At 40.7% G+C, this 288358-nt stretch overlaps 6 protein-coding genes and 2 long non-coding RNA genes across 18 annotated transcripts; 4 read left to right on the top strand and 4 right to left on the bottom strand.

Moving 5' to 3' along the window:
- The first annotated feature begins 2631 nt into the window (after positions 1 to 2631).
- Positions 2632 to 50814, top strand: acox3 (acyl-CoA oxidase 3, pristanoyl). Of its 2 annotated transcripts, none has more exons than XM_034569265.1 (19): positions 2632 to 2764; positions 4044 to 4177; positions 11681 to 11778; positions 11949 to 12084; positions 20315 to 20389; positions 28643 to 28732; positions 30030 to 30173; positions 31722 to 31810; positions 32113 to 32209; positions 34354 to 34536; positions 35944 to 36066; positions 36296 to 36416; positions 36614 to 36736; positions 37054 to 37167; positions 37601 to 37716; positions 41068 to 41242; positions 41346 to 41413; positions 44136 to 44222; positions 49609 to 50814. In XM_034569265.1, exons 2-19 carry the CDS (start codon positions 4055 to 4057, stop codon positions 49726 to 49728), a joined length of 2082 nt encoding a protein of 693 aa, XP_034425156.1. In that variant the 5' UTR covers positions 2632 to 2764; positions 4044 to 4054; the 3' UTR covers positions 49729 to 50814. The 2 variants fall into 2 exon arrangements, with proteins under 2 accessions (XP_034425156.1, XP_034425155.1); XM_034569264.1 differs by having other exon boundaries at positions 2640 to 2764; positions 4055 to 4177.
- LOC117752107 lies at positions 46776 to 66300 on the bottom strand. The gene is made up of 4 exons (XR_004611992.1): positions 66289 to 66300; positions 60174 to 60182; positions 53523 to 53528; positions 46776 to 46898 (listed from the first exon to the last, which is right to left on the bottom strand). It is a non-coding gene; the product is annotated as an uncharacterized LOC117752107 (long non-coding RNA).
- Positions 66301 to 70878: 4578 nt separating this feature from the next.
- LOC117752152 (basement membrane-specific heparan sulfate proteoglycan core protein-like) lies at positions 70879 to 80192 on the bottom strand. The gene is made up of 7 exons (XM_034569343.1): positions 80174 to 80192; positions 79707 to 79973; positions 78587 to 78856; positions 78191 to 78481; positions 71486 to 71501; positions 71302 to 71393; positions 70879 to 71072 (listed from the first exon to the last, which is right to left on the bottom strand). Exons 2-7 carry the CDS (start codon positions 79900 to 79902, stop codon positions 70879 to 70881), a joined length of 1059 nt encoding a protein of 352 aa, XP_034425234.1. The 5' UTR covers positions 79903 to 79973; positions 80174 to 80192.
- A 39845-nt stretch (positions 80193 to 120037) lies between these two features.
- Positions 120038 to 138471, bottom strand: LOC117752105. Of its 2 annotated transcripts, XR_004611990.1 has the most exons (3): positions 138461 to 138471; positions 122965 to 123529; positions 120038 to 122931 (listed from the first exon to the last, which is right to left on the bottom strand). It is a non-coding gene; the product is annotated as an uncharacterized LOC117752105 (long non-coding RNA). The 2 variants fall into 2 exon arrangements; XR_004611989.1 differs by lacking the exon at positions 138461 to 138471 and having other exon boundaries at positions 122965 to 123779.
- Positions 125089 to 146519, bottom strand: nat16 (N-acetyltransferase 16). Of its 3 annotated transcripts, none has more exons than XM_034569268.1 (5): positions 146351 to 146519; positions 128075 to 128300; positions 126087 to 126311; positions 125651 to 125976; positions 125089 to 125348 (listed from the first exon to the last, which is right to left on the bottom strand). In XM_034569268.1, the coding sequence occupies exons 2-5, from the start codon at positions 128288 to 128290 to the stop codon at positions 125120 to 125122; spliced, it is 996 nt and encodes a 331-aa protein (XP_034425159.1). In that variant the 5' UTR covers positions 128291 to 128300; positions 146351 to 146519; the 3' UTR covers positions 125089 to 125119. The 3 variants fall into 3 exon arrangements, with proteins under 3 accessions (XP_034425159.1, XP_034425158.1, XP_034425157.1); XM_034569267.1 differs by having other exon boundaries at positions 128075 to 128303; positions 146351 to 146518; XM_034569266.1 differs by lacking the exon at positions 146351 to 146519 and adding an exon at positions 132780 to 132853.
- Positions 146520 to 160431: 13912 nt separating this feature from the next.
- mtm1 (myotubularin 1) lies at positions 160432 to 211296 on the top strand. Of its 2 annotated transcripts, XM_034615353.1 has the most exons (16): positions 160432 to 160519; positions 174251 to 174332; positions 176084 to 176156; positions 176377 to 176471; positions 176757 to 176867; positions 185377 to 185478; positions 195615 to 195698; positions 195829 to 195978; positions 197605 to 197790; positions 199820 to 200002; positions 200110 to 200265; positions 200460 to 200507; positions 200801 to 200893; positions 202264 to 202377; positions 202484 to 202660; positions 208578 to 211296. In XM_034615353.1, the coding sequence occupies exons 2-16, from the start codon at positions 174276 to 174278 to the stop codon at positions 208767 to 208769; spliced, it is 1821 nt and encodes a 606-aa protein (XP_034471244.1). In that variant the 5' UTR covers positions 160432 to 160519; positions 174251 to 174275; the 3' UTR covers positions 208770 to 211296. The 2 variants fall into 2 exon arrangements, with proteins under 2 accessions (XP_034471244.1, XP_034471245.1); XM_034615354.1 differs by lacking the exon at positions 174251 to 174332 and having other exon boundaries at positions 160443 to 160519.
- Positions 211297 to 216698: 5402 nt separating this feature from the next.
- On the top strand, positions 216699 to 232530 carry mtmr1a (myotubularin related protein 1a). Of its 6 annotated transcripts, none has more exons than XM_034615346.1 (19): positions 216699 to 217025; positions 218121 to 218226; positions 219346 to 219411; positions 222820 to 222822; positions 225525 to 225612; positions 225738 to 225832; positions 226010 to 226117; positions 226273 to 226371; positions 227948 to 228031; positions 228779 to 228928; positions 229020 to 229208; positions 229349 to 229534; positions 229714 to 229872; positions 229960 to 230007; positions 230792 to 230884; positions 231006 to 231119; positions 231196 to 231239; positions 231328 to 231460; positions 231835 to 232530. In XM_034615346.1, the coding sequence occupies exons 1-19, from the start codon at positions 216919 to 216921 to the stop codon at positions 231985 to 231987; spliced, it is 2025 nt and encodes a 674-aa protein (XP_034471237.1). In that variant the 5' UTR covers positions 216699 to 216918; the 3' UTR covers positions 231988 to 232530. The 6 variants fall into 6 exon arrangements, with proteins under 6 accessions (XP_034471237.1, XP_034471236.1, XP_034471240.1 ...); XM_034615345.1 differs by having other exon boundaries at positions 219343 to 219411; XM_034615349.1 differs by lacking the exon at positions 219346 to 219411.
- Positions 232531 to 278157: 45627 nt separating this feature from the next.
- On the top strand, positions 278158 to 288072 carry LOC117752150 (the record flags this gene model as incomplete). Its single annotated transcript, XM_034569341.1, has 13 exons — positions 278158 to 278344; positions 278965 to 279237; positions 279872 to 280147; positions 281142 to 281414; positions 281523 to 281789; positions 282306 to 282668; positions 283184 to 283441; positions 284103 to 284348; positions 284627 to 284815; positions 284939 to 284954; positions 285047 to 285138; positions 287049 to 287520; positions 287718 to 288072. Coding segments are annotated over 12 exons (2634 nt in total), but the record flags the coding sequence as incomplete, so codon positions are not given.
- Between the last annotated feature and the right edge of the window lie 286 nt (positions 288073 to 288358).

Here is a 288358-nt window from a genome sequence, read left to right as displayed (position 1 = left end):
GTGTTAAAGAGAAACTCACCATCTTGACCAAAGTTGTTTTTGCCTTTATTCACTGCTTTAAGATACTTACCATATAAAACCAATTGACATTGTAATCTTAATTCACAGTTTTTTGTGTCTTTATGTAGTTTGTGTAAATGAGTAAGAAATTCACACACTAAAGCTGTGGTTTCTAGCCTTATTGTATTGTTTTGAGAGTTTTACTGCAGTTTGTGTAAATGAATGATTTACATACTAACCACCTTAACCAAAACCAAAGTCTTACCATTGTAACCAAAAGTGCAATTTCAGACAATTCATCGTTTTTTTAGACTTGTATCACTTGCTAATGACTTCCTAATGTAAAAGCCGTAGAAAATACATTTTCAGTGTTTTTCCCTCCAAATTCAGATTGATACAGATACAGCCGGGCAGCCATAGATCTCTTCATTTTTCTCACTGTCGGACATGAAGGCACCCCAGGGGGGGATGCTCTGGGGCAACCTAGGCCAAACGTGCTGCTCTATGCATTCCCCCCTCTCGGCCTAATCTCCCCCACACTAGCCAGGGGGAGGGAGCAGAGTTTGACGCTAATCCTGATGGTGCCGCGTTGGCCGTCCAAACATTGGGTGGCGGAAATAATACAGATGCTGGCAGGCGAGCTGTGGCCCATCCCCATACGCAGAGATCTTCTGTCCCAGGCACCAGGAGAGATTTACCACCCTCAGCCAGACAGAGTAATGCTCTGGGTTTGGCCCATGAGTGGTGGAACCTGAATTCTGCAGGACTGGCAGTGCAGGTCATCGACACCATCCAGAGTGCAAAAGCCTCTTCCACCCATGCTCTATACATTTCAGGAGTGGTGGGACGCAAGACACACAATTCCTTATCAGTGTTTGGTGGGGGATCTGCACTGTTTCCTGCAGGAACTGATGGAGAAATGGAAAGCCTTTTCTACAGTCAAAGTGTACCTTGCTGCCATCTCAGCTTTTCATGTGGGTTTTGCAGATAAGCCTGTGGGGCAACATCCTTTTGGTTGGCAGATTCATGAAGGGGGAACACCTCAAGCTCCCACTTTCCATGCCCCTGGTTGAGCCTATTGAGGCGGTGGAAATTAAGTTTATGTCACTGAAGACGATGTTGCTCTTGACTACTACAAAGTGGGTGAGTGACGTCCAGGCTTTGTCCATACGCCCCTCCTGCTTGCAGTTCGGCCCGGGACTTTAAAAGTTCTGCTTACGGCCCAACCCAGCTTTTGTGCCTAAAGTGGTGAAGTCAGCCGACAGATGTCCCATAGTAGAGCTGTTGGCGTTTCACTCACCTCCATTATCCTCAGGGGAGAAGAAGGAGCTTAATACACTGTGCCGTGTGCGGGCTCTGCATGTATACATGAGTACACAGCTGTTTGAGTCCTGTGATACTCCCTGAAAGCTGTGTGAGTCTACCACTGCACTTCTTCCAATACTGCTTAAAAATGGTTTACATATTCACAGGCAGTACAAAGATGATGTTACAGTGTTCGACCATATTAGAGAGCCTAGGGATTAGAACACTGTTAACCGCATCATATCATCTTATTTATTGGCAACATGGCTCTTAAGGCCAGGGAAACTGTCTTGTCATCCCCGCCTGCTGTACTTGTCCCTCTGGAAGCTTCATACAGTACCAAAGGTATACACACCTGTATATAGGTGTATAAGGACATAATTAGGGTTATTATTATTATTACTTCTGTTGAATCTTTTTATTGTCATTGTTTTTCTATTACTATTTTCACACATTTGCTTTGCATTATTTATTTGTTAATGAATATATTCATATTTCCCCACCATAAATGTTTGTTCAATTGAGTTTACACTGAAATGGAAAGTGCAATAATAAAAGGGAAATTAGACAGATTTGCTGTATTTATTTTGTATATATTGTGATGTCTTGAGAGGTTTGTGATCGGCTTGTGAGGCGTGGGTGCACAAAGGAAGACGACAAGCGGTGGTTTCTAACTCAAAATTATGTATTGAGGTTTTTTCAGTAAAAGGTTAACTTAAATTCAGCAGACAGTCGCCAAACACAATCAACACCGGTCTTCTTCAGTTGAACTCCTCTCTCTGTCTGTCTCTGTCCTCCTCCCCCTCTGGGGCAATCAGAGCGATCTCGTTCAGCTCGGCAGCACCCTTGGCCCTGGCTGCCCTGCTGACTCTGGGAAATGCAGTCACTTAACCAGATGCCATGATGGGTTGTAGTCCCTGCTGCAGCCACTGTGGCCAAGACTTATCTTATTCCCATGCGTTATTATTCCATGGTTACATAATTTTGTTCCCCCAAATGTCACCAAGCGACTCCGCACCATGTATCTCTTAAAAAATGCATAATATGCAAACCTACATATATGCAAACACAACTTCTTCTTTATTTACCGAAAGGATTCCCGTATTCATTTTGTGCTTTCAGAATAAAAGCACTCTATAGCAATTTATAGTCTTAACTCCATAGCTGCTATACAGATTCATTAATTAGTCGTGTTCTGAAAATATATATCACTTACATAATTTGTCACTGTAGGAGCTAATCAGGGAGGCAGGTTTTAATTCATTTGACGTGTTAAGACCACAGGCTGTGGCGAAGACGTGACTCTTGTCATGAAGGACGTGAACCGGAAGTAATATCGTTGACATCAGAACAGAGGCGTGTCTCTGCTTTAAAGTTGTAAACAGAGCGGTACGCTGGTCAACTTGACAGCTGGAGAAGAAGAAACAAGCACTTTAACAGAACAAGGTTGACGTATAAGGTAAGACCTAACGGCCCATGTCAGCTGTTAATGAAGTTATTAGCTTTTTCCTGACAAGTGAAAGGAGAACAAGCTTGTAAGCGCACTTTAGTAACGCCTCTTTTCTCACCGCACTGGACAGCAGCGTGGGTCAGGGTCAGGGTTATAGTGGGGATAGTGGGACAAGCTATAATGTAATAGTTCAATATGAATCGCCACCAGTGGATCAGAAACAGCTGTGTGGGTTGTAACTGACAGTGAGCCGATCGAAGCAGGAGGCGTCACACTGCAAGCCACGACCTTTGCTCTGTTATCGAGAGCAGTTGAAGCACAGAGGTTACGCAAATAGTATGTCTACCTGTTCAGTTTTGATAGATAAGGTCTTACAGCGTTTCATTTACTGTGCTGTAGAGTTTAATTATTTACGGCAAAGGGGCCCTAGTATTCCAGGGGCCAGAATATGAGCTACATTTAATTCCTGTAGTATCGAATTAAGGTCACTAATATTTTATGCTTGTAGTTCACCTATTGTGTGCATGCAAAACTACTTGTCAACAGAGAGTGTGTAGAGTTTTTTTGTTTCAGTCGAAGTATTGTGTAATTCAAATTTATGCAGGATTATTTTCAACAGAGTGAGAGACAGATAAACAAATTTCCTACCTTTGCATATGACACTGACGCTGATTGGCTCTGTAGTGTACAAAACCTTTTTTAAATGCATTTAGATATTAAATGTGTTTACACAAAACCTTTTCAGTAATGCAAAAACATATTTCCACAACTACGCTTACCCAGAGATGTACAACATTATTTCACAATTTCAAAATATTGATGACCAATTTGATCCCATATTTAACCAGCTTTGATGCTATTATACAGTGTTCTGATTGCCTAATGCCTATTCTTGCAAGAAGATGCAACACAAGCTGCATTACGTTCAGAAAAGATGGGAATCTGGGAAGGGGGGTTGTGACACCTTGAACGAGTCCGGTTGCTATAACAAATCATGATACGTTGAGTGTAGATGATTTAAAAGGTACACAGACAGTCACCTAAATGCAAATATGTGTGCAGGCTAACCTCGCTTATGTCCTTGGCATCAACAAATTATATAAATATATATAGTGTAAATAAAAAAAGAAATAAGGCCAGTAGTAGTGGTAGTAGTGTGGGTAAAACATTCTTTGGAGCCACAGGCAAAAGTCTGAACCAACTCTGGTTCAACTGCTGTTACAGTGAAATTAGATGTTCAAACAATTCATGATTTGTCATTTATATATCTGTATGCCCAACCCTTCAGTCTCAACGTAGATGATGGAGCATGAAGTAGCTGACCTCCCTTGTGGCCCCCTGGACATCTACAGGAAAAAAGCCTCTTTCAATTGGAAGGACATGGTCCGTTTCATAGATGGAGAGGATATAATGACATTCAAGGTAACATCATTTCAAAGACTGTAATTATAGGTCATTGTAGTTTGTTGTGACTGTTATTCAATCAGGAGAAAATATTGAATTTGCATTTTCAAGTTGGATTAATAAAACTGTCTCACCATTGCTTTTAAGAAAATAGTCTCACCTCAAGATCAATTTAGTAGCTGTTAATAATAACCATTGGTGATAATGGTTGAAGGTGATAATTGTGAGCGCACTTTCTTGTCCAAGGTGGGGCTTAGAGTTCATTCTTGAACTAGGATTAAAGGGATAGTTCATCCAAAAATGAAATTCACTAATTATCTACTCAACCCTATGCCGATGGAGGGATGGGTGAAATGTTTGAGTCCACAAAACACTTCTGGGGTCTCAGGGGTAAACTTTGTTAGAGCAGTATCCAATACAATTGAAGTCAATGGTGAGTCCTTCTTCAGATGTAATAAAACAACAGAAAAAACATAACATGCCTCCATACTGCTACTGTGGTGTCACTTAAGTGTCCGCAAGCCCCGACATTAATATTCAACTCGAAACGACTTCATTTACATCTTGTTTGACTTCTTCTTCTTCTCCTTCTTTGTTGTTTTACGGCAGTTGGCATCCAGAATGTTGCATTACTGCCACCTTCAGGTTCCATTCTCTCATTATGCTGTTATCTTATATCCGTTTGTCCAGTCCAGTCATAATAAAAAAATGTAAAATGCCTTTCCTCCCTTGTGCACAATCTGTACATTCTAAAATGCTCCTTACACTGCCCTCAGCCCGTCCTATTCCGTTTAAATAATCCATCATTATTTGTCTCTCCTGTACGAATTTCCCACATGACATGAGTATGTGTTTTACTGCCACACAATCCAGTTGGGTGTTTCCCCATAATGTGTAGTGTGCCGTTCAAATTACTGTGCCCGATCCTTAGTCTGCTTATTGTTACTTGCTCCTTCCTTTTATTTCCCCTGCTTCTTAACCGATTTACTCTGCTCTGTACTGACTGTGGATGCCTTCCTTTTGTCTCCGTATCCCAGTTCTGCTGCCACTGTTGAATTACTTTTTCCACACTATGCCTCTGCCCTCTGACTTTGACAACTTAATGTTAACCTCAACAGCTTCTCTCTTAACTGCCTCCTTTGCTAATTTATCCGCTCTCTCATTCCCTAAAATGCCTAAATGAGCTGGCACCCTCATGAACATTATATCCCTTCCCTGTTTCCCCATTCTTGTAACTGTAAATAATATTTCACAATAAATCTTGATGTTCTTTTGCTTCTCCTGTTTTGATACTTGTGATGGCTGATGCAGAGTCCCTGCATATAACTATTATATTGCAGCTACTATGCTCAACCCACTCAACAGCAAAAACATTCAGATGATCTGATGTTCGCTTACTGCGTCCAAATCGAACACTTGGTACTGGAATTGCAGCTCCGGTTGCATCTGTGTGTGGGTCCTTTGATCTATCTGTAAATATCTGCATCCATTCCTTATTTCTACTCTCCATATGGCAATATAATTCACTTATTAGATCTGCATTCTTATTACTGCGCTTAATATGTAATACCTCAAAATCTACGCCTCGCTTCTCACACAGCCAGACAGGTCTAACAGGCCACAGCACAGTCTCCCCAAACTCTTTATCAGACACCCCCCTACTTTTAGCTATTTCATTTCCTTTCCACCCAAAACTCTCTTTTTGCACTCTCTCCTTCTCCCAACACGTCAGCAGCACTGCTTTAGTAGGGTGAGCATCTCCATGTCCACTTAGGTTGATCCAGTAATGGGCAACCAGCTGTTCCCTCCTCAAGCACAACGGCATTTCTCCTGCCTCTACTTGAAGAGCACACACAGGTGAGGTTCTGACTGCTCCTAAACACAATCTAAGAGCCTGAGCTTGAGTATCTAGGCTTGCTAGCACTAATTTAGCTGCTGACCCGTACACTATACTCCCATAGTCCAATCGGGATCTTATTAGAGCTACGTAAATATATCTCAGCGACACAAAGTCAGCCCCCCACTTCAGCCCAGCAAGGCATCTCATTATGTTTATTACTTTTTTACACTTATTGACCACCTGACTGATGTGTTCTCTCCAAGTTAGCCTCTGATCAAAATGTACACCCAAGAAACAAAATCTCTCAAACCTTTCTAATACACTTCCGTACAGTTTCAAGTTACATTCTTTCAGTTTTTTCCTTGTAAAGAACATAACTTTAGTTTTTTCCTTGTAAAGAACATAACTTTAGTTTTTTCCACTGAGAATCTAAACCCCCAATTTTCAACTTGATTGATTCCCTCCTGCATTTTCTTAGCTATATATTCAACATTTCTTCCCCTTTTTCACAGAGCTCCATCATCAGCAAACAATGACCTCCCCATACCAGCTGGGATATTCTCAAATATATCATTAATTATTAATGACAATATGGTTGGACTTACTACACTCCCCTGAGGTGTCACATTTTCTACCCTGTGCTGGTTTGATAACTCTGCTCCAACCATCACCTGAATAGTTCATCCATTTAAGAAGTGCATAATCCAGTTAAACACTTTATTTTACAGTAGCAGCAATTTCCCAAGACTCCTTTCACTTAAATGTTTTAACATACAGTAACAGATTTTTCCAGGTGCAATCTATCCTGTCTTATCAAGTGCACTCTTCAGCTCATCCATAGTGAAATGGACATTTTCCAGCCCATCAAAATGAGTTTTTCTGCACAATGCTTCTCTATTTTCAGACTTTGTTCTCTCTCTGCCTCTTTTCCCTTCTTATGATAACTATGTACCTTAACAAAGATGTTTACCATCACTTCTGCCTTTTCTTTATTTGTAACTGCTATGATACTTCCATCTGTCAGAACAGGGTAACTCCACACCCTCCTGCCCCCTCCCATCTTCTTAATCATCCCCCACACTTCTCCTACCTTTGTTTTGCCTCCTATTGAGTCACAGTAATTCCTCCAATGTGTTCTTTTAGCCTGTTTTATTGTCCTTCTCAACTGCCTGAGCTTGCTTATACTGAATCAGGTGCTGAAAGTTGTGGGTTCTTATGACTAGTTTAAATGCTTTGTTCCTATTTTTCACTGCTTCTTTACAGTTATTATCCCACCACGTTACTATTTTCTTCTTTACCTTTCCTTTCCTTTTTGGAATAGCCCCTAAGGCCGCTGCTATAATGCCTTGCTTTATTTTGCTGTCAAGCGCTTCTATACTCATTTCCTCATTAAGCTGGCTTAGACGTCTCTCACTTTCTTTCAAAAAATGTTCCCAGTTTGCTTTTGCCAATATCCACTTTCCACCAGTACTCTCTATGATCTGTGAAGAAGCAATATTTATCGTGCATCAGACTGGATAATGATCATTCCCTATAGTTCCTTCTTGATACACTGTCCAATCACATCTTGCTGCAATGTTACTTGATATACCAGTGTGAGGTCCAGTACAGACTCTTGTATAGCTGCCATCATTTAAGCATACAAAATTTCTCTCATTTAGCAACTCTTCAATAACCTGACCATTAGCGTCTGTTCGATCACTCCCCAATGTTGCACTGTGCCCATTAAAATCACCACACCAAACAACTGTACTATTACTCTGCCTCTCTATCTCTTCCACTTTTCTCAACTCTAATTTTTATCAAGGATTATAATAATTTACAATTACCAGCTTTTTCTTTTCCACCCAAACTTTCAACTACATATTCTTCCTCATTTCCCATACCTAGTACTCTGTAGGGAATACCTTGTTTCAAAAAGTGGCACATCCCCCTCTTGCCCCCTTTGTTCTATCTATCCTCACTGCCACATATCCATATATTACAAAATCAAGGTTTTAACCAGGACTCTTGGACACACACTCTTGGACACACCACCAATAAATTGCTTGAACTCCTGCCCATTTGCAATCAAACTCCTTGCATTCCACTGAAGGATTAACTAAATTTATATTATCAGCCCACACATACTGTTTCTTGACTTGCCCGTATCCTGAGTTCATCTATCCCTTCTTCCCATTTTAGACCTATCATACCTAGATGGTGTTCTGCAGCTTTCACAATAACCTGGATCCTTTCAGTTTTAGACTTGATCTAATATGTTGCATTTATTACTATAAAAGTCACCAAATTCTTTTTCTCAATCCATGCATTCTTTTTCCCTTGCTGTTCTTTTTCTGCACTCCCCCTCCATTTTCAGTGCTTCACATCCCCAATAAGCTACACTGTGATTTCCTCCACAATTACAGCACTTAAGTTTCACCACCTCCCCACATTTCCCGTATTCATGTTCCCCGCCACATCTCGCACATCTCCTCTTTCCTTTAAACATCTTAGCTATATGCCCAAACTCTTTACAGTTGAAGCATCTCCTTGGCTCTGGTACGAACGCCCTAATTTTATACTTCATTAATCCAAAGTATAACTCCTTTTGTAGCACCTTTGTTTCATAATCAATCATTATAGTCTCCGTCTCTTTTTTCTCAGCTCCCCTTGTCATTCGCTTAGCATTTTTCACTGCCCTATTCCGCACCCTCAAGTTCTTCCATGCTTACTGTGAGAGGTAGTCCACTGATTACTCCCTTGCAGCCACTAGGCTTAAAACACGGTGTAAATGACATTGTTTCGAGTCGAACATGAATGTCTGGGCTTGGAGACACTTGGATGACACCACACGAGCAGTATGGAGGCATGTTGTGTTTTTTCTGTTGTTTTATTACGTCTGAAGATAGGTCACTAATCAGCTACATTGTTTACCCCTGAAACTCCAAAAGTGTTTTGTGGACTCAAACACTTCACCCACCCCCCGATCGGCATAGGGGTGAATAGATAATGAGTGAATTTTCATTTCTTGGTGAACTATCCCTTTAAGCAGCTGAAAACACAGTCTGACCACAGGCTGCTAGTAGCTGCTCTGCTGTTCCAGGTGCCTGTACAATGAAGTAAGTACAACATACCCAAGTTATCTTTTTGTTATCTGACTCCAATTAACCTTATATTAGAAGATGGTTTTCAAGGCGAAGGCTGAACCTCTCCTTAAGCCGTGCAGGATGAAGATCCATCCAGAAGCAGAACAGGAGGAGGTACAGGAAGCCCAGACAGTACAGGAATAGCTGTACTTTTCCCAAGATGTCGCCGCGGACAGCTGTCTCGGTGTGTTTGTGCGCACTTTTTCGTGTCGTTTTGTGTTTAAACTCAGTTTTCTGCTGTGATACCTGGAGCTCCTTCACCAGAACATCCGGAAAACATCAAGGCACATCTCCAGCAGATTTATTTCCATAATTTTTGTGTTCATCCGTAAATATTGGACATTCTGGTCAAAGGTGCACTCACCTTTGCCAACACAGTGAAATGCAGGAGGAGGGGGAGACCAGCTGGAGTGCTTGTTTGTCTCAGCAGACGCAGATATTGTTAACCTCTTCCAGGAATATATCTCTCCAACATACTTTCACTGAGCAACAAACTGGACGAACTTCAGCTCCTGGTGGCTAGAGACAGAGACTTTTGTTCATCTTCCGTCTTGTGTTTCACGGAGACGTGGCTGTGTGGATCAACACCGGACTCTGCAGCTGGAAGGCTGCTTAGGCCAACTGGATGAATATATAACAAGGTCATCGAGGCACACATTGCAATTAGGGACATCCCGCAGCAATGTGAACATAAGTCTTTGGAATGTGGCAGGAGCATTTTTCATTCCAAAGGCCATCACTGTATACTGTAGGAAGTGGTGAGGTGTAACAAAGGCTGAGATCTCTGATGCTCTCTGAGTTAGTGGAACCTGCCAGTATCCCTTCAGAAGATCTAGTTTACTCAAAAAAGCTGCAGATCCAATATTATCTATGCAGTCCTCAATGCATGGTACTGTGAAGGAATCTGATACTGTAACAGAATTGACCTTACGGAAATCTGTGCAGAAGCGAGGGCTTCCATCTGACTTGGGTGTTACTAGGCAGGGAGAGCTCCAGGAACTGCAACTAGGTTTAGCTAAACCATTATCCAGGAGATACTTTACTTCCTTTCTCATCACATTTCTCTTGGTCATATTGACACGGTAGGCATGTTGTTTGATTAGCTTTGCATTGTCAACATTAATGCCATGCTCCATTACTGTTGTGCGGGAAGGAACATCACCAAAGAGAGTTGGATGGGCCTGAGTCTCAATATCAGCCTTCTGTTCTTCAGAGAGGTGGGAAAGAAATGAAGACATGTCAGACAGTACCTTTGAGTTGAGCAGTCTGGCACTTTGTCGACTCGCATCATGTGGTTCAAGACCATCCTCATCCATACCATCCGGAGCTGGAGCGAAGGACAGTGATGTGGAGACGGGTACAGGACTTTCATGAGGGATCGTACAGGACTCGCAAGAGGGATCGTCTCTGGTATAATATGGTTTGAGCATATTAATGTGACACAGACGAGCTTTACGCTTCCTGTCAGAGGTTTTGATCACATAATCCAAATCATTTATCTTCCTTTCAATCAGATAAGGTCCAGAGAAACGAGCTGCAAGAGCCGAGCCAGGGGTTGGCAAGAGAACTAGGACCTGGTCACCTGGTTTGAAAGTTCGGGGAACAGCCTTCTGGTCAAAGTGACTTTTCATTTTACTCTGAGAGCGCGAAAGAGCTTCTTTTGCCATGGACCGGACCTGGTACATGCGCTCGCGAAACTTTGACACATAATCCAAGACACCAGATTTGACAGAACAATTGGACATGAACTGGTCCTTCAGCACTTCTAAAGTGCCCCAAACGGAATGTTTCCTGCCTTCCCTGTGTGTGGATATAAGTCTCTGTGCTCCCCTTTGTCCTTGTCGGATCGTCGTCGTTATGTCCTGTCCTGATCTCCTGTGTTTTTGTATCCCGTGTCTCCTGAGCTCCCGTCCTCTGCATCTCTTGTAAGGTTCCCCCGTGTGCTCTGTGTTTTTCAGTTTTTACCTTTTGAGATTCCTGCGTTTGTTATTTTTTCTGTTAAAGACTTTTCATTAAAAATACTCTTTTGTTAAACTCTGCTTCTGGGTCCAACTGCTTCACAAATCCTGACACAGATAACATTGTCAACCAAACCCAAGTGGAGGCTGTTCTCGAGTGCTAAAGGCACCGGTTATGTTTCCATAACACAAATCCAGAATGTTATCTTACCTTGTGGGACACTTCCTGTCGTGTGTGCACACCTCCTTGCTTCCCTCTCTTACATGGACGAATCAGCAATGTGGGAATAACTCACAAACTCACAATAGCCACACAAAACAGAACTTGACAGATGGGATGTCGACACGAACGCTAACAGCAAGACAAGAAAATTGTCTGACTGTGATATCGCAGCAGAGCATGAGTTGTAATCCAAAACCTCAGATTGCTTTCAGCTCTTGTGTGCAAGTTAACAATTTAACTTCCTACAGGGCCTCAAAGTTGAAACTGAAATTTTAAATTATTTCAGTGACCAATTTCGGCCTCAACATTTAACATGCAAATACTTTATATTTTATAACATTTTAACTTGTTTATACTCTTGTTTTTCTACAGCAACATGTATTCAAGACGCTGGAGAATGATCCTCTGTTTGCTCGTCAATCCGGTGAAGACATTGCTATGGAGAAAATGAGAGAGCTGACCTTTCTCAGGTATCAACATAAGATGCAGTTTCACTATTGTAGCTAGTGAATTTAGGGCATATTGTTTTTAATTTAATTACATGTGTTTTTACCACGAGAAACATAATCTGTTATATGCTGTGTTTGATGTTTATGTATTGTACATGTAGGAAAAAAATAAAGCTTGTGAAAATCTGCAGGGTGAAGCAGCTCTTCCGCTATGACTTCATAACAAAGGATGAGGCAATGGCCAATCCCTGGAAGACTGCTGTTCTCAGTGACTGTCTGGGCATGTATGACTGGTCCATGACCTCTAAGTACTCCCTCAACAAAGGGGTGAGTATGCATGGCTGTGGTGGGAGGCATGCAATATGTAACACTGGACATGATGAAAATATCACATTTTCAAAGGCCATGTTGTGTTCGCTGCTTAACTGTTAGGTTTGACAGAGACAATTTACATAACTTTTTTACTAAACTCCAGTTAAGCTTTCTCGAACAGTTAGTCTTGAGATTCAAAATGGAGTCTTTGCATGAGTCCATTTTAAACTACTAATATAATAATAATATTATAGCATAATCATGCAAGTTCACCTTTTCAAAGAGCAATAAACTTAATTGTAAAGAACGTTCAATCCGACATGTAGGCGCCGTAAAAAAGTTAAAGAAAGATATTATTATTTTGTTGGCTATGATATAAGATGTAATGGGTTTGTATTTTGGGTGTATTATTTGGTTAATTTGTTATTTATTATTTTCTTGTGATCCTATTAATTTGAAAGGAAATGGTTCATAAGGATAGGGGCGGGAGTCATAGTTGATTTAAGCACCTGTTCACCTGTGTAGGAAGGAAAAAGGCAGAGTGTGGACGGTGTATTTTTTGTTGACCGCTAAACTTCAGTACACAACCTGCTGTTTTCCGTTTGATCGATTTAATCAATGAGTTTGTGCATGGACAATCAAGTGGATCTTCTTTTTTCTTTAATAATAGTTTAAACGCATTTTTACAGATTACAGTGATTTTTGGATCAGTGCGTCATTCAATTTATTAGGCCCTACCTCAGCCTCTCAGCGACGTTTGTTTTCACGAAGTCGCTACAATTTGTCAACAAAAAACAGGCATCAAAGAAGCATCAGACAGCGCAACGGATAAATCGGATCAATTGAACGAAAAGAGGAAGAGGATCACAGTAAGCAAACATTGGAGATAAAGCACGGAGGTAAGCGCTGGCTTTCAAACAGCCTTCAGAGCCGGAGTTAAAGCAAACCACAGTAAGGTAAGCTTACGGATGGATGTGCACAAAAAAAGCCAAATATGGAAGGAATGCCGGCCGCATAGGACACTGAAAACTACAGTGACCGACTGTATTTTTTGCAGCAGTACACCAAGGGTCACCCCAAGGAAATTGTGAGAAGCTGCCAGCACTTAAATCCAGAGAGGGGATATGTTAAAGCTAAAGCTTTATGGTTGGAGCATTTTGGAACTGAGCAGAAAGTTCCATCAGCATATATGGACAAAGCTCTTTCATGGTATCCTATTAAAAGAGAAGATGTAAAAGCTCTTCAGGACTACAGCCTTTTCCTCAGAAGTTGCTGTAACGCAATAGAAGAAGTCGAATATTTGCATGAGCTAGATCTGCCTGCCAATATGTTGACAGTCATAAGGAAATTGCCTTATAAACTCAGGGACAAATGGAGAAGTGTAGCCTGTGAGCTGCAGGAGAGGCGGCGTCACATTCAGTGACATCACAAATTTTCTGGAACACAAGTGAAAATGAATGTGAAAGGAGGATGTGTATTTGTTGTGGAGGAGGACACATATTGGATGCATGTCCAGAGTTGGAGAAAAGACCTCACAATGAGAAAATAGGCTTCTTGAGGGAAAAGGGTGTTTGTTTTGGCTGTTTGTGTATTGGACACATCAGTAAAGAATACAGAAAACAGATTTCCTGTGCAAAATGTGGTCTCCAGCATCCCAAATATACTTCACATTCCTTCAAAAGAAAAGAGAAACAACTCTGACCAATCAGAAAGGAAATCAGAGTTAACAGTGGACAGCACCCTAGTCTTGAGTGGTCTTACTAGGGCTGGTGATCATAACTGTAAACTTCCTATTGTTCCTGTACAAGTTAAGTCAAAGAAGGGCAGCAAGATCCTTACCACCTATGCCTTCTTGGACCAAGGAAGCACAGCAGTATTTTGTACAGAAGCTTTGATTCACAAGCTTGGCCTCACTGGGAAAAAGGCCCTATGCAATCAGGACAATGCTGGGCTGGACTGGGAATGGACCACTGAAAGGAGAAAGTGGAAATGCAATGGATTGCGTGTTGCCAGAATTGTCAGTGAACAGAGTATCAGTTGTTGATTTGGATGAGCTTTGGCAGCAGCAGTTTAAGACAGATTTTCCTGAAAGCGTTATGGATGAGCAACCTGGAATGTCAAGAGAAGATAATAAGTTCATGGATCTGGTGACAAACTCAGCAAAGTTAATAAATGGGCATTATCAAATCCGACTGCTATTGAGAAACAAGGAACTCAATATACCAAATAACAGGACAGTTGTTGAGCAGCGTGCTTTGCACCTGAAGAGGAGGCGTTGGAAGGATCCATCATTGCATGCAGACTACAGTGCCTTCATGAATGACCTTTGTGTCAAAGGTTTTGCTGAAAGGGTGCCAGAGGAGGAATTGGAACGGACTGATGGCAAGGTCTGGTACATCCCGCACCACAGTGTTTACCATCCCATTAAAAGGAAGATCAGAGTTGTTTTTGACTGTGGGGCAAGCTTCCAAGGAACCTCTCTGAATGCTCAACTCTTACAGGGACCGGACCTGACCAGCTCATTGATTGAAGTGGTGACCAGATTCCGGAAAGAATCAGTGGTGCTCATGGCAGATGTTGACTCCATGATTCACCAGGTAAAAGTACCGGCTGAAAACACAGATTTGTTGAGATGTTTCTGATGGCCCGATGGGGATTTAAATCAAGAATTCACACACTTCAGGATGATGATGCATCTCTTTGGGGCAACTTCATCTCCCAGCTGTGCCAATTTTGCCCTGCGAAAATGTGCGGAAGACAATAAAGAACAGTTCAGCAAAAAGGCAGTGGATACAGTTTTACATTGCTTCTATGTGGATGATTGTCTTGTGTCAGTTGTGTCGGATGAGGAAGCTGTGTCCCTTTACTATGACCTTGGTTCCATCTGTGCTAAAGGTGGCTTCCAGCTTAGGAAGTGGATAAGCAACAGGCGTGATGTTCTGGCTGGAATACCTGAAAATCACAGAGCAAATGTACTGGAAATACTGGATCTGGAGCAGGATCTGCTACTTGTGGAGAGAGTGCTCGGTGTCGAATGGTGCATTCAGTCTGATACCTTTTTAAATTTAGAATGAAGATCAAGGACAGACCTTTGACCAGGAGAGGAATTCTCTCAACTGTCAGCTCCATTTTTGATCCCCTAGGAATCTTGAGTCCCATTGTATTGTCAGCTAAGAAAATCTTAAAGGATCTATGCAGGAGAACACTTGGTTGGGATGACATCATACCCGAATCCATTGCTAAGGAGTGGATAAGGTGTCTGCAGGAACTCAGCCATTTGGAGGACTTTAAGGTCATGAGATGTCTGAATCCACTGGACTTTGGAGAAACAAACACAGCACGGCTGCATCATTTCTGTGATGCAAGCAAGGATGGCTATGGAGTAGTGACTTAGCTGCTGTCATGTAATCCACACTCACAAGTACACAGTGCCTTTGTCATGGGAACTGAAAGTGAGTGGCCTGAGAATCCCGAGGATGTACCTCAACTTCTATCAGATGACCCTGAGGTCAAGATCGCTATTGTAGTGAATGCTGTACCGACTGAAGAAGTCGATGCTGTGACTCGCATGATCCTTCATTTTTCATCTTGGACCGGTCTGAAAAGATCAGTTGCATGGATCTTGAGGTTTAAGAGCTGGCTTTTGGCTCGCTGTCAGAAAAGGAGACAATTGAGCCCTTGCACAGTCCGACCTGGATGTGGAACAACAAAGATGGAGGACTGTTCCAAGTTTTCTGTCAGTGGAGGAGCTTGTAAAGCTGAACTGGAGATCAACGGTTTCTGCCAAAAGGAAGAGGTTTCCAGAGGAATTCTCCAGGCAGCGAGGTGGCAAAAGTGTGAAAGGCTGCAGCCACATTTATAGACTCTGTCCACTTTTGCAAGACAGCGTCCTAAGAGTTGGTGGTCCACTGAGCAGATCATCTATGCCTGCGGAGGCTAAACATCCTATAATACTGGCTAAGTATTTCCATATCTCCGACATACTTCTGAGGCATATCCATCAAGAAGTGGGACATGGTGGACGTAACCATGTGTTGTCAAAACTGCGTGAGAGATACTGATCACTGGTGCTAGTACAGCCATTAGGAGAGTTCTGTCTAAGTGCGTCATCTGTCGAAAGTTAAATGCTCAGCCATTGTCTCAACCTTTCGAAGTGAAGAGCAGAAGAAGTGTAGTGAAGAGGTACAGTGTCATTTTTACCTGCCTGGCCATAAGAGCAATCCATATTGAAGTGGCACCTTCACTAGAGACGGACTCGTTCATAAATGCACTCAGACGCTTTATTGCAAGACGTGGTCAAGTTCTGGAAATCATTGTAAAAATGGGACAAACTTCATAGGAGCGGAGCGTGAGTTAAGAACAGCCATTGAGTAGTGGAACCAGTCACAGATAAACAATGTGCTTATCCAGAGAGGAATTAAATGGACTTTTAACCCTCCAACAGGCTCACATCATGGAGGACCTTGGTTAATAAGATCGGTCAGAAAAGTCCTCAACTCCACCTTGAATGTGCAAAATCTGGATGAAGAGGGCCTACAGACAGTTCTTTGTGAAGTGGAATCCATCATCAACAGTCGGCCAATTACCAAAGCATCCACGGATCCTAACGACCTGGAAGCATTGACACCGAACCACCTGTTGCTGTTGAAAACTTTACCGTCTTTACCACCAGGAGACTTTCAAAAGGCAGACATGTATGCTCGCAGACGATGGAAACAGGTGCAATACATGTCAGACTTGTTTTGGAAAAGATGGGTTAAAGAATACTTACCTCAGCTGCAGGAACGACAGAGATGGTTGGGAGTGAGGCGCAACATCATCCCTGGAGATATTGTGCTTATCGTGGAGCACTCAGCACCTCGAAATTCCTGAGTTATGGGAAAAGTTCTACAAACCTTTCCAGAAAGAAGAGGATTTCTGCGTCAGCTGCGGATCAAAACAAAGAGCAGCTGCTTGGACCGGCCAATAACGAAGATCTGCTTGCTACAGGAGGCTGAAGCCAGATGAGGAAGTGCCAGCTGAACGTCATGACGCTTTGAGCTCAACTTTGACTCTGTTTTGACTGACAGACGTGACATAAAAGGATTCCTTGACATTTACTGACTTGTGACTCAAGAAGAAAGAAGACGATTGGAGGGGTGGACTTTGACTATTAAGCTTTAATTGTCTCATGTCTCCTATCACTATGAATGTGGGTAATTATTATGTGTGATAATCTAATAATTAGGAGCCGTAAATAAAGAAAGATGTTATTATTTTGTTGGTTATGATATAAGATGCAATGGGTCTGTATTTTGGGTGTATTATTCGGTTAATTTGTTATTTATTGTTTACTTGTGATCCTATTAATTTGACAGGAAGTAGGTCATAAGGATAGGGGATGGAATGTGTCCATTTTTGCCTTTAGCAGGAGGTAGCTAACTATTTCTCAGGCACACACCATTTAATTTAATAATTAATAATTTTATTTTTATTGTCACATTGTCCACCCTTTTCCCTTACAGTTTCCGCGACCCCCCTGGGGGTCGGGACCCCCACTTTGAAAAGCAATGGGGTCGGGTATCTTATCAGCCACACTTACATACTTGGAGGTCTGTAATCAGCCTTATTAAAATAATGGGATTAAACATCGGAGAATGCATCAAACTCAGCATATTTGAACAGATCCAGTCATTATCTGCATGTTTCTCTTTGCTCATAGGGAACTCAGAGGTGCATGGTTTTAGTCAAGTTGGCTTTGTTCGTCTCGCCCCCTCTAAACCACATCAGTGTGATTGTCATCAGTTATTCTCCTTAGCAGTTCATTTAGCTCTTTTTTATTCTATTTGTGTGCACTTTGAAGAGTGTTTCTTGTGTGTGGAACATTTAAGTAACCAGAACAAATTCCTCCTCTCGAGACCACTCATAAGGAGGAGGATGAAGAACCACTCTCGTTTCCCTCTACATCACCTCTTCACAGGCGTCTGGGGGGTAGGGCTTGCATGTATCTTTAAGCATGGATCCATTCTGCTTTACCCTAGACCTTCAGGGCTGTTCTGGTTGTTAATAGCACCTGGAACAGGCCTATTCACCTATATGAGATAGACACTTTTCCAGATTTGATTAGTACATAACCTCCTACATTAACGGATGAATGAGTTCATTTGAAGGTTTTGGCAGACTGCTTGATACCTGTAAATGAAACAAGGTGTTATGATCTGTTTTTAGCGGACCCAAAGTGCAGAACACGAACACAGCAGGAAGATGGTAGTAAAAAAGGTTTATTGTTCAAAGCTGGAGCTGGGGTGGTGGTGGCAGGCGGTGGGGATCCAAAGGTCCTGGCAGGGTAAGGCCGGAGCAGACTAAGTTGAACAAACGAAAGGGGCGCAGCTGGTTCTGTGGCAAAAGGGAGCATGGGCAAAATAAGTATCACAAAACAAGAGAGATGTAGTCACAAAAGCCGAGATAAGTTACCACACTGGTGAACGGACGATCTGGCGACCACAGGGGAGATGAGCTGAGGTCTTATAGAGTGAGAGGTGGAGTTGATGAGGAGATCAATGTCAGCAGCGCAGGTATTCCACAGGAGGCCCCTCCCAGCTCCAGGTAGAGCCACACAGGGAAGGAGAAACAGTGGGGGAAGGGAAAACACTGAGCACAAGAAGGAGGTGGAAAACCTGGTCCTAACACAAGGTCTGGTTTAGTTTAGTTTAGTTAGTTTTATTAACATACTCTGACATATACCCATCAGTCCAAAGCAGAGTAGTTTTTTTATGGGGTATCAAAGGTGGGCTTGCACTGTGTGTGCTTTGAATGGAATAAAGCACAATAGGCAATGTATCACATAAAACTAGTGATCATCATCGTTTTGGTCATTGTTTCTTTTATTGTGGATTTAATTCTCTCACCCTGATCTGTGCTTAAAGGCATTGCTATTCAGGGATGGGGGAATACTGGATTCAATGAAGCTGGGGGTTGTTTTTATTTTCTTATATGAATGTGGAGTAATAGGGGGCTTTCTTATACACCTTAAGACTATCTTTTCAGGCTAGGTGATTTTCAACAAGATTGTTGGAGCGCCACTTCCTTTCTAGTTTTCTTGAAGCTTGTTTTAATTCACATGTGTTGGAATTATACAAGGGAGCTAATTTACTATGTTTTACACGCATCTTTTTTAGAGGTGCTATGGAGTCTAATGTTAATCTGATCTGAATCCATCTGATTTGCATGAGGGGGACTCAAAGTTAGTGACATGTAGTAAAATAAATAAATGTGGGGGCAGAGACAGAAAGGACTCATCTGATCCAGCCCTAACTATAGGCTTTATCAAAAAGTAATGTTTCAAGTCTAACCTTAAATGTAGAGGTGGTGTCTGCATCCCGAACCCAGAGCTGGTTCCAGAGGAGAGGAGCCTGGTAGCTGAAGGTTCCACCTCCAATTCTAGTATTACAGACTCTAGGAACCACAAGAGAGCCTGTATTTTGGGAGCAAAGTGATCTATTTGGACAATGTTATGAGCTCTTTGATATATGAAGGGGCTTGATTTTTAAGAGCTTTGTATGTGAGAAGCAAGATCTTGAATTCTAAAGGAAAGTCTCTGTAACAGAATCTGTGATCTATGGTATCAAATGCGTCAGTAAAATCTAGCAGGATAAGTATAGAGACAAGTCCATTATCTGATACCATGAAAAGGTCATTAGTAACTTTTAACTGTGCTGTTTCTGTGCTGTGATGGATTCTAAATCCTGACTGAAAGTCTTCCAACAAACCATTACTATCTAAGTAATCACATAGGTTAGCAACAGCTTTTTCAAGGATTTTGGAAATTGAGGGCAGGTTTGATATGGGTCTATAATTAGCTAAGACCTCTAGATCAAGAGTGGGCTTTTTAAGCAGAGGTTTAATTACCGCTACCCTAAAAGCTTGTGGTATGTAGCCGGTTAACAAAAACATATTTATCTGATTTAATATGGAACTGTCAATTAGAGGAAGCTTTCAGCCATGATGGTAAAAGCCTGACTTAAAATGTATTCACTAATGCAAGTACTTCGAGAATTCATGATATTCCCATCAGCCTCCGCAATAATTTGTTGTTTTCCGCTAATTATTCAAAGGCACATGCTAAAGTAGGATGATGAACAATAAAATTGCCTGCTAAAATCAGCAGGTTAGCATCCTAACATTAATGTTTATTAATCCAACACTTCATGGCTGCTAGAACTTTTCTTATTGTTGAATTCTAATATAAGAACATCTTTTGTTTTAGATGTTTGGAGCAACTATTGCCAACTCTGGATCACGGAGACATCACAAATATGTTGAAAACACTGACAACATGACGGTAAGAGTAAGCAACACAGCTTCACACTGCAAGTAACACCACCTTATTGTTGTGTCAATGTTTTTATTCATGGCTAAATATGAAAAATCCAGTGTGGCAAGTTCAGAGGGATGCCACACATCTCTCCTCCTTAGCTCTCGCATAGATTTGTATAGGGCAAGTGTGGAATGATGTTAACAGTAAACTGTACAATGTTCTCATACAAATTAGTGATAGATTTCTTTCAAAATCTCCTAAGAATAAAAAAATAACTAACGAGAAAATGTATCTCAAAAGCAAAAGTTATAATGAAACCAGTAGGCAGTTTGAAGGAGAATGAGAGGGGATGCCATCTCCTTAAAACCAAACTGCCAACAGTTACATTTTCTGACAGCACTGCTGGCTACAATATATCATTCACAAACACTACAGCCCTCCTCCTTTCCTCCACTTCCCACAGTCCTGTCCAGCCATGTCAGTTGGAGTCTGTCCAGCTCGGTGACCGTGTCTGGGGTTAGGTTAGGTAAGCTTTATTGTCCCACAAGGGGAAATTTGGTGTGCATCAAGAGTTCGCAAGGAGACAAAAACACACAGACAACATCAACAACAGTGTGGAGGTGGCTCATCGGAGCACCTCCAGGTGAAGTTGATCGCCAGGTTAGTGGGCCAATTAGCTCTCCCTGGATTGAAAAAGGCAGCAGGAGAGCTGCCACAGGAAGAGATGCACATTAGAGAAACGTATGAAGGAGAAGAGAGACATACTGTATGAGAGGAAGAGACTGGACAGAGCTGAGCAGCGAATCAGAAAGTCCTGGCCAATTTATGTTGTTTAGTTATTTAAATTTGTGTTTACGGCCGTGTTCAACAAATAAAGATACTGAATAGCGAATGATTTGTGTATGACGGCTGTTGGGAGACCCCGGTGGCAACCTCCTTTTCCGAATAGGTGCCCTGTATCCCACGGCCTGAGGGCAAAAGTTCAAACTCTCTCTTGAGAGAATGATGAAAACAGTCCAATATAGCATTTGCCCTCCGAAGGACCTGTCTGTTATACATGACAGAGAGTGTGGCCTGACTCTGTGTGATCTTACTGGTGATGTTAACAAGGGCCACAAGTCTTGTTTTACTTGCCAGATTGAAGTTTCCACACCAAACAACTACAGTGCCTTGCATAAGTATTCACCCCCCTTGGACTTTTTCCCATTATGTACTGTTACTAACTGGAATTCAAATAGACTTAAATAAACTTTTTCCCGTTTGATCAACAAAACATGCATAGTACTTTGGAGGTGCAAAATACATTTTTTTGTGACACAAACAATAATGAGAACTAAAAAGTTGACATCTGTTGGGTGCATAAGTATTCACCCCCCTGTGTCAATACTTGGTAGAACCCCCTTTCGCTGCAATTACAGCTGCAAGTCTTTTGGGGTATGTCTCTACCAGCTTTGCACATCTAGAGATGGAAAGGTTAGTCCATTCTTCTTGGCAAAAAAGATGAAGCTCAGTCAGATTGGATGGAGACCGTCTGTGAACCGCAATCTTCAAGTCTTGCCATAGATTCTCTATTGGATTGAGGTCTGGGCTTTGACTGGGCCATTTTAAGACATTAACATTCTTTAATCCAAACCATTCCTTTGTAGCTCTGGCTGTATGTTTAGGGTCATTGTCCTGCTGGAAGATGAACCTCCGCCCCAGTCTCAAGTCTTTTGCAGACTGCATCAGATTTTCTTCAAGGATTTCCCTGTATTTGGCTCCATCCATCTTTCCCTCTATTCTGACCAGTTTCCCTGTACCTGCTGAAGAGAAGCATCCCCACAGCATGATGCTACCACCACCATATTTCACTGTTGGGATGGTGTGCTCAGGGTGATGGGCAGTGTTGGGTTTTCGCCACACATAGCGTTTTGCATTGAGGCCAAAAAGTTCAATTTTGGTCTCATCTGACCAGAGCACCTTCTTCCACATGTTTGCTGTGTCTCCCACATGGCTTCTGGCAAACTCCAAACGGGATTTTTTATGGATCCCTTTCAACAATGGCTTTCTTCTTGCCACTCTTCCATAAAGGCCAGATTTGTGGAGTAGACGACTAATAGTTGTCCTGTGGACAGATTCTCCCACCTCAGCTGTGGATCTCTGCAACTCCTCCAGAGTAACCATGGGCCTCCTGGTTGCTTCTCTGATTAATTTTCTCCTTGTCCGACTCTTCAGTTTGGGTGGACGGCCTCCTCTTGGTAGGTTTGCGGTTGTGCCATATTCTTTCCATTTTCTTATGATGGATTTTATGGTGCTCAGAGAGATGTTCAAAGCTCTGGATATTTTTTTATAACCTAACCCTGCTTCATATTTCTCCACAACTTTATCCCTGACCTGTTTGGTGAGCTCCTTGGTCTTCATGATGCTGTTTGTTCAGTAATGATCTCCAACAAACTCTGAGTCCGTCACAGAACAGGTGTATTTATACTGAGATTAAATTGCAGACAGGTGGACCCTATTTACTAATTATGTGACTTGCAAATGTGACTTGTGAATGCAATTGGTCGCACCAGATCTTTGTTAGGGGTTTCACAGTAAAGGGGGTGAATACATATGCACTCAACACTTTTCAGATTTTTATTTGTAAATAATTGTGAAATCCATGTAATATTTCCCCCCACTTCCAAATGATGCACTATTTTGTGTTGGTCCATTACATAAACTCACGATGAAATAAATTTTAATCTGTGGTTATACCATGACAAAATGTAGAAAAGTCCAAAGGGGGTGAATACTTATGCAAGGCACTGTATATAGAAGGTTAAAACAGATTCATTAAAACTTCTGTAGAAGAGAGTGATCATCTCAGGAGAGATATGAAAATAGTTAATAGGTTTGCCATTTCATGCATTGTTTCATGTTTCATTATTTCATGCATTCATGCACATGCAGATCTCACTCCAAAAAAAAACGACACTAAAGTCGGCAAACTAAAATGGATCCCGAATTGCAGATCAGCGTACCTTCATCAGAATACGACCTGTATGACTCCCTGTTCGAAGCCGACTATCCTCCAGCCATCACTCAGTCAGGCAAATTCCAAACGTCTCAGCTGAGCTGCCTGGCTCAGTGGTCCAAATACCACGGCATCGCTAGCGTTTACATTCAACAAGATCTCACCGACTCCCACCGGGTTTCATGCCTCTTCTCCTCTGTCTGCACGAGCCGGAAACAGCGGACACCAAAAGTCTCCTCATCACACACAGCCTCCTCCGTCACTAGCCCTTAGGGCTGCACAATATTACAAAAACATGCGATATGCAATAACCTTGTTGAATATCGCGATGACAATATGACTTGCCTTAAATAAACATAAACAGTCCCTGGCTATGGATGCAAGGACCAAGGACAGCTCCACAGACCGACGGAGAGCCATGCACACCTCCAATAAGTCCACTTACAGTGTTAAATTGGAGTCTTTTCATCATTGGCCCTGCGCACTGCGGCAACTGCGTCACACCTAACCGAACACGCCGCCATCTCCTCCAATTCTACATACATTGTCTAGGTTTGCAGTTTCTAGTGTGTGAGGGGGCATTTTGGGGAGCAGGGGCTCAAGTGAGAAAAAGGGCACTTCTAATTATTTATATAAAAAATGTTTTAAAACCAAAAGTTAAATATAGTATCACATCTCTGACCTACTTAAAAAAAGGTAATACCGTCACACTCACACAATTGTTAAATACCTAACAGTTCACAATTCAATGGTCTTCTTTAGTATTCACTAGGTTTATCACAAGAGCAGGCAACAGCAAAGGAAAATATGCCACAATGTGAATGTTTTCTATGCTAATAGTTTCTAGTATATATTTAAAATAACACACACAATAACTGACGGTGACAAGGACTTAGTTTCAGTGTACCTACAATTCCCTCTAACATTTGAGGGAGGGCTGTCTATCGTGTACATCATGCATCATTAATAAAGATCTATCAGCAAACAACAAACTAGTAGAATAAATAGTTATTAGATGAGGAGCCTACAATCAAAATTATGCAGTTTAAGGCAGGGCACTACAGGCAAAAACATAGTTTTTTCGTGTGCTGGTCAATTTTGAGATTTTGGTCTATTTTGCTCCCATGTCTTCTTTCTCCCTAATGGAAAGAACTTCCCAAAAACCACATTTAGATGTCTGTTTGCTAGCAAGAAACAAGTTAACTATATTTGTCTTTAGGCTAATTTGCTGTAAACTGGAGGCACTGGTAGCTTAGTCCTTTGTTCATCACCACTCCACACAAGCAAAAAAAACCCACAACAGCTGGAACAGGAGGAGGGAGGTGCTGCCTGCCTGTCTGACATGACTGCCGATGACTGTGTGCTCACTAGAGGTGTGCATCTTCACTAGCCTCACGATTCGATTACGATTCAGCAGTCAACGATTCGAATGCACAACGATGCATCTCGATGGATTTCAATGGATCACATCCACAAATTCTTACTGCACATGGCTGCTTTTGCATCAGTTAATATCACTTAATACAATCAGACAATTTGAACGCCCTTGTTTATATAGATAGGGCTTTAAAAAGTATTAGACTGTTACTGTTATTACAAGTGTGCTGTAATTAAAAAATTAAGGTTTTCAATTCAAAAATCTGACTAGTGAGTCTATGATAGTGGTCAGTGCTCTCCACACTGATTTGACATTCATTCAGTTTAGACTTTAGACTTAAGACAGTTTAGATTATAGCCTTTACTGCATCAAGATGGCCCCACCTGGCCCCCCCCCTTGGCAGCGCCACTGCACTGAGGTGCATTACTCCGTAGGTCAAGAAGTGACTCTGCTCCTCTGATGTTTTCTAATCACTCACACTTAGAACTGATCTTTATAAAAACTTGCTGAATTCATATTTATGTTCCTGGATAAATGCAACAAAGAAGTTAAAACACAGCGTTGCTTCTTAACCCTGATGTCCTGACTGTGCGCTTGATATTTTGATTGTTTATTCAATCAATATACACTGCTCAAAAAAATACACACACTTAACACTTAACACTTAAATCACACATCAGATATTGATGAACGAATTATTCAAGTTGAAAAACTTTACTGATGTACATTCTATAATTTGTTGTGAACAAAATTAAACAACAACAGTCAATGGAAACCAAAATCCTTAACCCACTGAGGGCTGGATTCAAAATCATACCGAAAATCGAAGAAAAAAACTAAAATCAAAGGGGGATCCAACTTGCGTGACTTTTATCATAGCAACTCATAATGTTACTCAGTACTGTGTAGGGCCCCCACGTGCCTGTATGCACACCCGACAATTTCTGGGCATGCTCCTGATGAGTTGGTGGATGGTGTCCTGGGGGATCTCCTTCCAGACCTGGATCAGGGCATCAGTGAGCTTCTGCACAGTCTGTGGCGGTACTTGGCAGCGTCGGATGCACTGATACATAATGTCCCATTGGTGCTCAATTGGATTTAGGTCAGAGGAACAAGAGGGCCAGTCAAAGGCATCAATGCCTTCGTCATAAAGGAACTGCCTACACACTCTGGCCACATGAGGCCGGGCATTGTCCTGCACCAGGAGGAAGCCTGGGCCAACTGCACCAGAGTAAGGTCTCTCTGAGGATTTCATCCTGGTACCTAACAGCAGTCAGGGTACTGTTGGCTATGACATGGAGGTCTGTGCGACCCTCCAAGGATATGCCTCCCAAGACCATCACTGGTCATGCTGGATGATGTTACAGGCAGCAGAACGTTCACCACAGCTTCTCCAGACTCTTTCATGCCTGTCACATGTGCTCTCTCAGTGAAGAGAACGGGGTGCCAATGGCAAACCTTCCAATTCTGGTGTTCTCTGGCAAATGCCAATCGAGCTGCACGGTGCTGGGCTGTGAGCACAGGTCCCACTAGAGGTCGTCGGGCCATCGTGCCACCCTCATGGAGTCTGTTTCTGACAGTTTGGTCAGAAATATGCACACTAGTAGTCATTTTATAGGTCTCTGGCAGTAGTCCTCCTGTTCCTCGTCGCACAAAGAACTAGATACTGGTCCTGCTGCTGGGTTAAAGACCTTCTACAGGACTGTCCAGCTCTCCTTGTGTAACTGCCGGTCTCCTGGTATCTCCTCCACGCTCTTGGTGGTGATGGCGCTGGGAGACACAGCAAACTTTCTTGCTACTGCACATATGGATGGGCCTTCCTGGTGGAGCTGGATTACCTGTGCAACCTGATCGGACTGCAGATACCGCTCACGCTACTAGTAGTGACAAAGACACTAGCTGCTGTCTGTGTCCAGGATGCGAAACCATTCCCTTTTAGGGGGTTATTTTTATTTTGCTTCTCCATTGCACCTGTTGTCACTTTTAATTTTGCACCAAAGAAGGTGAAACTGATTCATTATCACTTGTGCTTCCTAAATGGACAGATTGACAACCCTGGAATTCAACTGAATTGCTGTTATACTGTGATGATTAAGTGTTCCCTTAATTTGGAGCAGGGAAGCTGTGCACAAACATGAGTTTAATATTCATTTATAAAAATAAGCACCCCAGAAAAAGGGCAGGGGCTCAAGCCCCTTTGATGTCTCTCTCTCTCTGTGTGTGTGTGTGTGTGTGTGTGTGTGTGTGTGTGTGTGTGTGTGTGTGTGTGTGTGTGTGTGAGAGAGAGAGAAAACAACAACTTTATAAGGCACTATTTTTAACTGTATACATTGTACCAGTCAACACCTAATAAATTATTTAAATAAACACATTTCGGCAATAAATAAATAAATAAATAATTCAAACAAGTTAATCAGCATAAACATGTTCTCCAGCTGCCACAGCTGCTTTGTAAAAACTAAAATCAACCAATACTCTGGATTTAATCATGTTGACACAGACAGGGAGCAACTCAATGTGAAGGTTTTCCTCTACCTTCCTCTTCCTGGTAATATACACTGCCATCTTGGCCTGCCCTAAAACAAAGTTTAAAGGTGGCTTTTAAGTTAGTGCTGGCGAGTATATCTAAAACCATAAATAAAAAACAACTTGTAAAAACAGAAACAATTCTGACAGACGATGACACTCAAAAACAGTGAAAAGACAGTTTCTCTCCTGCCACAGAATGGGCATTTGTCCTCCACTGTTTGTTTAATTAAGGAGACAAAAGCGTTCAGTGCCGTGATGGCGTGGAGCACCCTCCACTGTGGAGGTTTGTACAACGACCTCCACTGAGGTCCGGATCCTTGGTCCAGACCCAGATAGCTCCTACAAGGAGTGTCAGTTCGTCCATTAAGTTTCTTTCTGTTTAGTGTTTTCACCATTAGTCTGTAAAAGGTTTTTCCGGAAGCTCCCTCCAGGGAGACAGGGTGAGCTGGCTGCAACAGAGGCCCAGAAGACTCTTTTGTATCCAATGCCAGGGAAGTGGCTGGAACATTTGGGGAAATAGTTTTACCCCAAGGATTGCCTTGCAGGCTTTGGCATCGCTATGCCATGACCCTGAGTTCTTTCTTTTTTGTGAAATTTTGAACAGTTCATCATCACTCATGTCTTCATCCAACTCCTCAAACACCATCATTTCAACGCTGGTTTTTCCTGAGTTGCGTTCATTTCCCTCCCTTCATTCACAGTTATTTCTCAAACACCATTTTAACCGTTGACACAATTTGTCCATAGCGGGAAAGTTTCTTCACCAGAATTTCATTCTTTATAAAGGAATGTGTGTTGGAGATTATCACCTTAGTGGCTCGGTTTACGAGTGGGAGAGCAGGATTAATAGAATCGTGGATCACCACTACTTTCTCCACCACCTCGCTCACCATCGCCGTATTCTCTAGGAACATTACAATAGCGCCGTTCATCCGAGAGGCCGACTTGACCGAGTCACACCCGACCACCTCCCACACAGCCAGCGCGGCCTCCGCCACGCTACATGCCACCGAGGGGCACCGGCATGGTGCCTGTTAGCACACACAAACACTCACTCACCCTGCACTGGTAACTAATGGGGTGGCGGTGATGGAGAGCAGTCACTCTTCCACCAGAAGTTCGGCGGTTCGATTCCCAGTCTTCCCCATCTGCATGCCGAAGCGTCATGCTGAACCCTGAAGGACCCCTCATAGATGTTGAATGCACAAATTGGAAGGTGCTTTGGATAAAAGCGTCAGCTAAATTACATGTCATGTAATGTAACATCATATTACTGTTTCACAGATTTTGCAGGGAGATGTCAGTGCAGGCTTCAGTTTACAGGTTTTACACAGTCGTTGCAACCTTACCTTTTACTGCATGTATCTGTTTATAGACATTTGGATGCTTTGCACTGACTGAACTGAGTCATGGCAGCAACACCAGAGCCATGAGGACCACAGCCACGTATGACCCGTCTACCCAGGTTTGCACATACACTATTTGAGGATTTAAACATTGTGTTTGTGTCTGTCCTTTAAATAGACAGATTCTGACATTTTTTGATTTTTAGATTTGGTATCCTTAAATATTACTTTTACGATTAAAATGAAAATTAGAATGGATTCACGATTTCTCCTCAAACAAGTTGATGTCAATGTGGAGAGGGCTATCAGTCTTTACACCAGTGGTTCCCAAACTTTACAAATACAGAAATGTTAAACTTAAGATTCTATAATTATACTATAACAGTGATGGTCTTACCGGACCACTGAGACTGAGATTAACTGAAAATTAATTTATTTAGCTGAATGTAATACTACATAGCAAAGATTCCCAAAATCAGTGCTAACTATTAATGACTTGTCCATGTTACTTACCATATTTTGGTCCTCAGACTAGGGCTGCATGATATTAGGTAAACATGCGATATGCGATAACGTTGTTTAATATTGCGATGACTATGTGACTTTAAATAAATAAACAAACAGTCCCTGGCTATTGACTCAGAGACCACGGAGAGCTCCAGTTGTTTTTACCCAGACTGGCGTGCGTGCGTGCGAGCAATGAGTGGTTCATGAATGCTCGGCTCTTAAGAAAGATTGAACTCATTTACAAAAGTATTGATCATTATGTGATGATCAGTGTTGATATTTTGGGGAAAGCAAATCAACTTTTAAACTGTAGCGTGTCAGAGACGTCAGCTGAGTGAGAGAGAGAGATACACACACACACAGAGCTTCAGAGTGTGTGTGTGTCTGTGCGCTGTTACTTGCCTCAGGTTCTGGGATCATAAATAAGCTTCACAATTAATTTATATAATCAACCAATCATAGTGCTGACCCTGGACAAACAGGATCAATAAAAGTTTCCAGAAATAGAGTTTAGTCAGAGGAGGCGGAGCAATCTCTTTTTTCAAATTCTCTATTTTCTCTCTATTCTCTTATTATTCTCTTCTCAATATTAATTGACAGAAAACCCCATCAATGATCTGAATGTCTTTAAATTATCATCTAGGGCAGCAGGGCTCCGTCTGATTGGCCAAATATATTGACATGGAGAGCGTGAATGCGTGGCGCATCGAACAAGATTTATCCCAATTTCTTATGTATTTTTTCGATATGTCTATCACATTAATATCGCGATGACGATAGATTTTCCATATATCGTGCAGCCCTTCCTGGTTTACTGGATACTTTGCCTCGTAAAAATTTAATTTGGAAGTTATTTGGGAAATCAGGATTCTACATCACTGTTGCAAACAGTAACCTTTCTGTCTGTAGGAATTTGTGATCAACTCTCCAGACGTTGAGGCTGCCAAGTTCTGGGTGGGGAACCTTGGTAAGACTGCCACCCATGCAGTGGTGTTTGCTCAGCTCTACACCCCTGACCAGGTTTGCCACGGCCTGCACTCCTTCATCGTCCCGGTAAGACCTTTGACCACTGACCGAGTAATAACTGATTGCCTTATTAGATGCTGTCATCTGATGTGATGTTTAGACCTTGTATTAACATCTGTCCTGAGAGATCCGATGACAAGTGTTTACTCAGTCTGTGTATGTATGTATCAGATGTTGTTGTAATTATGTGCGTCAGTGTTGTGTGTCTGTGCCGGTGCGAAGGAGAGAGTGGTAGAGTGAGAGAGGAGTCAAGAGGGGCTGAGTGAATCAATGCTATGAATACATATTTATTACAAGTTTAAGAAAAGTATCAATATTATGTGCTGGTCAGTGTTCATATTGTGGTATTGGTCGCGAACAAATACAAACTTTTGTGTGCCAGAGGATGTCAGTTGTGAAGGTGATCCTTCATATGTGGCCCTGGATGCAAATGACAGGGAAAAGAAAAAACGATCCTGTGACAAACAGGAAGCCAGTGTAGGAGGCACAAAATGGGTGTGATATGGTCTCTTTTTTTTCGTAGTCAGCAAGCGAGCAGCAGCATTTTGGACTAGCTGCAGGCGTTTAATGGAGGATTGGTCTAAGCTTACATACAGGGAATTGCAATAATCAAGACGGGAGGTTATGAACGCATGGATAACTCTCTCTAGGTCTTTTGTGGGAGGTAGGCCTTTACCTTGGCTATTTGTCTTAGTTGAAAAAAGCTACCTCTGACTACTGAGGAAATTTGCTTTTCAAAATTTAAAGCCCTGTCAAAAAGAACACCAAGACTCTTTACAGTGGAGTGAGTATTAGGAGCCAAAGGCCCAAGGTTGTCCACATCTTGCAGTTCTGATTGTCCAAATATGATAACCTCAGTCTTATTGTTGTTTAATTTGAGAATTTGGAAAATTTAAGAAAGGAATCGCAGAGGACAGGTGTAGGCAGAATAGGAGTAGGACTACCGGGGGTTTATGATATTATTAAAAATATTAAAAAGAACCTGAGGCCTGTGATAGTTATTGGAGACCAGGTTAGATATAAACGTAGTTTTTGCCGATTTTACCGCTTTCTGGTAGTCAGATAGACTGCTCTGTAAGATTTCATATGATACTCTGAGTTGGTCCTTTTTCCACCTTCTCTCTTCTTGCCGACATGCAGGAGTAAGGACTCTGACACGAAACAAACCAACTGCTTGTTCACGTTAACGAGTTTTCCTCCATCATCTCCGCTTCACTTTCTGTTTCTCCCTGTGTGTGTGAGTGTAAACTCTGCATCGCTCCCAGAGATGAGAGAGAGACCAGTTAAATGTTAGAGGCACAGTTGCAAACTGGTACGAGCAGGGACAATCTTATTTGTACTTCACAGATAATCGCACATGTGTATATGTTTTTTTTTGTATTCATGAATCACCTCGCGGGCCAGATCAAACAATACTCTAGATTTAATTGTTGTTACTATGTTTAATGATACACAAGATAAAGGTAAAAGTCAGAAAAGAGATTGGATAGTAATTATCCTAGAAATAGAAAGTACAGGTTAAATGACTGAGTACCCTGAGTGAAAACTATTAAGTCTATAACCATTGTGTTACAGGTGAGGGACACAAAGACCCTGCTGCCTCTGCCGGGTGTAATGGTTGGAGATATTGGCAAGAAGCTGGGCCAGAATGGACTGGATAATGGGTAGGTGACTGAGAGAGATTTTTTGCCCACTTTATCTTTCTTTAGTTACTGTTTACAGTTGCAGATATAGTCCAAGGCTTTGCAAGTTGATAAATAATTTCCATTAATTTTTAGAGAGAATTCTTTTAGTTCTTTTCCGTTGTGTGTTGGGACGTTATCAATACGCCCACTCGCTCATGTGTGTAATAGTGTGTGAGTATTATGTAAAACATTTGAGTGGTTGGGAATACTAGATCCGTGCAATATAAATACAGTCCATTTACTAAATGCACTTCATTTTTGTCAATGTCTTTCCCTATCAGGTTTGTTATGTTCCACAATGTGAGGATCCCACGGGAGAACCTACTGAATAAGACAGGAGATGTTACTTCTGATGGCCACTACATTACACCATTCAAGGTTAGTGAGGATTTTTCACTTAATACCATTCAGAGTCTCGTCTGACAAATATTAAATAAAACAAAAATACATTGAAAACAATAATATGAGTAATAATAGTCACTATGGCACTTGACGATGCCACAGGGGTCTCACCACAACAGCCAGAGACAAACCAGTTGCTTTCAGGTGAGCATTCTTCAATAAAAGAATGCTCACCTACATAAATTCAACAACTTCAACTCAAAGTGTCCAGCAATTTCTGCTGGCCTGGCAGCACAGCTCAGTCTTTTCCATGAGGCTCTTGTGCTTCTCTCCTTCCCATCTCTGTGTCTCCTTGTGTCTTTACCATGTGTCTCGCTCTGGCAGCTCAGCTGCTGCCTTTTGAAACCAGGGAGTGTTCACCTGTGGGTTCTCTCTGAGCCCCCTCCATGCCCACAATCACAAAAAATCAAGCACTACACAAAAAAAAGACTAGTTCAATTCACTATTACATATTTGTATTCAAAGCAAACAAGCATATATGCAAATTTGTGTGTCTGTTAGGAAAAAATCAATCGTCATTGCGATATCAATGTGCGTGATAGACACATTGCAAAAGACGGCGAAAACTGCGATAAATAGTGTTCTATGCGCCACGCTTCCACGCTCTGAGTACCAATATATTTGGCCAATCAGATGGAGCCATGCTGCCCTAGATGATAATTTAAAGACATTCCGATCATTGACAGGGTTTTCTGCCTGAGTCATTGTCGTAAGAAGAGAATAAGAAGAGGAAACAGAAAAAACAGAGATTTTTATAACATAGATTGCTCCGCCTCCTCTGACTAAAGTCTATTGTGGAAACTTCTATTGATCGCATTTTCCCCGAGTCAGGTTCACAGACGCCACTACTGTGTGTGTGTGTGTGTGTGTGTGTGTGTGTGTGTGTGTGTGTGTGTGTGTGTGTGTGTGTGTGTGTGTGTGTGTGCGTGCGTGCGTGCGTGCGTGCGTGTCTCACATTATGATCAATACTTTTATTAATGAGTTAAATCTTTCTTCAGAGCAGCGCATTCATCAGCCGTACCGTTCGCTCTTTTCCTCTCTCTCTCACACAGTCAGTGATCAGACACATGTATAAACTCAGTCTGGGTAAAAACAAAAGACCTTATAAAATTAGTAAATGTATGGAGCTGAAGGAGATGTGCTCTGTTTGGTTTGACACAGTTGATGCAGCGCACAATGCGAATGATAGACACAAAGAGGAACAGTTAATTACAAACAGAGATGCTGAAATGGGAAAAATATTTTTTTTTTTCACGGTCCAAACATGTATGAAAAGCCCCCAAATTAACATTGTGATTGGACTTAGTGGAGCTGTGCATGGCTCCCTGGTGTCTGCACCCAACTTGATGGAGCTGTGACCAGGCTGTGTGCCTTCTCCCAGCTGTGGAGCTGTCCGTGGTCTCTGGGTCCTTAGCAAGGGACTGTTTGTGTTTATTTATCGCAAGTTACATCGTCATCGCAATATTAAACAATGTAATCCCATAGTGACTGTTATGTCTGTTATGTGTTTATCTTAAAGGTTGGGCATATAAACTGTCTATATTTATTTAGCACTTTTCTAGTCCAGAGGACTACAGTACAGTTTTCTGTTCAAAGTGTGCAGGACTTTCTCTATAAGAAGGGGCCATTTGGGGAGACTCCAGCATGCGGACTGGAGGAGACTAAAATCGAACTGCCGACCAGGTTAGAGGATAACCGCTCTAACTCCTGAGCCACACATTTATAGATGGCTGTAGATGTAATGTTGGCAGACTGTTAGCAAATACCCAACAATTTGAGGCTTATTTTGTGGCTGCCGGCGGTAACAATCTACTGGACTGATTGCTCTGGTAGCCAATTGTAAATAGTGAGTACAGTCTTAATCTTGAAAAAAACAGAGTAAATAAAGACTACATCTGATGATTAACAGCTTGGCACATCTGGGTGTGAACGCTTGGTTGATTGAAAAGTGAAACGAAGAGTCGTTGTTGAAGTCCAGAATAATGCAGGTTCTCTGGTATGGATTCCTGCATGATGATGCATGTCACAGTTGTTTTTGTTTTGCAGAGTATATAAACTATTTTCTCTTTTTCATTTAATTGCTTCTTGTGTCTCTCATTTTTGTCTGTCATCTCCACCAGGACTCGAACAAGCGTTTCGGAGCATCTCTTGGTGCCCTGTCAGGGGGCAGGGTGTACATCACCAGGATGGCTCTGACCAACCTGAAGCTAGCTCTGGTTGTGGCCATCCGCTTTTCAGCAACCAGGAGACAGTTTGGACCAAAGGACACGGATGAGATTCCGGTTTTGGAGTACCAGTTGCAGGTCAGAATTGTATAGATGATGGACAAAGACGATAATATAGACATATTTTAGTGCCATTTAAGCTGCATATTTCTGTCTGAATCAAACCTGAGTCCTTACCTGTCAGGCGCTTTGTTTTTAATGTCCAAACTTGACCCGACCCTAACGCAGTTAAGGTAAACTGAAGCACTGAGTTTGTCATGTAGTTCTTACCATGGTCCCAACTAGACAACTAACACCTATTACAGGTACACCTTGTAATTGATGTCAAAAGATTTGTTATGCCTCCGCACCGTTGACAGTGGTCGCAGGCATTTCTGGTTGCCTGTTCGTCTCATTTTTTTTTTAACGCGATATCTCAAGAACACCATGAGGGAATTTCTTGAAATGTGGCACAAACATTCACTTGGACTGAAAAATGACCTGGATAGAATTTCTTCATCAAAGGTCAAGGTTGCTGTGACCTCACAAAGAAGATTAGTTTGCCTTGTTGATGCACTATCTCCTTAATGCCTTCAAGGAATCATTTCATCTTCCTGTAAATGTTATATATCATGACTGCCTGTAGGGAATTTCATTACATCTGGCACAATTCACTTTGACTCATGGAGGACCTGTTTAGAATTTGGTGGTCAAAGGTCACTGTGACCTCTCAAACACGTTTTACCTTGTGAATGTAATATCCCAGAAAAATCTCAACACTGCACTGATTAACTGATTCGATTTCAGTGGTCAAAGTTGGCCTCAAAAAACTTGTTTTTGGCCTTTGAATGCAATATCTCAAGAATGCTTAAGGGAATTTCTTCAACTTTTGATCAGTTGGCACTTGGATTTAAAGATGAAGTGATTGTATTTCAGTGGTCAAAGATCAAAGGTCACTGAATCCCGAAAAAAGAATTGTAGAAATATGTACACAGAAACTGTACTTGTTGAAGGAGGCATACAACCACAGTGCGCTAATTATAGTTTGTTCCAAACCAGAGTTTGACTGACAGCTTTTTCTGAATGGGTGTTAGGTCGGAAATCATGCACCCACAACCCTTAAAAACCTGAAGCAAAAAATACAAACCACCAGATGTAGACAGAAGAATGAAGGCCAGGGAGAGAGATAATCATCCCACCCTATCCACCAGTAACACCAGATTATCTTAGAATCCCAATTTTTTCAATAAACATTTGTATAGCTACCCATTGTAAAATGGCCACTGCATACGCAGATGTTTATTGTGATTTATTATTATTATTCAGTTGCGGATGGTTAAGTATACTTAGTATATCCAGGGGAAGGGTTGTGCTGATGGAATATCCAATGCCTCATTGAACAATGATTTCTGACCCATCCAAAAGATCCTGAACCATTAAATGGTCTAACACAGCCATGTGCCAGAGTGTTAAACCGCAATATATATGTGTTGTGTGTTTGTCTAGCAATGGCGTCTGATCCCGTATCTGGCAGCAGCGTATGCTCTTGAACACTTCACCAAATCTATCTTCATGAACTTTGTTGAGTTCCAGATTGGGCAGATGATGAATAACAAAGACGACATTCAAGTAAGTAAAATAATATATATTTCTATGGAGTATCCTACTCCATTTAATATAAGTTTAACAGTTGTGCATGCTAGTATTTCACATTCTGTATTGAAGTTGACCTTGACAAATTTATGCTACGACTTGGCACTTTTGTGTAGTAGCCACTATGTTCAAATTGACTGTGCTGAGCTCAGAGACTGAGGAGCAAAAATAATTATGGTCTGGCCTGGCTGTATGTGTTTGCTAGGCAGAGATGGGCAGGGAGATCCATGCCATAGGCTGCTCCAGTAAACCATTGGGTTCATGGACTGCTCAGAAGGGGATTCAAGAATGCAGGGAGGCCTGCGGTGGACATGGATACCTGGCCAGTCAGTCTCAATCATACACATATTCACATATAACAGTGCTTTCGTTCATTACCTAGACAGTGGAGGCCCCCTATAGTCTTATTTGTCCTGCCACAGTTTCATAATATTCTGAATTTTTTTAACCACACACACACACACACACACACACACACACACACACACACTCAAATGCCTAACTTGAGTTGTCTGTCTTTCAGTGAATCGGCTGGGTGATCTTCGGGATGACAATGACCCAAACTGCACATATGAAGGAGACAATAATCTGTTGCTGCAGCAGACCAGCAACTACTTGCTCAGCTGGCTCCATGCCAAGCATCATGGTCAGTGCTCAGTTCACTGAGAGACTCTAAATATAAAGTTACTGTGCCGATTGGTGATTATAATGCTTATTCATTGGCATGATGCTTTCCAGTTACTAGTGCTGCTGTGGTTTACAATGTCAAAGCAGTTTTTGGACTCTAAAACAACATTTGAGACCAGTGGCCTCATTTACAAATGTTATGTACACATTCATATTTTGTGTATGTCGTAAATCACACTCACGGTCGGATCTATAGAGTGCAATGAAGAAATGGATTTGTAAATGAAATCTTTGATTAGTTTGTACAGCATCAAATTCTGTATTGTCTGCTTACAGATGGTATGCGGGTTGAGTCTCCCTTTCATACTGTGGATTTCCTTGATGATTTCCAGAAGATTCTGGGAAGCAAATTCACACAAACAACAATGGAGGAGTGTATGGACTCTGCAGGTATTTTATTATTTCAGCTGGTGCAGATTGGTTTAACTTGAAATGTTGACTACAAACTTTTTTTGACAAAACTAGAATTCAGAAAACATTGTTCATTGTAAAAATCGAACTTGAGGCAACAAGGTATTGACAGAAACATCTGTTCATCTGCAGAGCAATCACAGGGTTAGCAATAACAATGTCGATGAGAAAATAAAGTGTCTAATATAAATGAAGAGGTGTATCAATATCTAAAGTATTTTTATACGAGAAAATGTTGAAATGTAAGAAATGGTGCGAAAGTCCAGTTACTAAATTTGGGAGGTTCTAATTATATCTAATGAAAAATTGATCTCTCCCAGTACAGAAGTATTGCTCATACAAAATTCAATTTAATTGTGTTTTCAAATTGCTTTCTCATTATACTGTGCTATCTTTTTGTGTTTCATATCAGTGCCACTGGCAGCATATAATTGGCTGGTGTGTTTCCTGTTGGAAGAGAGTCAGAAGAGGCTAGAACAGCAGAGGGCTTTAGGCAAGGATGAGTTTGAGGCCTGTAACAACAGCCAGGTAACACACACAAGTGCACACACTGTAGGTTGTAGGCTCAAAATGGTCCTCACAAAGATATCTGTACAAGTACACACACTGTTTTCAGGCATGAACTTTGGAATTCCGAAATACATTTGCATTCTCACAAACTCTTACTGAAAACTTCCCAAGTCTCTTGGGAAGTCTCTTGGGAAGTCTCTTGGGAAGTTTTCAGTAAATGTGTCTTTAGCGCATGTCTGAAAGCAGCTACACACAAGGTGATGCACAAGTTAAACAGGTTAAAAAACAAGACAAAATCAGAGTTGCCTTAAAACAAGAATTAAGGTGCAAAACAAACCAAACATCCTACACCATCGGTCAAAAACATCGACATCCCAGCTCTGCTATCATGTTCACGCTTGTTGCACAAATAAGAGCAGAGGAGAAATCTTATAGCAGACGTTTTCTCTCGCATACAGAGGCCGTTTGATCATGCAGTGAATGTTTCACAGCATTGTTGTTGAAAACTCAAGACTATTTCTTTCTTATTTATTAAAATTGAATATAACATTCAAGCAGTAAACCAGACATTATTTGTGAACAGGAAACATGGTTGAGACCTAATTTGGATTTCAGAATAATGGGATATACTACTAGATGTAATAGGAGGTGGATGTGCTACATTTATAAGGGAAGAAATCGAATTGGTAGAGATGATAGCGAAAGCACTTATTCAAATCCATAGTTCTAACAACTTGACTGAGGAGAGCAAGAGAGGACAAGATCAGCTGATCTCTGGGATTTCTTGAGAGAAGGGATAATACTAAGCCAGAGAAGGATCCATCAAATCCAATGAACTATAGGACAATAGCACTTGCATTACATATAGGAAAGGTAATGGGAAAGATAATTACAAAAAGATTAGCGTTATGCAAAAGGCATAGGATATGGTTTGTAGCGAGTAGGACATATAATTGGATCAGAGACTCTTTATTTGATAGATTTATTCAAGTAAGAATTGGGACAGCTTTATCAGGAATATATATCGTGGAAAATGGTACTCCTCAGGGCAGTATCATTTGTACAATATTGTCTTCCATTATGATTAATGATGTGTTCTCAAGCTCAGGGTGATATTGGGCGGTTGCTCTTTGCTGATGATGGAGCCTTGTGGAAAAGGGGAAGGAATATTATTATGGGAAAAATACAAGAGGCAATTGATGTGGTAGAAAAATTATCATATTCATGGGGGCATTAGTGTTCACTAGAAAGAGAGGTGTTGATACACAGTAAGTATGTATAAAGAATAGAGCAAGTGAAAGTCTTGAGGTGTTTAGGTATGTGGTTTGTTGCTCAGCTCACATGGAATGAACATATACACAAGGTACTCTCCAAATATAACAAGAATAATAAATGTGATGAGATGTTTAATCTCAGACACAGAGAAGAGAAGTTATTTAATTCCTCTGCCAGTGAGGCATCAGCTTTAACATTTGTGGTGTTGCTGCCCCTGTAATTTGTGAAGTTCTGGATTCCCTGACACAGCCGCCGTGAGTTACTGTCCTTAAAGAGGTCCTCTATTTCCCTCTTTGGCAGCTCTGATGTGAGCTCAGGTTCACTCTGGCTACATTGTACTGAGCTCTGTCACCAGACCTGAAAGCAATGTTGAGGTCTCTGATGAGTGACTGTATTTCAGTCATCAATCACGGTTTCTTGTTTTGAAAAACTTGGATAAGTTTGTTAACTTTGACATTATCAGCACAGCTTGTGATACAGAACATTACAGTGTATGCAGTGTGTGCTCCTCTTTGTCCTGAGGAGTGTTCAAAGCAGTCTTTTAGCTGAGACAGAGCTGTCTCCGGCCAAGTTTGATGATTTTTGTTATGGGCTTTGTTTTCCTCCTGATGGGGGTTTATGCTGGGACGAGGAGCAGTGAGAGGTGGTCCAACTGGCCAAGATGTGCAGGGAAACAAAGCACATTAATTAAAGGAATGTTAATATGTGTCTCTCCGTTTTGTTCTCTGAATGTGTGCGATGCATTTGAAGAGATCACTCCAGATAAAGGATATGTGGACCTATGCTTTAAGTATTCAACTAATTGTACTCTGAGATGAGATAAGAGCTAGCTGTAGCTAACATGGCTATTGTTATCCCAACTACTGTAGCTAGTCTGACTAATCGATAACCGTACTCGTGATGAATGAAAATCCTCATTGAATAGCTGTGTCCACATCATTCCTTGATAGGCCAGCCACACACAGAGCTCTTCCCCTACAGAGCCTATAAAAAGTTCAGTGCACCCAGCCCGGCTAGATGCACACGGAGCTAGCGCTCCTCTCCACAAGCCGAGTGAGTGAGTGAGTGAGAGCCAGGCGGCTTGCACAAGCTCCACTGGCTGAGTCAGAGTGGGCCATGCCAGGCTAGACGCACACGGAGTGAGCGCTCTCTCACTCACACACACAACCACACCACAGAGTTAACATTGTGTTTTACTTTGTATAGAAATACGAAATACAGCACCCCCCCAAAAATAAACTACAACAGGTAGTAAAAAAGCCCTGTGATCTTTAAATGTAATTAAAAATAATAATAGTAATTTAAATCATTAAAAGTATGAAAGTATGAGTATGAAAAAGTCGTTGAGTTTGTTGAGCATGAAAACCTGCATTTTACTTAATACTTCTTAATAATGCATGTGTTGTGTTCATTGATTAACTGAAGTTTATTCACTGAAATTTATAAAAAACTTGTTCTGAATATAGCAATTTCTGATCAACCCATATCCATGTCAGGCTTAAAATGCCAACCTTTAGTTAGGTCCCTCCCACTTCAAGTTTAAGCCCCTCCCAATAGCAGATACAGATAATTAAGTAAGTTGAACAGATACAGATACAGATAATGGCGTTACTCGCTCATCATTACTAGGCTGGATGCTCTAGTTTGAGACTGGATACTAATGAGAGTGACATCCATTAATCCATCCGTCCATTGGCTATGCCGCTTATCCTTTCATTGCAGCTGGAGCTAACCCCAATTGACTCTGGGTGAGAGGTGGGTTGACACCCTTAACAGGTCGCCAGTCTATCACAGGGAAGAATCTCAGTCAAAAAAACATTCACACCTACAGGCAAATTAGGGTCTCAAATGAGCCTGCGTGTGTTTGGACTGTGGGAGGAAACAAGGCGAGAGCATTTAAAATCCATACAGAATTGTTTCTGAGCTGGGTTTGAACTCAGACCCATGTTGCTGTGTAAACTGATTACCATAAAAGTACCACTTACCCATTAACTCTGTGGCATTAGAGTGGCTTTATTTTCTATTTCCTCACAAAGTGAGTGGAAATAAAAAATATTATTCTACAAATTCATCCCCTGTGTTTTTTGTGTTTAGGTATACTACTGTCGTTCCCTTGCCATTGCCTACATCGAACAAAACTGCCTCCGGAGGTTTCATGAACAGACAATGGATCCGACCACGCCAGCTTGTCTCAGACCAGTGCTAAGCAAACTGTGTGCCTTGTATGGCCTGTGGAGCCTCAGCAACCACATGGCCACCCTGTATCAGGGTATGTACTGTCCTCTTTATATTGCATTTATACACAGAAATGAAGATGATCCATTCGGTTGTGTTGACTCAGTATTTGTGACATGGCACTTGTTCTTTTCAAGGTAATTACATGGGTGGAAGGAAGCCAGCAGAGTTGGTTCAGATGGCCATTCTCACTCTCTGCTCCCAGGTACAGGAACATTGTTCTCTCTATCTTCCTGTCTGTCTCAGTCTTTCACCATATCCATGTACTTCTCATTTGCATAAGATACACTAACGCTAGGGACACACCGGAGGCGGAAGCTCTGCGAAGCGTCAATTATCGTGTAACCTGGCTGATCACACCGGAAGCGCATTTCTCTGCGCCGTCAGCCCGCGATTGTGCTTTCTCTGCTGGTTGTTGTATGCTCTGTTCAATGTAGGGGTTCGGGGGTAAATGATGATAGTCTTCACAAGTGACTGACCTACGCAAGCCTATAGCTTCAGCAAAATCTTAAATATTAAAAAGAAACATGCATGTGTATGTGAATACACTCAACAAACATATAAACCCAACAGTTTTGTTTTCACTACCTTATTTCATGAATTGAAATAAAAGATGTCGGGTTTTCTCTATGCAAACAAAAGGCTTATATCTCTCAAATCTTGTTCTCAAGTTTGCTAAAAATCCATTTGTTAAAAAAAATGTGTGACATATCAAAATATGCTAATTAATAAGTTATAAGGAGGGGACAGCCGAAAACCAGTCAGCATCTGGTATGACCACCATTTGCCTCACGCAGTGCGACACAAATTCTACCCATAGAGTTGATCAAGTTATTAATTGTGGTCTCTGGAATGTTGGTCCATTCCTATTTAATGGCTATGCGAAGTTGCTGGATATTGGCAGGAATAAGAACCCGCTGACGAACACGGCAATCCAAAGCATCCCAAACATGCTCAATAGGTGACATGTCTGGTTCGTAGGCAAGCCATGCAAGAACTGGGATGTTTTCAGCTTCGGGAATTGTGTACAGATTCTTGCAACATGAGACTGTGCATTATAATGCTGCAACAGGAGGCAGTGGCGACAGATGAGTGGCATGACATTAGGCCTGAGGACCTTATCATAGTTTTTCAAATTGCAATCAATAAAAAACACCTGTGTTCATTGTGCATAGGTTATGCCTGCCCATACCATAGCACTACTAACACCATTGGCCACTCTGTTGACAACATCAAAGTCAGGAAACCGCTTGCCCACCCGATGCCTTACCCGCTGTCTGGCATCTGCCTGATACAGTGTAAACCAGGAACTTTTATTATTATTATTATTATTATTATTTGCCCAATCAAGATTATGACGATGTACTATAGTCAGGTCAAGGCCCTGATGAGGCCGACGAGCACTTGGGTGATCTTCCCTGAGACATTTTTTGACCGTTTTTTAAATTAAAGAGAAATACGCCTTTTGTGTGCACAGAAGGAACTTTAGATCTTTGAAAATAAAAGTGTTGCATTTATATTTTTGTTGAGTGTATGTATATATGTGCTAAAAAAAATTAAGGGAACACTTTGATCACACATCAGTGATGAACGAATTATTCAAGTTGAACATTTTTACGGATGTTCATTTTATGAGAACAAAATGATGTAACAACGGTCAATGGAAACCAAAATCATCAACCCATTGAGGGCTGGATTCATACCAGGCCAAAAATCAAAGAATTTTTTTTAATCATAGGCTGATCTAACAGGCGTGAATTTCATCACGGCAACTGATAAAGTGACTCAGTAGTGTGTATGGCCCCCGTATGCACTCTCGACAACGTCTGGGCATGCTCCTGATGAGTCTGTGCATGGTTTCCTGGGGGATCTCCTCCCAGACCTGTATCAGGGCATCAGTGAGGTCCTGGACAGTCTGTGGCGGTACTTGGCGGCATCCGATGCACCTATCCATCACGTCCCACAGTTGCTCAGTTGGATTTAGGTCAGGGGAACATGAGGGCCAGTCAATGGCATAAATGCCTTCGTCACCCAAGAACTGCCTACACACTCTGGCCACATGAGGCCAGGCATTGTCCTGCACCAGGAAGAACCCAAGGCCCACTGCACCAGTGTAAGCTCTGACAATCGCTCTGAGGATTTAATCCCAGTACCAGCAGTCAGGGTACCTTTGGCTATGACATGGAGGTCTGTACAACCCTCCAAGAATATGCCTCCCCACACCATCACTGACCCATCTCCAAACTGGTCATGCTGGATGATGGTACAGGCAGCATAACATCCACCACAGCGTCTCCAGACTCTTTCACGCCTGTCACATGTGCTCAGTGTGAACCTGCTCTCATCTGTGAAGGCAATGGGGCGCCAGTGGCAGACCTGCCAATTCTAGTGTTCTCTGGCGATTGCCAATCAAGCTGCACAGTACTGGGCTGTGAGCACAGGTCCCACTAGAGGACGTCGGGCCCTCATGGAGTCTGACAGTTTGGTCAGAAACATGCACACCATTACCCTGCTGAATGTCATTTTGTAGGGCTCTGGCAATGCTCCTCCGGTTCCTCCTCGCACAGGAGCAGATACTGGTACTGCTGCTGATTGATGCCCTTCTACGGCCCTGTGTAGCTCTCCTCGTGTCACGGTCGCTCTCTGATTTGGCGCTATACAAATAAAATTGAATTGAATTGACATCCTGGAAGAGTTGGTGTGAATGATCGAACACAAAGTGCGCAAAAAGGGATATTTCTGAAGCTGCTGTAAATTGTTTAGTACTAGTTTAGTATAGTATTTTGTGATACGCTTCCGTAATCCTTGTGCTCTACCTAATTTCTACCTGTCTTCATAAAGCTAAATGAGGAAATTATGGCACTAGTAGATGTGGCTCGGCCACCTCACATAAACTTAACCTGATCTGCTCTCTGTTTCTTTTCCAGCTAAAAGACGATGCAGTAGCATTGGTGGACATATTTGCACCCACTGATTTCATCCTAAACTCACCCATTGGTAATGCTGATGGACAGGTAATGCACACAAACACAGAAACCAAAGAGCTGTCATGTCATACCATAGTGAGTGTTGTTGAAAGGTGGTCTTTTTCATTAGGTGTGGCATAGAAGCTGAATTTTTTTATCCTAAAGCTGACGTTAGTCTGAAGTTGTCAGCTGTAAATTATCTCTGGTTTATTGTAGTAAACCGTGAGCATCTGTGTTCAAACCTTTTACAGATCCTTACCAACCAACCAACATCCCACTAGTTCTCTATATCTAGACTTAGACTGCATGAGGCCAAAATCATATCAGCCATTTGGGGCACATATAGAAGATTATACCACAGAATGTAACGGAGGTAATAGCTTCCTTTGAAAAGTTTTATAAATAATGCAATACTAACACAAATCCTAAAGGTTTTTATGGAACACAACTGAGATGATTATCTTCAGCAAGAGGAAAAGTAACCCAGACCTCGTGTCCATTTGTTGTGACAAACCTAATGAGTGTATGCAGTATATCAATTAGGAAATCATAATTTATAATCTGCATTGGATCCTGTCTATACTATTCACTGTTCATTTAGGTTTTTGTTTATCTACAGTATGTGGTGTGTTTAAAATGACCTGGATATATACCATATTCACCTAACCTCCAAAAATGCAAAGGTTGACTTAAATTAATTAGTTTGTCAACAAATTCGATATTTTATACCTGCTAGTTTTACATAATTCTAGTCTGTCAACAGGTCCCACACAAATGAATTCTGTACATCCAACATATTTCTGTCAATTCCTTATTTCACCAACACAGCAGCAACAAACAGTGATTAGTTGCAGCCGTAAATATATATTTTACGTTATTTTAAGCAACATAATAGATCAGCATAGTCCAACACTAAGTTGTTAACCACTTGATTCACATATAAATCCAACACAACATTCCTTTTGTTAACATTGTGGTCTAACAAAACAAGTTTGCATTTTTACCTCCACCAAGGAGGTTATGTTTTTATCAGTGTTTGTTTGTTATTTAGTAGCATGATACAAAAACTACTGGATGGATTACTATGAAACTTTGTGGAAGGATGCAGTATGGGTCAAGAATCTATTAAATTTTGGTGTGGATCCAGGAATTAGTTTTTTCACCTTCTTTAAGATTGCAAGATTGGGAATTTTGGGATGTTTCCACCATTGTCCCAGGGAATAATGCATGGATAAGGTATTTAAGGTATGGAACTGATATCTATGAGTGTGTACAATTTAGTGCAGCTTGATTGAATTTCAGGGAATTGTTGGGCCTTGGCAGAGGTATGCGCTCTATTGTGTGTGAGTGCTTTTCTAGTTTTTAAAACATCAAACAACACACTTGCTACTGTCAACCTTTATGATAACATTGCAGTGGGAAACCTGCGGTGTAAACATTAAAACTAAATGCTGCAAAAAAATAAACATCTCTGTTATGGTAGTGTTTGTCTTTGTGTAGTATTTGTCAGTATTTTGTAGCCCACAGACTTCAGGATGATGCAGCTGTATGATGATGCAGTTTGAGTCAACTCACTTGTCTATGGGCCAGTAATTTTGCTCTCTCATATGCATCAGTTAATTTGCTAGAGACAGGGTAGGCAAGAGTGTGCCACCTTTATAAACTTCACATCATTTTTCATGGTAGCAGCACAGAGGTAGCAGAACAACATGAAACGTCTGCTGATATTTTTGTTTGGGTATTTCGCTTCATATTTGAATGTCCTCAGAGGCGGAATTTAGTTACGTTTTACAATGAGTTTGGTTAATCAGTAGTTCAGGTAAAGGGAAGGTGATATTTTTTTAACAGGAAGATAAACACAGATATGACCTGCCCTACTCTGCCTCTTTTTGGCTTACTCTGATATTCTTATTCTGTTTTAGGAGTGAAGTGATCTATTTGGGCTCTTTGATATATGAAGGAGCTTCATTGTTAAGGGCATTGTTTCTAAGGAGCAGAAACCTGAATTCTATTCTGAATTATACAGGGAGCCAAGGCAGAGAAGCTAAGACAGGAGTAATATGACCACTCCGTCTTGTTCCTGTTGGCACTTGTGCTGCAGCATTTTGGACCGACTGGAAGCTTTTTACAGACTTACTGGGACATCCTGATAATAAAGAATTTTAAGAATCAAGTCTACAGGTAACAAATGCATGGACTAGTTTCTCAGCATCCTTCTAATTTTCATAATATTGCGCAGGTGGAAGAAGGCTGTCCTACAGATCTGTTTTATGTGTGGGTCAAATGACATGTCCTTGTCAAACATATCTCCAAGGTTCCTCACAGTAGAGCTGGCAGCCAAGCTAATACCATACAAGGTGACATCTGGTCAGACATGTTTCTTTGAGGTGTTAAGGGCACTGATCAGATTTGTCTGTATTAGAAGTAAAAAGAAGTAAAAAAAAAGTTCTGGGTCATCCAGGCCTTGATGTTCTTGAGACATTCCTGAAGTTTAACAAAGTGATTAGATTAATCAGGCTTCATAGATAAGTACAGCCGGGTGTCATCTGCGTAAAAATGGAAGTGTATTTGGTGCTTTCGGATGATGTTGCCTAGAAGAAGCATATATAAAGTGAAAAGTATCGGTCCAAGGACAGAACCTTGTGGAACTCGATGACTAACTTTTGTTTGCATGGAGGAGTCATTGTTAACATTAACAAATTGGAATCTATCTGATAAGTATGACTTCCTAATCCGTACATGTTGTTCCAGTCTCTGTGGCCTTAGACGCTATAACCGCCTATTACGCTTCCCACTGTCGGATAATTGAACCACAGCAGGTACAATGTGTCTTTAGCAGAGTGTGTAATAAGAAATCTACAGGTCCTGATGGCATGCCTGCAATCCTCCTGAAGAGCTTTGCATTAGAACTAACTGCTGGTTGGGTTCCTATCTTCCAACAGTCCCTGAACAGCCACACTGTCCCTGAGCTCTGGAAGTAATCTATTATCACTCCAGTGCCAAAAACATCATGTCCGGCTACTAACAATGACTTTAGACTAGTAGCTCTTGCATCTGTGGTTATGAAGTGTTTTGAAAAGATCATTGTGAATATGCTCAAGGGGGATGTTGTTTCGAGTTTAGACCCCCTCCAATTTGCCTACAGGCAGGGACGGAGCACGGAGGATGCAGTCGCAAGTGTGACGCATCTAATCACTAAACATTTAGAGAACCCCAAGACGCTCGGGTCCTATTTGTAGACTTTTCTTCAGCTTTTAACACTATCCAACCTTACCTGCTGGTCCAGATGTTAAACAACATGCAACTTAATCATTTCATTTTTAAATGGTTTTATTCTTTTCTTAACCAACAGATCCCAGCAGGTGAAGGTAAATAGCTCACTTTCCAGCGTCAAATACTGTAGCACAGGTGTACCACAAGGCTGCGTGAGCTCTCCTTTCCCATACACACTGTATACTAACAAATGTAGGAGCAGCCGGCCAAATAATCACATTATCAAATTTTCTGATGATACAGTAATTTTCAGCTTGTTACACCGGTATGACTGCCCTGCCTGCAATATACATGGATGAGATTGACTCCTTTAGAGAAGAATTGGGGCAACTTAGCCTTTGCTCTTGGTTTTTTTAGCAAATATAGGATGGTTGAATAAAACTTTTTTCTTTTCTTTTTTAAATCAAACAAACAACCAAACCTTTACACAATTAAATGTGAATGTGAAATCTGAATCTGAGGCCATCTGTAGAAGCAGTGGTGAGCCAGTTCACACCTAAAAAGAACGATTTCCAAGTTCAGTTCATGCAGATGAAGATGAACTAGTTCACGTTCATAGTTCATTTTTTCTTGGGATGATTTAGGGGACAAACGTACGGTCATGTGTTTGGTTATGAATTGATGGAGTCGGATCATGTCTGCGTGTCGCTCCACTCACTTTAACACTGAGTCCTGACTGTGAGCGCCACGTCTCGTGTTGTACTGAGCACAAAATGTTGACGAGTCATTTTTCATGATGTTTATATTCAGTCTCATAAACTCTGGAGCGAATCAAACAAACACTAAGTTACTTCATGTGCTGATCAGGTCCTGATAACTAGTGATGAGTGTTTATTAGTTAAAGTGAGAGCAGAGTGGAGGAGGACACAGAAACTCCAGCTCGGTACAAACCAACTGCAGCTTCTGCTCTGATCATGACGCAGCTGATCACTGAGCAGCTGAGACCAGAGAAACTCTGTTTTTCACTGTTCTTCTACAAAGTCACTGACCGCCTGCTTAATGTGAACGAGCTATGATCTCACTGCGTGTGTCGCTCTGAGTGAATGAGTGGGGACGGGTATGGGTACATGGAGCGGGTCATTCTGCGCATGCGTTTATGCGTTAAAAAAATTAACTCAAGTTAATTTTGACAGCCCTACTTAGAACCCTTGCACTTGACTAGCACATTTAACACTTTCGTTTTTAAGTTTTAATCCCACTTTCTATTTCTCATTTGGCTATATCCTTTTAGTATTTTATCATTTTAAGTGTCTTAGGGCAAGTGCAATATTCAATTCACTTTTTTATTTTGGGTCTTGCCTGATATGTCTTTGTTTAATGTTTTTGTTGTTGTTTTTGTTTGTTGTAATATATACAACAGAAAGATAAGGGTATTTGCAGCATTGATTAGAATAAACACTTTGTAGCATAATGGAAGATAAGCAGAGGTTTAATTACAGCTGCCATAATAGCCTGCAGTACGTAGCCAGACACATGAGGGTGCAATTCACAGATCACTGATAATGGAAGATTTACCAGAGTGAAATGTGACAACTTCTGCCAAGGTGCTGCATTGGTAGCACACTAGCCGTCACTGCAACAACAAATATAACAGTGGCTTCCAGTTTATTAGTTTTTCAAAGTTGTAAGTCCTGTCTCATGGTAGTTTAAATCATTGTGCAGTGTTTGGGCATCAAACAGTCCTGCAAATTTACGGACCTCCTGAGTCTTTGTTTAGTTTCACTAATACCTGAAGCAGCAAGTCCCCACTAACCCATTTTTAAAGCAGGGGGTTGTTTCTCTTCATGCGCCCCTTGCGCACGTGCAGTTTTCTTCTTCTTTTGGGTTTTATGGCAGCTGGGGTTGCATCACTGCCACCTTCAGAATACCAGAAGTATCTCAAGCCTAACTGACAGAAAAAAAAAAATGTTAACCTCATAACTTTTATAATTTTAACTTTATGTTAACTTGATCTAAAAAATAATATAAAGTGGAAAAAAAAACCAATCATCACTTTTTTTGAGTGTAGAGTGTATCTATCTGCCAGAAGAAATGTAGACAGTTCAGCACTTTATTTCAGTGTCTGTGAAAGAAACAAGTTGGGTTGAGGCATTTAGACCTTTTTCAACAAAGAGAGCATAAAAACTACTCGGACTCATCTACTTCTTTCTCTTCCACACAGCTTTACAAAAACCTATGGTCAACAGTGTTGCAGGGCAGCCAGGTGCTGGACCGTCCTTCCTGGTGGAAAGAGTTCTGCTCAGACAAACCTGTGGTTGGATCTCTGCGTCCAAAACTCTAGAAGCCAAACATGCTGCAGGAGAAGTGTCTGTATGGTCTACGAGTGTAAAACTTTGCATTGTGACCACACACCTGTGATTGAAGTCACAAAATGATCATTATTGTAAGCGCTACAAATCTTACATGCCGAATACCCTACCTAGTGGTTAATATGTTGGTAAAGGAAATTTGTGATTTAATTGATCAAGCCTCTTAGCATGTTTATTTAATTAGCTAGTCCAAAAGTGCTAATGAGTTGCTAAGAAACTTTTTTGCAATTGTCAACATTGTTCATTATAGCTGAAACAAGTAGTCAATTCATTAACTACACAACTATTTGAAAATGTATCAGCAACTAAATTAATTGTCACAAAAATAATGAACCGATGTGATTGTACAATTCTGATAGTATTCACTGAACCTGAATTGTTCCTATTTGCTCATCAAACATGCACGGTGGAACACCCACTCAGATTTCTGGTATATCCTCAAATAACTTTTTTTCCTCTCATTGATAAACATACCATAACCCTTACAGTAAATATTGATGATTTTAGACTACAAAGGGGATGGACTGATTTAATGTTTTACTGCATTTATGTATAATAATTATTGGAATTAAATGAATTAAAAGTCATATATAAGAAAGAAACTTGTAGATTTAAACTCTATGTGTCACTGGAATTCAGTCTCTGATTATGTAGTCTTTGTGGCCTTTCCAAGTATCACTGCAAGTGCCCTTAAAGTTCCCAGTGTGTCCTGTGGAAATTACACATCCTCAAATATTAGTGGCTGTAAATACTGGTTTGTGTGACATTACTTCAGTGTTTTGGAACTTAATGTCTCATTAAATATGGACAAACATGTTTAAAGAAAATATTTTTATTATCTACAGTCGCTATGTTGTGTGTTAAATTTGTATTCAGACATTACACAAGTATACTATCAAACTTATATTCCAGAACATTATTTCTCAAGCTCAAATCTTATATCGCTTTTTGAACCATATAAATCTGAATGATGTCTGAATAGAAATGTAAGTGTCATGTATTTCATGTGATCTGAATCATGTGTGAAGTAATCTGTTATTAAAATTTTTATAAAATCCTTTAAGGCCCATAGATTATTGAATACATATCTCTAACCTCTCTAATGTGATGGCTCAAGCTGTTTCTCTTCTCAGATGGTTGTGATTTTGCTACTTATGGTTGGTTTTCCAGGTTTGAGCCAGAACAACTTGTTAAAATAATCCTCACCTTTTATCAGCTTGCAAATTCAGCAGTGATCCCACACAAAATAAATTATTAGGTGTTTTATTTGTTTCACCCATATACTGTATATTTAGATGTACAACTGGACGGCTCCCAAAAGTTCAGCCAAAGCGTCTCAATCACCCCCTGGTGGCTGGCTGCAGTACAGATCAGAAACTTTGCCCCATCCATGTTAGAAGATGGGATATGGAAGTCAAATAATAACTTATTTGATTATACAGTGGAAACCACTTAAAGTGACCATGTTTCTCCTGGGCCAAATTGTTCACTATAAGCGATCGATTACAATAACCGAATTGCGTGGCTTCTGTATGAAACTCTTGGAACTTAAAGGAAAGGTAACGGCACATGTGTACGCACACACACACACACACTGACTTCTGCTTCTCACCTCTCCCTCTGTCTCTCTCTCTCTGACACACACACAAATTCACACTGATCATCACATAATGATCGATACTTTTCTTAAACGAGTAAAATCTTTCTTCATAGCTGGGCATTCGTTGGTTTGGCTCAATTCCGTTGGCAGTGTGCAGCGCGAACGATAGAGACAGAGAGGAGCACTAAATTACTGACAGAACTGGTAAAAAATGTGGATGAAAAGACCCAACATGAACAGTGTAAGTGGAGTACTTGGTTACACATTTGTAGAAGAACGATTCTGTCCCAAGCTCTTTGGTCCATATAAACGGTTGATCACTATATCCGGTTTCCACTAACCAAAATTGAATGCCTGCCAATAGCAAAAACCAAGCAAATATTGTACACGACAATCAACATCACCAACTTCCTGTTCAATTTAGGGTACAGGTCCGAGAGGCTTTCTTGTAAGTCTAGACATGGTACATATACCTACCGATTTTCATACATGTTGGTAAAATGTGAAATGGATTTTGTTGGGGGTGCTATCGAGCCATTTTCCCACACTCATATACAAAACCCATATTGGAAGTAAATGTTTATCATTTCCAACGTGAGTTTCATTAGTATTCGAGCATGTTTAGCCGCCCGAAAATGTGATAAATTGTAAAAACTAAACATCTATCAGTGCATTGCCATGGCAACAGCCTTCAACAAAAACGCAAAACATTCATAACCTATCATCTACCATGTCTAAACAGTCTTCTGAACAAATTTCAATTGGATGTGGTCAACTTGTTAGGAGTACATCACAGTATAAAACATGTTATTTCTTGTTGCTAGTGGGGCCGCTATGAGTATGACTGAATATTGGCATGTAGATGTGTTCAAGCCGGGATTTTTATCAAACGTGAAGTTTGGTGCAGATTGGATAATGTTTCACAAGAAAATATAGAATTTTTGACAAAACACCACAGACACGCACTCATGATGTGTTGCCCTTAAGGCATTAATTTTTCTTTAAATTATTTGTTGGTGCCTATTTTTAGTTACAAATGAAAGATGAATAATAACTTTAAAAGTAATATAATTTGTCCATTTACGTCATGGTTTAAGCAACCCCCGTTTAACAACTTCCTGTTTAGGGCTTCCTGGTTGTGCATTAAAAACCAGACAGACATGTTGTGTATGTTCTGAGAAATAATCCACTTGTATCCAATCCGAAAGCATCATAGAGCCAATGCTGGAAGTATATTTATTTTTTGTTAGACATGTTAAAGATGATATATTAACCAATATTTAGTTAAAATGATTTTTGATAAGTTACTTAAAAACTGTTTATTTACCAATGTGTACCAGCTACCAGCCACGCTAGCAGCTATTGTAACTGCCACCTGCAGTGCAAAGCAGCAATGTATATTTACAACTATGTACAATGTAATATCTAACAGACGCTGAATATTTTGTATTGTTTATTTACAGTTTTCATCACAGCATGCTAATGAGGAAGTCTACAAGTAAATGGTCAACCTTACTACGAGTCTGTCTTCATTAGCTCTGGTTTACCTTGGTGTTTAGTCAGAGTTACGACACACTGCATGAGAACACTACAGTGAAAAACAGGCAGCAAGTCATCTACATCAAGTGCTAGGAGCAACAACACATCGGCATCATCTGCACTGTGCAATTATAGAGAACCCCAATAGTTTGCACAATGAGCAGCACTTCAACAGGAAGAAACCCCAACAGAACCAGACTCAATGTGGGTGGCCATCGCCTCGACCGGTTGGGGTGAGCAGAGGAAAATGGGGAGGAGAGGGGAGAGAAAAGAGAGAGATAGGGGGAGGGGGAGGAGAGGGGGAGAGAGGAGAGGGAGACCAGGAACAGTTGTGTACCGTCAGGTTTCAGCTCTGACTAGTTGTTATAATGAATACAATAATAGTGATAATTATGGATGTAAAGATGTTATTAACAATAGCAGCATCAATTCATATAATAATAATAATAATAGTTGGTGTCTGAATCCTGCAGCTCTGGAGTCAGAGATATCTGCAGAGAGAGAGAAAGAAAGGTTAATGGAACCAGGTGTGCGACAAGGGAAAAAGACGCCGCATAGCAACAGTCTTTCAACCGCATGCTCCTAAGTTTGTTGATTATCTTTAATTACCGTATATTACTTTGCTACTTTGAACTTTTACATAATTTACTGACTGTACATTAAGCTACATTTGATTGGAACTAAACGTAAGGCCACCTCATATACACACATTCAGACTATACGCAAACATTTATCCACCTCATCTGTGCAACGGGACCTGCATCAGTTCAACTCATGGTAAGAAAATGATAAATATGTGCCTGTTGGAAGTCTCATATGGTGTCTGACTGGCCTTAATATGCAAAGGAGGAACGATAGCCAGAACACATGTAGTAAAAAAAAATAAATGTGGGGGCAGAGAGAGACAGAAAGAAGGGGAGAATTGGTCAGAGCATGATGGGAGTTCCCCCAGCAGTCAGACCTATAGCAGCATAACTAAGGGATAGTTCAGGACTCACCTGATCCTGCCCTAACTATAGGCTTTATCAAAAAGGATCATTTTAGTTTAACCTTAAATGTATAGATGGTGTCTGCCTCCTAGACCCATAGTGGGGGGGTTAGGGTTATGGTTTGTTCCACAGGAGAGGAACCTGGTAGCTGAAACCTCCACCTCCCATTCTGGTCTTAACAGACTCTAGGAACCTCAAGAGAGCCTGTGTTTTGGGAGCAAAATGATCTATTTGAACAATATTTGTATAGCTCTTTGATATATGAAGGGGCTTCATTGTTAAGGGCTTTGTATGTGAGGAGCATGATCTCGAATTCTATTCTGAATTTTACAGGGAGCCAATGCAGAGAAGCTAAGACAGGAGTAATATGATCTCTCCTTCTATAGTTCCTGTCAGCACTCGTGCTGCAGCATTTTAGACCAACTGGAGGTGTATCAGAGACTTACTGGGACATCCTCAATATAGAGTTACAGTAATCCAGTCTAGAGGTAACAAATGCATGGACTAGTTTCTCAGCATCCTTCTGAGACAGGATGTTTCTAATTTTCATAATATTTCACAGGTGGAAGAAAGCTGTCCTAGAGACTTGTTTTGATGTGGGTCAAATGACATGTCCTGGTCAAACATGTCTCCAATTAATTATTAATGAAACCAATTAATGAGAGTGGCATGGGGGAAGCAAACAATACCCAAAGCTTGGCGCAGAGCTGGAGGAGTACTGATACCAAAAGAGGAGGAATCCTGAAACATTAGCCAATTTCTACCCATCAGTCTCCTCAATGTAGAAGGCAAGATCTTCTTTCGCGTCATAGCCCAAAAGCTGACAAGTTATCTGGTGAAAAACAAGCTGGTGGATACGGTCCAAAAAGCTGGAATTCCAGGTTTCTCTGGATGTTTAGAACACACTAGCATGATCTGGAACCAAATCCAATCAGCCAAGAGTAAGAAGAGAGATCTACATGTCATCTTCCTTGAACTCCCTAATGGATTTGGGTCAGTACCACATAGTGTCCCTTGGGCTGCATTCGACTTCTTCAAAGTACCAGAGCCCAAGATAAATTTGATTAAAGCCTACTTTGAAGATCGGCAATTCCGCTTCACAACACCAGATTTTACCACCATATGGCAGCATCTCGAAGTGGGCATCATGGCTGGCTGCACTATCTAGATAATAGCTTAGATAAGTGCGATGCAAATAAATCTGTGGCGATGCAAATAAATACAAAATATTTGTATTCTTATTCTTATTCTTATTCTTCTTATCATTATTATTATTATCTCCCCACTAGTGTTCACTATGGCGATGGAGATGATTATTAGAGCTTCAAAATGGGTTGTAGGTAGCGAGCAACAAAAGTTGGGGGGTCTTCTCAATAAGCAAAGGTAAGAGATCAGACCATAGGTTTTACATTAATGCCATTCCAACACTGTCTGAGAAACCAATAAAAAGCCTTGGACGAGGCTAAGATGCAAGCCTCAATGACTGCGAGCAGGTTCAGCAACTGAAGCAGGATGTCAACAGAGGTCTTAAGAACATTGACCAGTCCATGCTTCCTGGCAAGCTAAAGCTCTGGTGCTTACAATCTGGTCTTTTACCCTGACTGATTTGGCCACTTACAGTAGTTGACGTTCCTATCACAAAAGTTGAGAACATGGAGAGAACGATCAACTCCTATGTGAAAAAGTCGTTAGGAGTCACAAGATTTTTGAGCAAAATCGGCCTGTATGGACACGGCGTTCTCAAGCTGCCTATCTCAAATCTCGTAGAAGAGCTTAAATACACAAATACACCTCTCAGAGTCCCGAAACAAATCTATATGGGCATTTGGACCATCATTGACAACAGGACGGAAAGGGACACCAAAAGATGTAACTCAACAAGCAAAAGCAGCACTCCAGCACGCTGACATTGTGGGCCACATTCAACAGAGAAGAGGTTTGGGTCTAGGTCAGAGTAAACCCCTGTGGAACAAAGCAACTCCTTCAGAGTGCTGAAAATTGGTAGCCCTGAAATCCGGCGTCAGGAAGAGGCAGCAAGATGTGTGAAGGCTGTCACTCAAGCCAGACAGGGGCAGTGGAAGAAATGGGAAAGTATAGAGAAAAGAAAGATCAGCTGGAAGGACCTGTGGGGAATGGAAGCAAGCAGGATTAGCTTTCTGCTTAGAGCAACCTATAGCAGTGGCTGAACGAAGATCCATCCTGCCCACTATGCTCAACTCCAACTACCCTCAGGCACATCCTCACTGGTTGTAAAATACGTCTCTCCCAAGGTAGGTATACATGGAGACACAGGTATCAGAGACACAGACATCAGGTACTCAAATGCCTTGCATGGCATTTGAGGCAGAGCAATGAGGTTGGAAAGCAATAGCTTGCCCTGTGGAGGTTGGCTGCAGGGGTTTCTTTGCAACATCCACCATTAGGTTGCTAAAAGATCTGGGGATCCATGGACAAGTCCTGCGCCAGACCAATACAGCCGCAGCCACAGCCAATGGCTCTGGATCGAGAAGAAATATCTCAAATGGGCCCCAAAATGCTAGGGATATGCACCCAGGTCTGTTCAACCTGTGGTGGGCCTGCCTTAGAAGAGGGTGTTTTGAGATTAAAAGGCAGAAACACCTGATGACACTAAGGTAAACAACTGAAGATATGTCCCTAACATCCGCTGATGGTCACTAACATCCGATTACATAAACTGGCGGCAGGCATTAATTAGTGTGGCAGAATGACCATTACGTATTCTCCATCTTGTCCTGTCTTCAAAAAAGGGAAAGTGTTTAGTTTAAAAAGGCATAGAGGTAATGATGTCTGATATACTGAGACATGGCTTTCATAGTACTGCCATACAAACCAGTAGCCAGTCAGATTTACATTTAGACTCGTACCCTCAAGGTTGGCCTGTATCTTTGATTACAAGCCCAAAACACTTGATGGCGCTAAGGTGCACAATTGTGTCCCTAACATCATCTGGTGGCCACTAACATCTGCTAACATCTACCGGTAGTTGATGACCTAAATTGTGCAGAAGACCTAAAACGTACAAGGGATATTCAACATCTCGTCCTATATTCTCATAAACAAGGTCCCTCGAAGCTAGAGCTAGGGGCCAAGCTAATACCATCCAATATGACTATCTGGTCAGACAGTGTTTTTCTGAGAAGTTTGGGGCCAATTACAATGACCTCAGTTATGTCTGAATTTAGAAGTAAAAAGTTCTGGGCCATCCGCATTCCTGAAGTTGAACTAAGTGATTAGATTCATCAGGCTTCATAAATATGTACAGCTGGGTGTCATCTGCATAACAATGGAAGTGTACGTGGTGTTTTCTGATGATGTGGCATAAAGGGAGCATACAGGTGCATCTCAATAAATTAGAATATCATGGAAAAGTTCATTTATTTTGATAATTCAATTCAAAAAGTGAAATTCATATATTATATAGATTCATTACACACAGAGTGAAATATTTCAAGTATCTCAGAAAATTTGAATATTACATAAGACCAATAAAACAAAGGATTTTTAATACAGAAATGTCAGCCTACTGAAAAGTATGTTCATATATATATGCACTCAATACTTGGTCGGGGCTCCTTTTGCATGAATTACTGCATCAATGTGGCGTGGCATGGAGGCGATCAGCCTGTGGCACTGCTGAGGTGTTATGGAAGCCCAGGTTGCTTTGATAGCGGCCTTCAGCTCGTCTGCATTGTTGGGTCTGGTGTCTCTCATCTTCCTCTTGACAATACCCCAAAGATTCTCTATGGGGTTCAGGTCAGGCGAGTTTGCTGGCCAATCAAGCACAGTGATACCTGTGATGATTCTGTGTTTGGTTGTTTTTGGTGTTCTCTCTCTCCCCCTCCCCTTTCTGTTCTTCCCCTGCAGGTCATGTGTGTGGCAGGGGGTGTGGCTGGCTTCCCCGCTGCTGCTGACAAGGCACACCTGCTCTCATTCAGCTCATCACCTCTCAATAACAGCCTGGTCTTGACTCCACTACGCTGCCAGATAATTCCGTCTTGTTCGGTAGCGCATCTGCATGTTATTCCCTCAGTTTTCTAGTCCTTTTGTTTATAAGCTACTAATCCATGTTTTTTCCCTCTGTGTTCCCAGACCCCCGTGTGCCTTGCTGCTCGTCTGCGTTTTGTTTTCCCGTGCCATGTCCTTCCCGTTCCTGGTGTTCAGTGTCCGTGTCTTCTCGTGGATAATTCCAGCCAGCCAGCACCCTGCCTCCACAGCCTGCCTTTCTCTGCCTTCTTTGTTCAAATAAACTCTGCCTTAGTTCCGATCTGGTTTCCAGTCTCTGCTTTGGGGTCCAACTAAAAACAAACCATAACATACCATGGTCATTAAACCAGGTATTGGTACTTTTGGCAGTGTGGGCAGGTGCCAAGTCCTGCTGGAAAATGAAATCAGCATCTCCATAAACCTTGTCAACGGAAGGAAGCATGAAGTGCTCTAAAATGTCCTGGTAGACGGCTGCATTGACTTTGGACTTGATAAAACACAGTGGACCAACACCAGCAGATGACATGGCTCCCCAAATCATCACTGACTGTGGAAACTTCACACTGGACTTCAAGCAACTTGGATTCTGTGACTCTCCACTCTTCCTCCAGACTCTGGGACCTTGATTTCCAAATGAAATGCAAAATTTACTTTCATCTGAAAAGAGGACTTTGGACCACTGAGCAACAGTCCAGTCCTTTTTCTCCTTAGCCCAGGTAACACGCTTCTGACATTGTCTCTGGTTCAAGGAGTGGCTTGACACGATAAATGCGAAAGTTGTAGCCCATTTCCTGGATACGTCTGTGCGTGGTGGCTCTTGATGCACTGAATCCAGCCTCCGTCCACTCCTTGTGAATGGCCGTTGCTTCACAATCCTCTCAAGGCTGCGGTTATCCCTGTTGCTTGTGCACCTTTTTCTACCACACTTTTTCCTTCCACTCAACTTCCTATGAATATGCTTGGATACAGCACTCTGTGAACAGCTGGCGTCTTTAGCAATGACCTTTTGTGGCTTACCCTCCTTGTGGAGGGGGTCAGTGACTGTGTTCTGGATAACTGTCAAGTCAGCAGTCTTCCCCATGATTGTGTAGCCTACTGAACCAGCCTTAGAGACCATTTAAAGGCTCAGGAAACCTTTGCAGGTGTTTTGAGTTAATTAGCAGATTAGAGTGGGACATCGTGAGTCTACAATATTGAACTTTTTCACAATATTCAAATTTTCTGAGATACTGAATTTTGGGTTTTCATTAGCTGTAAGCCATAATCATCAAAATTAAAAGAAATAAACGCTTGCAATATTTCACACTGTGTGTAATGAATCTATATAATATATGAGTTTCACTTTTTGAATTTAATTATCGAAATAAACAAACTTTTCCATGATATTCTAATTTATTGAGATGCACCTGTATATAAGGTGAAGAGTATTGGTCCGAAGACAGAACCATTTGGAACTCCATGACTAACTTGTGTGTGCATGGAGGAGTCATTGTTAACATTGACAAATTGATAACTATCTGATAAATGTGATTTAAGCCAGCCTAATGCCGTTCTTTTAATCCCTACATGTTGTCCCAGTCTCTGTAACACAATCGTATGATCTATGGGATAAAATTCGGCACTAAGATCTAACGGCGGTTTCTCTTCCCAATGTTGCTTTTCATTTTCAACCACGGATGGCGTGACTACAGTTGCTGCCTTTTACCCGTTGTGGAAACGCCAGAGAAGCCAGTGCCAATGTGTGTGGGTTCACAAGACCATTCAGAGTTGCACACAGCTTGGTGAATTTCACCATCTTCTTCAGGAGCTGCATCTGAATGACTGCTATTTCCAGCACTCCCTGAGGCTGATCAATGGCCAGTTTGATGACCTGCTAGCTAGGGTCAGGGGCAGGATCTGTAGGACGGAAACTACAGCAATTTTTTCTCAGCTGCGAAGCGACTGTCCATCTGTCTCCGGTAGGACTAATTATTGGTGTGTCAAAATTATGCCGAAATCATTACTATGCCAATGTGTAAAAAGTCTTATTTCATATCTTTCATGTCTGTTCAAAACAAGAAAAGCAAATAACTTCTAAAATGCTTGTTTTCATCGACATGACTGCCCCCAAAAGTGAAGCCAAATTATAACAATCTCCCCCTGGTGGCTGCCTGCAGTTTATGTCAACCATGGTTTCTTTCATTTTAGTTTATACCATTACCAGTATTTATACCAGATACCAGTCCTCTCATCTTTTCATCAGAGAAAATAATAAAAAAAGCATCACACAATCTTAAAGCAAAACACTATGCAACTTTTTAACCTTAAAACAGCAGCTTCCAAATTAATTTAATGATTCTCTGGCTTAATATGGAGAAAGTTTCCTCCTTCACTCCCTGAACGTCTGTTCTCTGTAACTCTGGTGAGTGGGTTCCATCTCCTGTGAGAAGAACTGACTGAGAGTCACAGCTTCAACTGTCACAATCAGCTCCAGTTGAAGAGTGAAGCTGAACTGTAGATCAGTTAAAAACACTCAGAAGTTATTAAAAAATAGCACGTGTGGCTGCAGAGGGCGCTGTTGCTCAGTAAAAGTTACATCGTGTTAAAGAAAGTCTGGATGTTTGGATTCCATCTAAATTTCATTGGTTCTGTCCCAAGTTTCGTGGAAATCCATCCAGTAGTTTTTGCATAATTCTGCTGACAAACAAATAAAGAAAGAAACGTACAGGGACAAAATATAACCTCCACAGCGGAGGTAACTAGTCTTTGGATTTCTAAACTGACTCTTACCTCTGTTCTCTATTGTGACTCGGTCGCTGTCCTCTGTGAAGAAAGTTGTATCTCCTCTCCTTCCTCTGCAGTTGTAGATGGCTTCCTCTGAGATGCTGATTTCATCATCTGTTTCATTATATCTTATGATCTGAGTTGCAGAGGAGGTATTGAAAGATGATTGGACTTACGTGTTACTCTCAGCTGGAAGGCGTCACTCCACTGTTAAGGAATACAAGTCCGCTCTGGCCTTACACCAGTACTCTCCACTGTGGAAAACAGAGGCAGTGCCCAGCCTGTATTCACTGTGTGTGGGAGCTGTGTTTGTACCAGTGACTGGTTGGTGGGAGCTTGTTGTCCTCCATTCATATTCCCACTGGGTGTCTCCTCCTCCCTGGATCTCACACCTGACAGAGATCGTCTCACCGCTGAATATCTGAGTCCAGTTGTGCTGCAGCATGACAAAGCTTCTGTTGGACACTGAACATTCAAACACAAATATAAAACCAACAGAGAGAACTGGTTAATATTGCTGCTGATGCTGAACGACGCATATATTTAGAAGAAGAAAAGTGGATTTGTCCTGCTGTCGACACGATTTGGAAAATAAGTTTCATGTTTCTACTGTCCCATTTATTGTGAACTGCTTTACTTGTATACCAGCTTGGTATACAGCTTACTTGGTCAGCTCAGCATCTACCCCCCCCCCCCCGCACAAACAGAACATAGTTAGAGGAAATACCAACCAGAGTTTTGTTCTATAAGTTTGCAGTTTATTCATATACTCACAAATCTTAGTAACAACATACACGAAGAAAAATGGGATGAAATATACATATTAATGAAGATAGATAGCAATAAAGAAAAAAGTTGACTCACATTCAGTGTGTCCACAGGAAAGGAGTGTATTCAGCACTGAAAGAAACATTGGTATCTCATCAGACATTATTAAACCTGGTAAATAATCAAACACAGTACAGACTAGTAATAAGTCTATTAGTAAGTACTGTTATATTGTAAAAGTGAGTATGAGCAGTAGTATTAAAACTACCCATCAAAGAAATTGTTCAAAAGTATGAAATGGCTTGAGAATCAATAACTCAATGAATAAAAGAAGTTAAAAATATCAGTAATCTACTGTCTTTGATCCATTTATTTGAATTCATGCTGATTACATGATTGTTTCTCTGATAATCATCGGGACAATATTCACAGCCTGTAACTTTAAAGTCTATAATTCCCATTAGAACATCACAATGTTTGATTTGTTTCTAAATCAACTTTTCTTATATTAAATTATCTTTTGGCAAATAAATCAATGAATCAGGTATAAAATTGCTCTTTTTTCATGTGTCGGGCATCAAATAATAAATTTAACCCTCGTGTTGTTCCTGGGTCGGATTGACCCAGAGTGTGTGTGTCTGTGTGTGTGTGCGTGCGTGTGATCATCCGCAAGCCCTGGCCGGTCAGGGTTAGGGTTAGGGTGACCCAAGGATTGTCATTATCCAATTCTCCTGGGGGGTCATTTAGACCCCCAGAGAGGGCGCTGTTGTGCGTTGTGGGGTCATTTAGACCCACACCTGATTCCAATTGTAATCTAGGGGGGTACATTAGACTCACAAAGAAGCCGGCGCGCCATTTTCCGTGTGCCACCCTCCCGGACCATGGCACGATGTCACGTCAGGAGCGTTTCACCAGAGAACAGGTTCTCCAACAGCTATTCTCCCAGCAACCATCCTCTGAACCCGAAGACGACGCGAAAGAGCCAGACCGAGAAGCGGACGGACAAGGAGATGGAGAAGCAGACCGAGAAGCAGACAGAAAAGCAGACCGAGAAGCGGACGGACAAGGAGATGGAGAAGCAGACCGAGAAGCAGACAGAGAGGACGGTGACGACGGCGACGACGACGACGGCGACGAAGACGACGACGGTGACTACGAAGACGATGACGAAGACTACGACCCAGTGGGTGATGCTTCTGCAGATTCGTCATCCTTTGAAGAAGAAGAAGAAGGACAAGACCACGGCAACACCACCGGACTCGTGGAAAGAGAGACCTTCCCGTCAAGAAACGGGGAAATAACATGGTCCTCAAGGGCGTATGGCCGAGAGGAGGGCCGCGGTAGAGAACATCATCCTGGAGATGACGAATCGGGAGGGTCGTCGAAAATATGGCGACAAATGGAAAGGGATGGACGAGACCGACCTGTGCGCCTACGTAGGGCTTCTGATCTTAGCGGGCGTGTACAGGTCCCGGGGCGAGGCCGCCGCTAGCCTGTGGGACTCCGAGAGCAGCCGGGCGATATTTCGTGCCACGATGCCCCTAAAACTCTTCCACACGTACTCCAGACTGCTGCGCTTCAACGACCGCGAGACGAGATGCACGAGACGAGCCACGGACAAATTGGCGGCCTGCGAAAGGTGCCTCTACAACAAGCAACTGGTTCCGTTCAGAGGTTAGTCTTTTTTTTCGTTTTATATTATTATTATTATGTTATGTTTTGTTATGTTATGTTATGTTATGTTATGTTATGTTATGTTATGTAGATAGCGGCTGCTAGTCCTCGTCCTCATCTCATCTCCTCTCATCTCTTCTCCTCCTGTTTTTCTCCCTAGGCCGGTGTCCGTTCCGTCAGTACATGCCCAGCAAGCCGGTGAAATCAAGTCATGGGTGGCCTGCGATGCGAAATCCAGCTACGCTTGGAAGATGCAAGTGTACACCGGAAAGCCGAGCGGCGGACGCCCAGAACGGAACCAGGGGTTGCGGGTAGTGCTCGATGTAACGGAGGGACTGCACGGTCGTAACGTCACGTGCGACAATTACTTCACCTCGCGCGGAAGCTCCTGGAGAAGAAGCTCACCGTGGTCGGCACGATTCGGAAGAACAAGCCCGATCTCCCGACCGGGCTGCTCGCAGTCAAGGGAAGAGAGGTGTTCTCATCCAAGTTCGCATTCACGCCCACCGCCACTCTGGTGTCCTACATCCCAAAGAAAAACAGGAACGTGGTGCTCCTGAGCACACGGCACGCCGAGGCCAACGTCCGGGAAACTGGTCATCGTCCTGGACTACAACCGCAACAAAGGTGGCGTGGACAACCTAGACAAGGTGATCGGAACGTACAGCTGCGGGAGGATGACCGCGCGCTGGCCCCTGGTCGTCTTTCACAACATTCTCGACGTCTCTTCCTACAACGCCTTCGTGATATGGAGAGAGATCAACCCAGACTGGATGCCGGGCAAGTGGAACAAGCGGAGGGTGTAAAGAAAATATAATTTCCACTTTCTAACGGTTCTCCAACAATCACAATTTAGTCTCAAATAAAAGTTATTTAAGTGCATGTAACAGAATACATGCGGCTAGTTACCTCTGCACATAGATAAAGACATTTCAGTTTCAGCGGCTGTTGCTGTGGTTGGACAAACATCTAATAAACACTTTGCATTCACAGAATAAAAGTTACTAATGTACTCACAGAATAACGACAGCACACCGAGCAAAGAGTGCCCCATGGTCCCATCCAGCAGCGCCACTCAAACACACTTCAAGACAGGTAGAGAATCAGTGGAACACATCTCTTATCAATATGAGAGAGGAAGGTGTTTGTGCACTTCTGTTTTCTGAGTCAGTTTCCTTCTTCACAGGAACCTCACACCCCAACTCTGAGGTTGCTTGTACTTTAATACGTTTCTGTTGCTGTCGAGCCACCGTGATAGAAATCACCACACGTCCCTGCACGAGACAGAACTGTCGTCATTATAGTTACTGAACATTTTGAATTATATGATATCTGAAATAATGGGGATAGCAATGATGGAAATTTAATACAATAAAAAAGAAAATGTAGTATTCCCTCAAATATGTCTTCAGTGTAAAATATCTTTGTAGATTATGATCATTTCATGTTGTGGAAGATGTCTTTGACTTTTTGATGACAGGAAGCAATGTTGCCTCTTTATATACAGACACTGGTTGTCTATATATACAGACGTTGGTTGTCTATATATACAGTCACTGATGGTCTTTATATACAGTCACTGATCGTCTGTATATACAGTAACTGATGGTCTTTATATACAGTCACTGAAGGTCTTTATATCAATCAATCAATCAATCAAATTGTATTTGTATAGCCCATATTCACAAATCACAATTTGTCTCATAGGTCTTTAACAAGGTGTGACATCCTCTGCCCTTAACCCTCAACAAGAGTCAGGAAAAACTACTTTAAAACCCTTTTAACAGGGTAAAAAGAAGGTAGAAACCTCAGAGAGAGCCACATGTGAGGGATCCCTCTCCCAGGACGGACAGAAGTGCAATAGATGTCAAGTGTAAAGGAGAACATCAAGATAAAGGTTTTAGCAGCATTGATAAGGGTAAACATTTTGAAGTATAACTGAAGGTCAGTGAATTGGTGGATTAATGTCATTAATGGTCAAGTGTCTGAGGAGAAATACTATATATCGAGCAGTCCTGCTGCAATCATAGTCTATGGTCAGCTGCCACCACGATCATGATCCACCATCAAGATCGGATGCCAACACGATAAAGGATCCGCCATTATTATCACGATCAGCCAGCACGATACAGAATCCGCTATACTGGATCCACCATTACGATCTCTGATATGCGATCCACAGATCATAATCCACGATGTGGCCACAGCTGCGGCCCTGGATCTGTGGACGATAAGGCAAAGGGACTCCGGGGAAGAAGTCAAGTCAGTAACATGTATTGATGAGATATGAAATTATTTGATGTGATAAGGATTGAGAAGAGGAAGGAGAAGCTGGAAAGAGAAGCTCTGTGTGTCATGTGTCCCCCGACCTTCTAGACCTATAGCAGCATAACTAAGAGCAGGTCCAAGACAAGCCTGGACCGGCTCTAACTGTACGCTTTACCGTAAAGGAAGGTTTTAACTACTCTTAAACGTACAGATGGTGTCTGCCTCCCGAACTGAGAGTGGGAGATGATTCCATAGGAGAGGAGCTTGATAGCTGAAAGCTCTGGCTCCTACTCTACTTTTAGAGACTTTAGGGACGACAAGTAAGCCTGAATTCTGGGAGCGCAGTGCTCTAGTGGGTTGATAAGGTACTATCAGCTCTTTAAGGTATGATGGTGACATATTATTAAGGGCCTTGGAGGTGAGGAGGAGAGTTTTAAATTCTATTCTAGATTTAACCAGAAGCCAGTGTAGCGAAGCTAATACTGGAGAAATGTGGTCTCTTTTCTTTGTTCTTGTCAGGACACGTGCTGCAGCATTTTGGACAAGCTGCAGAGTCTTTAACGACTTACTGCTGGAGCCTGATAATAAGGAATTACAATAATCCAGTCTGGATGTAACAAAGGCGTGGACTAGTTTTTCTGCATCTTTTTGAGAAAGGACATGTCTGATTTTTGAGATATTACGCAAATGGAAAAAGGCTGTCCTAGAGATTTATTTTAAGTGTGAATTAAAGGACAAATCAGGATCGAAGATCACTCCCAAGTTCCTGACTGTTTCATTGGAAGCAAGGGCAATGTCGTCTAGCGCAGCTATATCATTAGATAATGTATCTCTAAGGTGTTTAGGGCCAAGTATTAGAACCTCTGTTTTATCTGAGTTTAACAAGAGAAAATTGCGGGTCATCCAGGTTTTTATGTCCTTGAGACATGCTTGGAGTTTAGTTAATTGATTACACTGTTCAGGTTTTATTGACCAGTATAACTGGGTGTCATCCGCATAGCAGTGGAAATTTACCGAGTGTGTCCTGATAATGTTTCCTAGTGGAAGCATATATAATGAGGATACAATTGGGCCAAGCACAGAGCCCTGTGGAACACCATGCTTAACTTTGGTGCGCACAGATGACTCATCATTAATTTGCACGAATTGGAATCGATCTGAAAAATATGATTTAAACCAGTTCAGGGCGGTTCCTTTAATGCTAATTAACTGTTCTAGTCTCTGTACTAAAATTTGATGGTCAATTGAGTTGAATGCTGCACTAAGATCTAACAGAACGAGGACAGACACAAATCCCTGATCTGAAGCTATTAGAAGGTCATTAGTGACTTTTGCCAAGGCTGTCTCCGTGCTGTGATTAGCTCTAAACCCAGACTGAAAGTCTTCATATACATTACTTTCCTGGAGAAACTCGCACAGCTGATTGGCTATAACTTTTTCTAGGACTGGAAGGGGAGGTTGGATATTAGTCTGTAATTGGCTAAAACCTCTGGGTCTAGGGTGGGTTTTTTGAGAAGGGGTTTGATTACATCTATTTTAAAGGACTGTGGTACATATCCTGATGATAATGACAGATTGATTGTGTTTAGTAACGTACTATTAATTAGGGGCAGAATTTCTTTAAGTAATTTTGTAGGAATGGGATCTAAGATACAAGTTGTTGGTTTACAACATGAGATTATTTTGGTCAGCTGATCGAGGGTGATCAGAGAGAAGCTGTCTAAATAATTGGTAAGATTCTCAGCTGTTTCTGAGATTTCTGTTCTTGATGGGGTATTAGTGCCAACTGAGGGCAGGAGATGGTTGATTTGATTTCTAATAGTTATCATTAAAGAAGGTCATAAAGATATTGCTATTTAGGGATTGAGGAATACTGGGTTCGGTGGAGGTGTGACTCTCTGTCAGCCTGGCTACAGTGCTGAAGAGAAACCTGGGGTTGTTTTTATTTTCTTCTATTAGTGTGGAGTAGTAGGCAGCTCTTGTTTTGTGGAGGGCCTTCTTATAAACTTTAACACTATTTTTCCAGTCTAGGAGATTTTCAACACGGTTGTTGGAGCACCACTTCCTTTCTAGCTTTCTTGATACTTGTTTTAACTCATGTGTCTTGGAATTATACCACGGAGCTAATTTACTATGTTTTACATGTTTCTTTTTTAGAGGCGCTATTGAGTCTAATGTTAATCGTAATGACTTTACAGAGCTATCGACAAGATAGTCAATCTCAGTGGAGCTAGGGTTTTTATAGAATTCGTTGGTTATATTGACGGATAATACGGGGTTAAATGTAATTGGAATTATTTCCTTAAATTTAGCTACAGCACTATCAGGTAGACATCTAGGGCCGGAGTCGAGCTGGATTGGATCGGGTCCTGAATCAACTGGAACTAGGAACAAAGTTCAGGCCGTTCTCTACAACATGTTAGCAACAGGGAGGTTTAAGGTTCTCTATAGAACCAGAGCAAAGCCTTTCTAACTGTAGAAACATTGGTTTGACTGGACATACACACAAACAGCTCCACTGTGGTGCTGTCTCGAGGGCCGTTCTTCCAAAGCCTCTTGCACTGGTATCGCTCAGCATCAGACAGCTTCAGGTTGGAGATCCTTAATGAGATGTTTCCATTTTTCAGTTCTTTCCAGATGAAGCTCGTCCTGTACTCAAAGTCCGATTTCTTCATCTCGTGAGTCAACAGAACCACGACAGAGACGACACGTTTAAGAGACGTGTGTGGAGCAATAACCAGAAGAGTTCAACACTGTAACTGTGTTTATTTCACCACAATATTTCTAACAATCAGGTTTCAAGTTTTCAATTTACATTTGTTTGTATTTAAAATACAATGAAACAAAAGACAACACACAGACGTTGCATGATCTAAGAACTGAGCAGGAAAAACAGAGCTTTCTTCCAAAAGGAAGGAAAAACCACTTCAACATCATCCAGTGATAATAAACATGCATCACATGCACTCACATGCAAACAGCCACTGAAGCACAGTGAGCTGCCTCACACATCAACAGAGAGGAACACAACAGAGCGCCGTCCAGTGGCTGAAAATACAAATGTGCAGGGAAGATAAAACCATCAGTGTGAAAACTAACAGCTGGATGCAAAAGGAACTTTCTCACTATATATATATATATATATATATATATATATATATATATATATATATATATATATATATATATATATATATATATATATATATATGAAAAGTCCTGGTTTGAACTCATTGCAACAGTCTACACAGTTCAGTAAAGATATCTTTAAAGCAACACTTTCTAACTGTTACTGAAGAACAGCGCCCCCTGCAGCCACATGTGTTGATTAACTCTTTTTGACACGTTCACACTCAAACATCAGACTCACTTTAATCAAGCTGCTGCTTTAAGGTTAAGAAAATTGCATAATGTTGCTTTAACAACAGATGAGAAACAACTATCCCTGGTCTCAAGCCCCTTCACCACTGGTTAGACTGGTTTTTAAAACCCACCAACATAACAGCAGCAAAACAATGTCCTCATGTCGGTAAAAGTTAATTTGCAGCAGACAATAAGTACTCAACTGATTTATTGGTTGGATAAGAATTGGCAGATATCAGAAGTTCAGTGACGTGTTGCATCAGTGTTTATTTGCTGATCCACACAGAAGAGAAACTATTATCTTAAAGAATAAGCAGAACATATTCATTCATGTTCTATATATTTGGCTGCATTTGTGTTTTTTCATTTATAGCTATTTAGGATAAAGTTTCTGGTTAAACGCCCCAATTACATTTCTTTTTCATCAGGGTTTGATGAGATTATTGCAAAAGATAATTCATAGATAAAATCAAAAGTTGCAGCGCCACCATGTGGCTGAAGATGTAGACTTGCAGGTGGGAGAACAGTATTCCCACTGAGACAAAGGTTTAAATTTACAACAGAAGGGTTTCCTGCCACAATAAAACACAAACCTTCTTGTCTTCACTTGAAAGCCGGAGTCATCGGTCAGAACAGAGACGTCATGTGGAGGAAAAATCCAGCAGCTGCAGAGCTTCACTGTGCAAAGACCAGCTGACAACTGCACACATGAGTAACTGGCTGATGAGACACTGGTGGGACCAAAAGAAAACAAGCTCCCACACAGACAGGAAGTCAAACTGAGGACACTTAAGGTGAGGGATTTCAAAATAAAACAGGACATATCTACAGAGTCCAGGTGGGATTTTACAGTTTAATAAAGATAAAAGAAAGAACACATTCAATTATCTATTTGAATTATAATCTGTTACAGTTCATCACATTTCAAAACAAAAAGCTAAACTGTCTGCAGACGAGTGTATTCATCAAACAGAGAATTACGAGCCATGGAAATAATCACACATAACCACAGACTGTATATGGAACATAACACACAGCCAGACGATGTCCTTTCTGACATCGTCCTCCATTGAGTCATTTGTGAATAATAACAAAGACATATATATACGTACGAATAGAAAACATCACAGGTTGCATTCAAACTTTTGTTGCATGACTGCGTCAAAAATATACAGAATAAGCTTTTTTTAGGGGCCAATGCCGATACCGATATCAAGGAGTAAAAAACTATCACTTATATATAAAATTGGCAATAAAGCTTAAGTATAACAATATTTTTTAAAGAAATAAAGATAAATTGAAAGAAAACACAAATACGACAGAATATGTAGAACTTGAATTTAGACAAAAAAATGTTCAATGTAAAATATAATCATAATGCATTGTTTATCCTGTAAAATAAACCTTTTCATATCGGCGCATATCTTAAAAGGCCCATATCAGCCAATTGAAATATTGAACACAAAAGCAAATATCACAGCATTTATTTTTTCATTGATACTGAAATTCAATCCAGATCATGTCGTTCTTTCCAATGAGCTGTTACAAAACTGGTGAGTCTAATATGTGAAGGTGTTTAAGGATGAATGTTGATTTTCATGTTCTTGTTTTCTGGAGGATGCACCATTCATAGTGGTCCTGAAACAAAGTGACAATAACTGCAAATTTCTAAAATACACACTGGATACTTCAACCCTACAACATGATCAAGGCTGTTCATAGTTTTACACAAAGGATTTGAAATTTGAGACACCAACTGAACTGCATACTTATCGTAAAAGAACTATTTAATAATGATATGATGGAGTTTCAGTTGAGGTTTATTTCAAATGCACATGAGCCAGTAGCTTAACAGCCAGTTGTTAATATTTGTACCTGAAGCTGAATGTGGATTTTCATTAACGTAGTCAGACCTCTCCTCTGGATCACCTCGGGTTCCTGTAAAGATCAGACAGAAAACGACTTGAGAAGGTTGAGAACCACTGTTTTATTCATTTAGTTGATTTCGTTGCCACTCTAATATCTCTATTACAACCAGCATCACCAGCTTCAGGTGCTCCACACGTGTTCCAATGCAAATGAAAGTCCTTGTTGTTCAAACATTATATGGGCGCAGCAAAACCGATCCCTGGTTCAGTTTGATCTGGGTCTGACTACATTCTGGTGCATTGGTCTGGAGCCTGGTCTGAGGCACCTTTCCACCTGTAACTCTGCTTCAGACTAAACTGAAAAGTCCAAATGTCTGTCTTTGGGACCATGTGAATAAAATGAGATGTTGGAAAACCACGCGCGTGTATTGATGTCAAGACATCGTGTTGGACATTTCTGTACTCATCTGCCCGTCCACCTGAAATCAGAAGGATTTTCATTTAGGACTTCTCTGCAGGAGGCACATTTTATACAGTACCTTCCTCCGTGTTTCCTCTGATTGATTCATAGATGCAGTTGTCACCTACGAGTCAATAAAAAATCAAATCAACATGAAATGTAATTGGAAACTTTGTGACTAGGTTCTTCTTAAAAGCAACAACTCAGAAATAGCTGTGAAGGCATTCAGTAGGAGAAGGAAGGCTGACCGTGGAGAAGAGACGAGTACACTTGCAGTTGGTTTTCATCGTGGTGGACAGTTGGGTCTGAGCTCTGATTGGTTCTCAGAGACTGGCTGAGCCTGAAACAGTCAAACAATGAGAAGTGAATGAAAAAGAAAAAGTAAAGTATTGCTGTTTTGTTGAAGATGAAACAAGAGAGAGTGGAACCAACCTGTCACAACACAGATCTGTGAAAAAGACAATAATGATTATGTTACATGATTTTATTTTTCAACCTCTGCTCCATGACTATCGTGACAATAGTTTGGAATAATTTTGATTTAAATGAAATGAACAAGAGCAGCTCTCACTCTTTGAATTCCTACACCAACACAACAGTAGCAGTGAGAGGAAGAGAATCAGTGTGATGCCACCAACCAGCCCAATGACCAGCGGCACAGGAGACGAGGGGGGAGGTGCTGCAGGATTAAATGGATCAGACGAGGAGCAGTGAGGAGCAAAGGCAGATCCATGACCTGGAAAAAAAATATAGAACCAAAACTTCAGCAGACATTTTGACGTGAAAAAAAATTACTTTGTGAATAAGTTTTGTACTTGAAGGAATATTTTAATATGTGCAAAAAAGGTTTGTAGTTGTAGAAATATGTGAAAAAGTTTTATAAGTGAATTGACCAAGTGGACCTGGTGTTTAGAAGCCGTCTCAGTGAAAATACTGCATGAGTAGAAAAGTTTTTAATCTACTTCTCAACCTGGAGACTCCTTTTCTACCTCATATTGATCACACTCACATTTTACTGACATCCAACTCTCCCGTGAGAAGTCTCCTGAATATTCACACTTGTAGAAACCTTCATCTGACTTTGACACAGCTGAGATTTCCAGTTTCTCTCTGACATCACTTTGGAGGAGTTCACCATTTTTGTAGAAAGAGAAGCTGGAATAGAGGATTCTTCTTCTGTACGGTGAGCAGCGGAGAGTAACGGACTGTCCCTCAGTCACAGGATGGACAGGGCTCTCCAGGATAACAGGACCTTGAACTGTAAACAGTTAAAAAACATCAATAATGTGAACAACCTGATAATTCAGCTCATATATAAACAGCATAAGTCTAAATATTAGATGTTAAAGGGGAGCCAAAGTCATTCAATGCACTTTTTGTCAAATTCTGCTCCTCACGTCCATGAGCTGTACGTTGTGTGTGCGCTGGAAAAACATCTGGTTTAAATACACAGCCCTGGCTTCAAGAGCAGGACATCTGAGCTCAAGCAGGGTAGAGTTGAGTGTGAGTGCAGGGTTTTGAGTGAGAGCATCACAAAATCTGAATGTGACATCAATAAGTCCTGCTCTCAAACCAAAAGACCACCCTCTTGAGTAAAGAGAGGGAAACAGCCTCCGGACGGCGCTGCAGGCTGTGGCGTCCACACAGTTACGTGATGTCTGCTTGTTTAACGGCAGACGGACACACTCTCGCAGCTGATTCTGGTCGTTGAACGTGTGGTTTGTGTAAATAAAGAGGGTGAATTTCATCCAGAGATCATGTTTGATGTGATGCACCTTGGTAAATGTGGGGGGTGCAGCTCCTGAAGGAGCAGTGAAGGGAGGCAGTGCTCCCCAATTTCAGTTACTCTACCTTTAAATCACATTATGGGATGTTGGAAACATGCACAGTGTGAATAGATTCAATGAAAAACTACAACCTGTAGTGATGTTGACTGCGTTGCTGAGCTCTGATCCAGATTCACACCAGACAACTCCAGGAGGAAGATTAAACAAGGGCCATGTGAACCTTGGGATTGTTTCCTGACGGCTGCACTCTGACAATCGTACTTCGTATTCAGAAAACATCCACAATCTCCACTTATCAGAGTTTCCCTCGCAGGTCAGATGGATCACGACATGTCTGAAGTGCTGCACTCTGTCCGGACTCACTGTGAGAGACACTGACGAATAGGAATCTGAAAAACGTGACATGAAGTGTGAAACAGCAACTAATGGTTTAAATTGGTCAAGCATTAAAAACGTGAAGCCATCAGCAGAGACTCCATCTCAGTCACAGTCTTGTTTTTGGGAATAAGGTCATAATATTACGAGAATACATTTGTAATGTTTCCAGATTAAAGGTGTCATTTTAGGCTTTGCGTCATTTAACAGGGGAAACGTCAGAAGGACGACATCGTTTGTTGACATCACACTGACATCATGATGATGTCAGTCCGAGTATATGATCATAAATAATAGCAACATCAGGTCAGTCCTATAGAATGCACACAAAAAATAATGTCATGTGACGTTAGATTTGTGGGAATGATTCTCTGATCAATATAAGTTTTAGATTGTCTCTCTAACCCTGTATTTGTCTTGACCTTTGACCTATCACCTCTAAAAGTTAATCACCTGGAGGAACCAGCCAAAGTAATGTTCCCGAAGTAACTGACCGACTGAAGCGATAACATCTGCTTCAAGAGAAAGAAACAAACTCACCAACAGACCAGACCCACTTTGTCTCACTGTACTCAGTGTAAAACACGGGGTCTCCTCTTCCAGCTCGACATGCATAACTTGCTGACTTCGTCTGGCCTTGGATGACGTAGGAGTTTTGTTCAGTCCCTCCGTTGCTTCCTGGGAGCAGCTCATAACTGTAGTCAGGAATGTCCATAGAACTCATCCGAGATTTAATTATCTCTTGACATCTGGGGACTGGATACAAACTAATCGGGTCAACTCTGTACCAGTAGAACCTCCATCCTGCAGTCGGATGTTGAACCCCACAGGTGAGAGTCACTGAGGCTCCAGGAGTCAGCCATGACGGAGACACAGTGAAGACAGGTCGTGGTGCAGCCGCTGAAACGGAACATCGTCAGAACAAAAACACGTCTTCATGTTTGTCTAGAGATGTTCATTTTGGAAGCAATGCAATTTCTGGATGCTACACATTCAGCCATCGACATGACTGCCCCCAAAAGTGAAGCCAAATTATAACAATCGCCCCCTGGTGGCTGCCTGCAGTATATGTCAACCATGGTTTCTTTCATTTTAGTTTGTTCACGTGTTCATGTTTCTGATCAGTTTGGTTTTAATTAGTTATTTGATGATATAAAAACAGTGAAACGTCATGATTGACAGCTGACTCTGACTCGCGATTGGTCAAGCACATGTATCGGCGGGACCTCGATGCCCCAGCTCCACGCCTCCATCATGATTTCACAGACTGGCTCGAAATGACGTGAAAAGTGCAAGATGGCTGGTATCCGGGATATTTTGGCTTCTCTTTTGTACATGGGCATTTAAAGGGGACATAGCATGCCCATTTTACCACAAGTTGATATGGGGTCTTAATGAAATGTCTGTAACATACTTTGGTCAAAATACCACAAGGATCATATAAAACAGCACCCTTTTTACCCTGTCTAAAACAGCCCTCCACAGAGTGACCTGTTTTGAGTGCCTGTTCCTTTAAATGCTAATGAGCCAGCTCCCCCCTCCCCCCTCTCCCCCCATGATTTTAAACGATATAAATTACATATTTTATATGATATAAATTATCAAATATGCATCCCATACTTTGTATTCCCCTTCTGTTGTCCTGGAGTTTTAATTTTCCCAATCACATAATTAAATGTCCCCCTCTGCCCCCCCACTACAAGCACACAAGCAGACAGACAGAGAGAGAAAGAGAGGGGTGGGGGGGGGGGCTATGAAGACCATCATTTACCCCCGAACCCCGACATTCAACGGGTACAACAACAAGCGGAGAAAGCAGAATCGCGGGCTGACCTTATATATACAGTCTATGGGGCTGACCAGCGCGGAGAGATGCACGTCCCGTGTGAACAGCCAGGCGGCTGCGTGCTGGAGAACGGCGCTGCGCTGCCTCGCTGCGGCGCTTCCGCGTCCGGTGTTAACCCGGCGTAACTACTGTAACCCGACGTACAGTAGTGCTGAACACTGCGGAAGTCTTCCACACTGCTGGCTGTGTGGCGCTGACACAAATTCCAGCTCACACATGGGAGAGCGAGCGATCGCGCCCGAGCAACTGCTGCAGCCTCCCAGTCCCAACGATCCAGACAAATGCCACATGTGAGTGAATCGCGGGCTGACCAGCGGAGAAATGCTCGTCCCGTGTGAACAGCCAGGCGGCTGCGCGCTTGGGAACAGCGCTGCGCTGCCTCGCAGCCTCCGGTGTTTTGGGTTGAATTTAATTAGTTATTTGATGTTATAAAAACAGGGTGAAACATCATGACTGACAGCTGAGGCTGACTCACGATTGGTCGTGTATCGGCAGGACCTTGGTCCCAGATTGTTTGTATACAGGATATTTTGGCTTGGATCTGAACAGCAATTGTTTCCTCCCAGATGAGAATAACATCTAAACATCGGTGAACATCATCTTACTCGCCAATAGGCTGATAGCAACAACAAGATAAATATCGGTAAGATGTTCAGCTTTTGAATCGGTGCATCCCTCGTTACTTTTTTGTTGTATTCTATTTTTTATCAGCGCATATGAACATAAATTGAAGGAGACATTTGCCAGTTTCTCAAAACTCAGTCTTTCTCACCAGAAACTGTTAATGTGACGACATTGCTCCACTCGGTTGTGGAATACAACTTCTTCTTGTCTTTAGCCAAACACCTGTAGTTTCCACTGTCGGACGAGGACGCATTGACAATCCTGTATTCATTGTGTGTTGGAACCGTATTTGAGTTGGGTTTGGTCCATTCATACTCCCACTCAGTCAGTACATCTGCAGGGACCTCACACCGGACAGTGATCATCTCACCGCTGAATATCAGAGACCAGTTAGGTTGCAGGGCCACAGACGCCTTGTGGGAAACTGATCACAAATAGAAACAGAGAACAGAAGAAAGTAGAATGGCACTCAGTACAGCTCATACCTCCACCAAACTTTACAGATACCAGTCCTCTCATCTTTTCATCAGGGAAAATAATAAAAAAAGAATCACACAATCTTAAAGCAAAACACTATGCAACTTTTTAACATCAAAACAGCAGCTTCCAAGTTAATGGAATGATTCTCTGCCTTAATATGGAGAAAGTTTCCTCCTTCACTCCCTGAACGTCTGTTCTCTGTAACTCTGGTGAGTGGGTTCCATCTCCTGTGAGAAGAACTGACTGAGAGTCACAGCTTCAACTGTCACAACCAGCTCCAGTTGAGGAGTGAAGCTGAACTGTAGATCAGTTAAAAACACTCTGAAGTTATTAAAAAATAGCACGTGTGGCTGCAGAGGGCGCTGTTGCTCAGTAAAAGTTACATCGTGTTAAAGAAAGTCTGGATGTTTGGATTCCATCTAAATTTCATTGGTTCTGTCCCAAGTTTCGTGGAAATCCATCCAGTAGTTTTTGCGTAATCCTGCTGACAAACAAATAAAGAAACATACAGGGACAAAATATAACCTCCATAGCGGAGGTAACTAGTCTTTGGATTTCTAAACTGACTCTTACCTCTGTTCTCTATTGTGACTCGGTCGCTGTCCTCTGTGAAGAAAGTTGTGTCTCCTCTCCTTCCTCTGCAGTTGTAGATGCCTTCCTCTGAGATGCTGATTTCATCATCTGTTTCATTATATCTTATGATCTGAGCTGCAGAGGAGGCTGAGGTTCTTCTGAACCAGTCGTATCTCCACTCAGCCGCGTTATCCACAGAGCAGATCAGTGCTACGCTTCCCTTTCCCGTTATGGTTGTGTTATTGGCAATCAGCCTGGGCCTGGGTTTATTGGCTTTCAAATTGTGAGAGAGAAAATGAAAGACAAATTAAATGGGGAAAAAATATTAAGTAGAGGGCAAAGTTCTGACAGTAAAATATATAAGACAAAAAAGGTCTAATGATGAATCTCAAAATGTAATAGGTTCATGCATTTAGCTATTGACATAGCTAAATGCTTTTGGCCCAGATGTGGCCCACACTGTCACACTGTCATCCAGCCCACACACCTCATGGAATGATGGCACTTGGGCAGTCCACTGTCAGGGTGCGGTGAAGCAGTAGGACCCAGACGCAGAGTATTAACAAAAAGTGTAATTTTAATGAAAGAAAGAGTCTTTAACAGACAAAACAACTATGGGCACAAAGGGGAAAACTCTGGAGGCTTACACAGGGGGTGCAGAGGTGCAGAGGCTCAGGATACGAAAAAACGCAGGAGATCCGGACAGGCATGACAGGACATAACGACGGTTTAGACAGGAGATCACAACTAACAGACGACAATGATCCGACAAGGACAAAGGGAAGCACAGAGGCTTAAATACACACACAGGGAAGGCAGGGGCAATTGGGCACAGGTGGAACACATGAGGACTGGTGCAGACAATCACAGACAGGAAGTGAAGAAAGAAAACACACGGAACAGAGACTACAAAATAAAACAGGAAACAGAACACAGAGTGTGAAAACACGAAACCCAGAAACAACTCAAACAGACAAAAACAGGGATAAACATGAGACAAGAGGCGGTAGTAATAATTAAACTGAAAACCCTTCTTCAAACAGGTGGAAACTAAACACTGACAAATACAAAATCATGACACCACTGCTGTTTGCCAGAACCGGGCCACAGATAAGCCATAGCAATACCGTTTGTCACCAAAAGGGCCAAAGGTGGCCCCGATTTGTTATGTGCTGTTTGAGCCATTCATGGACCACTTGAGGTCCACATCCAGATTACACTTTGCCTAGAGCACCTGATGTGTGCCAAAAAAGACCCAGGTTTGTTTTAAGGTAATTGGGCCACATTTGCTGTTTTACATGTGGACCAGTTTAGGTCCACACCCAGATGCTATCTGGGGATTGGGCGGAAATTGGTTTAGTAGTTTTTATGTAATCCTGCCAAGAAAAACAAATAGAAAGAGGTGAAGATGTAACGTCCTCGGTGGAGGTATTGAAAGATGATTGGACTTACGTGTTACTCTCAGCTGGAAGGCGTCACTCCACTCTGTTGAGGAATACAAGTCCGCTCTGGCCTTACACCAGTACTCTCCACTGTGGAAAACAGAGGCAGTGCCCAGCCTGTATTCACTGTGTGTGGGAGCTGTGTTTGTACCAGTGACTGGTTGGTGGGAGCTTGTTGTCCTCCATTCATAGTCCCACTGGGTGTCTCCTCCTCCCTGGATCTCACACCTGACAGAGATCGTCTCACCGCTGAATATCTGAGTCCAGTTGTGCTGCAGCATGACAAAGCTTCTGTTGGACACTGAACATTCAAACACAAATATAAAACCAACAGAGAGAACTGGTTAATATTGCTGCTGATTGGTTCTGTTTTCATCGTAGCCAGTCATGAAAGCATGCTACTCACAGGTTTTCTCGATGTGATGCACATGACTCTTCTCTGAGAAGAAATCTGAGTTAGTCCTTCTTCCCCTGCACCAGTAGATGCCTCCGTGTGAGATGCTGATAGAGTTTTGCACATGATTTGTTGCGATGGCAGTTTCATCATGGTCTGGGGAACGTGTGAACCAGTCGTAGCTCCAACCCGCAGACTCCTCAACAGAACAGGTCAGAGTCAGAGTGCCGGCCACTGGTATGGACGTCCTGGATGCTCTCACTGTGGCTCTGGGTTTGTGTGCTGCTTGGTAAAGAATATTTACATCATTAATTAGGAATCCTTCCTTAATACTTTATGAAACTCAGTTTATGTAGTGAACCATCTATTAAATTAGGCAAACATTATATCTTCATCATTAATTAGGACACAATTCATTATTAATCTTTAAATCTGTAGTAGTATACATTTATTAAAGATTTAAAATATATATATTTTCAATGTTGATTAGGACTCAATTCATCATTATTTTATAATTCTGTATATGTAGTCTAAATCATTAACATAGTAAATCACAATATCTTCATTAATAATTAGTAATCAATTCATGATCAAATTAAATAATTCAGTATATGTAGTATAAATCCAGTAAAATAGCAAACATCTATATTTTCAAAGTTAATTAGATATCAATTCATTATTTATTTTTTTATGTTCAGTATGTAGTATATATCCATTAAAATAACAACTAATAATATCTTTATAATTAATTAGAATTCAATCATGATTATTTTATAATTTAGTACATGTAGTATAAATTCATGGCAAAAAATGTATATTTTCATCATATATAATTGAGTATACACATTCTGCTTCAGTTGTTCTCTGCTCCTCCAATGTTTTTATAATGTCTATGTCAAACAAAAAGCTAAACTTAAGTGAGCGAATGATATGATTGAATTTCTGAACAACGCATTTATTTAGAAGAAGAAAAGTGGATTTGTCCGGCTGTCGCCACGATGTGGAAAATAAGCTTCATGTTTCTACTGTCCCATTTATTGTGAACTGCTTTACTTGTATTTCTCTTTATCCTGTATCTCAACATGTCTGTGGGTGAACCTCCCAGCGGTGGCAATGATTCTGGATATCTCACCTGATACAGAAAGAGTGGCCCTATTGCTCTGTTTGTTCTCTTCTGAGCTGTTATGGTGAGCAATGCACTGATAATCCCCGTTCCTGTCTGGGGTTAGCTCTGGAATCCTGAGGACGTTAGTGGAAGTGATGGGGACGAGTGGTTTGTCGTTCCACTTGAATTCATAATACCACTCACTGACATTTGCTTCTCTCATGTGACACGTGAAATTAACATGCTCCCCAGAATATAGAGTGGTTGAGTTGGGTTCAAAGGTCAGCTCAGCATCTACCCCCCCCCCCCCCCCCCCCCCCCCCCCCCGCACAAACAGAACATCGTTAGAGGAAATACCAACCAGAGTTTTGTTCTATAAGTTTGCAGTTCATTCATATACTCACAAATCTTAGTAACAACATACACAAAGAAAAATGGGATGAAATACACATATTAATAAAGATAGATAGCAATAAAGAAAAGAGTTGACTCACATTCAGTGTGTCCACAGGAGAGGAGTGTATTCAGCACTGAAAGAAACATTGGTATCTCATCAGACATTATTAAACCTGGTAAATAATCAAACACAGTACAGACTAGTAATAAGTCTATTAGTAAGTACTGTTATATTGTAAAAGAGAGTATGAGCAGTAGTATTAAAACTACCCATCAAAGAAATTGTACAAAAGTATGAAATGGCCTGAGAATCAATAACTCAATGAATAAAAGAAGTTAAAATATCAGTAATCTACTGTCTTTGATCCATTTATTTGAATTCATGTGGATCAGATGATTGTTTCTCTGATAATCATCGGGACAATATTCACAGCCTGTAACTTTAAAGTCTATAATTCCCATTAGAACATCACAATGTTTGATTTGTTTCTAAATCAACTTTTCTTATATTAAATTATCTTTTGGCAAATAAATCAATGAATCAGGTATAAAATTGGTCTTTTTTCATGTGTCGGGCATCAAATAATAAATTTAAAGAAAAAAAATGTCCACTTTCTAACGGTTCTCCAACAATCACAATTTAGTCTCAAATAAAAGTTATTTAAGTGCATGTAACAGAATACATGTGTGAAATAATGGTGATAGCAATGATGGGAATTTAATACAGTAAAAAAGAAAATGTAGTATTCCCTCAAATATGTCTTCAGTGTAAAATATCTTTGTAGATTATGATCATTTCATGTTGTGGAAGATGTCTTTGACTTTTTGATGACAGGAAACAATGTTGCCTAACAGGAAACATGCAATCAGTTGTTAAAACTACAGCACGCAACATGTTTCCTTTAATTCTAATTCTAATTCCAAAGACGTCTATATTATCACTGATTTACAGGCAAGCAAATAATCTGATATTTGTGTGTTGACTTAAGATGTGTCGGGCATCAAATAATACATTTAAAGAAAATATAATTTCCACTTTCTAACGGTTCTCCAACAATCACAATTTAGTCTCAAATAAAAGTTATTTAAGTGCATGTAACAGAATACATGCGGCTAGTTACCTCTGCACATAGATAATGACATTTCAGTTTCAGCCGCTGTTGCTGTGGTTGGACAAACATCTAATAAACACTTTGCATTCATAGAATAAGTAGCCTGGAAAAGTGACCGTATGATGAAATTCTGACTCCTGCTTAGTCACAGCAGAAACTGGTTTAAAGATGAAATTCAGCTCCACTTCCTCCTCAATGCACGTACACCTGATCTTATCTTTCTACAGCAACAAACTACTTCCAGGAGAGCTTTGTATAAGCCATTCAAACATGCAGTTATAAGTAAAAATTCACATCACTAGATAACATGGAAATAAAAACAGGATTTCTGGTGGTGTCTGTTTGGTAAAAAGTAAAAAGTCTGTAAGAAAACATATAAACACCATTTGAACAAGCTTCACACTGAAAGGCTTCAACATGTTTTATAGACAGATGGAAAAATATGTCAAAGTTAAACCTGTTTTTTGGATTTTATTATATTCAAGTAAATGTTTTTCAATGAAATACAATTTAATTTAGGAAGAACAAAATTGGCTTAATGAATGGCCTAAATGTTTATGGCTCCTGCCAAATTCCTCAGGGGGGGGGGGGGCAATTTTTGCGATGATGGCTAAGGTTCCATGTTTAATGGGTAAATAAACTAGAGTCAGCTGGACTTTGTCTCATTGCATTTTGTTCAGTTGTGTTTCAGTTCAGTGGGACGACACAGTCAGAGCTCCACTCTACACATTGAAATATAAATGAATCATAAAAATACAATAAAAAGGTAAAATCATAAACTGTACACAAACACTTTATCACCAGTACAAAGCATATTCAAGTAAATAAACCCCAGAAATCTCATTGTAACAAATCATGAATATGAAAAGTCGTGAAGAAATAAAGAAATGTGCTTCTATGGTAATGTGTAAAACGTGTTGCAGATGCCAGCTTCACATTTCATGTGAAATACTGTGCACATGAAAAATCCCTTCATGCAGCAGTGTGTTGGTGGTTCTGTGTGTGTTTATGGCATCAAATGTGAGTTTGTTGTCGATTGTTGTTCCCAGATATTTGATGGACAACTTCAACAGCTCGGTCATGAATAAAAACAGAGGGAATCGGTGGAGGCTACTTCCTGAAGTGGATTATCATGTCTTTAGTCTTGGACACATTACACCAGTCGTTAAAATCCTCCGTCACGACAGAAACTCGACCTCGAAGGTGAAACGATGATGATCTGTGTGTTTTCTCCATAATCCACATGGGAAATAGTCCCGCCCCCTAGTGTTTGACTGACAGAAGTGGTAAACTTAGCTTAGCTTAGCTTAGCTTAGCTTAGCTTAGTTTAGCAAAAGCTAGAAACAGGCAAACACCCAAACACCAGCACCTCTGAAGATTAGTGAGATTATAAATGATGAAATATCATGTTTGCTCAAAACAGCAAAACAATGTTCTTACCTAGTTTCAGAAGACTTTTAAAAACGGTTCACAAACCTTCACTTTACGTACAAAGATAAGTTTGGTTTAATAAACTCGGGACTGAATCTTTTACAGCTTCACGTAAGCTTCATGGTGATTAGACAGGGTCGATGGAGGCAACACTGCAGGACGTCTGCACTCGAGCCTGGAGAAGTCTACATGTGGATTTGTCTCTGAACGGGACAACAGACAGGAAAGTTCCGGGCTGCTGTTGTTACGACGAGGTCTATGGATCAAGCGGGCGGGGCCCGGATGGCGTTTTGCCTTTGGGCGCCAGGTTTGGAACACTTGCTCTGGGCTAAGTTGGCAGATGGACGGTGACTGCTGTTGGCTGCTGCTGTTGAATCGTGGCGACTGGCAGAGCAGCTGGGTTTTGGGTGGTTTTGTGAGGATCTGGATGGACTGCAGAAAGATGTCGGCTGGTCGGGTTGACAAATCACAGAACTGAGCTCATGTTGGAGGTTGGACCTGAGGTTGGCCCCTGGCTCACCTGATCAAATGTGCGGCTGGTGACTCGGTCTTTCTGACACATCAGAAACTGAAGCTCCGACGAATCATTGTCTGTAGTTTCCTCTGTCACCACACGGGGCACAGCCAGTGATGCTGCGGGAAAACAGAACCAGAGAAGCTGTTGGTGAAGAAAATGTTGGAGCAAGTCTTTACATACAGACGCTGATTGTCTTTATATACAGACGCTGGTTGTCTTTATATACAGACGCTGATTGTCTTTATATACATTCACTGATGGTCTTTATATACAGACCGTGATTGTCTTTATATACATTCACTGATGGTCTTTATATACAGTCACTGATGGTCTTTATATACAGACCGTGATTGTCTTTATATACAGTCACTGATGGTCTTTATATACAGTCTCTGATGGTCTTTATATACAGACACTGGTTGTCTTTATATACAGTCACTGATGGTCTGTATATACAGTCACTGATTGTCTTTATATACAGTCACTTATCGTCTATATATACAGTCACTGATGGTCTTTATATACAGTCACTGATTGTCTTTATATACAGTCACTTATCGTCTATATATACAGTCACTGATGGTCTTTATATACAGTCACTGATGGTTTTTACATACAGTCACTCATGGTCTGTATATACAGTCACTGATGGTTTTTATATACAGTCACTCATGGTCTATATATACAGTCACTGATGGTCTTTATATACAGTCACTGATGGTCTATATATACAGTCACTCATGGTCTGTATATACAGTCACTGATGGTTTTTATATACAGTAACTCATGGTCTATATATACAGTCACTGATGGTCTTTATATACAGTCACTCATGGTCTATATATACAGTCACTGATGGTCTTTATATATAGTCACTGATCGTCTGTATATACAGTCACTGATGGTCTTTATATACAGTCACTGATGGTCTTTATATACAGTCACTGATTGTCTTTATATACAGTCACTCATGGTCTTTGTATACAGTCACTGATTGTCTATATACAGTCACTGATGGTATATATACAATCGCTGATGGTCTTTATATACAGTAACTGATGGTCTGTATATACACTCACTGATGGTCTTTATATACAGGCGCTGGTTGTCTATATATACAGTTACTGATTGTTTTTATATACATTCACTGATGGTCTTTATATACAGTCACTGATGGTCTTTATATACAGACCGTGATTGTCTTTATATACATTCACTGATGGTCTTTATATACAGTCACTGATGGTCTTTATATACAGACCGTGATTGTCTTTATATACAGACACTGGTTGTCTTTATATACAGTCACTGATGGTCTTTATATACAGATGCTGGTTGTCTTTATATACAGTCAATGATGGTCTTTATATACAGTCGCTGGTTGTCTTTATATACAGTCAATGATGGTCTGTATATACAGTCACTGATTGTCTTTATATACAGTCACTTATCGTCTATATATACAGTCACTGATGGTCTTTATATACAGTCACTGATGGTTTTTACATACAGTCACTCATGGTCTGTATATACAGTCACTGATGGTTTTTATATACAGTCACTCATGGTCTATATATACAGTCACTGATGGTCTTTATATACAGTCACTGATGGTCTATATATACAGTCACTCATGGTCTATATATACAGTCACTGATGGTTTTTATATACAGTCACTCATGGTCTATATATACAGTCACTGATGGTCTTTATATACAGTCACTCATGGTCTATATATACAGTCACTGATGGTCTTTATATATAGTCACTGATCGTCTGTATATACAGTCACTGATGGTCTTTATATACAGTCACTGATGGTCTTTATATACAGTCACTGATTGTCTATATACAGTCACTGATGGTATATATACAATCACTGATGGTATTTATATACAGTAACTGATGGTCTGTATATACACTCACTGATGGTCTTTATATACAGTCACTAATGGTCTTTATATACAGACGCTGGTTGTCTTTATATACAGACGCTGATTGTCTTTATATACAGACGCTGGTTGTCTATATATACAGTTACTGTTTGTCTTTATATACATTCACTGATGGTCTTTATATACAGTCACTGATGGTCTTTATATACAGACCGTAATTGTCTTTATATACATTCACTGATGGTCTTCATATACAGTCACTGATGGTCTTTATATACAGACCGTGATTGTCTTTATATACAGTCACTGATGGTCTTTATATACAGTCTCTGATGGTCTTTATATACAGACACTGGTTGTCTTTATATACAGTCACTGATGGTCTTTATATACAGATGCTGGTTGTCTTTATATACAGACGCTGGTTGTCTTTATATACAGTCAATGATGGTCTTTATATACAGTCGCTGCTTGTCTTTATATACAGTCAATGATGGTCTGTATATACAGTCACTGATTGTCTTTATATACAGTCACTTATCGTCTATATATACAGTTACTGATGGTCTTTATATACAGTCACTGATGGTTTTTACATACAGTCACTCATGGTCTGTATATACAGTCACTGATGGTCTTTATATATAGTCACTGATCGTCTGTATATACAGTCACTGATGGTCTTTATATACAGTCACTGATTGTCTTTATATACAGTCACTTATCGTCTATATATACAGTTACTGATGGTCTTTATATACAGTCACTGATGGTTTTTACATACAGTCACTCATGGTCTGTATATACAGTCACTGATGGTCTTTATATATAGTCACTGATCGTCTGTATATACAGTCACTGATGGTCTTTATATACAGTCACTGATTGTCTTTATATACAGTCACTCATGGTCTTTGTATACAGTCACTGATTGTCTATATACAGTCACTGATGGTATATATACAATCACTGATGGTCTTTATATACAGTAACTGATGGTCTGTATATACAGTCACTGATGGTCTATATATACAGTCACTGATGGTCTTTATATATAGTCACTGATCGTCTGTATATACAGTCACTGATGGTCTTTATATACAGTCACTGATTGTCTTTATATACAGTCACTTATCGTCTATATATACAGTCACTGATGGTCTTTATATACAGTCACTCATGGTCTATATATACAGTCACTGATGGTCTTTATATATAGTCACTGATCGTCTGTATATACAGTCACTGATGGTCTTTATATACAGTCACTGATGGTCTTTATATACAGTCACTGATTGTCTTTATATACAGTCACTCATGGTCTTTGTATACAGTCACTGATTGTCTATATACAGTCACTGATGGTATATATACAATCACTGATGGTCTTTATATACAGTAACTGATGGTCTGTATATACACTCACTGATGGTCTTTATATACACTCACTGATGGTCTTTATATACAGACGCTGGTTGTCTTTATATACAGTCACTGATGGTCTATATATACAGTCACTGATGGTATTTATATACAGACGCTGGGTGTCTTTGTATACAGTCACTGATGGTCTATATATACAGTCACTGATGGTCTTCATATAGAGATGCTGATGGTCTTTGTATACAGTCACTGATTGTCTTTATATACAGTCACTGATGGTCTTTGTATACAGTCACTGATTGTCTATATACAGTCACTGATGGTATATATACAATCACTGATGGTCTTTATATACAGTAACTGATGGTCTGTATATACACTCACTGATGGTCTTTATATACAGATGCTGGTTGTCTTTATATACAGTCACTGATGGTCTTTATATACAGTCACTGATGGTCTTCATATAGAGATGCTGATTGTCTTTACATACAGTCACTGATGGTCTGTATATACAGTCACTGATCATCTGTATATACAGTCACTGATGGTCTATATATACACTCACTGATGGTCTTTATATACAGTCACTGATGGTCTTTATACACAGTCACTGATGGTCTTTATATACAGATGCTGGTTGTCTTTATATACAGATGCTGGTTGTCTTTATATACAGTCACTGATTGTCTTTATATACAGTCACTGATGGTATTTACATACAGACGCTGGTTGTCTTTATATACAGACGCTGGGTGTCTTTATATACAATCAATGATGGCCTTTATATACAGTCACTGATGGTCTTTATATACAGTCACTGATCATCTGTATATACAGTCTATATAATCAGTCGTAGCTCACCAGATTTATTCCATAAGACGACTCCAGTAACCAGCAGTATAAATAAAATGGCTCCTCCAGCAGCGAAGCAGGAAGTTAAACTGCAGGACGTCAAGCAGGCGACTGAAATCACAAGAAGAAGCAGAAATGAATTCCTTGACTCATTTCTTTATGAATATAGAAGCAGCTTTACCTGGTGTGAGGATGTTCTTGTCCTTGTACATGTGGAGCTGCAGCAGCTGAACTCTGCAGGTGACACTGAGGTGACAAAAAGAAACATCACAGCTCTGATCTTTGGAAATGTCCTTTTTCTAATGTTGTCATTGTTATTAAATGATTAACATGGTTTTCCTGTGAAAAGTAACAAAAAATAACCTGACTAGAATCATCACCCTGAAGTTTCAGTCTTCGTCCTTTTTACCAGACTTATTAAATATGCGGCTGTTTTATTCAAAGGAATTTAATAAAGAACCAATCAGGAAGAGAACGTGCAAGAACAAGGTGGAAATACTCGTCACGTCTTGTATTATAAAAATCACTGTGTGACACATATTTAAATCAATGTAAAAGCTCGGTTCTTGTTGCTCTTTAACTAAATGTGAACCTGCTGGTTGCAGTTTGGAGAGTCGCTCTTCGTCTCACGGTGAAAAATCCTCCGGCATTATCGTCTCTTCTTGGTTCTTCAGCGAGGATCTGGTTTCCCTGATGGTCCAGAAAGATGATTTCGGGCTCCAGCAGCCAGTAGCTCACCTCACACTGCAGAGTCGCTCCTCCAGCTCCATTCAAAACCTCCGAGTGTTTGGGCTCAGAGACTGAAAACAGGAATAAAACAGGACGTTACCACATCTGTGACCGGAAACTAGAGTCAGGAACTAACTGACCTCACCCAAAAACGACTGTATGAGCCAAACCTGTAACACACTCTACTGGTGACCTGGAGAGTGAAGCCCGACCAGGAGAAATCTGTCATAGATCCACACCCTCACATCATAAATCTACTTTACTCTATTGTTTACATTGGGAAAATTGACCGGAGCAGATGGTGACACCTTCAGATGTCGAACACCGTTTAGTTCAGACGCCACATGTCGTTATAAATCTGACAGAGGGACACGATTCAGAATCCGGACTGTTCAGGTCGGATCAGATCCGACTGTAGCCTGAAGGAATCCACAGGTTCTGAATCAGGCCTGAGAGGATCGGGAAGATTCAGACTTGCATTAATGTGGTCGGATCAGGGTCAAGTCTGAATGGACCAGGTTCTGGCTGAATCAAGTGGGTCGGGATCAAGCCCCATTAAATGTGACTGGGTGGAGCTTGTGTTAATGTGCTGGAATGGACTGGTCTGCATTGGACTCAGGCCTGAAGGTTCAGTCTTTGACTCGGGCCCAAACAGATCAGACTGAATTTCCCTCAGACCAGCATTAAAGTGGCCAGGGCCGGAGTCGAGCTGGATCGGATCGGGTCCTGAATCAACTGGAACTAGGAACAAAGTTCAGGCCGTTCTCTACAACATGTTAGCAACAGGGAGGTTTAAGGTTCTCTATAGCAGTGGTTCTCAAATGGGGGTACGCACCCCTGAGATTTTTTTTTAATATATTTAAAATTAGCATCCATTCAAAAATCCTTTAAAAATTGTTATTTAATAAATATTCAATAAAATATAAGTGTACGTTCATGAACTGAATTTTATATGACCGTGGCCTCCAGATGAAGTTTGCCACATCCACACTCACACAGTTTTGGGTGTTTGTGAAGCAGGAGCACCCTCACCTGGGACAGAAAGCTTTGGAGCAGCTACTACCCTTTGCCTCCACATATTTATGTGAGGCCTCCTTCTCTGCAATGACTGTGATTAAAACAAAGCAAAGAAACAGACTGTGCCTGGAGAAGAGCTTGATCACAGCAGTTGCTTCCCGGCCACCAAGACTGACAAAGATCCTCAGTGAAGCACAAGCACAAGTTTCTCACTAAAATGTAAATGCAAAAGCACTCACTCAGTTCAATGCAACAATGTAATCTTCAGTGTTGACAGTTTGTAAATTTAAGATCAGTATTCTTTTCGATCCTTAAAGAAGATATTTGAAGATGATAAATATTTAAATTTTTTATTTTGAGCTAATCTTTTATTTAAAATTAAGTTAATGATTTATTTTTTGTGAAGAAGTGTTTAATTTTTGGGAATTAAGTTCACGAATTCAGTTTGAGAACATATCTTTATTATGATCCCAAAAGAGGGCACTTTAAGTTGATAATTATTTTTATGTGCACAAATCTTTATTTATAATTGAGATAATTATTTCTTTTTTAATAAGTCTTTAAAAATCTTTTTATTTCCAAATAGTTCAAGAGAGACCACTACAAATGAGCAATGTTATGCACATTGATGGAGTTTTAAATTTGAAAGTGTCTAGTTACAAAGTTTAATAAATCAGACACTAATGGCACAGCACTGTGTATTACATCTTTCTTTCAACCAAAAATGCTTTGCGCTGGTTAGGGGGTACTCGGCTGAAAAAATATTTCAAAGGGGGTACATCACTGAAAAAAGGTTGAGAACCACTGCTCTATAGAACCAGAGCAAAGCCTTTCTAACTGTAGAAACATTGGTTTGACTGGACATACACACAAACAGCTCCACTGTGGTGCTGTCTCGAGGGCCGTTCTTCCAAAGCCTCTTGCACTGGTATCGCTCAGCATCAGACAGCTTCAGGTTGGAGATCCTTAATGAGATGTTTCCATTTTTCAGTTCTTTCCAGATGAAGCTCGTCCTGTACTCAAAGTCCGATTTCTTCATCTCGTGAGTCAACAGAACCACGACAGAGACGACACGTTTAAGAGACGTGTGTGGAGCAATAACCAGAAGAGTTCAACACTGTAACTGTGTTTATTTCACCACAATATTTCTAACAATCAGGTTTCAAGTTTTCAATTTACATTTGTCTGTAATTAAAATACAATGAAACAAAAGACAACACACAGACGTTGCATGATCTAAGAACTGAGCAGGAAAAACACGGAGCTTTCTTCCAAAAGGAAGGAAAAACCACTTCAACATCATCCAGTGATAATAAACATGCATCACATGCAAACAGCCACTGAAGCACAGTGAGCTGCCTCACACATCAACAGAGAGGAAAACAACAGAGCGCCATCCAGTGGCTGAAAATACAAATGTGCAGGGAAGATAAAACCATCAGTGTGAAAACTAACAGCTGGATGCAAAAGGAACTTTCTCACTAGATATATATATATATATATTTATATCTATATAGAGATATAGATATATATGAAAAGACCTGTTAGACTCATTACTCATTGTTAGACAATCTTTTATATTTTTTTAATTTCAAATTATTTTTTCCATCCAATTTTTTCCCCACTAATTTAAATGTCTTTAAATACACATTAACATGAATCCAACATATTCTAGCGAACAGATAAATGGAGGCAGAAGACGTTATCGTTCAGTCAGCAATGCACACATTCAGCGACACACAATAATAAAAACATGAAAATATGAACCTGTGTATTATTTGAATAGCTTAATATTGAATGCACAATAACAGGGTAGCTATGTTTATACATGGCAGTAGGCCCAGTTTAATATAAAACACAATTTTATACAATATATATAGTAGGGGGTCCCTGCTCCATCTCTCCATCAGTTTGGGGGTCCTTGGCCTGAAAAACGTTGAAGACCCCACTTTAGACAGAGCAATTGTGAGGCAGTTGTGAATGTCCCCCTGACCCAGTCCCCTCTACCTCTAAGCCTCTAGTGTTACATCTGCCCCTGGGACTTCTACCATGCCGTCTACCTCTAGTTCTGGGTGCCCCTAACCTGCTGCCACTCCCTGAATGGTTCTCTGTGTGTGTGTGTGTGTGTTTGCCTGTGTTTAACTGCAGGTGCACAGGAGTCAGAGCAGAGCCTCACCAGCTGCACCTCACCTGTCATCAAGCCTCTACATATACTCAGCTTGACCACTTCCAGGCTGCCAGATCGTAGTCACTGCTACCAGTTAGTGTTGCTACACTTGTTAAGACTGTAATCCGTGTCATACAATAACACTGTACTTAAACTTGTTCTCATACATAAACCTTTATATATATTACAGTATACCTTTAGCTTTATTCAACATCACACATACATGAATGCACTGTGCTCATTAAGACACTGTGACCTATGCCTTAGAAAGAAATCAGGCAGCTGCCCCAGCTTCTGAAGGCCAGATAGGAAAGGCGTTGTCTTGTCTGATAAATACGCATGCTTACACACGACAGTCGATAAAACAGAAACACAATGTTTCTCACTTCAATGAACAAACAACACTGTATCTGCAAAACTACTGAAGACTCACAAAGCTTCAGCCGGATAAAGGCTTGTTTTTAATACACAAAACCAAACACTGTCAGAATGTGAAGATTTGCCCAGCTACTATCAAAGGAGGGATGAACCTGGGAGCGGCTCCTCATCATTGGTGGATTCCAGTTCCAGGATGCTGGGACCACGCCTGTGCACCAGCAAGGGAGAGCCAAGGTCTGAACCATGGTGACTCCCCCTCGTTATTGACCAATGAAGTTATACCTACTATTATAAGTACTGTACCCGTCGTCCGTTCGGGGCGACTCTTGACTACCCCGTGCTACTAGAAAGCCGAGGCTGTGTATTGAGTGCCCATAGCTATGTGCACATAGCTATGCTGTACCTTTTCATTGCTTCTGAATAAATACTTGTTGACGGGCGCACAATCCCAAAATTACGGTAAGAGCTACAGAGAGAAGCCATTGCTAACGGATAAGCTAACGCTTAGATCTGAATAGCATGTTAACAACTGTGTGATTAGCGAGAAAGTTGCTAAAAGAAGAAGAGAGCGTCGAGTGCTTGAGCAGAACGAGTGCATGTTTAAATGTGTACGAACTGCTTCAACTCAAGAGTTTGTTCTCGTTAAGTTTTTTCATAAACGTGACTTTTTGTCCTGTTGTATTTTAAAGGAAACAGCCCGTCTCTTCACACCTGTGAGGCAAATGGCCGGCGCCACGAACCGGAGCGAGGGAAAGATGAAAGAAGAGACGCGCTGTGCTGTATAAAATACATTCTCCAGGTTTACTTTATCTGATCTATTTCATCATTGTGTTTTCACAGCCTGAGCCCCCCCCACCCCACACACACAACGAGGCAGTCACTGCACATTTGGCTGAGACTCTAGCTGCAAGTCCGGATTTGCAGTGTGGAAAATGACGCCATTGTATGTAAGTAATTGTGTTTGTTTACTGTGGATCTTCCAACGGTGATGTAGCGAGGCTATTTCTGTTCATTAATAATATACTCATGTTACTTTCCAGCTGCCTGTACTATGATGTACTAAGACGTACTATGAGCCAGGATGAAGGAACTTCCCGTACATCCAACCGGACCTTGCAGCTCTTGCAGCAGCATTGAGAAGTTCAGGAGTCGACAGAGAAGAAAGAGGGTAAGATTAGATTCATTAGATCATTTTTCGGTTACATGTATAGGTGTATGTCAGGGGTATTCAACTAAAATTTAAAGAGGTCCAGTTAGAGAAAATTTCTTGAAGCAAAGGTCCGGAAGATCATAATGTCTAACTATTTAGTGTGATATATATTTAAGTAGCCTAGTAGTTGTATCAACATCTGCATGTACTAAATACCTGACTGTCAAATCAAATGAATTCAGTACGATTCAAAAACGTGAAAATTGTGCATGTTCAAATAAAGGGCTTAACTTCAGAAAAATAAAATAAAGGGAGCAAAGGCTTGAATTTCCCTTTTTCTGTTTCACATCTTGACTCAAAAGTCTCAATTTTACAGATAATAAATCTCAACACATCTTAACAATTGAACAGTTTTAGAGTCACTTTCTTCCCCTCTTATATCCCACTCCCCCACTTTTTCTCTCCCTTTCTCCGTCTCACTCCTGTTTCTCTCCCTTTCTCCGTCTCACTCCTGTTTCTCAACTTTCTCCGCCTCACTCCTCTGTTTCTCTCCCTTTCTCCATCTCACTCCTCTGTTTCTCTCCCTTTCTCCGTCTCACTCCTGTTTCTCAACTTTCTCCGTCTCACTCCTGTTTCTCTCCCTTTCTCCGTCTCACTCCTGTTTCTCAACTTTCTCCGCCTCACTCCTCTGTTTCTCTCCCTTTCTCCATCTCACTCCTCTGTTTCTCTCCCTTTCTCCGTCTCACTCCTGTTTCTCAACTTTCTCCGTCTCACTCCTCTGTTTCTCTCCCTTTCTCCATCTCACTCCTCTGTTTCTCTCCCTTTCTCCGTCTCGCTCCTCTGTTTCTCAACTTTCTCCGTCTCACTCCTCTGTTTCTCAACTTTCTCCGTCTCACTCCTCCGTTTCTCTCCCTTTCTCCGTCTCACTCCTGTTTCTCTCCCTTTCTCCGTCTCACTCCTGTTTCTCAACTTTCTCCGTCTCGCTCCTCTGTTTCTCTCCCTTTCTCCATCTCACTCCTCTGTTTCTCTCCCTTTCTCCGTCTCGCTCCTCTGTTTCTCAACTTTCTCCGTCTCACTCCTCTGTTTCTCAACTTTCTCCGTCTCACTCCTCTGTTTCTCTCCCTTTCTCCGTCTCGCTCCTCTGTTTCTCAACTTTCTCCGTCTCACTCCTCTGTTTCTCAACTTTCTCCGTCTCACTCCTCCGTTTCTCTCCCTTTCTCCGTCTCACTCCTCTGTTTCTCAACTTTCTCCGTCTCGCTCCTCTGTTTCTCAACTTTCTCCGTCTCACTCCTCCGTTTCTCTCCCTTTCTCCGTCTCACTCCTCTGTTTCTCAACTTTGTCCGTCTCACCCCTCTGTATCTCAACTTTCTCCGGCTCAGTCGTCTGTATCTCTCCCTTTGTTTTCTCTACCTGTATCTCTATCTTTCTTTGTCTTTCTACCGTCTTTTCACGTGTAACTTGCCTCTAACTCTCTCATCTGTCTGCACTGTAGAGTCACAATGTTTACTGCCTGGAATGCACAGACTTGATTGGCTGAGTGGTATCACGTGGGATGGCTTAACTCGCATGCAATTGGTCTGTGCGTTCCCTCATCCGCTAAACCACTACTGTAAAGACTACAAAAGCTGCGCCGGTTACAAATAGAAGCGCCCCGTCAGGTTTTAAATCATAACCTTCTGTTTTGGCTGTAGGTCCGGGTCCGTACGGGACAGCTTCTGGGTCCGGACCCGGACCGCAGTCCGCCTGTTAGTGACCTCTGGTGTATGTTGTCATTGAACTGTGCTAATTGTACTGATTGTGTTTACAGCTGATTGAAGCGGGACAGATGACATGGATCCATCCTTCCACAGCCAGGAGCTCACCGACCTGTGTGCCACACTTCAAATAAGACTAGAAGCTACACTGAATCTCACAGCTACACACCACAGACGTCTACACACTGGAGCAGATTCGGACAGAGTCCCACAAAGAACTTATGACCCAGAGGCAGCAAAGAGACATGTCAAGCTTCACCTGATTAGTTTTTCACTGGCTAGGCCAGTTGTTTGTACAATATTTGTGCTGTATGTAAATAAAGCTTTGACTCAACATATATCTTGTTAATGTTTTTTTCCCTCTACAATATGTTCAACATATAACATCAAGCATCACATGAATGAATGTATAGTCTTCAGTAACTGCAGTGCTTTTGGTAAAGGCTTACTAATAATTAATAATATATATTAATGAATAATATATATATTTATATATAACTTATTAGTAATAATAACTATATATTAATTATTATTATTATTAATATTGTGTGGGAGGGGTTTACCCACGTGTGTATTATAATGACCCAGGGTGACCAATAGCAACAGATCTACCAGCCAATCACAAGTGACTTTTTGTTTCAAAGGTCTGTGGTTTCATCCAATGGTGAAGTGAGATAAGTTCTAACAAGTGATTTCGCTGCGATTCATATGCTAATTAGATAACACCTTCGCTCCGCGACTCCACGGCAGCATGCCCCCTTCTCCAGCCCCCACCACTGCGAAAGCGGGGGTATGTTCCTGCCTGTTCCTGCTCGTTTGTGTCACAGGCGAACACGGAACTCGCCTTCTGTAAACGGGCACTGACTGCCAGGAATTAGGCGAGTTTGCAGAGGTTTGCAGTGACGAAAATGTGTATTTTCGTTTAGTGTCACTTCTTGATTGTAAATCACTAATCTGGCTCGTGCAGCTCTAATATCCTTCTCTGCCTTCAGTCTTTCCAGCTCACGTTTCTGAGCTTCCAGATCTTTCCTCTGCTGTTCCTCTAGGAGCTGAATCCTTTCCTTTTGTCTTTCCTCTTCCAATAACATCTCATACTCTGCTTCCTTAGCTGCTAACTCTGCTGCAGCATCAGCTCTTTTAGCTGCTACGATGGAGCTCACAGAGTGGTGGCTGGATTTGCTACTAAAGTGTTGACTTGAAGGTGAGGCTGTGGATCCATAGATGGAGCGAGCATAGTCTCTGTTAAGGAGCTCACGGAGACTGTTTTACTGCATCACTGTCAAATTCTCCATCTATGCCTAATATCCGTTCATATGCAATTCTTACAATGTCCTTTGTGACTGCATCACAGGCATCGACACAACGCCTTGTCTCTCTGGATGGAGTGATGTGATCTCTAATTTCCACATATATGCTGGTAACATCATCCCTTCCTTTCTCCAGGGTGTCTATAAGAGTTGCGATTTGGCTCTCAGGAATGTCCAACTTTAGCTGTTCTCTTACTTCGCGTGCCTGAGTTTTCCATTGTTCGTAAAGGTGGACAAGCCTTTTCTCCTTTCTGTGAGCCTCCTCTCCCTGAAATGCAAGCATCTTTTCCGTGGGATTCCGTAATCGACCAGAGCGGCAGAGTTTCTCCTCTTCACTAGGCTGACAAACATCCGTTGTCTGGTCTGAGTCTATGTTGTCCAAAGGTGATTCCTCAGATGCTTCCATTTTGTGAGAGAGTGTCACAACCTTAGACCATCACATCAAGTCCCTCTGCAGTAATCACGGGTGTCGATCAGGAGCTTGGGGGACTGATGAGGTGAAGTTCTTACTGTAGCATCCCCGGCTGAATGATGGTCTGATTCTTTAACTGATGGTTCACAACCCTTTATTTCCATCTCCATACATGCTGTGATATATGAACACACCGTAAGAACTAGGAGGAAAACAAAACAAATATTACTTCCCTTATAAACTCCATATCATATTATCGTAAACATAACAACAAATTATTATTGTGAATAATCAGTTTCCGTATGAGCATACTTTGCCCCACATTGTAAATTTAACACACACATACACACGTGTCTTTACACTCAGCAAACTGCAAAAGTTTAGAATTAAGTCTATAATAATGTCAACAATAAACGAAATAACCACAAACCTTGTGCCTTTATCAGCCAGGTGCTAAACAACTAATGGTAATACTTTTTCAGGAACTACCTTTTCAAAATAAAAGTATAACATTTCTCATTCCGTTTACACCATTTCAAAATAAATGCATCAAAACCAACAGGGCATCTGTTTGCACAAAATTAATGGCTGCTCCCCCCACTACGGGCAGACGTAGGCCACACCTGGATCGGGCTTGAGGATGCTCGCTTGACAGAGGTCAGACGTCATGCTGAACATGCTGAACGTCAACACAAAGAAACCAAAGACAAAGCTCAGCAGAAAAAGGATCAACAACTCCAGAAAGCACAGCTAACCATGATGCAGGCTGTGTCCCACAGACAAGATAGCGCTGTTAGCAGAGCAAACTTCACTGTACCAGGAAGAGAGGGTCGCGGACGTGGCCGTGGGCGAGGCCGTGGGCGAGGCTTCTCTCGACGACCCAACTTGCCAGAGATGAGTGTTTCGTCTGCAGACAAAAGGGACACTGGGCAAGGGACTGCCCCCAGCAGCGAGAGGATGGGGAGACAAGAACTTTCACTGCCGACTGAACTACAGAAAGTGAGGAGGGGGCAGACGGGGGGGAGACGACCAACCTACCCGCCGAGGATCAGAGAAAGGGAAGTGAAACAGACACACACGCTTTTGCAATGAAGAACAGCTGGCTTTACTAACCGCACACACACACACACACACACACACACACACACACCAGAGCACACACAACTTTGTGGTTCTTATGTTAAGTACAATAGTGATGCTTTTAAGAAAATGCCTCAACTCGAACTGTGTGTTAACGGTCACAAACTTAATTTCATGGTCGACTCTGGTGCAGGTTATTCTGTGGTTAGGATGTCAGATTTGCTCACATCTCCTGAGATGAGTGGTCGCTTTATATTCTCTCAAGGTGCCAGCGGTGCCACTGTAAAAGAAAATTTCACAAAACCTCTCAAATACGCCGCTCAATTTGACAAACATCCCATAAGGTTTGAACATGATTTTCTGTTGTCTCCCTGTTGCCCAATTCATCTATTAGGAAGAGATTTGATGATTGTGTTAGGCTTCAATTTAGTATCCTCCCCTGATGGAGTGACGGTTACGCACAATTCTTCTTCACCCCCCTTCACAATGTCACAAACCACACATGAGCAGCTGTTTGTATATCAGTGGAAACTTCCTATAAATGCCACCACCGATCTGCTCTCCACGTCACACTCTCTTGTCACCCCTTTTTCTGATTTTATGCACATTGATTCATTGCACTGCACTTCAGATGTGTCTGAAAGTGTCCAATATTTTTTGGTCTGGTTCCAGAAGTGCAGCGGCCGTCTCACTCACCGACCAGCAGATGGCACTGTTTCGCGTCTCGAATTCCAACCCTCACATCTCGCTTTCCAAGTCCCATGATGACCAGTGGCAAGACTTAGGCCCATTTGTCAGATCATGCCAGGCTGCCGTTGATTGGCAACCCACAACGACGCCTGACGTAATGTATTCACCCAGTCTGAGTGCATTTGATCTAAAAATGTCTCCAACCTTCTGTTCTCCAGCCACATGCTCATTTGTTGTGACTGAAAATCACCTTCATTCTTATGCAATGTTGTCCAGCCCCTCTGATGTTTCTCCTTTACTTTCAAATCTGCCTGAAACACTGTGGGCATAGGACAAATATGATGTGGGCCTCATCAGAAACTGTGATCCAGTCAAAACCACTCCAAACAACAATATCCACTCAGACAGGAAGCAGTGGAGGGGATACTTCCTGTTTTTGAATCCTTTTTGCAGGCTGGTGTAATTGTCCCCTGCCCTGATTCACTCCACTGTTCCTAGTTAAGAAGATCAGAGACAAAGGTCAACCTACTGAGTGGCGGTTTGTGCAAGATCTAAAGGCTGTGAATGATGCTGTAATGGCTCGATCGCCTATTGTTCCCAACCCATACACGCTGCTTTCCCAAATTCCGCCTAATGCAGCATGGTTTTCGGTTGTAGACTTATCCAATGCTTTTTTTAGTGTTCTTGTCCACAAGGAAAGCCAGTACTGGTTTGCTTTTAATTTTGAAAACAAGGCCTATCACATGCCTATCTCAAGGCTACTGTGAGTCTCCATCATTATGCAATCAGGCTCTCAGGAACAGTCTTGAACCCCTCATCCTCACTCCGGGTTCAGCTCTCTTACAGTATGTTGATGATCTACTAGTTGCCAGTCCCACACAGGAGCAATGTGAAACAGATATGATCGCTTTGCTGAGACATCTGGCTCATGAGGGCCATAAAGTCAGCCTCAGCAAACTACAGTTTGTTCAACAAACATTTCTGGGTCATGTCGTCACCAAAGATGGCAAATCCTGTCTAAACCCTTGACGAAGAAACAACTCATGTCATTCATCGGCACATGCTCTTTCTGTAGAACGTTTATTCCTTACTTTGCTCTTCTTGAAGCCCCTTTAGGTGCTCTGTACCATGGCAAATCACTCACTCCTCACGAACGTGTTGTTTGGACTCCAGAGGCAGACGAGGCATTTGTCACACTGAAGAAGATGCTGCAGCAATCTCCCACTCTTGCTCTCCCTAACACTGACAAACCTTTTGTTCAGGCTGTGGATGAAAGAGACCGCTGCATGATTTCCGTCCTCCTTCAGTCTCATGGTGACAAATATCGCCCTGTCGCCTACTTCTCTGCCAAACTTGATCCGGTGGCAGCTGGCCTTCCACATTGTTTGCGTGCAGTGGCCGCCTGTGAAAAAGCTGTCCTTGCCTCACGAGACATAGTAGGCTACTCTGACTTGACACTCCTTGTTCCTCATGCTGTGTCTCTCATTCTTACAGAACAGAAGACCTCAAATCTCTCTGCTGCTCGCTGGTTGCGGTATCACACTGTTCTTCTTGACATGCCCAACATCACAGTGAAACGCTGTTCAACTTTGAACCCAGCCACACTTCTTCCGCTTCCGGATGACGGGGAAGAACACAACTGTGTGGCTGAACTTCAAGTCCAGTGTTCCCCACGACCTGACCTCTCTGACGAACCTCTTTCTAACTCTGACTTGATTCTGTATGTCGATGGGTCCGCCTCACGTGACCCTGTCTCTGGTACTAACTGTGTTGGTTTTTCTGTTTGTTCAGATAACAAAGTTCTCCTCCTTCTCATCACCTCTCAGCACAGGCAGCAGAGCTCATCGCACTCACGGAAGCATGCAAATTGGCTACTGGTATAACACTCACAGTCTACACTGACTCCAGATATGCGTTCGGTGTAACTCATGATTTTGGCGCCCTTTGGCAACACAGAAACTTCCTCACATCTTCTGGTAAAAAGATAGCACACCACGGTCTCATCACAGATCTTCTGTCAGCCATTTTGTTCCCAAAGACTGTTGCTGTATGTAAAATGGGGATGTTATCTATGATCGCAGAACATTGGTTTATGAAAGGTTTCTCCACTTATGCTCAAAAATACTGTCAGGCATGCATCTGATGATGGACTTCATAGAGCTATCACCATCATCAGGTAAATCTCACTGCTTAGTGATGGTCGACATGTGGTCAAAATGGGTTGAAGCCTTTCCTGCCTCAAAACAAACTGCAAGTGTGGTCACCAAAGCATTGTTAAGAGACATTATTCCACGATAGGGAATTCCTAGCAGAATTTCCAGTGACAACGGCAGACACTTCGTAAACGAAGCTGTCAAACAACTCGGTTCTCATCTAGGTAAGGATATGTGAACACATTGTGCATATCATCCAGCCAGTGGTGGAGCTGTGGAACAAGAGAACGGCACACTCAAAACTAAGCTTGCAAAGTGCTGTGAAGACACAGGTCTCGCATGGACAAAAGTCCTGCCTCTGGTGCTGATGTACATGAGGATGAGAAAATGAACCAGGTCTAATCTTTCACCTTATGAGATTCTTTTTGCAACTCCTCCCCACATTGGTGTGGATCCTTCCATCTCCGCTTCCATCCACAGACTTGTGTGATCGTGATTTGTTGTCCTATTGTGCTAACCTACTACTGCTCTTTCAGACATCAGGAAACAGGTGGCATCCTCCCTTCCTCATCCAGCTACTGAACCACTTCACAACCTCCAGCCAGGCGACTTCGTGGTGGTCAAAGACTTCCGGAGAAAGAACTGGCGCTCGCGCCGGTAGCAAGGGCCTTACCAGGTACTGCTCACAACCCACACAGCAGTGAAAGTTGCTGAAGGAGCCACCTGGATCCACGCCAGCCACTGCAAATGAGTACCGGCTCCATCTGACCAGCTGACGCCTTCAGCTGAAAGCACATACGCTGATACTTCCACAGGTTGAGAAGCACCGAGAGTGTTGTGTGATTAACCACACGAGCGTTCTGCCACAACACAGAAGAAATCTGCCTGACAACTGAGACCATGGACAGGCCACGGCCATGGCATCCATTTCGACATCCAGGGTTGTGTGGCCTCAGAGGCTCACTATGCGCGTTACTCATGATCTCCTTGATTATTGTTTTGCCCATTATTTTGTCTAGATGCACTCCTGTAAAAGTCTCTGATGATCTAACGAACTCCTCTTTTCCTACAGTATCCTCTCAGAACCATCCAGCACATGCAAATTTGACTAGACACAATAGAAGTGATTCAGGACCCCTTGATCCGTACAGTGCTACTTGGGCCCCGTTATGGCTAGAAAGGAACTTATGGTTTCAGCACTTAAATTACACTGTTCGTACGTCATTTGCCTCATCATGTTTGGTCTGTCAAGGTTATAGAACTACGTTAACTCTTGTTTCTTTCCCTGATAATGGCACATGTCAATCCGAGGGACAGAGGTAAACCAGTCTGCCCCCTAGACTGCATTATTGTGCGCGCCTCTAGACAAACACGTTGGCAGTATAATAGCACTCTCTTCCGTACCTGCCCTGACATAAAGCCCCAACACCGCCGCGGGCAGCCTCAGGTAAGATACTGATTGCACCTAATGCAACATTTACCTGCTTCAATCGGACCTACGGTAGCATGAGTGTCGGTGCCACTTCAGTACCCTGTCACAAAATTCACACCCTCTATCGACCCAAATCCACTAGTAATCCCCAGTCCTCCCAGGTTGGCCTGGAAATTGAAGAGGATGGCAGTTTTGGTAGAAGATGGAAATGTGATGCTTTTGATGCTGGTATTGAGCCGTATCCTGATCTGTATTGGATTTGTGATGATATTAGACGTTCCCTCCTTGGTAATTGGAATGGTTTGTGTGCTATAGCCCTGTTAGCTCAGGAAGTCCAGATTATACCGGTTTCAGACAATGTTGTTAGTGATCTGTCTGTCCTCCCTCCCCGGTCCCGCCACCATATCACCAAGCGTGCTGTGGTTCCCTTTGGCAGCTTTGATAACGCCATTACCTTAGATGCCATTGGCATGCCCAGAGGCGTTCCTGATGAATATAAGGCTTGTAATGAAATTGCTAGTGGGTTTGTTCACCTGGTTCCGTGGATTGGCGCTTCTATTGAAACTCAGAAGAACACAGAATGGATTACTTTGGGGCAGTTCCACTTTGAGCACCCGTGCTTGTTGTGTAACCTCTGCAGAGCTTACTATTAAAAAGACTCAAAGGCAACTCCAGTCTGAGAATCTCATTATTTCAAATCTCAAGATGAATTTCCATCACAGGTCTCTGTCAAGTCACAGCTGTTCCCAAAAGCTGTCTATTTCCAGATCAGATTGTAGGTCCTGCTGCTTGAGCCACATCTCCGTCAAGGCAATGAGGCAAGCATGTTTATATTATGATAGGAACTTGACATTTGCTTGTAGATTGTCAAACTTGTTACGGAGACTGTGTGTTGAAGGAGGATTTAGGGATGAGGGATCTTCCGGTGGCCTCTTTTCCTCCCTCCTGTTGGCCTGGTTTCGCAGTTCCTACTCCCCAAGGTGAAACAATACGAGAGGATCTCTGTAGGGAAGCTGATGTGGTGTCCACAACTCCCATGTCTGAGTCTTGAAGTAACAGGAGGAACTCCCGGCTATACCGAAGTGACTCATGATACTCACAAAGTCCTCTCTAAAAGTGACAAAAGAGCGTTAGAGCGGGGAGAAAGACTCCTGATCAATCCCATAAAAGCATTTAAATTACAAGTTGGTAGTAACGATAAATACAGGTTAGAAAACAGGTCCACACACACACTCTGCTGATGCGTGTCACCATTAGTCCAGTGCTATCACGCTGGACTCAGGCTGCAGGAGGCTCTCTTACATTTGACAAGACATTTCTGAACTTATTCTACACCATGTTCATCAAAGGACGGCACATGGTGAGCGTAACCACATGGTTTCTGAGCTACACCACAAGTATTGGATTCCAGGTGCCAGTGTTGCTATAAGGAAAACTTTATTGAGAAGTGTTGTCTGTCATAGGCTTCATGCAGTGTTGGGGCATCAATGGATGTTAGATCTTCCCCAGGATAGGGTTTCTCTTGATGACCCTCCATTCACCCGAGTTGGAGTACACTGCTTTGGGCCTTTTGAGGTTTAGCGAGGAAGGTGCTCTGTAAAGAAGTATGGAGTCATCTTTACGTGCCTGGCTCTAAGAGCCATACATCTTGAGGTGATGTCAACTCTTTATTTGTATAGCTCATATTCACAAATCACGGTTATGGATGCAACATCCTCTGCGCTTAACCCTCTGTAAAGTAAGGAAAAACTACAAAAAACAAACAAACAACAAAGTAAATGCCATGTGTAGCAGAGCATGTCAACAAAATAACAATATTTATGTAACCCACGCCCTCTCTCTGCCCGCTGCATGGAGGCGCCTCTCCGCATACACCCCAGGACTCTGCATTGTGTTTCTTATGGGGGTGGGGTGTCGTGCGGGGAGAAGGAAGCACCGGACACGGTTTCTAAATTGCAGCTGAGACCTGTTTAGCCATTTATTGCTCCAACACTTTGCAGGGCAGTAAAAGTAAAAGATTTTAGAAAATAAAACATATTTCAGTGCTACGGTATCCCAGGGGGGACAAACAGTATGAATGGCTGGATTCTCTAGAGGGTAAACTATGCGACAGCAGTACCCAGTGGCGAATAAAGGCTACTATCCTGCATCCGCCCCATCTTTAATTGATGGCGTCTCAGCCATCATACCAAGCCAGATAAAACTAAGACCACCCTTTAACACAGGTACCACAACATCACAACAACCAATGGAACAGTAACAAATAAAACATGTGCTGAATGAATAACCATGTGGTCTAGAAAATGCATATGTGTAGCTGTGGTGTAGGTGTATGCATTTTTACTTTCCATAAGTCCCACTCAATGCTTGCCTCCCTTGTCTCTGTATCTGGCTCTACATCTTCCAGAATTGTTCCACCAACCTTCTCCATTGGAAAGACCATGCACTGGGTAAGGAGATTGCGGTGGATCACCCTCTCTGTTCCACCCTCCTCCGATCAACCTACGTACACAGGTGAGCCAGCTTGCTTCATCACCACAATGTATGGATGCGGTTCCCATCTGTCCCCAGGCCTCTGGCGCCCCTCCACGTGACACACCATGACCAGCATCCTGTCCCCCGGGCTGAAGATTTGACTCTTTGCTTTTTGGTCCTAGTATTTTTTCGGCTGTCCCTTTGCACGCCAAGATGTCTGGTTAGCTTGGTCATAAGCCTGTGTCAGACAGTCATATAGAGTCTGGGCATACTCGCTGTATCCACCTGGCTGCTTGCAATAATTCGCCTTATTAAGAATATAGGGGAATTAAATCACGCACGCTATTCTTAAGGAGAACGGGTGGATCTGTCACGTTGTGTATGGACGCCGCCCGCTGACCCTCTTAATCCACGAAAGGGTCACCAAGGTAATTATCCAGTTCTTGGAAATAATCCTTTGTCGTTCCTTGGGTCAGCCGCTTGACAGAACTTTGCTGGGCGCTGGTCCCTCACCGACATGTCAAAAAACTCCCCTCCCTGGACGTCACTTCCCCCCCATTTATATTATTACATATATATATGTAGGTAACAAAAGAACAGATAACTTGTCCTCCCCTTCACATTTTCTGTACAATAAAGTGAACTAAGGTGACCTTTACATGGTTTTCATGGGGAGCCTAAAGGTCAGGTCAACTGGGAGCCTGGGATGCGTACCAGACATGAGATAGTATGGGGTGTATCCAGTCGAGTCATGTCATGTGAAGTTGTAGGCATGTGTCATGGCATCCATATTCTCATGCCAACGGGGTTTCAGGTGCGGCTCCAATGTTCCAAGCATGTTCATCAGAGTCCGGTTGAATCTTTCAGTGGTCCCGTTGCCCTTGGGGTGGTAGGGGGTCGTGTGGGTCTTGGTGAGGCCAATACACTTACATAGCTCTTTGATGACTGCACTTTCAAAATTGCGGCCCTGGTCTGAATGCAATTTTGTAGGGAATCCAAATCTGCAGAAGAAATACCTTGGCCACTGTGGCAGCTTTTGCTTTAGTGGGGTATGCCTGAGCAGAGCGAGAAAAGTGATCAGTAACAACAAGTACATTTTCAATACCACCCTTTGACTTCTCAAGACACAAAAAGTCCACACAAACAAGCTCCATAGGGGCACTGCTGTGAATGCTGACAAGAGGAGCCCTGAGGCCTGCTGTAGGGGTCTTTCTGAGACAGCACCTCTCACACTTTTCACACCAGGCCTTGAATTCCTGGAACAGTCTTGGCCAGTAAAATCTCTCCCTTATCATCTGTAATGTCCTCTTGAATCCTAGGTGCCCCGAGTCATCGTGAAGAGCAGTTTTGACTGCTGAATGCAGCATCTCTGGCAGTATTAGCTGCTCTACCACTCCTCTTTGACAGTCTCTGATTAGGCAGAACATGATGCTATTTGTTATCACTAACCTCTTCCACTCTTTTAAGAGAAGGCAGCCTTGCCCAGAAACTTCACCCCTCTCACTGCGGTTTGGTTTTTGGTTACGACTTTTAAAGTACAGAATTGGGCCAATGATAGGGTCTTCTTTCTGCCCTGCACGGATCTCTTGTGTGGTCATGGCAGGCAGTGACTCCATCCCCACATCCCCATAGGGCTCACTAGACTCCAGGGTCTAACCAGTTTCAGGCTCAACCTCCGCACTAGTGCTCTCTGTCGGGGCTGGGTCAAGGTGGGTTGTACCTCCCCATTCCCCTGTTTAATATCTTTGACCGGCTGTGGCTGCAGGACCTTTGTTACCACCTGGTTGGACAGCTGGGACAGGGCATCGGCATTGGAGTTGTTCCGTCCTCTGCAGACAGTTGAGAAACCCACCGCTGGCCTGTGGCATTGAGCTTGGCTGAGGTCGTCACATACTTGAGGACACTTCCTTGCGATTGGTCGGCCTCGCCCAGTCCTTGAAACGGCTGATCTTATCCGGATCTTTCCTGATCCCCTCTGCAGACACCAAGGGGCCCAAATACTGAACCTCTTTTCTTACAAGCTGGCACTTCGATGGCTTTAACTTCAGGCCATGCTCCTGCAGTCGATTAAACACCAACTGCAACCTTTCTAGATGCTCATAAAAGGTTTTGGAAAAGATGATGTGGTCATCAAGGTAGATCAGGAGGTGGGTGAAGTTCAGATCCCCAAAGTAGCAGGTCATGAGTCGCTGAAAGGTAGATGGAGCATTCTGCAGTCCGAAGGGCCCCATGGGGGTGTTGAAGAATTCCACCTGCCAGTATCCAGATGTAAGGTTGAGGGTGGAGAAGTACTTCGCTTGCCCTAAGGACTCCAGGGCCTCCTCTATTCTGGGCAGGGGGAATACATCTCTCATGCTGCAGGAGTTGAGCTTTCTATAGTCGATGCAAAACCTTAGGGACCCATCTTTCTTGGTCACAACCACCACTGGAGAAGCATATGGGCCGAATAACTCATGCTGCCTCCATCTCCATTAACAGATAGACAGTTAGATTCATCTCTTTACCACCAGGAATGTGTATTTTCCGGCCAGTATACACAGCAGGGCCTACCAGGTCATCCATTTCACTTTGCGCGGTACTCCCGACCTCAACTAGAGCTTTGTATCACTCTGGATGGCTTTTCTTGACCTGGTGAAAAAACTGCTGGCCATAGACTGCCTGGAGCTTGCTCCTTGAGACCCTAATGTCATTAGTTTGTACCAGTATGGGGACTGATGAGCCATAGTCAGTATCAGGAACGACAAATGTTGGAACAGTCTTATACACTTTCCCCAGCACTTTCAGCTCAACGTTCAGAACACCATAATGAGGCATGGCCTGACCTGCTGCACCCTCTACGGGGACTTAAGAGACCTGTAACTGCTGCTTCTGGAGGCCTGGGTGGTTGCGCCAATAGCTGTGAGTAATAGTGGTTACTTGAGAGCCAGAATCGATGAGAGCCCTGCACTTCAATCCATTTACTTCCACCTCCCCTTTTTCCTGGGACCCCCTAATGGTGTTTCTTCTGCTCCCTTTTCAGTGTTGTTAACCTGTGGGTGGGGACCTTGCTGCTTGTCCATGGTTGCCCCTGATACCATGGGCTTTAATGGTTTAAAGGCTGGGATGAGTGAGGTGTGTTTCCCTCCACAGGGGTCATGGTCTGGGGCTGGCGGACCCAGGCCTGGTTGGAATCGGGGAAAAAACGCTCGACAGACATGGACAGTGTGTCCCTGCTTCCCGCAGCGGTAACATGTAACACTGGAACCCGGACTTGTGTGCACCATTGGTGGCTGGACTGTTGGTTGAGGGACATGAGGTGTGACGGTTATTCTTGACTCTAGGTGGGACAATTTGGCCATTTGCTCTTGCTGGCTTAGAGATAATTTCTTGACCATCTCTGTCAATTATTTTTCGTTTCTCGGCTTCTAGCTCTCGGAATCTCCGGAGCCTGGGTTGCATTGGCCCAATTCTCGCGTACACCTCCTCCTCCCTGAGCCCTCTTAAGAACTGCTGCTTAGTTTACTGTCTCGATCTGGGAAGGGCCTGCCCCCTCGTTCACTCTCCTCCACAGCCCCCGATGTTGCCTCCAGTGTAATAGCATAAGAGCAAGCAGACTCTCCCGACATCTGGCTTCGCTCATAAAAGTCAGCTAACGGGTCTAAGGAGCCTTGTGTGTCCCTGTACTCTGCCCTCAATTCCTCAAATGCTCTCTTTGGGGTCTGGTTATCAGGAGGTAGGTTCAATACCAGCCTTCAAGCCTAACCACTCAAGTGTCACACCAATGTGGAAAAGCAAAGGTGTGTGGGGAGCTCTATTGCATCCAGGAGATACTGCATGTCATGGATTCAATCCTCCACAAGCATCTTGCTGTCGGGATTACCTGTGAAGACTTGGACATTTTTCACTTGATGAGTCTGCATTAACCCTCCATAGGCCGCTGGTGGAAAGTTTTGACTCGCTATGGCTCTGACAGGAGTCCTTGATGGTAGCTCAGGTGGGTATGAGTGTATGGGCAAGGTGGAGAGTGGTGGCGGGTGAATGTTTTCTGGGGATGCACCAGGATACGTGTTGATACCAGGATCTGACACAGGCATCTCTAGCTCTATTGGATTTCGGGTATACTCAGGGGATGCGTGACCTCCAGCTGCTTGCGTTACATCCTGAGAGATGTATATGGTTATGTCGGGGGCCCACGTGTTGACAGCATATGGGGGCAACTGCACTATGGTTGGTGTTCATTGGAACGTGGGGCCCAGGGGAGAAATGTGGAAGGAGCTTTTTGAAAGGTTTCGTACTAGAACTGGTACACAATAGCACAACTCGCAGACAGAGTTCAGTTTTCAAAAAGAAGCGGTCTTTATTACCAGGCAGGCAAACATGGTCGAGAAAACATGAGACAAGACTTGGTGAGATCGCTGGAACGTTGCGTGCAATACGAGACGAACTGGCACTGGACAAGGGGAAGACACAGACCTTATATACCGACAGACATCAGTTAAACTACACACAGGTGAAACGCATTAGGGAGGGGAAGCCAATCTGTGAGACACGGGAAGTGAAGCTACCTAGAAGAAACAGAGACAAGCGTGAGTATCAAAATAAAACAGGAAGTGACATAGAACATGCAGCAGGAAATGGTGAGTGTGTGTAACCATGACACTTAGAATGCTGATCAGCATAGGGTGTCAAAACGGGGGGTGGTAGCATTTGATGTGCGATACAGCAACACTAAGTTCACATTTGTGTCTGGGCTTCAATCCAAATTTCCCCTCTTATCAATTCATTTTCAGTTCAATACAAATTTTCTCACCACAGTGTTTTTTTGTTCAGGGGGGACAAACAGTGTGAAGGGTAAACTGCGCAACAGGGCTACCCAGTGGCGAATAAAGGCTACTATCCTACATCTACAACATTCTTTGTCAAGAAAAGACAATGCCTAACATAAATGAAGAGGAGAGGTGTATCAATGTTTTATTTGTTAATAGAAAAAAATCTGACAAAGATGAAGGGAGCAGTAATGACAACTGTTATGACATATTGCAAATAATGGTATATGTGAGTAGGCATATTGTGTATCTATTTTATGGTATCTTTTTGTATATGGTTGGGATCTCACACCCGGGGTCTCTCTCCAGGGGTCTTCCACAGAGACGTGAAGGCAGGATGTGTCCCATCCTGATAAGACATCAGGAGGGTAATAAATACCTTTTACAGACCATGGACATTCACCGATATGAAAGAATCTACCACTTCATTATTCCCTCAAGTGATAAGTGGGGGAATGCAGTATGCAGAAAACTGGAAGCTTTTTGCCAGCAATTTGAACCTACCAGCACTGAACTGCAGAGACTGCTGATGAAGATGGAGATGAGCAAGATGGTGCAAACAAGCTGCATCGCTTGGGAGTCTGCAAATCCTGACAGTCGAATTACATGCTATCCATGCTGAAAAACACTTGAACAATAAGAAAAGGAGAGGGAGTGTGCAGGTTACAGAGAAACTGCAAATGGCACAGCTGGCAGCATATCAAGACCAAGTCCGCGGGCACGGGAGAGGTCGCGGACGGAGAGGAAGGGGACTGGAAGAACTGAGGCCTGTTACAAATGTGGCAAAATTGGACATTGGGCCACGGAGTGCCTTGAAAACCAATAAACACAGTGTGATTGAGCAGCGTTGGAGCTGGGGACAGTGAAGGATTCATCTGGTGCAGACGCTGAGATGGAGAGAGAGTTTCAACCTACACATCACATTCGTAAGAACATGGTACACGCACATCATGTGAATTAATGTCAGACACAGAGCAGATGATTAAGAAGGCTATTGACCATTGTGAGCCTAATCAGAAGATCAGTAAAGGGAGGCCTACTGAGCTTTATGTTAAATATTCACATGATAAATATAAACAAATGCCAAAACACAAAATCACAGTAAGTGGTAAAGACATCACATTTTTGGTAGATTCAGGTGCCACAGAATCAGTCATTAAATGTGAAGAGTTTGATACTACTCCTAAAATGAGTGTTAGATATCTCAAAACGATTGGAGCAACAGGTACAACAGTGTACCATTGTCTTGACATGATGAGGTTGAAAGGAATTTTAAACATTAATTTTTGTTGTCACCACGCTGCCTGATAAAACCTATGGGTAGAGATTTGATGTGTTCATTGGGTATTATGCTAATTTCAACACCACAAGGCATAGTAGTAACTAGAGTCCCGAGAACATCAGCATTTGTTAAGTATGGAAAGTAGGATTTGATATATGCATATCAATGATGATTTCGTTGAAAGAAATTGAAGATTTTCTGCAGTGATAAATGCAATTAGGAGTGTTGAACTCATTCCTGATTGACTTTATCATTGTCAGACATACAACAGAAGTTGGGAAATCTTTTGAAATGATTGATAAAAGGTTCAGTTTTGTTGTAAACATCTCTTGTTCATACACTACTTTTTCCTGTAAGGGAAACGAAGGAAGCAGGACTTCCAACCTGTCTCCGAGCTGTGACAGTTGCTGAGAAGGCTGTGATTGCATCACGTGATGTTGTGAGTTATGATGACTTGACTTTACTGGTGCCACATGCTGTTGTGATGATTTTGCTTAAGCAAAAGACCTCCCACCTTTCAACAGCCAGGTGGCTCAGATACAATATGGTGTTGCTTGAAATGCCAAACATCACTATTAAAAGATGCACTGTTCTTAACCCTGCTACTCTCCTCCCCACACCAAGTGATGGAGAGCCACATGATTGTGTTGCAGTGTTAATTGAAGTTTATTCTCCCAACCAGATTTACAGGATATACTTCTGATAAATTCAGAAATGGAGCTGTTTATGGACAGCTCAGCATCAAAAGATCCAGCAACTGGTATAAATCAAGTGGGTTTTCCAGTTACAACTTTTTATGACAATTATGGCTAAACCAGAGATGTCAGTGAAGGCCGCAAAAAGATCAACCTGGACACATGCAAGCCATTGCAGGAAGGTTCCTGAGCCAGGAGTGGATTCTTCAGAGCAGAGCGTGCATTGATGTCAGTGAGTGAACCTTCAGCCTTCAACTGCTTTGTGCTCGCGAGGAAGGAGGGGTGTGAAATCCTCTAGGGCCACACGCCTCTAAACTCACCAAGAGGCGACACATTGATTAGGGTGTTGGCGAGGCTGACACTGCTGATAAACAATGGCGCCGACGGACAAACAGTGACACCTGATAGGAAGACTGTGATGCAGTTCAAGGGAAAAGATGTGCTCCCTCTTCTTGCTCACCGTCATCGTCGTCCTGCCACAGCTGCTATGGCACGTCAAACCTGGGCAGGAAGAACAACACCAAACCAACCTGAGCCTCAAAGGCAGAACAAAAAAGAGAACTCTTGTTCGACCTATCCGATGAACTGACAAAGCCTGAAGACAATGCATGGTATGCAGCCATGATGACAACTGAGAGGAGGATCACCAATGAGAGAACTAACCTCACTTACTTCTACACAAATTACACTCACTATTATGTGCCATCAAGATATAAGCGTTCCACAGTGTGTCTCCACAGGAGAAAGGATTTGGAGGGCTCTTCCCATGGTGGGGAACTGTGAACAATGCACACAAAATAGATGAGATTGCTCTGAAACTGGAAAATGTAACAGTTTTAGTGGGGGCTGGGGTTTTCATCTGTTTCTCCCAGTGTCCAGGGCCTCCAAAATTTGGCTCTGCAGAATAGGATGGCTTCGGACATGATGCTCGCCAGCCAAGTAGGTGTTTGTCACATAATCAGGACGGATTGCTGCACCTACATACTGGACATTTCTGAAAATATGACGCCGTTTCCCATTTTAATGACCTATTGTCCAAGGAAAATAACAAGGACACTCAGATTCCAAATGGGTGGAATTGGTGGGCATGGTTAACTTTAAATGGTGGTAAAATGTGTTATTGAAGTTTTTGACACCAATCTTCATTTGTATACTAGTGTTGGTGGCCTGTTGTATTGTCCCTTGTGTTAAGGCTATGGTTACTTCCTTAATCAAGTCTACAATTAGAAAATATGTTCAACTTTCTGACTCTCATCTAGAATGGAATTCTCCATTTCAAGATGATGAGTTTGTATAGAAATGATTAGTGTTTAGTGAGCATTAAATGCTCACAGGGGGGAAATGTAATGGAAATGTTGACATTTGTGGATGTGATATTGCATCAGCACAGGTGTAGTGTGGAAGATTGACCAGATTGTTAATCTAAAAGGTCATCATTAGGTTTACAATCTATTGCGCAGAGATTTTAACCTTATAGCCTCTTTGATGCCTCAATTTGATGGTATATTTTTGTATATGGTTAGGATCTCACACCCGGGGTCTCACTCCAGGGGTCTTCCACAGAAACGTGAAGGCAGGATGTCTCCCACCCTGATAAGACATCAAGGAGGATAATAAATACCTTTACATACCTAATGGGAGGGGGCTGTGGGTTAATAGAACACAGCTCTCACCTCTGTTCTTTGCTCATTTGTACATGTCATTCAGGTGATGTGTACTGTGAGTCCATCTGCAGATGCTGAATTAAACTTACAGAAAGAAGTGATTGACTTTGTGCTTGATTCATAGAAATTGCCACCACAAAGTCAAATCCTAGTTTGGTCGGAGCCTAGTCCGAGATCCACCTAGATTCAACGTCAGTTCACCGGCCCAGCAGTCATTGCTTTGGATTCCAGCCGACGTCTGCTGCACTAACTGGCCCGAGATGTAAATAGGCTAAGCTGTCACACTACACTGCTATTGATGACTGGGTTGATGTCATTAGTAGCCTCACATTCGCATTAATAGTTAAATCTCTCTCACCCACAATCTATCTCCCACCATTACCCAAATTTCATACATTGCACATTCAATCATATTGATAAATCACTCATTTACTTTACTACATGTTTTTATACATCTATTCATTCCCACAAATCTCTTTTTAACCTTTAATAAATATATTTTTATTTGTACACAGTTGTTGCCTTTTGTCAAGCTGAGAATGGAGATCCATTGAATTGGTTATTCATGACTTTCAGGGTGTGGAATTGATTAATTCACAAATTATCTAAATTTGCTGCAGAGGTGCCCCATTTTACAACAAGTGCAAATTCCTCATAATGCTACAACTGTTCCTGTCCCTGGTTCACCGTCAGCAGTCCGGCCAACACCGGTTCCTGCTTGTGGTCTGCGGTCAGTAGTCAAGCCGATGCCTGTGCCTGGTTGCCCAGCAGCATTCCGGCCGATGCCTGTTCCTGTCCCTGGTTTCTCATTGGCACTCTACCTTTCAAATTATTAATTGATACACTTATGACTATATTTTGTCCAAATACTAATTCTACTATAGTTGTAACAACTCAACTAAAATTATGAAAATTCAAAAAAATATATTATAGGTAGCCAATGACTGACTTACAGAAAAAGGTAACGAGAAATGACTTGGATCCTTTATTTAAGTAAAAATATCCATTCAACAATGGAATAATACTGCATTTAGAAGTTTATGTCAATAAAAGTATTAGCCTTTATTAAAGTTGAATGTAGTAAGTGAGCATATCAGACATACCATATACTCTTGAAGGTTTTCACATTGTTAAAGGCCTACCACTGTTGCGTGAGGATTAATGTATAACATGGAAAACATGCTGCTGGTGTTAAACCCCTAAATAATATTATAACCTAGTTTTAAAATTTGGTCAGCTGGGCTACTAACCCAGTCTTTACACTAAACTACGCTAACCATGTCCTTTTCCAAGATTCTTTAAAAAATAGTCATAGACATGTTCAGATGACTCAAGACATGGTTACCTTAACTGCTTTCAGATAGGCATTGGACTTTTGCATGTGTTAACGTAAATTTGAGATGCTCCACATTTTGTAACACTAACTGCCTGACCTCCTAGTATAATGTCAGTAGAGATCCAGGAGAAGTCAATGTGTGAACACAGCAGGGGATGCCCTGCTGGATTCACCGCAAGCGAGTGGGTGGTTGATGACACTTCTAACACGCGACAGACGCAAAAATGAAAAAAAAAACACACACAGAAAACAAATGTCTCCCTGTAAAAATGCAGCGTTACACTCGTAGAAGACACAGACGAAGATATCAAGAGAGAGATTGTGCTGATAAGTGCTAACAACATTCTCAGTGTGCTCTAAATAAAATCATGGGATCTACACAGAGTTAATATATCTCTTACTGTCTCTGTATGCTGCACCCAGCTGCTCCACCATTTGATGCCGTTGTGAAAGTGTCTGTGCAGAGAACCTCCCACTGTGTTGTGCATGTGTGAAAGGCAAACTCTGGGTAAACTCCATAGCCAATTCCCCGGATGTTACCCGGAGGTCATGTCTGAAAACGGCTCTTGACTTAGCATAAAGGCAGGGAGAAAGAAGTGGCCTGGCTCTAAAGCTCAACATGTTGTGTCATTCTTTTTTGATTCATACATAAACATTAATGTAATTCAAGTCAATTTGAGGTGTTGGGGGAAGTTATGTGCGGTAACTGTTTCTTATTGAAGAAAAGTTTGGGGTCACACTGTCTGCAGCTTCCCAAAGAAATATCTCCAGCACAGAGCTTCCACAAACAACAATTGGTCAATCCTACACTTTTGTTTGTGCATAGTTTAGACTAGCTAGACACTGTCGGACCAGTGACTGTATATAAAGATGGACATATGGCAGCTCCAAAAACTGAAGCCAAAACATCTCAATTAACCTTTGGTGGTTGGCTGCAGTATATATCATAATCCCTGCCCCGTCCTTGTTCACAGATGGGACATGGGCAAGTAAGGTGGGTGGGTTGGAATCACAGGCTAACTCAGGATATGATGCGATATTTGAAACAAAGCCCACGGTAACGAAAGTATATATCACCACACAGTGACAGAGTTTGACACAAACTGAGATGAAACAATGTAGGAAAAAAGTGCATCAAGTCTTATCATAGTGCCTCTTAGTCTTTAACCAACACAATGTAACTTTTCAATGTCCCAATGTGCCATCATTCCAATGTGAAATAACCATAAACTGGCAAAAGAAAATTGTACTTTCTTGATTCTTGTTGTTCTGGGTTTGTACCCTCATGGTTGACGCACTTATTGTGAGTCGCTTTGGATAAAAGCATCAGCTAATTGAAATGTAATGTAATGTAAAAAAGTTCAAATTAAATTTAGAGATATATAAAACTATTTAACGAATTAGTATAAAAATAAACATTTGGTTTTAGAAGGAACATAAATAAAATCGACAGTGATTGTCTCATAGGCCCATGAAGTCTACCCGCTGCAGACTAGAGTGCATCCTCCACCTTTCCTTTGGATGTTTGTGGTGTTGCCTATGTACTTTACTTTCACCAGACAGTTCTTGCATATCGCATAGTTTTTGTGGGCACAGTCTTTAGACTTGAAAGTAGCATCACTCAACATCACACTTATTTCAAAGCTGTTATCCTACTGTCAACTTATTCGGGCAGGTAAATTCCAATCCTGTTACCCCTATTCCTGTGATAAACACCACAGCGAGGAGTCATGAAATAGTGATGCTGGTAAGTCAAACTGGCTTTCTGGCAGATTTCTTCAAATTTAAATATCGAAATTTGGCACCAGCATATTGATAGTAATATCTCACCAGTCAGGATGACAATATATTGCTGTATTAATATTTCGTCCTACCCCTATGTTCAAGTGTACTTGTTTCTGATAGGTTTAGTTACAATTAGTTTTTTGCTGCTTAGGAAACAGGCTGAGATGTCATGATTGACAGCTGAGACTGACTTTTAGTGGTCAGGGAGGTGTATCGGCAGGACGTTGATATCTAATTACCACTCCATGATAACTACTCCACAGACTGGCTCCAAATGACATCACCGCGTGGAGACGTGTCATCCATATTCATTCACAATCAGTGTATCCAGTGTGTCACACAGCTACCTCTGATATTATATTTGCAGTCTTTATACCGAGCTAGACTAGCCATACATTTCCTGACTCTAGCTGTGTATGTAACACACAGAAATGAGTTTGAAAGCAATCTTCTCACATCATTTACTTATGTTGCTTGCTGAATAAGTGTATTCATTTAAAAAGAGGAACAATTATGAAACAAATAAACACATACTTGCTGCTTGCCTTTACTTAAAATACAACAAATGAGTAAAGTTTGTTCATGTTCCCCCTTCTGGAGGTCCAAGGCATAACCTGTCAATTCATGATAAAGAAGTCACTACAAATCAAGTACAGAAGGAGATTTAATGTACACAGATAAAGGTTTTGCATCACTGATTTTAATATTAGAATAAAATAATCTTTTAAGCCTATGCATCATAACACTGGTTAGTTAAAGTCTAGCAGTGCATCTTATTTTACATGTAACAATGTCAGTCTTCAAAATGACTTCTAACTTCTAACCTCTAAAAGCTGCAAAGCTGATAGTGGAGTAAAATGGACAATATTTCCCTTTGAAATGGAAAAGTATGAGGTCTCACAAAATAGACTTACACCCATAAAAACTACTTTAAATTAGTACTAATACTATTACTAACTTTCCTTAGTTACTATTTCATCTCTCGACTCAACTAACATAACCTGCATTGGTCTTTCAGAACACAGTCATTACAACCTGTAATTGTGTTAGTCTGTTATTAAAATAAAATATAGTGTTGATTTCAATTTCACTGTAAACTAATGTACAAATGTGTAAAATGGTTCAGCTTTGAAGAAACATTGTCAAACTGACAGTGAAAGGCGTATCTCACATGAAAGTGTATGATTGTTTATGGACATCAAGATGTGTGACAAGAATATTTGTTTTTCATTGAAGTTGATGCTACTTTACAGGAGATAGGAGCACATCTATTATTGCCAAAGACAACTAAAGTGCATGCTGCTGTACCCACTAACTCAATGGCTTGTACAGTCATTCATAAAACAAACATAAATATAATATATATCCCTATAATACCTATAGGATTTGCGGCACAATGTGTTCGCATTTCATTAATGTTCGTACAAAGTATACCATCATAACATTTTTCACACAAAGTGCTCTAAGTAACCAAACGAAAAAGTTCAATAATTGAAGTCAGTTTCACAATATACCACTGATAAAACCACCTTTGAAATTTGTTTGTGTGCTACAGGCCCTCTGTGTAAAAGAACAAAGACAGACATTTGACTCATAGATAAGTGTTCAACTAAAGCTCATGTCAAGAATAAACACTCTGGAAATTTCGTGTTTTTGGACATTTTTAAGCTAATTGAATACCAAGTACAGAAGTTTAGCAGTCATACAGTTTGGCACTTCTCTGAGGTTCCCTTTAAGCACACAGTGCATCCACTTCCGGTAAAGAAATATGCTGCAAAAATGAATGTCTTCTGAAAATATTATACAGTTTATCTGTGCACCATTTTCTGTATACACAAGTCCAAATTAAACACAAGTACCGAACTGTCTGAAAACCTGGAAACACACCTGAGACTCTGAACAGCTGAAGATACTTCACCTGATTCTGATTGGGGACACTACTGGGTGATTAAGCCAATTTTAAAAGTTTCTCATCCTCATCCCTGTCTTGCCCATACCATTATTACATAAACTTTATATAGTGTAATTTAACAGTAGTGCCAAGTTTTATGAGTTTTAACTAATGGCTTTGCTAATGGTTAATAAACTGACAAAGCAGTAATAACCCTTTGTACAAGGGACTTGGATTATCATCTTGTGAAAAAATGCATTCGGATGGTATATATCCTTATCCAGGTGTAATCTCTGTGCTGAAGGTTTAGTGTTGTCCCTCAGTTGATAAATGAGTGAAAGTAAATGTAAACCTCTCTGTAGATCTAAGCAGGGAAGAGTCACAACACCTTTGAAACAGAAAGCTAAACGCATTAATACTGTAAACAAAGTTTGAAAGAAATGACAACGGAGTATCTTTACATCTAGGCAGCTCAGAGAAGCATGTTCCGGCCTCAATTTCTAATAATCTGTGTATTAAAGCTTAACAGTGTGTTCATAAATTCAGTTAAATTGGCTGCAGTCCCTTTCCACAGAGAAGATGGTCAGTTTTAAAACTATATTAATAATAATATACTTGTACAGGAACCTTAAGTATAAAGAAAAACATTTCATGAACCTATTAGTTGCAACTTGTAAACCCTTTACAAAATATAACTTTTGAAAATCGTATTAAGCCAAGGTTAATTGAAGACCTCTGCAGAGCTGTGTGCCTGCTGACGTACAAACAATGAATGTCTATTTATGCTCATATTAACAAAGCCATTAGGTACATTTTAGAACTATTTAAAAGGCATCCCTTATGTTGAATAGAAAAAGGCTAACTTCTGCTGTGGCTATGTGACCGTCATAAAAAAACATACTGCAATTATATCCACTTCCAAACTCCAAAATAGAGGCTTAAATCAACATCTGGGGGCTGAGAAGAAACACAATTCAGTCTGATTCAGCCTTGGGTTTGAATGCACTTTTCTGTTCTTTACAATAACATTTAACATTTTAAATCAAAATTAATAGGGGAGCATAAAACCGTTTAGTTTTTATTTATCTCACTCTATAGAATTTGGCAGTAGATTCCCCTTTTTCAGGAAGCGAAGCACTTCACATTATAGACCACAGAAACCTACTTGGGATGATGACTGGGTCAACTTTATAGGAGGTCTGCAAAAGTAGATGATTAGTATTTAGTATTTTTCTGACTGAACAAAATGTGCCCTATAAATTTTGTAGAGTTACAGGACAAAGTTTAATCTAATAGCACTAGAGGATTACTGTTAATCTACCCACACAGGTAAAGATAAAAAATACTTTGTTGTTAACTCAGGTCAAAGGGACTTTTACACAAAAAACATGAAAGATTTAAAGTCAAAACTGAACCTCAGTACCCTTAAAGGGATAGTTCACCCAAAAATGAAAATTCACTCATTATCTACTCACCTCTATGCCGATGGAGGGGTGGGTGAAGTGTTTCAGTCCACAAATCACTTTTGGAGTTTCAGGGGTAAACAGTGTTGCAGCCAAATCCAATACAATTGAAATAAATGGTGAACGATTCTTCATATGTAAAAATCAATACAAAAAAACATAAATGCCTCCATACTGCTCCTGTGGTGTCATCCAAGTGTCCTTAAGCCCCAACATTCCAATTTGACTACAGTCGAATTGGAATGTCGGGACTTGCGGACACTTGGATGACACCACAGGAGCAGTATGGAGGCATTTATGTTTTTTTGTATTGATTTTTTTAAGTTTGAAGTACCTGTCATCATTTACTTCAGCTGTATTGGATTTGCTGCAACACTGTTTACCCCTGAAACTCCAAAAGTATTTTTTGGGCTCAAACACTTCACCAATAGTGGTGAGTAGATAATGAGTGAATTTTCTTCAACTAAGCACTTTTTTGTGCTTGTGTTGTTTTCTTATTATAAGATCACAGTACAGTATAGTGCAATGTACAGTATTTACAGGGATTACATATCATGACAAAACAACAAAAAATAATGATTGATAATTTAAAATAACCTCTTGAAGTACATCCCTACTTGCTATGTTAGGGTTACTTCTAACTTAATAGAGACATTGTGATTCTCAGGGAAAATGAAATCAAGCTAATTGCACAATCTTTCAAAGATTAATGAGCTGAGTTCACCATACTAAATGGCTGTGTGAGTGTGTGAGGGGGGGTGCATATGTAATATTATCATCGCTGGACAAAGGCCTTATAAGTCTTGCACCTTGAAGATGCACATGGGTTAAAATAATGAATGTTGTCTTTTTTATTTTCTCATAGTCTTGAAATAACAATCTTTGTTTTCTTGTGATCACATAATCAACACATACCAAACTGACTTTTCATGATCATTAGAAAAAAATGGAGAAAAGAAATATATGATATTTCATTTCTGAAAGAAAAGAAATATGTGATATTTCATTTCTGATGAGCACCTCCAAGTCTGCAGTCAGCTACTGGATAATAGTGGATTAGTATCTCTGTGTTGGGAGTCAGTAGCTGCCAACAAGAAACCCATGTTCAAGTGTCGGGATCTTATTTACAACTGAGGGTAAAATGGAATTGGGATTGACACAGATTAGTGTCCAAACAACAGTCATGCAGATACTGTACTAAACTGTAACAAAGAAACATAAACTTGGAAGCCGAGCACTGGATTTATCAGTTGATAAACTGATACTACAACCGTCACCTAATAGGTTGCTGCTCACTTTGGGTTGAAAGAGATAAACTGCCACACGTCAAGGAATTCAATTCACTGTCAATCATCAATAATCCAAAACAATATAATGCCAGATAGATGCAACCTAAATTACTTTCCTTCATGGGGTGTCTGGTCTCACCTTTAAAGACAGGGTGAGAATCTCAGACGTCAAGAAGGCACTATAATCAGGAATGCCTTCTGGATGATGGAATCTCCAGGAGAGAGCCAAAACATTGTGTATTTTCAGATCCTCTAGGAAGGATCATGTCAGACTCATGACAACACAGTTTGGGTTATGTTTTGCCAAGATAACTATATAATAAATACATTATAATAATCATAACAATCACAAGAAAACAATTTGTATAAATAATTACACCCATGGCCTCTCCAGCCTTGCATATTTTCACGTTCACACCAGGCAGCAAATAATAGGGCATCACTTTAGATGAGTCGTCATTTTCTTTGGCTACAAACAATAGGGTTAAGTGGCCTCCTCTTTTCTTTTGCTGGTTGGAATATGTTGAGGATTGTGGCCCATAGATACTAATATTTGTTAAAAAATAATCAGTTTGATCATGTATTTCCTCTTTGTAACCCCTGCTAAAAACTGATTCAATCTCATTAATTATATTTTTTCAAAACATAGGCCCAGTCATCCCCACTTTGCATACCAGAAGAAGGTGGTCAAGGCAATGAGAAGCTAAAATAGTTCTTTACATACTGAGGTGTTTTTTCAATGTGATAATCATGTTTGGTTCAGACTAATGCGGTACAGAACATGTTAGGCCTGTTAAAATGCCTCTTGTAGCAGCTGAATACGTAGGTTGGTATCCTGTTATATGAAAATAATGGTTCATAGATTGGCAGAGGCCATAGCAAGTCAATTTTTAAGTTCATGTTTTCTTATATGGATCACAGCAATGCTATTAGATTGTCAGGCTGTACACTGCTAAGGGTGCCATCATGCACACAATGACAAGTTTGTATTGTTTTGTTGTCTCGTATCGATGTTTAGCAGGTTTAAATTTTAAAATGTTTGTAATCTTATTTTTCTGTGATCACATGATAACATTTGATAATCAGCACTTACAAATGAAAGCTGGCCTTTGGGCATGTACCGAAGTATTATAAAAACTGAACAAGTGACCTGATGATGGTGTTACCTGAAGTCAGAGGATAACCAATGTTATTAAAATATATTCTGATGGAAACTTAATAGTGCCTGCTAAATTTTAGGAGGCAGTATGAAAGGTATTGGGGGGTTATGAGTCACAAGGGTTCATTGTCTGGGGACCAAGGAGGTCTGTATTTGATTCAATAACAATCCATCTACAAGTTATTAAGGTATTGAACTGAGAGATTTTTGAGCGCCGTGTTAGACAGTGCTTTCCACAAAAATAATTAGTTCATATTTTTGGTACAATGTTGTTTATCACTCTAGCACAGCACCATAAAATTGGAGAATCTATGAGAAGAAGCCCTGAGGCTAATTTGGAGGCTTGTGGTGGATGAACACTCAAAGATGGGTAGTAACTGATAACATGTAACTGTAATTATTTAATCAGATTATTAAAAATAACTAATAACTATCACCCCAAACTGGATTTAAAAATATGTAATTAGATTATAGTTACACACTATGCTCACAAGCTTTCACTTTGCGCACAACAGATTTGTTTGTCTGTGTCTGTATTCTCTGCAGAGATGTGTTCTCTTTTACTACCTTGCAAATCCACCATTATAATAGCAATCCACCAAAGTGCAAGCTTACCTGGTTTTTAAAGGGAATGGGAGATGGCACTCTGGTTTATTGCATGTTTCGTCCAAACACACCATTCTATCATTAACAGGTTAAGAACAACCCTTTTGAACCATACGCCTAGCGCAGATACTTTTTTGCTGTCATTAAACTAACAAAAGTGGATTTGGACACCCACTAAACCCACTCCTGCCATGCACTTAGATTGTTATAACTAACTAAACTACTTGAAAATTGAAGAAACCTTCAGCTTCTTCTCATTCAGCTAGCTAATGTAGTAGAAAACATGAAGGATGGGTTAGCTTGGGTTTTGCTTTTTGTTCAATCATGTCCATTGCAGTGCTCTTTAGCTCACTTGCATCTGCCACAGTAGTGAGGTTGATAATGGCAGCAAAGTGCTGAATATACAAAAACGCACTTTTATTTGCATGTTTTCATATTTGTATTTGATTTCTCAATGTTTTGAGATGCTTCAAAAGAAAAAATAATATTGCTGTTAATTATTTTGTGTCTGCACCCCTTTTTTAGAATAAGGCGCAATATTTCAAATGTTTTATTATTTGAGGTGTTGAGATCTGATTACATTTTTTTGATATTGCAGTCAATTATGTTCAACTTAACTCTGACTATATCCACACTACAGTTTTAAGTGTCCTGATCTTAATGGACAATAAACTAAGATTTGTTTGCTCTAACATAGCTGAATCTGAGCTGAGTCACAGCGGGATCATTATTACTATTATTAGTGATTTTATATAGTCTATATAACATTATATTTCTGTTAATTCTAAAACAGTTATTTTCACTACCTTTCTCTGCAGTAACTGATTAGTTAACTGCACAGTAACATTCTGTTTGACATTAGGCTACCAATTTACAGTGGTAAACTGAGATTACACTTAACTGCCTCATCAATAATTTCTGTTAATATCTTATTGCAGCATTTACTCTATTTTTCTTTGATTATAATAAACAGAAACAATAAAACCTAATGCATAGCTATGACTGTAATGAAGGGTCAGCTTAAAGCCATTTGAAGCAGAGCATATTCATTTGACTTTCAGGCTTTATTTGTTGTTGATGTTGCTAAAGTAATGCTAGTTAACAGCATCCCATCAGCATTGAGAGATGGGATCTGTAAATTACCCCTTTTGGATTCTGAACTATTCTTTTTCATCCTATCTTAGACACAACCTGTCTGTGTTAGTCTAATCAAGTACCCCCAAAGGTGTGCAGATTTAGTAACCCAGTAACTCAGCTTGTGTACATATTTAAAAGTTGTATATTTACAGAAAGAACAGAGAGATTTAAGATGACCGAAGGGAGCTTCAAATTTTTCCTCACAGATTATGATTTGCATTTTGACTCACTACTCTTATTATACCTTTCCATGTTTCCAAGACATACATATTATCAAAAACAAGAGCAATCACTTAAGTAAAACTTAAAGGAGATCTATTATTGTTTTTCAGTCTTTCCCAGTCCTCTTGCGGGTTGTATATGTTTTTTGTGTGCATTGCTCAAAATCGCAAAGAAGAGGGAGCTCTGGAGGCTGCTGAAACGCCTCATCTGCGATTTTTCTAATACTGGGTCATTAAGATGGGCCAAGAGGAGGAGGAGGGAGCAGGAGAGAGCAGTTTAATTTTTAGTGCTGCCCTCAGGTGCTGTCAAAATATAAATACACCACACAGAGTACAACCAAGCTTAAAGGGGTAGCTCACCCAAAAATGAAAATTCAGTCATTATCTGCTCACCACTATGCCGATGGAGGGGTGGGTGAAGTGTTTGAGTCCACAAAACACTTCCGCCAAATCCAATACAATTGAAATAAATGGTGACCGATTCTTCAAACATGGAAAAAAAAAGAAAATGCCTCCATACTGCTCCAACTTACAAATTGAACTCGCAACGTCATCATTTACACCATGTTTTTGGGCTAAATGTCCTCTGATATCCTTCTATGGAGCCGCGTTCGCGCGTTGAACACAGCGGACATTAAGGCTAAAAAACATTGTGTAATACCATTTTTAGTCGAATTTGAATGTTGGGGCTTGTGGACTCTTGGATGACACCACAGGAGCAGTATGGATGCATTTTATGTTTTTTTTTACTTTTGTTTAAAAAGTGTTTTGTGGACTCAAACACTTCACCCAGCCCTCCATTGGCAAGGTGGTGAATAGATAACGAGTGCATTTTCATTTTTGAACTATCCCTGTAAGTCTCCCGGTGTACACAGTTTGCCTATTTACTAAAGAGAAGTGGGCTGTGGAACTGTTTTTTCACATATTTAATTATTATTTAATTACACCTGTATAATTAAATCATAGCAGACTGGGCTTTCTAGCAAGGGGGGGGGGAGCTGAATCTCCTGCTGCTGCAGCAATGAATAGAATAAAGAAACTAAAGCATTTTCTGAACATTGGAGCCTGTAAACCTTAGTGCCCCAAATTAAAATTATGTACAACAAAAACAAGAATAATAGATCTTCTTTAAATTCAAGCCAAACTAATAAGATGATGATCCAGGTCTGTGATCATTTTTGAGGCTATAGTTTGTAGTGTTGCGCTGGAGTACATTGCCATTCAGTCACATCGGTAGTATATAATAAATTTGCAGCTAAAAAGCACCCAGCTGACCAAATCACCCTTGGGTCTATTCAACTAGGTTTGACTTTCCATAAAGGCTTTTTTAAGATTAGGCCTTTTTTAAATCCAAATTTTTGACCCATGAAGACCTCTAAGAAAAAAATGTTTGTGCTATAAAATCCCTCCTCTTTATATTGTGTGCACTAAATTTTAACTACACCTCAAAACTACACAGCCTTAAAAATATTACATAAAATATCTGTACCCATACATCTCTGGAACAAATTAATGATTTGTTACAGACCTATTGTAGCTGATTACATGGTGTGTTTGTGATTTGTTTTCCCCATGCTCTGTATTTGCATGTTTATTTTAAGTTTCACTGCATTGTTAGAAGTTTGATTTTGCCTAGTTTCTGTCTCCTAAGTACAAAGGGGGTGTTTTTCTTTTAAATGTGATTAAGTTGTGTCCATTCATTGTTGTCTAGACCCTTGTCTTTAATCCTTTCTGGTTTCTTAATCTTCTACACCTTTTCATCCACCTTCTGTAACTAAATGACGTCTGACTCCACTACGCACTGCTCAGTGTACTCCTTCACCAGCTCCACACCTAAGGTGTTGTGGCAGAATTCGGCCATAGGCTTCCAGAGCAGTGGGTCCAGGAACATCTGGCACATCACATGACCCTTCAGGGTGGTGGTGTGGCTCTGCAGGTGGCACAAGAACTGCTGCCGTACCAGGTCCAGGTCTTTACCAAACATGTCAATATTCAGGTAATACCTGGTTGGGAAAAAAAACAGATAGGCCTATTAGTTCACTGTGTAAAGGCTGGCTGATCTGAAAATGAACAACTTCTCTCTTAAATGGGTTAGGTAACTTTAAGCCATTATGTGTAGTATCTAATTATTTTACAATTTCATTCATTTATTTGCCTCCTTCTTGTGTTAATATTAAAATAGACTATAGTAGGCAGCTTGCATGCAACTTAATTGTTGTGCACTCACTTACGAAGAGTAGTTGTGCCTGACTTAACTAGAAAGTCCAGCTTGGTATTATGAATGAACAAATAAAATGACAGCTACCAGTCATCTCCAATGGGCACCCTGAAAGGGAAGGTACACAGGCTTGCAACGGTAGGGCTGGACACATCATCCACCATCCAATCTATGTCCTTCTTCAGGAGGATGACCATGTTACTGGGCAAGGGCTTGAATGGCTGCCAGTCTTGAATGATGGTGGCATTAGGAAGGACCCCCTGCATTAGGTCAGTAGTCAGATACAGCCGGTGGATAGCTGTATGGTCAAGAAGTACTGGAGGACAATTAGAGGAGGAGGTGTTTCCACCCAGACCAAGCTCAGTCAGACGGAACTTGAGATCTTCTGCTCTGAAGCGCACCAGCAGAATACCCTGTAGAGGAAAACCAATGATTAAGCTGATGAGGAACTACAAAACAAGAAAGCAAGACAAAGCATATTATTACTACCAAAAAGTTACTATTACTATTTTGTGGTTGGTACCTGCTTGGTTATGATACGATACTTCTGGAAGTCCTTTGGTCCAAGCTGATCATCACGGGTCAGACGACTCACTTTGACCTCTGGGTACTTGGACTTGACCATTTCAGAGCAAAAACGAAGCAGAACTCCTGCCACACCCTTGCCCCTTTCCTGCGGGGCGACACGGAGACCTTCCACCAGCATGGTCTCCCCATCATCAATCACACACACCGACTCCAGAGCAATCTGTCAAGCATCACAGAGGAAAAACTAAGACAAATAATGACACATTAACATTGTCCTTTCAGAACTTTCCACAATTCCTATAGTGTGGGCAGAGCAATCTGACTCAAAAAAGGTGGTAGATGTGCTTCTATAGACCTAGACTGCTGGGCGAACTCCCATCATGCACTGACCACTTCCCTCGCTCCCCCTTTCTGGGTCTCTGACCCCGATTTACTTTACTACATGTCACCTTTTCTCTCTCTCCCTTTCCCCTCTTTTCCACCCACTTCTCCTCTCTTACCCATTTTTCTCTGCTCACCCCAGCCAGTCAAGGCAGACAGCCACCCACAGTCTGGCTCTGCTAAAGGTTTCTTCCAGTTAATGAGGGAGTTTATTCTCTCCACAGTCACCAAAATGCTTGCTGTTTGTGGGAACTGTTGTGTTTCTTTATAATTTTTTAAGATCTCGACATTGCTATGTAAAGTGCCTTGAGATAATATATGTTATGATTTGGTACTAAAGGAATTAAATGGAATTGAAAATTGTATTGAATAGATGTCTGTACTAGATTTGCATATTGAAGATGAAACTAAAGCAAAGCTTGGTTTACTAATAGTGAGAAGCGTGGAGTGGAGCTGCTACTCTTTGTGCCAAAAGGAGGAAGGCATCTAATTAGATATTCTATGCATGTCCAACTGGGAAGTGAACTCAGGGAAGCCTAGATTGAGCTAGAGAGATCACATCTTTCCTGGGAATACCCTGGGATTCCACCTACACAGGGAGCTGAGCCTGCTGGCACTCAACGTCAAACAGCATTAAAAAAAAAAACACACACATTTTATCAAACTGCTTGACCTTGATCAAACATAATCATTAGAGGTTTTCTTCTAGAGTCCATCTGGTACTTTGTCGCATATTATAATAGGTCCACTTGATACTGAAATTACCTCTTGATTTTAAGGCTCAGGGCATGTGCATATGGTTCTATTTACACTACACTGCATCAATGTTGTGAAGTAATGCATTCATTTTTAACCATTGTGTGATGGATTACACTTGAATTTGGTTTTTAATTTCACAATTTAAGTATATAAAAAGAGCTCTTTCTGCCTGATCAGGCCTGTGTGCTATGATTATGTTGAATTTTGGCATATAAACGTGGTCACGAGTGTAAATGGTACGGAAGTTGAGCAAAAGTGCTTCAGCGCTGCTTGTTCAAAGCGTTATTGGATGAGCTTGATGCTGCTAACAGAGACCTGCTTCTCTATGCTGGTGTCCGGTGATTGAGTCGCAGCACGGTGCTGCAGCGATTTGTTGACTTGCTGCCTGAGATAAAGACTTTGCTGTTAACAAGGAAAAAGGAGCATGGGGAACTGTCAGATGATGCATTGCTACTGGACCTGGGGTTCTTGACAGACCTATGGGCAACATTTCTGCAAGTTTTTGCTTAACTTAAGGTAGATCTTGCCTTTCACCGAACCAAAGGTCAAAATTGCTGACGCCTAGACTTTTTTGTACATCTGGGCATGATACATAGGCTCAACGAATTTCTCGCACATCTGAATTTCATGCAAAGTTTCAGCAAAAGTTAAACATGTTTAAGCAGCCAAATGTGCGATTCATTGGGATGACCAAAACAATAGCAGCGGTTGCAGATAGGGCCATAATACAAAGTTATGACATACTAGCGTATTCTCAGGGCGACTTTGATCCTGGAATATAAGATATTTGCATTTTTTAACCACATAATTTTGAAATATTTTCAAAGTCTTCATTGAACTTACCACTTTTCCCTGTTTGCGAGCCAATATGACTGTACGATTTGGCTCCTGTAGCCAACTGGTGTATCTAGTGGGCAAGTAGTCAAGGCCTCCATAGATATCCTGGCTCATAGCCATGATCTCATCAAAGTCCTCCTCAGTGGCCACAGCAAACTGTAGGCCAGCCTGGGACATGGCCTCTGGGAGTTGGGGCATAGTCAGGCTGGTATCAATCTTCATCTTGAAACAACTGCTGAGATACAAAGTGGAGGAGAGATTATTTTTGATTGTATTTATCAAGTGTCTCAGAACAGGATGTCCTTGTCAATCAGTCAAAAGAGTTACCCAACTGTTTCTACTTCATAGGACAGTGGTACAAATGCATTTTTCCATTTTCTTAAACCCAAATGTAGGCATTCTGAAGAGCTGTCCTATTCTGGGAGTTGTAGATAGGTGGCAAATTCTGGGTAATGTAGAAAAATGTATTGATCGAAGGCGACACAAAGCTTCAAAGAGACTGAATGTCTTTTGGGAGCTTGTTCATGATGTAGTCACTTCAACAACAAATAACAACTGCCCACCACACGTCTTAGTCAAATATAGTCTAATAAAAAGAAAAGTCTACAAATCTATGTGATATAATGCAAAAAGATTAAATTAATTGCTCTAGGCACAAAGGGAAAACTATCCATGCCGACCGATACTTTCACCATGTCAGCACCACAATATTGGCAGCAATAACAAACTTATCAAAGTAGAATACACTATCCACTCTGTATTAGATGCTGAATTCTATTGTATTCTAGAGGGATTGAAGGAGAACATTGGGTAACTAGAATCGAGATAGGTCCAAGTCTTTGGGGACAGTTGGGGAAAAATTTGTATTTAAAATCCATTTCAGCTTGGGGTTATATTGTGTATTCTGTAAAATACCAATTTAGAGAACAGGCCTCCTTTGACAAATTCCAAAAAACAGGCAAGATTGAACATAAGAGCCTGAATATTTTAAGGTCAACATTTACTTGGAACGGAAAAACAAAGGGATGAGATTTGCACAGGAATGAATAACACACAGGGCAGAAAGTGTTTAATCCGGCCACGTGACCTCAAATCAAAGCTGTGCTGTGTGTGCCACAGGGTACAAAACATCATTACCCTCTCATCCAATACAACTACTGAATACCACTCTTAAGAGAGGACTTGGCAAAAAGGGAAGGGAAAGGGTGGATAAGAAAAGGGAACAAAAACAAAGACAGAATGAAACAAAGAACAATCTTCAGACCTGAGACAAGATGAAGGGAATAAGAGACAGAAACACAGAGGGAATAGGAAGTGGAAGACTGGCACCTATTTTGATTCCTGTCTTTTACCATAAATCCGGTAAATCCATACCCTCATGCCACTAATCTGTACACTAATACGCTCTGATACCCACTCCACATTACAAGTATTTGTCCATAGCTTGGCTAAAGAATTCATAGAATTAAATGCACAAATGTGTTTGAGAAAGCTAGCGAGACCAAAATTGCTCCATCACAAATTTTGCCTTAAAAACCACGTGGTTGCATGTTAATTCATCTAGCTGAGGTACATGAGGATATAAGAAATACAGATTATGAATTGTGTGTTCGATACTGAGATGGGGTGAGGGTCATTGGAGTAGGTATACAAATGTGTTCTGGCAACATTGAATGTGTAATAATACCGCATAAAATGAACACTCAAAAGGTGTGAGGTGTTCCGCCTCTCCACTAAGAAAAACAAAAACAAAAACAAAAGGTGTACGCTTACGAGTTTCGCATTTATTAGGTTAAAACACAATGCTTGAACACATGATGCAGTATATTGTGACAATAAAACAAGCTTGTGCAGAAAGAAAACATGCAACACAAAAATCTATACAAAAGATAAGTGATACAATATGATAAGATACAAAAATGTAAGTATATGATAACATAATATAACATATTTGTAGGGCTGGATATTGAAACTAGTTTGGGATAGTGTTTGAATATTTATCAAACTTTGTTCATAGTTTCAAAAACTCAAATACTTAAAGGTGGCACCCTTTGATCAGATATTTTAAATGAAAAGATAAAATTTTGTAACATTAACTGATTGATTGATTTGCAACAGGTCTTTGTTTTCTCAGTTTGGAGTGCTGGACTGCCTATGCACTGCAGTCCTTGTTCTCCACACCTGAGCTATATCCACAGTAACAGTCAAGGAGTTTCTTTCCACCTGCCATTGGTTTTACCAGAATAACTTGGGAGATTTACTTTCATTTGAGTTACAGCCATTGCAAATTGAGTATTATCATCACTATTGGCACTGATGACAGTTTCAAAAATACACAGCCCTAGCTATTGGTAGGAAAAAGTAGATTTCAATGGAAGTATAGCATCCAGGTGACTGCAAATTTTACAGCACAGAGCTTAGGAAGCTACCTCAAAGATTTCCCTGGCTACTGAAGCAATACAAATTAAATGAGGAGGTTTCAAGTGGTGCTAGCAAAACTTAAACACATCACAGAAGCAGGGGCCAGTATAGACACAATAGACGATGGCAAGGAACTACTGACATATAATGTCCCTATCCACAGCGTGGAATAGTTTATGGCAAGATGGGAAAAGGAAAAAGTAGGACTATATTCAAGTGTCACTTCAACAGAAACAACTACATCCACAAGTCATCAACATAAAATATAACAGTCATCACATTTCCATTTTCTAGTATGGCAAAGGTGGAACATGGCAACTGCAAATATAAACACCTGGACATTTTTATTTTAAAATAAAAACTCAACCCCAGAAAGAGGAGGGCTAGGGCTTTCAAGGTGAGTGTCCTGAGCCTTTGAGTACATCCAGAAGATATATCCAAAGATTAAGTGTTATCCGTGTAGCGCATAGATAGCAGGGATAGAAAAGCCTGGATAAGGTAATGTCCCCACAAACAAGGTCCAGCAATACAAAAGGACCCAAGGTGCAGGCTGGGCAAATGACCCGGCATAATGTGGCAAGACAATGTTGAAAGAATAATGTGGAGGAATGTCAGTGGTGGACTGTTATATCATCCAAGGACTAATAGTAGAAAGAATGGAAACGGTCATTGAGAAGGTTGGTACAAAGTAGCAGTATCTATTGATATCAACATCAAAAAGATATGAATATGAGATGTTGAAGACATACAAGAACTTATTGTTGACATAATACATAGCAAGTGCTAAATTCTACAATTACAGTAGTGCTGCAATTTTGATGGCACTCTGAAGCAGAACAGAGTGCTGGGAGGCTGGCAAGTATTTTTTGAAACAGTCTATTTTTTTTTACAGAATTTTGGTGATGGTGTATTGGGTTGTTGCATTAGTTAACTACAGTAGTGTGAAGCTTAGAAGTGCACAATATTATTTAATAAGAACAAAAAATTTAATGAAAGTACATCTATTCCATTAGGCTGGTTTGAGGGAGGCGACTCAAATTTATGGTTGAAACATGTTGACAAGGTGTAACTATCAGATAAACAGCTTCTTCTATACTCTTCACAAGGATTCTAAAAAGTATATAAATGTCCAGTGGTTCATCTACTGTATATATAGTGTCTCTGAAATGGAAGAAAACAATTGTAAACGCAATCTCAAGGACAACAGTCAGTGTTCATTTTTTACTTTTAGTAAACATGGTTTATTGTCAGCTCTTTTCATTACCTGTGTTTGTTTAGGCAGTCTTTTGATGCCATTAAGAGAGAGGATCAGAGGGGGCCAGTGAGTCCCTTGGGGGAATTGTTGTTTTGTAGAGGCTAACACAAAAATGCTAGACATGTTCCAATAATCTATCAATCAGCCATGTGCGCTGTGAGGGTATTTGTAATGAAAACACTGTCTGGTCAAAGCATTTGCACACACACACGCACACACACACACACACACACACACACACACACACACACACACACACACACACACACACACACACACACACACACACACACACACTGGTATTTTTCCATTATGCTTTAATGCTTTGAGATGAGCTGCCAAGCTTGGCTGGGTTGTCCAGTCCTGCCAATGAGAGCAGTGCTATTTTACTTTTATGTTTCTTTCTCTCTCTCTCTCTCTCTCTCTCTCTCCCTCTCTCTGTCTCTCTCTCTCTCTCTCTCTCTCTCTCTCTCTCTCTCTCTCTCTCTCTCTGTCATTTTGTTCCCATGAGCAGCAGTCAGGATTATCATTGGCTAAAATGTATGGTTACAATTTACTACACTGTGCTATAACAGATGCAATAATAAATTTTGTTTGCATACCCATATTTGTTGCTGGAAGACTGTATAAGACTACTCAAATAACTGATATATACTTGTCACAAATAATAGCTGTTAGTTATTGAGATTGAGTTTTACAATTCCAAATTTGGTTGACCACCAAATTGTGTGATAATCTCCAATCTGAAGGGGGAAGTATTGGAAAAAGTATTCATGATGATTTCTGATGACATCTGATGAGAGCAGGGAGAGGTTGAATGGCATTTTAGTCACTACACACTGGTGATCAAAACCAAATATGGCACACATTCCTCATGAATTCAAATTTATGTCTCTATTACCGCACCAACTTGGATTTATTTGCCAGCTCTCCTTTTTGTATCCCCCTACTTTCACAAAGAACAGATAAGACCATCATAGTGAAAATAACAAGTCTCTTGAGTGCCTGAATAATACAAAACTCAAAGGAACACACCATGTCTTCGGTAGAATATCCTGTTGGTCAAGTGATGAGAACATGGACACCAAAATCATTCATGTCTCCTGGATAGATCCTTGGCTCCAGTGCTTCATGCCAGTAGACTCCATGCTGACGCAAACACATAAGCATACCACCCTGTTGTGTGATAGTGGTCTCCATGTCATTTTTCCCACGCTGCCCCTCCTATACATGAAACAAACCAGTGACACACAGGCACCAGAAAATGATTAGTTGGATCTTCTTAAATGCATTTTGATTTATTATTACTTCACATAAAATATAGCGATGTGGTCTCCATAGCTTGACATTATGAAGAAAGAAGCTATGGTTACTGCCAACCAATAGATTTACTGGTATTGAAATCTCTCAATTCTTCTCATTGAGATGACTCACCACTGATTTCTACAAAAGGCAAGCTGATTTCATTTTAATACATAAATATTCATACAGCAGTTCTATATGCAGTGCTGTTCTATTATACCATTCACACTCTGCAGCTGTCACAGGCAATTTAAGGTTCAGTGTCTTGCCCAAGGACACTTATACATATATATATATATATATATATATATATATATATATATATATATATATATATATATATATATGTATATATATATATGTATATTTTATTTTTCCCTTTTGTGGTTCGATCCAAGTGTAGGTATAACAAAAATGTATTTAATATACTATACATTCTATCTAATCCAACCGAAAGTGACCTTTATGTACCATCTATAAATCAATACCTTCAATGATAAGTGAGGCATGCCAGGCCAGCCAATACTGGCTCTTACTCTGCAGCAGTCTGTTAATTAGGTGCATAGTGTGCAGAGTCCCTGCTGCTAAAATTAACTCTTGTAAATTTTCCCAATTGTTGAAAACAGATTAAATAATTTTTTTATTACCTTTAAAATTATTGTGCCTCTTCAAATGCGCTTTAAAAGCTATAGCAATTTTTAACTGAAATAAATATCTATTGCACAATCAAAATCAAAAACATTTATACATGTTGCTCCTTTTTTTGCTAAGAGTGGGACATCAGCCAGTGGAAGTAGATGCTTATTTTTCTTTTTTTTTATTAACCCACCACCTCCACCCCTCTTTGGAGGACAACTTCATATGTATAAATTTCACATTTCAAATGCAAGTTCAAGGAGAAATAAGTAAGTAATTAATATGAAATAAAGAGGATGAATGCATGAATTGTTTGGACAAGGTAAGAATGTATTGAGTGCTGTGTTTGTGCATAAATGTACGAGGGTCAGGTTATTTGTTACTATTATATATGTGCGTGTGTCTGCATACGCATGGGTGTGTTAGGAGTGGTGTCAGCTCACAAGAAGATTTATGGTTTTCTTGGCAATAGCAAAGGTGACTAAAACTGATTTTGAGTTGTGATATTGTGGGTCAAGGGTTGTTAGGTTTCCAAATAGGCAGTTTTGGGGATAGTGGAAGGGTGCAGTCCAGAACCGAGGATATGGTGTGGGTTATGCTTTCCTGGAGTTGATGAATTGAAGGTGCCATATAGGTGTCTGTGGTGCATTAGCAGTGAGAGCATATACCAGAGGAATTAAAGCCTATTAAGAGCATTTTATGTTGAGTGAGATGTGCTCTGTGAATGACTTTGTATTGTATTAATTGTAGATTTGTAGATGACGTCATTGTGAAGGTATTGGAGTAGATTTGTTCCCAGAAGTTGGCATCAGCAGGGATAGATAAAACAAAAAACAAAAAAACATTCATTCATGTTGTCCTTACCATGGCAAGAATGCTTCGGTCCATCAGCTGCCATCAAAGAAAGCATTACCCCATGCATTATTTTATCAAAGTACAAACGGAGATACATCAGCAGGTGCTCTAAATAGTTTAACAACGCCACCAATGTAGATTTTATCATAAATAATGCATTCATTAAGGCAGTATTTATACTTCAGAATAGTAATAGAAGTAGTATAGGCTTACCAGTTGATTTCTTGTAAGGTGGAATCATTCTTGCATTCATAACGCTGTGTTATTGTGATTACTTTATTTTTGAGTGATCTCCTTTGATTCACTCCTTTCACAGGTGTCTTGAATAATGTGAGGACTGAGGAGGGGACAGCTACGTTTTCTGTAGTAAATGGCTGCTAGCTGCCTAGCAGCTGCTACCGCGATGGTTTTGTTTTGTCATTTGGGAATTTGTATTTCCACCCACGTGGATTGACAATGCAATTACATTTACACTTTAATTTGGTGGCAAAGTAAACTGGAGGTGGTTTGGACAATCGGATCACAGTTCGTTCTTACTTTGCATTACATTTGGCTGCAGGCAGCTTCACTCTTGCAGTGCACTTGAAGGTGTGTGTATGTGTGTGTGTGTGTAGATTAGAAGTTTCACCTGCAGATGCTGCCACCTTTATCACACAGATGCTTTATGCGATTTACCACTTCTGAGTCTTAACGGAGTCAGAAATTCTGCCTCTAAAGAAGGCCATACGTATGCATTTCTAAATGTAAGTAAAATAATGTGACTTTGAGTCATACTGATCACAGAACACTGAATATAGGAAGAGTTTTCAGATGAGGTGTAACATGAACGTGTATACAGAACAGATTTCTGTCATTAATCAGATTTTTAACATAGCTTTTACTCAAGTCTCAAGCTTAATTGTTCTTGCTGAAGATAAATGTTCATAAATTGTATCCAACTCTCTATTTAAAGGAAATTTTTTGGGAAATTAGCTTATTTACTTCTTTGAATATATACACACACAAGACTGTTACCACTGTAATCTAAGTTAGTTTGTCATATATTGAGGATTGGAAACAGAAGGAAACTTTCTGCTTTCCACCTTTCAGCAGCTCAAAATCTTTCCACACTCATGAGGTCACAGGTAAATCTTTGTGTTCAATTCACCAAATCTGTCAAGCCAATCTTAAAGGGCCCATATTTTGTAAAATACATTTTCTGGGCTTTTACTATCCGTTATGACTTGAATGGGGTCAGTAGCCTCAAAGTATGAAAACAGTCACTCCGCGGACTTTTTCACTCAGTCCATTCTAAGAAATATGTTATCGAAACATCTCGTTTCGTACTTCCTCCTTGTATGAGTCATTCCGGATCACACTCGTCTTTCAGCCCGTACCAGTCCAGCCTCCGAAACCACCACCCCCGCTCCCCGTCACCTCCACCACCACCACCACCCCTCCACACCGAATGCGACACCAAGCAGACTTGTTGCTGAGCTAGCAGCTTGTTAGCTACCACAGGCTAACCACAACAAACAACACTGAAGAAACACTGCAGTGTGGAGGGATGCAAGTAAGAGAATGTGTCCATGCACATTCCTCCTAAGAACGTTACTGTTCGAGGCCAGCGGTTTACGCTTTATTTCTTCTGACGTGCCGTGCTGCTTTGCTCAGTACGGAGTAACATAGACGTTACTCGTTACTCCGTATTGAAACTCCGTACTGAAACTCCATACTGAAACTCGGGACTTACTCCTACATTGGCCGACTGTCCTTCTAAAACTTGACCAAACATGAGGACGGTGAAACTTACCGTTCAGAAACATCCTGTTGTAACCAACTGTAAATATGTGACTGGTCATGGGAGTTCACCATGACCTCGACATATACCTTTGACCACCAAATTCTAATCACTTCATCCTTGAATACAAGTGAATGTTTGTGCCAAATTTGTAGCAATTCCCTCAAAGTGTTCCTAAAATGTTGTGTTCAAGAGTTTAACTGACTTTTTGTTATACTATGACAATTAAGTGTTCCCTTTATTTTTTTTAGCAGTATACTTTAGTACAGTCAATATTGTAAATATGTTTTTTTCTATGAGATACTGATGTGAAAAATCTTTAAAGCTTCAAATATAAAAGTTTATCACTCATGTGATGCTACTTGTTGTTAGTGTTTTTTAAGTTAGTGTGTTATGAGTGACAATGTACGTTTTCTGAGAGAGAATTGTTGCGAGTGAGAAAACAAGCTTATTTTGCATATTGTGTGAATATGCATGTTGGTAATACAGACATGAAGAGTTTTGAAAAAGTGACTAAATGCCTCGGTCAGACTTTAACTTAAGAGCCCATATTGTCTGATCAGAGTGTCCACACAGTGTGAGCAGCATGTCTCAGACACGTCTCACAAACGTCTCCCACCTGGGCCACACTGACTGCGTGAGCGGCACATGTGCGACGTGGAACGTCTTGCTTTTCATTTAGGCGTCCATGTTATCAGATCAGAGCGGCCACATCCCCTGCAGAAGTAAACAGTGAAAATTATCTTTCACCGCAGTTTGAATGTCTATCTGACGAAAATGTCACACACATATATATTTGCTAAACTTTGTGTACCCGTATCATTTGTCTTAACAAGGTTTTGATTATTATCACAGGACCAGAAGATGCAAGGCTTCATACAGGGTCCTGGCATTTAGTTGCATATATAAATGTACTTTTATTCAAGATAATACAATAGTCATAGCAGGATCCTCACATTGCAGACCGTAACACTCAGTAGATCAGCAGTGCAGCCGACACGCCCTGCTAATGCAGCCAGTGTGGCCCAGGTGTCAGGAGCGTTAGCGCCTCAGGGTCTCGCCTATTTTCTCTCCAGGTACCACGTAAAGCAAAAATTATCTTTCAAAACCATTTCAATGTCTATTTTTCTATTTGCAATCATTCCTGTACCTGTTTCAAAGTAAAAGCACTTGTGCTTTTACTTTTTTAGAGTCCTGGCATCTAGTTGCATATATAGCTGTACTTTTCCAGGAAATACAGTAGTTATACTAGAAACTTCATGTACTTTAAAGGGTTCCAATTGAATTATGTCGGTACTTCAGGGTACAGATTCTGTTTTAAAATGTTGGTACCTGTAAGCGCATCTGGGTGAGAGGGTATGTACAGTGCCTTGCATAAGTATTCACCCCCCTTGGACTTTTTCCCATTTTGTGCTGTTACAACCTGGAATTCAAATAGACTTAAATAGACTTTTTCCCATTTGATCAACACAACATGCATAGTACTTTGAAGGTGCAAAATACCTTTTATTGTGACACAAACAATAATGAGAACAAAAAAGTTGACATCTGTTGGGTGCATAAGTATTCACCCCCCTGTGTCAATACTTGGTAGAACCCCCTTTCGCTGCAATTACAGCTGCAAGTCTTTTGGGGTATGTCTCTACCAGCTTTGCACATCTAGAGATGGAAATGTTTGTCCATTCTTCTTGGCAAAAAAGCTGAAGCTCAGTCAGATTGGATGGAGACCGTCTGTGTACAGCAATTTTCAAGTCTTGCCATAGATTCTCAATTGGATTTAGGTCTGGGCTTTGACTGGGCCATTTTAAGACATTAACATTCTTTGATCTAAACCATTCCATTGTAGCTCTGGCTGTATGTTTAGGGTCATTGTCCTGCTGGAAGATGAACCTCCGTCCCAGTCTCAAGTCTTTTGCAGACTGCATCAGATTTTCTTCAAGGACTGCCCTGTATTTGGCTCCATCCATCTTTCCCTCAGTTCGGACCAGTTTTCCTGTACCTGCTGAAGAGAAGCCATCAGCTACCACCACCATGTTTCACTGTTGGGATGGTGTGCTCAGGGTGATGGGCAGTGTTGGGTTTCCGCCACACATAGCGTTTTGCATTGAGGCCAAAAAATGTTGATCTCATCTGACCAGAGCACCTTCTTCCACATGTTTGCTGTGTCTCCCACATGGCTTCTGGCAAACTCCAAATGGGATTTCTTATGGTTCACTTTCAACAACGGCTTTCTTCTTGCCACTCTTCCATAAAGGCCAGATTTGTGGAGTAGACGACTAATAGTTGTCCTGTGGACAGATTCTCCCACCTCAGCTGTGGATATTTGCAGCTCCTGCAGAGTAACCATGGGCCTCCTGGTTGCTTCTCTGATTAATTTTCTCCTTGTCCGGCTTGTCAGTTTGGGTGGATGGCCTTGTCTTGGTAGGTTTGCGGTTGTGCCGTATATTTTCCATTTTCTGATGATGGATTTTATGGTGCTCAGTGAGATGTTCAAAGCTTAGGATATTTTTTTATAACCTAACCCTGCTTCATACTTCTCCACAACTTTATCCCTGACCTGTTTGGTGAGCTCCTTGGTCTTCATGATGCTGTTTGTTCAGTAATGATCTCTAACAAACTCTGAGTCCGTCACAGAACAGGTGTATTTATACTGAGATTGAATTGCAGACAGGTGGACCCTATTTACTAATTATGTGACTTGCAAACGTGACTTGTGAATGCAATTGGTTGCACCAGATCTTTGTTAGGGGTTTCACAGTAAAGGGGGTGAATACATATGCACTCAACACTTTTCAGATTTTTATTTGTAAATAATTTTGAAATCCATGTAATATTTCCCCCCACTTCCAAATGATGGACTATTTTGTGTTGGTCCATTACATAAAATCACAATGAAATAAATTTTAATCTGTGGTTATACCATGACAAAATGTAGAAAAGTCCCAGGGGGGTGAATACTTATGCAAGGCACTGTATACGCGAGTGAGAGTGAAAGAGAGAGTATACTTTAGATAAAAAGCGAGAGAGCAAGACCATGTGATTCACCCTTGGAACTAGATCAAGCCAAGCTCATCTCTGATCAGTGCACACAGTCAGAACAATGGCAAGTCAATGGCGCAGACACCCAGGGAGCCATGCACAGGCCAGGGCACAGACCCAGGGACCATCAGAGTGTGCTCACTCCGGCCACAGCTTCACCAACGCAATCACCCAGGGAGGCATGGGTCTTTTTACCGGCTCTGTCAGTAATTTATTGCTCCTCTCTGTGTCACATCCAACTGAGTCAAGCCAAACTGAGCGCACCCCGCCATCTCCTCCGTTCCTCCATACACTGACTAAGTTTAACCCAGTCTGAGTTTACGCATTACACACACAATGCGATAAATGGTTTTCCATTTGCCACGCCTTTACACTCTGCAAGTCAATATATGTGGCCAATCAGATGGAGCCTTGCTGCCCTAGATAATAAATGAAATATATTCAGATCGGTATGTTTTTCCGTCAATGAATCATTATCAGAAGAAGAGAATAGAGAGAGAACAGAGAATTGCAAGGAGGCTCCATCAAATCTCGCTCCTACTCCTCCCGACTAAATCCTACTGAGGAAAGTGATCACGTGTGTCCCGGGTCAAATTCATCAGAATTAGTGGTTTATTATAAAGTAAAGAAGAATTGCGTAGCTCATTTATGATAGTACCAGAACCTGAGGGAAAAGTAACACACACACTCCGCTGCTCGCTCGCTCTTTCTCTGACCTACTACAGTTTAAATGTTGATTTGTTTGAAATTATATTGCATATCACATGTTTTCCTAATATCGTGCAGCCCTACTGTATGTGTGTGTGTGTGTGTGCCATTACCTTTCCTTGAGTTCTGGGACTATCATACAGAAGCTACACAATTGTTTTATAGTATCAACTGCTTATAGTGATGAAATTGGCCTAGGACAAACCTGATCCAATAAGCGGTTTCCATTGTACTAGAATTTTGTTGGGGAGGCCGAGGCGGCACGGAATTTGATGGAGGGATCCCCAGTTACTTCAATTCTATTGTATTTGGCTGCAATGCTGTTTCCCCCTGAAACTCCAAAAGGGTTTTTCGGATTCAAACACTTCACTCACCCCTCCATTGACATAGTGGTGAGTACATAATGACTGGGAGATATCCCTTTAAGGCTTAGGTTAGGGTTAGGCATTTAGTTGTGATGTGATGGTTAAGGTAAGTACAGACACACACACACACACACACACACACACACACACACACACACACACACACACACACACACACACACACACACACACAAAGGCCTCGTTGACTTTGCAGTAGTAGAGACCTGTCTGCTAAACCAGACAATATCTATCTACTATTCTCCAAGCCTCCTCTTGACCTTTCCTCTTTGCCGTCCACTATTTTAATCCAAGTTCTCCTCATATCCTAACTTCCTCATTCATTCTTTAAACTCCCCTAAACCTCCTCTTCTCAGCCTCTCTACCATCCCCCCGCTCAGGCTTTTCTCCTCCTCTCCTAAATCTGTCCCTCTCTCTTTTCTCTCCTTTGTCCTCCTCTCCTGGCCTTCTCTTTGCACTGCAGCACCTATATAGTAATTAATCTCAAAGGTTTTAGTGCTATACACAATGTGTGTATGTGAGTGTGTAATGGTGTATCAGAACAAAATGCTGAAAAGTCATATGTACTACTAAAGGCTAATTTAAAACTCACACATAAATGGTCTGTGGGACGCAAATGATTGTTTGCTGCTAAAAGTTTGCACAATGAAAAATGTATAGTTTCCCAAGTTGCTATCTCAGGGCCCAGTTTACCAAATTTGTTTGTTTGTTAGCTTTTTTTTTTACTGTTACTACACTAGGTAATCACTAAATCACCTTTCCTTACCCTAACCATGATCTTGTTTGGAAGTAAGCTCAGACACATATGTGTTATTTAAACATATATTCTACAGGCAGAGAACAATTGCTTTGGCTCTGAGGGTGAGACGCTTTTCTCAAATGCAGGGGAACTGATATATTGGATATATTGGAAACTAAAAAACTTTAATTAATGGGCAGTACAAGTAGCTTGTCCAGGAGGTCCTGTACGATGGTCAGTTCAAGATTAATGAGGGGAAGTTTGACTAGCTGCAGTCAAACATCATAATTTGTTCATAATGTGTTGCAGGTTATCTAGGGAGACATTTAACATTGACAACGAAAGCGAGCTTACACAAGCTACATTTGTATTCTTATTGGTTTTAAAATGTTTGCATCTGTCACGTGTTAGAAATGTCATCACCCCCCAAAATGTTTCTGAATCCTGAAACTTTGTGATTATATACTGGTTTGTGTGAAAATAATATAAATTCAATGTGGTATCAGATTTTTGGACACCACTATAACACCAGATGTTGTAGTGTTACATATACTATTTTCACGTTCTTTTTAGATGTAAAACAGCATTTCATTGTACTTGTACTATGTGCAATAACAATAAAGTTGAATCTAATCTGAATCTAATCAAAGATGTTCTATTGCTAAAACACAAAAAAGACATAGATGTGCCCATCCCATTACTTCATAGAAGGCATGTTATCCTGCTTGTGTTTGCACGGTAAATAGTTATTGGTCTGTATTTATATCGCACTTTTCTTGTCTTGGTGACGACTCAAAGAGCTTTACATTACCATTGGCATTCACCCATTCACACACACTTTCATACAGTGCATCTATGTGCAGCACTTTCTCTATCATACATTAAACTGCGTGCACAGCCATTATGGGCCATTTGGAGTTAAGTATCTCCAACTTCGGCATGCAAAATGAGGGAGACAGGGATTAAACTTCCATACTACTGGTTAGTGGACAACCCACTTTACCTCCTAAGCTGCAGTTGCCCATTAAAGAGACAGAGAGACTGGACTATGGGAATAAATGTGTTGACAGATGTGGAAAGAATAGGATCTCCCTTTTGTCTTTTCCTATTTTTTCTCTCTCTTCCATGATTAATACAATAAGGCCTCCTCGCTTTCAATTCCAAATACCAAACTGTCAAAAGACATCAGCTCAAAACCAAAACGCCTATCTCACTTTCTCTCCCTCATGACAATGGAAAGTATCTCAGTCATCATGTAATGTAATGTCAGCATGGTGATGATGGTATGGGGGTCATGGCTGTCCATTCATTATTTAAAGCTGCACATGCAATGGATCATATGATCTGTACTGACAAATTTGTGTTTCCCCAATGTGAATGTGGCCAGGTGCAAACTACTGTAAGAACCATAGTCAAAATAAGAACACGGGTTGGACTGATGGTCAAACCCAACAACAAAGAAACTACTTCTGTCTATTATCAAAATTAATGTTTTACAGCAGGAAACATATAACTGTTCTTGAACACAACTCCAGGAATTTGTGCAGGGAATTAGTGAGGAATATTCAGGTGAGGTGACACAACATTGCCCTGACTCTGTTCAGCCAGAGATGTCTGTAAGGCAATAAAAGGCGATCAAAGATCTCTTTAAATATGAACAAGTTCAAAGAAATTGATGAGTCTTCAATGTTCAACTCCCTCAGGAAGAAAAAAGAAGAGGAAATCTGAAACTGAAAAGTTTCCTCCACTGCTTGTAAATACAAATCAGCCATTTGTCTATGGCCAAAATAAACCAAGCTCTCTATTACTCAAAAGATAAAGCAAAACACAAAATCACGCCAGGTGGACAATGAAGACCTGATGCTCAAGTATTTTATTCTGAAAAAGACAAGACTGTCTTTTTTTTACTAATGTTGAATATTGTTAAATGTCTGTATGTTGTTTCAGATATTTTTATTCCAAACAACTGCAGCTTTTTCATAGCTGTGAATACCTACAGTACTTTCAAATGTCCTCTACTGCAATTAAAATCCCAATTCATAGTTGCAGATTGACCCCATTGTAACTGGTCCAACCACGATCACTTTGAGACAGGTGATAGAGTTACAGGGGTAGTAATAAGATAGGATCCGTGTCAAATGGCAAAGGTCAAATATATCTGCTTACACTCTCAGTATAAGATAGAACAGCCACTTGCAGATATCAGAAAATCATTTGTAAATCTTATCTTATCTGTTTACATAGATATTTCATCATTTTATGAGGTCCATACATGTATGTAGGTGCCATTACAGCTAATAGAGCGATATCCTCTGGTCTGAGGGTCACTGGGTGCTTGTTTTTTATGCAGAGTGACCCTTTATGAGCGGATACATTCCTTAATGACCACGTCTGCAAGGTGTAATGCCTAAAAATATAGATCACTTTCTAAATGTGTCTTTATTCAAAATTATGACTGGAAGCCATTCTAATAAATCTCTTAAGGCCAGCCCAAACTTCTTGGTGCCCATGCTGACAGTAGATTATACCAATTTAATAATTTTACATGAGGTTTCACTGAGCTAAATCTGTTCTAGTTTTTCCAATGTGAGAAGTTTTAGTTTTTCTCTAGACATCTACATAGATTTATGAAAACTCTTGGACGTGTTTCCCTAATAACTTAGGTTCTGACATTTTATAGCCCAGCTGATTAGTCCCTTGAAATAATCAACTGAAAAATTGATAGGGAAAATAAATAGCCACAGCCCTAATTGAGGAAATGTCCAATCCTGCAAAATAGGTGTCGATCGTCTTCTGAGAATTTCTTAATCAAGATTTGCTGATAAACAATCAGCAAAATATACAGTTGTAAGCTTGAAAGAGGAAATTAATCAACAACATTCAAAGTTCAAGTTGTATATCAAGCATAATTCCAGCTTCTCCAATGTAAGGATCTGTTATTTTACATCCCTGTAAACTTAATAGCTTTAGACTTACTTTAGGACTGTTGATATGGCTTTCCTTTCTATCTTTATTCAAGAACAGCCTACAGATTTTGAAATGGTTTTACCTCAAACCCTGCCCTCTCTCTCTCAGACTCCCTTCTCTGGTGCAAATATGCTTTGCTCCTTCTCTAAACTGTGCATCTGCACTCAGATATACTGTTGCTGCACAAAAGCTTCAGTTTGACTCCTCCTTTCACTCTCAGGCTGCTTCTGTGCACTCACCAAACTTCTGTTCTCACATTTCTGCTTTCGTAAACAGATTTCTGTGAAATTACCCTGTCACAACCAATAGAAAATCAGGTATTACATTGGCCGGTGTCTCACTGCAAGTGGATTTGCTCTACTTCTTACAGCTTCCTTTTCAGGCAGTTACAGTTAAACCAGTTTCAGTAAATCAGTCATCAACATAGCGTTTGCCTTCTTCAGATTTATTTGGTCATATTTGCAGCCAGGGAATAGATCCGTGATAGAGATAGATTGATAACTACATCCATTTAATTATGCAAAGACTGTTGCTAGGCAACAAACAACATAATTCTAGTCATTTAAGGGTAATGAATGGGAAATGTACCAATAGGAAAAGTAACTTGCTCACACACCAAAACTCTTTCTTTGCCTGGGTTTATTCAGAAAATATAATTCATATGAACACACTGATTCATATCATTAATGAGTTTAGAATGTGAACCTCACTACATCCTCAACGATTATTTGTACATAAGTGATGGAACATAAAATGCACCTATATGTATTACTTTTCCGATAGACCTTCTTGAATGACACATGTCGTAGTCAGCCCTCCTGGCTCAGACATCAACTCTCTTCACTCATCAATTAATCCTGACTGAAGCAGTGGCAGAGCAGATATATAGAGTTAAATGCCCTCAGAGACCTGGTTAGCTGTCAGGTGGAAAACCAGCCATAAGTAGGCAATAGCCTTCATATCAGTACATACATATCAATATCATACTGCTTGTTGGGGGTTTTAGACAGGATCGTTTCATAAAAGTCCAAGTACAAGAGTAGAAGTTACACAAACACACAGAAGCAGACAGAGTGTTAGGAGGACATCAGTGTATCTGAGAGCGGACAAACAGTGTAGAACAGGACAAGAGCAAATCTGCACTCTTACAGGAGCTATTTAAGAGAGACAGCAGGGTTTTAAAGGAAAACTGAACTTGAATAAAGATAGGAAATTAACTGCATACATTTTTCAGTATTTTTGGAAAATGTTTTGACTGTTTTGGTTTCACTCAATCCAAGGTCAGGCTTTCTCCTATCAAAGGTCCAAACCCCAGATATTTAATGTGTAACTATATCAGTCTTGAATAAACCAAAAATCAATTTTAAAACATGGTTCCATGTATAGCTATGTATTGGTGTTTTGAAACGTGATTTTAGAAGTTTCTGATTAATTTTCCCATTCCAAAATTTGTCAACTGATTGATCCGATGAGTCTAATCTTTGATAAATCCAAATGTACAGAAACACAAAATGTTATCCTGTTCACACTACAGCACCAGTGGACAATTCTGACACAATCAAAAATACATATCAACAATTGTATAAAAAAAATATTGGAACCAACGTAGTATTGCATTCTTTTTGAATGATTGTATTACTTGTATTACAAGTGTTGTTTTGAATGTACGTGTTGTTAATCTATTTGTCTTACTGTTGTAGATACAGGAACAGCTGAAAATAATGACCTTTATGCAATGTCATCATTCTAAATATGCTTATCGGCGCGTTCAAATGGCAGAGGCGGGACAGGCTGTCTTTACAGGGACAGTTATCATGGTGTGAGAATGGTTCAAGGTTTAAGCTCCATAGGCCTGATCAGCAGTGGTGTATGTCGTCATTAGTGATGCCACCGAGATATATGAGCACAGCAGATGGGAAAGAGCCGAAACAATCCAAGATACCCATCTCACCACTGCTGAGGAGCATACATCACATTTAAAAAATATAACATAACGCCGCTGGAAATTAACATTAAGCATTACTATATAATCTGATCCTTCACAATGAAAACAGTGGGCCCTCAGCACCACTGAGCACCGCACGCGCTCCTACATCATATATGCTGCAGGCTGGTAATTTTCCTCTAGACATCCTATCGGACAGACTGAACCATCCGTTATGTAACGCTCTCTCGCCGTGCGCGCTGCAGGTCTTACCGGGAATGATGGCCGGTGGTGGTGTCCTTGATGTCGGTGGTCGGAGGAGACGGAATCTTGCGAAGAGTCACGGCTGTTGTACGAGGTGCACAGTTCCGGGGATGAATGAAATACAGACAGACCGTTACTGTCAGTAATCCACGGGAGATCCAACGCGAACCACAAGCCCCGCCCCTCCCAGTTCCTGTATTAAGGCTTTTTTTGTACTGGCGTCACTGGAAGGGCTCAGCATCCCCCCTGATCTTAATACATGCCTTTGCAAAATGGTTATCAAGCAGCCAATCAGCCTTGGTGGAGGTATGCACTCTATACTTCTAACTCGTAATTATATAAGTTTTAAAGCTATTCAAAGGCCTTGGTTTGTACTTGAGATCTTTCTCTGGAACGTTGTGAATGTTTATTTATTACTCTTAATTGAATCTCAGATTTTTATGGGAAGGATCTGGTATAAGTTGCTTGTCTTCCTTCTATCACTGCAAGAGTCCATTGAGCTTTATTGTCTCTTACTATGATTCATTTACAAGACATTTAAATGGATGGTGTTTTATAGACTGATTAAGGCATTGCCAGGTTTTTTTTTATCAAAAAAGGCAGATTTCAAGATTTCGATCCTAGTTGCTTGTTATTGTATTAATAAACTCGTTTATACACTTACACACAAGCCTATTTTGTTCCCCACTTAAGAGAAGAAAACCCTAAGGTATACACGATTGCTCCTCTTCTGCAGGCTGCTCAGTTTACACTGCACAATGTTACAAATACTGTAAATCCCAAATCTATATTTTTTATTTCACAACATGCAAGCACTTGTACTTTAGTATTTCCACTTTATGATACTTTATACTTCTACTCTGATACATTTCAGAGAGAATTATTGTATTTTATACTCCACTACATTTATTTCTGAAAAAAAAAATTTTTTATTGAGTTGTTAAAAGCTTAAAAGCAATCTGAGTGCAAGTGCACACTTTGAGCACAAGCATCTATGACAACAGCAAGAATCACAACCTCATACATGTCAGGGGTGCTGACAGGATGCTTAATGAAAGCATCAAACAAGTGCATCACAGTGAGCAAAATGCTGTCTCCACGGCCACAACCCACATCATCAGCTCCCCCTGGCGGGGGACAGGTCGTATTACCCCCTGTGCCTGCTCCCTTTGTTTCTGAGTTCTCTCAAGTGATATCCACTTTCTTTTCATCCCTGTGTTCGCAGGCTCCACAAAATGCGAACCGTGCTGCGAATGGATCGGGCCCAGTCTATATCCAGGACATGCTTAAACAGCGAGGGACACATAGCCACACAAGAAAATCATGACTGTTTGCTGTCCTTGCTCCAAAATGGTGGAACAAGCTCCCCATTGACATCAGGACAACATGTCTACACATCTTCCGCCGCAGACTAAAGACACATCTCTTCAGATTACACCTTGGTTAAGAAGATGGTCTAAGTCAAGTTGCATTTATTGCAATGCTTGTTGCAATTACATGTAGCACTCTGTAGTTTGGCTTTTTTAAGCTTATTTACTCTATTCTTGCTGTTTTGGGTTTGTACGCTCATGCTTGAATGCACTTATTGGAAGTTGCTTTGGATAAAAGCGTCAGCAAAATGATATGTAATGTAATGTAATATAGTCAAGTTGGAAGAACTTCCTGCTGCAGGGCAAAACGTCAAATTTTGATGTCACACCACTGGCAACAAAACCTCATGAACAAAACCAAAGAATGCTACTTTTCATCTTGAAGGTGTTTAGAAGGTGAAACAGGCCGCCGGGGCTGCTTCATTGACGCGTGCAATGTGTTTCGTAAGTTTTCAAACATATTCAGCCCCCCAAAAATGTAAATTGCAAATACTAAACATCAGCTTTCAGTGCATTTCCATGGCAAAAGCATGAAACAAAAATGCACAAGATTCATAACCTATCACTGACCACGTCTACAGGGTTTCTGACCAAATTTCAGCTTGATGTGGTCAACCCGCTAGGAGGAGTACATAACAGTATAAAACATGTAATTAAGGACTTCTTATCTTATGTTCTTGATGCCAGTAGGGGGCACTATGACTATGATGGTATATTGGCATGTAGATGTATTCAGGTTTGGACTCAAACATGTGATGTGCAGATTGGATAATGTACACTGATGTTACAACAACCTCCTGTTTCACAGCGAAACATTGAAATTCTACGCCACGCCAGGGACATGATTTCTGACAAAAACTCACTCCGAGAACAACTTTTCATCATCAAGGTGGTAAGATTGCACTGACCAAATTTGACCAATCAATCAAATTTTATTTGTATAGGCCATGTAGGGCATGTACAAGATCTAGTAAAAGGCTGAAGCAAAGATAAATGTTTTAAGTTTTCTTTTAAAGACATTAACTGATATAGCTTCTCTGATATCTAGTGGCAGTCTGTTCCACAACATTGGAGCCTAATTTCCAAAAGCAACATCCCCGATTTCCTTTCAGCTGTCTAATCAACCTGCTGCAGATGATCTCAGTGTTCTAGAGGGGATATAGATAGCTAGAGAATCAACTATGTAACATGGTCTTAGCCCATTCACAGCCTTGTATGTAAGGAGGAGAACCTTAAAGTAATCCTGTGTGTTACAGTGCACAGCAGGAGTGAGCTGGAGTCTCTCTATTATTTTCTTCGGGAGGCCTTTAAAAAGTGCACTACAGTAATCCAGTTGGTTAGAGATCAAGGCATAAATCGTTCTGACTTATGAACGTTTGAACCTTTCTAAAGTTGTAAAACTGTTTTTGTCACCTTGTTAATGCGGGCCTTAAAACTGTGTAAAGCAATTCAAAATATATTTTCTGAGTTTGTCACAAGTTTCAGGACAATGAGTTATCAACATCAAGGCATGTTCTTAAAAAAATCGCCATGTATAGAAAAATCGTGAAAAAAGTATTCTGCTGCTCTCACACAACTCTCCCTAACTACACCATCAAAATAATCTTGTGTTGTGTTTAATTGCAACGTTGTCCATTCACAGCTTCCTTTCGTAATGACATACGTGAACTCATCACCTGCATGCAGCAGCAGACACTGTGCCTGTGTGAACAGCAGACAACTAATACACACAGCAGAACTGCGGGGCAGTGCACCCGTATATATATAGTCACCAGTGAAAGTTATTCTTGTTAGCAAAAGTAATATACTTCTGAAGATAACCACTATTTACTGGTATGTTATTGGCTACAATTTGATTTCAAATTTTGTGATAGCCTTTTTTAGCCTCTGAAACATTACAATTGCAAGGTTGTCTCGTTCTGCATTTGACATAAATGAACTTCTTTTATTGTGCTTCTGGATGTTGTAAAACTTGATGGTGACCACCGTGGGTTCTCTTGGCTCGGAGCACACGGACACAGAGCTTCAATCACAGATGTTTATTGTAATGCATCAACCACAGCGTATAGATGCCGCACCACCATGTGCCTTCTTGCCCGACTTCACTGGAGCCCGCTTCTGTCCACTAATAAATGCCTGTGATCTCTGTGGATCTACAGTTATGTCTCTGTGATTTTCAGTCCAGTCGCTACTGCATTAAGAGGTGATTGTCTCACCTGGCACTGCCCCTGCTGAGCCAGCTCTGCGCCCTCTCTCTCTCCTCCAGCTGAGTGCCCGATCCACACTCACCTCCACAGATGTGTTTTTCTCATGAATTGTAGCTGTATGGGAGCTGTCCAGTGCTGAAAGATGCTTTTTTCATTTCCTTGTGGTCACTTATAGTTTGTGGAATATTCCTTGGCCAAATTCAATTAAAAACTATATTTATATTGACTGTTATGTTTGTCATGTGTTTTTTATAAGGAAAATTAGAACTTACGTAAACTCACTCTGAAAATTACTCTTTTCTTAGCTTCTGAATGTCTTGGTCCAGACCCCCCATAGCACAGGTACAGAAAAGATCCTGACACCAGCATTGGCCTCAGATATCCTTCAAATTTTCAATATGTCCCTTTTGTCAAGTGTGTTCCCAAAGGCATTGAAAACGGCTGTCATCAAGCCCCTCTTAAAAAAATCAATCAATCATTCAGATTTTATTTGTATAGCCCAAATTACAATTTGTCTCATCCGGCTTAACAAGGTGCATCCTCTATCCTTAATACTCAACAAGAGTAAGGAAAACACATAATTAACAGGAGGAAAAAAAACATTTGAGGGATAGCTCTCCCAGGATCAAGTTCAATGATGCCGTATATAGCTGAAGACATCAACAAAATCAACATTTTTACTACATTGATTTCAAGATTAGAGCAGTTTTAACATAATGGAAAGGCGTGTCATTGTTTAAAGCATTTATACAGAAAATGTCTTACAGAGAAGAAGGAAGCAGCAATGACAATTGAATGTTGAATTGAGTTTAAAAGGAGAAAATTCAGGGTCATCCAGGTTTTTATCTCCTTGAAACATGCTTGAAGTTTAGTTAATTGATTACATTGTTCTGGTTTTATTGACAATTATAATTTGGTGTCGTCCACATAGCAGTGACAATTTATTGTATGTCCTGATAATGTTGAAACATATGTAAGGTGAATAAAATTCGCTAAGCGTTTTATATAAGCTGAACAATGTTTTAGCACAAAACAACTGTTTTGATGTCGTCCAGTCAGGTTTTCGGCCACACCACAGTACTAAGACTTCACTTGTTAGGGTCTCAAATGACATCCACAGAAACACAGATTTTGGCAGAGTCTTAGTATTACTGGATCTCGGTGCTGCATTGGACACAGTGGATGACATTATATTACTTGACAGACTGGAAACTGGGTCGTACTCGCTGGCACATCAGTACCCTGGTTTGAATCCTACTAAAAGGACAAGGATTATTTTGTGTCTATAGGTAATTACACATCTGAGCAGACAAAAATAACACGTGGAATCCACCAACGGTCCATACTAAGGCTAACCGTGTGGAATAGATCACTGCAACCTCTCCTCCTCTTATGTTATGTTTTTCCAAGGGAATGACACAGGTTGCCGAGCTATCTGGATCCAGTGAAGTTTCAATGTCAATGTCAATGTCAATTTTATTTATAAAGCGCATTTAAAACAACTTGGTTGACCAAAGTGCTTCACAAGTGTAATGGTACAACAACAGGACAGTAACATGTCATACATCATAGTGCAAGTAGTGAAAATTAAATAGAAGTAAAAAATAAAATATTAGAGAAAATAAAATACATGACATTAATTCATTGTCAATAAAATGCATTCCGTGCCTGAGGCATGCTGTTTTTAACATGTATTCAGGGTTTGGAGTAGACTGAAACACAAAAATTGTTAATATTCTAATCTCTGAGTAAGAAATCCTTTTTCAGAATCTCAGTGCCCGTTCTTTTTCATAGGATGTTGAAAAACCCAGCATGGACAATCACCCTCAATTGACATGACTGTCAGGTGCGTTCAGGAGCAACAGAAGCACCAATCATGTTTATGTTGTCACTTCAAACAATTAATTCTGTTATCATCAGTACGATCAAATCAGTGTGATCAATGTGACCAAAAAATGTATCACATGCGATCACACAGAGTATGTACTAAATGGAAAAACTAAAATTGTGTAGTTTTATCTTGTAATTATACAATAAATTGTTGTATTATTAGATATAATTATATTGTAAATATTGTCAATAATATAATTAATATACTATTGAGTAATTTTGTGTAGGTAGTTTTCTTATTTCTTATTCCTCATGCTTTTGGTTCCTTCCTGCCTGGTTTTTCCAGAGAGGACAATTAGTTTTTGAGGGAAACTGCAGAGTGACAAGAGTCACAGGCTAGTTAGTGGGCATTAGGCCCTTATCTCCTGAGGGTACTCCGCTTGATCGGTCTATGAATGGGTCCAACACAGCATTAAAATACACTCCTACGTTGAAAGAGTAATCAGTTAGCTCTAGCATTTTAGTGGTAGTGTTGTTATTAAAAGTGCTATCACAAACAATTGGCATCTATGCTGAGATAAGGAAAAAATAAGTGCTGTTTATGTCCGCAGTAGAAGTCCCCTGACGCGTGTCTGCCGGGGATCAGGAACATCACATTTGAACTCTATAAGACATGTTTCCTGTCCTCCATGTCCGCTAGCTTAATCTCCATTGCCTGAAGGGCTGTCGTTTCCCCCATCTCTGAATTGCAATGTCTTTATGCACTTCTTTAACGATAAAACCATCTCCTGTCCTCAATTGATGCTAAAACATCATCTAGCACAAAAATCTCAGGAACAGCTGAGAATCCTACTAATTATTTAGACAGCTTCTTCCTGATCACCCTTGATCAGCTGACCTCCAATAATCTCATCGTCTCAACCCGCAACTTGTATCTTAGATCCCATTCCTACAAAGTTGCTTGAAGAAATTCTGCCCCTAATAAATAGTACTTTACTGAATACAATAAATCTATCGCTATCATCAGGTACCACAGTCCTTTAAACTAGCTGTAATCAAACCCCTTTTCAAAAAACCCACTCTGGAACCGGATGTTTTAGCCAATTACAGACCAATATCCAACCTCCCCTTCCTGTCTAAACCCTTGAGGAAGTTGTAGCCACTCAGCTGCGTGAGTTTCTCCAGGAAAGTAATGTATATGAAGACTTTCAGTCTGGGTTTAGAGCTCATCATGGCATGGAGACAGCCTTGGCAAAAGTCACTAATGACCTTCTAATAGCTTCAGATCAGGGATTTGTGTCTGTCCTCGTTCTGTTAGATCTTAGTGCAGCATTCAACACTATTAATCATCACATTTTATTACAGAGACTATCAGATCGACTCCAATTTGTGCAAATTATTGATGAGTCATCTGTGCGCATGTTGTAGAACATTTATCGTGAAGAATATACAGACGCATATACAGAGGCAGACTTGCAGTGCAAGAGTCCGTTTGTTTCACATCAGCTGCCAAGTTCGGTCAAAACAAGTTATACAACATTGTTCTTTCAGAGGTCGAGCTGACCCCAATATAAACCCCCCTTTTGGGGTCCATAGACCCCAAACCATCTGTTAGCAAATCATTCCACAGCACTGACAACAGCAAAATTACACTCAACAATCACAATCTTCCAACTACCTCAAACTTCCCTCATCACCAAGTGTAAAATATTTGTAGTGTTTACATATCAAGACTTCATCAATAAAATTCACATGAACTGCATAATTATAATTAGGTCACACGTGATTCATAGTGCAATTACAAGTGTCATCCTGCACATAAATCAAAGTGCAGATATACATTTTTCAAACTGAGTGCATGGTGTGTGAGTAACATATGACCAATATCTTATTGTTACAAACAAATTGTATATGTGATTATTACTCCTAAATTTTAAACTAAATCGTGACAGGCAACTGCACAAAATATATATATATATATATATATATATTTGTGATCCACCCAATCAGCCTTTTTTTTAATTCATAGGCATCAGGAGGTCCCAGTCGAGGCACAAGGTGATGTTTATCAGTACTTTATTCCAGAGTTCAGTCCATTGTTCTGGGATCTGGAATCAGCTGGCTTTGGTGCAAAGGTTCAGGTGGTACCACGTGGTGCTTCCTTCCACTTGGATGACCTTGGGCGTCGCTCGGACCACCTTACATAGACCTTCCCATCTTGGCTGGTGCAACTTCCTTAATTTAGATCTCGTCCCCTGGCACCACCGGGCTCTCTGCCAGCGAGTTGGAGTTGGGAGTCTGCACCTATCCTGAAGATAAAAAGCTTTTGTACAACAGTCATTTTTCAGCTTCATCTGCAATTGTTCAAGCGGGGGTCCTTTGTATGGGCCCCTTAAATTCGAGGCAAGCATAGGTCGACCTGTAAGCATTTCATGCAGGGTTAAATGCATGGTTCTGTTAGTTTACATGCAATAGCTCATTAGTGCAAATGGTAGAGCTTCTACCCAGTTTAGCTTTGTGCTAGCACAGATATTGTTTAACTTAGCTTTGACGGTTCTGTTAATCCTTTCTACCATCCCTTGTGATTGGGGATGGTACACACACCCCCACCTTTGTTTAACCCTTGGTTGTTGCAGGATCCCTTTGGCTATTTTTGTAGTTTATCACTTCTCTTATTTAAGAATTTAAATCTTATTTAATCTTTTGATAGTACTGCTTCAATTATCACCTTTTTCCAGGCACTAATTTTATTATGTTAACATAATCTATTACAATGTGTTTGAATGGTCCCTTTGGCACCGGAATATGACCTACCTTTTCTCACATTGTTTTGGGCCAAATCTTACAAAATTACAAATACAAATTTAACACCTCATCAACCATTGATTGCCAATATGGCGACCAATATCTCTGTTGTCTTATTTTCTTATCATCTCTCCTCTCGCACAGTGTCCAACGCTGTGAAATTCATATAGCAACAAAGACAACAACGCCATAGGTGCAACTACCAGACCCTTATGGAACCTCAAAAGTCCCTTTTTGTCCTTTGTTGCCAGACACTGTGTTCACTTGTTCCTGCATCCTGGTATATTTGTATTGTTTACCTATGTGTGAGAATGCAAACAACTGTCTTCAGTCTTCACCTCATGGAATGCTAAACAAGCTGAACACAAATCAATTACTGTGAAAAGCTTAGCTTAAGGTGGCACATTAGTGAGAAGCGTATGAGGGTTTGTAACATCCACTGGCGAATCCTGTACTAGTTCATTTGGAGAGTGTTACAGCGACTTTGACTCTCAATTAGCACCTCTGCTGTTATTAACCCTTCGATTGTTTTGCTTATGTCTTGCTCTGCTTCAGGCTTTAATGGATATTGAGCTCGTCGCAGAAGATTCACAGTTGGCCTCAAACTTTATTTTAACTGGGTTAGCGGATTTAACTAACTCTACATCAGTCTCATGTCTTGCCCACCAACAATCAGGCACATGTTTAAGCATATCTTGCTTCAATGTGTTTTCTCCTTCTTTAACTTGTGTCAGTTGCGATGCATTATGAACAACAGTTTTCACTTCCTGAGGTTTTGCAAGCATAGACATACTACAAGATTGTAATCATGGTCTCATCAGGAGCATTGAAAATCAAAGGATTATCTGTTTCTTCAGATTCGACATTTTGATGAGATCCATCATTGACCTATGGCTGTCAGCCAAAGTGCCAGAATCCGCCGTACAGCTACAGACTCACTCCATTCACCGTGGAGACCGCACCGCTGCTCCGGAAAGGCTAAAGTGGGTGGCGTGTGTGTGTTTGTCAACAACTCATGGTGTGAAGACGTACAGTCTGTCCACAAACATTGTTCGCCAGACGTGGAGCTGCTGTTGTTGAAATGCCGACCCTATCTACCAAGGGAATTCGATGCTGTTTACATCCCTCCGCAAGCTTATTCATCAACAGCACTCGGAAAACTCCTTGACATCATCAGCGCGATAGAAACGGCTCACCCTGATGCTGCATTCATTGTCGCGGTAGACCTCAATCACTGCAACCTACGGAGTGTGCTCCCGAAATACTTCCAGTATAAACGTTTCTACACGAGATCATGTTGACAGCAATATCCGTGGTGCATACAAAGTTGCCCCCCGCCCTCACTTTGGACTCTCAGACTACATCTCACTGTTCCTATACCCGACCTACAGACAAAGACTCAAACAAACAAACCCAGTGATTAAACAAGTTAAACTCTGGTCTTCAGAAAGTATGCTGAATGTCTGACTGGGTACATTAGCACCTGCGTTGATAAAACTGTGCACAACATACAAGTCTGGAAGTTTCCAAACCAGAGCCCTTGATGAACAGTCAGGTACATCAGATGCTCTGTCTCTTGCATTTCGATCAGGGAACGAGATGGAGTACAAAACATCAGAGTACAGACTGAGAACAGACATTCAAATGTTCATCATTGTTTTTTACTATGATGAACTATATAACAAATTTTTAAATCTTTTTTACTTCAGTTTATACTTATTTTAATTTTCAGTCTAGCGTTTTAAATATTATGAACTGTCTTTAAACCTCTGAAAAGTCTATTTTTTCGTCTCACTCCTTAACTGCGTCACACTCTCACACATACACACAGACACACACACTCATCTGACTCACATGGCTATTTTTAACTCTTCAACGACAAAGACATTCCTGTCTCCTTTGTTTATTAGTTATCTTTACAATAGCGATGTATAATTACAATTACATTACGGTGCCCGTTGACTACTGACTGCAAAATGTTCAGAGTTACAATCTAAACTTTCACGCAATGGCTTACCTTTTTGTAGTCTTACTGGTAACTAGTTTAGAAGTTTCCCCACTCTCCTAGTCGTGAGTTGCCCCACGAGTATTATAATAAGGTATGCCAATGTTGGGACCTAGTATTTGTGAACAATAGCTGGGCCTACATGTGTAGCCAAAGCCTGCAACCACATGTTTCCTTTGTTCTATAGACAAAGGAGAGCCTCCAGAACTCAATCTCCCAGGGTGCTTCAACTTCACACCTAGGTGTTAAAACTGCCCCTGGACACAACTTTCAACCACTATTGGTCACTCTGGGCCCCATGACCCATGAGGTCACCTGGCCAATATAAGTCCAGTGTCACACTTTTCGGCCTTGACAAACAGCTGTTTCTCCAGGTGTTTTATCAGCACTTGGCAGACGTGGTGGACGTGTGTCTCCTCGTCAGGGGCAAATATGAGAATATCATCCAGGTACACGAAGACAAACAGGTTTAGCATGTCCCTCAATAAATTATTAACCAAGGCTTGGAACACTGCTGGTGCATTGTTTAACCCAAAGGGCATTACTAAATATTCATAGTGACCACTGGGGGTGTTAAACGCAGTCTTCCATTCATCTCCCCTCCTGATTCTAACCAGGTGGTAAGCTTTTCTCAGGTCGAGTTTAGAAAAAACTTTGTACCCTTTCAGGAGTTCGAAGGCTGAGGAGATGAGAGGAAGAGGGTACCTGTTCTTGACGGTGATATTATTGAGTCCTCTGTAGTCGATACACGGGCGAAGTGAACTATCCTTCTTTCCAACAAAAAGGAAACCTGCCCCAGCTGGAGATTGAGAAGGGTCGGATGATCCCTGTAGCCAGGGACTCCTTGATGTATTTGTTCATGGTAATATGCTCAAGGGAAGACAGAGAGTAGAGAAAGCCCCTGGGAGGATATCTATTGCGCAGTCGTAAGGTCTGTGAGGGTGAAGAGAGGTGGCTCAGGCCTTGTTAAATGCCTCCTTGAGGTCGAGGTAACATTCCTTTATATGAGACAAGTTAGGATATTTAGAGTCATTACCATGGTTCACATCTGACATGGCACATATTAAAGTTCCTGGCTTGACATGGGCAGAAAAACAGTCCTTGATACAGTTCGGTCCCCACTGAACCACCCGACCTGTCTCCCAGTCTATGCAGCCGTTCCTTATCCTGCAAGCTTGGAGGCTGGAACCAATCAGCTCCCTGGAAACAAACCTACACACACAGTCAATCATCCACTCAGTCATCGAGCCAGACACACCTGAAACACATCACACACATGCATCACAGCAGAGAGCGAGAGAGAGAGGGAGAGAGATCCACACCACAGGCACAGCAGTTAACAGCACATACACCGATGTATAGAACCTTTCGCACGACCTCAGGGTCGTAACAATCAATCGACGCAGGGCAGGGTAGAATATTGAAGCCCTGGGTCTCTCTTTTTCACGGTCGGACAGTCTTTTATCAATGCGAACGGCAAGAGCAGGTAACGAGTCTAAATCATCGGGCAGATCTAGCGGAGCTAACTGGTCTTTTAACTGAGGTGCCAGTCCGTGCAATCCCGGCTAGGAGAGTCTGGTCATGGGGACGCTGGGAGGCATTGCAGACGTGAACAAAGGTGAAGCTGAAACTTCTGAAACTGTGGATGCCTTTCCGCTCGCTGCTTCGCTTTGTTTGTCTCATGGGGTCAGTGAACATGCTTGGTGAGGAAGGTAAGCTGCTTAACCAAATGAAGTCAACATCTGGGTGTGTTGACTGGTACTCCGTAGTTCCTCCTCTTGTCTCACGATCTTTTCTCCATTAGTTTTGATGGTGTTGCGCAATGCAGCTGAGTTGGCTGGGTTCATGTTGGCCAGTTCATACTGTTAAGGCTGAGTACATGAACTGAGAACCCAAAGCACAACTCTGAAACAATGTCCAGTTTCCAAAAACAGGGGTCGTTTATTCAGTCAGGGGTATCAAAAAGAAGTGAGGCTAAGGATAGGTCGGTAAATACAAAAACATGGTCAAAAGCACAAGACAAGACTAGACGTGGGTAAATTGCTGGAACTTTACGTACAAGACGAACTTGCACATGACAGGAAGAGACGCAGACCATATATGCTAAACAGAAATCAGGTTAACTACACACTGGTGAAACATATTAGGGAGGGGCAGGTAATCCGTGAAACACACAGGGGCAGGAGTGAAGTTACTTTAAGAGAACAGAGACAAACGTGAGTATCAAAGTAAAACAGGAAGTGACATAAAACATGAGACAGAAAATGCTGAGAGTGTGTGTGTGTGTGTGTAACCATGACAAACTGTTCCATAAGAACATTCAATTGAAAAAGATATAAAACAATTTACAGCAAATTATGATCAGATACCATTAAACAGCAGAGTTGCAGAGCTGAGTCATTAATTAAGTTAAGTTTTTAATATCTTCTAACACTGTGCGTTAATCATCAAGGACGAGTGTTTGTAAAATCACTGCAGTGAACGTGACTGTGCCATCAGGCGCACAGAGCGCACTGGATATCACTCACAAAAAATAAAGAAATACTATTCACTTCCAAACTTCCATTTCCAAATAATATCCCAGGGTGGAGGTTAGGATCCCACTGATGTGTGAAGTTATCGGTCAGATTGCTCTAAATATAAAAATACTGTGGTGACACTAGTGCGTAATGCTGTGATGGAATGGAAGGATGAGAAGGAAGCGAGCGTTCAGCGATCACATTTCTTTTTGTCCCATGATGACAACTCACCACTCTGGTTTATTAGCCGACAGGTCTGTGTGTCATATGATTAACACTGTATAATATTTACATTTCTATGTAGAGTCTCTATTATTAATTTGAATAAATAGTTTTGCTAAATTGTATAGATTGGGGTCATCAAATCATAATCCTGCAGTTTTAAAATATGAACAGGCAATACAACAAGTTCCCTCACATTAGCCCTCAGGAAACTACGTTATATATATATATATATATTTAGGGCAGGGCGATATATACTCATAGCTTCAGTGATAAAAGACTCAAGACTGGTAGTATGGATATTGTAATGCTGTGATAATAGCCAAGTGCCTATCCCTGGTTTCAGTGGTTGCAGAGTGAGTTCAGTGGCTGTTTTTTAACCAGTGGTTATCCTTAAAATGGCTATATTGAGGTATTTCATTGTAGATAGTGATGAATTGATTTTGTCTATTTCACCCACCCCTAATATGTCACTTTGTCTACTCATTTATTTTAAATACAGCCAATATTTAATTCTCTTCTTACTCTTATGAATGAATTACCTTTTTTGGTGCCAGAACACACTCACAAACAAATTGTGCAGGTATGTCAGATCTGGTGAAAATGTACGTATTTTAATGTGCTTGTGAAATTTTGTCAGACGAGCCTAAAGGAGTTGGTGATACCATACAATGAAACTTGTGAGATTGTGTCAGGGGTCATGTCAATGTGTGCTGCCAGGGTGGGAAGGACAGTCTAGTTATTTGTGTTATTAGTGTAGTTTATTCTAAACATCCATGTCTGTCATCTATCTTCTGTCCTCCTCTAAGGAGCCGTGCATTTTAAAAACATATTTGCTGCTCTCAAATTCAGTTTGTTTGTGTGATAGCCTCTGGCTGGATGAGCTACATTATATTCCGTAAAAAGAAGACAGAGTTTGCAATTATATTTACATCACGCATTTTGTTCATAGAATATACATTTGACCAATGTATTGTCTTTGTATGGCACGTTTTCCAATTAAAAAAAATCGGACACAAATGACTTAAAACGACAGCCGCTAGATATTCCAAATGTGGAATATGGCGAACCCCTCAGATAACTGCGTTTCCCTTTAAGAGCTGTTTTGACCAGCAGCCAATCGGTGCCGTGACAGCCCGGCACGTGACGTAGAGTAAGTTCCTGCTGTGGCTTGAGGGAAACAAATCGACATTCAGCCACGGGAGAATCGCATTTTGCGGGTAAGTCAAGGCATTTTGCCACAAATAAGCCACTTGTTGGCTTTGTACGCGTTGTTTGGGGGGTGGTTTCCGCACGTTTCAGTGCACTGTGGTCGAGAAGCCTCCGGAATTTCGTCTTGAACAAGCGGCCGTACTGTCTAGGCCTACGCTATTTCCTGGTGCAACTCCACAGCTGTATCTATTGGAATGAGCAAGTTGGAAAAGTTCAGTGGACGGGTTTAGGGGGACTCCTCCCTGCCCGCTACCAAGAACACGACCCGGTTCTGATGCGTGCTGAGTTGTCGATCGCGGAGAAGACACTGTTTGACTTGATCCCCATACATAAGAGCTGTCCATACCGAAACCTAGCTGTCAGGTTTCGTTCGCCCGTGGAAAAAAACTAGGTAACCGGACCACCTTAAATTGCACCGAATTACAAGTATTTCAAATGCTTTTACGAAATGCCAGCATGTCGAATTTCAAGAGCTCTCTCATTTTGACGTAAGAGTTATTCTGCTCACAGATTAAAATCAACCATTTGTAGATTTAGTCGATCTGTCGAGGTGAAAGTGTCTCAGCTGTGTGTAGTGCAGTGGTGACCAACCTTTCCAAGCCCAAGATCACTTTTTAATTTCCAAAATGTAAGCCGAGATCTACCACACCGATATCTCCCAAAAACCACTTAGGAAGATCATATTTAGTATTTTTTTCAATTTATGTTACAACAGGCTCAATGAACAAGCATACATACACACAGACAGTTATGCCACTTTATCTATTCAGTGCACAATGTTCACGTTAATATCTGTTCAATACAAACTATTCATATTTATAGCAGCTGTTTAATGCTACAATATTTAGCTTCTCAGTTTACCTACTGCCAGCGCTATGTTTTTACATAGGATTTGTCTTGTAAATGGCCATAAATATGACCACTGTAATTCCTTTTATGAAGTAGTCCTCTAAACTCAAATACAAAACAGTACTATACAGTATGAAGCCATGCATCTTCCGCTCCTCCAAATATTTCACAATAAAAATCTTTTTTAAACAAATTAATGGATTCAGTCAACAGAAACACTGGAGTGCTTTTCCTCTGAAATGAATACAGGAAGTGTTGCAAATATGTATGTTTGTGACATATTCCACAGAAACATTGAAACTGTAGTGAAAGATAATTTTCACTGTCTATTTTGCTGTGAACTGCATACCACATCAGACACACTGCCAGTGTGAACAACAGACGACCGCGGCACACCCGCAGCCAATGTGGCCCGGGCGTAAGGGGGACAGCAGCAGGTACGTGCACAGACATTTTGGGGGACAGGGGCTCAAGTGAGAAAAAGGGCACTTCTCATAATTATTTATTTAAAAATTGTTTTAAACAAAAACTTAAATATAGTAGTACATATCTGCCTTACTTAACAATTTATTTTAATACCCTCACACTCACACAATTGTTAAATACTCAACAGTTCACACAGACAATGGTCTTCTTTAGTATTCACTAGGTTTATCACAAGAGCAGGCAACAACAAAGGAAACTAAGTCACAATGTGCATGTTTTCTATCCTACTATAGTTTCTAGTTAGGGCTGGGCGATATGGAAATAAATCTAATCATGATAATTTTTTCCATATCAGTCGATATCGATATTTACCACGATATAAATCAAATCAGCACCACTGCACTGAGGCGCATTACTCTGCGCAGGTAAACAAGTGACTCTGCTCCTCATGTTTTCTAATCACACACTTAGAACTGATCTTAATTTAAACCTGCTGAATTCATATTTATGTTCCCGGATAAACGGGGCATCGCTTCTTCGGCAACAAAGAAGTTAAAACACTGCCGTGCATGCACTTTAACCCTGATGTCCTGGCTGTGTGCGTCACGTTAAGTCTTACGTGTGTATCAGGTTTAAACATGTCTCTGAAACTCTAGAGCGAATCAAACAAACACAAAGTAAACGTCAGCCCTGTACGTGTCCTAATAACTTCTGATCAGTGATGGTGTTAATTGGTAAAGTGTAAAGTGAGCGCAGGTCAGCGATGGTGTGAGGAGGAATCAGACTCCAACAGGAGACGCTGACACATACAGGACGACAGGGCCTTTAATGTGCATTTAGCTGTGCGCAAACAGGAGTATTAGAGCTGGGCGATATATATCACGATATAAATCAAATCAATGTTTCTGTCAAGCTTAAAGGTTCCTTTTTACTTCTAAGTGAAATGTGAAAATATCCCAAGGTTCATTTTGGTTTAAATATTATTTATTATCTGTCAGAAGTTGAACATGACAAATGTAGTGTGGAACATAATACAACTGTATTTAAAAAAAAAAAAAAAAAAATAGACATATATAATAAACAAAAGTCTTAATTCTGACCAGTCAAAAGCTTCAAGTGTTACAGGAGAACACACACATTTTTTTTGTCCAAATAAATAAAATCTTAATTCTAAAATCTTAAATCCAAAACTACAATCTTAAAGCTTTCAAGTTTTACAGAAGAACACAAACATTACGTCCAGATAAATGAAGTAGGTATTAATACAAAATAAAATCGCCAAAAAACTACCTCTATACTGTTTCCTTTTCTTTGTATGGATTCCAACAGTTTTTAAATTGTTGGAAAACAGACCCACAAATATGTAGACATAAAAACAATCTGTATCCTCACTACAAAATCAAGCAGCTTTCAAATGTAAATGAAGGAGAATGAAATCAAAATTGACATATTCACTCAATTTTGGTCAGCTTATGCTCCAAGGCAAAAAAAAGTAAGGCACAATAAATCACCCTTTGTGCAGTACTGCAGTCATTACCCTACTACAGATTGTGGGCAAGGAAGACAAGTCGGTCCACTGCCTCAGGTTTTAAAGCTGCCCTGTGGCAGGTCACAATATTACCCCCTGTGCTAAAAACCCTCTCAGAGATGGTACTGGTTGCAGGGATGCACAAGTAACGCTTTGCCAGGCGGCTCACTCTTGGGAAGTTTCTTTCATGGATCTTCCACCACTGCAGGGGTGGAAGATCCATTTCACAATCTGCATCTGGTGCCAGCAGATAATTGTCAAGCTCCTCTTCCATTGTCTCTTTATCGCTGAGTCCTGTGTTTTCGACCGTGATTACTGGCATCATGTCTTTTGCAATAAAGTAGGTTATAGCATTTGTGATATCACTGTCTCTTAATTTTTTTGTCGTACGGTATCGCGCTGGAGAAAGTGGACACTGTGGTCTGTTGAAGCGCAGGTATAACACTGGTTGATTTAGGTGGGGCACCAGCACTTGTTTGTATCTGTGACTGTAAAGTCTTGCATTGTGCGTGCTCTTGAGGATGGCACTGCTTCAGATGGTGGAAAAGATTTGTGGTATGACCTGTCTTTGAGGGAACATGTTTTCGACACAGTTTGCAGTGCACGCTACTTTGCTTCTTGTCGGACTTTAAATATCCCAAAGATTTCAACACAACCAAATTCTTTTGACCCTTCTTTTCAATTATATATTCGTCTTATGAGCCCTGTAGTGATCAGTAGGTGGCACTATCACTGTCACTACATACAGACTAATAGATCTGTTCAGGTCGGGACTCTGATCATAGGTCAGAAATTTGGGGCCGGTTGGACAATGCACACAGGAGTTAAAAACAGCTTAATTTTCACGCTGATCAGTAGGTGGCGCTATGATCCTGAGTTAATATTGACATATGGAGCTGATCAGTCCTGGACTCTGATTATGTGACAGAATTTTGGGGCTGATTGGACAAGTGGAGTTATGACAACTTTGTCTCCTATGGCGAAGGATCAACCTTCGCCGCACCTCAATGTTTACATGGTGGGAGGAAACAATTCTGACCATGGTTTTATGACTTGTCTTAGCTCAGCTTCCTGTTGGGTTTTTCATAATGCTCCTTGAGACATTTTTTCTTTCGTCTGGTCATGATACACATGTGTACCAAAGAAACGGCAACCAACGCATTAAGTCTCTGATCCCCATTTTGCATACTTGACAGGAATGTTAAGGGGTTATGATCTGTATAAATTTTCACTGGCGTTGATGGGACCACATATACTTCAAAAACTGAATAGTTTAACTGGTGTTGATTAAACTTGCGTGAAAAGAAGCAGACAGGATGTTCAATGCCCCCTTCTGCAAGCACCAATTTCGCTTGCATCCACCTGTATCTTAAAAGGTTTTTCAAAATCAGGAGCTGCAAGAACAGGAGCAGAATATATCATTTCCCTCACATTATCAAACACAGCCTGACAGTAGGAAAACCTGACAAAGAACGTCTTTTTTTCCCAATAGGTTAGTCAGTGGAGCAACCACTGTTGAAAGACTGCGGCAAAAACTGCGGTAATACCCCACTAACCCTAGGAACCGCAACTATTTTTTTCTGCATGATGGCAATGGATATTTATCAATGGCTTCCACCTTTGCACGCACAGGATGAACTTCAACCTAGCCTACAACCTTCCCCAGATAGGTCACAGTCGCTTTAACCAACTCACACTTTGCTAGATAGATTAAGTTTGCCTCTGTCAACCGGTCAAACATCACACTAAGATGCTGAATATGGACTGCCAACGTGTCACTAAAGAGCACTACATCATATAAATAAGTCTTATGCACACCCTGTCAGACCAGCTAAAACCTTATTCATAAGGCGCTGAAATGTAGCTGGAGTGTTCCTCAGCCCAAACGGCATGACAGAATAGGAGAACAACCCCCCTGGTGTGACAAAAGATGAAATTACTTTGGCTCTTGCTGTTAGTGGCACCTGCCAATAGCCTTTTAGAAGGTCTAGTTTAGTGACAAATTTAGCACTTCCTACCTGATCTATACAGTCCTCCATTTGAGGCATTGAACAGTCAGGTTTGGTGACAGCAGACCGGTCCCCTGCCTGAGAAAATTAGATCTGCTCAGACACATCAGAGTGGTCTAACTTAGCCTTACTCCTTGCCCTTGTTACTGCACAGGAAGACAATTTTTTAAGGAACTGCTTAGTACACTCATCTGGCTCCTTAGATTCATGCAAAGGTGAACTCACATACACTGGAGGTGTACAATCTTTCCAAACCCTTGAACCAGCCAAGTCATTCCCCATAATAATAGTTATACCATGAACTGGCAGCTGGGGACAAACACCCATTTCAACTTCTCCACACACAAGATCAGAGAAGAGGTGAAACGATGAGAGGCAACCCACAGGGGAACCAAACCAATGCCCAGCACAGGAGATTTTCCAGCCGTAGCAGTATGGATTAAAAATTCAAAATCCCATCCAAAATGAGACTCATTAGTCCTGGTGTCCTGCAAAATCTTTACAGGTTTCCTTTCCTTACCATCTAGAGACACAAACCTATCTGAGACATAGGGTGCATACATCTCATCGATATCTCTTAGATGGATTAGTCTCCAAAAGAAGATCAGGCTCGACAGTGCTCAGAGCAGAGGCTACAATGCCAGCTGACTTCACATAATCACTGGAATCGGTTGACTTTTTGATAGTCTTACTAATTGGACACTGTCTTTTCCAGTGTCCCTTGTTTTTACAGGCATGACATATCCTGGCTGGATCAAACCTTCCATCTGTCCCTGGAACATGCCTCACAGCTGGATGAGTGGGCTTATAGGTGCCACCTAGAGACTTACCAGGCCTAAACCTGAAAGCTTCCCTCTGCTGTCCATCTCCGTGGACATGGCCAAATACCTAGCCACTAGCATGTGTTAATACATACTCATCAGCCCTCACTGCAGCTGCTGATGCTGTCTTCACCTTTTTCTCATTGACATAAGTAGCAAGATGAGCAGGCAATGAGCTCTTGAACTGTTCAAAGCGGAGCACCAATGAGTGAGCCAAAATATCCTGGACAAATTCAACATAGGTTTGCTTGTCTCCATTTTTCCAATTCCTAAATGTCTGCCTATATGCTTCAGGAACAGGTTCATATTCCTTAAGAACGGCTGCTTTAACCTAAATATGACTATTTATTGACTCATTTTAAAATTGACTAAATTATTTGTTTTAGATTGCACTGCCCTGGAGAAACAATATTTAATTTTACACTGAGCAAAAAACAAATACATCGAGCACATCCAAAAGAGCAAAATCAGGCGGTCTGAGTCTCAATACAAAAGCACAGGGAGATTGACTTCTGGAGCGCCCCCTCCTAACTGCCTAGCCCAGACTGACTAACTGCACCCTACTCTTCATGTGCGTACTGGCGGTGGGTATTTATCCACCTACAAACCGTCTGTATTGGGGAAGACAACTTGTCCCAGCCAATACTTCGGGGTGCTCCCGAGCTAATAGCTCTAGCCGCACGGACAACACACAAATATAACATACAGCCCTGAAAACCAAACCATACAAAAAAAATGAAATAAATAAATGTGGCATTATGAAATAAAAGTCCCATGAAATAAATAAATGTGGCCAAACTGATTTTAATTAAGTTCTGAACATTGAACAAGAATTTGGACGTGTATTCAACCTTTGCTAACTTTTGTAAATGAGCTTAAAGGACACAGATCCTGAGACTTCAAGTACAATCGGTTTAAAGTTGTTAAATATTGTGATGACGATATGACTTGCAATAAATATACAAACACTTCCTGGCTATGGACGCAGAGACCATGGACAGCTCCACAGCCGGGAGAAGGCTCACAGCCCTGCTGTAGCACCACCAAGTTCGGGGCAGACACCAGGGAGCCATTTACAGCTCCACTTTTTTTTTTTTACAGTTTTTAGTATCAGTAATTTACTTCTCTCTGTGTTTCTATCATTCACGCTGCGCCAACTGCGTCAAACCAAATGGAGCGCGACACCATCTCCTCCAGCTTGACATACATTTAATACGTTTACAAAGTCTGTTGGTTTTGGTTCCTGAGGTTTGCAAAAAGCTGGTCTGTGTTCCTCGGGGCTCTGTGTTGTGGAGGTAGATGTAGGCTAGGCCAATGCTGCTGGATTCTGTGCTTGTACGGTCAGCAGGGACTACAGCTCAGACACCGCTCAGGCTTGTATTCCCTCTATCTTGTTGCTGAACCTTGGATCAACTAAGCCCAATCAAGAAGGTCATTTGTGGTGTGATCCTGATATTTGTCAGTGAGGTAATTAGAATGGTTGTCTTCATTGTTTTTGTTAGTTTAGTGTCGTTCTCATTCCGGTTCAAAATGTTGAGTTTCAACAGGTCTTCAGCCTCAGGGGCTTCATTTATAACCGTTGTGTATGCGCAAAACGGGGCATGAAACTTGCGTACGCAAAACAAAATTGATGGTAAAATGTGCGCATTTCCACGCTAACTCTAACCCATGCGTATACAAATGTTTTGGAGATGGGAAAATGACGATGCTGATGTGAGGTAGTGAACTGAAGCCAGAATATTAATCCACTTCATCATTAACATTAAAACCAACAGCTACAGTTGTGCTCGCGTTACATATCATTTCCATAAGAACCTTCAATTGATAAATATATAAAATATCTTACTTTCAATTACGTTCAGATACCCTTAAACAGCAGAGTAGTTAATTGTTTTTAATAATATCTTCTAACACTGTGCCTGCATCATCAAGGACGAGTGTGCGTAAAATCGCAGCAGTAAACATGACAGAGTGCACTGGATATCACTCACAAAAAAGAAATACTATTCACTTTCAAACTTCCATTTCCAAATAATACTGTATCCTAGAGTGGAGGTTAGGATCCACTGATGTGTGAAGTAATCGGTCCGATGGCTCTAAATATATAAATACTGTGGTGACACTAGTGTGTAATGCTGCCTAATGGATGCACACAAATGGAAGGATGAGGAGGAAACAAGTGTTCATCGATCACAAAGATTTTTTGTCCCATGATGATGACTGATCATCTGAGATAGATTTTATAGATCTGTGATCTTGGATCTTTGTGCTGAATTTAGTCCAGTATTACACAGGTCGACCGACGGAATAAAATGTTTTTGTCTCCGTGAATAATATATTTTTTATTTCAGGCTCCGTTCTCTCTATCACACTCAGTCACTCACTGTATTATCAGCAGCAGCGGCAGTGTATCAGTGTATTTTTCTTTATAAATGACATCACTGCTGTCCCATAAAATCGCTCTCCACCTCAATAACAAACACTACTATGTCGGTGTCAGAATGTGATTCACCGTGGAAACCCATTGGTCAGCAGGATAATTTAATATTCATGATGCTTTGCATTGACCATTTATGGTTAAATGTGGGGGTGTAAATGGTGTACAGGGCAGACTTGGAGGCAGACCCACGTACAAACATTTCCAGGTGGACTGTGATTTATAAAGTGAACATTGCATCAGGTATGCACTGTTTTATAAATCAGATTTATTTTTATATAAATCAGATTTTTTTTTTTTTGTGTTCGCCATGTACAGCTTTTCTGCACACGTACACTTTTAGTATAATTCCTATGCACTGTTTTATAAATTAGGCCTCTGGTGGGTATGTAGGTTGGTAGTTTTGAAATAGGAATAGAAATTTAGGGAGTGTACAGTCTAATCATTTTGAGTGATTAGATTTTTTCAAATCCATCTATTTACCTCCTCAGTAACCTGATCAGTCACTCTTCAATAATTAATTTGAAATAACTCCTCTAATTATTTTGGAATCATAATTCCCAGATATTTCAGTTTTGTACAATCCTATTTAAAGTAGAATTTTTTTTCCCCATTTGTTCTATTATAGAACAAATGGGCTTCTGTTTTATGTATATTTAATTTATTATCTGAGAATGAGCTATATATTTCTATTTCTTCCATTTATAATGGTAGTGATTTTTTTTATTCTTGTGAGGACTTGTTCACACCGGCTGCTGATCAGCCTCGGTTCTGCAGTGGAGTTGCTACTGAAGCGCTGTTTTTCACAGGGTTTACACTGAAAAGGACCATAACCAGTGAATGAGTGAGAGAAAGACTACTGCCCATCACCTGAAGTTCTTTACGTTATAACTTTTAATATAAATGGTGAAAGGTCTGTATTTATGTAGCGCTTTTCTAGTCTTGATGACCACTCAAAAGCGATTTACAGTACAGTTTTTTTTTCCATTCACACACATTCATAGAGTGCATCTATAGACAGCACTTTTTTTTCTCTGAGGGGCATTTTGGGGTTCAGTATCTTGCCCAAGGACACTTCGGCAAGCAGATGAGGAAGACTGGGTTCGAACCGCCTACCTTCTTGTTAGGGGATGACCACTCTGAGTCACAGCCGCCCCATAACTACAGCCATTACAAGATTTCTGGTTTCTTTTCCTTGTTTACAAGTAGTACTGTGTACTCAAATAAGTACCAGTACTATACAGCATGAAGCCGTGCATCTTTCACTCCTGGAACACTTTGCTTTCACTTCATGTGGCGAACCTGCAGTGTTTCCCTTTAGACGTGCACTTTTTTTTCTCTCACTGCAGCAACTGTCACATGTTTATCTATAATAACACGTAATGTTATTAAAGTTAACAAGTTATGATCTTGATCTTTACAATAATCCAAATTATATATAGCCTAATGCTATAAAATGAAGGCTGCTTATCATTGTCAAAAACCCACCTAAATGCATGAATACAAACAACAAGAAAACACTTGATAACCTACAATTTTATTGAGCATGGAAATAATGAACATAAATTAATGTTTTTCTGGCATTTCATGGTGATGAAGCTCAAACCCAGGATAAACCTGCACACTTACTAAACCCTCTGCTATGACAAATATATTACCATAAATTTTGTAACCCATTTTTTTCACGACAGAAGTCTGGTGCCACTGGCTCAGATAGAGCGACTCAATATGAATGGCCATGATAGTTGATCAAATAATTCAGCATCAAGTGTTAACATTAGCATCTGTTATTTAGATTTTGCTGAAAAATCCAAGATTTAAAGTACGGTGAACATTTTCTGACAGTAACCTACCATGTATATAACTAGTTTGGTCCATATTTAAGAGTTGTGGGATTGTAGTAAACAGTTTTTAATCTTCATTTAATAAGTAGATGGGTCTGTGAACTACATTCTGTGTGGTCTTTTCCTTCTTTTGGTATTACGGTCATTATTGAGGGGGGTGCATGACATATTTAATTGGATTTTGGAAAACTATAATCCAATTAAATGATTTTCACAGGAGTGGACTTAAAGTTTGCGTAAAGGTTTTGTACTCCATTACTTACAGGGCTCTTATCTTTATTAATTATTTTGTATTGCTAATATCATTCCTTTAACTGTTATAGGTTATATTAATTTTGAATTTTGAATCGATTATATATTTGAAAGTCATAATCAAACTTCACGATATCTTTAATTCGCTCAAGAATGGTGTTGTAGATGTCATGAACTTGAATTATGAATAGTCTGAATTAAATTGTAGATATCTAAAACTGTAATTAAAAATTAGAATATATAATATGATAGAATGCAATACAATTTAATAATTCAACTGAATTGTAGATATATATAATGAGAAATCACACATATGAATGATAAAAGTAGTTTATATCTTACTATGTTGCAGTAGCAGCTGGTGATACATTTAATTGGGGGGGGTGCAGTGTTGGGCAGCGTAGAGATTAGACTAGTCTCTACTCTCCCTACCTCCTGTCTCCTGCACAGTGGTGAGCACTAGAGCTGTATTCAGCCGTTGACTCTGCTGAATAATTATAACCACCACTCAATTTCATGGTTATTTAAAACACTTAGCCAATGCATTAGTAAATTAAATTGTCTATTAAAGCCTTATTTTATTTAAATAAATGGAGTTTTAATATACTATTACATATGGTTAAAATGGGGTGTGTTTACATTTTCTAGGACAACCGGGCCTTAATCATTTGTGTGCAGCATGGTCGAAGGAAGTTATAAATTTGTTCGCAGAGTACGTCAAACGTTCCTAATTATTCATTTCTACATCCACATAAAGATTTTGGTTATATCTTACCAAGCATTCTGCAATTTCTGCATTTTCTGTCTGGTAGTTAGAATCTTCCCTTTTTTTTTTTGCTTTTTCTTTCTTCTTTTTTAACTTAAATGCCAGAAGCTTAATAGCTTTGGAGCTATTATCACTGAATTTTTGACTTGTGAAGGCTAGAGATTTTTCTATTTCCTCTAATGACAATATGTGTAATTAAGTTTTCATTATTTTTAATTCCTCTCGTCTTTTCAATTCTTGTGTACGTGTGTTCTCTTTGTAATCTTCTTACCTCTCCTTTTATTGAGTTGATTTCTTTTTGTGTATTCTTCTTTTTCCAGCTTGCATATATTATTGCTCCATGTATTTTTGCTTTTGCTGTTACCCATAATACAGTGGGTGTTACTTCTCCATTATTGTTATCCTATAGGTAGCCTAAAGAAGGCTGTTGAACCTCTTACCTAAATTCCTTATGTCCAAGTAAAAAAATATTTAATCTCCATAAGGTTTCCCTCTTTTTGTTTCTAACCCTATTGTCAAAATTGTTGGAGCATGATCCTCAATAGTTATTGCATCAATTTCACATTTCCGTACTCTAATGTCATCTTTGAAAAAACAAATAATCTAATAGGGAATATGGATTAGGGCATGCCTAGACGTTGTCGGGAGTGCATACGGGCACGCGGGGGCCAAACACACTCTGTGTAACACTTTATGATTTACTGTGATGGAAGTCACACAAGTTGGAACAGCCAGTTTGAGCTAATACTAATACTTTGAATAAAGTGTTTCAGGCAATGTTACATAGTGTTAGATAACTAACGTGGTGGAGCTTATTTTCCTACCACACACAGTCACCTTCAGTTTAAAAGTATGATCACCTAAACTATAACACTTCTATTTCTTGTAGACTGGTTCATGTCGCTGTTGTGCCGGTTTAATAATTGTAGTGGCTGGCTGACCCCACAGGAATATTACCTACCGCAAAAAACGGAGCACAGAGTACTTTGACTTCTCTCAATCAGCCACACGGCAAGTCATATTATTCATCTTACATGTGATTGAAAATGTCTCCACAAGGCACAGACACAACAAACACGATGAGCCGTCATATTCAATGAATGGGATTAGTTCAGGTGAAGCCAAGCAGACAGCTAGTGGCTAGCCCTATGGGCTAACATAGCTCTATAGGCTAGCCACTGCAGCGACAAGCTTACAATGACGTGATTTTGTCAATCAAGTAATAATTATGCATACTTTCAAACCTTAAATAATTTAAACGAGCGAGTTAGAAAATTATTTGCACCGTACAGTTGTCATGAAGGAAGAACTTAGTCATTGTGACCAAAACCATTTTTTGAATGTAATTTTGCTGTAAAGTTGGGCATTTCAACACAGGAGTCTATTGGGATTGACTCGTTCTGGAAGCCAGCCTCAAGTGGCCACTCAGTGAACTGCAGTTTTTTGCTCTAGCATGTCGACTTTATTTCTCAGCCCCGGAGGTTGCCGCTTGACCTGAACCATCACCCTGTATGTTTTCATGAAACAATACTTTCATTTAGTTGACGTGAAAAAAATTGAGATTTTGCATCACTGTTATGTCAAGTAGAAAGTGAAGTAGAAAGTGTCTGAATTGACTGTGACTTGACAGCTGTCTTTTTAGCCTCCGGCAGATCATCTGCCATCTTGAATGCACTAAAGTTAGGCATGTGAAATGATTGAGAAACCCGGAATGTGCAGCAAATGATTGAAAACAATTCAGTGTAAAGGGACAAACTTAATAAAGCACCTAGCTATGCACAGGATACATTTTACAGCAGAGAGATGCTCCATGTTTGACTACTTTTGTAGCCTCATGCCAAGCTCATCAGCTGGCAGTGTGGGCATCCCTGGCCCTAGCAGTGGGGGACAATTGATGACGAGTTTGGAGCTGGAGTGTTTTGCACTGAAATTGTTATTTAGCGTCATTAGTTTGTTTTATTTATATGGGATTTGGATATAGGATCAGTCATTGTTTAGGCATCAGAACTGTTCTAAAAGTATCGATTAGCACTGTGACCTCTCTTGTTTAGACTGCTGTCTGAGTTGTTTGAATAAAACTTTACACCATGAAACGTTATCTTGACTTATTTTGTCCCAACTTCAAAGATTTGTGTAAAAAATTACTAAAAACCCACAGGACTGGACTGTAGACAGTCAGACATTAGCTAGTATTAGTGCATTACATTATATATGAAGCTTTGTTTTGCAGCCTACAATTCATTCTTGATAGTAACATGCCTGGTTGGTACAGACCCCAGCAAAATAAAAATTTGTGTGAAAATGAACGATAAAATAGACCATTCCCACTAAAATGTCAAAAATCTGTAAAAATGATTGCAATATTATGTTTCTTTGCAATTGTTCAGCCCTGTGATGCAGTCAATATGGAGCATAATCCTAAAATAATGTTTCTGAAACTACAAAGAAGAGGAGGCTTACCCAGAATTAGTATGGTGTTGTGCCCAAAATGCCCATAAGTGTATGTCAACTATATCTTTAAGGTCATGTAGAAACCGAAAATGTATAATTCTATGTAATATTCATACATTTTTGTCTCCAAGTATGTTCCAAAAGCTAAACTTTAAATGGTAAATTCAATATAATATCTTATGGTTTAACTGTATGCTTCTGTTGGGTGCCACTGTCATCTCGCTATCTTTTTTCATGCTAGCTGCTTATAGTGTGATATTATTAGAAGTTATTATTAGGAGTCTAGCTTTCGGAATGATTTTCCTCTGCGAAGGTATTAAATGACACAACTAATAGTCTCTATGCCTCTTTCTCAGCCTGTGGAAGCCCCCTCCCTGAATAATGGCCGCACCAATCTCAGTATACAACTCGAATGCCTTGGACACACACATCTCCAGTGTAAGTGAATATACAGTGACTTAACAAAGTTGTCAGACCCCTTCACTTTTTGCACATTAATTGTCATCCATTGAGTTAAAAATGGGTAAAATTACCCTTTTTTGCCGATCAGTCTGCACAATAACCTGTACTGACAAAGTGAAAATGTTTGATAAAATTTGTTCCTGTCCTATCCTTTTAAGTTTAGCCCCTGGTCATACATTTTGCAGAATTTTATGACCACTTTTTGGAGCTATCATGTCTTCCATCCACTCAATTGTGGCCATTATTTGAAAGGCTACATGATAAAATGTCTGATATTGAGTGTGAACACAGTTCTCAGCAAAACAGGGTTTAGAAAAAATAAAAATAAATGCCAAGGGATTGGCTACTATTGTTAGGATGTGTCTAAAACTGAATAGATTGGAACCAAATGCAACACAAACATTCACTTAGACTCAAAGGTGATCTAATTACATTTTGGTGGTCTACAGTCAAAAGGTCAAGGTCATGTGATCGTACGTTGATTTGAACGTAATATATTAGAATTATCCAGGGGACATTTCATCACATCTGGCACAAACATTCACTTACTCAAGGATGAACTGAATATAATTTGGTGGTCCAAGGTCAAAGGACACTAAAGCACATTTTTTGCTATATGAATGCGATATCTCCAGAACGCCTTTACAGAATTCATTTCCATAAACTTTTATTTGAACTTGATTTTCATTTTGGTAGTCAAAGGTCAAAGTTTATGTTCACAGTGGCATCACAAAGTATGTTTATGTTTTTCTTGAACATGATATCTTAAGAGCTGCTAGAAGAAAAATGTCTTCAAATTTGGTATCAACGTTTACTTTGACTCAAAGATAAACTGAAGGTCATGAACTTGTGCATGAAGGTCAAAGCTTACAGTCACCTCATGTTTCAGTGAATGTGATATATTAGGACTGCCCAAAAATAATTTTATTACATCTGGCAGAGTTCACTTTGACTCACTGGGTAGAAAAAAGTAATAGTAATAATCCTATTTTTATGCTACTAATGAATTGCATATTTGGCAAAATTTGTTTGTAGTTGTTAAAAGTTTAGACTTCATAACATTGTTTCATTTGTAAAAGTTGTATTCATATCGCAATGAAACAGGAAGTTCCACTAAATTGACTATACATTGTCCAATCTGCGCAAGACTTGATGTTTGTAAACCTTATGTGACCACTTTTACATGCCTATATCAAACATAATCGTAGCACCGCTTTCTAGCAGCAGGATGCACTCCTCAGCAGGATGTTACTTTTAACTCCTTCATTTAACTGTGCAAACAAATATCACAATCCCAAGCCATGTCAGCGAAACCTCCAGCAACTACACCGCAAACACAGCACACCATGACGCACGCGGACTGCGAGGGCCTATCCATCGCTGCTTGCAGTTTAATTATGATACATTTTCAACTTCAGGTTAACATCACTTCACCTGCTTCAGTGTCACTGCAGCGTCTCCTGATCGCTTTGTGTGTTTGCGTGCCACAAATACCACAATAAGGCTTATTAATAAAGTAACTGGCTGAACTTCAACAAGTAGCTACTTGGAGTGAATCAAAATTAGGCTTTTGTAAAAAATATGGCCCATTATACATTTCAAACAGATAAACTAAATAAATTAACCACCTGATTTAAATGAGTAGTAAGTCATATATATATCTATACAATTTATTTTTTTGTTTTCAGTAAAAAAAAAAAACTTTCTGTGTATGTGTGCATTTTTAGACCTCCAGAGAGTCCCTGAAGATGGAATTGTTAGCAGATGTATGTCTGCTGCCTGGAGAGGACAGAATTATAGGTGAGTGTATCTGTACTGCACAATGTCCACACTGTTTTTACATTTTGAAACCTTGTTGTACTGGAAAAAGATGCAAACATGTCATTTTAATCATGATACAGTGTGACATTCTGATAATTAGTTTACGTATGATTTAGTAACTTAAGTATTCTCAGCCAATAATGTTAGATAAGATGGCTGATATGTCATATGAAAAATAAATATTTTTGTCTTTTTTCAGATAAAGACATCATCTACATCTGTCCATTCCGTGGAGCAGTGAAAGGCAAAGTGTTGATCACCAACTACAGACTCCACTTCAAGAGCTCAGATACTGTAAGTCCCATCAAGCTCATGTAGGGCCAGTCAGTAGCTCATGACTTTGCATACATATCGTAGAAACAAGGAATAGAAAACATTAAACAGATTTTTCATTTCTTTTTATTCAACCCTGGTTAACTATGGCTGTCTTTCTTACCTAAGTAATTAAAAAAAAAAGTTAAATAATTATCCATTAAGGTGCAGCATTTTACTTACTTACATTACACATTACCTGATGTAGGTATAAATGTGTAATATTTTGTCTGTGAGCAAAATCAACATGCTGACTTTGTGTTGTAGGATGTGGTGGTGACGATGGATGTTCCTTTGGGTGCCATAAGTCGGGTGGAGAAAATGGGTGGGGCATCAAGCAGAGGCGAAAACTCCTATGGCCTGGATATCACCTGCAAGGTGTGTGTGTGTGGGTGTGGGTGTGTGTGTGTGGGTGGAGCTAAGTTGACATGTTTTTATGAGCTCTGCATATTGGAGCCATTCTTATCATAAAAGACTCTTATTAGAATCTTGCACAGTTAAAAACACAATAATAAACCTAATTTATATAGCACCTTTCAAATCACATGTACAAGTTGCCTTTTTAGTTCAAAATGAAAAATTGAAGGAAGACAATAGGAAACAAATTTAAATTAGACCACAAATACAAAACAAAAAAGGGTTACAGATGAGAAAAGAGTAAAAACAAGATAAAATGACAAAAAACAAGTTTGTGTTAAGGATATGGAGATCTGTTCTATGAATCAATCAAGTTTTAGTTGTGAGGACCATGTTCACCATATGGTCCAAAGCGACGTAAGTTTACCACTGACATATGGACCTCAGACGTCAGTCCAGTTAGTATGCTTGTTTTGACCGCTTGGTGGCTGGATGATGATTTTGTAGCTGAGGGTTTACTTCATTTATACTGCGAGGCATTAGTGTGTGGGTGAACCAGGACAACATGCCTGTTTATTTTTCTTTACTCGTCAACTCCTCTCTCTTCACAACAGAAACACTTCTGTTAGTGGCCGTTCACAAGAAGAGTCCCAACAGACACACTGCTTATGACAGGAAACACAAACCGACCTTCCACAATAAAGCAACTAAACAAAATAGCTTACAATTTCAATATAAAACAGACATTGTTGCATGAACTCGCATACAGAAGCCTGTCAGTTCTATAAGAGCCTTCAAGGAGATAAGAGATTAAGATGCACTTTATATTTTGTTTCAACTCATTGTGTTTAATAATTGACATTTTGTGCAGAGATATTGTCAGTGCGATGTCAAAACGATGACAACAATATAATTCATCACAATATTTTTTGGGACAATATAACGTCCAACTAGGGCTTATGAAAAAAATGTTCACATCAGTTGATATCGATATATATCACCGTATAATTTAAATAACCAGAAAATAACTTTTTTGCACATTTTTGTTGGACAATGTTCTTATGTACAAACGTTTTTTCATATGCACAAAACAGATTTTTACTTGCTCACACAATTATCCTGTGCCACTGCACATTACTTATAACGTTTCACACAAACCACTACAGTGAAAAGGTGTATATAATGTACATACTCAGTATTTCTTTTATTAAATCTTAAAAAATGTATTCCATTGCCTTTTTATATTTCTTTATTCTCTTGTGCTCCACATTCTGACGTGCCTGCTGCTGTAACAACTGAATTTCCTCGATGTGTGGATCAATAAAGTTTTATCTTATCTTAACTTAAATCAGCGCCACTGCACTGAGGCAGATTACTCCGCTGGTCAACAAGTGACTCTGCTCCTCATTTGTTTTCTAATCACTCACACGTAGAACTGATCTTGGATAAACAGGTGTCGCTTCTTCTGCAACAATGAAGTTAAAACACTACGTTACGTCGTAATCTGTGGGAAAAACCTCTGTCTGCAGGAGTGAGTGTGTCCGTGCTCGTCTCTGTCCCTCTTCACACACAAACTGATATTCACATGGGATATTCACCATCTAGTCCTATATTCTAAAATAGTTATTAATCGATGATGTCGGATCATGATTTCCGGTCACTTTAACCCTGATGTCCTGACTGTGCGCGGGGGTTGTGTTGTGTCGCAGGTTAAATCCATAGGCTTAAACATGTGACACATAAACTCTGGAGCGAATCAAACAACACAAAGTAAACATCAGTCCTGTACGTGTTCTTATAAGTTTTGATCAGTGCTGGTGTTTATTGTTAAAGTGTAAAGTGAGCGCAGGTCAGAGGGGAAGTGAGGAGGAAGCAGACTCCTACACAGACTTAGTACAGGACGACCGGACCTTTTTAATGAGCGTCTGTCCTGAAGCAGCGGTGTTATAATTATTCAGCGGTGGAAACCTGCTAAAACCATGAACGTAGCAGAAAACCTGATTATGTTCCGTCACTGCATCGATGCTGAGTCATCCTCCTCTCTGCAGGAGCCCAAACATTACGTGAGCTGCTGCTGCTCCTCCGCTCTATGCTGTGTGCGTCAACCTAACCCAGGGGTCGGCAACCTTCACGATCAAAAGAGCCATTTTGCCCCCTCTTCCCCCAAATAAAATGGGTCTGGAGCCGCAAAACATATTTGATAACACAGCTTATAAAGTTTTATATATAGTTATACTATATATATAAAAACTATAGTTTGTTGCATTTATGAAATTATAGAACGACAATAAAGAAAACTGTTGACATTTTATTGCTATTTTTACCTGTTACAACAAAGGCAAACACCAAACTCTTATGAAGAGGAGAACAAAATACACTGGCATGTGTAGGCCTACTTTGAAATATATTAAACACAGAACTATGCAGGCCTATTTGAGTCCTCCCCAAAATTGTGGGAAATGTATAAAATAAGAAGTAGCCCACTTTGAAATAAATACAACACATAGCTGCAGTCTAATAGCTTAAAAAGAGTAAACATAAAACATAGGCCAGTTTGTATTCAATTATGTTTTAAGCAGCTTGAAATTCTCTGAGTTTCGCTTCTCTCTTCTCATGCCCCTCTCGCAGCGGACTGCTCACTCACCCCGCCCATCCATAAAAGAGCCTCTCCTTCGCGCATGCGTATTTTATTATCAGGAGCATGGAGAGAGAGAAAGTGAAGAGAAGAGTCCCAGCGAGTTGACGAGAGTTCAGAGACGTTATTGACAGGTTGTTCATATTCTTTGTGAAGAAATGACGTCATTGACACCGTGTTTTAAGCCTAAATGTCCGCTGAAATCTTTCTACGAGGTGCATTCAGGGACCGTCGGAAATGCTAACATCCGCTGGCTTAGCCTTACTGTGGGCCATATTCCATGACATTTTTTAGAATTTGCTGCGGGCCAATTAGAAATTGACCACGGGCCGTAGTTTGAACACCCCTGTCCTAGAGGATAATAAGATGATGAAAAGTGATTTATAGCTTATGTGGCATTTCAATGTTTTGCTGTGAAACAGAAAGTTGTTGTAACATCAGTGTACATTATCCCATCTGCACCAAACTTCACATGTTTGGTGCCTGTGTGTCCTGGCCTGAACACATCTACATGTCAATAGTCATAGTAATAGTAATAGTGCCCCTTACAAAATTTCAACAAAGCAGCCCCGGTGACACATATCACCAACATATGAAAATCGGTATGTAGACACGACTGCTGAAATTCATTTTGTATATAACACTTTGTTACATTATGTATGTAAAACACATTAACCCCTTCATGCAGTTTTTGTCAGAGGTCGTGTGCGTGGCGTGGTGTTGAATTTCAATGTTTTGCCGTGAAATGGGAAGTTGTTGTTACTTTATTATACATCATCCATTCTGTAGAGTCCCGGCCTGAACATATCTACATGCCAGTATTCAGTAATAGCCAAAGCACCCCCCTACTGGCATCAAGAAATTACATGATTTATAAGGTGAATGTGGTCAACCTGCTAGGAGGACTACATTCACAGCATAAAACAAGTGTGTTTTCATTTGCCATGGCAACGCACCAAATGTTGATGTTTAGTTGTCCGATTGATTACATTTTTGGGAGATGTAACTTAGAGATGTAACATGCTTAGAAAGTCAAGAAACTCCTCACACACGTCGGAAATGACATCCACAACATTTACTTTCGATATGGGTCTTGCATATGGGTGTGGAAAAATGGCTCGATAGCGCCCCTACAAAATTGAAATAATCCCGGCAGCACATTTCACCAACATGTATGAAAATCATTAGGTATATGTACCATGTCCAGGCTTACAAGAAAGTCTCTTAGACCCATACCCTAAACCAAACAGGAAGTCGGTCATTATTAACGTAATGTAAAATTATGGCTTGTTTTTTGCCATTTCAATGCATTGTACTTTAAAGGCCCCATACTTTACACTTTTCTGGGATTTTATTTCAAGTATTGGTACCCATAAAATGATATATCAGTGGTTGTAAGTCGAAAAAACTATTGGAATGTGGATTTCCATGTCCCCTCTTCTGCCTTCTCCTCGAGCTCATCCATTATTAATGAGGCCCTCCTCTGATTGGCTGACTGCACTTTGACTGACATGTTACCAGGCCTACCACCGGTAGTCTGCTCCAGCATGGTAAAACTCCCCAGTAAACACAGATGGCTATGGCTACAGCTGAGAGTAACGTAATTAGGCCCTATTTGTTTGAGCCAGAGTCAGACCCCGAGGCGGATACGGCTGTAGAAGACCAACCACCCAAGTCAGTTACAACAGGATGTTTTGGAATGGTAAGTTACATTGTTGTCATGGTTTTTTCCAGGTTTTAGCTAGACGGTTGTCCAGTGTACGGAGTAACGTCTAGGTTACATTACTGCTGCATGCAGAAATGATTTGCTAATTCATATATTTTCTAATGCTGGGTTTTACAAGCACAGTTCATGTAATGAAACACTTACTTACAATACACTGTATTTGATATTATGCCACTTGATTTATAAGGTTGAATACATAACACGTATTGCATTATTTGTATTATCGTGTCATTACATAATTAGCGTTTTCCCATTGTTGTCGTAACGTAAACATTACAGTAATTTTACATGCTGTTATTTTGCTGGTAATGTTGCTTTTTCCTCTAATGGTGAACATGTGGTTATCATGCTATGATGCCAATCAAAATATAAGAATGAAAAAATGTGTGCTGCAGAGAGATACACAAGGTAGACTATCAAATAATCTTCAGTCTACAGTCGTAACGTTGTGGTACCAAAGTTGTTATTTTTGTCTGCTCAATAGGTTCCTAGGAGAAAGAACCATCTTCAGTTCCCATCAAACTGCATGACAGAGCATCCTGGCCTGAGTGAGAAGGGGACGCATTATGCTACAAACTGTTAATTCTAACCAATGTTGTAAATACCCTTATCTTTCTGATGTTCTCCATTACATTGCATCTATTGCACTTCTGTCCGTCCTGGGAGAGGGATCCCTCACAAGTTGCTCTCGCTGAGGTTTCTACGTTCTTTTTACCCTGTTAAAAGTTGTTTTTGTGTTTTTTCCTTACTCTTGTTGAGAGTTAAGGGCAGAGGATGTCACACCTTGTTAAAGCCCTATGAGACAAATTGTGATTTGTGAATATGGGCTATACCAGGGGTTGGCAACCCGCGGCTCCGAAGCCCCTCTGCAGTGGCTCCCTGTACAGTGTTGCGTTCAATGAACGGCGTTCGAATCAGTTTTCATATGATGAACGTTTATGTTCATTTTTTAAATCATCATCGTATCAGGCCATCATGTGAAATACCAGAAGCGAGAGTTTGCGTGCGTGTGTGTGTGTGTGTGTGTGTGTGTGTGTGTGTGTGTGTGTGTGTGTGTGTGTGTGTGTGTGTGTGTGTGTGTGTGTGTGTGTGTGTGTGTGTGTGTGTGTGTGTGTGTGTGTGTGTGTGTGTGTGTGTGTGTGCTCCCAGACAGCGTGAACACACAAAGGCCCCGGGGCTCCGCCCCCCACTCACCCGCTCAGAGCGACACACACAGTGAGATAATAGGCTGCAGAAGCTGCAGTTGGTTTGTACCATAGACTGTATATAAAGAGGTTTGTACCGAGCTGGAGTTTCTGTGTCCTCCTCTACTCTGCTCTCACTTTAACTAATAAACTCTCATCACTAGTTATCAGGACCTGATCAGTACATAAAGTCACTTAGTGTTTGTTTGATTCGCTCCAGAGTTTGAGGTTGCATTTTAAAATCATGAAAAATGACTGGTCCACATTTTGTGCTCAGTACAACACGACCTGACGCTCACAGTCATGACTCAGTGTTAAAATGAGTGGAGCGACACGCAGACATGATCTGACACCATCGATTAATAACTAAACACAATATCGTACGTTTGTCACATAAATCATCCCAATAACAAATGGAACAAATGATCATGAAATAGTTAATTTTTGGAATCGTGAACTTAGTTGAACATTTTTTTAAATAAACTATGAACTAGTTCATTTTCATATGCATGAACTGAATTTTGAACTAGTTCATTTTAAGTGTGAACTAACACAACTCTGAGTATAACTTTATATATAACTTTATAAGCTGTGTTATCAAATATGTTTTGCGGCTCCAGACAAATTCTATTTGGTGGAAGAGGAGGCAAAATGGCTCTTTTGATAGTAAAGGTTGCCGACCCCTGGGCTACACAAATATAATTTGATTGATTGATTGATTATCCTGATGTTGTGCAGCATGTATCTACACGAGCGGGTTGTAATGTGATGTAAACTGAAATGCCTATTTACAATGAAAATATCAACTGGTTATTAGCAATGTTAACATTTTAGGCCTTTATGTTCTGTAGAAAATTACTTTATTACAGAAAATACACAGTAATCAGAGCAACTTGTAACAATCACATTTTTGTGGGTAGAAAAGATTCAAGTTTTGCACCAGAAAGAAGGTAAGTGATATGTCTGTGAGGTCCTGAAGTGCAATAACTGTCTTCAAAGACTTTGTCAAACAGGACCTTCATCAGTTCTTTGATGTAACCTGGAACACATTTGTACAGTGCTGTTTCTAGAAAAGTTTCAACATTTTATTTACTTTGTAATAAAAATATATTTTTTTACAATAAAAACATTTTGTGTCTCTTGCCATATGTTGGCCATGTTTTCAGTGGCTTTGCTGTGCAGTTTCTCTTCTTTGCCTTCGGATATTTTATTTTGTAGATCGGTGTGGCAAAACATTTTGCCACCGGGGTCTCCCAACAGCAGCCAGACACAAACCATTTAGGTTTTAATATGAGTTATTGTTGAGAACGGCAAACATAAATTTAACCAGACATAAATTGGCTAGCAATTTCTGCTGGCTATTTGGCAGCTCACATCCTTTTTTCCAGTCTCTCTCCTCTGTGGCAGTTCTCCTGCTGCCTTTTAATCCAGGGAGGTTAATTGGCCAACTAACCTCAGCTGTGCCAATTAGCTCTCCCTGGTTGAGCTGGCAGCGTTCTTCACACCACCTCCACTTACCCCATCATCAAACTCAGGCCAGGATTCCATCCGGCCAGACCTACATGCTTCAACCTGGAGAAACTAAGAAATCTGTGTAAATCCTACAGCATGTATACCGAACTGAGACTAAGATAAATGAGAACCACAGTTTCTGTATTCTGTATGATGCATACACTTTTTAACAACAACACACACTCTAAACATGGTGAAAGCACATTTACAGTGTGACATTGGCTGTGATTGTGCAATTCAAGTCATAATCAGTGCCAACACTATGCAGTTACAACACAAATGTGGGGCTTGTGAACTGTATTACACCATCCACTCTCAGTTTTATTTGTTTAGTCTAGATGCAGCTGTTTCAGCAGTGGTACACATGACATAACTGTAGCTGGGGATGGCTAGAGTTGAAAAAACGGCAGCAAAGTAGGTAGTAAACGTAATGTTAGTGTTGATTTGGATAAGAATAACCAATGTGAGGAACAACAATGTGACTGTACATCAGGGCCGTGCAGAGACCTTTAGAGGGGCACATGGAAAAAGGCTCATATGCCGATATAACTTAAAGCTACAATTTGCTGTTGAGGGGGTTGCTGCTGCCAGAGGGCTGTATTGATCTGAGACTCTAGACATTAAAAGGAACAGAGGAGAGATATTAGCTGATTAACAAGTTATGTGACCACAACAAGATGCAAACACTTCTAAATATTACTGTTGCTGCTGTTGATTCTTAATTCATAATTTTATTCTATTTTTGATGATAATTAAATAAATAAAAAACAAGTATTGATAATTGGGAGGATGAGACAATCACAGTTAAAATCCATTCACTATAAGACTTAGAATTTTTTATGGCACACACACACACAGACACAGTGCAGCACCTAAGCCCTCCGCAAACCTGGGAAAACCCCCGTAACTTTCTTAAAACCGGTGGACAGAAGTACAAATGAAAGATTTACAGAAACAAAACGGCCATCATACGTGTTTTCCTCAGGCAGCAGCAGCAGTGGTTGGCAGATGTCGCCTAACGTTACTTGTACAGGCTGCGCAGTGAACACCGATATAAACCACAATCATGCATGTTCTTTGTTCACTGCATTCATGTAGAAATACGCCAAATAATGTGCACTCTGATGCAAACCCCATTTACCAGCATTGAAGTTTTTCGTCCCGCTGTCCCAGACGGCGCTGGGCGTCTGCAGTGTAGTGCGGAAGAAGGCACGTCAGGATGAGCTCAGGTCAGGTGAAAACTCATCACGTGACTGACGGCAGCCAGGTCATTTGATATATAGCTAAATTATAATTAATTGTTAAAATTATTTCACAATCCGGTCCATGGTGCTGGAGCGGGAGGTGCCCCCCCCCTCTGCACGTGCAATTCTCTATGAAGGAAAAACCCTTCATGAATACATTTATGTTTGTGTTTGTATGTGCTGTTTGGGAATGTGCATTGATGTTGACTTTCTCTGACTTTCTCTTTAGGACATGAGGAACTTGAGGTTTGCCCTGAAGCAGGAGGGCCACAGCAGACGAGATATTTTTGAGCTCCTCTTCAGACATGCCTTTCCCCTCTCACATTGTCTAGTAAGTGTGCCTTTGACTTCTCCCACCATCCACTGACTGATGTCTATTTTGGTCTATCCGGAGAAATTGGACATTGTTTTTGGCTCGGCCAGCAAAAGAAATTCAGATGATACAAATGTAGCTGAAGTTGTACTGTGTATATAGATTGTTAGATCCCAGTACAGGGGTGGCTGTTCCATCTCTACGTTTAAAGGGTCAGAGTCAATAGCCCCAAAAAATATTATTCTAATAAGGTTTCTAAGAATAATCTAGCTGGTGGTGCGGAGACTCGCAAAGCTTCTAACTGCCTACATCCTGCCTGTTTCCACTAATGAAGCACCCAACCGAGTAACCCCTCTGTGAGTTGGATACTTCAGTCACACTTGTTAATGGAAGCTTAAAGAGACCTTGTGAGGTCCAAAGGATCTGTTACATTTTATTAACCCTAACCCTATCACCTGTGTTAAACACAAGCTTACACATTAGTTATATGTTGTATCTTGGAGGATATACAAAGTGAATGTCCACAATTTCTCTTTAAATGCAAGTTAAGAAATTTATTTAAGAATAAATACTTATTAACAAGCTCAGTCAGATCAAAATTGAACAAATTTTGATTCGGAATTTGATTAGAAAATAAGATGTAAAATAATAATTGTATCAAATCAATACCTTAGAGAGGTGGGGTTAGACTATGTGGCCTTTGTAATCTATTCCTAGCCTTGGAACCTTTTAAATCCAAGCAGGAGCCTTGACTCCGTACAAAGTCCGGTAATGTAAAGATTCCATGTTCCTTGAGCACAGAGAACTTTGGGTCCAAACAGTTTTGTAAAAATGGTTAATGCTCTATTCTGTCGAACTGCTGAAGATAGTCAAAGTCATCTGTTTATTGTCGGAAGCAGCTCACAACACACAAAGAAATCCGAGGAAGAACAAACTAAATACAGGAGGACTTTCACAAAATACTCCTGTAAAATACTTAAAGTCTATTTAAATACTTAAATAGACTGGGCAACTCATTGTAGTCACCCCCTCCTTTCTCTAAAACACAAACGCATGACTGTTGCTCACAGTGATGATCAAAACATGCATACACAATGGAGCCATAAAGTGGACGCCTCCCCTCTTGTGGTCGGGTGTTCTCCTGTCCTCCAGTAAGTAGAACAATGAGTGTCCTCCCTCCACACTCCTGCTAACCTGCGCTTACTTTACACTTTAACAATAAACACCAACACTGAACAGAAATTATTAGGACCTGAGCAGTACTGTTCACTTTGTTAAGTGAACATAAAGTTTACTTTGTGTTTGTTTGATTCGCTCCAGAGTTCACGAGACATGTAAAAAACACACACACACACACACACACACACACACACACACACACAATCCTAAAAGCTCATGTAAATCCTACCCATCCCATCCTGTTAACTGAGCTGGTAACACATATTTGGTGCCAAATGTTTCATATTTATTCAAGAGCTATTTGGCTCTATTGATATCTATTGTTTTCGTTGTGTGTGATATATTTTATTATTTTTTATGTATTTAGGATATTTAAACATCCTCAATAATTATTTTAATTGCTCTTTAAAAGGGTGGAGCCTGCTTGCATGATCATGTTATTGCATTATCAGTGATATAAAATATTTTCAAAATGATAATAATATAATTCATCACAATGTTTTCTGGCACAATGTAATGTCCAACAAAATATATTATTGTGACAGGCCTACCTTAATATTTGTATTAATGCGCCAAATTAGAGGTTTCCTTGCACAATAATATATCCTGAACTGAATTGATATTGAATCAAATTTTGACCTTGTGAATCGGAAATGAATCGAGTTGTGTAATCAGTGACAATACCCAGCCCTAATTATGAAATTACCCATGTATATGGGAACTGTCAAGAAAAGGTTTGATAGGTGTATTAATGCATTTTGGGTGCACCTAAATTATGTGCTAATTCTGCACACCAGTGCAATCAATGCAAAAAATAAGTCTGGAGCCCTGGTGTGATACATGTGTTCACGATAAACAATAATTTTGTATGGCCTTCGAAGGATGGTATGGAAATTTAATTGGCCCTTGATAGAAAAAAGGTTTCCTACCCCTGGGCTATACAATAAAATTAGATTGATTGATTGATGTTCTTCCACTTAAAGTTTAGTTCAGGTATGCACTAGCAGCTAGTAACCTTGTTGTGGTAGAATATGCCTCTGGCCATATGAATGTGAAAATTCACTTGGAAGACCTCATTGCACCAGACCGCAATACAACCCACATATATGGAGTATTCCATGGATGTACTCCACAGTTGATGCTGCCTCTTTCATCCTGTAAATTTGACAGAGTTTCAGTTAGGGTTAGGCCCTCCAGCATAGTGGTGAGTAGATAATGAGTTAATTGGTTATTTGGTCCGGCCTTATGTGCATGGCAGCCCGCATTGCCATGCTCCATGGTGTTTGCAGCACTCCGTCTCGGCTCCAGCCTTCTGGTGTGACTTTGTCTTCTCCAAGTGGTCAGCTCGATAGGTCCTACCCATCCCGTATGCAGAGCTAGCTACCGGGAATCATCAGGCAAATCCTTATATTCATGGGTGTATTCTGGCTCTGCTGGCTCTCTGAAGACCAGTGGCACTTGCATTGTAGACACTGGTGGGCTCACCACCTGGCCTTGTAAGGGGTCATAAAGCCAAGCCTCAGAGACTGCTTGGCTGAGCAGCTGAGACAGGCGGGAAACTCCAAGTCGGGCAAGAGATACCTCACCTGGGTTGTTTTGTCGGGGTGATTCAAGCAGTTGCAGAGCAGAAGGGATGCATCTTCTGCTTCAAAAACTTAGATTGTTGTCTAAGTTGGCGGTGTGGATGGCTGTTGCCCCATATGGTTGAAAAAATGTTTGGAACGATCAAGTCTTGTAGTGATGGGGACCTGTCTGTTTCTTCAGGAACTCCTACCATTGGATACAGTGGTGGTGTAAATGGTTCCATTCCCCCCTTTTTACCTCCAGTAATGACAGCCAACCCCTTGGGCTTGCTCTCTTCATGATAGGCTCAACGCGACAAAAGTGGTTCAAGATATCTTCTTACCTGCCACCCTTGAGCACGGCCAACTTCCAACAACTGTCGCATCTCATTAGCAGGTTGCAGTGTAAACAGTACACCTGACTTGTCTCATTACAACGCCATCAGTGAGATACTGAGTAAACATCCAGACAGCTTTGTGGTGATTACCACACCAACTTTAAAGACTCTGTTCCCCAAATTCAAGCAATATGTATTGGTCTGTAAATGATAAATTGTCTGTATTTATACAGCGCTTTTGTAGTCTTGATGACCACTCAAATGCTTTACAGTTCAGTTTTACATTCACCCATTCACACACGCCTCAAAATGATATCACGATATTTCAAGGAAATTTGCGATAACGAAATGTATGATGATATTTTATTGGAGATTGCAGCTTGCAGGCAGCAGCATTTATTTGTGCAAACAATGAAGGGCATTTTCCATCCTTCATTTTCGTCTTGCGACGTTAGCACCAGGTGCCTGGTTGACCTGTTAGCAGCCAAGATCTGTGTGATGGCCTTTTCTTGTTTTAACAGCCGCTGGATCATCTTTTGGCTTTCTGTGACCAGTTTGTGCTGGGGTAGGCCTTTTTCCACTTGAGCATCCCGGAATGCCCACTTGCAGCGGTGAGCAACGGCAGCCACAATCTTTTTGCCAACTGGGGTCAATTCTGGGGTCCTTCACACTCCTCTCTGAAGATAAAGAAAGAGAGACAGATCTCTCTTTCTTACACACACACACATACACACAAACCCTCTCCCTCCCCTATCTCCCCCTCACACAGACATACTAGGGTGAAAGGAAGAACTTTTTAGCACAGGGGTCTTCAACGTTTTTCTGGCCAAGGACCCCAAACTGATGGAGAGATGGAGCAGGGACCCCCTACTATATATATTGTATAAAATTGTGTTTTATATTAAACTGGGCCTAGTGCCATGTATAAACATAGCTACCCTGTTATTGTGCATTCAATACTAAGCTATTCAAATAATACACAGGTTCATATATTCATGTTTTTATTTTAAACATACAGTGCCTTGCATAAGTATTCACCCCCCTTGGACTTTTTCCCATTATGTACTGTTACTAACTGGAATTCAAATAGACTTAAATAAACTTTTTCCCGTTTGATCAACAAAACATGCATAGTACTTTGGAGGTGCAAAATAAATTTTATTGTGACACAAACAATAATGAGAACAAAAAAGTTGACATCTGTTGGGTGCATAAGTATTCACCCCCCTGTGTCAATACTTGGTAGAACCCCCTTTCGCTGCAATTACAGCTGCAAGTCTTTTGGGGTATGTCTCTACCAGCTTTGCACATCTAGAGATGGAAAGGTTTGTCCATTCTTCTTGGCAAAAAAGATGAAGCTCAGTCAGATTGGATGGAGACCGTCTGTGAACCGCAATCTTCAAGTCTTGCCATAGATTCTCTATTGGATTGAGGTCTGGGCTTTGACTGGGCCATTTTAAGACATTAACATTCTTTAATCCAAACCATTCCTTTGTAGCTCTGGCTGTATGTTTAGGGTCATTGTCCTGCTGGAAGATGAACCTCCGCCCCAGTCTCAAGTCTTTTGCAGACTGCATCAGATTTTCTTCAAGGATTTCCCTGTATTTGGCTCCATCCATCTTTCCCTCTATTCTGACCAGTTTCCCTGTACCTGCTGAAGAGAAGCATCCCCACAGCATGATGCTACCACCACCATATTTCACTGTTGGGATGGTGTGCTCAGGGTGATGGGCAGTGTTGGGTTTTCGCCACACATAGCGTTTTGCATTGAGGCCAAAAAGTTCAATTTTGGTCTCATCTGACCAGAGCACCTTCTTCCACATGTTTGCTGTGTCTCCCACATGGCTTCTGGCAAACTCCAAACAGGATTTTTTATGGATCCCTTTCAACAATGGCTTTCTTCTTGCCACTCTTCCATAAAGGCCAGATTTGTGGAGTAGACGACTAATAGTTGTCCTGTGGACAGATTCTCCCACCTCAGCTGTGGATCTCTGCAACTCCTCCAGAGTAACCATGGGCCTCCTGGTTGCTTCTCTGATTAATTTTCTCCTTGTCCGACTCTTCAGTTTGGGTGGACGGCCTCCTCTTGGTAGGTTTGCGGTTGTGCCATATTCTTTCCATTTTCTTATGATGGATTTTATGGTGCTCAGAGAGATGTTCAAAGCTCTGGATATTTTTTTATAACCTAACCCTGCTTCATATTTCTCCACAACTTTATCCCTGACCTGTTTGGTGAGCTCCTTGGTCTTCATGATGCTGTTTGTTCAGTAATGATCTCCAACAAACTCTGAGTCCGTCACAGAACAGGTGTATTTATACTGAGATTAAATTGCAGACAGGTGGACCCTATTTACTAATTATGTGACTTGCAAATGTGACTTGTGAATGCAATTGGTCGCACCAGATCTTTGTTAGGGGTTTCACAGTAAAGGGGGTGAATACATATGCACTCAACACTTTTCAGATTTTTATTTGTAAATAATTGTGAAATCCATGTAATATTTCCCCCCACTTCCAAATGATGCACTATTTTGTGTTGGTCCATTACATAAACTCACGATGAAATAAATTTTAATCTGTGGTTATACCATGACAAAATGTAGAAAAGTCCAAAGGGGGTGAATACTTATGCAAGGCACTGTACATGTAGAAGGGACAGTGAATCCTCAAGCCATCTGTGGATGGCACACATACTCCCACATTAGTGAGATGTCTGACCCTGATGAGTAGCACACAACTTATCTAACCTTGGACGGATGGAGGTTGTCAGGCAGAGGGTCATATCAGCCTCAGGCTGCAGTCTTGACCTGTATTTGTTTTTCAGGTAGGTGAGTGAGGAAAATCCACTTTCGCAAAGATATGTTGTTGCAAAGGGCTGACTGAAAGATAATGTATTCTGCCTCCATTTATCCGTTCACTACAATATGTTGGATTCGTGTTAATGTGTATTTAAAGACATTTAAATTTGTGAAAAAAAAGGTTGTCTAATCAACCAAAAATTCGCGACCCCCCTGCAGTACCTCCGCGGACCCCCTGTTGAAGACCTCTGTTTTAGCAGATCAGATTGACATAAAGCTATAGTTGCTAACAAACACATCATCACAAAGATATTTTTATCACAGATTCCTCCCACAGTGGTGGCTGCACTTTCCATCATCAGGTTTAAAACAGGTTGAATCAACAATGTATTATTTATGATAGTCTAATCTGTGCAACAGACAAATGAAAGCACATTAATAACACTCATACACATTTTACAAAAAGGAAAGGGACATTTTTATTGACTAAAGGCAGGAATTATTGCCCATGGCAATATGACCCATGACAATAATTGTTTTGGGACTGCCTGTTATTATGAATGGGCATGGAAGTGGGGGTTATAATAGAGAGGATTGTTATTTTTGATGGCAGGGGAGAAGCAGAGCGAAGGTGTGATCTAATTAGCATATGCATTGCAGTGAAACCCCTGGCGAGAACTTAACTCACTTCACCATTGGATGAAACCACAGACCTTTGAAACGAAAAGTCACCCGTGATTGGCTGGTAGATCTGTTGCTATTGGTCACCCTGGGCCATTATAATACACACTTGAGTAAACCCCTCCCACACAATAATGATAATAATTAATAGTTATTATTACTAATAATTAATTAATTAATATTAATTATTAGTAAGCCTATATCAAAAGCACTGCAGTTACTGAAGACTATACATACATTCATGTGATGCTTGATGTTATATGTTGTACATAATGTAGAGAAAAAAAAACATTTACAAGGTACATGTTGAGTCTAGGCTTTATTTACATTCAGCACAAATAGTGTAAAAACCCAACTGCCCTAGCCAGGGAAAACAATATAATATTAATAATCAGAAATAGCCTTGCTAATTCACCGTAAGAAGATCCACAGTAAAAAACACAATAACTACACAGTTACCAGTTACTTACATACAATGGGGTCATTTTCCACCCTGCAAATCCGGACTTGCAGCTACAGCTTCTACCAAATGTGCAGTGACACCTTCGTTGTGAGGGGGGCTCAGGCTGTGAGAACACATAAACAGATAAAGTAACATAGAGAATGTTTTAATACAGCACAGTGCGTCTGTTTTTTAATCATACCCCTGCTCCAGTTCGTGGCCCCTGCCGTTTGCCTCAGAGGTGTGAAGACGACGGACAATTTCCTATAAAATACAAACAAACTCTTAAGTTTAAGCAGTTCGTACATATTTCAACATACACTAGTTCTGCTCAAGCACTCATTGCTCACTCATCTTCTTCTCTTACCAGATTTCTCGCTAATCCCACAGTTGTTTACATGCTATTCAGATCTGCGAGTTACTTAACTTAGCTCTTACCACAATTTTGTGATTGTGCGCCCGTCTTTTCAGCTTTGACTCCTCCACACTGGGCCTGCAGCTTTGCGTTCCAACACAGTCATCCTCTCCTCCAGGGAAAACAGTGTGGTGTTGACTTCAGCCAGTTTTTTACACCGAAAAAAGTCATTCATTGACCCACTCTGAACAACAGCCAGGAGTTTCTTGTTTGCGCTTCATTCATAAGGCTGTGATTCGACGAGCCCTCTAACGTGATGACGTTGACGACTGATGTGGCATCTTCAGGAATGGACGTATTCACATGCTGAGTGTGGTCTTTTCAGAGTAAAACTTCACATATTACCTTTTCACTTTTGAAGCAGCGGTTATGGCAGTTTTAAAATTGTACTTTACATTTAAATAGGATGAGTATGTGACTGAGGACCAGTTTATTCTTTCTGGTGTTAAGTTAATGTACTTACATGATTCTTGCTGTTCTGGGTTTGTACCCTAGTTGAGTGCACTTATTGTAAGTCACTTTGGATAAAAGCGTCAGGTAATTGAAATGTAATGCAAAATGGTGTTTTTCATTTGAACGTTTTTTATTGGAATACTGGGAAAGTTTAATAACAACAGGACAATTGAAGTCTAAATTCTGAGGCAATTTCAATAGAGTCAACAGCTCAGTTTGCCAGTAATTTGGGAGGACAAATGTTTGGGACTTTGACACGCGATGACACAGCTGATATGCTTAATGTGAAGCACAGTGTTTTGGTGTCAGCAGAAAGACATCTCGTAGAAAACTGTACAGTGGTGCCACTCTCTCTATTCCAACAGATTATCTTGGATGAGCTTGAAAGACATGCAATGTTATTAATGTATCATCAGATGTACCCTGAAAATTGTATCACTGATTACACTCATTATTGCATACTTACTTATATAAGGCAAATCTATTCAAACTACACAATCGGCCCACCTGGGTATTGTGGAATTGTGTGCCATTGTCTGTCCTCAGTTCCTTAGGCACTCCCAAATCACTTGCTCCAGGATGGTCACTATACTATTACCAGAAATCCAAAGTGGATAATGCATGGCCTATGCCTCATATACGGCCTGCACCACTGGCTCATTAGGGACTACCCTTCCCTTGACCATTTTATCCCACTTTTTGACCACAAAGACAAATATTCTCTGCTGCACTTCGATCCACTTTGTCAATCCCTTGCTAGTGTGCTCTTTCTTTAGCGTGTTCCTTCTGGTGCCCCACGTCAATAATAAGCCATAATTTGGCTACTTTATTCCACAAGTCCTGATGGGCTACCATTTTTCCTTTGGTACCCCCAAAGCCATTTTCAATCCAAATGTCCAGTTCTTCTTTGAGAGCCTGAAAGCTGTAAAACTGTATGGGATCACTCTTGCTCTCTTGCTTTTGCGCTTGTCCAGCTCAAGCAGTCCTGTCATCACAGCGGTAACTTCACCTGCTTAGGCACTTCCAGGAGCTTTTCCCTTCTGCAGAGAACATTCAGTTCCATTCTGCTTGAGAATAAAGACCCAGTAGGTCGTATTGTCTTGTCTCTTTTTTAAATCCATTGGTATACCCTTCTTCAGGAACCGATGAAGTTGGCTTTGGGTGATGCCTTTAATTCCCTAGCCTTGTACTAGATCTTTCAGGGCACTGCAGCACACCAGGACATCCAGCTCTTTGTCCTCAAGCAGATACTTCTTCTCCACTGTGGACAATGTATAGATCCACATAGCTACAATACCCTCTCCTTCACCATAGCGTTATCTTGATCACAACTGACCTCTGTTGGTCAGGCTTCTTGGTATTGAGCATACAGTTGCCTTGATGGCCTTCAAATCAGTTGCAGTCCAAACCCAGTCTTTGTTAGAATCCTCTTTCTTCTTAAGTCATGCATACAGTGGCTTGACGTATTTCTGATTGCTTGGTACATGGTCTCTCGCATAGTTACACAGTCCTGAGAGTTTCTGCAGTTCGTTCTTAGACATCGGCTGTTCTGTTCCAGCTTCTCCTTGTAACCATCCGAGAGTCCCAGATCAGTTAAGACCTACAATCCCAAATTCTGTATGCATGTGTTTATGTATAAATATATGTGTGTAATTGTATGTATTTATGTACATATATGTGTACGGGCTACCTTTATGGTAAATGGTCTTTATTTATATAGCAATTTTCTAGTCTTGATGACCATTCAATGCACTTTACATTACAGTTTTGCTATTCATTCACACTCACACATTCATACAGTGCATCTATGTGCAGCAATTTCTCGATCACACATCACTTACACAGCCATCAGAGGCAATTTTGGGTTCAGTGACTTGCCCATGGACACTTTGGCACACTGAATGAGACAAATAAATCCTTTTCATGACTAAAATAAATTGAATGAACAAATGTTCGGGGAAAAACAAACAGGACGTTGCTAATGCTATTGTTATTAAAACATGGATCCAAGTTTTATCCATTGCTCCTCCTTGTTTATGATTCACATAAATTGTGCAGAGGTGGGTGTGAACTTATTTTGCTTTCTGAATGGGAGCATGCAAGAAAAAGTTTGAGCACCACTGGTGTTTGAGTATGAACCTCTTAAATCTAGCCAGTAGGCAAATTGATAAAAGGCTGCCACTGGTCTGATGTGTGTGTTTGTAGTCAGGGGCACTGTGCTGCTGCTGCTGACATAATAGCACTGTAGTCTGTTAATGAAAGTCTTCTTCTCTCCCCTGCATCCAGCATGTGTTTGCATATGTGACTCAAGAGAAGTATGAGGAGAATGGCTGGAATGTCTACAAACCCATAGAAGAGTTTAGACGCCAGGTAAGGAGGACAAGTACAGTGTAAGGACATTGATTCCGGCACTTGTTTCTACTGTGCATCATTTTGTAATCAGTGGGTTGTGTTGTGTAAAAATATCTATATCTAATGATGATCTTGTCTTTTCTTGTAGGGTTTACCTAATAACAAGTGGCGTATTACATTCATTAATAAGAACTATGAGCTGTGCGACACCTACCCTACTGTACTGACAGTACCCTTTAAAAGTAAAGAGGAGGACCTCAGAAGAGTTGCAGTGTTCAGATCAAGAGGACGCATACCGGTGAGCATAAGACCCACAGCCGTCTTGGAGCACATTGCTTTCATCTGACAATGAAGCCTCTGGGAGCAACGACGACATTTTAGGTCCTCTGGTGTAGAGTAGATATGAAACGGTGTGAACATTTTGTATCTTGATTATGATGACCAAAATTATTATGATTATCAGTATTGTCAGTGTAATTGTAAAAATGTGCTTAAAACATTTTATTAGAAATAAGATTAAAAAAGCACCATATAACACTATATCAAATGTGCAACATTAACATTGAAGGACAGCTTTAGTTTGCTTAAGTGTATTCAGAATATAAGGATAATGCTGAAGACAGCAAATTACACAGCATTCTTTTCCTAAGTTCAGTTCTCCCTGACAGCAAAGTAGTCTTATCTGACTCAAGATTTGAGACGAATGAACTTAAAAGGATAGTTCACAGAAAAATTTAAATTCACTCATTATCTACTCACCACTATGCCGATGGAGGGTAGGGTGAAGTGTTGTGAGCAAATCCAATCCAATATAATTGAGGTAACTGGTGACTCCTTCTTCAAAAACTTAACATGCCTCCATACTGCTTGTGTGGTGTCATCCAAGTGTCCGTGAGCCCCGACATTCAAATTTGGCTCGAAATGGCTGCATTTACACTGTGTATTAAGCCTTAAAGGCCGCTTCTGGAAGTAGCGATGCTGGTGGACCTAGCAATGCTAGCGCGTGCCCTTGAGCGAGAGCTTGTGTGCAGTGTGTGCAAATAGGAACTCTGAGGAGGATATCAGAGGACATTTAGATAAAAAAAAAAAAAGTTAATTAAACTGTTTCAAGTCGAAATTGAATGTCGGGGCTTACGGATACTTGGATGACACCAGACGAGCAGTATGGAGGCATGTTATGTTTTTTTCTGTTTTTTGGCATTTGAAAAATTGATTAGCAGTTACTTCAATTGCATTGGATTTGACTGTCCCAAAGTGCTTTGTGGACTCAAGCGCTTCACCCACCCCTCCATCGGTTGAGTGGTGAGTAAATGAGTGAATTTTCATTTTTCTGTGAACTTTCGCTTTAAGACAAATAATGATGTTTCATAGTCACAGTCACATCCAACAGAATAAATTGGTTTTAAAAATCTACAGTACTATTGTCTGCAAAGAAACCATAGAAAAAAATACTTTATTTTTCTGTGCACTCATTTAATCCCAGCTCAGTGTGAGTCTGTACTGCATTCACTGTTGAGTTTCTCTCTGCTCTGTGTGTGTGGAGGTAGGAGTGACACACACACAGCTGAGCAGAGGAGGCAGGTCAACAACTCGTTGCCTTAAATGCAGTTGTCGACCCCAAACACCTGAGAGTTAGGACAAAATATCAGCTTCTCTGCTGGTACTGGTCCCCCCTCCCTTTCCCTGATCCACCGACCCCTCTAAAGCACACTGACTTTGTTCGTTTCAACAATTTCAAAATCTGTAGCCCTGACACTGTCTTAAATGATAAGAGACAAACTGGTGCAGAAGTCAAATTGTTTGTAGCAGCAATCCTAATCTCTGACTGTTGCACTGAAAACCATTAAAAGTTATCTGACAGCGACACCATTCCCTACAGTAACGAGTCACATCTGCAAATGTTTCATCTGTCTTTGTGCCTCAGGTTCTATCATGGATCCACAGGGAGAACCAGGCAGTGATTGTCCGTTGCAGTCAGCCTCTGGTTGGCATGTCTGGTAAAAGGAACAAAGATGACGAGCGCTATCTGGACCTGATCAGGGAGGCAAACGACACTGCCAAGCTCACTATATATGACGCCAGGCCTAACGTCAACGCTGTGGCCAACAAGGTGTGAAGGGAAAGGGAGTGCTGTCAGGGGTCAGGGCTGGTTTGACGGACGCAGGAGGGTGTATAGCAGGTTACCATCTCATGAGCATTACCTGTCAGCATCAGTCAATCTGAAATAGTAGAAAGCACCACATGATGTCAGCTCTGTAATGTCACTATGAAATGTTAACCCTTGAGGAAGCTTCTACTTTAAGCATGCATCATATTTCATATTTCTGATGAGATGGTTTCCTTTTCGAAAAGGTTACAATCAGGGCTGTGATTCAGGATAATTTCCATTATCGATTAATCGGCGTAAAATCCTATCAATCAGTCAGGTGAGAGAAAATCATCAAATTATCATATTAGAGATGCTGAAGACAAAGTATGGGTACAATGTACCTAAACAAATTTATATGCCTCTGCGCCATCGACAGCCAATGTTTTTGGTTTGTCTGTCTGTCTATTCAATCCGTCCTTCCCATTATCCTGAATGTGATATCACAAGAATGCTTTGACTTTAAATCTGGTACAAATATTTACTTGCACTAAAGGATGAACTATGTGGATTTTGGTGGTCGGAGGTCTCAAGGTCAAGGTCACAGTGACCTTACATCCCTGTGAATGTGATATATTAGGACTGCCCATAGGAAATGTAATTATATATGGTACAATTCACTTAGACTCAATGATAAACTGATTAGATTTTTGGCCTTTTTGAATGTGACAGCTCAACACTGCTTGAGGGAATTTCATAAAACTTTTGATCAGCTGGCAGTTGTGATCAGTTTATTTTTCAGTGGTCAAAGTGACCTAATATGAATCTGGAAAAGAAAGTATGTAGAAATATGTACACGAAAAGTGCACTGGTTGGGGGAGGTATACAACCGCAGTGCGGTAATTTTAGTTCCCTCGTTTTCCACATTCAAAGGCCAACAAGAAAAGGAGGAATGTCGTTTGAGCAACTGTAATAAAAAAAAATAGTAATGCCATTGTTTTCGCTACAGGCAGTTAGGGCTGGGTATTGCCTACAACCTCACGATACGATACGTATCACGATACAGAGGCCAAGATACGATACGTATCACGATACACGTTGCTTTTGAATAATGACCATGTCCTGCACAGAATTTACTACAACAGCTGTTCTTTATTATTCCATATAACAACAAAGGCAAAGCCTTAAGGACCGCACTACTCAAAACACTTACAATTCTGGCCATCAAAGATCTTAAAAGTAAAATAAAATAATTATCTTTCTAATCCCGATTAAAAAAAAAAGTCGATGCACAAAAAGGATCTGTCGCTCACGTATCTCTTCCCAAGATCCCCGGATACGGTGTTTTTAATGTCCCTCGTAAGTGCCGAGTCTGTTGCTTGGACATGAGCGCAGTTCGACAGCTGGGCATGCAGCGGTGCTATAACAGACAGCGTAGGGGTCTTTTCTTCTGACATTACGAGTGTTGCAACTTTTAGCAGCTTCAGGGCTTTAGCCTCATCTTCAGCACAGGCCAGGTCCGCTTCAGTTAAGGTCCACAACTCCTTGGCATTCTTCCACACCTCAGAGGAGAGTAATGCTGTGCAAATTGCGGGCTGCTGCTCTAAGAAGCGCTCCAACATATCACAGGCGCTGTTCCATCTCGTAGCTGCATCTGTCATGAGCTTGTGCTCGGGGAGATTAAGTAGCTTCTGCTTTTCATTCAGGGAATGGCTTGCAATTGTGCTTTTCCTAAAAAAAGTGTCGCGGCTGGCACCGATGTTTGCTGGGTGGGAAGGCCCATAGGTGCTGCTTGCACCGCTTGTTATATTTGGGTTTGATGCAAGTCTCCCCATCTTGCGTGCCGAAGTGTCCTTGGGCAAGATAGTGAACTAAATTGCCCCTGACTGGCTATTCCATCAGTGTGTGATAGAGAAAATGCACATAGATGCCCTTTATGAATGTGTGTGTGAATGGCAAATCTGTAATGTAAAGCACTTTGAGTGGTCATCAAGACTAGAAAAGTCCTTTATAAATACAGACCATTTTTAACATTTGTTTTTGGAATTCACAGGCCACTGGAGGAGGCTATGAGGGTGATGAGTACCAAAACGCAGAGCTCATCTTCTTAGACATCCAGAATATCCATGTCATGAGGGAATCCCTGAAGAAACTCAAAGACATTGTCTACCCAAATGTTGAGGAATCACATTGGCTATCCAGTCTAGAGTCTACACACTGGCTAGAACATGTTAAGGTAAGAAAGAGTTTGTATACGCATAAAAACAGTTTTACCTTTATGGGTTTGAATTGCGCATTTTCAAAAAGTGTAAATGCTTGTCTAAATTCAGTCTGTTTGTGTAGCTGGTGTTGTCAGGAGCCATCCAAGTAGCAGACAAGGTTTCCAGTGGAAACTCAGTGGTGGTTCACTGTAGTGATGGCTGGGATAGAACTGCCCAGCTCACCTCGTTGGCCATGCTGATGCTGGACAGTCACTACCGCACACTCAGAGGATTTCAGGTCAGTGGCTGAAGAGACTAGACTATAAAAGGAAACAACTCAAACATATAAGGAAAGCTAAATTCACACCCGTTGTGAGCAAATCTTTAGTGCACCTTTGCAGTGGTCTTACTGCACTTAAACTTTAGTGAAACTAATGGACAGAGTTAAATTACAATCAACGTGGTACAATTAACATTTTTATGATGTTTTAGGTGCTGATTGAGAAGGAATGGATCAGCTTTGGGCACAAATTCGCCTCAGTAAGTCATTTTCTTTTTTTTTGGGGGGGGGGGGGGTTGCCTTTATTTGTGGAGAGGACAGTGTGCAAGCTGTGAAGGGGGACAGATAGAGAGTTGGGGAATACATGCAGCACGGCCGCTATGGTTAAGGCATAGCCTCGATGGGGCGGCATCTCTACCAGGTGAGTTATACGCCGCCCCCAGTAAGTAACAGTTATACGACTAATCTCCAGAACTATCTACTTCAGCTTTGTGTCTTTCTATTAACATCCGTGTGTGTGTGTGTGTGTGTGCGTGTGCGTGTGTGTGTGTAGAGGACAGGTCACGGTGACAAGAACCATGCAGATCAGGACAGATCGCCCATCTTTGTTCAGTTCATTGACTGTGTATGGCAGATGACTAAACAGGTACAGTATGTTTGAATCATCAAGCTGAACTGATAGTAAAATATTATACCATAGACTTTCAAATCACTTGAGTGAGTAGGTGCACAGACTGTGCAGAATGTACAGCAGCAGCTCAATATGCAGTATTGCTGTTGAAGTGGAAAGTAGATCAGAGGGTGGTGTGATTTAATCCTCTTGGTCAGTCACATTCATAGGACAAAGCAAAATTTGACCCAAGGTTCACGTCTTTGTTACATCGTTTACATCGCTCCGGTTAGTTTTGGCTTCACATAATTATTTAGGGAGTGCGCTAAAGAATTTTGTATAACATGCGTACGTCCTGTTGTCATCAGCTATGTGATCTGTTTCTACCTATACTCGACATTGATTGGTTTGCAGACGGGCATGTCTGACGTTGGTGTATTGACATTTCTATGGGTTGTAGTTTTTTCGTTTGAATGGAGAAAATGTATTAGTTATTTTTTCAGTTTAGTTAACACTGTAATGTCATGTTATTTCTACCAGCATCCGGAACAGTATTTGACTCTTGTTCGAATTAGGGCTGCAACTAACGACTATTCTGATTTAATCTGTTGATTATTGAAACAATTAGTCGACTAATCGGATTATGAATCACACAAATACTCTCTTATTTAGCCATCAGCTTTAAAATTTAGCTTGAGGTTGTTTTATTGACATAAAGATCAATACTTCATTAAAAAATGTCTTTTAATAGACTTTGCTGCTTATTAGGCTACTATTGATACAAAAATTAAAAAAAGTATCAAGTTTTTATCCATTTAAAACCAAGGACAGAAAGTGCTTATGTAAAAAATTCATTAATATTCAAGTATCCTTTTATTCTGTAAACCAAGAACAGGTAAAGTGCTCATATAAAAAATATATTAAAATTCAATTATCTATTTTTTCTGTGAACTAAGAACAGGTAAAGTGCTGATATAAGCATCTCCACTTGGTCTCGTGTGGGGCTTGCTCTCTTCTGAGAGCAGATATTCCCTGCTGCAAGGAAGATTCACTCTGATGGGGTGGATGTTGCTTGCTGCGGAGTACATATCTGCGTCTTTTGCAGAAAGCAATCCATTGTACCTTTACTCTTCTTCGGACTGCATAAATGTGATTAAAAAAGACGTTTCTCAAAGAGAAGGATAACATTACGCTTTTAAACTCAATTTCGCCATTAAAAAAAATCTACATTCAAACGATAATTTAGTATGGATTCTATGGTAAGCAAGGTCCGCCTTACAAATATTGCAGGTAGTTTGGTTTCTTGCTATGTTGAGGGTGAAATGCTCATATACTTTGGACTTTCTGGTACACACACTGCAAAAGAAAAGTTTGAAGGTCTTTTAACTGGTTAACTCTCCGTTCAGTTTCCTACAGCCTTTGAGTTTAATGAGCGGCTTCTGCTGACAATCCTGGATCATCTCTACAGCTGTCGTTTTGGGACTTTCCTCTACAACTGTGAGAGTGCACGAGACCAGCATGTAAGACCACAAGGACATGTAAAACTGCCTGCTCTAAGTTACCCTACAACATGCATTGCACTGTTTTGAAACTGTAACAAACTCTCATACTCTTTCTGTGGGGCAGGAGGTGAGGTCAAAGACAGTGTCTCTGTGGTCTCTGGTCAACAGCAAGTGGGACATTTATTTAAACCCCTTCTACACCCCTGAGTCTGGCAGGGTCCTCTACCCCGTTGCCAGCATGCGTCACCTAGAGCTGTGGGTAACATACTACATCCGCTGGAACCCACGCATACGACAACAGGTAATATAATAAGAGCAGCAATAATTATTTACAACTCGAAGTGAGCTTTGAGTGCTCATACGTCCACCAAGGCTAATGCCCTTTCTTGCCATGATAAAGAAACTGAAAAATAGTTAGAGTAATCCAGTTGACAGACAAACAACAGCAATGAAAACATAACTGCCTTGATAAACTATATTTATGCCACTTTTCAAGAGTACCTCACAAAAAACCACATAGTACAAGTAAATGTAATCCATAAATATAATGACTTATAGTAACAACAATTACTAACAGTTTATTCTAAGCCATACAATTAGTAAGTGAATCTACAGAAATTTAAAGGAGATCTCCTGACAGGGAGTTCCACGGCTGAGGGGCCAGAAAAGCAGAGGCCTGATCACCTTTAGTGACAAGTTGAGATTTTGGAACCAATGGGGCCCCTGCTCAAACTCAGGCAGCAAAAGGGGATTGGCAATGATTCAAAGAATGGCAGCAATATTTTGTAGTGGCTGTTGGATGTTTTCATAAATAAATATCGTGCATTGCAACAGTCTGGGGTAGATAGAAGTATGGATGACCTTATCTAAGAAGAAAGGAATGACCTGATCTGGGTTAGCTGTCTATACTTGGCAAAATATCCCTGCATAACTTTGAGTGTCAGAACATAATTTAGAGGTTTCTGGTCTCTTACTAATCATTATTTGCTAAGGCCCTCAGACTAGAGAAGATATTGTTGATGTTGCTTGTACTGAGGCCAGGCCAGATATCATTACAATCACTTCTGATTCTCGAGTCAAAGAAATTTTAGGACATCCCATATTTCAATTCACGGAGGCATGATATGGTACAAAAAAGGTCAGTGGTACTGGGCTTGAACAGGCTCCACAAGGGGTTGTCATTTGTGTAGCAGCGGAATCAGTGTCAGGTCAGTCCATGATTTTCTCCAAGGGCATAGGCAATAGGTGGGGTCCAAAATAGACCCCTGTAACACCCACCAACGTAATACAGCCCACAAATATAATACAAATGGGCAGTTTTTAATGTAATAATCCCACAAACGTAATAATGTAATAGCTATTACCTTTGCAGGGATTTGTTACGTTTGCGGGAAGGTGAAAATCTTGAGCTTTCAATATTGGTGTCAAAGCAGTAGAGCACTAAGTAAGTTATTAATAACTTACAGAAACATTGCGTGCAATATAGGCTCTGCATCAACAAGTCTACCTTCTCTCTCTCTCTCTCTCTCTCTCTCTCTCTCTCTCTCTCTCTCTCTCTCTCTCTCTCTTCCTTGTCAGTTCACAGAATTGTTTTGAGGCACGTAAATCGATCTCCTTTGAATCGATTTTAAAACGCCTCTTGTAATGAGGATTTCTCTGCAGCAGGTTCATCTGTGTTTCAGTAGTGTACCTCTTCAGCACCCCAGACAGCAATCAGATAGGGTGATGGCCAAGACCCTTACAGGCTGAAAAAGTGTCTTTTCTCACTCTCTTAAGAACATTTAGTCCAAGTTCGGGTAGTTTGGGTGCGGGTCTTAAAAACCCCTGCGCATCACTGCTTTTGACATAGCCTATTCTTTTATATGTTCTTGACTCTTTAGATTGATCAACGTTACATTTAAGATCTACTAAACCAGTGGTCACCAACCTTTTCGAGCCCAAATTCACTTTTTAATTCCAAACGTAAGCCGAGATCTACCACCCCGATATCTTCCAAAAAAAACACTTATAAATATAGACAAAGAAAGGCACTTCTGAAAATGTATCTATTTAATGCACAATATTCACATTAATATCAATTCATATTTACAGCATCTTTTCAATGCGCAATATTTAGCTTCTCAGTTCAACAATATGTTCTGCACAGGTTCTGCTACACAATAAAACCCCTTTTTATGAAACAAAAGAATACAGAAAGTGTTGCAAACATTTGTTTGTGTCAGAAATTCATCAGATAAACATAAAAACTCAGGTGAAAGATAATTTTCTATGTTTATTCTGCAGTGAACCACAAGGTTTATCTGTCTATGTCACAAACGTATATTTCCGACACTTCCCGAACCCGTTTCAAAGCAAACCGTCAACAGTAGCAATTTAAACCAGAGGTAGGCAACCACACAGCTCCAGAGCTGCATGCGGCTCTTTAGCCTCTCTGGGGTGGCTCCCTGTGGTGAATAGTAAACTGAAAATAAAGATTATATGGAAAAGAAGAATGGAAATGTAACCAGTTTTGTTTATTGTAGTTCTATGATTAAATGCAACAAAATATGAAAGTTCAGCTCAAATATGGTTTTTTGATAGAGAGGTTGCCGACCCCTGGTCTAAACTCAGTGGTCAAAGTTGATAAATATAAGACCATTGACTTGATTGACCACTTAGATTTAGACTTAAATTTATACCATATCATATTTGCGTTCTCACAGATTGAAGATGAATATCCACATAACATTACTTCTACTGTCCACACACCTACGGCCAATGGATAATGGGACCTATAGTGTTATACTGAAGGTACTCAAGGGGGAATCTGATGTCCCTGTTGAAGACAGCACAAAAATTCAACGGTCAGTATGCAGAAACAGGGACTGGTATTCCTTAAGTTATGACAGAGAGTCCATTTTGTGCAACAGGAAGGTTTTTGTAAAGAAGTCTGATATCCTGGAACTTGCTAAGAGAGGAATTGATGCCACTAAAGATTCGGATGCACGGAAAGTAAAGGCTGGAAAAGAAGTACTCTGGGTTGAGTGAGAAGGCTGTTCAACGAGCATTTGAAACCAGGGAAATATTGAGAGAATGCACAGGGCATTAAGAAAAAAGATACTCTATGATCTTATAAATGTAGAGAAGCGAGGGGTGAACTGAGTCAGTCATTTACCCAAATATGCTCAAGTCCTTAATGAAGATCCCAAAAAACAGCTGGGTTGGATGACACCATTCCATGTCTATAATGGCCGTAAAAAAGCAACAAAATACTGCTGGCTCAAAGCACCCGTCCATCCCGCGAAATCGTGACAAAAAATGTAGACACACTGCTTCCTTCAAGAAAACAAAGGGATTCATTTGAAAAAGAGAAACAGAGTGAGAAGAAGACCAAAAATGGAACTAAGCGTTATAATGAAGAAATGGATCGCAAAGCAAGTACTGCAAATCCTCCATCCATCTATAATGTCAATGATGAGGTTTTAGTTAGGATTAGGTGCAAGACCCATAGACTGACAAAGAGACATGCTGTTCGGAATGGAGTCATTGTAAAGAGGAATCTGAGACGAGGATGAAGGTACAAGGTTAAGTTTTCACCTCTTGGTAGAACAGATTTTAGGCTCAAGTGGCTCAGTCAAAGACATCTGTCGTGTCACCAGAGATGAAGAGGAAAGACGTCAAAACAAAGAAACTTCTGCATCCCTTATACGAAGGAGGACCAGTTAGAGTCATTTATCTATTCCAGTTTCTCCATACAACTGGATCCACAGCCCAATGGTGATTTCCAGTTTGCAGCACTTGCTGACCAGTTGATGAACTTTGAGATATTTAAGCTACATCCCTTAGTCGAGAAATTGTCATGGATTTACAGTCAAATCCTCAAACAACACATGAAACCAGTGGCAGCCTCTTAACACGGGGTGCTGGGGCGCGACCCCCTCCAACATGCTTTGTGGAGGGCCTTCTTATAAACTTTAACACTATTTTTCCAGGCTAGGTGATTTTCAACACGGTTGTTGGAGCGCCACTTCCTTTCTAGGTTTCTTGACGCTAGTTTTAATTCATGTGTGTTGGAATTATACCACGGAGCTAATTTACTATGTTTTACACGTTTCTTTTTTCGAGGCGCTATGGAGTCTAATGTTAATCGTAATGACTTTACAGAGCTATCGACGAGATGGTCAATCTCAGTGGAGCTAGGGTTTTTGAAGAATTCGTTGGTTATATCGACGGATAATACGGGTTTAAATGTAATTGGAATTATTTCCTTAAATTTAGCTACAGCACTATCAGGTAGACATCTAGAAAAGTAGTAACAAGGGCACTAGCACAACACAAAACTAGAGAAGAATCAGTCAGGGAGGATAAGAAGAGAGCAATTGGCTGTGGCCACCACATGTAAAACCATTCCCTTTTGGGGGGTTGTCTTGCTTTAACCTCACCATTGCACCTGTTGTCACGTTCAATTGCAGCAAAGGTGGTGAAATAATTCACAATCACTTGTGCTTCCTAAATGGACAGATTGATATCCCTGAAGTTTAACTGACTTGGTGTTAAACTGTGACGATTAAGTGTTCCCTTAAGTGTATATAAAATACATTTCTTTGAATAATAATGTGTTAATGTGTGTTAAAATTCAATAATCATAAAAATATATGATATACGTTTTACAGCAGGACACAACATTTCTCCTACCTTACGGAACAGTCCATTCTCAGTGTATGTGCACTGGAGGCTTTGAGTTTCCTCTAAGTTGAATATTGGACCACGACTGGCTCCCTAACTATTTGTGATGTCACAAATCCTCACAGCAGAGGAATGTGAAAGCAGCATTTGAGTGTCAGACTCTACACATATATTATTTGCTCAGTTGAAGCTCAAACATTAAACGTCAGCAACAAGAAGAAAATGTTCTTCTTTTTGCTTATGCAAATAAAAAAAATGTATTAAAAGGAGATAGATTGACGTGCCACAAAACAATTCTGTGAACTAACAAGAAATGTTACAGCTGCCTGTGTGTTTGAGGGAGAGAGAGATAATGACAGAGAAAGTAGAAGAGAAGGATGACTTGCTAATGCACAGCCTATATTGAGCGCAATGTTTCTGTAAGTTATTTATAACTTACTCAGACCGCTGCTTTGACACGTCTTGACCCGCTCTGCATACATTTGTAGGAAGTTATTACAATTTTGAAAGCTGAAGATTTTCACCTTCCCACAAAGTAGGCAACTGCTATTATGTTTGCGGTAAATTTATCACGATTGTGGATTGTTACATTAAAAGTTGGCGATTTTTATTCCATTTGTGGTTTATTCCATTTGTAGGATTTTATTACGTTGGCGGGTGTTACACCCCCTTGAGCACGCCACAAAAGAGAGGCACAAGAGAAGGAGCCATCTCCAATTGGACTAAGAAGGACCTATTCAACACATCAGAGATAAACCAATCCAGAGCCACATCTCTGATTCCAATCAAATTCGTCTGTCTTTTAGAGACTGAGCTGCAGTTGAATAGGGTAAAACTGGAGTGGACAGGCCTTTGTCGACTGAAAGCTGTGAGTCACTGGTGACCTTGACCAGAGCAGGGAGCTGAAATCAGATTTAAATTTGTCATTAATTTGATGGATGTTCAGTAATGAAACCAGTTGGGTGGAAACTTTTTTTTCTAAAATTTTCAATAAAAGTTTACAACTTGGAGATGGGTCTAAAAGTAGAAAGAGGTGTCTGGAAAGGGCTTTCAAATGTCTGCACAGATGGTCTGAAATACTGCTTTTTAAAACTGTTTCAAACACAACACAGTCCCGTCCCCCCCAGCCTTTTAACTGTGATGTTAGAGATTCCAATTCATAAGTCAGATTCAGCCTAATAGATTGTCTGGTCTGATGGTCTTACCAGTACCCATTGACATTTTGCTTGAGAAGTAGATTGTGAGTGTCTTAAAGATCAATTTGTGATTTAAGGTTGATAATATTTGAGCATCCATTAACAAATATTAAAATCATAATACGATTATTAGTCTAACCTATGAAAGTTTGACAATATTAGTATACTCCATCGGCAATGACGGATATATGTCGACTGTCATTAAGTGTGTGTGTGTGTGTGTGTGTGTGTGTGTGTGTGTGTGTGTGTGTGTGTGTGTGTGTGTGTGTGTGTGTGTGTGTGTGTGTGTGTGTGTGTGTGTGTGTGTGTGTGTGTGTGTGTGTGTGCGCGCGCGCGTGTGCGTCTTGTGTGTTTCAGCATCAGAGTCCGGTGGAGCAGCGCTACAAGGAGCTGTTGTCCCTCAGAGATGAGTACTTGAAGAAGCTGGAGGAGCTGCAGCTCTCTGACACCTCTCCTTCCTCCCATTTGGCTAACAGCTCCACCCCCAACACATCCTCCACCTCCTCCACACCATCACAGCAATACACACACCTACAGACTCCTTTCTGAGGGCTGATGACACATACACACAGATACACCCCCCTCACAACTACACACAGAGTATGTATATATATATATATATATATATATATATACACACATAATTTTTATTAAAAAAAAATCTTTCACTCAGATATCTGTCAATCTTACATACATGCAGGGATTAATTATTTTGCAGTCATAAATGTGGATAACAAAGAATACTAATTTGATTTAGATTAGATTGTTAACTCTAACACCATAGTGGTGATGATGGGGATTTATGCAAAATGTCACATTACAGCCTTGTCACAAGACTTCTCTATATACTCATTCATCATAAAGTGAAGCCTTAAAGACATTCAGTCCAACGGTTTGAACACTCTGGACACACAGTGGTTGTGTATCAGTGTCCACACAGGCAGCACAGAAAGGCTGAATATTGTGTATTTTTCATCCGCACTATATTCACACAAGTCCTGTTGGTGGTTATTTTTAAAATCAGATCACCACTGAACATTTATACTCTATAGGTTCAATGGTAAGCTGAGATGCAGAACTGTGTGTTGACTGCACTGCTGTTTGAGAGACAGAGGTTTGTCTTAACCTTTGATTTAGCTTCGCAAAATAACCGTAACTTCAAGTAAACCTGTTCACATTTTACAGTTGTCAGGTGTATGGTTGTCCATTGAAAGAACTCTTCAACATTTAAACTGACAGAAAGTTAACCTATGTGCCTCCATTTAAAGATATTTCAGGGTTGTAGCTTGGTTTGTGTTAGCTTTAAAGGCTAATTTTAAAAAGGGCTTGAAATAGTGGACAGTGCTAAACAAGCTCTGTTGACGGTTAAATAAATTTTAAAAAATCCAAGTTATGCCCAAAAGAAGATCCCCAGCAGTTAGCTCCAACTTCCTGTGTTTACTTCAGAACCTCACTGTATCTCTCTCTGCTGTTGTCCCGCTACACAACAGTTGGTGTTCTTTGTGAGCAAAGCATATTGCAAATCAAGATTTTTTCAGAGTGTTGCTCTGACACATGAGGAATCAGTCTGATCAGCTGCAGAGTGTCAGATTTAGATGCAGTGGTGTGGAATTTCATTTTGTTGGTGTGGAATTTGCTGATCAGCTTATGAGGCTGAAAGCTACATTCATGTGTGTTTTGTCACTGCCATCAGCCAAGCTCAACTAAGCACTATTTCCCAGCTCCTGCCTATGCTATGGCTGAGGGTAAATACAGTTCTAGCAAATAGTAATAGTTCTGTTAGAATTAATCCATGATTTACTCTTATGAATGCAGCTTTGATGTGGTTTGAAATGTATAGTATAGTATAGGGAAATGGAGTGATGCTTGGCCTCTGATTTTGTATCCCCCTCCCCTTACTTAACACAGACCCAGATGGGGGCCAGGTTAAGTCCATGATAACCTTACCATGCCTGGATGTTTGTTTTCAAATGGGTTAAGGGACAGTTAGCAGAAAAGATACTAAAACTGTTAAATACATTTATGTTGATATACACACCACCCTCACTGAAAAGTCCCATGTTATTTCATAGCACATGGGCCTTTTGGACATGTGGAGAAGTTTAGTTAAAAAAGTTGTTTGGTTGTCTGACTGCTCATGTGTCTGGCCTATGAGACTCCAGGTTATACCGCTGTGCAGTAGATTGACATTGTCAGTAGAATTCAACAATAAAACTGGTGCAAAAACATGGTACCATAACAGTAATGATGGGGAAAGCTGTACTACATGTTATAAACATTGATTTTATGTGGCAAGTAATAAATGTCATTTTCCTTTAGGAAATTCTATGGAAGATAATTTCTTGTTGAAAAATGGAAAACAAAGTATTACGAATGGCAAAAATAAATGTTTATAATATGCCAAAGTTTTAGGGTACCACTTTCAAATTAAGTCAGTTGTGTTGTATTTTCATTTTCTAAGTCAAAATTTAGATTTTTTTCTATACGATTCATTTTACTTTTATCTCAAAAGGATGAGATCGTATTAAATCACTATTTTGTCATTTTGAAAATCCTAAAAAAAAAATCTAAATCAAAAATTTGCCATATTTATATGGTATTGACTGATACTGAGTATTTTTATTATCTATTATGCTTACAGAACTTATTTCCCCCTAACTCACATGGCCTTCCAAACATGAAAACCATTCTGTCCAAAAATCTAATTCTTTAGAGAGTGAGGATTTTGCTGCTAACTCAGAAAGTTCTCATTTTAATTAGTTTGAAACCAACATACATAATTAACTCAGACATATGAGTCATAATGTCTGTCAAAAATGTACTCTGTGTTGTATCATTCTGTCTCTCTACATGGCAACAGAAGTGTTTACTACAGTCAGAGTCTAAGGCTGGTAGTCTTCAGTCTCAGGTACTTTATTTTAACCTGGTCCACAATAGAGGATTGAGGCTTGCCTACTTTTAGAGCAGGTTTGGTGTGTATCATCATCCATTAGAGAGAAATTCTTATTTTAGTAATTCCAGCTCTGGGTTCAATCATTGAAAGCATAATAAAAACCAATGAATAAGCATTTAAAAAGCTCACGTTGTGGTCTTGGTAGCAGTTATGACTTAACACTGCATATTTTGTTGAAATTATTTATCGGTAGATAATATGAATATGTATGGATCACCACTAAAGATCAAGTAATCTTGGCACAATTTGTAACATTTTATTGAAAGAGTTTAGCAGTTCCATTCCCACAGGATTTATAGATACCAAGAAAAATCTATTAGCATCGGCAAGTTCTCTTGACAAGAAATAGAGATATATTTGTCAGTGCAGAAAATATGTTAAAGTGCTCAATAGAGGTGGAAGGTGTGAGGAGTAGCTGGTTGCAGAAGGATTTGTGCTTTTAAATTAGCTTAAGTGATGGTCTAACCTCTATCCAAAAATTATATTGCATTGCAAAAACCCAGCAGTGACTTCTTAAGAAGATATTGGTGAATGAGGCTCAATGTTGTCCAAGCAGTTCCATTAGCATTTCAGGGAGAATTCAAACCTTCCACTTGCCGGCATTAGACACGGTTTAGACGCTGTAGTAATTTACTGAACATTCAACTGCACATTTAATCCCTGATTTCAAGCTGTCGTTATTAGCACAGTCAACAGAATTTAAACTCTGTGATTGGATATTTCTTATTAAAAGGCTCATTTGGAGTTATAGTGACCTCCTCTTTGTATGCTTTACACATGACATAGAATACAACTTTACTTCTGGAACCTTGGGTACATTCTGAATATCTGCTCCCACTGTACTTCTCTCCAACATCCTTGAATTTCAAATAAGCAACCTGCAAGAAGACAAAGAGTCAAGAAGGCCCAGAAAAGCCAGCTCAGACTCCAATACATTCCCCCTCACACACTGTTCAACCGACTAGGCCTACAGCAAATTGGAAGCAATGAAGATCTGAAAGATGTACTGTATGTACAGTGTGACAGTTTCAGTGGTGAATGAGGTTTAACAAGTCGTTTAGTGAAGTGCTTTAGGTCATGTCCAGATTTGTGCCTTGATTCTTGTGTAAATCACCTTCTGTCTTGTTTGAGCTTGACTGTTGGTCCCAAAGAAAGATGGCTTTGTATACTCTATTGTGGAAGGGGATATGATGTTCCATTGGTTTGTGCTAGTGTGAAGTGAGATCCTGCTAACTACTGACGGTAAAAGACGGCATAGTACCAGAGATGCATTTCCGTGTGTTTAAAGGAAGCCGATCTTTATCCCCTACAGTGTAATGCAGTAACAGATCATAGTAGCAAGAAAAACTCAAAATTTCCTGATCTAACTGTGAGGAACCATGTTGAGTAATACACCACGTTTCTTTGTTACTGAAATTTCTTTAGAGCCAATGTCTTTGATATCTTTAAGTGCATTCTGTAAAAACAAATTTGATGCAAAGTGTTCTTGGTTGAGTTTTCAAACCTCAACATTGAGTGGGATAATATTTGTAGTATTAACTGCACTGGTGATGTTACTAACAAGACAAACTTATATAGTCTATAAGACAACACTGAACATTGAAAGCATAGGTATAATGGTAAGACGTTACAATGACTCACTTTAACACAACTGAAGCCTATGAAAGAGCCATGGAGCTTAAGTTTTTCACAAGCCAGTTCTCTGACTCACATGAACAAGTGCAACACAATGAGTTGTACTTCAAGGAGAGCAATACCACTCTTCAACTTCTTCCCAAAGTAACAATACAACCGATCCCTCAATATGGACAACAAAAATTTTATCTTGGCACAATTCAAAACAATTTATTGAAAAAGTTTAGCGTTTCCATTAACACTGGATTACCAAGAAAAAAATCTCTTAGCATCTGCAAGTTTTCTATGCATTTTTCAGTACAGACAATATGTTCAAGTGCCCAATAGAGGTGGAAGAATGATTTCCACTTTGTAAATTAGCTTATGTGATAGTCCAACCTCTATCACAAATTAATTTGGCATTACAAAAACCCAGCACTCTTTTGTGCCATGGATTGGCAAGCAGGCCAAAGCTGTCCACAATCACTGGAGACAACTGAAACAAAATCAGGGGTGTACCTTTAGCAAACACTCAGGATAAAGTCTGGAGAGAATGGTCTACCTGCAAGAAAGTCAAATCTCAAACTAGACTTTTCTCAGTTAGATGGAGTGGGCACAATTGCATAGAACAGCCTGTGTTTACAAATAGGTCAATTAATAAAGGTTCTACAAGAGGGAAAATTAAAAACTTCATTGACAAAGGGCTGGTCTCACTGAAGCGGTTTGGAAGTAAAACAACAGAGACAACAACATTAAATGTGTGTTGGTCAAGTGGTTGTGTTTTTAGAGAAAAACAGATGAAAATCTATTTTTTTTATGTTTTACTTTGTACACGCACCATGATGTAATTACCTCAATCAAAACCTATTTTACTGTCTAAAGTTATATTGTTGTAAAATACAATTATTTTGTGTAGTGTAAAATCTTACAGTTTTATAAAAAAGTAATGTTTCAGAAATTGGTCATTTATTGTGGGGTTTTTTTGGGGGGTATTTTTTTGTTTGTACTTGCTAACCTAGGATAAAAAGGCAGAAGCTTACATACTGTTCACTTGTCATATTCCTCTGTTCTCTGATGAAACTTTGATTTGTAGATACTTTGTAGACACTTTAGCTCCGTGGGAATTAATGTAACAAGTATCACTGTTACAGTGTCACTGTTAATTTCATTTTGCCTCTTTGATTTACATAGGAGTTGTATTTTTTTGTTTTCATAGGAGAGGGTTTTGTGTCATAATAGCATACTTTTTAATAAATACACTTGAAATGTGTTTCAGGATCTTTTTGGAATAAAAAATCAAATTTTATGAAAAAGGTGCAATAACAATACATTTCAAATGTATTTCTTTTAACCATGTTATGTCCTCTCCACAGTTTATTGAGTGGCTCTCTTATGTAAATAATACTGATTAAATTAATTTAAGTATTTCTGTCTGTGGCTCCTTGCATGTGTTCTTTTTTTAATTATTTAATATTTTTTGTATAAAAATTGTTGTTGTTGACCTTTCCTCTCATGACTAAACTACAAAATTAGGTCAGTTATGTATGTATGGGTATGGAATCATATATGTATATATTTTTTTTTTTTTTTCCCCACAATAATCCTCCAGTAGTTTGATTTGTTTGATATATTGATCAAGTCCTCCTTCCTCAGTTGTGATGCTCTCAGTCTATAAGTGTAACTGCTTTTAGGAGAGGGGATGGACTGAGCCTGAGGAGTCTGAATGGGAACAAAGCCAACATCTGCTGGACTGTTGTAGCCCACACCCCTACAGACACACAGGATCAGGATTTGCCTGTCATGTGAAAAGCATGTAAATGTAACGCATGTGATGTGATCTAGTTTTGAGGTAAAAACAAATTTAATTCAATTTTATTAGTATTGCACTAAATCACAACATTCATTATCTCATTATATAAGGGACTTTCATTGTAAGGTCAAGGCTCTACAAAATTATCGAAAAACAGCCAACTGTGATGAGAGAAAAAAAATCCCTCTTAACTGGAGAAGCCTCCTGCAGAACCAGACTTAATGTGAGTGGCCGTCTGCCTCGAACGGTTGGGGTGAGCAGAGAAAAATATGGAGGAGAGGAGGAAAGAGAGACTACGAGCAGTTGTTCCATCATATGTTAGCTCTGTCGACTGGTTGGTATAATGAAAATAACGAGTAATATGTAATCATGTTATTAATTATTACAGCTCTAGTTATTTTTATTTGTTTTATACAATTACATTTTATTTGTATAGTGCCAAATTATAATATACATCTCAAGGCACTTTACATAGTAAGGGTGAGACCTTAAAAATTGCAGAGAAACCCAACAGTTCCCACAATGAGCAGCACTTTGGCGACTGGAGATGAAAACCTCCCTCATTAACTGAAAGAAACCTCTAGCAGAACCAGTCTCAATGTAGGAGACCATCTACCTCAGAGATACCTGCAGAATATGAGAGAGAGAGAGAGACTATGGGAGGTAAAGAACACAAAGTTTGTGACATGTAGTAAAATAAATTAATGTGGGAGCAGAGAGGGAGCGAGAAAAGTGCTCAGCGCATGATGGGAATTCCCCAAGCAATCTAAGCCTACAGCAACATTATCATAAAGCCATGTTTGAACCTCTTCTTCAGACATAATAAAACAACAGAAAAAAAACACAACATGCCTCCATACTACTTGTGTGGTGTCATCCAAGTGTCCGCAAGCCCTGACATTCATATTTGACTTGAAACAAGGCAATTTACATGCTGTTTCGTGTCGAATATCAATATATCAATGCAATACCAAGCCGTGTCAGCCAACCTCCAGCCACTACACCACTGTCGCAGCACACCCCGACACGCGCAGACCACGGAGGCTCAACCATTGCTGCCTGCAGCTTCAATACTTCTTATTCCTCTTCTTTGTCTGAGGAAATCCACCTTCCCATGCGTGGGATAGAAAAAAGCTATGTGCACAGGTCCAGTCCTATGGCTTTAGGTCTCAACTGGCTTTGTGGACCAATAGTCCTGATGATGGCAGTACAACAACCGTCTAAAGTTTAAAACTTTGAAAATGTATAGCAAATCAACCCTAAGTGCTAGAACTTCCACCAGATTGTAGGCACAACCGAGCAGAAACTTTCACACATATTGAGTTGGTGGCAATTATGAAGTCCATTACTCTGTTTGGGGGGGGGGGGGGGGGGGGGGGGGGGGGTTCTTCAAAAAGTTGTGCAACAAATTAAACCTATATCTTCCACAGTTTTTGATCAATTGACACCAAGTTCGCTAAACTGCATCTTCAGGCCGTCCTCCACAAAGAATTCCTGCCAGATTTTTGATTTATTACAAATTGAGCCCACAATGCATGCAAATGTTCTACTGTCAAAAGTAATGGAAACAGATACTGGAAATCATTGCTAAACAAATTTACAATGTTTACAAAAATAATTGACGTAATTTTTTTTCACATTTTGGTAGATGCAATGTGGAAAATTTCTGAATTTTCTCTTAAAAACTGATTTCTTTTTTATGTTTTGAAATTTATCATCATGGCCCCGACCCATTGCTGCTAATGATGATCCGATCGTAATGATCCACGCGCAAACAGGGTTCCAGAGGAGGATATCAGAGGACTTTTAGGCTAAAAACATGATGTAAGTGACACTGTTTCAAGTCGAATTTGAATGTCGGGGCTTATGGACACTTGGATGAAGAAGTGGTCGCCATTTACTCTGTTTACCCCTGAACCTCCAAAAGTGTTTTATAGACTCAAACACTTCACCCACCCCTCCATTGGCATAGTGGTGAGTAGATAATAAGTGAATTTTCATTTTTGGGTGAACTATCCCTTTAAGGGATCTGTGCTAAGAAACCAGATGTGACGACACATCTGGACCGCCTCTCGGCGCTGCGTCCTCGCATCTGTGACGTGTGACGACTGGGCGGAGCTACAGTGGGAGGAAGATAGTTATAAATACGAACAGGCCCTGTCTGTCGGGCACGGAAATCTCAATAGTTCCAACACAGAACAGGAAGGCACACGCACGGAGGACGGACACTGTATGTAAACCGATGTGTAATTGAATTCTCAGCCTCAGAGAAAACCCACACTAATCGCCACTGACCCACAGACGAAACAGTCGTCTGGCAGATGGAGAAACAGACCGGAGCTGCCGGGGCCGCGGACGGAGCAGGGCCGAACAGAAAGCACTGGGGCTCGTCGACCAATGGACCAGCCGCGGGGGAAACCCTGGACAGGTGAGCATGCTCCAGGTTCTGAGAGGGATGCGTGAGACTGAGACCTCATCTTGTCTATTTACTGTTGTGTTGCTATTCCTTAAGATGTCTTTCCCCATTCCATAGAATATTTCGTGAACTCATAGGATGATATAAGAAATAGGATTAATTAATAGGAATTGTTGCTTATTTCGCTTTACAACTGGGTCAAAACCTTTTCAATAAGCAAAGGTTATAACAGTAGATTATTCTGATAGAGTTTGGCGTGCACATACAGCAACTGATGGTAAACAGACAACAAGCTGATGGTATTTAAATGGCTATACTGTATAGGAAGGATGAAACAGGCTGACGTGTTGTTGACCAAATGATCCACTCTACCCGAGGGACAGTGTTGATGGCAACGTGAGCTTAGTGAAACTACACGGGGCTAGTTTACTGCCATGTAGCCACCGCCAATGTAGCTCACTGTGACGTCCTGCAGGGAGCGCTAATTCACAGCTATCCATTCATCACCACACGTCTGTAAATATATCTGTCGTTTTACCACAGGGTTTTCCCGATTGCTTAAACACTTCTGTCCACTCTGACATCACGTTTTCAAAACAGTAAAAACGCTGTTCAATATGAACTTTCTGTACTACATGCTTTTTTGCCTTTTTGACCCAAGTTGGCAAAAAGCTACCCAGAGGCGCTACCTTTTGGTGAATAAAGACAGGTTGCTGATTGAAGATTTGTGCAAAGAAGCCCCACACAGGTGCATTACATGTTCCTACATATGCAAGTCATTTCTTCTATAGCTGTGAATAGATGTTTTACTCGTGAAACCGATAAAGGTCTAGGTCTTTGTATGAGATCTATGTGAACTGTTGAAGAGGGTGGAAAAAGGGAAAATGTGTTACTGTATTTGCAAAATAAGACTTCTGCTGTGCTAAGAAGGTGATGATGAAGATCAAGTTAATCAAACTTTCATTACCCTGTCTCCTAATTCAGGGACCATGTCATTTGGATTGAAATGTTGTGCTTCGTGAAATGTTGTTGCATTTTATGAAATGCTGGCGTGTAATGGTAAATGCATTTTCCATTCTTATCAGATCTTTTTTTGTCTCTGTTCAGTCCAACAGGTTCCCATGTAGAGTGGTGTAAACAGCTGATAGCAGCCACCATCTCGAGTCAAATCTCAGGATCAGTCCCAACTGACATCATGAACAGGGATAACAAGGTAGCTAACATACACAAATCCTGTGTTACATCAACAAGGTATCAGGCACATAATACACTGAGCAATATTAAAAAAATATCAGATAAATAAAACACAAACTACAAAGAATAACTAGACTGCAAGCAGGTTGTTAAGGGCCCTCGCAGATTGGAGCTTGTGCATTGTGACATTACAGCCACTTCCTGTTTGTTGGCGTTCCATAGAAGTGTCACATCATCGCCTCACCAGAGTCTTAAAGCTTCCGTGGCCAATTTTAAGGTGGATGAAATGAAAAAAGTAGGCGCAGCATATCAAAGTATAAAACATGGTACTTCCTTTCACAGTTAAGGGGTGCTGTGACTATTATTGTAATTCGGCATAAAGATGTGTTCAGGGAGAGACCCTTATCTCACACATGAAGTTGGACAGTGATTAGATCAAAAAGATTCAAGTTACAGCTTGGGGTCCTCTATGAGTATTATTTAATATTATTTAAGACTTTTAATGTACTTTTGAATGATCATGTGCAATATGTATGTATGGATATGGAATCATTTTATTAACGTGTGCGCATGTGTTTAGGTTGTGTTAGTACACTGGATTGAGTGCATTGTCTTTTATTCTGTTGCATATGCATCACTAGACAGCAATTTAGATTTCGTTGTATTCTGCAGATGCAATGACAATAAAGGCTTTCTATTCTATTATCATATGGATCTGTTCAAGGTGGGACTTTTGTCGAATATGTCAAAATACATTTAGCATGTAACATGAACTTTCCTACACTGAGGTAACAGGAGTGCGTGGCACTGAGAAGAAACGCGTTAATCTGCTGATATGGTCATTCTGTGCAATGGGCCTATAACATAATTGGTCACACTTTGGACTGCACCTAATGTAGCCTCTTCATATGTTGTGGGTTATTATGTAAATTAAGAATAGTGTGTTGGTATTTGGCACAGAGACTCTGACCACTACACTGTGTACATACTGTAGATAAACCCAACTCAGTACAGCAGGGAGCGGGGAGTGATGACAGCAACAGTATTCTACATACAGAATAATGTTTGTTGTATAATATCTCTTTCTCTTTTTCCTTTTTTTCCCCTCTTTCTTCATGCTGGCTTTATCCTGCAGCAGGATTTACATGATGAAGGGCTTTGTTACCACGAAGAAAGTAATTCTGAGCATCCTTCCAATGCTTCGGCAAGTCTTTTAGTGTCTGTTCTTCCTCCTCCTCTTTGTTCTCACTCTGTCCTGCTCTGCATGTCTCATCCTACTCCTCACTGATCCTTGCTGTTGTTATATGTTGAACAACATATAAAACATGACTATTGGTTAGACACGTTCAAGGAAATGTAGGTATTTTTTAGCTTAGCCCATAAAGTCAGGATATTTCTGACCTAAACATTATGGGATTCAACATCGAATCACTTCTTGGATTTCACCATAATTGCCCATGGATCTTAAACTTTATCATATTTGCAATTGTGGTCAAAAGAACATCAGACCCCATCAGATGATCTTTTTTTCTTAACCTTGACCATGCTCACTCATTGTGCCCATTCTCAGTGTGATGCACCTGATGATCCCAAACAGTGCTCTAAAGAGCTTTTTCTCCTTTGAAATAGGATCAATTACTGCTTTGGGACACTTTGAGTCCTGTGATGCAAACTGAAGACATTTGTTGTCATCTCTTCTGAAAGGTACCAGTCATTTTGCCCATGCTGTTTGAGAAGAATTCAGCTTCTTTGTTTTAGTCTCTGGGAAACCAAAGGCAGGTTCTGAATGATGACAAAAGAGCAGCAATGGGGCGGCGTATAGCTCACCTGGTAGAGCTGCCCCCTCACCCGTAGCGGCCCGGGTTCGAGTCCGACCCGCGGCCCTCTGCTGCATGTCTTCCCCCACTCTATGTCTGCCCCCCTTCACAGCTTACTCTCTCTCTGTCCTCTCCAAATAAAATTTAAAAAAGAAAAAATAATAATAAAAAAGAAAAAAAGAGCAGCAATGAGGTGAAGTGGAACAACGCTTTTGGCCATGTCTGTATCATTATTATATACTCGTTATATTAGCCAAAGAGCAATATAATATTATCAATGTAATATATGTGGATGAAAGGCAAAGGCAGATTACCACACACCCACATCACTTCACGTCCGGTTCAGTTTGAGGTTACTTCTTTGCACTGTCACAAAGTATTTGCTGATTGTGGGAGCTGTTTGGTTTCTCTTTAACATTGCAAGGTCTTAAACATAATATGTAAACTGCCTTGAGATAAGATAGGTTGTTGTTGTTTGGCGCTATGTAAATAAAATTTAATTTAAATTACCTGAACAGATATTATTACTAGAACTAAGAGATATGATAAAAACAACATTCCCTAAGTGCAGGTGGTCTGGTGCGTCTTCAGGTTGTCCCTCCCCTCATCAGAAGACTTTTGTTTAGAAGGTTTCTGAGGGAGACAAAGGTCTTCAGAGAACCGTAAAATAATTTAGCCTATTCCGATACATTTATGAAAGATATAGATTCTCGTCAGAGGGAATGATCTACCTTTGTCAACTGGTAGAGCCATATATAACCAACCCGAAATGTACGAGCAATGTACTCAAAGTACCACAGACTGTCTGCATCGCTCTAAGTTTCTTTGCTTGTTGGAGTTACTTATATTGATGCAGTGGGTGTGTAAGCAGCAAGATAACTAGACATAGCTTTATACTTTTATCCTTACATTTAAGTAGGTTTATCTTATGAAATTAAATATTGATTTGGAATGGGGGATAGATAGTTAACAGATTTACCTTGTGACGGCTCCCCTCCCTCCCTCCCCTCTGTCTCTCTCTGAGACTCCCACAGTCAGCCCTCACCAAAATGACTCTACACTGTTTTGCGGTGCACCATGGCACAGGAAGAAGGGTTCATATGTTTTTATCGACTAGTAATTGCAAACGTTTCCACAAAAGTGTGGCCAGTGTGTTAAACTAAAGCCCATTATAGAGGCTAGCTACATCTTGTGATTAAGTGAAATGTTTAATCTCTCATCCAAGAGGCTTCTTCAGTTCATTTCAGTTAACCAGGTCTTTTTAGATTCATATCTCGTGGCCCCGAGTTATTTATCTCGATCCCAGGCGTTATGTCATGGTCAAGTATTATATTTTTTCCCAAAATTTTAACAGGGGTGCTCCGTAACTTAAACATTCACACAATCAGATATTTTTTGCCAGCTGTCCTTCCTGCATTTAACAGCTGTAACTGTGTTCTTTTAGCCTGGATAATGTGTTTGTACTCCTTGTATATTCCTACTAGCCTTTATCAGATTGCTGCTCGTTTGTGAAATATGCGGCTCTGCTGCCAATCAAACTTGTCCATGTTGGGAATTGGTCATATCCCATAAACATTGCCCCTTTGATGTGCACACGCTCATATGTAGAGTAGGAAAGCCTGGATGGACATAACGAGTTGATAACCAGTTGAGTGTGCCTTTAGCCTCACTGCGTTTGTAAAGTTAAGTCAAGCCGGATTACGGAAAGATATCTGTGGTATGTTGAGCTCACTTCGTAGCACAGGCCCCTGAAGAGCAGGACTATTGCAGATTTCATCATTTTTGTGATAATATCAGTTTTGAGACCTAAAGGCTAACGTTAGCTAATGCTACGTTCACATCACAACATTGTAAAGTTTGCTATCACATATCGGGGCACTATTTAAATTATTGTTAGTTGTCCTATACTTGTAGGAGTACATGAGTATTAGTTTATACCATTCGTATCTGCTACTGTTTGTTAAAATACTATACTATGTTTTATGTCAGGGTAGAGAGAGGGGGGGGGGGAGGGAGAGAGAGAGAGAGAGAGAGAGAGGGAGAGAGAGAGAGAGGGAGAGAGAGAGAGAGGGAGAGGGAGAGAGAGAGAGAGAGAGAGAGAGACTGTTTCCTGATAAACTTTTAGTTTGATAGGTGCTTGTGTGTTAAATGCCAGCCCATGTCATCCGCTGTGGAGAATATGTGCTGCAGGGAGGTGGATGCCTTTTGGGCCCAGTTGGAGAATCTTACCAGCAGACCAGAGATTGCATGCCTGACCCTGCACCAGTGCTACAGATAGCCAACATGCAGGCGTGGCCCTCTCCAGGCCAGCAGACATGAGTATGGTTTGAGCAGATGCACCTTATCACATAAAATGTTTTTTGTCGTGAAATAGTAGGTAAACACAGGTGTTACTAATCTAATTCTACTAATCTTAATAATTAAGGTTCTATACCTAAATATAATAGAACATATGTTAATGTAATTAGTAATATCCATGTTCAACTACTATTTAATGTCTAAATGCATATGCAAATAGCACAGATAAGAAATATCTGTATCTGTAGATACATAGTTAATTGGAGACAATATTAAAAGTCAATATCATGTAAGGCGTTCATATTACCATAACAACCCGTATCACACCATGTTATGTTAAAGACTATTAACGATGGATATTGTTTCCTTATCCCTCGACAATACCGCTACACAGCATACAGGCAGGTTATCCGCAGGGCCTATGGTATTCTTGGAAGGCACATTAGGAAGCCATTACCCTCGTGTCGTTTCTGCCATAAGAGAGCATTTTCCAGAAGAGGGTGGACTTTACAAAGGCTTTGAATGGCTCAATTTGTGGGATAACCAATACAATATACCATAATCCGAGTGTGTTACTGTATAAAAACCTTGTGAACTTGAGGTCAGCCATATATATCATATTTTCAGTCTGTACAGCATATGAAAACCTCTTTCAGAAGACCCTTATAACCCAAAAACCTCAGGAAGAGCAACAGAGGGATCCATCTCTCAGGACAGATGTGGCCTGTGCTGCTTCATCTGATAAGAAATTATTAAAACTTAGTGCTGCTTAAAACCAATATAAATGTAATTCTGTAAAGAGAATTACAATATAACTGAAAGCACAGACAACACCATCTAGGCGTGTGAGGAGCCCAAGGACTCTGTAAGAAGGTTTAAACGGGATCTTTGAAAAGAGTGAGCAGAGGTAATACCACAACTGAAAGTATATTTAAAAAGGTTCATTACCAAAACATGGTGACTAAACTAAATGTGTCATAGGAGCTAACCATATGATGGCTTCAACTTAATAGGGAGGACTACACAGCCACCTTTGTTGAACTTTGGGTAGCGAAGCACATATCGCACCTCACCATCACTGGTTCGAGCAACCTCTTGGCTGCCATTACTGTTAAAATGCAGGGCTGCCAAGAGATGGCTGTAGAAAAATTTGATAATGCAATTCAAAAGTTGTACAAATAAAAAGTGCCATTAACTATCCCAGTTGATTAAGTACACCTACGAATTCTAATGCAGTCTAATACAGCAGCCCTGCAATATATTCCGCCTTCATGAAGGTTATAATGTTTTTTGTTCCAACTGTGTTGATAACAAAACTTCATGTCAACTTCCGTCAGGGATGCTGGAGGTCAGTCAGAGCTGGATGTGCTGAGATAAAGTATATATAATGTCGTCATATAAAATGCATCCCCCCGACATTAGGGGGTGCTGCAGCCCCATCAGCACCTATGTTAATTTGCTGAGTCTGCAGTTTATGGCACAATAAACTAAATTCATTTAAATTCAAGGGGTTTTGCATGTTTAGTCCATCCCATTTTTATCAAACAGGTTTTTACTGCTGTGTTACTTTACATTATTTTTAGCTCTACTTATTCATCATCACATAAAATGTACCTGCTTGTGGCAATGTTCTTTTCCACCGGGGTCTCCCCACAACAGCCAGAGACAAACCATTTTGGCTTTAACATCACAGTGTCAACTTCACAATTTGACAGTGGCCATTTATTGAATTCCTTTTTTTCTCTTTTCCCTTGCAAACTCGGTTAGTATAATAAGCGCCAACATGACTGGCTTCCTCCTGCCTATAGGTGGCAGAAGTGGACTATAAATCTCAATATATAACAGGTTATTCAGAATACATTGCTAATGCTAGCTAACATTAGCTTTATATGCTAGTGGGCCGGGTTTGCATATCTTTATATAATCCATAACAGACAGTGCTGCCACACAATTAATTCCTTCATTCATGCTGAAATCATCATGCTGACTCATTTGAACGCTAGCAGACAACAGAAATACAAGACTTACTGTGCACAGATCACATTTCCTTTGAGCAGTGGAGGCAGAAGCTGCTGCCTGTGTATTGATGGAATCGCATTTGCTGTCAGTCTCACATTGTTCTGGCTTCGATATTATAATAATAATAATAATAAAAATAATACATTTCATTTATTGGCGCCTTTCAAGGTACTCAAGGTCACCTTACAAGGCAGAGATAAAAACATTGTATCAAAAAGATCAATAAAATGAACGGTGAATAAAACATGTAGTTTGGCCAAATGGAAGACAATCAAACTGAATATGCCAGTTTAAGAAGAAGAGTTTTGAGATGGGATTTGAAAATGGAGAGAGAGTCAATGTTACCAATGTCTGGTGGGAGGGAGTTCCAGAGGTGGGGAGCAGAATGGCGGAAGGCTCTAGATCCCATGGTTGTCAAGCTGGCAGGTGGTACAGTGAGGTGGATGGAAGAAGAAGACCTGAGGGTGCGGGAGGATGTGTCAATGTGTCAATGTGCAGGAGTTCAGAAAGGTATAGAGGAGCAAGATTATGGATGGCCTTAAAGCTGAGGAGCAGAATCTTAAAAACAATGCCGTATTTGACCGGTAGCCAATGAAGCTGCTGGAGGATAGGAGTGATGTGATTTATGGAGGGGGTTCTGGAAATTATGCGAGCGGCAGAATTCTGGATTTATTGAAGTTTATGGAGAAATTTGTGAGGGAGACCAAAAAGAAAAAAGTGACAGTAATCTAATGTACATATGTAGGCGAGAGGATGCAGTTAGGTTTGGTGGAAAGGTAGAACTGTGTCATCCACATTGAAATGGGAATTGACAAGAGGAAGAAAGTAGCTGATAATAGCCGATATGCCATCCATATAGGCGTGCGATAGTGAAAACAAGCATTTGTAGGCGCAATGCTGAAATTCGCCACTGTCTGCTCTGAATTTTTCCATTTATGTCTTGTAAAAAAATAAAATATGATAATTTTTAAACCAGACTAAGTATAAATTTTGTATAAAAATAATTTTACCTGCAAGTTGCTGTTTAAGTTAGTTTTGTGGTTATCAGTGTGGTGATGACTATCGGCTGCTTAGTAAAACCCTGACACAAATACTATTAGTAATACTCTGTTAGGTGTCTGTATTAAAGGCTGTACTATAGGTCAATGTTGTTTTCCCTCTGACTGGTCTGTGTTCTGTTCAGAACCTGTCAGCACTGAGATATGGGGCACAAGTCGGAACATTCCAGAACCAGGTTCCTCTGCTGCCAGGAGAGACCATCCGCACTACAGGTATATATCTCACACTTTCACCCCCTTTCTAAAAACTCTGACAAGTCATTTAAATATTGTTCATGTGTCAATGAATCCAATAATAATGTTATCCTGTTTCTTTCTGTGTATGTGCTGACGTGCAGTCAAGGATGTGATGTATATCTGTCCATTCAGTGGTCTGGTTAATGGGACCCTGACCATCACAGACTACAAATTCTACTTCACCAGTGTGGAAAGGGTACTGTAGTGTGTACACCACATATATCATTTACTCAGCAGAGCTTCAATACCATCAAACGTCCTTTAATCTACAGTCCACAAACTTGATCAGTTGATGATTGAGTGATGTAAGCTGGGGGTCTGTTTTTGTATCTGTATAATGTGCATTTCTTAATGTCAATCTTTATACATGCAGGAGTCTCCGTTCATTCTTGACGTTAACCTGGGCGCTATCAGCAGACTGGAGACGATCAGTGTTCCCAACCAGGGAGAGAACACCAAAGGACTTGAACTGGTCTGCAAGGTAACACTTATTTACACACACAACGTATGGCTCACTAATGATGCATACTGCTCATGGAAAACATTGTTTTTTATAAGTTAATTTATTTCCTTGATCTGATATTGTCTTTTTCCAACGTTTATTACAATTTATAAACCCCCACATCTCTGCATCAGGACATGAGGAGTCCCAGGTTTGCCTATAAGACAGAGGAGAGCCATCCAGATGTGGTTGAGGCGCTGGCTAAACATACCTTCCCCCTCTCCCACAACCTGGTCAGTTTCCTTCTAATGTCCTAAATATTGGCTTGATATGATGTACAGTGAGTGTGAATTGTGCTTCAAGGCCAAAGTAAAAGATTGAAAATGCTCAGTGGCTTGTTACTTGAAGAATGTTTTCAATTTGTGTTGGATGGAACATGTTAAGCCTGTTGGGAACCTCCAGTAGCCAATAGTGTAGCAACATTTGATATTGATTGCTCTAAGGCAAAGGTTGAGATGAGAGGTAGGATTATATCAGGGTAGAAACAACAGAAACAAATGTCCTCACTGCAGAAACTCAGCCTACATCCCCAGCAGCTGTGCCTCAAGTTTGGCTGGCACTACACAAAAAAAACAGTATTCAGTGGTGGGAAGCTGGTTAGGAATCATGTCATTCAGGGCTCCAAATAAAATATTTAAACTTTTTCATTTAGGGACACCAGCACATAATTTAGGTGCACCCAAATTTTTTCACTGCACCTGTTACCACTCAATAATACACCAAATATACCTTTGACAGTTCCAATACAAATATTTAGGTATAAAAAAAGGTAGGCCTGTCACAAAAACAAGTTTTGTTGGATGATATTTTGTCCCAGAAATTATTGCGATAAATTATATTATTGTCATCATTTTAAAACTAATTCAAACCACTGGTACAAAGATAATATTATAGCATAATCATGCAAGTAAACCTTTTAAAAGAGCAATGAACGTAATTCTAAAGAATATTCAGTCTGACAATTGATACATCATAAATAAATAAGATATAAGCCACAGACAACCAAAACAATTTTTAAAATGGACTTTCTGGCTTTAATATTTATTCAAAATTGCTCTTGAATAAATATTAAACAATTGGCACAGGATATATGTTGCCAGCTTGTAACAATTCACCTTATTTAAAAAGCTCTAAGGGAAATGCACATAAGCAAAATTTAAAGGTGCGGGCGGATCTGACTCCTGTTTAGTCAATGTCTGATACCTGGTAACACAAAATGGTTAGAAACTTATAAAGCATGGAGGAGACATATGCGTTTGCCTCACAGTAACTAAGGTAAAATTATCAATTAACGAAAAAACACAGTTTCATAGGTAAACACTGTATATTAAATCAAAACCAGACCCAGTCTGCACTTTAACACCAAGGCCGGGCGGCAATATATTTCATACAACACAAAACGTGTCCCAAAAAAACTGAATAGTTCAACAACATTTATAAACGAAGTAGTCCACTGAATGATTGTCCAAACTAAGGCGAAATATATAAACACCCATGCCACCAAGGATAATTTTTAATCGCACTAGACGATTTCCTATATCCTAAACAAAAATGAATTTTTTTAATCAAATCAATTTGATTAATTATTAGATAATGAAACAGTTGTTGTCTACACAATCTCAAGGACAAAATCTTCCAGTTCTTAAAGTTATTCCTTAAATCGTATCAGTGTGAATACTAATGTATTTAGAGAACACTATGTTTTCACCTCTAGAGAATTAACTACAACTTGTAAACTTCCTCAGTACGTATTTTACTGTATGTAAAGTAAGTGAATTCTAACAGACTTCCTGTCACATCCTCTTGCAGCCTCTTTTCGCTTTTCTTTACAAGGAGCAGTTTCCTGTTGACGGCTGGAAGGTGTACGACGCAGCAGCCGAGTACAGGCGTCAGGTAACACAGCGACTGTGACACTGATTCAGTCTGCTCCCACTACTCCCATGGGCTCCCACTACACACTTGGATTCTTACAGAGCAAGGAGAGCATACCTCGTCATAATACTACTATATATACCATGTGACTACATTGACCCATTGGTAGTCTCTAAATTGCTGTTAATGTATAGCTTTATAGCTGCATTTGTACGAAAACAGTTGCTTTCATTTAGTTTTTTCAGACCCTTTCACTTTGCGGTTCTGTCTACTCCTTTAGTTATTTTTTACATTTAACAGAAAAGACAGCCATTATGCCCCTTGAGCATCTGGAAGACATTTTGTAAAACATGTGCAGGAAGTGTTGAGTTTCATTAGAAGTATCTTAACAGCAATCAAAAAAACGGTTAAATGGAAGCAACAAGAGGTATTTAGTGAATGAAAATTAGATTTTTGTTAGAGAGGGTAACTTGTTGCTGTACTGATAAAATCAGTGCTTTATCATGACAACAGATAAACTAGTAATCAAACAGCTGAAGTGAACAAAGATCATTGTCAGTATAGAGAAAAGAATGGTGTGGAGCATGACTGATTATAGCACAGCTTTCTATGTAATTATTAATTTGAAAATTTGAAAATAATGGAGTAGGTGTTAATGTGAAAAATATGCACATATTTTATACTATATTGTATGTAATGTACTTGTCAGACATTTAACTCCTCAGTATTCTTATGGTTTCTTTCTTGTGGTTGAATTTGCTTGGCCAGGGTCTCCCAAATGAAAGCTGGACCATTAGTAAGATTAACAGCACCCATGAACTGTGTGACACCTACCCCTCCATCCTGGTCATCCCTACCAACATCATAGATGAAGACATCAAACGTGTTGCTTTGTTCAGAGCTAAGCACCGCATACCGGTCTGTCTGAGAGCCGCATAACAATTCAAATACAAATAAAAAAATGTGGATAAAGAGGCAGAACTCTATGGTGTGGTTCATTGTTCTACAGGTCTTGTCCTGGATCCATCCAGAGTCTCAGGCCACCATTGTACGATGCAGTCAGCCCTTAGTTGGACCTTCAGATCGTCGCTGTAAAGAGGATGAAGGCTTCTTCCAAATCATCATGGATGCAAACGCCCAGTCCCATAAACTCACCATCTTTGATGCCCGGCAGGGTAGTGTGGCAGTCACTAACAAGGTTAAGGTCATTCATGTATTTTTGTTGTTTTTCCTCTCCCCTCGCTGTCATGTTATGCTTCGACTCAGACATTGTTTTCTACCTCTTTTCAACCCTTACACTCTGACATCCTCCACCTCTGCTGCCTCCACCACATGAAGGCAAAGGATGGAGGGTATGAGAGTGAAAGTTTCTATCCAAACGTGGAGCTGAACTTTCTCGAAATCCCCAACATCCATGTTATGAGAGAGTCACTGAGGAAGATGAAGGACGTGGTTTATCCCACCATAGATGAAGCTCACTGGCATTCTGCTATTGACCAGACACACTGGTTGGAGTACATACGGGTAAATCTAAAACACAAACACACCCCAAAGAGTAATAGTGGTCTTCAGTATTGTACTTTCCTTTGGTTGGTTTATTAACTTACAATTTATAGAACAAACTTTTCTAAGTAAACCACTAACTGCAGAGGGTATAGAGGGTATATTATTCATAAATTGTACTGACAATGTCTTGTGTGTAGCTTTTATTAGCGGGAGCAGCAAAAATAGCTGATAAGGTGGAATCTGGGAAGACATCGGTAGTGGTACACTGCAGTGATGGCTGGGACAGAACTGCTCAGCTCACCTCTCTGGCCATGCTGATGCTGGACAGCTACTACCGCACACTCAGAGGATTCCAGGTCACACACTGCACAACACAATATCAACTACGTATATGCTGTAGTCATATGTACAGTGTAATCATGTTGGTATACTGTATGTTGCAGGTTCTGGTGGAGAAGGAGTGGATTAGTTTTGGACACAAGTTTGCCGCAGTAAGGAACTGGGAATAATAATTGTGATTGTGGTCATGTTCTTGCTACCAGCTTGTTAGTTAAAAATTGAGAGTACAATAAGATCACTGTCAGTGATAACTGTAAGACTGATAAAAACATAATGTTAGCTTTATTTTAAATTTGTTAGGCAGCTTCCAAGTTCAAATTTCTATGTGTTGATTGCTGTATCCAATTTAATTGTCTCTTGGTTTTAATAGTTTATTGTTTAATTTTGAGCAGTGGTTTTCAAGCTTTTTGAGAACCGGAGCCCTCATGATTACCTTACATGCCTTGTGGCAAGGAAGGCTGTAGGCAAATCATTATCATTCTGTTGCACATCCATGTCAGATGCATTTGGAACATAAACTATGCAGATAGTGAGCTGTTGTCATTTACACCTAGCTGAGATCTGATTGCACTATGTTCTGCCTGTAGTTACACCCATATTAGAATAAGTTTTAACCTTTATTTTAATGTCTGTCCAGTTGGAAATGGGGTGTTTGTTTCTCAGAGAAAGACACAATGAAAACAGTAGGAAGCTCTTGCAGAGCGAAATTATTTAAGACTGGCTGTGATGTAATATTAGTTAGAGTTAGGTAGGTGAGTAACGTTCATTAACCTAAGGATACTGCTTAACTAGAGTATCCGTATGTTAATGTGTATTACAGCTACTTATAAGCTTCCTGTTGTATTTATGGTGCCTAATTGTATGGTGCCTAATTGTAGCAGGTGTAACGCGACCTGACGTTTTGTCCACTCAAAGTATTTTCTTTCTGTGTTGTAGCGTGTGGGTCATGGCGATGAGAACCATGCTAACTCTGAGCGCTCCCCCCTTTTCATCCAGTTCATCGACTGTGTTTGGCAGATGACTCGACAGGTCAGAGTCCTTCATCCGCCTTCATAAACTTAAGAGAAAGAAGTGTGTGCGGTATTTTGAACTTATGTGGAAATGGGCCGCTTCTCTCCACTCATTATCACTACTCCTCTTCTGACTGCAGTTCTCAGCAGCGTTTGAGTTCAATGAGCTGTTCCTGATCACGGTGCTGGACCACCTCTACAGCTGTCTCTTTGGTACATTCCTTTATAACAGTGAAGAGGAGAGGGCAGCCAAGGTAAGGACCAGTTTTCTGTTAACAGGGGTTCATGAGTCTTAAATGGGTCATGTTCAAACTCTTATGTCTTGTTCAGGAGGTGCAGACCAAGACTGTGTCCTTGTGGTCCTACATTAACAGGTAAGACAGCTGCCTCATTCGAATAAGTGAATGGAGTGAATGACAGAAGTGAGTCTCTGACTGTCTGACTTTTGTTGCCCCCTTCCAGCCAGCCGGAGGACTTCACCAACCCCTTCTATGTGGATTATGAGCACCATGTTCTGTATCCACTTGTTTCCTCTAGACACCTAGAGCTGTGGACCAGCTACTATGCTCGCTGGAACCCGCGCATGAGACCACAGGTACACTTCCTATGTAGTGATGAATGGAGGGTGGGGAGCAGTATTTAAAGCAGAGGGTTGGCGACTCATCAGCAGGCAACAGTATCAAGCAGCATCCACCAACTGGACTTCTTGGAGTAATTGTTGTATTTGGAATTAGGTTTTTGTGTTGTATTTGGAATTAGGTTTTTGTACCCTAAATTTTCTTTTCTGAATTTTACCAAAAATTTTCTTTTCTATTTGAATATCCCTTCACTCCCATCATATAATGCAGGGGATCCACAGGACTGGATTGGTTTGGTTTTGCAGATTTTCTGGAAGTTGAACAACTACATGTAATCGCTGGTTGAAATTGTGAATTGTGCTAATATTATTATTCACTATTTGTTTTTCAGGTGCCCGTACACCAGACTCTGAAGGAGCTGCTGTTTCTGAGATCAGAGTTGCAGCGAAGGGTGGAAGAGCTGCAAAGAGAGATGTCCTCCCACTCCCTGTCCTCCTCCTCCCCCACTCATACCACGGGAACTCCACTGCACAATGCTGTCTGACACACACATACATACACAGGGGATGGTCCCCCTGCTGTCTAGTGACGTGGATATTTCTGTATAACACACCGGCTTGCCTGCCAATTTACCTTTAAAACACCTGTGTTGGAGTGGAATCAGTTGAATGTTTGATCCTCACCTGATTCAGGGTGCTGTGTATGAGATTTCAGAAAAGGCTGTCCTCTCTCCTACTGTTATGGGTATTGTTTGCAGTTTGACGGTTCAAGTTTGTATAAAGGCATTGCAGAGGTCCATTGCTAACAGCCTTTCTGAACAGATGCCATTAACCTCATTATTTCCGTGTCTATTTGTAAAACTGTGGCAATGAGCTTCTTCTTCTTCTTCTTCTTCTTCTTCTTCTTCTTCTTCTTCTTCTTCTTCTTGGATGAAGGTAGTGTTCAAGACACTGGCATTTTGGCCGGACCTCCCCATCCCCTGACCTACAATTAACCATATTAGTCCCCTACCATCCTCTCCAGTGTTGAATGAAGATGAGGTGAATGATAATGAATTATCCTGTGGAAACCAGGTTGCATATGAGCAGCTCCCTCTGGTGGATCAAGCCTATCCAAAACAATCACCGGCAAGGGAGCGGAGGACCAGGTCTTCAAAGCGCCCACCCCCTCCTGTCAATAGAGCCATGGGTGGTCCCATGGCTGCCGATTATAGTTCTTCTAATGCTCTCCTCTAACAAGGTTGGCCACTTTCATTATCGTGACCTACCCTCAACATGCGCAGGTGCTGAAGACAGAACTCACCCCCCATTTTGGAGGAGGTTAAAGAAAGCCATGAGAAGGGTAGAGTGTGGTTTTACTCCTCAAACAGGACAGAGGACTTTGGCCATTCTGGGGCTTGGGCAACAAACAATGCTTCCAGGTACCCATCTGGCAGGGCATTGGAACTTCCTTTTGAATATTTGGTATCTCTTTTTCCTGAAAATTCACCCAATGCACGGGCAAAGTGTATCTATGTATCCATAGGCAGTAAGGCCTGAATAACCTCGGAGACCGGCTGGGCTATGCTCAGAGGAGCAGTGCTGCTGTCAGGTGGCCTGACGTTTTGTCCACTCAAAGTATTTTTTTCCTGTGTTGTAGCGTGTGGGTCAAGGTGATGGGAACCATGCTAACTCTGAGCATTCCCCCCTTTTTTCATCCAGTTCATCCACACTGTTTGGCAGATGACTCGAAAGGTCAGAGTCCTTCATCAGCCTTCATAAACCTAAGAGAAAGAAGTGTGTGGTACCCAAGGCCTGGCTCTGCACCGTAACTGCAAGAAGAGCAAGTTCCAGCCTTCCCCAATGAAAACATTTCTGCGCATGGTTCTGGACTCCAGGAGGGTGACCATTGTACTGATTTCAGAGAGGCAGCCGGCTTTTTAAGCCTGTCTCAGTTGCAATCTCGGGTCGACTAGGGGAGCTCTGCCTTCATAGTGGGCCTGATAGAAGCCATGGTGCAAGTAGTTCCTTTTTGCTGTCTTGCACATGAAAGAATGGGTCGACGGACACTAGACTGGTGTAGGGTGACCCAACACATACATGTTCTGGAGATGAAAGCTGTTGTCCTTGCACTTCACAGTTCTTGCAAAGGTTAACGACTCACAATGTCATTGTCAGTAACAGCAGGCTACATCAACAGGCAGGGGGCCTAGGCTCCTCAACCTTTGCAAGCTGGGAATAAAACTGTGGCTCACCCCCTCTTCTGTTCACCCAGAGCAGTACATGTCCCAGGGCTGGTGATCTTAATCAGGGCAGTTTCTGTGCTATGTTTGATGCAGAAGCATGATTGGAATTGTTTGAAGAGGTTATTGTTCTCGAGGTAACTTTGGAGTTGAAATGTAACTACTTTTGCAAGGACTTTGGAGATAAATGGTAGATTGGATATGGGCCGGTAGTTGTTTTGTTCGTTTGAGACTAGTCAAGTTTTTTTTAGGTTTGGTTTGATTATGGCAACTTTGAGGGAAGAGGGACTATACAAGTAGAGAAAGGGGAGTTAATAATAGAGGTCATCAGAGAAATGAGGAAAACGTGCTTTAACTAGAGTTGGGGGGATTGGATCCAGGTGGCAGTTTCGTGAAGATACCAGCTTTCTGCATTTTTGAACAGCTGTTTCTCCCCCCTCTAATACCTAAACACTGCCTTACTGTTTTCCTGTATTTCCTGTCATCATTGCTGACCACTTTGTACTCTACCTTTGCTTCAACAAATACTATAAACTGCACTGTCTACCTGTGGAACCTGAAGTGTGAATTGTGTCTTTTTATGGAAATAACTTTCTCACATTCCATTTTAAAAGTAACTATGATTACTGCACTTGGTTGTATGCCTCCACAAGTGCCATTTCCATTTATATATAACAGCAGCCTCAGGCCCCAACATCAGCCAAAGGCCCCAACATCAGCCAAAGGCCCCAACAGCCATATCAGCAGCCACAGACCCCAACCAAAACCACATGCCCCAAACTAGCAACAGCAGCTACAGGACCCAAAAGCAACCAGAGGCCCCAACAACAACCACAGGCCCCAACTGCAGCAGCACCAGTTACCACGGGCCTCAAAAGAAACCACAGGCCCAAAAAGCAGTAGTTCCTACAGCCACTGGCAACAACAGGCCCCAACAGTAAAGAGTAAAGTTGTTTGAAGTTTTCTGATGTACTTCACTAAAAAACTAAACAAACATTCAGAACTGAGTCAGAACAGTTTTTGTTGTGTTAACAATGGAATATAAAATCATCATCATGAAATGTGAAATTAGTATCGGTATCCAACATGCAAAGCATGTAATTATTCGTTATCGTTATTGGCTGGAAAAATCCATATTGTGCATCCCTAGTATCAACCTTAAAGTTATTTAAGCTCTGACACTAAACCAAGAGAAGAAGAAGAATGTCTCTAACTTGTTTTCACTTCTCAGGTTCATATCACAATGATGTTGTACTGCTGTTCCATGTGAAATCAGCTTTACACATTTTGCAGCTAATGGTCTTTGAAGGCTTTGATTTAAACTGTTTCCACACTTTTGACAACTTGTATTCACTGTATCGTTAGCAGTGTTTGTCGCCGCCATCTTTGAAATCTTGCATTAAATCAGACCAGACTAATCAATTACTAAATTAATGGCCAACTATTTTTACAATTGATGAAAATCTATCAAAACGATTATTTGTTGCAGCTATAGTAATGATAGAGGTATGCCAATAATTGTAGTGTACAGGAGTTGGAATATTGTAGACCTAAGCAATCTAGTTGTAATCATAATCCACAATCACCATCGAAGTACACCATCACAATACACCCTGAGCCCTGAGGACTCTGGGGAAGAAGTAATATGTTGATGAGACATTAATGTGATGAAGAGGAAAGAGAAGCTACATGTGTTGTGTCCCCCAACAATCTAGGCCTATAGCAGCATAACTAAGAGCTGGTCCAAGACAGACCAGAACCAGCTCTAACTATAAGCAATATCAAAATGAAAGGTTTTAGGGATACTCCTAAACTTAGAGACAGTGTCTGCCTCCTGAACTGAAACTGGGAGACGATTCCACAGGAGAAGAGCTTGATAGCTGAAGGCTCTAACATTTGGAGGATTAAGGGACAACAAGTAAGCCTGAATTCTGGGTGTCCGGTGCTTTAGTGGGGTGATATGTAGTGCTGTACAATATATCTCAAATTTACCATCATCGCGATATCAACATGCAAGATATTCGTATTGCAAAAGACAGATTGAACTGCGATAAATGGTGTTCATGTGCCTTGCATTCAAGCTCTGCATGTCAATATATTTGGCCAATCGGATGGAGCCCTACTGCCCTAGATAATCAATTAAAGATATTAAGTCGTTGACCGACCTGTCCAGGGTCTTTCCTGAAATGAGAATTGCAAGCTGCCTCCGTCAAGTTTTGTGCCGCCTCCCAACAAAACTTTAAAACAGCGGAGACTGCTAGTAATTATGTTTGTCCATCAATCAAATTAATGAATCAAATTTTTATTAGTATAGACCATATACACAAACCATATATAGGACTTAACAAGGTGCAACATCTTTTGTCCTTAACTGTCAACAAGAGTAAGGAAAACTATCCCAAAAAAACTATTAACGGGAAGAAAAAAAACCATAGAAACCTCAGAGAGTAGACATATTGTATATCAAGCAGTCTTGTTGTAATCATTGTCTATTATCAGCCACCACCATGATCGACAATCCGCCATCAAATCTGCAACCACGATCACAATCCATGATCAGGATCCACCATTAAGATCCACGATCAACTGCCATTACTATCAGGATTGACCCCCACTCTCCATGATCAGCTGCCACCACGACCACGATCCTCCATCACGATCTCTGATTCGCCATCCACCATCATGATCACAATCTACAATCCAACATCACGATTCAACGATGTGTCTGCAGCGAAGAAGTCAAGTCAATAACATTTATTGATGAGACATTGTGATAAAGAGGGAGAAGAGGAAAGATAAGTCATGTGCCCCCGGACATCTTACATCTATAGCAGCATAACTAAGAGCTGGTCCAAGACAGACCTGAACCAGCTCTTACCAGGGGAAGACTGGGTCAATAATTCAGGCCACCCTTTTCACGCAAAGAACCAGACCTCTAATTTCGTAGGCTAACCCTATTTGTTCATATAAAGGTTACCAGACTAGTAAACAGATAGGCGGCACAGTAACTCGCTGCCCTCTGCCATCTTTTCAGTGATGTCATCTTTGTTAAGTGCCATAAGAATCTCCTTTTCTGTTGCCACTTCAAAAACACTTAGAAATTCTACATCAGAATGTCCTGATATTGTCAAAGTCTCAATTTTCTCTAATTAATTTGTGGATTTTAATTCATTCATTCATGAATTCACAGACATTTACAAGATGGTTGATTTTATTTTAAAATCACTAACACGCCCATAAACAATGCACACAGTGGAATGGGTGAGGGCTAGTTTGATAGTGTGTTTCAGGGTGGATGCTGGCTTAACTGCAGTCATTACATTACATTACATTTCTATCCAAAGCGACTTCCAATATGTGCACTCAACCATGAGGGTACAAACCCAGAACAGCAAGAACTATGTAAGTACAATTTGCTTCAAAAAAAGCCAAACTGCAAAGTGATTCATGTGCAATATATAAGTGCAACTAACTTTTTTTGTTGTTTTTTTAATCATGGGGGTTGATGATGAGCAAGCCGAATGGCAGATGCAGAGCGGAGTGGACGGGCTTGGGGATAAGGTTTATATTCAGTATATGAGAAATTTCGGCATGCTATCCCTATCAGTACTGTACAGTGCTGTCCACTCACTACTGGGGTCACTCAATTTTTCATCCTTGGCCCTCTCCTCTTCTCTCTGTACACCAACTCTCTCGGCTCTGTTATCCGCTCACTTGGCTTTACATACCACAGCTACGCAGATGATACCCAACTAATTCTCTCTTTTCCCGAGTCTGAAACACAGGTAGCAGCACAAATCTCTGCTTTTCTGACTGGCATCTCTCAGTGGATGTACGCACACCACTTAAAAATCATTGACAAATCCAAGCTACTTTTCCTATCAGAGAAGGGCTCTCCTACCCACAACCTTACCATCATTGACAACACTGGTAGTCCCCACCAGACTGCAAGCAACCTGGGTGTGATACTCGAAAGCCAACATTGCTGCAACAACCTGATTGTGTAGATACATGCTGCGCAACATCAGTAGAGTATGTCCCCTTCTCACTCAGAAGGTGGCACAGGTTCTGGTCCAGGATCTTGTCAACTCACGCCTAGACTACTGCAATTCCCTCCTGGCTGGTCTACCTGCTACTGCCATCTGACCTCTGCAACTCATCCACAATGCAGCAGCTCGACTGGTCTTCAATCTACTTTAGTTCACTACACCGCTTGTCCGCTCCCTTCACTGGTTAACAGTGGCTGCCTGCATCCACTTCAAGACACTATGTGCTGCAATCGGATCGGGCCCAGTCTACATCCAAAACATGGTTAAACCTTACCCCACAAGCCCATCCACTCTGCTCTGCATCTGCCAATCGGCTTGCTGCTCCCTCACTGTGAGGGACACCTAGCCACTCAACAAAATCACGACTGTTTGCTGTCCAGTTTGGCTTTTTTTAAGCAAATTGTAATTACATAGTTCTTGCTGCTCTGGGTTTGTACCCTCATGGTTGAATGCACTTATTGGAAGTCGCTTTGGATAGAAATGTAATGTAATGACTGCAGTCAAGCCAGCCTCCACTCCGAAACACACTATCAAACTAGCCCTCACCCATTCCACTGTGCGCACTTTTAACGGGCATGTTAGTGATTTCAAAATAAAATCGACCTTCCTGTAAATGTCTGTCAATGCATGAATAAATTCATTAAAATACACAAATTAATTGACCTGAATGAAGTAATGATGAATAAAAGATACAAAAATTATGACTATTTTAGAGAAGATTGAGACTTTGACATTATCAGGACATTCTGATGTAGAATTTCAAAGTAAAATACGCTCCTCATTTTCGAATCCGTCTTCTATTACTACATTTCCATCAACTTCATCTTCATCTTCATCCCCTTCGCTTTCCTCTTTCACCCCCCTGTCTCCCAATCAAGTTCTTACCTTGGTAACCTCCGCCCGCCCAACCACCTGCCCCCTCGACCCCATCCCATCTCACATTCTCCAGTCTATTGCTCCTGACCTTCTTCCTTTTCTCACCCATCTTATCAACACTTCCCTGTCAACTGGCTGTTTCCCTAACTCTCTGAAGGAGGCAAGAGTAAACCCTCTCCTGAAGAAACCCACCCTCAACCTGTCTGAAGTAAACAACTACAGACCTGTCTCTCTTCTTCAATTTCTTTCCAAAACTTTCTCCTTGCTGTCTCTGAGCAACTTCACACTGCTAGAGCAGCCTATTTCCTCTGTCCTTATCCTTCTAGACCTTTTGGCTGCATTTGACACAGTGAACCACCAGATCCTTACTTCCTCCCTTCAGGACCTGGGTGTCTCCGGCTCTGCTCTCTCCCTGCTCTCATCCTACCTCAACGACCGCACTTACCGGGTAACTTGGAGAGGATCTGTGTCTGAACCTTGTCCTCTCACTACTGGGGTCCCTCAAGGTTCTGTCCTAGGTCCCCTCCTCTTCTCTCTGTACACCAACTCTCTCAGCTCTGCTCAGTGGATGTCCGCACACCACCTGAAAATTAACCTTGACAAGACTGAACTACTTTTCCTTCCAGGGAAAGGCTCTCCCACCCACGACCTGACTATTACCTTTGACAACTCCGTGTTAGCCCCCACTGCTAGGAAGCTGGGTGTGACACTCGACACTCAACTCTCCTTTACTGCCAACATTACTGCAACAACACGTTCCTGTAGATACATGCTGCACAACATCAGGAGAATACGTCCCCTTCTCACTCAGAAGGTGGCACAGGTTCTGGTCCAGGCTCTTGTCAACTCACGCCTAGACTACTGCAATTCCCTCCTGGCTGGTCTACCTGCTACTGCCATCTGACCTCTGCAACTCATCCACAATGCAGCAGCTCGACTGGTCTTCAATCTACTTTAGTTCACTACACCGCTTGTCCGCTCCCTTCACTGGTTAACAGTGGCTGCCTGCATCCACTTCAAGACACTATGTGCTGCAATCGGATCGGGCCCAGTCTACATCCAAAACATGGTTAAACCTTACCCCACAAGCCCATCCACTCCGCTCTGCATCTGCCAATCGGCTTGCTGCTCCCTCACTGTGAGGGACGCCTAGCCACTCAACAAAATCACGACTGTTTGCTGTCCAGTTTGGCTTTTTTGAAGCAAGTTGTACTTACATAGTTCTTGCTGCTCTGGGTTTGTACCCTCATGGTTGAATGCACTTATTGGAAGTCGCTTTGGATAGAAATGTAATGTAATGACTGCAGTCAAGCCAGCCTCCACGCTTTCTTGAAGAAAAGTGTACTTTCTTGATTCTTGTTGTTCTGGGTTTGTACCCTCATGGTTGAATGCAGTTATTGTAAGTTGCTGGAAGCGTCAGCTAAATGAAATGTAATGTAATGTAATGTAAAAGCCCTTGAAATATTGTAGTGAGTGTCGCTTTGTGAGTGTAGTGAGTGTTTCTAGGTGAGTGTCGCTGTGTGTTATGAGGGGTGAAGAGAGGGGAGTGAGTGATTGCACCTGAGACGCAAGTAAGTGACTGCACCTGGGGGTGCAGTCACCTGGGGGTGCAGTCACTTAGTCGTAGAGCAGGTTAAAAAGAGCTGAGTGAGCAGACGTGGGCTCTCTGGGGAGTGGGGCTGTGTGAACATTACGGGGCGGAAGCCTAGCTGAGCAAGCTGTCATTTGCACTCATACTTGGAGGGCAGGTGTCGTTCACATGCTGTTTAGGGCTGCCGGCGGCGAAGATAGGTGGTGGGTTGTAGGGCGAATTTCCTGTGTCAGGTAGAGTGAAGCAGCGGTAGCGGGGGAAACAGGAGTGTCTGTGTCCGCTCTCCAGCCTGTTGAAGAGGCTCTCCTGCAGCACGTTGAGATGCTTCAATGTGCTGGACCGGCGGTGTTCCCCACAGCAGACCTTGACTGAAGCCTGACCAGCACTAAAGCTCAGACACCAGGGGAGGGTCTTGAACCCCGGGAGAGTTAAGTGGTTTTAATAGACTTATTCTTTGTGAAGTAATGTGTCATGTCATTTGTGATTTATGTTAAATGTTATTGATTCTAAAAGGACCAGCTTAAAGCCGGGTACTGGGGTGGGAGGAAACAGCTGAAGGACCTTGATCAGATCCTCAGGTGCCTTTGTATGTGCCCTGATAGCACGTGTGAGTTCATGGTGGGATGTGAGTTTACTGTGGTGCAATATTGTGTGTTGTGCCCTGAGGGGGTGTAGTTCCTGTTTGAGTTGCAGTGCTGTATTAAGTTGCAGTGTCCTTGAGTGTGTAACTCTATTGTGGTGTGTTAGATTGGCAGTGCCCTTACACTAGTTTTCTGCCCATGCAGGGGGCACTTGGGGGGGGAGTATAGGACTCAGACTGTGATCGATTAACCCTGTGTGCAAAGCTGTGGCTGTATGAACTAAATAATAAAGGTTATCATTTTCTATTACTCCAGGTTTCCTCCTCCTTATATTGTGTACGCAGTAGAATCATTCTGTGTGCGGGCTCTCTACGTTCTTACATCCGAGACAAGGTTTATTACGCTGGTGGCAGCAGTGGGATCTTGTATCTCTCAGAATTTTAAACTTGGTAGAGTGTTGCCCTTTAAAAATAAATGTCAGAGGCAGAAGGTAATCAGTTGCCGCAGGTGCAGAATGAAGACACCCCTTGTACTAGTGTTGGGCACCGCATAATCCACAATATGAATTTGCTGCCCTCTGCTGCCGGCCAAATGAAACTGCTAGGGAGTTTGGGAATGCTTTGAGGAGGTTGGCCGCTAGAGCGTACCCTGCAGCTGATGATTGTACACGGGATATGTTGGTGTAGCGTGAGGGAAGCGGGGAAAATGAGGGATTGCAACAACGCCACCTGGGGAATTTGACCTCCAGGAAGTAACTAAACTCTTTTGTGTGCAACAGCAAAGGTTGATATCACGGGGGAAGAGACCCGTTTTACTCGTAGAAAAGAAACTTTTATTTAACTCAAATGCATAAATCAACAAAAATCAAAATGAAACAAACCATCAACAGAACACAAATTAATATATGAAATTAAACACAAAAGGCCAGGGCTGGGACTTACCACGGTGACGAAAACCAAAAGAAAAAGGGAAGGATTAATAAACTAACCACTCGTAACACTGCAAACTAACAAAACGGGTCTTGAAGAAAATGCCACCACCAGGGATTGGGTCGCCGCCTCAGGCCCACAGCACCTGTCCAACAATAAAAAGATAATTAAAACATGTCACAAGTGTTAAATCAATACTGGTGAAGACAAACAAAACGTTGAAAACAAAATTTAAAAAAATATACCAAATCCAAACCAATATAAAGAACAATTTGAAAGTAACAAACAATAACTACATACAAAATGATTATTATGTCACCTCAGGTAACAAAATGGGATAACAATATTGATAAAAGTCAGGCGTCCCTCTCAGGTGGTCACTCCAAGCTTAGCCAGAACACTTCCATAGAAGCCAGAACACTTCTTTAAAAGCAGCGCACTTCCATAAAAGCCAGAACAGTTTCTTATCAGCCAGAACAGCAGGGCCGTCCGAAGCGTAGTGGCCAATGACGGCCGACGAAGGACCAGGGCCTCTAGAAAGGCGAATAAACAGATTTAGTAAATAAAATGACAATTACACCATTTCGAGAGTAATGGGACCATACGTACCACCTTGTCAAGCTAAAGCACAGCCACATGTAGAACCGGAGGGTGAGAGTCTCCACGGCCGTAGCTGAATCAAGCTGTAGCACAACATGCACAACAATCACCAGCTGGGATTAAATATGCAGACAATGTTACCTACCAAGCAGACCTGCAACTGCGCCCCGAAGGTCCCTGGCGGAGCAATCCCACACCAGCGGTCAGCCGCACTACAACAAGTAGGGCACGTGTCACCAATACGCACACAATGGCCATGAATGACAAGCGGTGGCAGAGCGCATTACCTGTGTATAGGGGATGTCTGAGTGGTGCACTGGCTGTTGCACCAAACGCCAACTCCGCCACGGCAACGAGACGACTTCGGCTTACGGGGCACAAAGCCCAAAACACTAGAAGAGGCTGGCATGACGGCCGAGGAGCTCCACTTGGTGCTCCGTATTAAGGAGGTGGTGCTGAGGAACAAAGAGTTGGATCGGGAGGCAATGCACCTGCGGGTGCGAGCTCTGGAGTTAGAGCGGGAACCCCCGTTTACGTCTGCCACCCCCATTCGGGTAACATCACCTACCCTCTTCCATCAGGATAGCTTTGATGTCAGCAGACATGTGGCACTTGTTCCTCCGTTTAGAGAAACAGAGGTTGATTCCTACTTTTGCGCATTTGAGCGTATTGCATCTGCTTTACACTGGCGTAAGGATGTTTGGCCAATATTGTTGCAATGCAAATTAGTAGGTAAAGCGCAGGAAGTCTGTAATAGTCTTACTCTAGACCAGAGCCCAGATTATGATGTGGTAAAATCTACCGTTCTTCGTGCATATGAATTAGTTCCTGAGGCTTATCGCCAGAAATTTAGGAACTGTAGAAAAACTGTCAACCAAACTTGAAAAGAGCACATTATTTGATAAATGGTGTCAGGCTCCTGCAACTAAGGATTTTGTTCAGTTGCGTGAACTTGTGCTTCTTGAAGAGTTTAAGAAATGCTTGCCTGAAAATATTGTGGTGTACTTAAATGAACAAAAGGTGTCGACCTTATCGCAAGCAGCAGTGTTGGCCGATGAATTTGCCTTGACGCATGAGATTGTGTTTTCCTCATCTGTGTCCCGTGATGGGGCAGTTCTATGTGAAAGACAAAAATCACCCCGGAGTCCCAGGCGCCAGTCGCCACTTTCCCGCTTGTTTCTACTGCCATGAAAGTGAACATTTAATCGCTGATTGTCCGGTGTTAAAGAAGAAGGAACAGAGTAAGAGGTCAGAGAGTCCCTCCGCTATCAGGCTGATTCAAACAGTGCCTAGGGTAGCTCAAATGGTAGCTCAGATAGAACAGGAGGACGAAATTGACGCTGACTTTAAACCGTTCGTCTCAGATGGTTATGAGTTTATGCCCGAGGGTGGAGCTAGCCCTGTGCCCGTTAAAATATTACGAGATACCGGTGTGAAACATTCTCTCATTCGTGCTGGTGTGCTACCCTTTTCGAAGCAAACGTACTGTGGCACTGGTATGGGGTGTAAAAACGAGTGTTTTACGTGTGCCTCTTCATACTATGCAGCTGTCCTCTCCCATTGTGTCTGGCCGTGTACGAGTTGGTTTGCGATCCCAGTTGCCAATACAGGGGGTTGATTTAATTCTCGGGAATGATGTTGCAGGAGTAAAAGTGTTCCCCTCACCCGAAGTTGTTGAAAACCCCACCGTGGTTACGTGTGACTCACCCTCCATTTTCCCTGCGTGCGCCGTTACGCGTGCCAGGGCTCATAAACTAGGTGATGTGGTGCATCTTTCTGATACTTTCATGGTACATGATAATTTTGTGGTAGATAGTTCTGTTTTGGACGCCCCAACAACATTGGAAAACACGTACAACCACATGTTGACTGCTCAAGATTTTACTTTGTCCCTGGACAAAGTATAACTAATTACGGCCCAACAGAGTGACTGTACCTTAGTAAGTACTTTGTCTGCAGCTTCAGAAAACAGAAAGGAGCGGTCTGGCACTTCTTTGAGGATTGTGTCCTCATGCGGAGGTGGTCGTCTGGGCCTGACAGTGACCACAATACAGTCCGACAACTAGTTGTGCCAACTCCCTTTCGTGTTCAAGTGTTGAGTTTAGCCCATGATCATAGTCTGTCAGGACATTTGGGCATTTGTAAAACGTATTGGCGCATCCTCAGGTATTTTTTCTGGACGGGGTTAAAATCCGAAGTGGCAGCGTTTTGCCGATCATGTCATATTTGCCAGGTAGTGGGAAAACCTAACCAAACGATCCCTCCTGCTCCCTTACACCCTATCCCTGTAATGGGAGAACCGTTTGAACACATCTTGATTGATTGTGTAGGACCACTTCCTAAAACTAAATCCAGCAACCAGTATATCCTCACTATGATGTGTGCTGCCACTCGCTATCCTGAAGCTGTGCCCTTACGCACGTTAAAGGCCAAGGCTATTATATAAGCACTAGTGAAATTTGTTACCACATTTGGCACACCTAAGCATATCCAAATTGACAAAAGCTCCAACTTTATGTCAAAGATCTTTGCTCAGGTAACGTCCCAGCTGTCTGCTAAGCACCGTACTTCCAGTGCTTATCACCCTGAGAGCCAAGGGGCGCTGGAGAGACTTCACCAAACATTAAAGTTCATGCTTCGCAAGTACTGTCTCGAGTCCAGTAGGGAATGGGATGAGGGCCTGCCACTGCTGCTGTTTGCTGTGCGTGAGACCACGCAAGAATCACTGGGTTTTAGTCCAGCTGATCTTGTTTTCGGACACACAGTGCGCGGCCCATTGCATTTACTCAGGGAAAAGTGGCTGGATGACAACCCAAATGTGACTCACAACATTCTAGATGTCAGCTCTTTCAAAGAGAAGTTGTACTATGCTTGTGAAACAGCTCGACACTCTGTTCAGTCCAAAATGAAAAACAGATATGACCAGAAAACTGTGTTGAGAAAGTTCCAGCCTGGTGATAAGGTTCTTGTTTTGTTACCAGTTAGTGGTTCTGGCCTGCAGGCTAAATTTTACTGTCCCTATGTCGTGGACCACCGTTTGAGTGACACTAATTATGTGATTAAAACCCCCGATCGAATCAAGAAATCCAGAGTATGTCATGTAAACATGTTAAAATATTATTCCTCGCGCAACACCAATCTGTCTCAAATAGTCCCTGTTTCTGTGGTTGTGGCGCCACCCCCCAGCAGTGAGGGTGATGAAGGGAGTGAGGGGTGAGTTTCAGTTCCCTGTGCTTGCGTGAAGAATTCTGAAATTTTGTCCAAATTGGATGAGTTTCTGTCACATTTGGCGGAGCTAGCTCGTGGCGATGTGGTAAGGCTTATTCATAGTTATTCTAACATTTTTGGTGATATCCCCACACAGACCCATGTCCTTTGTCATGATATTGACGTTGGTGAGCACCAACCCATAAAACAACATGCTTACAGAGTGAACCCTACCAAACGAGCGATAATGCAGCAGGAAGTTGAGTATCTCCTCCAGAATAGATTTGCTGTGCCTAGCTCCAGTGCGTGGAGTTCTCCATCCTTGTTGGTGCCAAAATCTGATAAGGCTTAATGCTATCACCAAACCAGATTCTTTCCCACTGCCTCGGATTGAGGACTGTATTGATCCGTTTGTGACACCAGATCATTTTTTGCAGTATAAAGTAGTGCCTTTTGGCCTCAGGAACGACTCTGCCACATTTCAGCGACTTATGTCTCAGGTGCTCTCTAGTGTTTCAAATTGCGAGGTATACCTAGACCAGGGGTCGGCAACCTTTTTGACAATAAGTGCCAATGTAAAATTTTCTTGTGAATTAGTGTGCCATATCAACATTTTTTTATATTAAAGGGCCCATATTTTACACCTTTCTGCGATTTAATTTGAGGTGTTGGTACCCCTAATATGATATATCAGTGGTTTAAAGTCGAAAAAACTGCTGCAATGTGTATTTCCATGTCCTCTCTTCTGCCTCTCTCTGGAGCTCCAGACAGAACAGGCTGTTTTCGCCTGCCTCTTCAGCCCCTCCTCTGATTGGCTAACTGCACTTTGAGTGACACGCAACCAGGCCTATCACCGGTCTCATTCTGGCGCATTGACGATCTCTCTGGTAAACACAGCTGAAAGTCACATTATGTTTGGATACAGCTATAGAAGACCAGCCACATATTTACAGTCGGTTACAACAGGTTGTTTCTTAACTGTAAGTTACACCGTCCTCATGTTTGTTCAAGTGTTAGCAGGACAGTCGGCCAATGTAGGAGTAACGTCCCGAGTTACAGTACGGAGTTTCAATACACCAAGCAGACATGTTGCTGAACATAGCAACACAGCACGTCAGAAGAAATAAAGCGTAACCGCTGGTCTCGAACAGTAACGTTCTTAGGAGGAATGTGCATGGACACATTCTCTTCCTTGCATCCCTCCACGCTGCAGTGTTTCTTCAGTGTTGTTGTTGTGGTTAGCCTGTGGTAGCTAACAAGCTGCTAGCTCAGCAACATGGAGGAGTGGTGGGTTCGGAGGCTGGACTGGTACCCGCTGGGTGGGGCTGAGGGAAGAGTTCGATTCTATGATGACATCCTAAGAATGAGGAAGTACGAAACAAGACGTTTCAATAACATATTTCTTAGAATGGAATGAGTGAAAAAGTCCGTGGAGTGACAGTTTTCATACTTTGAGGGTCCCTACTGACCCCCTTCAATTCATTACAGATAGTAAAAGCCCAGAAAATGAATTTTACACAATATGGGCCCTTTAAGTTTTATTATTGAACCACATTAATATTTCCAACAGACATGTAATTTTATTCGATCCATATTGGCTATATATAGAACAACACTTTAAAGAAACATGTTTATCTCATTATGATTGCAATAATAAGTTTGTCATTAACCCGCACCAACCACACTCATATTCAGAATTGCGAAAGTGCTTCGTGCTTTGTCTCAAAGTTTTTTATTACTTGTGTCACCTACTCTAACAGCACATCCATGAAAGGCTAGAATTGCTGTCACTCTCTATGTTACATGTAGGTGTTTGCATCCTATTGGATAGTTAAGCCTAAAGTATGCTTTCCTAAATCACATTGTGTCCTTACGTCATGCCACTGGTGAAATATGCAAAAGAGGTGAAGTTGGTGCCTCTCTGTCTGTGGCATCTGAGTTAGATATGAAAGTCCCTCAGCGTAGATACTACAATGTACTGTTGGTTGGCCCTTTATCTATAACCTGACCTTGGGTACTGCTTCAACAGAGAAGGGAGTATCTGTGGAATTAGACAGGCACTATTCTCCTGTACGGATATAATGTAATATACATTATATACATAATATATAGTGGCATATACAGTAATGTGTGAGGATGGTAAAACATTCCTCAACAGTCCCTCCTTTATGATCATGAGCTAATATATAGATATGAACACAAACCCTACTATCACAATAAAAACTGTGGGACATCAGTTCGCCAGAGGAATGACAAAAGCTGTTCAATACAATGAATATAACAGTGTAAATTCAACATGAAGGTCTCACACATCAAGCATTAATTTGAACCCCCCCTCTAATAGGGAGCTGTCACAGGCAAACATCTCTTTGCCAATTTGAGTCAAGACTCTGCGGCAACCAATTAGTCCTTCTGCTTGTTTTCAAGATGTTATTCGAAGAATACATGATAACATAACAATCATAATATGTACACATGGAACATATTTCTTGAATGTAATAGAACAATTCTTCAGTCAAAACAATCCGATTAGATAAACTCAAATGTTAATCAGGAAAATTGTAATCACAACACCAGGATTTCTTCTGTCTCTTCTTTAGTCGGAGCGAGCCGATGGATTTTTAAACTGCCAGGGCTGCTCTTCTGTTATATATCGCTTTTTCTTCTCAGCTCCAGAATGATCATCATTGATAAGTATTCATTATATACTAAGGACCAGTGATATATAAAGAGAACTACTACATATATTGAATCACACAATATAAATCAACATTTCAACAAACATAAGTTATTTCAAACCCCAAATTACATTCAAACCATTATTATTCAGTTCTATTTGTATAACACCAAATCTTCCCTCTAATTCAGAGTGCAGACCGTTTTCTCATATCTATGTTGTCTAAGGAGTGAAGCCTCTGTCCTTGGCCATGCTCTCGCACTTCCCCAAACACGACAGACAGCTGCACTCCGTCTCAAGGAGAGGACACAGTGTCTCCGAAAACAATTGAATGAACAAACTAGATTTAACAACTTCAATCAAAATCCAAAACTTAATCACATTAACCATCATCATAATTAACAAATTGTACAGTCTTAAACCCATGTGCATTACTCACGTAGAGGTTCACCACCATGGAGAGGTTGCTAGAACATACGATGCATGGCAATATGGATTCCATTTATCATTCCAACTTTCACTTTTTTTCTATGAAAATATGATCCTGATAGACTTTAAACAGATTAATACAATCACTCACTCTACTTGATCAATGTTCTTGCTTTTTTTCTTTTTTACACAATGAAAACCTGAAATCATCAAAATAAGCCAAAGACCAAAACAAACACAGAGGTTTAAAAATCATATGTTCCTACCAAGGACGCATTGCAGGCTAGCTGCATTACACATTTGTACTAAAAGACAAATATCTTATACAACCACACCTTTATTAATCTTTATCTACCATGCATCAGAAAGGTCAAATATCCTATTTTGAAAATATTTTAGTCTGATTAAATGTTTAAAATATAAGTCAGCTAGCACTGACTTAGATAGTTTGTAATGTCCTCCAGATTGTATGTATAAAAAGCAACCTCTTACACCAATATTCTAATTTAGATACAAAAGTAGTCAAAATCTAATTTACTATTTAAGTATTCGTTTATTATTAATCAATTCCGATTCACAAGGTCTCAATTTGATTCAATATCTATTTATTTAGGGATACATCATTGTACAGCACCAACTTTGCTTGGATATGTGCAAGAAAACCTCTAATTTGGTGCATTATGACATTTTTTTGATCGGCCTGTCTCGATAGCAAATTTAGTCAAATGATATATTGTCACAGAAACGATACATTACATTATTGTCATAACTTTTATAAACCACTGATATAATAACAATATTAGAGCATAATCATGCAAGTTCACCTTTTCAAAAAGCAATGAACTTAATTTTAAAGAAAGTTCAATCTGACATTGGAATTTGAATTAGAAATATAAAAATAAATAAAATAAAATAAATAAATAAAATAAGAAAATATATTTTACCAGCTCAGTAAACGTTGATGGGATGTATTTGGGTTAGTATTCAAGCTTTTCCTCTATCGTGTGTGTGTTTGTGTTTATGAATTGCCTCGCAGGTCGGATTAAACTGTCTTGCCTGATGTTCCCCACCCCTTGCTCTAATTGAATCTTTAAAGTCCAAACACTCATATTGTACAAAAACAAAATTATTGGTATAATTATCAACTGACCCGGAGCTTTAGACCTTCACACCCTTGGGATAAGAACACTTCAACAATTATATCAAATAGGAACACAAAAAATCATTTAAACAAAGGAAAAGCTCAAACATAAAGATAAGCTTGGAATGAAATATTCAAATTGAATACAAATTATTGTATATGATTAATCACAAAAAGGTAACAGTCCTGTAATTAATTTATAATTTGTCTTAATTATCTAGGAGTTAAAGCAACAGAAACACACTTATTAGACTACAAATTTACTGTCTGATTACTAGAAATCAGACTTGTAACAGAAATAATGGAAAGCATTAGGGATTTGTCTATAGCTAGAAACAGACATGGATAGCACCACCCACAGGGGGGAAGTCATGCTATCTCCATCGTCTTCTCAGAAAGATTCATTACCTTTACTAATGAAACGTCCAATCAGTGTCAGCTTTGGGTCGGGTATCTCATCAGCCACACTTATATACTTGGAGTTCTGTAATCAGCCTTATTAAAAGAATGGGATTAAACATTGGAAAATGCATCAAACTCAGCATATTTGAACAGATCCAGTCAAAGGTAATTATCTGCGTGTTTCTCTTTGCTCATAGGGAACTCAGAGGTTCAAGTTTTAGTCAAGTCTGCTTTGTTCGTCTCGTCCCCTCTAAACCATGTCACTGCGACTGTCATCAGTTATTCTGAAAGGGTGGGCTTGCACTAGGTTTGCTTTGAATGGAATAAAGCACAATAGGCAATGTATGTGGTCACTTAAAACTAGTGATCATCATTTTGGTCAGTGTTTCTTTTATTGTGGATTCCATCCTCTCAACCTGATCTGAGCTATTTATAGCTAAAGGCACGCACTTAAGGGCACTGTAATGGGAATTTTGTCATTTGTGGATGTGATATTGCATGAGCAGACGTGTGTGGAAGATTGAACAGATTGAGAAGTAGGAGTGCTCTCATTGCTGTGATCCACCGGACCAAGTAGCACAAAGGGAAGACAAATTCAGAAGGAAAACTATTCTCTCCACTGGGTGTTGAGTGACAGACGTGTCAGCAGGGCAGGTTTGGAACCGCTGTGGAATCAACGAAGCTTCAGGTTTCGATCTTAGAAAAGGTCAGATAGTTAACTGGGTTAACTAGGGTGGAAGTTATAAGGATATAGAATATAAATATATGGAGTGTTTATTAACTTAACACGCTTGTTATATTGGGTTCTGACTTCGGGCTCATGATTATTACAACTATTATTTTAATATAGTAACTAGTATTTTACACTGGAGGTGTACCTGGGACGGAGGGACCGAGACCGAGTCTGGATCGTCTTACTGTAGTGTCTTTAACTCTGCGTTGTGAATGCTTTTAAGACACTTCCAAAGCAATGTCTTTCCAAATGTTTTTTATATCACACATCAACAGACTTGTTGCCCGAGTTTTCCGACCTGTGAGAAACCTGGTTTGGGTTTGCAGACTGAGTGGGGACCGACTGAGAACAATTACCACCAACATGGTCAGGCGAGTAGCATCTGAAACATAATCTGTCCATTCTGCAATGCGTGCTAGTGCTGTGATCAGAGCTGCCGCAAACTTTACAGTCATGAGTGTACCGACGCATCTTATCCTGAGGCAGATTGCGAGCCACTTGAGCATTGCTCGACACAGTTCTCTCCAATAAACTCAAAACTGTCCATTGTATGGTTGTCATCACCAGAGAGAGCACGGCCAGACAAGGTCTGAAACCCCGATGAGGAAACCCCACCCGCACGTGCAGCACTGCCACCCCCTCTGGACAGAGCGTCACTGCAACCTCTGTCTGAGATAATGTTTGAGTCCCATAACCCACTTGTACGTTCCTGTAATTATCCAAGTGATCCTGTACCTCGTGGGCACACCATTCACGTGGAGCATTTGTTTTAAAGATCAATGCCAGTTCCTTATCAGGGCAATTTCGAACAAACATAATAACTACATGGCGACTCAGGTCGGTAACAGGCTCACCTTTACTGACTAAACACTGTTCTGTCCCCTCAGCCGCTTTATTAAGTCTGATCCAGTAGTCAAAGGGGTTTTCCCCAGCAAGAGGCTGCACTGCGTAGAAGTCAGCCAGAGGCAAGTCAGAATGGACAATCTCTCCAAAATGGCGTCTGAGTACACTATAGACCACATTGACATCGGTAACATTAGGATTGCTCCGAAGCCAGACTTTAGTGACATCCCTAGCCTTACCCAGTAATCTATTCATGACTTCCTCTATACAGTCAGACCCACTGTGACCTTGTTTTACTGAATAGTTCCGCATCAGCCCCTCCCACTCAGATACCGAATACTTATCAGAGCTATCCCCTCTGAAATAAGGCGGGACTGTAGCTTCAGAACGCAAAACCAAATTTAGCTTAGAAGCATCAATGACTGTGGTGCCACATTGATCAGGGTGAAGGACATGTTGAGGCTGGTTGGACGCCACACCAGGCATTTGTTCTGGATTGGCACTTTGTCGAAAACTAGCTTTGATAGATTCTCCAATCTCTGTTCCAATTGACCTGATCAAGTCAGCTAACTGACTGGAAGATGACTCTATACCAGAATCAGTCATCCTCTGAGGTGAAAAATCAACAGATGAAATTTCTGGAGGGAATGGTGGAGGTCCGTCTGCATTATCACTGAGCCTCACATGTCTGGACCCTTCAACAGCAGAATGGCACGGTCGTGACACAGCTGGGTTCTTTGGTGTCGACCTTAACAGAGGCGTAGGCATCAAAACACCTCTGCCTCTGTAACAGATGTGGATTGCACATAGGGACAAACGACTCAGGGGGTTGTTTTCCAGCTTTTTTATTTGCTCCTGTAGAAAACAACACACATTGTCTTGCTGTGATTAATTTCTCTCCTCTTGCTGCACCTCCGTTCCTCAGCAATGCAAAACAACACTGTCTTCATACTTTTCTCTTCACAACAGTATGTATTAGACACAGTCTACCACACAGACTTTTACAGGGAGCAATTACAATTGTCCGAAAAACATTTAACTTAAATTACAACAAATATCCTCAAAACTACAAAATAATTATATACAGCAGAACCACAGTGACACATTGTTGGGTGAAATAAAAAGGTGCCTTGGGTTGGGTTATTAAAGAGCTACATCGAAAATTAAGTTTCAAAAAGGAAGGGGGGAGGGGTCGACAGGAAGTATGAACTTTTGGAGGAACACAAAAGGTGATGCACAGCAAGGTCATTTCCGCAGGAAACGTTAATAAAGAAAATTACAATTAATAAAAATAACTAATAAAATTCACAAATACAAATTATAAATAAGAATAAATAAAGTGCATTTCTAACTCTGTTACACCTCTTCCCACCCCAAGATTTCCCTCATCCTCAACTTTCTGTACAGTAAGTGACACCACACCTCAGAATCACAGTAAAATCTCTAACACAACAGAAAAAAAATCAGAAGTTGAAATGACAGAGTACTCACACTTATAACACAACCTAAATGGATTATTTGTCTGTCTGATCCACTAGAGGGAATTGCAGTTGTGGAAACAATACAGTGTCTGTCATGAGGATGCTGCGTGCTCATCGCCTTCCCAAGGGAGTCCAGGGCAAAGACGGCACCACTCAATGAACATGCACATTAATCATCACTAAAAACAATAAAATAATTAACATAAATAAAATTAAATAAAGTAAATAAAATACACTTTACATAAATTAAATAATGGACATTAAAAAAAATAATACAACAAGACATATATAGACTCACATACCTGCAGTTGTGGAAACAAAACAGTGTCTGTCATGAGGATGCTGCGTGCTCATCGCCTGTACAATATGCATAGCGTTACTTAGCTTCCAGCTAACAAACACAATGTTCCCCAAGCATGCTAACAGTACATGGGCAAAACCGCTTCGCAGCAGACACACCTCTTCATCAAATGCAGGTTTACAAAAATACAATAATCGACAACACAACAAACATGTACAGTAACTTCTGATGTTATTTACAACCTAAAACTAACAAAAGTCAGAAGAGCGACAAAAGTGCGTACTACTCTGCACTATCTGTGTAGGTTGTTTTTTATGTGAACGAAGAATCTGAAGAGTCAAATGATGGCGAGCCCAGGCCAGTGGAACTAGCGACAGCGGTGGATACAGTGTGGCCAGCTGTGAACCTGTTCCTAGAAGACGACTGACTTGCTCAATCTCAGTTGATTATACATAATCAGATACACACACAAAGTCTACCCTGGTGTGTTAGGTTTCTGTTAATATGTGCCCTTATACTGAAGTCTATGCTTTATTATAAAATGACTGGAGCGTGCGCAATAAAGTGAATCACTTCCGGTTCAAGTAAACACCGATGATGGCTGCGTGTGTTATTCCTCCGTGAAACAAGGATATCGGTGCCCGGTTATTCAACCCTTAATGATGGCAACCCTAACAGGTTATGGGCCCAGGAGGGAAGGTGGAAACCGATGGAACCGTTTATGTTTCGACGGAGATGAAAAGAATTACGAGCTGTGGGAAACAAAGTTTTTGGGCCACATGCGACTTATCGGACTGAGAGCGACCATCTTGGATGAGCCAGGTGAGGAAGACGATGGCAGCAATGACTTCATGAGAAATGAAGAAGCTTACGCCGAATTGATTCAGTTTCTAGATGATAAGAGTCTTTCATTGATAATGAGAGAGGCAGCGGACAACGGGAAAAAGGCGCTACGGATGCTGAGGGAGCATTACGCAGGAAAAGGGAAACCTCACGTGATTAGCCTCTACACAGAGTTAACGTCTCTAGTGAAGATGTCCAACGAGAGTGTCACGGACTATATTATCCGCGCAGAAACGGCCATCACAGCACTGAGAAATGCTGAGGAAACTCTGAGCGACGGACTGTTTATTGCTATGATTCTAAAGGGGTTGCCTGATTCATTTAAGCTGTTTTCCATCCACATTACACAAGGGGATGAGAAGTTAACTTTTGGTGAGTTTAAAACCAAGTTGAGAAGCTACGAGAGCACGGAAAAATATAATGCCAACTTGAGCGAAGACAATGTGATGAGAGCAAATAATTGGGTGAAGGGGAGAGATAACTCCAAGATCACCTGCTACAACTGCGGCCAGAAAGGGCATATGGCCAGGAAGTGAACCATCGTGGGCAGCAGTAAAGACCAGAGACAGTGGTGCAGTTTTTGCAAGAGTTCCACTCAACTGCAGATGAAAAAAGAGAGACGATGTAAAACAAGCAACCGATGTGGAAGACCTGCTAGATCCTGCATTTTGAGACACTGAGACACTTGTGAGGTGTTATCTGTCCCTGTCAGTGTTTGTTTTCTGTCCCTTTGATGCATTTCTTCTAACCACATTCAGCATTCCTTCCTATCTGCCTGAAATGTAAGTTTTACTTTTCTGGCCTGACTTACTTTTTCATTCTCCTCTAGCTTCAGTCTCAGCTGTTTTAGCCTGTCTTATACTAAAACTTCCCCCCAGCTGGAAACCCACATTCTTTCATTCACACTTGTATCAGACTTAGTGCTGTGTCACAATAGCTCATCCACATGAAGTTCATATTAGGATTACTCAGATCAGTTCCATTATCCAAATCTTCACATTTTTCTTTTATCTATTTAAAAAATGTTTTTATGTTAAGTATTAGTTACCTTAAGTCTTCAATCAATCTCCAAAATGCTATCGTAAGGAGCAATAGCAAACTTAGTAATATTAACATCCTCAAAATAATGTAATACCCCTATATAATATAGTCAATAATAATTTCCTCTTATAATTACTTGGTCACTGGTAATTTCTCAATTTTTCTCTTTTTTACATTTTTTTTAATACACTTTCAAATATCCTGCCTGACCAACATGAATCATAATGCATTAAAGAAATTCTCTACATAGCGCCCTTTTGGAGTCTTGCTTCACATCCAATCCAAATACTACCCAGTATTTTATCATTTCTGTGGTTGTGGTCTTAACAAACTCTTGAGGTACCTCGTCAGTCTACCTTCCAGGTTTCTTCTAAACCTTGGTTAAAAATTTACGGGGCTTTCTGGAGGATTTCCAATCCTCTTAGACCAACTTCTCCGTAACACTATGTATGCTGGTATAAAATACACTTGAAATCTCAGATCCTCACCAGATAGATCGCAGCGCTGAGACGATCCGGGCTCGGGTCTCGGTCCCTGCATCTCACCCGTCCTAATGGGGAGGTTAAGGTTGGAAACTACTTTCCCAAGAAGGCCACTCAACCGTAGCCACCGAGTCCAGATGCGTCCAGTCGTGCAATCCCACTTCTGACACCAAATTGTGATGGAAATCTGAAAATACAAGAGGCTGGAACACCAAATTTGTCTTTGTGTATTTTAATAGGGGCTTTCTGCAGAAAGGATCAACACAGAGAGTCACAAGGGTCTCAGAGTGAAGATGAAGAACAGTCAAATGCAAGGATCTTATACAGGAGAACTAAGGCTGTTTGTCTGAGCCAGTTCGGACTGGTTCTGTAGGCGCAGGTTGAGAGAGGAATCAAAACACAGAAAACTGATTTACATATGTTTCCTTAGGAGATAGAGCAGACATAAATTCAGTTCTTTGGAGAGTAAATAAGTGATAAAAAGGTCTTAAAGTTTTCAGGTCACACAATTCAGACCATAAACAGTTCAGGTCATAAAGTATTTAGACAGGTCTGCAAAAATTTACTTTTCAACTACAAAATAGGTTTCAACCACACTTAGTTATTTTTTCACTACAGATGTCAAGTGTAAAGGAGAACATCAGCAAGATAAGGGTATTTGCAGCATTGATTAGAGTAAACACTTTGTAGCATAACTGAAGGTCAATGAATTGATGGAGAAATATTATATATCAAGCAGTCTTGTTGTAATCATAGTCCATGGTCAGCAGCCACCATGATCATGATCCACCATCAGCTGCCACCTCAATCGTGGTCCACCAACATTATCAAATGCCAACACGATACAGGATCTGCCATTATTATCATGATCAGCCAGCACGATACAGAATCCGCCATACTGGATCCACCATTACGATCTCTGAAGCGCGATCCACAGATCATAATCCACGATTTGGCCGCAGCCGTGGCCCTGGATCTGCGGACGATAAGGCAAAGGGACTCCGGGGAAGAAGTCAAGTCAGTAACATGTATTGATGAGATATTCATTTCTTTGGATGGAGAAGAGGAAGGAGAAGCTGGCATCTTTTTGAGAAAGAACATGTCTGATTTTTGAGATATTACGCAAGTGGAAAAAGGCGGTCCTAGAAATTTGTTTTAAGTGTGAATTAAAGGACAAATCAGGATCGACGATCACTCCCAAGTTCCTGACTGTTTCATTGGAAGCAAGGGCAATGTCGTCTAGCGCAGCTATATCATTAGATAATGTATCTCTAAGGTGTTTAGGGCCAAGTATTAGAACCTCTGTTTTATCTGAGTTTAATAAGAGAAAATTGCGGGTCATCCAGGTTTTTATGTCCTTGAGACATGCTTGGAGTTTAGTTAATTGATTACATTGTTCAGGTTTTATTGACAAGTATAACTGGGTGTCATCCGCATAGCAGTGGACATTTACCGAGTGTGTCCTGATAATGTTTCCTAGTGGAAGCATATATAATGAGAATAAAATTGGGCCGAGCACAAAGCCCTGTGGAACACCATGGTTAACTTTGGTGCGCACAGATGACTCATTATTAATTTGCACGAATTGGAATCGATCTGAAAAATAGGATTTAAACCAGTTTAGGGCGGTTCCTTTAATGCTAATTAACTGTTCTAGTCTCTGTACTAAAATTTGATGATCGATTGTGTCGAATGCTGCACTAAGATCTAACAGAACGAGGACAGACACAAATCCCTGATCTGAAGCTATTAGAAGGTCATTAGTGACTTTTGCCAAGGCTGTCTCCGTGCTGTGATTAGCTGTAAACCCTGACTGAAAGTCTTCATATACATTACTTTCCTGGAGAAACTCACACAGCTGATTGGCTACAACTTTTTCAAGGATTTTAGACAGGAAGGGGAGGTTGGATATCGGTCTGTAGTTGGCTAAAACCTCCGGGTCCAGGGTGGGTTTTTTGAGAAGGGGTTTGATTACATCTATTTTAAAAGACTGTGGTACATATCCTGATGATAATGACAGATGTATTGTGTTCAGTAATGTACTAACAATTAGGGGCAGAATTTCTTTAAGTAATTTTGAAGGGATGGGATCTAAGATACAAGTTGTTGGTTTAAAACATGAGATTATTTTGGTCAGCTGATCAAGGGTGATCAGAGAGAAGCTGTCTAAATAATTGGTAAGATTCTCAGCTGTTTCTGAGATTTCTATTCTTGATAGGGTATTAGTGCCAATTGAGGGCAGGAGATGGTTGATTTTATTTCTAATAGTTAGAATTTTATCATTAAAGAAATTCATAAAGATATTGCTATTTAGGGATCGGATTTATTTTCTTCTATTAGTGTGGAGTAGTAGGCAGCTCTTGTTTTGTGGAGGGCCTTTTTATATGCTTTAACACTATTTTTCCAGGCTAGGATATATTTACAACACGGTTGCTGGAGCGCCACTTCCTTTCTAGCTTTCTTGACGCTTGTTTTAATTCATGTTTCCACGGAGCTAATTTACTATGTTTTACACGTTTCTTTTTTAGAGGCGCTATTGAGTCTAATGTTAATCGTAATGACTTTACAGAGCTATCGACGAGATGGTCAATCTCAGTGGAGCTAGGGTTTTTAAAGAATTTGTTGGTTATATTGAAGGATAATATGGGTTTAAATGTAATTGGAATTATTTCCTTAAATGTAGCTACAGCACTATCAGCTAGACATCTAGAAAAGGAGTTTTTTATTAGTGGCATATATTCTGATAATGAAAAATCTGAGGTTATTAAATTATGGTCTGGTAGAATTGGATTACGGGGAAGTACCGTTAGATGTTCAATTTTGACACCGTATGAAAATACAAGGTCAAGTGTGTGGTTACAACAATGAGTAGGTTGGTGTACACACTGACTGAAACCAATTGAGTCTAGTACTGAAATAAATGTTACGCTAAGGCTATCATTATTATTGTCAACATGAATATTAAAGTCACCGACAATAATAATTTTATCGGTCTTTAGGACTAGGTTTGATAAAAACCTCAGGGAATTCCGTTAAAAATAAGAATAAGCCCCAGGAGCACGGTAAACTACAGCAAATATGATTGGCTGTTGGTATTTCTTGGATGGGTGTGGAAGACTAAGAACAAGACTTTCAAATGAGTTGTAGCTTAGTTTAGGTTTAGGATTAATTGATAGACTGGAGTTAAAAACAGCAGCAACTCCACCTCCTCGGCCAAATTCTCTGGGAACGTGTGAATTTACATGAATGGGGGGAGTAGATTTATTTAGGCTGACATATTCATCGGAATGCAGCCAGGTCTCAGTGAGGGACGATAAATCTATTTTTTGATCTGAGACTAGTTCATTAACTAAAATAGCCTTTGATGATGATGATCTTATGTTTAAAAGACCACATTTAAAAGTCTTTGTTTCTTGAGTTGTTGCAGAGGTTGTGTTAATTTGTATTAGTTTTTTGTATTTAATTCTCCCTCTGTTATTGTTTGATTTACATAATTTAATGGGACGGTGGACAGACAAAGCCCACACCATTTACAGGACACCACCTCGACAGCCAGCGGTTAAAAGAAAACATGCGGCTAAACATGTCATCACCTGTCGTGTTAGGAAGAGGTCCAGAGAAAACTACAGTGTCCAACATCGTTTTTGCAAAAGCACACACCGATTCAACATTAACTTTAGTGACCTCCGACATACGAAGCCGGGAGTCGTTGATGCCGACATGAATTACGCTCTTACTGTATTTACGTTTAGCTTTAGCCAGCAGCTTCAGTTTGGATTCGATGTCGCCTGCTCTGGCCCCTGTCATGCAATTGAGTATGGTCGCTGGTGTTGCTAACCTCACGTTTCTCAGGACCGAGTCGCCAATGAACAGAGTTTGCTTCTCAACGGGTGTGTCGTTGAGTGGAGAGAATCTTTGAAACGTGAGCTGCTGATAGGTCAAAACGAATCTGGGTCACGTTTGGCACCTTTGGTTAATGTACGGTACTGCTATGGCGGAGAAACCGTCACACTTAGGTGTGAGATCCAGGAAGGAGACTCTGAGTGGGAGTATGAATGGACAGCAACCAGCTCACATACACCTCCCAACACAAATTAATTCAGGATTCGTTTGGGGTCACATTTGAGCGGCAGTTACTGGTGTCAGGGTCGACTGAAAGGTGCACGGCAGAATTCAACAGGATGGAGTGTTCCCGTCACGTTGTCTAACGGTGAGTCAAGTCATATTTAGTATTAAAAATATAGGTGTTTAAGTTTTAATATTACAGAGTGTTAATGTGTTAAATACACATGTACAAAAGAGAAGCCAAAATATCCTGGATACCAGCCATCTTGCACTTTTCACGTCATTTCGAGCCAGTCTGTGAAATCATGATGGAGGTGTGGAGCTGGGGCATCGAGGTCCCGCCGATACATGTGCTCGACCAATCGCGAGTCAGAGTCAGCTGTCAATCATGACGTTTCACTGTTTTTATAGCATCAAATAACTAATTAAAACCAAACTGATCAGAAACATGAACACGTGAACAAACTAAAATGACAGAAACCATGGTTGACATATACTGCAGGCAGCCACCAGGGGGAGATTGTTATAATTTGGCTTCACTTTTAGGGGCAGTCATGTCGATGGCTGAATGTGTAGCATCCAAAAATTGCATTGCTTCCAAAATGAACATCTCTAGACAAACATGAAGACGTGTTTTTGTTCTGACGATGTTCCGTTTCAGCGGCTGCACCACGACCTGTCTTCACTGTGTCTCCGTCATGGCTGACTCCTGGAGCCTCAGTGACTCTCACCTGTGGGGTTCAACATCCGACTGCAGGATGGAGGTTCTACTGGTACAGAGTTGACCCGATTAGTTCATATAAATACACCAGATGTCCACAACCATTTCCATATGGGATGAGATCTAAGGACATTCCTGACCAGTACAGTTATGAGCTGCTCCCAGGAAGCAACGGAGGGACTGAACAAAACTCCTACGTCATCCAAGGCCAGACGAAGTCAGCAGGTTATGTTGAGCTGTAAGAGGAGACCCCGTGTTTACACTGAGTACAGTGAGTACTGTAGGTGAGTTTGTTTCTTTCTTTTCTCTTGAAGCAGATGTTATCGCTTCAGTCAGTTACTTCGGGAACATTACTTTGGCTGGTTCCTCCAGGTGATTAACTTTTAGAGGTGATAGGTCAAAGGTCAAGGAAAATACAGGGTTAGAGAGACAATCTAAAGCTTATATTCATCAGAAAATAGTCACATTAAATTATTTTTTGTGTGCATCCTATAGGACTGTCCTGAAGTTGATATTATTTATGATCATATACTCGGACTGACATCATCATGATGTCACTGTGATGTCAACAAACGATGTCGTCCTTCTGACGTTTCCCCTGTTAAATGACGCAAAGCCTAAAATGACACCTTTAATCTGGAAACATTAGCAATGTATTGTCGTAATATTATGACCTTATTCCCCAAAACAAGACTGTGACTGAGATGGAGTCTCTGCTGATGGCTTCACGTTTTTAATACTTGACCAATTTAAACCATTAGTTGCTGTTTCACACTTCATGTCACGTTTTTCCAATTCCTATTCGTCAGTGTCTCTCACAGTGACTCCAGACAGAGTGCAGCACTTCTTTTATGACAATATCCATCTGACCTGCAAGGGAAACTCTGATGAGTGGAGATTGTGGAGGTTTTCTGAAGACAAAGTACGATTGTTAGAGTGCGACTCTCAGGAGACAATCCCAAAGTTCACATGGTCCTTTCGAAGTCTTTCTTCTGGAGTTTTCTGGTGTGAATCTGGATCAGAGCTCAGCAACGCAGTCAACATCACTACAGGTTGTAGTTTTTCATTGAATCTATTCACACTGTGCATGTTTCCAACATCCCGTAATGTGATTTAAAGGTAGAGTAACTGAAATTGGGGAGCACTGCCTCCCTTCACTGCTCCTTCAGGAGCTGCACCCCCCACATTTACCAAGGTGCATCACATCAAACATGATCTCTGGATGAAATTCACCCTCTTTATTTACACAAACCACACGTTCAACGACCAGAATCAGCTGCGAGAGTGTGTCCGTCTGCCGTTAAACAAGCAGACATCACGTAACTGTGTGGACGCCACAGCCCGCAGCGCCATCCGGAGGCTGTTTCCCTCTCTTTACTCAAGAGGGTGGTCTTTTGGTTTGAGAGCAACACTTATTGAGGTCACATTCAGATTTTGTGATGCTCTCACTCAAAACCCTGCACTCACACTCAACTCTACCCTGCTTGAGCTCAGATGTCCTGCTCTTGAAGCCAGGGCTGTGTATTTAAACCAGATGTTTTTCCAGCGCACACACAACGTACAGCTCATGGACGTGAGGAGCAGAATTTGACAAAAAGTGCATTGAATGACTTTGGCTCCCCTTTAACATCTAATATTTAGACTTATGCTGTTTATATACAAGCTGAATTATCAGGTTGTTCACATTGTTTATGGTTTTTTAACTGTTTACAGTTTCAAGTCGTGTTATCCTGAAGAGCCCTGTCCATCCTGTGACTGAGGGACAGTCCGTTGCTCTCGGCTGCTCATGGTTAAGAAGAAACCTCTATTCCAACTTCTCTTTCTACAAAAATGGTGAACTCCTCCAAAGAAATGTCACACGGAAACTGGAAATCTCAGATTTCAACTCAACATTCAGGATACTTCTCAGCAGAGAGTTGGATGTCAGTAAAATGTGAGTGTGATCAATATGAGGTAGAAAAGGAATCTCCAGGTTGAGAAGTAGATTAAAAACTTTTCTACTCATGCAGTATTTTCACTGAGACGGCTTCTAAACACCAGGTCCACTTGGTCAATACACTTATAAAACTTTTTCACATATTTTTATGGCTGGAAACTTCTTTTTACACATATACAAAATATTTCTTCAAGTACAAAACTTATTCACACAGTTGGTTTTTTTCAAGTCAAAAATGTCTGCTGAAGTTTTGGTTCTATATTTTTCCAGGTCATGGATCTGCCTTTGCTCCTCACTGCTCCTCGTCTGATCCATTTAATCCTGCAGCACCTCCCCCCTCGTCTCCTGTGCCGCTAGTCATTGGGCTGGTTGGTGGCATCACACTGATTCTCTTCCTCTCGCTGCTACTGTTGTGTTGGTACAGGAATTCAAAGAGTGAGAGCTGCTCTTGTTCATTTCATTTAAATCAAACTTATTTCAAACTATTGTCACGATAGTTATGGAGCAGAGGTTGAAAAATAAAATCATGTAACGTGATCATTATTGTCTTTTTCACAGATCTGTGTTGTGACAGGTTGGTTCCACTCTCTCTTGTTTCATCTTCAACAAAACAGCAATACTTTACTTTTTATTTTTCATTCACTTCTGATTGTTTGACTGTTTCAGGCTCAGCCAGTCTCTGAGAACCAATCAGAGCTCAGACCCAACTGTCCACCACGATGAAAACCAACTGCAAGTGTACTCGTCTCTTCTCCACGGTCAGCCTTCCTTCTCCTACTGAATGCCTTCAAAGCTATTTCTAAGTTGTTGCTTTTAAGAAGAACCTAGTCACAAAGTTTCCAATTACATTTCATGTTGATTTGATTTTGTATTGACTCGTAGGTGACAACTGCATCTATGAATCAATCAGAGGAAACACGGAGGAAGGTACTGTATAAAATGTGCCTCCTGCAGAGAAGTCCTAAATGAAAATCCTTCTGATTTCAGGTGGACGGGCAGATGAGTACAGAAATGTCCAACACGATGTCTTGACATCAATACACACGCGTGGTTTTCCAACATCTCATTTTATTCACATGGTCCCAAAGACAGACATTTGGACTTTTCAGTTTAGTCTGAAGCAGAGTTACAGGTGGAAAGGTGCCTCAGACCAGGCTCCAGACCAATGCACCAGAATGTAGTCAGACCCAGATCAAACTGAACCAGGGATCGGTTTTGCTGCACCCATATAATGTTTGAACAACAAGGACGTTCATTTGCATTGGAACACGTGTGGAGCACCTGAAGCTGGTGATGCTGGTTGTGATAGAGATATTAGAGTGGCAACGAAATCAACTAAATGAATAAAACAGTGGTTCTCAACCTTCTCAAGTCGTTTTCTGTCTGATCTTTACAGGAACCCGAGGTGATCCAGAGGAGAGGTCTGACTACGTTCATGAAAATCCACATTCAGCTTCAGGTACAAATATTAACAACTGGCTGTTAAGCTACTGGCTCATGTGCATTTGAAATAAACCTCAACTGAAACTCCATCATATCATTATTAAATAGTTCTTGTACGATAAGTATGCAGTTCAGTTGGTGTCTCAAATTTCAAATCCTTTGTGTAAAACTATGAACAGCCTTGATCATGTTGTAGGGTTGAAGTATCAAGTGTGTATTTTAGAAATTTGCAGTTATTGTCCCTTTGTTTCAGGACCACTATGAATGGTGCATCCTCCAGAAAACAAGAATATGAAAATCAACATTCATCCTTAAACACCTTCACATATTAGACTCACCAGTTTTGTAACAGCTCATTGGAAAGAATGACATGATCTGGATTGAATTTCAGTATCAATGAAAAAAGAAATGCTGTGATATTTGCTTTTGTGTTTACGTTCAATATTTCAATTGGCTGATATGGGCCTTTTAAGATATGCGCCGATATGAAAATGTTTATTTTACAGGATAAACAATGTGCATTCAGATTATATTTTACATTGAACATTTTTTTGTCTTAAAGGGGACATAGCATGCAAATTCCGCTTTGTTAGTGCTTCTACAGGTTAATGTGGGTATCTGGCATGTCTACCAACCCAAAAAACACTTGCGCGTTTTGTTATGGTTTCTCTAAGTCAGAAACGTCATGCTTGAGTGACTCGAATGAGCTTCCTGGGTTTTGTGTCGTAACAAGGCACTGGAAGTCTCCCTACATGGCCTTGGCCTCTTTCTCTCTCTGTCTATCTGCTTGTGTGCTTGTAGTGGATGGGCAGAGGGGGACATTTAATTATGTGATTGGGAAAATTAAAACTCCAGGACAACAGAAGGGGAATACAAAGTATGGGATGCATATTTGATAATTTATATCATATAAAATATGTAATTTATATCGTTTAAAATCATGGGGGGAGAGGGGGGAGGGGGGAGCTGGCTCATTAGCATTTAAAGGAACAGGCACTCAAAACAGGTCACTCTGTGGAGGGCTGTTTTATACAGGGTAAAAAGGGTGCTGTTTTATATGATCCTTGTGGTATTTTGACCAAAGTATGTTACAGACATTTCATTAAGACCCCAAGGAACCATATCAACTTGTGGTAAAATGGGCATGCTATGTCCCCTTTAATTCAAGTTCTACATATTCTGTCGTATTTGTGTTTTCTTTCAATTTATCTTTATTTCCTTAAAAAATATAGTTTTACTTAAGCTTTATTGCCAATTTTATATATAAGTGATAGTTTTTTACTCCTTGGTATCGGTATCGGCATTGGCCCCTAAAAAAAGCTTTTTCTGTATATTTTTGCCGCAGTCATGCAACAAAAGTTTGAATGCAACCTGTGATGTTTTCTATTCGTACGTATATATATGTCTTTGTTATTATTCACCAATGACTCAATGGAGGACGATGTCACAAAGGACATCGTCTGGCTGTGTGTTATGTTCCATATACAGTCTGTGGTTATGTGTGATTATTTCCATGGCTCGTATTTCTCTGTTTGATGAATACACTCGTCTGCAGACAGTTTAGCTTTTTGTTTTGAAATGTGATGAACTGTAACAGATTATAATTCAAATAGATAATTGAATGTGTTCTTTCTTTTATCTTTATTAAACTGTGAAATCCCACCTGGACTCTGTCGATATGTCCTGTTTTATTTTGAAATCCCTCACCTTAAGTGTCCTCAGTTTGACTTCCTGTCTGTGTGGGAGCTTGTTTTCTTTTGGTCCCACCAGTGTCTCATCAGCCAGTTACTCATGTGTGCAGTTGTCAGCTGGTCTTTGCACAGTGAAGCTCTGCAGCTGCTGGATTTTTCCTCCACATGACGTCTCTGTTCTGACCGATGACTCCGGCTTTCAAGTGAAGACAAGAAGGTTTGTGTTTTATTGTGGCAGGAAACCCTTCTGTTGTACATTTAAACCTTTGTCTCAGTGGGAATACTTTTCTCCCACCTGCAAGTCTACATCTTCAGCCACATGGTGGCGCTGCAACTTTTGATTTTATCTATGAATTATCTTTTGCAATAATCTCATCAAACCCTGATGAAAAAGAAATGTAATTGGGGCGTTTAACCAGAAACTTTATCATAAACAGCTATAAATGAAAAAAAAACACAAATGCAGCCAAATATATAGAACATGAATGAATATGTTCTGCTTATTCTTTAAAATAAATGTTTTTCTTCTGTGTGGATCAGCAAATAAACACTGATGCAACACGTCACTGAACTTCTGATATCTGCCAATTCTTATCAACCAATAAATCAGTCGAGTACTTATTGTCTGCTGCAAATTAGGTTTTACCGACATGAGGACATTGTTTTGCTGCCGTTGTTATTATGTTGGTGGGTTTTAAAAACCACTCTAACCAGTGGAAAAGGGTCTTGAGACCAGGGAGAGTTGTTTCTCATCTGTTGTTAAAGCAACATTATGCAATTTTCTTTACCTTAAAGCAGCAGCTTGATTAAAGTGAGTCTGATGTTTGAGTGTGAACATGTCAAAAATAGTTAATCATCACATGTGGCTGCAGGGGGCGCTGTTCTTCAGTAACAGTTAGAAAGTGTTGCTTTAAAGATATCTTTACTGAACTGTGTAGACTGTTGCAATGAGTTCAAACCAGGACTTTTCATATATATATATATATAAAGATATATATTTAGATATAAAGATATATATCTAGTGAGAAAGTTCCTTTTGCAGTTGTTAGTTTTCACACTGATGGTTTTATCTTCCCTGCACATTTGTATTTTCAGCCACTGGATGGCGCTCTGTTGTTTTCCTCTCTGTTGATGTGTGAGGCAGCTCACTGTGCTTCAGTGGCTGTTTGCATGTGATGCATGTGATGCATGTGATGCAAAGCTCCGTGTTTTTCCTGCTCAGTTCTTAAATCATGCAACGTCTGTGTGTTGTCTTTTGTTTCATTGAATTTTAATTACAAACAAATGTAAATTGAAAACTTGAAACCTGATTGTTAGAAATATTGTGGTGAAATAAACACAGTTACAGTGTTGAACTCTTCTGGTTATTGCTCCACACACGTCTCTTAAACGTGTCGTCTCTGTCGTGGTTCTGTTGACTCACGAGATGAAGAAATCGGACTTTGAGTACAGGACGAGCTTCATCTGGAAAGAACTGAAAAATGGAAACATCTCATTAAGGATCTCCAACCTGAAGCTGTCTGATGCTGGGAGATACCAGTGCAAGAGGCTTTGGAAGAACGGCCCTCGAGACAGCACCACAGTGGAGCTGTTTGTGTGTATGTCCAGTCAAACCAATGTTTCTACAGTTAGAAAGGCTTTGCTCTGGTTCTATAGAGAACCTTAAACCTCCCTGTTGCTAACATGTTGTAGAGAACGGCCTGAACTTTGTTCCTAGTTCCAGTTGATTCAGGACCCGATCCGATCCAGCTCGACGCCGGCCCTGGCCACTTTAAAGCTGGTCTGAGGTAAATTCAGTCTGATCTGTTTGGGCCCGAGTCAAAGACTGAACCTTCAGGCCTGAGCCCAATGCAGACCAGTCCATTCCAGCACATTAACACAAGAACCACCCAGTCACATTTAATGGGGCTTGATCCCGACCCACTTGATTCAGCCAGAACCTGGTCCATTCAGACTTGACCCTGATCCGACCACATTAATGCAAGTCTGAATCCTCCAGATCCTCTCAGGCCTGATTCAGAACCTGTGGATTCCTTCAGGCTACAGTCGGATCTGATCTGACCTGAACAGTCCGGATTCTGAATTGTGTCCCTCTGTCAGATTTATAACGACATGTGGCGTCTGAACTAAACGGTGTTCGACATCTGAAGGTGTCACCATCTGCTCCGGTCAATTTTCCAAATGTAAACAATAGAGTAAAGTAGATTTACGATGTGAGGGTGTGGATCTATGACAGATTTCTCCTGGTCGGGCTTCACTCTCCAGGTCACCAGTACAGTGGGTTACAGGTTTGGCTCATACAGTGGTTTTTGGCTGAGGTCAGTTAGTTACTGACTCTAATTTCCGGTCACAGATGTGGTAACGTCCTGTTTTATTCCTGTTTTCAGTCTCTGAGCCCAAACACTCAGAGGTTTTGAATGGAGCTGGAGGAGCGACTCTGCAGTGTGAGGTGAGCTACTGGCTGCTGGAGCCCGAAATCATCTTTCTGGACCATCAGGGAAACCAGATCCTCGCTGAAGAACCAAGAAGAGACGATAATGCCGGAGGATTTTTCACCGTGAGACGAAGAGCGACTCTCCAAACTGCAACCAGCAGGTTCACATTTAGTTAAAGACCAACAAGAACCGAGCTTTTACATTGATTTAAATATGATCAGTGACTGTATATAAAGACAATCAGTGTCTGTATATAAAGACCATCAGTGACTGTATATACAGACGATCAGTGACTGTATATAAAGACCATCAGTGACTGTATATACAGACGATCAGTGACTGTATATAAAGACCATCAGTGACTGTATATACAGACGATCAGTGACTGTATATAAAGACCATCAGTGACTGTATATAAAGACCATCAGTGACTATATATAAAGACCATCAGTAACTGTATATAAAGGCAAGCAGCGTCTGTATATAAAGACAAACAGTGACTGTATGTAAAGACCATATGTGACTGTATATAAAGACAATCAGTGACTGTATATGAAGACCAACAGTGACTGTATATAAAGACCATCAGTGATTGTATATAAAGACCATCAGTGACCGTATATGAAGACCATCAGTGACTGTATATAAAGACCATCAGTGACTGTATGTAAAGACAATCAGTGACTGTATATGAAGACCAACAGTGACTGTATATAAAGACCATCAGTGATTGTATATAAAGACCATCAGTGACCGTATATGAAGACCATCAGTGACTGTATATGAAGACCAACAGTGACTGTATATAAAGACCATCAGTGATTGTATATAAAGACCATCAGTGACCGTATATGAAGACAATCAGCGTCTGTATATAAAGACAAGCAGTGACTGTATGTAAAGACCATCAGTGACTGTATATAAAGACCATCAGTGACCGTATATGAAGACAATCAGCGTCTGTATATAAAGACCAGCAGTGACTGTATATAAAGATGATCAGTGACTGTATATAAAGACCACCAGTGTCTGTATATAAAGATGATCAGTGACTGTATATAAAGACCACCAGTGTCTGTATATAAAGATGATCAGTGACTGTATATACGGACGATCAGTGACTGTATATAAAGATGATCAGTGACTGTATATGAAGATGATCAGTTAGTGTATATAAAGACAATCAGCGTCTGTTTATAAAGACGATCAGTGTCTGTATATAAAGACAATCAATGACTGTATATAAAGACCATCAGTGACTGTATATAAAGACAATCAGCGACTGTATATAAAGACCATCAGTGACTGTATACAAAGACAATCAACGACTGTATATGAAGACCATCAGTGACTGTATATAAAGACCATCAGTGACTGTATATATAGACCATGAGTGACTGTATATACAGACCATCAGTGACTGTATATACAGACCATCAGCATCCGTATATAAAGACAATCAGTGACTGTATATAAAGACCATCAGTGACTGTATATAAAAACCATCAGTAACTGTATATACAGACGATCAGTGACTGTATATAAAGACCATCAGTGACTGTATATGAAGACCATCAGTGACTGTATATACAGATGATCAGTGACTGTATATAAAGACCATCAGAGACTGTATATGAAGACCATCAGTGACTGTATATACAGATGATCAGTGATTGTATATAAAGACCATCAGTGACTGTATATACAGATGATCAGTGACTGTATATAAAGACCATCAGTGACTGTATATGAAGACCATCAGTGACTGTATATACAGACGATCAGTGACTGTATATACAGATGATCAATGACTGTATATAAAGACAACCAGCATCTGTATATAAAGATAATCAGTGACTGTATATAAAGACAATCAGTGAGTGTATATAAAGACAATAAGTGTCTGTATATAGACAATCAGCGTCTGTATATAAAGACCATCAGTGAGTGTATATAAAGACCATCAGTGACTGTATATAAAGACAATCAGGGTCTCTATATAAAGACCATCAGTGACTGTATATAAAGACCATAAGTGACTGTATATAAAAACCATCAGCGTCTATATATTAAGACAATCAGTGACTGTATATGAAGACAATCAGCGTCTCTATATGAATACCATCAGTGACTGTATATAAAGACCATCAGCATCTGTATATAAAGACAATCAGTGACTGTATATGAAGACAATTAGCATCTGTATATAAAGACAATCAGTGAGTGTATATAAAGACAATAAGTGTCTGTATATAGACAATCAGCGCCTGTATATAAAGACCATCAGTGACTGTATATTAAGACAACCAGTGAGTGTATATACAGACCATCAGTGAGTGTATATATATGTAGTGGTCAAAAGTTTAGGGTGACAGTTGAATGCCAATCGGGTTCACCACATATATCCAGAATAAACGGGACGGGAGGCTGATGATTCCAGAAATAGACAATTTATTCAAGTCGGACAAATGATTTAAAAAGACTGATCGAACAGCACAGGATCATGTGCAAAGTATGGAGTACTGGCCTGTACTTGATATAAATAACAGATTAAAAAGAGAGAAGTTAAAGGCTCCAGACCCAATTTAACAAAGCTAAATTATCATGCATAAAACAAACACAGCACACTTTAAGAATCCCAACACTGGTGTGATTGCACCAGTGGATTATCACTGCAAGCGATATTATACAATGAAATGACAGAAGAGGGCCTCTCGTTTACGGAGCCAATAACTCACCAATATCCAAGCCATTAAACCAGGATTGCACAGTACCCGTCAACCATATTGCACATTACCCATAGAACAAAGAACAAAATAAAATAAAACAAAGAAACCAGAAATCAAACCAATTAATCAGAAAGAAACTAAATCTAAACAAGGCCAAATAATCTAAATGAAATCTTCATGTGGGAAAAAACAGTGACCATAAATATCCTGCCTGAAGGCAGCCCTATGAAACAAACATGTCATATTAGGTCACACAATTATTAAACAATTTTATCAAACTGTTTCAAAACATTTACAAACATAAAACACATCATTATGCCATACCTTCAATTCATTAAAATAAAGCAGAGACCCACGCCGTCCTTATTGTCTTGACGACAAGTACTAAAACAGGAAAAGACAACTACACTTAATGTCACAGACATAATAGTATAGACTGGATAAATGTTCCGGCGCATTACTTACAAGTATTGTTCCCATTAGTTTGTGTGTACACGCTGACTGGGGGAGATTACAGCCTGCATGTATGGCGACGCTGATACCGTCTCTCACACACACACACAGCTGCACTCTGGGCTCTATGGACAGAAATGCGCTTAATGTTTGCGGAACGTTTTCTGCGTGATCTCCATTTACATTAAAGTGACTTCGAGTTAATGAAACTTACCGCAACAAACAATTGGCGTCCACACCTGCTGCGCCCACGCTACACTTCCTCACAGGACCGGCAGTGGAGAGAGAGAGAGAGAGAGAGAGCTACTACGGTGTCCCTAAATAAACTTCGCCGACTCCCCGCATCCTATAGGCATCGCCGTCCTGTCAGGTAAATTAGAGCTGTGATTTTATATCTACAATGACATAAGCATAACTGGGAAAGTAAGACTGCTAAAACTATCCTGTTTTAGCTAAAACTTTAAAGACAATCAGCGTCTGTATATAAAGACTTGCTCCAACATTTTCTTCACCAACAGCTTCTCTGGTTCTGTTTTCACGCAGCATCACTGGCTGTGCCCCGTGTGGTGACAGATGAAACTACAGACAATGAGTCGTCGGAGCTTCAGTTTCTGATGTGTCAGAAAGACCGAGTCACCAGCCGCACATTTGATCAGGTGAGCCAGGGGCCAACCTCAGGTCCAACCTCCGACATGACCTCAGTTCTGTGATTTGTCAACCCGACCAGCCGACATCTTTCTGCAGTCCATCCAGATCCTCACAAAACCACCCAAAACCCAGCTGCTCTGCCAGTCGCCACGATTCAACAGCAGCAGCCAACAGCAGTCACCGTCCATCTGCCAACTTAGCCCAGAGCAAGTGTTCCAAACCTGGCGCCCAAAGGCAAAACGCCATCCGGGCCCCGCCCGCTTGATCCATAGACCTCGTCGTAACAACAGCAGCCTGGAACTTTCCTGTCTGTTGTCCCGTTCAGAGACAAATCCACATGTAGACTTCTCCAGGCTCGAGTGCAGACGTCCTGCAGTGTTGCCTCCATCGACCCTGTCTAATCACCATGAAGCTTACATGAAGCTGTAAAAGATTCAGTCCCGAGTTTATTAAACCAAACTTATCTTTGTACGTGAAGTGAAGGTTTGTGAACCGTTTTTAAAAGTCTTCTGAAACAAGGTAAGAACATTGTTTGCTGTTTTGAGCAAACATGATATTTCATCATTTATAACCTCACTAATCTTCAGAGGGGCTAGTGTTTGGGTGTTTGCTTGTTTCTATTTTGCTAAACTAAGCTAAACTAAGCTAAGTTTACCACTTCTGTCAGTCAAACACTAGGGGGCGGGACTATTTCCCATCTGGATTATGGAGAATCATCGTTTCACCTTCGAGGTCGATTTTCTGTCGGTGACGGAGGATTTTAACGACTGGTGTAATGTGTCCAAGACTAAAGACATGATAATCCACTTCAGGAAGTAGCCTCCACCGATTCCCTCTGTTTTTATTCATGGCCGAGCTGTTGAAGTTGTCCGTCAAATATCTGAGAACAACAATCGACAACAATCTCACATTTGAAGCCGACACTGATGCTGTTTGTGCAAAGGTCCACCAGCGATAAACGTCTATCACAAGGGGAGAAGGTTTAATGTGGATTCTGCTCACAGATCTATAGAATCTAACCAAGATGAAAGACTTTGAGACGTAAGAACTCATTCGTCCCTGCGACCGTCGGCCTCATTAAAGCATCATGTGATCTACAGGCCCTTATGTACATGTGCGTTGTGTGTATAGAATTATTACTTTCCTTTATTCTCTGCTGGCTGTAACACAAACGGACTCTTGGGGATAATAAAGTTTATCTTGACCTGCTGCTTCACTCTATTTTATGTAACGTCATTATCTCGACTTTCTCTGACGTCCAGCAGGTTGTTTGTTTTATTCCCCTGATCTCTTACTTTTGCTCTGTGTGTGAAATCATCCACTTTTATTCTGCACTTTCACCTTTTTGCCATTTATTGCAAAAGGTCTTCAATCCATGATGCCATAAACACACACAGAACCACTAACACACTGGTGCATGAAGGGGTTTTTCATGTGCACAGTATTTCACATGAAATGTGAAGCTGGCATCTGCAACACGTTTTACATATTTCCATAAAAGCATGTTTCTTTATTTCTTCACGACTTTTCATATTCATGATTTGTTACAATGAGATTTCTGGGGTTTATTTACTTGAATATGCTTTGTACTGGTGATAAAGTGTTTATGTACAGTTTATGATTTCACCTTTTTATTGTACTTTTATGATTCATTCATATATCAATGTGTAGAGTGGAGCTCTGACTGTGTCGTCCCACTGAACTGAAACACAACTGAACGAAAAGCAATGAGACAATGTCCAGCTGACTCTAGTTTATTTACCCATTACACATGGAACCTTAGCCATCATCGCAACAATTGTCCCCCCCCCCCCCTGAGAAATTTGGCAGGAGCCGCCACTGCCATAAACATTTAGGCCATTCATTAAGCCAATTTTGTTCTTCCTGAATTAAATTGTATTTCATAGAAAAACATTTACTTGAATATAATAAAATCCAAAAAACAGGTTTAACTTTGACATATTTTTACATCTGTCTATAAAACATGTTGAAGCCTTTCAGTGTGAAGCTTGTTCAAATGGTGTTTATATGTTTTCTTACAGACTTTTTACTTTTTACCAAACAGACACCACCAGAAATCCTGTTTTTATTTCCATGTTATCTACTGATGTGAATTTTTACTTATAACTGCATGTTTGAATGGCTTATACAAAGCTCTCCTGGAAGTAGTTTGTTGCTGTAGAAAGATAAGATCAGGTGTACGTGCATTGAGGAGGAAGTGGAGCTGAATTTCATCTTTAAACCAGTTTCTGCTGTGACTAAGCAGGAGTCAGAATTTCATCATACGGTCACTTTTCCAGGCATCAAAAGGCTTTTTACATTTAATTACAGTTCTATTTGTAGTTTGGGTAAAAGTAAATGTGATAAATTAAAACTACTGCTGCACATGGTTCTTGTTATGTTCTTATTCACACTGTGTGTTTGAAGGTGATCACCAGCATTTCAGACATCATAGATACATGCTCTTTAAAAGTCTGCATTTTAAGCAGCAGTCTTCATGCAGAGCATCTAGAGTCAGAGGAAGGATCCTGAAAAGACTCAATAAATTGATATATTATCTTCTGATCTCCATGAAGCCGTCGCTACCTCCACCCAGGAGCTCATGTTCTCACCCATGTCCATTGTTGTGTTCGTTGGTTTATCAGCAGGATTACACAAAAACTACTGAACCAATATCCACAAAACTTGGCAGAAGGATGGAACCAAGAACCCAATGAGTTTGGTGCAGAAACGGACAAAGGGGCAGGTAGTTTTTCACTTTGTTTAAAATGAACATTTTGGACTTTTCCACCAGTTTCCCAGTGAATGATTCCCATTTAGAGAACTGATATATTAGTGTTTGCAGTTTGATTGAACTGGACTGTCGGGGCTCGGCGGAGGCACTCAGAGGTAAATTCTACATCTTGTGTCATTCTAGTGTTTATGAATTAAGTCAACACACAAATGTCAGATTATTTGCTTGCCTGTAAATCAGTGATAATATAGACGTCTTTGGAATTAGAATTAGAATTAAAGGAAACATGTTGCGTGCTGTAGTTTTAACAACTGATTGCATGTTTCCTGTTAGGCAACATTGTTTCCTGTCATCAAAAAGTCAAAGACATCTTCCACAACATGAAATGATCATAATCTACAAAGATATTTTACACTGAAGACATATTTGAGGGAATACTACATTTTCTTTTTTATTGTATTAAATTTCCATCATTCCTATCGCCATTATTTCAGATATCATATAATTCAAAATGTTCAGTAACTATAAGGACGACAGTTCTGTCTCGTGCAGGGACGTGTGGTGATTTCTATCACGGTGGCTCGACAGCAACAGAAACGTATTAAAGTACAAGCAACCTCAGAGTTGGGGTGTGAGGTTCCTGTGAAGAAGGAAACTGACTCAGAAAACAGAAGTGCACAAACACCTTCCTCTCTCATATTGATAAGAGATGTGTTCCACTGATTCTCTACCTGTCTTGAAGTGTGTCTGAGTGGCGCTGCTGGATGGGACCATGGGGCACTCTTTGCTCGGTGTGCTGTCGTTATTCTGTGAGTACATCAGTAACTTTTATTCTGTGAATGCAAAGTGTTTATTAGATGTTTGTCCAACCACAGCAACAGCCGCTGAAACTGAAATGTCATTATCTATTTGCAGAGGTAACTAGCCACATGTATTCTGTTACATGCACTTAAATAACTTTTATTTGAGACTAAATTGTGATTGTTGGAGAACCGTTAGAAAGTGGAAATTATATTTTCTTTAAATTTATTATTTGATGCCCGACACATGAAAAAAGACCAATTTTATACCTGATTCATTGATTTATTTGCCAAAAGATAATTTGATATCAGAAAAGTTGATTTAGAAACAAATCAAACATTGTGATGTTCTAATGGGAATTATAGACTTTAAAGTTACAGGCTGTGAATATTGTCCCGATGATTATCAGAGAAACAATCATCTGATCCACATGAATTCAAATAAATGGATCAAAGACAGTAGATTACTGATATTTTAACTTCTTTTATTCATTGAGTTATTGATTCTCAAGCCATTTCATACTTTTGTACAATTTCTTTGATGGGTAGTTTTAATACTACTGCTCATACTCACTTTTACAATATAACAGTACTTACTAATAGACTTATTACTAGAGTCTGTACTGTGTTTGATTATTTACCAGGTTTAATAATGTCTGATGAGATACCAATGTTTCTTTCAGTGCTGAATACACTCCTCTCCTGTGGACACACTGAATGTGAGTCAACTCTTTTCTTTATTGCTATCTATCTTTATTAATATGTGTATTTCATCCCATTTTTCTTTGTGTATGTTGTTACTAAGATTTGTGAGTATATGAATGAACTGCAAACTTATAGAACAAAACTCTGGTTGGTATTTCCTCTAACGATGTTCTGTTTGTGCGGGGGGGGGGGGTAGATGCTGAGCTGACCTTTGAACCCAACTCAACCACTCTATATTCTGGGGAGCATGTTAATTTCACGTGTCACATGAGAGAAGCAAATGTCAGTGAGTGGTATTATGAATTCAAGTGGAACGACAAACCACTCGTCCCCATCACTTCCACTAACGTCCTCAGGATTCCAGAGCTAACCCCAGACAGGAACGGGGATTATCAGTGCATTGCTCACCATAACAGCTCAGAACAGAACAAACGAAGCAATAGGGCCACTCTTTCTGTATCAGGTGAGATATCCAGAATCATTGCCACCGCTGGGAGGTTCACCCACAGACATGTTGAGATACAGGATAAAGAGAAATACAAGTAAAGCAGTTCACAATAAATGGGACAGTAGAAACATGAAGCTTATTTTCCACATCGTGGCGACAGCCGGACAAATCCACTTTTCTTCTTCTAAATAAATGCGTCGTTCAGTCTCCACAGTCAAAGCTGAAATACCTGATCTCAGTTCCTTATGTCGACCTTTCACACTGACAGAAATTCAATCAGATCATTCACTCACTTAAGTTTAGCTTTTTGTTTGACATAGACATTATAAAAACATTGGAGGAGCAGAGAACAACTGAAGCAGAATGTGTATACTCAATTATATATGATGAAAATATACATTTTTGCCATGGATTTATACTACATGTACTAAATTATAAAATAATCATGATTGATTTCTAATTAATTATAAAGATATTATTAGTTGTTATTTTAATGGATATATACTACATACTGAACATACAAAATAAATAATGAATTGATATCTAATTAACTATGCAAATATAGATTTCTGCTATTTTAATGGATTTATACTACATATACCGAATTATTTAATTTGATCATGAATTGATTCCTAATGGAAGTATTATTTTATCCATGTATACTATATAACTACATATACAGTACTTAATTATAAAATAATCATGAATTGATTAATAATTATTAATGAAGATATGTTTTACTATGTTGATGATTAAGACTACATATACAGAATTATAAAATAATGATGAATTGATTCCTAATCAACATTGAAAATACATAATTTTCTTTAATAAATGTATACTACTACAGATGTAAAGATTAATAATGAATTGTGTCCTAATTAATGATGAAGATATAATGTTTGCCTAATTTAATAGATGGTTCACTACATAAACTGAGTTTCATAAAGTATTAAGGAAGGATTCCTAATTAATGATGTAAATATTCTTTACCAAGCAGCACACAAACCCAGAGCCACAGTGAGAGCATCCAGGACGTCCATACCAGTGGCCGGCACTCTGACTCTGACCTGTTCTGTTGAGGAGTCTGCGGGTTGGAGCTATGACTGGTTCACACGTTCCCCAGACCATGATGAAACTGCCATCGCAACAAATCGTGTGCTAAACTCTATCAGCATCTCACACGGAGGCATCTACTGGTGCAGGGGAAGAAGGACTAACTCAGATTTCTTCTCAGAGAAGAGTCATGTGCATCACATCGAGAAAACCTGTGAGTAGCATGCTTTCATGACTGGCTACGATGAAAACAGAACCAATCAGCAGCAATATTAACCAGTTCTCTCTGTTGGTTTTATATTTGTGTTTGAATGTTCAGTGTCCAACAGAAGCTTTGTCATGCTGCAGCACAACTGGACTCAGATATTCAGTGGTGAGACGATCTCTGTCAGGTGTGAGATCCAGGGAGGAGGAGACACCCAGTGGGACTATGAATGGAGGACAACAAGCTCCCACCAACCAGTCACTGGTACAAACACAGCTCCCACACACAGTGAATACAGGCTGGGCACTGCCTCTGTTTTCCACAGTGGAGAGTACTGGTGTAAGGCCAGAGCGGACTTGTATTCCTCAACAGAGTGGAGTGACGCCTTCCAGCTGAGAGTAACACGTAAGTCCAATCATCTTTCAATACCTCCACGAGGACGTTACGTCTTCACCTCTTTCTATTTGTTTTTCTTGGCAGGATTACATAAAAACTACTAAACCAATTTCCGCCCAATCCCCAGATAGCATCTGGGTGTGGACCTAAACTGGTCCACATGTAAAACAGCAAATACCTTAAAGCAAACCTGTGTCTTTTTTGGCACACATCAGGTGCTCTAGGCAAAGTGTAATCTGGATGTGGACCTCAAGTGGTCCATGAATGGCTCAAACAGCACATAACAAATCGGGGCCACCTTTGGCCCTTTTGGTGACAAACGGTATTGCTACGTCTTATCTGTGGCCCAACTCTGGCAAACAGAAGTGGACTGCCCAAGTGCCATCATTCCATGAGGTGTGTGGGCTGGATGACAGTGTGACAGTGTGGGCCACATCTGGGCCAAAAGCATTTAGCTATGTGGGGATCAATGAACCTATTACATTTTGAGATTCATTATTAGACCTTTTTTGTCTTATATATTTTACTATCAGAACTTTGCCCTCTACTGAGTGAAATTCTGCTTCATACGCTTTAATCTTTTTTCCCCATTTAATTTGTCTTTCATTTTCTCTCACACAATTTGAAAGCAAATAAACCCAGGCCCAGGCTGATTGCCGATAACACAACCATAACAGGAAAGGGAAGCGTAGCACTGATCTGCTCTGTGGATAACGCGGCTGAGTGGAGATACGACTGGTTCAGAAGAACCTCAGCCTCCTCTGCAGCTCAGATCATAAGATATAATGAAACAGATGATGAAATCAGCATCTCAGAGGAAGGCATCTACAACTGCAGAGGAAGGAGAGGAGACACAACTTTCTTCACAGAGGACAGCGACCGAGTCACAATAGAGAACAGAGGTAAGAGTCAGTTTAGAAATCCAAAGACTAGTTACCTCCGCTATGGAGGTTATGTTTTGTCCCTGTACGTTTCTTTCTTTGTTTGTTTGTCAGCAGGATTACGCAAAAACTACTGGATGGATTTCCACGAAACTTGGGACAGAACCAATGAAATTTAGATGGAATCCAAACATCCAGACTTTCTTTAACACGATGTAACTTTTACTGAGCAACAGCGCCCTCTGCAGCCACACGTGCTATTTTTTAAAAACTTCTGAGTCTTTTTAACTGATCTACAGTTCAGCTTCACTCCTCAACTGGAGCTGGTTGTGACAGTTGAAGCTGTGACTCTCAGTCAGTTCTTCTCACAGGAGATGGAACCCACTCACCAGAGTTACAGAGAACAGACGTTCAGGGAGTGAAGGAGGAAACTTTCTCCATATTAAGGCAGAGAATCATTCCATTAACTTGGAAGCTGCTGTTTTAAGGTTAAAAAGTTGCATAGTGTTTTGCTTTAAGATTGTGTGATGCTTTTTTTTATTATTTTCCCTGATGAAAAGATGAGAGGACTGGTATCTGTAAAGTTTGGTGGAGGTATGAGCTGTACTGAGTGCCATTCTACTTTCTTCTGTTCTCTGTTTCTATTTGTGATCAGTTTCCCACAAGGCGTCTGTGGCCCTGCAACCTAACTGGTCTCTGATATTCAGCGGTGAGATGATCACTGTCCGGTGTGAGGTCCCTGCAGATGTACTGACTGAGTGGGAGTATGAATGGACCAAACCCAACTCAAATACGTTTCCAACACACAATGAATACAGGATTGTCAATGCATCCTCGTCTGACAGTGGAAGCTACAGGTGTTTGGCTAAAGACAAGAAGAACTTGAATTCCACAACCGAGTGGAGCAATGTCGTCACATTAACAGTTTCTGGTGAGAAAGACCGAGTTTTGAGAAACTGGCAAAGGTCTCCTTCAATTTATGTTCATATGCGCTGATAAAAAATATAATACAACAAAAAAGTAACTAGGGATGCACCGATTCAAAAGCTGAACATCTTACCGATATTTATCTTGTTGTTGCTATCAGCCTATTGGCGAGTAAGATGATGTTCACCGATGTTTATATGTTATTCTCATCTGGGAGGAAACAATTGCTGTTCAGATCCAAGCCAAAATATCCTGTATACAAACAATCTGGGACCAAGGTCCTGCCGATACACGACCAATCGTGAGTCAGCCTCAGCTGTCAGTCATGATGTTTCACCCTGTTTTTATAACGTCAAAAACTAATTCAATTCAACCCAAAACTTGAACATACAGTACATCAGAGGTACAAGAACTTCCTTTCTTCCTGAGATAATTTGACCTATACTGCAGCCAGCCACCAGGGGGTGAACTCACTTTTGTGGAGCTGTGATGGCGTCCATCTTTATATACGGTCTATGCTCAGCACCTTTGGACCAGATGGATGTGGGCCACTTCAGGCAGTGATGCGGCTCCTCTAGCTTTCCTGTGGACAGAATGGATCCGAGCCTAAACTCGTCCACTTGTTAAAGAGCTAATGTGGCCCAACTATCCCAAAACAAACCTGGGTCTTTTATAGTAAACATGCGGTGCTCTAGGCAAAGTGTAATCTGGATGTGAACCTAAAGTGGTCCATGTGGTGAATATGGCCCAAATAGATCAAAACGAATCTGGGCCACATTTGGCACCTTTGGTTAATGTACGGTACTGCTGTGGCTAACTTGTGGCTCTGATATGGCAAACTTGGTGGTATAATCTGGGCCAAAGCATTTTTTTACTTTTGCTTTTACTGCTGTTTTAGTTTTTACGACTGCAGAAGAGCAAAGGTGATACATTTTCTACTCATTTTATTCAACTCAAATAAAATGGACTAAATGCCAAAGTGTTTTTAACATTAACAGAAAGACCAGCGGCTAACCTGAGTGCTGACCACAGAGCCCTTCCAGTAGGGGGCAGTGTGCTCCTGACCTGCTCCGTGGGCCCATCATCACCTGGCTGGAATTATTATTGGTACAGAGGTGAGAAAACCTCGGAGCCCCTGACGGATGAGGATTTCAAGTCAAATGGACAAAGTGCTAGTGCCTCACGTGAAGGACTGTACTGGTGCAGAGGAGGAAGAGGAGATCCAGTTTACTACACCAAGTACAGTAACTCAGTCAGTATTCATGAAACTGGTGAGTGCGGAGAAAATCCATTCTGCATTCATGACTGTTTGTTGAGATTACGAAAAGGTTGATGCTGATACAAGCTGTTATTCTATCTTTATTGGTGAATATGAATAGTCCACAACAGAGCTGCTGTGACTCTTCAACCCAACTGGCCGAACAGATACAGCGGAGAAACCGTCACACTTAGGTGTGAGATCCAGGGAGGAGACTCTGAGTGGGAGTATGAATGGACAGCAACCAGCTCACATACACCTCCCAACACAAATGAATTCAGGATTCGTTTGGGGTCACATTTGAGCGGCAGTTTCTGGTGTCAGGGCCGACTGAAAGGTGCACGGCAGAATTCAACAGGATGGAGTGTTCCCGTCACGTTGTCTAGCGGTGAGTCAAGTCATATTTAGTATTAAAAATATAGGTGTTTAAGTTTAAATATTACAAAGTTTATATCTGTTAAATGCACATGTACAAAAGAGAAGCCAAAATATCCTGGATACCAGCCATCTTGCACTTTTCACGTCATTTCGAGCCAGTCTGTGAAATCATGATGGAGGTGTGGAGCTGGGGCATCGAGGTCCCGCCGATACATGTGCTTGACCAATCACGAGTCAGAGTCAGCTGTCAATCATGACGTTTCACTGTTTTTATATCATCAAATAACTAATTAAAACCAAACTGATCAGAAACATGAACACGTGAACAAACTAAAATGAAAGAAACCATGGTTGACATATACTGCAGGCAGCCACCAGGGGGCGATTGTTATAATTTGGCTTCACTTTTGGGGGCAGTCATGTCGATGGCTGAATGTGTAGCATCCAGAAATTGCATTGCTTCCAAAATGAACATCTCTAGACAAACATGAAGACGTGTTTTTGTTCTGACGATGTTCCGTTTCAGCGGCTGCACCACAACCTGTCGTCACTGTCTCTCCGACATGGCTGACTCCTGGAGCCTCAGTGACTCTCACCTGTGGGGTTCAACATCCGACTGCAGGATGGAGGTTCTACTGGTACAGAGTTGACCCGATTAGTTCCTATGCAGACACCAGATGTCAATACACATTTCCATATGGGATGAGTTCTATTGACATTCCTGACCAGTACAGTTATGAGCTGCTCCCAGGAAGCAACGGAGGGACTGAACAAAACTCCTACGTCATCCAAGGCCAGACGAAGTCAGCAAGTTATGCATGTCGAGCTGGAAGAGGAGACCCCGTGTTTTACACTGAGTACAATGAGCCAAAGTTGGTCTGGTCTGGAGGTGAGTTTGTTTCTTTCTCTTGAAGCAGATGTTATCGCTTCAGTCGGTCAGTTACTTCGGGAACATTACTTTGGCTGGTTCCTCCAGGTGATTAACTTTTAGAGGTGATAGGTCAAAGGTCAAGACAAATACAGGGTTAGAGAGACAATCTAATGATCAGAAAATCATTCTCCAAAATCTAATGTCATATGAAATCATTTTTTGTGTGCATCCTATAGGACTGACCTGATGTTGATATTATTTATGATCATATGCTCAGACTGACATCATCATGATGTCAGTGTGATTTTCAACAAACGATGTATTTCTGACGTTTCCCCTGTTAAATGACGCAAAGCCTAAAATGACACCTTTAATCTGGAAACATTACAAATGTATTCTCGTAATATTATGACCTTATTCCCAAAAACAAGAATGTGACAGAGATGGAGTCTCTGCTGATGGCTTCACGTTTTTAATGCTCGACAAATTTAAACCATTAGTTGCTGTTTCACACTTCATGTCACGTTTTTCAGATTCCTATGCGTCAGTGTCTCTCACAGTTAGGCCGGACAGAGTGCAGCACTACTTTGATGACAAGATCCGTCTGACCTGCGAGGGAAACTCTGATGAGTGGAGATTGTGGAGGTTTTCTGAAGACAAAGTACGATTGTTAGAGTGCGACTCTCAGGAGACAATCCCAAGGTTCACATGGTCCATGTATAATCTTTCTCCTGGAGTTTACTGGTGTGAATCTGGATCAGAGCTCAGCAACGCAGTCAACATCACTACAGGTTGTAATTTTTCATTGAATCTATTCACACTGTGCATGTTTCCAACATCCCATAATGTGATTTAAAGGTAGAGTAACTAAAATTGGGGAGCACTGCCTCCCTTCACTGCTCCTTCAGGAGCTGCACCCCCCACATTTACCAAGGTGCATCACATCAAACATGATCTCTGGATGAAATTCACCCTCTTTATTCACACAAACCACACGTTCAACGACCAGAATCAGCTGCGAGAGTGTGTCCGTCTGCCGTTAAACAAGCAGACATCACGTAACTGTGTGGACGCCACAGCCTGCAGCGCCATCCGGAGGCTGTTTCCCTCTCTTTACTCAAGAGGGTGGTCTTTTGGTTTGAGAGCAGGACTTATTGATGTCACATTCAGATTTTGTGATGCTCTCACTCAAAACCCTGCACTCACACTCAACTCTACCCTGCTTGAGCTCAGATGTCCTGCTCTTGAAGCCAGGGCTGTGTATTTAAACCAGATGTTTTTCCAGCGCACACACAACGTACAGCTCATGGACGTGAGGAGCAGAATTTGACAAAAAGTGCATTGAATGACTTTGGCTCCCCTTTAACATCTAATATTTAGACTTATGCTGTTTATATACGAGCTGAATTATCAGGTTGTTCACATTGTTGATGGTTTTTTAACTGTTTACAGTTTCACGTCGTGTTATCCTGGAGAGCCCTGCCCATCCCGTGACTGAGGGACAGTCCGTTACTCTCGGCTGCTCATGGTTAAGAACAAACCTCTATTCCAACTTCTCTTTCTACAAAAATGGTGAATTCCTCCAAAGTGATGTCGGAGGGAAACTGGAAATCTCAGCTGTGTCAAAGTCAGATGAAGGTTTCTACAAGTGTGAACATTCAGGATACTTCTCATGGGAGAGTTGGATGTCAGTAAAATGTGAGTGTGATCAGTATGAGGTAGAAAAGGAGTCTCCAGGTTGTAAAGTAGATTAAAATCTTTTCTACTCATGCAGTATTTTCACTGAAACGGCTTCTAAACACCAGGTGCACTTGGTCAAAACTTTTTCACATATTTTTACGACTGGAAACTTCTTTTTACACATATACAAAGTATTTCTACAACTCCAAAACTTTTTTGCACATATTAAAATATTTCTTCAAATACAAAACTTATTCACACAGTTGTTTTTTTTCAAATCAAAATGTCTGCTGAAGTTTTGGTTCTATATTTTTTTCCACGTCATGGATCTGCCTTTGCTCCTCACTGCTCCTCGTCTGATCCATTTAATCCTGCAGCACCTCCCCACTCGTCTCCTGTGCCGCTGGTCATTGGGCTGGTTGGTGGCATCACACTGATTCTCTTCCTCTCGCTGCTACTGTTGTGTTGGTGCAGGAATTCAAAGAGTGAGAGCTGCTCTTGTTCATTTCATTTAAATCAAACTTATTTCAAACTATTGTCACGATAGTCATGGAGTAGAGGTTGAAAAATAAAATCATGTAACGTGATCATTATTGTCTTTTTCACAGATCTGTGTTGTGACAGGTTGGTCCCACTCTCTCTTGTTTCATCTTCAACAAAACAGCAATACTTTACTTTTTCTTTTTCATTCACTTCTGATTATTTGACTGTTTCAGGCTCAGCCAGTCTCTGAGAACCAATCAGAGCTCAGACCCAACTGTCCACCACGATGAAAACCAACTGCAAGTGTACTCGTCTCTTCTCCACGGTCAGCCTTCCTTCTCCTACTGAATGCCTTCACAGCTATTTCTAAGTTGTTGCTTTTAAGAACAGTCACAAAGTTTTCGAATTACATTTCATGTTGATTTGATTTTTTATTGACTCGTAGGTGACAACTGCATCTATGAATCAATCAGAGGAAACACGGAGGAAGGTACTGTATAAAATGTGCCTCCTGCAGAGACGTCTGAAGTGAAAAACCTTCTGATTTCAGGTGGACGGGCAGATGAGTACAGAAATGTCCAACACAATGTCATGACATCAATACACACGCGTGGTTTTCCAACATCTCATTTGAGTCACATGGTCCCAAAGACAGACATTTGGACTTTTCAATTTAATCTGAAGCAGAGTTACAGGTGGAAAGGTGCCTCAGACCAGGCTCCAGACCAATGCACCAGAATGTAGTCAGACCCAGATCAAACTGAACCAGGGATCGGTTTTGCTGCACCCATATAATGTTTGAACAACAAGGACGTTCATTTGCATTGGAACACGTGTGGAGCACCTGAAGCTGGTGATGCTGGTTGTAATAGAGATATTAGAGTGGCAACGAAATCAACTAAATGAATAAAACAGTGGTTCTCAACCTTCTCAAGTCGTTTTCTGTCTGATCTTTACAGGAACCCGAGGTGATCCAGAGGAGAGGTCTGACTACGTTAATGAAAATCCACATTCAGCTTCAGGTACAAATATTAACAACTGGCTGTTAAGCTACTGGCTCATGTGCATTTGAAATAAACCTCAACTGAAACTCCATCATATCATTATTAAATAGTTCTTTTACGATAAGTATGCAGTTAAATTGGTGTCTCAAATTTCAAATCCTTTGTGTAAAACTATGAACAGCCTTGATCATGTTGTAGGGTTGAAGTATCAAGTGTGTATTTCAGAAATTTGCAGTTATTGTCACTTTGTTTCAGGACCACTATGAATGGTGCATCCTCCAGAAAACAAGAATATGAAAATCAACATTCATCCTTAAACACCTTCACATATTAGACTCACCAGTTTTGTAACAGCTCATTGGAAAGAACGACATGATCTGGATTGAATTTCAGTATAAATGAAAAAAGAAATGCTGTGATATTTGCTTTTGTGTTTACGGTCAATATTTCAATTGGCTGATATGGGCCTTTTAATATATGCGCCGATATGAAAAGGTTTAGTTTACAGGATAAACAATGTGCATTATGATTATATTTTTAAATTGAATTTTTTTTTGTCTTAATTCAAGTTCTATATATTCTGTCGCATTTGTGTTTTCTTTCAATTTATCTTTATTTCCTTAAAAAATATTGTTTTACTCAAGCTTTATTGCCAGTTTTATATATAAGTGATAGTTTTTTACTCCTTGATATCGGTATCGGCATTGGCCCCTGAAAAAAGCTTATTCTGTATATTCAGAATCATGGAGCAGAGGTTGAAAAATAAAATCATGTAACGTGATCATTATTGTCTTTTTCACAGATCTGTGTTGTGACAGGTTGGTTCCACTCTCTCTGGTTTCATCTTCAACAAAACAGCAATACTTTACTTTTTCTTTTTCATTCACTTCTCATTGTTTGACTGTTTCAGGCTCAGCCAGTCTCTGAGAACCAATCAGAGCTCAGACCCAACTGTCCACCATGATGAAATCCAACTGCAAGTGTACTCGTCTCTTCTCCACGGTCAGCCTTCCTTCTCGTACTGAATGCCTTCACAGCTATTTCTGAGTTGTTGCTTTTCAGAAGAACCTAGTCACAAAGTTTCCAATTACATTTCATGTTGATTAGATTTTTTATTGACTCGTAGGTGACAACTGCATCTATGAATCAATCAGAGGAAACACGGAGGAAGGTACTGTATAAAATGTGCCTCCTGCAGAGAAGTCCTAAATGAAAATCCTTCTGATTTCAGGTGGACGGGCAGATGAGTACAGAAATGTCCAACACGATTTCATGACATCAATACACACGCATGGTTTTCCAACATCTCATTTTAGTCACATGGCCCCAAAGACAGACATTTGGACTTTTCAGTTTAGTCTGAAGCAGAGTTACAGGTGGAAAGGTGCCTCAGACCAGGCTCCAGACCAATGCACCAGAATGTAGTCAGACCCAGATCAAACTGAACCAGGGATCGGTTTTGCTGTGCCCATATAATGTTTGAAGAACAAGGACGTTCATTTGCATTGGAACACGTGTGGAGCATCTGAAGCTGGTGATGCTGGTTGTGATAGAGATATTAGAGTGGCAACGAAATCAACTAAATGAATAAAACAGTGGTTCTCAACCTTCTCAAGTCGTTTTCTGTCTGATCTTTACAGGAACCCGAGGTGATCCAGAGGAGAGGTCTGACTACGTTAATGAAAATCCACATTCAGCTTCAGGTACAAATATTAACAACTGGCTGTTAAGCTACTGGCTCATGTGCATTTGAAATAAACCTCAACTGAAACTCCATCATATCATTATTAAATAGTTCTTGTATTTCAAATCCTTTGTGTAAAACTATGAACGGCCTTGATCATGTTGTAGTATCAAGTGTGTATTTTAGAAATTCGCAGTTATTGTCACTTTGTTTCAGGACCACTATGAATGGTGCATCCTCCAGAAAACAAGAACATGAAAATCAACATTCATCCTTAAACACCTTCACATATTAGACTCACCAGTTTTGTAACAGCTCATTGGAAAGAACGACATGATCTGGATTGAATTTCAGTATCAATGAAAAAATAAATGCTGTGATATTTGCTTTTGTGTTTACGTTCAATATTTCAATTGGCTGATATGGGCCTTTTAAGATATGCGCCGATATGAAAAGGTTTATTTTACAGGATAAACAATGTGCATTATGATTATATTTTACATTGAACTTTTTTTTTTTGTCTTAATTCAAGTTCTATATATTCTGTAGTATTTGTGTTTTCTTTCAATTTATCTTTATTTCTTTAAAAATATTGTTTTACTTAAGCTTTATTGCCAATTTTATATATAAGTGATAGTTTTTTACTCCTTGATATCGGTATCGGCATTGGCCCCTAAAAAAAGCTTATTCTGTATATTTTTGACGCAGTCATGCAACAAAAGTTTGAATGCAACCTGTGTGTTTTTCATTCGTACATATATATATGTCTTTGTTATTATTCACAAATGACTCAATGGAGGACGATGTCACAAAGGACATCGTCTGGCTGTGTGTTATGTTCCATATACAGTCTGTGG

Source organism: Hippoglossus hippoglossus, chromosome 18 (genome assembly GCF_009819705.1).
Source record: "Hippoglossus hippoglossus isolate fHipHip1 chromosome 18, fHipHip1.pri, whole genome shotgun sequence".
Classification (NCBI taxonomy): Eukaryota; Metazoa; Chordata; class Actinopteri; order Pleuronectiformes; family Pleuronectidae; genus Hippoglossus; species Hippoglossus hippoglossus.
Note: the sequence above shows the minus strand (reverse complement) of the source record. Positions and strands in the feature narration are given on the sequence as shown.

What these genes read in the sequence shown, in the direction of transcription:
- acox3 (XM_034569265.1), top strand. Translation starts at nt 4,055, where the DNA reads ATGATGGAGCATGAAGTAGCTGACCTCCCTTGTGGCCCCCTGGACATC. An exon ending in AAAACACTGACAACATGACG is followed by an intron (nt 20,390 to 28,642) that starts GTAAGAGTAAGC and finishes ATCTGTTTATAG; the next exon opens with ACATTTGGATGCTTTGCACT. An exon ending in ACTACATTACACCATTCAAG is followed by an intron (nt 32,210 to 34,353) that starts GTTAGTGAGGAT and finishes CATCTCCACCAG; the next exon opens with GACTCGAACAAGCGTTTCGG.
- LOC117752152 (XM_034569343.1), bottom strand. Translation starts at nt 79,902, where the DNA reads ATGAGAGAAGCAAATGTCAGTGAGTGGTATTATGAATTCAAGTGGAAC. An exon ending in GGCCACTCTTTCTGTATCAG is followed by an intron (nt 78,857 to 79,706) that starts GTGAGATATCCA and finishes TTTACCAAGCAG; the next exon opens with CACACAAACCCAGAGCCACA. An exon ending in GCATCACATCGAGAAAACCT is followed by an intron (nt 78,482 to 78,586) that starts GTGAGTAGCATG and finishes TTGAATGTTCAG; the next exon opens with TGTCCAACAGAAGCTTTGTC.
- nat16 (XM_034569266.1), bottom strand. Translation starts at nt 132,838, where the DNA reads ATGATTTTGGTGTCCATGTTCTCATCACTTGACCAACAGGATATTCTA. An exon ending in ATCGTATCATAACCAAGCAG is followed by an intron (nt 125,977 to 126,086) that starts GTACCAACCACA and finishes TTTCCTCTACAG; the next exon opens with GGTATTCTGCTGGTGCGCTT. An exon ending in GTGCCCATTGGAGATGACTG is followed by an intron (nt 125,349 to 125,650) that starts GTAGCTGTCATT and finishes TTTCCCAACCAG; the next exon opens with GTATTACCTGAATATTGACA.
- mtm1 (XM_034615353.1), top strand. Translation starts at nt 174,276, where the DNA reads ATGGCCGCACCAATCTCAGTATACAACTCGAATGCCTTGGACACACAC. An exon ending in TTGGGCACAAATTCGCCTCA is followed by an intron (nt 200,508 to 200,800) that starts GTAAGTCATTTT and finishes GTGTGTGTGTAG; the next exon opens with AGGACAGGTCACGGTGACAA. An exon ending in TATGGCAGATGACTAAACAG is followed by an intron (nt 200,894 to 202,263) that starts GTACAGTATGTT and finishes CTCTCCGTTCAG; the next exon opens with TTTCCTACAGCCTTTGAGTT.
- mtmr1a (XM_034615345.1), top strand. Translation starts at nt 216,919, where the DNA reads ATGGAGAAACAGACCGGAGCTGCCGGGGCCGCGGACGGAGCAGGGCCG. An exon ending in GCGGGGGAAACCCTGGACAG is followed by an intron (nt 217,026 to 218,120) that starts GTGAGCATGCTC and finishes GTCTCTGTTCAG; the next exon opens with TCCAACAGGTTCCCATGTAG. An exon ending in GACTTGAACTGGTCTGCAAG is followed by an intron (nt 226,118 to 226,272) that starts GTAACACTTATT and finishes TCTCTGCATCAG; the next exon opens with GACATGAGGAGTCCCAGGTT.